Below are 288,358 nucleotides of genomic sequence, written 5' to 3'. Positions count from 1 at the left end.
CTGTTCGCATTATCTGGTACACGATTTTTTAAGTGGTCTGTCCCAACCCTATTTTCCCCATAAACCCTTTTATATTCTACGCATCAGTTTACCAACTGCGAGGTTTTCCCGGAACACGTATTTTGCATTGTGCTAGTTCTCTCACTGCTGCCTAAGAAATTAGCACAGACTTGGTGTCCCACACCACACCCACATTTATTATCTCAGTTTTTGTGCACCAGGAGTTGGGCACGGGTTAGTTGGGTCCTCTCAGAGTCTCACAAAGCTGCAATCCAAATGTTTGCTGGAGCTGAGATGTCTGGAATCTTGACTGGGGAATCTTCAGAATTCACTTTCTTGAAACTAACTATGGAGGGCCCTGGAAATTTACTATCAGCTGGAGGCGGCCTCCAGATCCCAGAGACCCACTGTGGTTCTTTCTCAAGTGGGGTTCTTTAATAAGCTGCTCGCTTCATGCCCACAAGGAGTCTCACTACAGTCTGCTAACATGGAGTCTTTTTTAAACTAAAAGAAACTTTTTTTTGATGTTTATTTATTTTTGAGAGAGAGGGAGAAAGGGAGGGGAGGGGTAGAGAGAGAGAGGGAGACATAGAGTGCAAAGCAGGCTCCAGCTCCAAGCACAGAGCCCGACTTGGGGCTCAAACACACGAACCATGAGATCATGACATGAGCCAAAGTCCGCCACTTACCTGGCTGGCTACCCAGGCGCCCCTGGAGTCTTATATAATATAATAATCATGGTAGTAACCTCCCATCACCTTTGCCATATAATGTAGCCTAATTATGGCAGTGGCATCCATCACCTTTGCCATAATCTGTAGGTTAGAGGCAAGTCACGGGTTCTGCCCACCCTCAAGTGATCATACAAAGGCATGAACACCAGGGGACACACAGGTGGCTCAGCTGGTTAAGCGTCTGACTCTTGATATTGGCTCAGGTCATGGTCTCACGGTTCATGGGATTGAGCCCCGTGTCGCACTCTGTGCTGACAGTGCGGAGTCTGCTCGGGATCCCCTCTCCCCACATCCTCTCAAATAAATAAACATTTTAAAGAATTTAAAGAAGGCATGAATACCAGGAGGTAGGAATCATCAGAAGTATGGCAGGATTACACTTAATATAAAAGACTCTTGTACCTCCCTGCATGGAGGGCCACTTACACCTCAAGAACAGCCATTGTATCCAGACCACCCAACCTTGATGAACAGATGTCCAGGCGGGTCTCAACTCCAGTTTCTTCTAGGTCTATACACGTTTCAGCTTAGGCATATATTCTAAAACAAATGCCCCTTCCCATCTTCCTAGGCTTAAGTTCTTTTTCCTGATGGAAGTTGGAGCTCCTAATTTCATAAACAGGGATGGAAGAAGGGAGGTCTGACACCTGCTTCTTCCTTCATCCTGTGTTTTGGTTTTGGTTCGCTTTGGTTTCTAACCTCCCCTGTCCCGAATTTCTTCCTGGCCCCAATAGTTGGACACTCCAAATACGGATTAGCCAGTTTGCTCATTGTCGTAAACTGTGTACATTGATTCTTTCATGTCCTCAGGTGTTTACAGTGAAGGACGCCCACATGATGCTTGCAAAAGCAGCCTCTTGAAAGAAGTGCCTGGGAAAATGGAAGTTTAGTTCTTTGTAACATTTTACACAACATGACATTCTAAAAATACCCATTTTCAGAAAAGTCTTGCTGTTTTCACAAAAGGAAAAACCGTGGCCTGTACAAATAGAACATGCAGTCTCTCGTTTAGTCTTCCTTTTTAATCATCTAGTCTCGAATAGCTTTCCCATATGTGAGATTATTTTTAATGTTCAATGTATTAGTAAAATGGCTCAGCACTAACCACTTGGGTATTTTCGGATGGGAGAAGTATGCTTGAATCTCCCAAATTGCATTTACAGTGAAAGATGCTTCGTGCCAGTGACTCAGATCTTGACAAACGAGGCACGACGTTCATTAGTTTAATGTTTTCCCCCTATTGTGATAGAAATACATAATGACACAGCCTAAGTAATGTGAAATTATTCAGCAATGTAAGAAAAATTTCAATAAACACTGCCTACCAGTTACAGTTCTTAAGCTCATCTTTCAGATTTCTCCAGTAGAAAATTGCTTAGGGGATTCTGGAAAACTTGCTACCTTTTCCATTGCAATCATGGCTAACAATCATTATCCCTTATTTATTTTTCTCAGTTTTTCTCAAAACCATCAAATTAATACAATGAATTCTTAGCTTCCATGAGTCTTTAGGATAAAGGATGCAAGGAGTCATAGGAGGCTAAGATAGCTTATTGTGGCGAACATCTCACAATGTATACAGATACCAAAATATCACATTATATATCTTAAGTATACACAATTTTTGTAAATTGCACCTCAACGGCATCTGGGAAAAAAAGAGGCTAAGATAATAGTGTTACTAGATATTAATGTCTATAATCTATAGTTAAAGTGGCACGTATTTTAAAATCAGGGGATGTATCTGAAAAGAATAAAGGCAATGTCAGGAGGTCACGTGCCCAATCATCTTGGCATTAGGCAGGACTCTATCTAAACCCTCTAAAATTGCATGGTAGGATGTAAAGAATGATAGCTTAGATATCTGGAGACCTTTGCTCTACTTTAGGCCGTGCCTTATATTTTCTAGATCTCAGTCTCTTCATTGACAAAATTAAGTGGTTAGACTCCTCTAGCTACTCAATGATAACAGAGTACCTTTTAAATAAACTTGCCTTCAGTGCAAGAGGGTTCCCGTTTCTCCACATCCTTGCCAGCGTCTGTAGTTTCCTGAGTTGTTCACTTTAGCCACTCTGACCAGTGTGAGGTGGTATCTCAGTGTGGCTTTGATGTGTATTTCCCTAATGATGAGTGACACTGAACGTCTTTTCATGTGCCTGTTGGCCATCTGGATGTCTTCTCTGGAAAAGTGTCTATTCATGTCTTCTGCCCATTTCTTCACTGGATTATTTGGTTTTCGGGTATGGAGTTTAGTAAGTTCTTTATAAATTTTGGACACTAACCCTTTATCCGATATGTCATTTGCAAATATCTTTACCCATTCCGTCGGTTGCCTTTTACTTTTGTTGATTGTTTCCTTTGCAGCGCAGAAGCTTTTTATCTTGATGAGGTCCCAATAGTTCATTTTTGCTTTTCATTCCCTTGCCTTTGGAGATGTGTCGAGTAATAAATTGCTGCAGCAGAGAGGGGGAAAATAGATACAAACAGAGGGGGAGGGAGCCAAATCACAAGAGACTCTTAAATACAGAGAACAAACTGAAGGTGGACGGGGGGGAGGGGGAGGGAAAATGGGTGATGGGCATTGAGGAGGGCACTTGTTGGGATGAGCACTGGGTGTTGTATGTAAGCCAATTTGACAATAAATTATATTTAAAACAAACAAACAAACAAACAAACAAACAAACAAACCTGCCCTACCTGGATAGAGCCATCAGTGAGTTCTCTTAATTTATTTTAGATCGTTCATATATGTTTCTATTTAAATACTATTTTTCTCCTTAATTGTGAAGTCACATAGTTGATTACTATTGTATAGAGTCATACATGTACTTTCCTGGTACACAGGTATCATCTGATCCATCAAACTGTGCTGTTCAGCTCTGACTTAAAGCGAGGATTCACTGTGTTACAATATAATAACCACGGAAACTGTCATCAGATTGACCTGGGTTCAACCCCTGGCTCCACGCGTTTGCGGGTTCATGACATTGAGTGTACCCTTGACCTTCCATGAGACTGTTGATTCGTCGGTAAAGGGGTCAATCATTATAATCACTCCCATGCACACGCTCGCAGTGTCTTGTTCCCCTCTCATCTTATTATACTCCTTTAGCAAAGCCACTCTTGGTCGAATAAAACTCTCAGGCTCTTCCATGTGTGTATGGTGGAGCTGAACATGGCCTAGAAGCAGAACAAATCTGTTAGCTCATCTCACTTGAAGTTCCTAATCATAAACCTCAAGTGTGCCTTCAGTGCCGTCTAAAGCCATACGTTTTCCCCAGTTTTACTTTCCCACTCTTTGAAATGACTATGTTTTATCTTCTCTTTCCTTAATGCCCTTCCAGCTCCCTTGCCCCAATTCTTAGATGATTGAGTGTTCAGCTAGGAGTGGCCATGTAACTAATGTTGAGCTTTTGGAATGGACGTCATGTGCGCGAATTCTGGGTCATCTCAAATTACAGAAAATGAACTTACATGGTTATTTTTTTTCTACCCATGAACTAGAACATGGACATAGCAGCAAGCCTGCTTTGACCATGCAGTTGAAGACAACGTTGGGGAATGTCAGAACAGAAGGAATATATGAATGTTGTTCCCTGAGTGACTACTTTGAGCAGAGTATCTCCTCTAGTTCAGAACAACCGAACTGTTACATGAGAAAAGTAAGCTTTGGCTTCATGTAAGCCACCAGATGTTGGTATTCCTTTGTTATACAGCCTCAAGTCTAAGAGTACGTATTTTATGACTGAGGTTTCAATTACATACAATGAAATGCACAGACCTTAAATATCCAATTCTTGTTAAAATTGACAGTCACATATAATCCCACCCACCACCCAAAATATATAGGGTATTTCTTTCATCCCAGAAGGTTCCCTTGTCTTCTTTTTCCCATCAGCCCCCATAGGCAAGCATTTTCTAACTTCCGTCAGTGTAGATTAGCTTTTTCTTTTATGGACTTTATACAAATGGGAACAAACAGTATGTACTGCCTGGTGTCTGACTTCACGAAGCAAGTTTTTGAGATTCATCCATGTCAGTTCATTCTAATTTATTTTGAAGTTATAATTTTTAATATGAATATACCACAATTTGCTTATCCATTTCCCCATTGGCATTTGGGTTGTTCTGCATTTTTGACTGTTATGAATAATGATGCTGCGATCATTCTTATGGAAGTCTGTCTTCATAGTAAACAGCTTCTTATACTGTGTCCAGTCTGATATTAATCTCATGGGATAAGTTCTCCATTTGTGATTTTGTGTTTTCTAATCCTAGCATTTTCACTTTGAAGGTTTTTTAATACTTGCAATCTCTTTGGTGAAATTCTTCAATTGTTACCCTCCATTGTTTATCTTTTCAAATAAAGGTATTTATGATAGACAATGTAAAACTCCTGCTTGATAATTTTATTTATTTATTTATTTATTTATTTATTTAAATCCCAGTTAGTTAACATATAGTGTAATAATGATCTCAGGACTAGACTTTAGTGATCTATCGCTTACATACAACACCCAGTGCTCATCCCAAGTGTCCTCCCTAATGCCTATCACCCATTTGGATCATCCCCCTACCTGATGTCTCTCCAGCAACCCTCAGTTTGTTCTCTGTCTTTAAGAATCTCTTATGGTTTGCCTCCCTCTCTGTTTTTATCTTATTTTTCCTTCCCTTCCTCTATGTTCATCTGTTGTGCTTCTTAAATTCCACATATGAGTGAAATCATATGATATTTGTCTTTCTCTGACTTATTTCGCTAAGCACAATACACTCTAGTTCCATCCACATTGTTGCAAATGGCAAGATTTTCATTCTTTTTGATTGCCAAGTAATATTTCATGCATATGTATCCCACATCTTCTTTATCCATTCATCAGTTGATGGACACTTGGGCTCCTTGCATACTTTGGCTATTGTTGATAGTGCTGCTGTAAACATTGGGGTGCATGTGTCCCTTCAAATCAGCATTTTTGTATCCTTTGGATAAATACCTAGTAGTGTAATTGCTGGGTTACAGGGTAGACCTATTTTTAATTTTTTGAGGAACCTCCACACTGTTTTCCAAAGTGGCTGCACCAGTTTGCATTCCCACCAACAGTGCAAGAGGGTTCCCCTTTTTCTGCATCCTCACCGACATCTGTTGTTGCCTGAGTTGTCAATGTTAGCCATTCTGACAGGTGTGAGGTGGTATCTCGCTGTGGTTTTGATTTGTATTTCCCTGATGATGAGTGATGTGGTGCATCTTTTCGTGTGTCGGTTGGCCATCTGCATGTCTTCTTTGGAAAAGTGTCTATTCATGTCTTCTGCCCATTTCTTCACTGGATTATTTGTCTTCTGGGTGTTGAGTTTGGTGAGTTCTTTATAGATTTTGGATACTAATCCTTTATCTGATATGTCATTGGCAAATATCTTCTCCTATTCTGTCAGTTGCCTTTCTTGCTGATTGTTTCCTTCGGTATGCAGAAGATTTTTATCTTGATGAAATCCCAGTAGTTCATTTTTGCTTTTGTTTCCCTTGCCTCCAGAGACATGTCAAGAAAGAAGTTGCAGCAGCTGAGGTCAAAAAGCTTGTTGCCTATTTTCTCCTCGAGGATTTTGATGGCTTCCTGTCTTACATTGAGGTCTTTCATCCATTTTGAGTTTATTTTTGTGTATGGTGTAAGAAAGAGGTCCAGGTTCGTTCTTCTGCATGTCGCTGTCCAGCTTTCCCAACACCATTTGCTGAAGAGACTGTCTTTTTTCCATTGGATGTTCTTTCCTGCTTTGTCAAAGATGAGTTGGCCATATGTTTGTGGGCCCACTTCTGGGTTCTCTATTCTGTTCCACCGATCTGAGTGTCTGTTTTTGTGCCAGTACCATACTGTCTTGATGATTACAGCTTTGTAATACAGCTTGAAGTCCGGGATTGTGATGTCTCCAGCTTTGTTTCAACATATGACCATCTCTGTGTCTGCTCCCTTTGACTATTTCCTCTCTTGATCATGGTTATAATTTATTGCTCTTAGCATTTCTGATAATTTATTGCAATCCGTATATTTCATATAAAAGTACAATAGACTTTAAAGTAAATAATATTTTTCCCAGGAAGAGGTCATATCTCTTCTTCTGTTGGATCACTGGATGTATTAGAGGTGGGGAATTAAGCCTATCTAATCTACAGTTGACCTAAGTATGAGCTGCTTCTTCAATTTCAGTTAGATTGATTTCACCGTTAATTTTAAATATTTCAAAGGTAAGGTCAGAATTTTCCTTTGAAGGATATCAAAGCATCAGCAAGACACTAGAGAACACTTTATTTTTATTATTATTTTTAATGCTTATTTATTTTTGAGAGAGAGACAGAGAGAGAGAGAGACAGAGAGAGAGAGAGAGAAAGCAGAATGCAAGTGGAGGAGGGGCAGAGAGGAAGACATACAATCCGAAGTAGTCTCCAGGCTCTGAGCTGTCAGCACAGAGCCCAACGCGGGGCTCAAACTCACGAACTGCGAGATCTTGACCTGAGCTGAAGTTGGACGCTTAACTGACTGAACCACCCAGGTGCCCCTAGAGAACGCTTTATGCTTAATACTGCACTCACTAGCTTTCCAATCCATGGGAAATCAGTCTGCTTTACAGAGTGGCTTGGCCAACAATTACTGGGTTGCCTTCAGATTCTCTTTGTTCTTCAGTCTTTTCTCTGGATCTCTGGTCCTTGGGTGATTTCTGAGCTGTCTTGCCCTAAGCTTTTGGAGGGCCACTGCGGTGGCCTGGACGAAGAGCCAGCTCTCCTGTCATATCTTCAGGCTTTGGCTTTTCACCGAATGCTCTTTGCATGCCTCAGTGGGGGATCTTTCTCAGCTCTTCTGCCTCCACTCAGTCTTTGCTGGACTACCCTTGTGATCTCATTAAAGGCCCATGGGAAAGAGTTGGCAGGTAAATGCACACTTGCTTGGAGGTAGGAGCTCTTAAGAATTCATTCGGTAACTCCAGGGTACATGTAGCCATTAAATGTTTATTCAAAAGTTTTGCTCTTTTCTCCTTACCCCCATATCTAAGGGATTTTTCTACCTCTTCCTACTTTGTCAAAGATGGAAACAGCAGCAGTTCTCATATCACCTAGAGAGGGCTTGAAATCCATGTATTTTGTTCACCAAGACCTTCCCAGCTCTCTGATGGGTTTTTAAAACGTATGACTTTGCATGTTATCCAGGTTTTTCTCAATAGGGTAAGAAGGACAATTTCTTTTGACTTTCTATGACCTAACTGGAATTGAACTAACACAACTTTTATTCATTATTAAATAGATCAGAACACAGAACACATTGAAGTTCCGAGTATCTTAACCAATACAATAAAATAAAAATGAATGATAAACATAGGAAAGGAAGGCATAAGGTTATTATCATTATAGGTGATATTCTCATCTACATAGAAAATCAATGAGAATACACTAACAGATAATTAGAGCTAGTAGGAGAGATCAATTAACTGGAACTCAAGGTAGCAGCAAGAAAACCATACAAAAACTAAGAGCTTTCCTGTATACCTGCAACATTATCTCTTCCACAAAAACCTTATCCAGCCATCTTACACAACGTTAGAGCTAGGTGTTTCTTTCCGTCTACACTGACAAAATTTCTTACACATTTAAATGGCAAAATAACCTATTTTATTATTAGTACCTAAGATGTATCTCTGTCCCCAAATAGACTTTGAAAGCTTGAGGGCAAGAATAGGACTATTAACATCTGCATCATGAGCATTTAGCACAAACCCCAGCAAGTAGAATGAGCTCAGTAAGTAACGAACATTTGACTGAGTGAAAGGCATTGAACTAAAAGCTGCCTAAGGTCTCTTTTCCCAAGCATGAAGATCGTACTTTTATAAATTATCTTTTTAAGGGTGTAAAAAAAAGTATGAAATATTCACCTCCAAAATAATAGTGCACATACTTAAACCTTTTGGTGTGCTGTGGATTTTGCAATTACAATACTTAAAAGTAATAGATGGTAAATCATTAGGTTAAGTCCATGTTTCAGGGAAAGATGGAACAAATGAGTAATGTGATCAAGCTTTGTACATTGAGTGACCCTAAGAAGTGACACTTCATTTGGTTGTTTGCTATTTCTTTAATGAACCGGAGCAGTTTTCTTAATTAGCGGGGGCCCATCTGTTTCAAGAACAAATGACATTTAGTATAACAAAGGCTGAAACAACAAGACAGCTTAATTTTGGAGTGCAAACGGCAACACCAAGTGACATAATTAGTAGTTTGTGTTTTCCAGATATGGTTTAGTAGGTCTTCTAGAATGGAGGTCAATCTGGTCATCTTGTCCTTTAAGAATTCATAATGTACTGATTGTTATTTCTTTATAGAGGAGCAATGTTATCTGTTACAGGACAGAATTAGATATTTATGAAATAGGGAGTTTCTTCTTTGGGTTTATAATTTGACACATACAGTAAGCCTATTATTTTTGAGGCTTATTGGTTGTTTGTAAATTGTTTTCCATATTAGAGGTTTTCATAGGAGAAAGCTATATTTTCATTTCTGTTAAAATTTTCATTACATTTACTATGTAATGGATATTTTATAGTTCTTTACATGTTTATAGCTCTTTTAGGCACTTACAAATTCAAAGGTGACTCCCTTCTTTGGTTAGACCAAATTCTGGTCCCTTCAAAATAAGCAATGAGGTAGAAATTTCAGGAACCAAAACCCTCCTTGTCGACCACCCATCTCTCTACTCTTTGTAGGAAGCACAGAACTGTGTCGACAATGGGAAGATAGAAAAATCTCACAAGGAGAGGGCCCAAACTATCTGAATAATATTTGCATAACATCTGAGTGCTGTTTAATATTATTTACGGCAGAAGATAAAGGAGAAGAAAAAATATTTAATGTGTTTATATGTCTTGATTCCTATAATTTCCATCTCATTGCTTATTCTGAAGGTACCCATAAAATGAGACCTCCTCAGGCAGAAATGATTGGCTATGGGAACAGCCAGTCATAGTTCAATTGCCCAGTTTGCCTCTTTTCTACTAACACTATTAAAATAGCAAACAAGAGAATGGAAAATTGTGTTTCTTACAGAAACGACAAGAGTATTTCATGTGATGTGATTCAATTATTAGTTCAACTAAAATTTATTCAAAATCTACTATGATCCCAAGCATTGTGCCAGACAATAGAAATATAGCAGTGAAAGGAATAGAAAAAAAAATCTCTGCCCTCAGGGGGCTCACATTTTCATGAGGGGAGACAAACAATAAACAAAATAAATACATAATGATATAATGGGATTTCATGCAATACTAAGTGTTCTGTGTTAACATAAAGTAGGGTAAGGGAAGAGAAAAATGACAGCCATGGGGCTACCCTTAGCAGGTGCTAATTAGTGGAGGAAATGAGTGATGTATCTATATGGAGATAAGAGGGTCTCAGGCACAACAACCAGCAAAAGCAAAGAGGATGAATCAGGAGTAAAGTGTTTGAGAAACAACAATGTAGCACATGTAGTTGAAGTTCAGTGAACGAATTGGAAAGTGGTGGAGTACGAGGTTGAAGAGGTAGGATAGATCAGGCAGCTGAAAGGTCCAGAAAGATGACAACTAAAAAATGACAACTGGATTTGGCAACTCAGAATTCACTGGAGACCTTGACAAATGTGTTCATAGTGTAGCGTTCCAGTACGGTGTTGGGGACGAGAGTAATTGTTTTATGTTCAAGAAAGAATGAGAGATGAAGAAGTGAAGACAACAAGCGTAACCATCTCTTTCGACAAGGTTTGTTGTAAACATGGTGTGAATTCATCATATTTGGGTAAAAGAAATAGCAAAATGTGATGGATACATACTATGCAGTACTATGGAGCAGTGAGAGGCAATGGCCAGGTAAACATATCAATATGGACTTTTTTTTAATTGTATAGCTGAGTGAAAGAATTAAAGAAGGTAATGAATCTATACACAATGCCATTTACATGAATTAAAATATTTATGGAGGGGCACCCCGGTGGCTCAGTCGGTTGAGCCACTGACTCTTGATTTCAGATTAGGTCATGATCCCTAAAAGATTCTCTCTTTCTCTCCCTCTGCCACTCTCCCTGGCTTGATCTCTCTCTCTCTCTCTCAAATAAAAAAATAATTTCAAAATATTGATGAAGAAAAGATGTTACAGGGGCACCTGGCTGGCTCAAGTCAGCGGAGCACGTGACTCTTGCTCTTGGGGTTGTGAGTTCAAGCCCCACGTTGGGTGTAGAAATCACTTAAAAAGAAAATCTTTGAAACAAAAGAGAAAAGATGTTACATATTTCAGAAGGAAACATAGTGTTGAAGGACCTCTAGCAACCACAGTATCAAGTTAATAAATAAGAGCTGACGCTCTCCCCGAGGTGAGTGATGATCACAGCTGCGGTAATTATTATGGTCACGGTAGTAAATTTACAAACATGGAATAAACTTAGCCACAATTTAATACAGTTTTCAGAGAGAACAGACGAAAGATCCAGAGAGTGCTGAGAATTACCATAAATAAAAACAGGAGAAGAGTCCAGATTGTCAGGGTCAGGTTAATAATGGCACAGAGATGGGGCGCCTGGGTGGCGCAGTCGGTTAAGCGTCCGACTTCAGCCAGGTCACGATCTCGCGGTCCGTGAGTTCGAGCCCCGCGTCAGGCTCTGGGCTGATGGCTCGGAGCCTGGAGCCTGTTTCCGACTCTGTGTCTCCCTCTCTCTCTGCCCCTCCCCCGTTCATGCTCTGTCTCTCTCTGTCCCAAAAATAAATAAAAAACGTTGAAAAAAAAAATAAAAAAATAAAAAATAAAAAAAAAAATAATGGCACAGAGGACAAAAAGAAAGATGATATTACGTGGAGCACTTGTGAAAGGAAAGTAATCTAAAGAGGATGATTGAAAGACAATGTTTGGGGTGGGTTTACAAGGGGATAATGATCAACGTCCCAAGGCTCCAACTTTTGGTGTCTTTGGTCTCTAATGGGCTCATTAATGCACTTTTTTCAATGGCCCAGAAACACGTTGAGTGAAAGGCTCAAATATTGGCAAGCTAGCCCAGCCAGAGCTCAGTAGGAGGCCAAGTAAGTGTATCAGTTTGAGATATTCATCCCAGCTGGACGACAAACTCTTAGATCCAAGTTGTTGAAGCACAGGGGTCTGAGTGTAACAAATTCAATGCTGAATTAGACTAACTTTTTTTAATCTTTATTTATTTTTGAGAGAGAGAGAGAGAGAGACAGAGAGAGAGACAGAGTACGAGCAGGGGAGGGGCAGAGAGAGAGGGAGTCAGAGAATCCGAAGCAGGCTCCAGGCTCTGAGCTGTCAGCACAGAGCCCGACACGGGGCCCGGACTCATGGACAGGGAGATCATGACCTGAGCCAAGGTCGGAGGCTTAACCGACTGAGCCACCCTGGCGCCCTTAACTTTTTTGTTTTAAGAGAGAGAGAGCATGTGCTGGAGCGGGCAGGGGGAAGAGGAAGAAGGAGAGAGAGAATATCTTAAGCAGGCTCCACGCTCAGCACGGAGCCCGACGCAGGGCTCAATCTCACGAACCAAGAGATCATGACCTAAGCCGAAATCAAGAGTCAGGCACTTAACCAACTGAGCCACCCAGGCACCCGTGAATTAGACTAACTTTTGAGGATAAAAAGTACTAACATGGCTAAGAGAGATGCTGACGTAAGGTATGTTATCCAAATTATTTCACTATGAAGTGAGGAGAATTTTAGATACTGGAAGATACTGATGTTATGAAATGACGGTTACAGGAATCCTGAAGCAGAAGCTAATTTAAAGAGAAATGGCCTTACACGATAAAGGAGGGAAGTGAGAAAGCCATTTTGAAAAAATCAGTTTTGATCAGGTAGATTGTATGTTACCCCAGGCACTGAGATTGTAGTCAACTAACCCTAATCCTGCTGGGGCTTTTCAACACCAAATTGTGTCAAACCAGACTTCCTTTCTCCTGGGCCGGTGTGCAAACGGCCTTTTAAATGGAAACGCAAAGCATCCTTGTTAAAAATTTCTCTAGTTTTTTAGACACAGTTATTTGCCCTCTTTGAAAGATCTGAGTATAATAGTTGACAGTGAGCTCACACAGATACACATCCGTCTCCATATACTTTGTCAACTCTGCTCCCTCTATATACCCTTTGAAAATAGCTGTGACCCATGGTTTTTGCCTCCATTTTTGTAACTTCATGCATGACTTCTGGGTGATGTTATCGGCATCTGTGTAAAACCACCCTGTATTACTGATGCCTCCGTAAGAACTGCCTCAATCCCAGAATTCTCTCCTGAGTTCAAGAATCATATTTCCAACTGCTCACTAACCATCTCTTCTCGACCTTCCCACAGGTGTAACAAACTGCAAACTTAAAACTGAACTCATATAATGTGTAGAGTGAGAACGAAGGCAGAGGGTGACAGTGGTTTCCCAGCACAGACATTAGCGCTGGGGGCAAGGAGAGCTCCTCATAGAAGTCAGAGCTGTAGGGCAGCCAGGGCTGAGTGTAGGGCTTGGGACAATGTATCTGAGCTTGCCTCACACACTTATCTGAAAACACTCAGGTTCCCAGGATCCCAAGGGTTCAGTGACTGGAGATCATGACAGGACCACAGCCATCAATGTTAGAGAGTAAATTACAATGAAACTGACAGAAGAATATGAGGTTATATCTCAGAGGAAGCCAATGTAGACTATGGCCCTGGTTATTGTGGACCAGATGGCCCGGCCCCCTCTGATTTCAAGACAGAAATACCTTCAATCCTCCTAAGTAGGAGGGAAGGAGGAGGGGAAGGGGGAAACTCCTGAACTGATCAGACAAAAGAATCTAAGGTGTAAGCTGAAACTGACTCAGTTTATTTTGAATCGCCTTGATAGTTTTACGACTGTTGAGTGCCGATGGAAGCTTCGGTCACAGAAAATTTTACCTTTTGTACATCAGAGGACATGTCTGTGAAATTCAACTACATTAATTCAAACGCATTCAGTAATGAAAATGGAATTTAATGTTTTGTATATTTTGCAATCAGAATCTTAGAAAATGTCTTTAATAAAGATGTAAAGACTACACGACAAGAAGAAAAAGGATGTGCTAGCTTTATAATAGGAAATCTGGACACATTCAAAAATAAACAAAGGCATTGATTGAGCTGGGACATGCTGTACTAGTAAGGCTTAAGAGCATTTGCTCTAGAATTGGGCAGGTGTAGGTCCGTGCTTGGCTACACAACTCATTTGCTTTCTGATATGGGCAAGTTACTTAACCTCTCTAGGCCTTAGTTTCTGTATTTGAAATTGAGGATAATTATGCCACCAACATAAGAAAGTTGTGTGTATTAAATGAAATATTTCCCCATAAAGCACTTAACTTAGGGTTGGACATATAATATTCCAATAAATCTTACATACTGAAAAAACCGGACCCATTGTTTCCCCTCTCACAGTGTTCTCTGTCATGGTTAATGTGCCATCATCCATCTAGTGGCCCAAGTCAGAAATTTGGCAGTGATCCTAGATTTTTTTTCCCTCTCGTCGCCAACCGCAATCATGACATTTATGCCATATGTCTTAAATCTGACCCTTCGTCTCCTTAAGCCATTACCTTAGTTCAGGCACTTACCATATCTGTCCTAGAAATGCTACGAGAGCCACCTAATCAGTCTCCTTTTCTATACATATCTGAATATCCTTTCCCTAAAACGCAGACTACGGGTCTCACCACTAAATATGTGCCATTATTTCAGTTTTACAGATGATAAAAGAGTTTTACAGGAGACTAACTTACCCAAGGTCATACAGTTATGAAGTAGCAATGGCAATATCATTAAGATGCTGCAGAAAGTAAAAAAAATAATAATAAAGCAGAGGTATTATTCTGAGGAAATGCAATTTTGGAAAATAAATTTCTAAAGTGGAGTTCAAAACATGACAGCACCCATTTGTTCGTATAAGTTATGGGGTTTCTGTACAAAATTATCACTCATATTCCAATCATCATGCTTTTAAATTATACAGAACAGCTAAGACAGGTGTCACAAGGGCAGGAGTAATACCAACCCAGAGACACGTGATACAAATTCCTTTAACAGAAGTAAAAGTTACAAAACTTAACTGACCTAGGATGGCTGCATACAGCAAGGGACGCAGTAGCATTTTCCCAGCTGGAGGCACAGCCCTTCTGGCCGCACACAAGGCCACGCGATTGTCAGTAATATTGTGTGATCAGGGTTAGGATTCCATCAAGTCTTTCTAGAAGATAAGCCTAAGCACCTTCCCCCTCATCTGTTTGTTGTCGTTGGGAGGGCTCTCACTCCCCTGTGGCAGCCTCTAATTGTCCTGAGAGACAAAAATAAACACAAATAATCCTAAAGTAGAATTTTAAGCATGTTTAATTTAATTCAACACTTGGTGAACACCCACTGTTTGCAAGAAAGGCTGGACGCTATGGAAGACTAAAGATGAGAAGAGCAGATTTGCTGCCACCAAGAACCGAGACGCTAATATGGGATAAGGGATAGGGAGAGTATTTTGGTAACTGAGAAAAGAAATCTGTAGGCCGGTTTCACTAGAGTGCTTCATTAGTGGGAGATGAAGCTATTGGGTGCTTCGTGCTGGGTAAGTTTAGTAAAATTAAATTGACCTGTTGCACTGCCTACATACACATATGAGAACATTAAATAAGATATAGGAGGTTGTCATTGTCATTTTTAAAATTCAATAAATTTAGAAATATATAATTCTATGATGGCTTCTTTAAAGTCAGCATAGTAAAGAGCACATTTTATGGGGCACGGGGGTGGCTCAGTCGGTTGAGCATTCGACTTTGGCTCAGGTCATGATCTCGCAGTTCGGAATCCAAGCCCCGCGTTGCGCTCACTGCCGTCAGCGTAGACCCCACTTCAGATCCTCTGTAGCCCTCTCTCTCTCTCTCTCTCTCTCTCTCTCTCTGCCCCTCCCCCACTCATGCGCGCACATGCACGCACTCTCTCTCAAAAGTAAATAAACATCTTTAAAAAACGAACACATTTTATAAAGGAGAAATTCAGGATATTTTTTTGAGGTCTCTTAACCACATATTACATGCCATATCCAAGGCTAAAAAGGACCAGAACTGTGCTATTTTGCTGAAGTTTTAAATCACTTTTTGTTTCCTTAATATCAATCTGCACAGGACTCTGTCAGGTCAAAAAGGAGAGGCAATTTCTTGTTTTATACTCATAAGCTACAGCTCAGCCAGCTGTCACTCTATCAACAGACTGATGTGAGAAGAGACGTTGGGAAGATACATAGTGCGCGCAAGACAACCGTGGGCTACCAGGCTGAGACAGGGAAATATAGAAAGAAATTCCTGAATTGTATTTGCTCCAGAGGCAATTCATTCAGGGAGGTAACTTATACTCAAATAATGAAGGGGGAAAAATGAGTGAAAATGTAACTGTGGATCATTTGGGGTTGTTACTGGCACAGGCGAATTCTCTTTGTTTTGGTAACTCTGAGAGGTGCTTCTTCAAACAAACAAGACCTTTTCCATCCCAGGAACATCAGAAAACCGTCCTTGACACCAGTTTCAAGGCTAGGCATGTGTTTCCGTCCACATCCCGGGCAGGACGTTTTGACATTTATGACCTCTGATGCATATGTCAAACCTTTGGTTTTCTTAACTGTCACTGAGTTTATTGTTCACTTTCTGGTCCAAATGACAAAGTAATTTGATTCACAGTCATAGCATTGAAAATCCCAATTGGTTTATGTTTTGAGCTATGCCAGGGGCAGGAACTGCACATAATATATGGCAAAATCTAGAAAATATCCGGAAAGTATGAAACAGATCAGATGTGAACTGCCAAGCATCATATGGTTAGGCATAGGAAAATGTTGGTATTTTCTCAATTGGTTTTAACATCTATCTTTAAATTTCCATTTTAGAACCTTAATGATACATATTTTATACTGTTATATGCTTTTCTAATTAGATAGGTCATATCTGCTAAATAATCTTTAGTGAAAGCACTGTATCTACCAATTTAGGTTTGAAGAAAATAAGGTAGATGGATTTATATGAGTGAATAAAATAGAATATGGACTTCAATTTCTAGCAATATGGCAGACTAGATATTCTGAAAATCCTTAGCTAAACAGAAATCCAACCCAAACACACCAAGAAATTCTGGATGAAATAAAACATCATTTTAAATTAATATCTGAACTCACAATAAAATTAGGGAATTCCTCAGGGAACAAAATGAAGAGAGAAAATAGAAGTTCACAGCAATAAGTTGTTTGGGGGAAATTTTCTTGTCTTAATAAGGAAAAGGTTTGTATTTGAAAGGTCAGATGATGACAGGAAAACTTGAACTCCTAGAAATTAGGGATTTATATTTGAAATGCTTTTTAAAATTTGTTAACCCATGAGTTAGTTGGATATATTTTATTGTCTAAATATGGTGAGTGTGTTTTTTTGACCTCTAATGTAATTGAAGTAAAATCTGAGATCGTGGTTTGTATGACACCCAGTCTATGAAATTTGTTGAGGCTTTCTTTATGGCATGGCCTGGTACGTGTTTAATGTTTTATGTTCCACATGTGCTTGAGAAAATGTGGATTTTCTAACTGTTGGAAGACTGTCATCTATTATCTATCTGCCTATACACATACATATGGATATCCTAATTTCCATTTGCAGTATCCTAATATACATTATATAATATCTGAATATTCATTAGGTGAAGCTTGTTAATCATATCATTCATCTTTTATATACTTTTTTTTCCCAATTCACCTGTCAGTCGAGAGCTGTGTTGAAATTTTCAAAAGGAAGATGGTTTCATCAACTCATTTTTGTAGTTCTACAAATTTTACTTCATAAATTTTAAGGCTATTGTAGTAGGTGCATACATATTTAACCATGTTAGATCTTCCTGAATGTAAACATTTCTGTGTGGTGACCTTTGCTATCCCTAAATAATGCCTTTGCACATGTGTGTTAGTATCTATTTTCTCTGATGTTAATATAGCTACATATTAATATAGCTTTCTTAGGATTTATAGTTGTCTCATAGGTTTTCCTTCATCATTTTCCTTTGAAGTTTTGCATGTACTTGGATGTGCATCTAGTAAACTGCACATATTTGTGTTTCTCCCAACTAGTCAATATGTTTTCATTAGCCAGTTTAATCCATTTGCATTTATTCTAAGTATTGACATATTTAGACCTATTTCTATCATACTAATCTATTACTTCCATTTGTCCCATCATTTTTGCTTTATCTTTATTCCTTGTTATTTTTGTTTCTTTCCTCCTTCTCCTTCTCCTTCTCCTTCTCCTTCTCCTTCTCCTTCTTTAATTAGGCTCCATTCCCAGCATGGAGCCCAGTGTGGAGCCTGAACTCATGACCCTGAGATCAAGCCCTGAGCCAAGATCAAGAGTCGGACGTTTAACTGACTGAGCCACCCAGGTGCCCCCCGCCTTTTGTTACTTTATTTTAAAAATGCTATCTATCTTGCCCCTTTCATAAGACAAGAACTTTATTAAGATCACACATTCATTGGTCTCCCTTACTCCCAAATTCCATCATGTAAATATTATCCAAAAGTTTTAATTTCAAGCAGCTATGAATATATGTTCTCTTTTTCCCTGGCCTTAGATTTTTAAACGATATCAATAAATTTCACCAAGATATTTGATAAGCTTAATTTGGTTCATCTCTTCCCCTTTACTGTCTCTCATTTAGGCACTTTACTCAAACTATTTGCCATATGAGGCCTTGTGTGGCAAACTTCTGGAGTCCTACATTTAAGGATACTTTTGTGACTTTATATTTGAAAGACAAAAATATTCTCCATTGTTTTCACAGGTCCAGTTTTACTGTTGAAAATTCTAATGTCAGCTTGATTTTTGTTCCTCGATATGTGATCTTTTCTTTCTTAAAGATAAACCTACTACTAGGTTTATGCTTTATTTTTCTATATTCTCTTTTCTGCTAATATTTTCTCCTCTAGATGTGTCTAGGTGTGTTTTTTTCCTTGTTCTTCCATGTTTGCCCCCTAGGGGGGGCTTTCGTTCTGAGGTCTTTCTTTTAGTTTGGGTAAATGATTATCTCTGTTATTGCTTCAAATTTTTCTAGTATGTTTTTCTTTCTGATATGCTGCCTACTTCTATCCTCCATATTTCTTGGCTTTTCTTTTACAGTTCCTACTTTTCTTTTTTTCTCCTTTCTATGAGATTTCTTCCATCTGGTCTATAGATTTCCTGATTTCTTCCTCGGTTTTATCCATCTGCTTTTTATCTCCTGTATTACATAGTTTATTTCAATTATATTTTTGCTACCCAATGGGATTTTCTTCTTCATCTTCTTATGTTTTTATTTCATATTGCTTATATCTTCCACTATCTCTTTTAGGAGGTTTATTAGACTATGTATTATTAGCCTCCCTTGTTCTAATACTTTTGCTTTCATGGAATCTGTGCCTAGAATGCTAGATTTATCTTTTTAGGTTTATGCTTTATGTCATTTCCCTTTGAAACATGCCTTGGAACCCAGCTGCCAAGCTGGGAGGAAGCCCAAGCAACCTTTTGGGAATGCCCACATGGGAGAAACAAGGCTCCTGGCCAACATCCCCAGCTGTGTTCCCAGACATCTGCCAACTATATGAATGAATTCACTTTGGACATTCCAGCTGCCACAATGTCCCAGCTGCCATCACATTAAGCAGAAGGACCAGCTAGTCAACTCATAAAATAGTGAGAAATAGGAAGTTGTTGTTCTCAGCTACTAAATTTGGGTCTGTTTTGTTACACAGCAACAGATAACCAGAACACAAAACTTTCCCATGTGGCTTTTCAGAGCATGATACTTGGGATCCCAGAAGGAATGTTCCAAGAGAACAAACCCTAATTGCTAGTGCTTATCAAGCTCCAACTTATATCATGATTGCTAATGTTCCATTGTCTATTGCTTATCACATGCCCAAGGCCAGAGTCAATATAGTAGGGATATTATGGGAGGGAATGAATAAAGGGAACTGTGGTTCATTGACAGCCACCAAAGTTAACAGTCTACCTTGATACATTTCAGAGAATATAGACCCCATTCTCTGGCCAACAAGAAAAATATAAATTTTAAAAATCCAAAGATTGGGAATTTTAAAAGACCATATCTAAAAAAACTCAGGGAACAAAGAACACATAAAAATGGAAATCAGGAAACATTTAGAACTGAGTGGCAATGAAAATAACCATATCAAAACTCATGGGATTCAGCTGTCATATTTAAAATGAAATGTATGGCATTTAATTCTATATTTAAGAGGAGGAATGATTGGAAATTAATGATCTATGCCTTCAACTTGAGAAGTAAGAAAAAGAATGGAAGAAATTGCTCTTTAAACAATGCAAACAACTTAGAATTGCATTGACTTGTAATTTCTAAAAGAGCTTTCACATGTATTATCTTAATTTATTCAGATATAATTTATACATAGCCCTTTGGCTATGAGAACCCAGTAGGTAGCTAGGTCAGGTATTATTACAGCCAATTTTAGAGATAATCGTATTGAGGTTCAGAAAATTTAGTGATTTATTGGATAACACATGGCTTGTAAGTCACAGAGTAGTGATTCAAAACCAGGTTTATGAACCTGCATCTAGAGATCATTTCAGTGTATTATAATGCTGGCTTATATTCGGAGAGAAGAGATCAAATGGATAAATACGACGACCACTGTAGAACAGTTTTGGGCGAACCACAGCATAAGATGCAGCATATGTAACCACTGTGGCTTCAGCTTAAGAGAGTTCTAGGAAACTGCCATTGTATCAGAGTGTGTAAGCTATTCCTGGGTTCTTCAGTAAGAAACTACAAGAATTATTCAGTGCTAAAAATAAATTGGCTATCAAGCCATGAAAAGACTTGGAAAAACCTTAAATGCAGATTACTAAGTGAAACAGTCAATCTGAAAAGCCTCCATGCTGTATGGTTCCAACTATATGACATTCTGGAAAAGGCAAAACTACAGAGACAGTATAAAAAGATCAGTGGTTGCCAGGGACTGGGTAGAGGAGAGGGATGAATGGGTGGAGCAGAGAGGATTTTTAGGGCAGTTGAAATAGTCTGTATGACACCTTACTTATGGATACATGTTATTATACATTTGTCCAGATCCATAGAATGTACAACACTAAAAGTGAACCCTAAATTAAACTACGGGCTTAAAGAGAGTAGAGAAGATAAAACATTCATTATTCACCGAGTAATAGTAATATGTCAATGTAGGTCCATCAACTGTAACAAATGTCCCACTCCAGTAGGGGATATTGATAACGGGGGAGGCTATGTCTGTGTCGGGGCAGGGATATATGGGAAATTTCTATATCTTCTCAATTTTGCAGTAAATCTAAAACTGCTGTAAAAAATAAGTCTTAAAAAAAAGAAATTACAAGAGTGAGGCATGGTGGATACCTTACATTTGTCCTTTCGGTATACCTTCGCCCTTCCCCTCCCAGCTCTACGCCATGGTAGGCTGACCCACATGGATTGATTGCGTCAGTGATTTCCCTTGATCTCTTGTGTCTGGTTGTGATCTGACGAGGAGAGGGAATACAGAGGCAGAAGGAGGAAAATGAGGTCAGGGATTTTATGCCCATGCTTCTCACTCTGATGGGTGACCACAGTTGAGTCCCTCTATGGAAGCTCACAGCTCCTGCCAGGCAGCCTTCTCCATACATCTTCCAGGTTTCAGTAAATTGTCTCTCCCTTTGTACTTTCAGGTCTAAAGGTCATTACACTGTTAGTTTTAGCCCTGGGATACCACACTCTCTGTCACTGGTTTTCATAAATCCCGAACATACCCATATTAATATCCCTTTACCAATTTACTCCCAAACCACTCATTTTAAGCATGCCATAAAATTCTTGACAGAGAGCCGAAAGATTAGAAAAAAAAAAAAAGCTAAATAATAAGTGCTGCAACCCGTGGTTGTTCACCTGAAAATCTAGAATGAACGACAGGAAACCTCTGTTAAGGAAGTCCTTTCTGACCTTAGCCAGTGTTAGTGAGATTGCTGAAAATTTCTATAATCGTGAATTTTGCTGAACTGGGGCGGTTAAATTCTCTGCTGCAGCCACTTTCTAACGTTAAAATAGGTGTGCCGGTCAGGCAACCATGCACTATACTGGTTTCAATACGGTTACCTAAGAGGAGCCAGTAGATTTGGGAGAACCCAGAAACTCAAGGCCTCTCCAAAGCACCTCTTTCAGTACCTCTACTAAATAAAAATAAGTGATAATGGTTATGTTGGAGGCCAACATTACGTTGCAAGGAAGATTAGAGATGTCTCTCTACCCAACACACCAGCCTAATGGTTTCCTTGTCCACACTGTGAGAGGCCAGGCCAGTAAGCAGGGAGCAAGAGAAAAGAGCTTGGCATCCAGGAGAAAAAAAAAAAAAAGCCCTAGGGGTAACGTTACCCCATCCTTGGTTTTTCCATTGGCTTACTCAGGGATTTGAACAGCACGACCCAGTGGTGCTTTTGGCATTCGTTGCTACCACATAGAATCCTCAGAATGAATTGTCAGGCAGTCAACTGAAGTCTTACTTGATAAATAACTCTAGAAAAAGGATCTAGTAATGACTTGTGGTTGTTCAGCCTCTCGGCCAGTCCTACATCCCCAAGGCCAGCACCAGGAAGTAACGGCTATCTGTTAGCAGAAGCCGCCACCTTGGTCCAGCCGTGGGCAAACCTTTCCTAATTTGTCAGTGGGACTGAGGGACATGTTAAATCTGAATAGGCAGAAGCAGAGATGGTCAGACTGGCCATATAAGGAACTCGTTTCTTGTCCAGGAGATGTTCAAGAGAGTCACTGATTCAATCATTGAACCTTCCGTCCGTGTCCAGTATAATACATCATTCTTTGGACCAGTGAATAATGAATGTTGTATCTTCCCCACAGCCTTTTAAAAAGAGCTTTCCATGAATATTTACTAATGATTATGAGAAAAGCACTTGTATATTATTTACTACAGAATATATGCATAGGATTATGCTTGTATTTTAAAGTTTTATTATGAAAATTTCAGACATACAAAAACATGGAAAGTATAACATAATCAACTTCTGCGTTCCCATAATGAACATAAAGAATTAAAAAAAAAAAAGCATCAACAGAGAGAGAGAGAGAGAGAGAGAAAAGAAACCTCAAACTCATAGTAACAGATAGAATTGTGGTCACCAGAAGCTGGGGGTGGGGGGAAAAGGGGAGATATTGATCAAATGGTACAAACTTTCAGCAATAAGATGAATAAATACTGGAGACCTAATTTACAGCATGTACCTGTAGTTAATATATATACTTGACAGTTGCTAAGAGAGTAGATGTCAGGTGTTCTCGCCATACACAAACATACACAAATGGTGATCATGAGAGGCAGTGCATGTGTTCACTCGTTTGATCGTGGTAATTATTTCAGTAGACATATATCAAAATATCACGCTGTATCCCTTAAATGGATGCCATTTTGATTTGTTCCAAATAAATACAAATTAAAAAGAATAAAGCCTTACAAATTCAAGTCCCCTGAACTTCCCTCAAGTTATACTCTTTCACGCTTCCATCTCCCCGGTGCTCCCCACTATCTTGAATCTGGTATTTATCACTCACGTACATGTCTTAATTAGTTTCCTATTATGCAAGATTCCTAAATGATACATATAAATGTATATTTATATATCATGTAAAATGTAATCTTATGCGACTTGTTTTTCACCATGCAATATGATTTTAAGATGTATACACATGGATACTTCTCTAATTCACTTACTTCTGATGAAAACATTGCATTCTATAAATATACCATCACTCACATGTTACTGTAATTACTTGCTTTCTCATTAGATTCTAAGATTCATGAGAGTATGGTGTGTCTTATTTATACCCATCGCTACATCCCAGATTCCTAGTACAGATCCCAGTAAATAGTAGGCAATCAATAAGCACTTGTTAACTAAAAGGGCTGCTTTCATAAATGTGGACTCTGTGCTTTTAGCTCTTCCCTAGAAGCGCAGTTATGAGTAGCTACGTGATGAAATGTGAGCCAAAATGAGTTGTGCCACTTTAAGGCTTGCACCTGAAAAAAGAAAACCCATTATCCATTCCTCTCTGCTCTTCTGCCCTGGTAAGTGGATGAGATAGAGATAACACCTAGGGAAATCTTGAAAGCCAGAACTTCGATATAGCAGAACCTCTGTTAGCCGGAGACTCCAAATGACTATGTGGGCCTGTGGGCCTGTGGGCAGTTCACCCACACTGTACTTTGAGGTAAGAGATACGCTTCTGTTGTGTGTGGGCCATTATGCACGTAGCCCTTTCTACAGCCTTCAGCTTACCCTTTCTAATAAGCATTTCTGCATGCAGTTACCTCTGAGCTCTGATTGAGTTAGATCTTCGAGTTTCCCATATGCAACGTTTTCATTGTTTCCTGAGATTCCGACATTTTTAGCTGTGATTTGCTCTGTGAATCGAGTTGGTTTGTAAAGGATTTAAATTTCAATTGCATTTAATTTTCCGGGGGCGGGGATAAATACTTGCTTTTCCAGTTTCGTAATCAATAAGTATTATCGTTCAGTTATAATGATCATTAAATGTTGCCTGCCCTGTTTCTATTTGGAAGGTATGAATTTTTACTTATGGTTAGTGTTGCAAATGTTTTATGTGTACTTGAATAGAGTGTCAGGTTTAAGTTTTTCAGGTTGTAGAGTTTAACACACATCATTTAGCTCTACTTTATGGTATGTAAGTGCTTTGTCCTTATTACTGAAGAGAGTATTTTCCAAAGGTAGCACTAACGCTCTCATCCCCTGTGTTTTTCTGCAATGAGGCTTGCCACTCTCCCATCAAAAGAGCCTGCTTCTCGAAATACGTCAGTCAGAGAAAGACAAATACCGTATGATTGCTTTCACTCACATGTGGAATTCAACAAAACAAACAAACAAAGGGGAAAAAATGAGAGAGAGAGAGAGAGAGAGAGAGAGAGAGAGATCAAGAAACAGACCTAACTGTAGAGAACAAAAACTGATGGTTCCTAGAGGGGAGGTGGGTGGGGGGATGGGTGAAATAGGTGATGGGGATTGAGGGTGCTCTTGTCATGATGAGCACCGGGTGATGTATGGAGGTGTTGCATCACTATTTGTGCGCCTGAAACTAATGTAACACTGCATTAACTAACTGAAATTAAAGTCTGCCTCTCCAGAAACCGGGCAAGCCCATTGACCATTTTGACCACTAAGATATTTATTACAGAAATGGCACCGTGCGAGTTCCAGGCACAGCACAGAACAGCTCCTGCCTCCAGTCTCTTGGAAGCCGGACACCAATACGAGGGGGCTGTGAGGAAACCCTAAACCACGTAGACAGACTGATGGCTCCCACCTTTTGCAACCACCCCAGCCCGTGAACCAGACACGTGAGCGAAGAAGCCTTCGGTCGATTCTGTCCATGGCACTTGGTGGGGGGCCGGTGAGAACCACTCACCTATGCTCAGTCAGCACCGAGAACTGTGAGAAATAAATACATTATTTTTCCAACTGGAAGCAATGAGGTGTTCTGTCGTGCAGCCAAAGTGAAATGCTCTTATTTATGTAAATGGCATGTCAAGGGCAAAAGAGGCAAAGTAAAGGATATCTCTACTTACTTTCCAGAGACAGGGGCGGGTGGCTCCCGAGGAGGTCTACCGATGGCTTCACAGGTCAGGGAAAGGGGACTGGCTTGAGGTTTTCATCATGGTTACAGGGGTGGGGCTGGCGTGAGGGTTCTCCCTGGGTGGCCCAGGGCCTCCGTGGTTTGAACTTCCCACCGGCACCAAAGGAGGAGGCGCCGACTTTCTTAATTAGCACCTTGCCCAGACGTAAGGCAGGAGGAGGAGCACTGGAGCTTGAAAGCCGTCAGTAGTTAAACAACAATGGAGTCAGGCCCTTTATTATAGCTGTGCTATTACATTGTAAATTTTGATGCTATATTATTTGGTACATAAAATACATAACCTAGGGGCACCTGGGTAGTCAGTTGGCTAAGCGTCCAACTCTTGATTTCAGCTCAGGTTGTGACCTCACGGTTTGTGAGTTCAAGTCCTGCATCAGGCTCTGTGCTGACGGTGCGGAGCCTGCCTGGGATTCTCTCTCTCTGCCCCTCCCACGTGCACACTCTTTCTTTCTCAAAATAAATAAATAAACTTTAAAAGATTCACCTTTTAAAAAAATTCATAACGTGGGGCACCTAGGTGGCTCAGTCCGTTAAGCGTCTGATTTCAGCTCAAGTCATGATCTCACGGTTCGTGACTTCGAGTCCCGCATCGCGCTCTGTGCTGACAGCTCAGAGCCCGGGGACTGCTTCAGACTCTGTGTCTCCCTCTTTCTCTGTCCTTTCACCGTTAATGCTCTCGCTCTCTCTCTCTCTCTCTCTCTCTCTCTGTCAAAAAGAAAGAAACATTAAAAAAAATAAAAACATAATAACCTAAAATCTAAACTTAAAAAAAAATTGTTATTCATTTCTCATTACGAACTACCCTTTGCTGTACTAATACTTTTTTCTTTTCATAGTTTTATTTAAATTCTAGTTAGTTAACACACAGCATATTTAATACTTTTCTTTTAAAAAATTTTTTTTTAATGTCTTTAGTTTGGACACAGAGAGAGACAGAGCATGAACGGGAGAGGGTCAGAGAGAGGGAGACAGAGAATCTGAAGCAAGCTCCAGGCTCTGAGCTGTCAGCACAGAGCCCGACGTGGGGCTCGAACTCACGGAATGTGAGATCATGACCTCGGCCGAAGTCGGACGCTCAACCGACTGAGCCACCCAGGCGCCCCTAATACTTTTGTTTCTGAATTCAACAGGTCTGATACCAGTATAATAACCTATTTTTTAGAATTTTTGTTTTTATTCATTTAAAATTTATGTAGATGGAAATGCACAGCTCTTAAGTATAGATGTGCTGGATTAAAATAAAATAAAGTAAAATAAATCTGTCCATGTAACCACCACCACATAGAGCATTTCTATTACCCCCAGATATTTCCTTTTACCCCTTTCAGTCAATTCCCACCCCTATTGTCAATCACTATTCTCATTGTTCTCCTCACACTTTTCACCGATCTTGATTATCACATACATGGAATCTTAGACTCTGTACCCTTTTGTGTCTGTATTCTTTCACACAACATGGTTTTTTAAACACTGTATTAAGAAGCATTTCAAATTTACTAAAAAGTTACAAGAGTTCGAATGTGAAAATCCACATACCCACCCACTACAGCCTACCGCTACCCTCTTACTATACCTGCTTTCTCACCTATCTGTCTATTCACCAATACATATTAGATTCTGATGCATATAGATATCAGTTCATGCGGGGCTTGAACCCATGGACCATGAGATCATGACCTGAGCCGAAGTCAGACGCCCAACCGACTGCCCCAACATGCACATCTTTATAGTTGAACATGTTCTTATAGGTCCTTTTCTCTTTTAGTGGTAAATTTAATATATAATAAAATGTTCAGGTATTAGGAGTACTATTTGTTGAATTTGGTCAAATGTATACATTTGTGTTGCCTAAACTTTCAAGGTGTAGAATATCGCCATCATTCCAGAAAGCTTTCCTCATGCCTGTTTTTAGTCAAACCTCACCTTTACTTGAGATTTCTAAGTGCCGCTTTAGCTATATCCATAAACCTTATTTTAGAATAGCTTTAGTTATAGAGTCATACAACGTATTGTGATAGGTTACATTGTATTACTGTTCATTTAAAAATGTTTTGTAGTGTTACTTTTGATCACGAAAGGCTGTGTGGGCTATGCTTCATGGATGCAGATTTAGTTTTCTTCTACTTTGGGATTTTACAGTGTGAAGGTTTACATCCCATCAGGAGGTCATAAAGTAAAGTCAGTGGCCTATATAGTTGGCTAACATCTAAGAAACTAAATCATATGTACCAAACAGAATGCAAACATATAAGAGAGTTAACTGTCGTTTGTTACAATTCTGTTTCAACTGTTGTTTTGTTACATTATTGTTTCAATTGTGTGTGTGCACGTGTGTGTGTGTGTGTCCACGTGTGTGTCCAGCAGGTTCATGTGCATACATGCATGTGTACATACACTGGGTCTTGATAAATGAAGTATCCTCCTATAAAGCTGCAGTGAAAAGGGCAGAAAGTCACTGCTATAGAAAATCGAGTTTCACGTAGGAGAATCATGTGATTACACTTGCATTTTATCAATACGACTCTGGCAGAAGTTTGGTGAATAGATTACAGGTGGGCAAAAGTACATGTGAGGAGGACAGTTAGAAACTTATTACAACGGTCCAGACAACAGATGGTTACTGCCCAACTAACACATTAGCTCAAGGTGTAGAAAGAAAAGGAGAGATGTACCAGATAAAGAGACTTCATAATTGATTGAAATTAGAGTTGAATGAGAAGCCTAGGCTGACTCACCTATTTCTTGGATGGCTGCATAACGCCATTAATCAGATTAGAAAATAACAAAGAAGGAGCACATTTGCAAGGGAAAACATGTTAGGATTTGGCTGTATCTAGTGCAAGATTTCTGTCTTCGTCTGTTTGGGCTGCTCTAACAAAAATACCATAGACTGGGTGACTTATAAACAACAGAAGTTTACTTCTCACAGTTCTGAAGGCTGAAAAATTCAAGATCAAAGTGCCAGCAGACGTGGGGTCTGGCAAAGGGCCAGCTTCCTGGTTCGTGGATGGCCTTCCTCTTGCCGTGTCCTCACAGGGTACAAAGAATGACAGAGCTCTCTGGGGTCTCTTCCACGAGGGCACAAATCCCCTTAGGATGGCTCTGCCCATGTGACCTCATCACCTCCCAAAGGCCGCACCTCCTAATACCATCACATTGGGGATTATGTTGCAATTATGAATTTGGGGGGCTACAAACTTTCCGTTCATGGCAGGCAGTGAAAGATATCCACTTAAGGGTATCCACACATTTGCCTACATAACGCCAAGAGAGCTATCTAGTCCAGAAATACAGATTTGCAAGTTATCAAACCGTAAGTTGTTAAACCTGACTAGTAGTTGAGATTGTTCAAAGAGTGAATATGATAAGAATAGAGATCTTAGAATAGAGCTCCTCCGAATACCAATATTTTGAGTCTAGGAAATAGGAGAGATCAAAATAAGGGACTTAGATTGAACTATGATAAAAGAAAGAAGGAGTAGGTTCTGGAAGCTAAGAATACTTCACAAAAGAGTTGTTGAAGTGCCAAATGCTGCAAAGAAATCAAATAAAAAAGAATTGAATTTAGCGACCAGGAATCAGTGACTTTGGCAAAAGCCGTCTCATTCAATTTTGACAATATCATGATGTTGGAAGCTCTGGTATTGTGACAAACGTTTAACCAGCTCTCTGAAAAAGACAGACGGGGTGGACGTATATTCTTAGTGAATTTCAATGATACTAAGGATTGTGCAGCATGCAACTTACAAATACTAATAAAATATACAACACTCTCGATTGTAAACTGTCAATTCTATTTAGTCAAGTTATCCTCACAGAATCCTTTTGTTGATTTTTGCCAAACTCCTATATTCTGGCCACAGCTGGTGAATCAATGTAGTTCTCTCATCAATGTTGGTTGATATTTTCACTTACGATGAAAGGGAAACATCAAAGGTGAATATCAAAACTCAACTCATTCTGTCTAGAACAGGAGTCAATTTTTGGTAAATTGTAGGATAGTTTTCTAACATTGGAAGAATAGGTCATTCATTTCTGCTCTTCATAACGTAATGGTTACAGGCATGAACACTTTTAAGCTTAATCTGCATTACTAACACTTTTTCTATCACTGTGTTAAATCTAGAAAAGCACCAGAACAATAATCCAAGCTCTGGTTTGTATCATTTTGCTGACTTCCATGGTGTAAATACTCCCACCATGCAAACTACCAACATGTCACTGTTCAGGGAGCTAGACAGAGATACACAGCAGATACACTGTATATTGTTTCCAGCATACAGATTCAATAGATGTAATAACCTCAAGAATTCAGAAAAAAAAAAAAGAATTCAGGTAATAAAGTATAATAAAACAGGAAGTTACGAGTTTTGAGTATTACTTACCTTATAAAAATGTAATTTGTTTGCCTCCAGGTTTATATAATTTATTTTCAATGGTGGCTTGAAACATCCCTGAAAAGTTAACAACTGCCCTTCGCACAGCAAGGAGAATAGTCTCAGACATGAATCTGGTGACTGTGGTCTACTCTTGGGTCCAGCAAGTATGATTTTGATCAAGTAACTTTACCATTTGGAGTCTCGATTTCCTCATCTTCAAGTTAAGGATCCGAACATTTATTTTGAATGTTCTTAGGATCCTTAGAAATAATGAATATAACTCACACATGTTAGACCCTCAGTATATAGAAACCGTTATCATTCTTTTCCTTAGTGTGAAAGACTGGTGATCAGAGTCCCATGTGCATTTGTTGTTGTTGTTAAATTATTTTTTAACTTTTCCGTATGGTCTCTCTTGACTTGGAAGAGCCCAGTTGGTTTTGAGAATACCTTCTTTCTTTTTAACTGAATTTCCCATTAAAGTTTCTAATACTGTTAAGGGTTTTTCAAAATTGACTGTAATTCCCATGCTGTCTGACTGGTTAGGCATTTCCTTCTTTGAATTCCTAGCAGAAGAGTTAAGTGGGGAAGCATGATGCAATTTCAGGAAGATCCTAAAAGTGCCATCTGATTAGGTGATGACTGATGTGAAGTCATATATCCAGCAATTATTCACATAGGCCTGGGGCATGGGCAAAGGGAGGAGATTCAGCTATTGTGAGTCTCAAAACAAAAGCGAGTCTGTTCTCTAAAAAACTCATCTTTCCCCTTTTCAGTTCTTTTGACTCTTTCCCACAGATGTGATATCCTTGACATCATCCAGAAATGGTTACATATACTGAGCATTTGAATGTCAGATGAATGGCCTTGAATACTGCTTTTGAGTGTTGTATTTCATTTAATCTATTTATAAGTTCTATTTTGCAAAGGGAAAAATCTATTACCTTCTGAAGTCATATTAATAACTACTTATCTATGTGTTTGCTTGACATTCCCCTTAGTATTTGTGATATCAAAATCAAGCTCGATAGCAATCTAGGTTACTTAGGCAAATAAAAGAGAAACATTTGTGTCTCAAGCCCAAGGTTTTAATTTAACATAACAGAATGGCTATTTTTTACCCCTTAAAATTATCTCTATTGAAATAACTTCTCAAAGAAACAAAAAAATATTTAAAGTGTCCAATTTGCTACATATCATCACTCTTTCAACACACAATTTAAAGCTAATGTGGTTAATGGAAATAAAAGATGACTACAGATGCTTTATATTAAGAATCATTTCATATCATCAAAAAAACCCACCTTAAGCTTATAAAATTAATCATGAGATTCCAATTAAGATCGTTCATTATAATGATATTTTAGCTGGGTTTCAAGACCACATTCATGTAAGAAAACTCATGTGAATGAAAGTACAGGCAAAATGTGACGATGCTAAGAAAATGAATGCCCACTGAAGAACTTACAGAGTAAATTATCAGGGCGATTATTCAAAAAAAAAATTTTTGTTTTTACTCTCTCCTTCTAGTCCCTTGGGAGGAGTGTACTTCATGGCCCCCTTGTGGTTGGGTGAAGTCACACGGCTAGTTTGGACTAAGAGTTCTGAGTAGAAGTAACAGGGCATAGTTGGACCAGGGCATTTAAACACCAGTTTGAATCCATCCAGATCTCCCTCTCCCCCTCTTCCGTCTCCCTCTTCCCCTCTTCCCCCACCCTCTTTCTACCTGGGAGGTAGCCTCTAAAGGCTTGGTCGTTTTTAGTGAAAGAAGCGGCTTTGTTATTTATGTCGGATCCCACATAGGACACTTGATAGTTTATGCTAATGAGGTGACTTGTGTTGAGCCCCTAGATAGTTTTTACCAAGGAAATAATTTATGATGGGAGCTGGCCATGTCAGAAAGACCCATCGGGTGATTAAAGGGTTGATGACAGCCCAACGTCTAGGGAGCGGGAGGTTGAATTCAATCTCTTAACCAGTGATTCAATCAATCATGCCTACATAATGAACCTCCAATAAAAAGCCCCAGTAAAAGTCGTGACACCAAAGCCTGGGTGAGCTTCCCTGGTTAACAATACTCTGTGCGAGGAGGGGGAACTGTTCTCACTCCACAGGGAAGAGGCTGCCTAAGCTTCACATCTGGTACATGCCCAAACCTTGTGCCGTCTCTTCTTTTAGCTGGCTCTGGACCGTATCTACCTATGTCTCTCAAAGCCACGGGTGCAAAGCTTCTTCTTCATTGGCTTTTCTTCTTTGTTGTCAAGTTCTAACTCTACACACAAAGACGTTTTTGCCAGCCTTCTTCCAACATCCGCCGTTTTAATAGAATCACAGCCACTTTGGCCACTTTTTCTCTGTCTCCTCTGTTGCTTCATCAACATCCCACACCCAAATGTAGCAATCTTCCAAATCCTCATTCTAGGTTTTCTCTGCTTCTGTTCTTATGCTCTCTTCTGGGACATTAACCACTGCTTCCAAGCTTATTTTCCTGGATGTTTTTCTGATAGTTTTCCTTTTCTATTAGGGTCCAAATTGCCATTTCCAACTGCCTCGTCTATACCCCATAAGGATGACTCGTAAGTCCATCAAACCCACAGTCTAGAGCAATGTACAAACTTCACCTCGGCTTTTTCCTGGTCCTCCTCCTCTTTCTGCATTCTCTACTGCAGCGATCGGCCATTATGACAATTCTGTCATCATGTCTCACTGGGATATTTAAAAGCTTCCTAAACCGTGCTAACTCCACTTATATTTCCTTCTTAAAAAAATTTCAGACTCCCAATTGCTAGCATGGTAACATTTATACTCCCTAGCCTGGTACTCAAGACTTCCAAAAATCTCATCTCAAACACCCTTCCAACCTTATGTTCTATTTCTATCCTTTACATGTACTCAGTGTTCCAGCCCAACTGACTTAGTTGTTATTCTCCATTAACCTCCTCCGTATCCCCCTCTCTGCTTTTGCTAATATTGGAATAAATAACTGAGGTTCTTCTCACTCTGCATATCCAAAGTCTTACCACCCTTTCAGGCCCAACTCTAACCTTAAACACACATTTTGTATTCATGCTGACTACAGCCACAGATGTAGGTGAAGAGGTGTTCTTGCTGCTGTCCTGGCCCAAGGCGACCCCTAGTGGTTAGACCTGCCCAGATCACTTCCTGGTGAAGGTAATGGCTTCAAGTCTGAACACAACTGAATCACAAACTGAACACAAACTGAAATCAGACGTTATCTTTCCACTTGTGTGGTAAGAAATTATATAGGAAAATATAAGGTGAAGTAAGGTAACATATTGCTTGAGGCCTTATAGTTTTCTAAGGGATACAAATAAACTATGAACTACTGGTATATAAAGACTCCTAGAGCCACGAAAATGATTTTCCTAGATAGAGTAGCCTTTTAAAAAAACTAAGCGTTTAAAAAAACTAAGCCAGGTATCACATGTTTTTACTCATATGTGGAAGCTGAGAAACGTAACAGAAGACCATGGGGGGAGGGAAAGAAAAAGAAAAGCTACAAACAGAGAGGGAGGCAAACCATAAGAGACTCTGAAATACAGAGAACAAACTGAGGGTTGATGGGGGGGGGGGGGATGGGAGAGAAGGGAACACGGGTGAATGACGTTGAGGAGGGCACTTGTTGGGATGAGCACTGGGTGTTGTATGTAAGCAATGAATCACAGGAATCTGCTCCAGAAGCCAAGAGCACACCGTATACACTGTATAATAGCTAACTTGACTATATCTATCTATCTACATCTATATCCATATCCATATCCATATCCATATCTATATCTAGAGAGATATAGAGTCTCTCTTAGCCTTGTGTATCTCCTGCATCAGAGTAACAGAATTACAGTTAAACAAAAAATGTGTCATTTTTTTTACTGTCTGACTCCCTCCGCTAACTTATGAGCTCCATGACGGTTGGAGTTTGTCTGACCTGTTCACTTGGTATAGTGCCTGTTACATAGCGGGGACTCATAAATTTATGGAATGAACGGTCTTGCCCCCACAGAAGTAGGAACCCATATATTTGTTAAATGAACAAACTTTCCCTGCAAAGGTTTTACTCAACATTTCTCAGTGTTAGAAACAAAATTCATGTTTGTATTCTGTGTTCCATAATCTGGTACATATTATTGTGCAACTCTACTCTTTTTGCCTGGGCCGCAGTTTCCCCAGCTTGGTCGTCTGAGAAAGCAATTGCAACTCCTACTGTAGAAATAAATATGATTTACATAAAACCTCACATCTTCGCGTCACTCCCTTTTCTTCAAATGATACAGCTCAGGTTTTCATGACCGAGACTTGCAATTTTTGAGCCAAGTGCATCACTTAGATGTAAGCTAACTGTTCACAACGTGCCTTTCTAATATGGAAAACACTAGCTACAATAGGATTCGATGTTGTTGGAATGCTAAGTCATTCCTTTGAAAAATGAGTATGTTTTGAGGCCTGCAGAATGTAATTAAATCAATCTAAATTTGCAGAATGAAGAAGTAATTTCTCATCATTTTCCATTAGCTTATTTTGTTTTCTTTCCATTCACATAAAAAATTAGGAGAGAAATCTTCAATGACTCCCCATTATCTATGGAATAAAGTATGGGGGCTTCTTATTCTGGTATTAAGGTCAACCACAAGTGTTGCAATGGTCTGAATAATTGCCTTGAATGAATCAAACTGGCACACCCAAACATTGGCCCCAAGATGATAATCAGATATAGCTATTACTTACTGAGAGGTAAGATTAGGCATTTTAACCTATTCTGAATTCTTACAGTGATCCCGAGGTAGGTATTATTCATACCCTTTTCACAGATTAGGAAATAGGCTCATAAATGAAGAATAATAGAAAAGAGATCACAGGAAGGGTCTGAGCTAGAATTCAGCCCCAGCTGTGTCTGGCTCCAAAGCCTATATTTTTTCCATTGAGGTATGCTGCTCCAAAATTACAATGATTAACAAAAAAATCAGAGTCAAGGCACCTGGGTGGCTTGGTTGAGTGTCCAACTTCAGGTCAGAATCTCATGGTTTGTGAGTTCAAGTCTCACGTCCGGCTCTGTGCTGACAGCTCAGAGCCTGGAACCTGCTTTGGATTCTGTGTCTCCTCTCTCTGCCCCCACCCCCCCAAATAAATAAACATTAACATTTTAAAAAAATAAATAATCAGAGTCTACACCCAATTAGTACTGAGGCAGATTCCAAGTCTATTGTAGCCAACGCAGGTTAGCAGAGACCCATCCCTTAGTTCGCATGCACACACTGGCTCTCCCACAACCGTATCTCCATAAGCTATGTAGCAAAGAATCTTCCAGTGTATTCTGAGGCTTCATTTTACTATCACCATAGTTTCTTCTTCCTAGTTGGCCGCTATTAATTTTTCTTATCATAAAAAAGGTTTGGGGGCACATTTCAAACTCCCATTTCTCCTCTAACCACTTCCTGACATCCTACATACGTGGCTTATCAACACAGGAAACCCTAGGTAATTATGTCTCACTTAGGGATTCGGCCTCAGCAGGGTAACCCCAGGCCCTAGGGAGCTCCGATAAATCCATTTAATAGAAGCAAGATAAGTTGACTGAACTAGAGGACACGCCCAGTGGCCTTATATTCATCTATCTCCTAGGCCTCACCCTAGGCTTTTATATCATGATAGTGCTATTCTAGGTTCATTTATGCTGAAAGTTCAACTCTCTATCTCTACAGACCAGTTTGTCACAGTGAATTCTATGACAGCAGATATGATTCTTCTATGTGGAGTAAACTGAGGGAAAAGGGCTTTGAACTTTGCTTGAGCATAAGTTTTGGAACGAGTTTCTGGACAGTATGTGAAATTTTTATGTGAATCATAGCACATACATATCCAAAAACATTTGAGGGGGATGGGTCCACTGCTTTCATCAGATTCTCCACAGGATCTTTGAATCCTCTCCCCGAACGGAGAACCACTGCCTTTAAGTTTAATGTGTAGCTAACTCTTCCCTGACTGTTATTCTTCTCTTGTCCACTCAATGAGTTTGGCAGGCAGGTTGGTGGTCAAACAATATACGGCTATTGATCTGCCTGGGGGTGGCATTAATGGAGTCTTAATGGGAAATATGCAGTGTAGAACAGCTGATAGGTTGAAAAAGCACATAGAAATGTGTGAGTAAGTCCTAGGAAGTAATAAAGTGTTGGGGTATATATCTTGGGCACCTAGTAAGTTCTGCAGAGCACCAGATGAAGAATTAAGAAATCTTGGGTCTTGTTAGGATACTCACAAATAGTAGCTTGACTCTCATCAGGGAAATAAATAGCCCCAAGAGCATTAAGCCCTCTTTGAAGATTTATCTCTCTTCTCTAAAGCCCTATAATCTCATCCAAACATTTGAAGAGCCCCTCCTTTACAGTGTGCTGGAACTTCTAAACGTAGCAAAATACACTGCAGTATTTGGAAAACACGACACACTAAAGAGAAGAAAAGCACATTGACCCTTCCGTCCTGTAATTTTCTTTTGTCTTGGCAGTAATATTACAAAAGCATATTCACGTGGTAAGTGGGATACAGTGGGTGAGTGAGGGTGCATGATTCCCTGCCATTGTGCGAATGTACCGGGAGGATACAGTTAACCCCAGTCTACTCCTTAATAACACTGTGTCCACTCAAATTCCTATCACAAAGCCCCTGGCACTCTTATGCCTTATTGTGCTGTTACTAGTTTCCACTTCAGTTCATATCACAATATGTTTCATTTAAATCCCAGTCTATCAAATTCATCTTCACATTTATATGCCACTTACTGTCTCATCTCTCTAGCTCAGAAGTTGCTTTGGTGAAGCATACTATAGTGGTGTATTTTCATAGATGACATTTAGAATGTGGAATGCTCAACGGAAATTCATTAGCTTGCTTTCATACACACACACACACACACACACACACACACACACACACACAATTTATTTTAAAAAACAGTGGGTTTAATAACATCCATGGTCAATCCAATCATGATTATTTTCTTGACTTCTCTGTTATTATAAGAAATCTTGCTAACTGTATTGGGTTTATTTTCCTCTTATCTGATTTGTTGCTATTATTCTGGAAAGTTTTCTTTTATGAAGAAACCCTTCTTGGGAGTGATCAACACGCTCCCTTAGAATGTCATTTAATATATACACTGTGAAAACATACCAGGATGGCAAATAACAGCTCTCCCTTGCATTACTCTGCCTGGCACTCCCTATTCATTCTTACTGGATATATTATTACTTCCTCACTCCTTTTTTAAGTACATAATTCTCCATATGTACTAAAGGCATTAGTAACATTAAATGCGTTTATGCCCATGGTCTAGTCTAAAAGGTGTTTACTCCTGGGATAAAGAATTAACATTTTAGGGGCGCCTGGGTGGCTCAGTCGGTTAAACATCCGACTTCGGCTCAGGTCATGATCTCACGGTTCGTGGTTCGAGCCCCGCATCGGGCTCTGTGCTGACAGCTCAGAGCCTGGAGCCTGCTTCGGATTCTGTGTCTCTTTCTCTCTCTGCCTCTCCCCACTCACGCTCTGTCTCTCTCTCCTTCAAAATTAACATTAAAAAACTTTAAAAAAATAATTAATATTTTAACAGAAGGAAAACTTAATGGTTGGCCATGGTTTCCTGATCTTTAGCCAAACTTTAGAAGAATGGTATTTCTTTTAATAAAAGAAAATATATATATTAAACTTCTGGTCAATACGGCTCAGTGAGTTTATACATTCACACACATTTTCCAATCATATAGCAATGACAGCCTAAAACAAACAAACAAAAAAAAGTCATGTGCATTCTCACAAATATGATACATATCTCTGAAGACCAGAAACAGAATCACAAAGCAGTGAGTAGGCTGGACTCATAAGCTTCCAGTGTTCTAAATCAAAAGGCAGCATTGGAGGCTTGGTGGAAGTTTGGAAGGATAAGGGAAAATACAAGTATTCAATTTCATAGAAAATAATACCAAGAAGAGAAAACAAAACAAAAAAACTAAACAAATAAAACCCAAACAGGCCTAGGTATTTTTGGTAAGGACATCTACTTAATAGGTGAACAGTCTCAATTTATATGATCTTTTTCAGAGGATAGAAAAAGAGGGTAGAGAAGGGAGAGATGGAAAATATATCGATGATGGCAATAATGACAATAAGAAGGCAATAAAGTAGAGAGACACATCCTGAAAGACATCAGGATGTATTATTAAAAATTATTTTTTTTTCATAGAAAGAGAAGCCATTAGAATAGAATTGGGAACCCAAAAAAAGACACAAGAATACATGAAAATAATATATGAAAGAGAGGTCAGCAAGTCAGTGGAGAAAAGATGGCTACTCAATAAATGGTTCTGAACAACTGGTTATCCATTGAAAAAATAAAACTATATTTTCTTATCTATTACAAAAATTAATTCTATATGGATTAGAGATGTAAATGATAAAAACATGTTTTCAAAATTATTAAATATTCAAGACAACAAAGCGATCTTGAAGAATGGTTTCTTAAAGAAGATACAAACACACGAATAGATGATAATAGTAATAAATTCATCTACAATAAATTAACATTTTATATGACAAAAAGCATAAAAAATAGAAGCAAGGAGTGATGTCAGCATCATGGTGAAATAAAATGTCCCTCAATTTTGTCCTTTCCCCCAACAAGAATAACTTGGTATCCATCCACAGACAGAAGTGTCTTTGTGGGAACACTGAAGAGGGTAAGAAGAACATCACTTTACTGCATCACCCCTCTTCCGAGGCAGCACAGCTTAGGGCTAAGAGACACATAGTTGGCCTATGACTTCTCTCACAGGGAGAAGGGAGAGCAGGAGTACCCAGCATCCCCAGCTATCAGGGATGCTGTCAAAGAAGTTGCTTACCTTCTCACTCCCTCCGGGATACAGAATTGAGAGCAGCATGAGTAGGAAGCAGGAAGAGGCTGGGACTCTTGAGGACATTAAGGAGATACAGATCCAACTAACTATATCACAGATTCCACTGAGAAGCCTGCCCGGGAAATTAAGAAGGGCACCTGTTGTGATGAGCACCGGGTGATGTATGGAATTGTTGAATCCCTGTACTATACAACGGAAACAAATATAACGCTGTATGTTAACAAACTGGAATTAAAACAAAAACGTTAAAAAAAGAAGCCTGCCCAGGAGTGGCTGGGAACACCTCATCCACAGATGCCCCCAGTAGGCCCATGGGTACCCCCCAGTGCTCAGATGCCTTACCCACAGACACCTCCCCGTTGTGGCTAGCCCCCTGCACACATTTCCAAGTGGGGCAGTGATAGAGACCTTTGGCAGATGACTAGCGGGCTTGTGCAGAAAGCTGGCCCAAATCCGCCGGCCAACAAGAAACCACAAACTTCAGCTTTAGCACCACTTTCAGGAAAACAAAAAGGACACTGCCAGCATCCAGTTTGGTGCATTGCAGGATCTAGAGAAGGTTCATGAACTTAAGAGTTCTACCTCAAGAGGTAGCAAGAACAATGGAATAAGTCTGGAAGAAGAAGGTCTGAGAAAGCCTCCAAATCACTAGCAAGGCTGACAGAAGGTGTTTCTTTCTTGGAGGCAGTTAGTAAAAACTGTAAGAGGTGACTACTACTTCAAGTGTAGAGACAGAAACACAAAACTTTAAGGAATAAGAGAAATCAAAGAAACTTACACCACCAAAGGATCACAGTAATCTTCCAGCAGCCAATCCCAAAGACATGAAGATCTGTGATTTACCTGATAAAGAATCCAAACCAGCTGTTTTAAGGAAATCCAGTGAGCTACAAGAAAGCACAGGAAGACAGTTCAAAGAAATAAAGAAAACAATTCATTAGCAAAATGAGAACTTCAACAAAGAGGCAGAAATTATAAAAAAAAAAAAAAAAAAAGAACCAAACAGAAATTCTGTCATAGAGAGCAACAACAGCAGAACTGGTCTAACAGAAGAAAGAATCTGTGAGATAGAAGTAAGGAAGGGTTGAGCTTCCGACTTTGGCTCAGGTCATGATCTCACAGTTCGTAGATTCAAGCCCTGCGTCAGGCTCTGTGCTGACAGCTTGGAGCCTGGAGCCTGCTTTGGATTCTCTGTTTTGCTCTCTCTTTTCCCCTCCCCTGCTGTCTCTCTCTCTCACTCTCGCTCTCTCTCTCAAATAAATTAGCATTAAAAATTTTTTTTAATGTTTTTGAAATTTTCCAACAGATTAGAACAAAGAAAAAAAAGAATAGAAAAAAGTAAAGAAAGCCTACTGCGTGTATGGAATACCGTCATAATAAACCAATTTGTGAGTTACTGGAGTTTCAAAAGGAGAGGAGAAGGAGAACAGGTCAGAAATCTTATTGAAAGAAATAATGGCTGAGAACATCCAAATATGCAGAGAGATTTGGATATCCAAGTTCATGAGTCTCATAGGTCACCAAACTCAACATAAAAAGATCCTCTCTAAGACACATTATAATAAAATCATCAAAAACCAAAAACAAAGAGAGATTTTAAGGAACAAGAGAAAAGAAGCTTAAAACTTACAAGGGAACCCCTTGAGATTCAGAGCGATTCCTCAGGCCAGGAAAGAGTGGGATGATACCGTCAAAGAGCTGAAAGAAAAAAATTGCCAAACAAGAACACCTGGCAAAGTTATCCTTCAGGAATGAAAGGGACAGAAAGACCTTCCCAGACAAACAAAAGCTGGGGCAATCTATCACAACTGGACTTGCCTCACAAGAAATGTTGAAAGGAGTTATTCAAGTTGAAATGAAAAGATGTTAGCTAGTATCATGAAAACACACGAAAATATAAAACACGCTGGTGAAGGCAAGTATATAGTCAAGTTCAGAATACTCTAACACTATAATATGGTGGTGTTTTAACCACTTAAGTCTAGTATAAAGATTGAGGGACAGCAGTATTAAATTTAACTATACCTATAGATCATATGTTAATGGATATACGATATAAAAAAAAGATAAATTGCGAAATCGAAAACATAAAAGGGGAGAGAGTAAAAGGGTATAGTTGAGCATTGATTGAAGTTGTTACCAGCATAAAATAGATTGCATATGTTTCAGGTAAGCCTTATGGTACTCACAAAGCAAAAACCTATGGTAGATTCACAGAAGATAAAAGAGAGGAATCTAGACATATCACTATGGAAAATCATCAACTCAAAAAGGAAGCTAGCAAGAGATGAAGAAATGAATAAAGGAACTACAGAAAATCCAGAAAAAATATAATGGCATTAGTAAGTCCTTACATATCATTAATTACCCCAAATGAAAATGCACTAAATTCTCCCATCCAGTAGATTGTGTGGCTAGATGGAAAAAGAGAGAAAACCCAACTCTATGCTGCCTACAAGGGATTCAATTAGCTTTAGGGATACAAATAGGCTCCAAGTGAAGGGATGGAAAAGATATCCCATGCAAGTGGAAACTAAAAGAGAGCAGAAAAACCAAACTGTAAGCCCAAAACAGAAACAAGAGACAAAGAAGATTATTATACAATGATGAAGGGACCAATTCACCAAGAAGATACAATAATCATAAATGTATCTGCACACAAATTGGAGTACCTAAATATATTAAGCAAATACTTACAGGTCTGAAGGGAGAAATAGACAACACTACAATAATAGCAATGGATAGGTCATCCAGACAGAAAGTCAACAAGGAAACACTGGACTTGAACTATACTTTGGACTACAGGGATTTAACAGACTTATACAGCCCATTCCATCCAACAGCTTCAACATACACATTCTTCTCAAGCACACATGTAATCTATTCTCCAAGATAGATCATATCAAGGGTCACAAAACAAGTCTTAGCAAATTTCAGAAGATCCAAATTATACCAACTATCTTTGCAGACCACAGTGGTATGAAACTAGAAACCAGTAACATGAGGAAAGCTGAAAAATTCACAAATATGTGGAAAGTAAACAATACAATCCTGAACAATCATTGGGTCAAAGAAGAAATCAAAAGACAAATAAGAAATACCTTGATATAAGTTAAATTGGAAATGCAATATACCAAAACCTATGGGATGCAGTGAAAGCAGTTCTAAGGAGGACATTTATAGAAATGAATGCCTACATTTAAAAAAAAGAGAGATCTCAAATAAACAACCTAACATTAAGTCTCAATGAAACCAAGAACAAACTAAGCCCAAAGTGAGCATAAGGAAAGAAAATAACAAAGATCAGAGCATAAATAAATAAAATAGAAGCCAGAAAAAACAATAGAAAATATCGATAAAACTAACAGCTGTTTTTTTAATGTTTGTTTATTTTTGAGAGAAGGAGACAGAGTGTGAGTGGGAGAGGGGCAGAGAGAGAGGGAGACACAGAATCGGAAGCGGGCTCCAGGCTCCGAGCTGTCAGCACAGAGCCTGACGCAGGGCTTGAACTCATGAGTGGTGAGATCATGACCTGAGCTGAAGTCAGATGCTTAACCGACTGAGCCACCCAGGCACTCCTAAGAGCCAGCTTTTTAAAAAAAAAAGATATACAAATTTAACAAATCAATAGCTAGACTAAGAAGACCAAGACTAACTAAAATAAATACAATCAGAAATAACAGAGAAGACAAAAGAAAACATCCTTTCATGAGAAAAGTCTCAGCAAGTTGTGTATAGTGGGAATACACCTCAACATAATAAAGTCCATATATGACAAACACACAGCTGATATCATATTAAGTAATGAAAGATTGAAGCTCCCCTTCTAAGATCAGGAAGAAGACAAGGGTTCCAACTCTCACCACTCATATTCAACATGGTACTGGGAGTCCTAGCTAGAGCAATCAGGCAAGAAAAAGGAACAAAAGGTATTCAAATTGGAAAAGAAGAAGTAAAATTGTCTCAGTTTGCAGATGTTATGATCTTATAAGAAAAAATCCTAATGAACCCACCAAAAAACTGTTAGCACTAATCAAAAGATTTAGTAAAGCTGCAGGATAGAAAACCAACAGATAGTGTTCAGCTGTGTTTCTATACACTAACAACAAAGCATAGAAATAAAGAAAACAGCAATAAAGAAAACACTCCCATTCATAATAGCATCAGAAAAAATAACATACTTGGGAATGAATTTAGCCAAGGAAATGAAAGATCTGTACACAGAAAACTACAAGACTTTGATGAAAGAAACTGAAGAGACCACAAATGGAAAGATATTCCATTCACAGACTGGAAGAATTAATTTTGCTAAGGCGTCCATACTACAAAAAATCATCTATAGATTCAATGAAATCCTTTTCAAAATTCCAATGGTATTTTTCACAGAAATATAGAAAAAAAAACTATCCTAAACTTTGGACGGAACCCCAAAAGACCCTGAATAGCCAAAGCAATACTGAGAAAGAAGAACAAAGCTGAAGGCCTCACACTTCCTGATTTCAAACTGTACTTCAAAACTAAAGTAATCAGAACAGTACGGTTCTGGCATAAAAGTAATCACATAGACCCATAGAGCAGAATCAAGAGCCTAGAATGAAACCCTTACATTATACAGCCAACTAATATTTTATAAGCAAGTTAAGAATACTGAAAGGGGAAAGAATATTTCTCTTCAATAAATGATGTTGGGAAAACTGGATAACTATATGCAGAAGAATGAAATTGGATCCCTATCTTACACCACTCAGGAAAATTAAATAGAAATAAATTGAAGACTTAAACATAAGACTTGAAATCATACAACTTCTAGAAGAAAACTTGAGCGAAAACCTCCTTGACAGTGGACGTAGGCAATGACTTTTTTGGATCTGAGACCAAAAGCATAGGCAACAAAAGCAAAAATTAATGTTAGACTACAACAAAATGAAAAGCTTTTGCACAGCAAAAGAAACAATCAACAAAATGCAAAGGCAACCTACTTAATGGAAGAATATATTTGTGAACCATATATCTGATAAGGGGTTAATATTCAAAAGACATAAAGAACTTACTTAATAGCCAACCCCCCCCCCCACCCGTCAACACAATCTGATTAAAAATGGCAAAGGACCTGAATAGGCATTTTTCCAAAGCAGACATTCAAATGGCCAAAGGTTCATGAAAAGGTGCTTTATGTTACTAATCATCATGGAAATGTTAGAATGGCAATCATCGAAAAGACAACAGGTGCTGCCTGGTGAGGATGTGGAGAAAAGAGAACCCTTGTGCACTGTTGGTGGGAATATAAATTGGTATAGCTATGGAAAACACTACAGAAGCTCCTCAAACATTAAAAACTAAAACTAAGATACAATCCAGAAGTCCTACTTCTGGGTATATAGCCGAAGGAAATAAAATCAGGACCTCAAAGAGACAGCTGCACTCCAATGTTTACTGTAGCATCACTCACTCTAGCCAAGATATGGAAACAACCTAAGTGTGCATCTATGCATGAATGGATAAAGAAGATGTGATATATGTATATGATGGCATATCATTCAGCCTCAAGAAAGAGAAAATCCTAGCTTTTATGACAATACAGATGGTTCTTCAGGACACTGTGTTAAGTGAAATAACTCACACAATGAAAGACTTATGATCTCATTATACGTGAAATCGAGAAAAGCCCAACTCTTAAGGGAGTTCCCAGAGTAGGAGGATCCTAAGCTCAACTCATCCCAAGGATACACCTAGATAACCTCCATATCAGTGTAAATAATCCAGAAAAAGACCCAAAGACTGACAGAACAAACTCCACACCTGAACTATAGAGAAGAGGTGACACTGACACGGTAGGAAGGGTGGAGACATAGTCAGGAACCAAACTGACCTACAAGACTGTGTCCACAGGCAGAAGACATGCCACAGGCATGAAGAAGGGAGAGAAGCAGACCCCACCCCAGGCACCCCAGGCACCCCAGGCATGGGGGACCCATACTGGGAAGACAAATGCCCATAACATTTGACTTTGAAAACCAGAGAGCTTTCGCATCACAATTTCTTACCGTCAGTGGGGCTTATTACCTAGAGCTTTAAAGATCAGTGGGCTTAGCTCAGGGACAGCTGGAGGGCTATAAGAAACTGAGTTCCCACACTTACACAGACAGCATAACAAAGCCCCGCAGACACACAGCATTGAAAAAATGCCTAGGGCAAATAAGATTTCTTTACTCAATTCAGAACAGGTACTGGCGGGGCAGGAATCTTTAGGAGACTTTTGCAAGAACCAAAGAGATGGCAGGCACCGTCTTCCTCCTTGCCCCCAGCCTAGATACACGGACACCTGCAGGAACCCGAGCAGCCTGAACGCTCTCCATCTAGCTTGCTAACAGCACTCATCGCCTCACACTCTTCTGCGGACCTGCTCCCTACAAACAGCCCTCAGGAGGTGGGGGGAAGACATCTGGTTTGACTGCAGGCCCTGCCCACCAGGGAAAGAACACAGGGAAAGCGCCCTGCAATTCCGTTCCACTGCAGCTATGGCAAGTGCCTGGTCTGACCCATCTCTAGCCCACGGCAGCCCTAGAATGGCCCACTAACTACACAGGGCCCAAACCCTGCCCGTAACAGGCAAAAGGAGCCACTGTAGTCAGCCGCACCGAAGGCAAACGTGGCTCGGCCGCAATAGTAAGGCACACACAACACACATGGGAGATACCCCTGAAGCATCGGGTTTTGGTGAACGGGGGACACTGCACTGCAGGGTACTTTAGGACCTCTTCTTCATAAGGCCACGCAAAGAAACAACAGAGAGTTACACAACACGACGCGCCAGGAATATGTCACAAACGAAAGGACAGGACAAAATCGCACCAAGAGACCTAAGCAAAATGGAGATAAGGAATACACTTGATAGAGAATTTAAAGTAACGGTGATAAAGATAGTCACTGGAGTTGAGAAAAGAGTGGAGGACCTCAGTGAGACCCTCAACGGAGATAAAAAAAAAAAAACCAAACCATAAAAAAGAACCAATCAGAAATGAAGAATCCGGTAACCGGAATTAAGAATACACTGGATGGAATAGAGAGTACACTGGAGGAAGCGGACCGGAGAGAGAGAAAAAATAATCGATGAGAACAGACGGTGGGAACTCAGTGACAACATCAAGCTTAGCAACATTGGCATTACAGGGATCCCAGAAGGGGAAGAGAGAGAAAAGGGGAGAGAAAATGTACTGCAAGAAACAAGAGCTGAAAACCTCCCAGATCTGGGGGAGGAAACAGAAGTCCAGGTTCAGGAGGCGCAGAGAGACCCCAACAAAATCAACCCAAGGAGGTGTACACCAAGATACACAGTAATTAAAATGGCAAAAGGTACAGATAACGAGAGAATTTCAAAGCAGCGCGAGAAAACAGTTACCTACAGGGGAAACCCCATAAAGCTATCAGCCGATTTTTCAGCAGAACCTTTGCAGGCCAGAAGGGAGTAGCATGATGGATTCAAAGCGCTGCAAGGAAAAACCCGTAACCAAGAACACTTGACCCAGCAACGCTATCATGCAGAACAGAAGGAGACAAACGGTTTCCCGGACAAACAGAAGTGAAAGGAATTCATCACCATGAAACCAACCTTACAGAAAACGTTAAAGTGGGTTCTCCGAGTGGAAAGGGAAGCGCATAAGCGGAAGTAAGAGAAGTAGGAAGCAGGAGTAGAAGTAGGAAGCACAAAGCAGTAAAATTCGGTACATCTATAAATGTCAGTCAATGGATTCACAAAATAAAATGACGTAAAGCATGACACTACATACCTAAAACATGGGGTGGAGGAAGTAAAAATTTAGCACTTTTAGAATAGTTTCGAATGCAAGTGACCATTACCTTAGTATAGACTGTTACACGCACAAGATGTTATATATAAGCCTAACGGTAACAAGTAAAAAAACAAACAGTAATAGATATGCAAAACATAAAGAAAAGGAATCTGAGTATATCAGTAAGGAGTACCACCAAACCACAAGAAAAGGGAGAAGAAACAGAGAACTATGAAAGCAACCATAAAACAAGTAACAAAATAGCAACAAGTACATATTTATCAGTAATTACTCTGAAGGTAAAAGCACTAAATGCTCTAATCAAAAGACATAGAGTGACAGAGTAGATAAAAAAACCAAGACCATTTATATGCTGAGACTCATTTCAGACCTAAAGACCCATGCAGATTGAAAGTGAAGAGATAGAGGGGTGCCTGGGTGGCTCGGTCAGTTAAGTGTCCCACTTCGGCTCAGGCCGTGATCTCGCGGTTCTTGAATTCGGGCCCCGCATCAGGCTCCGTGCTGACAGCTCAGGGCCTGGAGCCTACTTCAGAGTCGGTGTCTCCTTCTCTCTCTCTGCCCCTCCCCTGCTTGCATTCTGTCTCTGTCTCTCTCAAAATTAAATACACATTAAAATTTTTTTTAAAAAGTGAAGACATGGAAAACATTTGCCATGCAAATGGACATGAAAAGAAGGTAGGGATAGCCATACTTATATTGGATAAAATAGACTTTTAAAAACAAAGACTAACAAGAGACAAAGAAGGCCACTACCTAATCATAAAGGGAACAATCAAACAAGAAGATATAACAATTGTAAATTGTGTGCACCCAATGGGAGTACCCAAATACATAAAGGATCAATTAACAAACATAAAGAAAGTAATTGATAGTAATATAATAGTAGAGGGCTCTCACATACCACTTACATCAACGGAGAGATCATCGAAACCGAAAATCAACAAGGAAACAGTGGCTTTGAATGACACATCAGAGCAGATGGATCTAACAGATAAACTCAGAACGTTCCATCCTAAAGCAGTGGACTATACGTACTTTTCAAGTGCACGTGGAACATTCTCCAGAAGAGACAGGCCAGAACATAACTCTCAACAAATTCAAAAAGATTGAAGTCATACCATGCATCTTTTCTGAACACAATGCTATCAAACTGGAAATCAACCACAAGAAAAAATCTGGAAAGAACAGAAATACATTGAGGTTAAATAACCCGCTACTAAACAATGAATGGGTGAACCAATAAATCAAAGAAGAAACCAAAAATATACATGGAGACAAATAAAAATGAAAACACAATTGTCTAAAATCTTTGGGATGTGGCAAAAGCTGTTCTAAAGCAGAAATTTTTAGCAATATGGGCCTACCTCAAGAAGCAAGAAAAATCTCAAACAACCTACCACTGCACTTAAAGAAGCTAGAAGGAGAACAACAAACAAAACCCAAGACCAATAGAAGGAAGGGATTCATAATATTAGAGCAAAAATTTTAAAAAATAGAAGCGAAAAAAACAATAGAACAGATCAATGAAACCAGGAGCTGGTTCTTTGAAAAGATCAACAAAATTGATAAACCTTTAGCCAGACTCATTAAAAAAAGAGAGGTAACTCAAGTAAACAAAATCGGAAATGCAAAAGAAGAAAAAACAACCAACACCATAGAAATACAAAGGATTATGAGAGAATATTGTAAAAAACTATATGCCAACAAATTGAACAAACTAGAAGAAATGGATAAATTCCTCGAACCATACAAACTACCAAAACTGAAAAAGGAAGAAACAGAAAATTTGAACAGACTAATAACCAGCCAAAAAAAAAAAAAAAAAAAAGAGTCATCAAAAAGCTTCAAACAAACAAAAGTCCAGGACCAGATGCCTTCACAGGCGAATTCTACCAAACATTTAAAGAAGAGTTAATACCTATTCTTCTCAAACTATTCCAAAAAAATAGAAAAGGAAGGAAAACTTCGAAATTCATTCTAGGAGGCCAGCATTACCCTGATGCCAAAACCAGATAAAGACACTACCAAAAAACAGAACTGCAGGCCAAGATCCCTGATGAACATAAATGCAAAACTCCTCAACAAAATACTAGCAAACCAAATTCAACAATACATTAAAAAAAAATCATTCACCGCAATCAAGTGGGATTTATTCCTGGGTTGCAAAGGCAGTTCAATATTTGCAAATCAATCAATGTGATACATCACATCAATAACAGAAAGGATAAGAACCATATGATTTTTTCAATAGATGCAGAAAAGTCTTTGACAAAGTACAACATCCATTCATGATAAAAAAAAAAAAAACCCTCAACAAAACAGGTTTAAAGGAAACATACCTCAACGTAATAAGGGCCATATATGATAAACCCTAGTTAATATACTTCTCAAAGGGGAAAAACTGCAAGCCTCTCCGCTAAGGTCAGGAACAAGACAAAGATGTCCAATGTCACCACTTTTAATTCAACATTGTACTAGACGTCCCAACCACAGAAATCAGACGACAACAACAACAAAAGGCAGCCAGATCAGTAAGGAAGAAGTAAAACTTTCACTATTTGCAGGGACATGATACTATAGAAAACCTGAAAGACTCCACACACACGAAAAAACTGCTAAAACTGATAAATGAACTCAGTGAAGCCACAGGATACAAAATCAACATACAGAAATCTGTTGCATTTCTACACACCAATAAGAAAGAGAAATTCAGAAAACAATCCCATTTATAATTGCACCAAAAATGATAAGATGCCTTAGGAATAAACCTAACCAAAAAGGTGAAAGACCTGTAGCTGAAAACTATAAACCACTGATGAAAGACACTGAAGATAAACAAATGGAAAGATATTCCATGCTCATGGACTGGAAGAACAGATATTGTTAAAGTGTCTATACCACCCAAAGCCATCTACACATTTAGTGCAATCCCTATCAAAATGCCAACAGCATTTTTCACAGACCTAGAACAAGTAATCCTAAAATTTGTATGGAACCAAAAAAGACCCCAAATGGCTAAAGCGATCTTGAAAAAGAAAAGAAAAGCTGGAGGCATCACAATTCCAGACTTCAAGCTATATTACAAAGCAGTAGTGATCAAAACAGTATGGTACTGGCACAAAAGCAGACACACAGCTCACTAGAACAGAATAGAAAACCCAGAAATAAACCCACAACTATATGGTCAATCTCGACAAAGCAGGAAAGAGTATGTAATGGGAAAGAGACAGTCTCTTCGACAAATGGTGCTGGGAAAACTGCTCAACTACATGCAAAAGAATGAAACTGAACCACTTGCTTATACCATACACAAAAATAAATTCAAAAATGGATTAAGACCTAAATATGAGACCTGAAACCATAAAAATCCTAGAAGAGAACACAGGCAGTAAGGTCTCTGACATTGGCCACAGCAACATTTTTCTAAATATGTCCCCTGAGGCAAGAGAAACAAAAGCAAAAATAAACTATTGGGACTACATCAAAAACAAAAAGCTTCTGCACATTGAGGGAAACAATCTGCAAATCTAAAAGGCAACCTACAGAATGGGAGAAGATACTTGCAAATGACATAGCTGATAAAGGGTTAGTATCTAAAATATATAAAGAGGGGCGCCTGGGTGGCTCAGTCGGTTGAGCATCCGACTGCGGCTCAGGTCATGATCTCACAGTTCCTGAGTTTGAGCCCCACGTCAGGCTCTGTGCTGACAGCTCGGAGCCTGGAGCCTGCTTCACATTCTGTGTCTCCCTCTCTCTGCCCCTCCCCCTCTGTCTCTCTCTGTCTCTCAAAAATAAATAAACATTAAAAAGATTTAAACTTCTACTATGTCAAAAGCTGGGAGAAATATTAACATTGCGTAAAATAGGAAAAGTGCAATATTTCTAGTATACAAAGAAGATTCAATCAATAGTAGGAAAAAGACCAAAAACCAGTAGAAAAAATTTTAAATATGTGAATGATTAATTCACAAAGATAAAGCTAGTATTTAATAAACCTAAGTATTCTACCCTATGAAAAAGGATCTTTGTCAATCGCTTTTTGCCACGTCACTCAATAAATATTTCTTGCATGAATGAACAAATAAATGAAAAGATGCTCAGTGTCACTAGCAGTCAGGACCACGCAAATTAAATAACAATGAAATATAATTATCCTCCATGGTACTGGACAGATGAAGAGATCAATGAAATCCAGTATAACAGGATGTGGATGACGGGTGCTCTGATCGGAAGTTATTGATGCATTGATGCTGTGTCAAAAGCCAATGAGGAAAGGAAAGTTTCTCCAATAGATGAAACTGAAAACATTAATTTGCAACTTCGGATACAGCAAAAGCATACTCATATCAATATAAATTCTCACATGGAGTCTAATATAAAATAATAACAAAACAAGCAAAAACAAATGTTTTTCAAACGTATGGAGGGAATACTTTCCAAATCTTAAACTGAGAGACAAAAATCACTAAAAAATTCAATCCCTATATTTACCTAATTAAATAGTAAAGGCAAACAATATGCAGAAAACTACATGTAACATTAAATATTAAAGTAATTAATATGAATTCATAATAATATTCAGTCTCCACTAGGATTAGTGGAGGATTGCACTAGGATTAGTGCAAACAATATGCAGAAAACTACATGTAACATTAAATATTAAAGTAATTAATATGAATTCATAATAATATTCAGTCTCCACTAGGATTATGCATCAATAGAAAGAATACCTTGTTCATAACACAATAGGGAAAATCACATCACTACTAATCAAAAAATACAAATGAAAGGAACAATTTTACCTTTCAAAATATTTATAATTACCGTTGATGATAGTGAAAGCTGGTAACAGAAGATGGGTGAACTTTCACAGACCTGTGGAAAATAATTTGATACACTGTACCTTGAAATAGCCATTTGTATTGGGGAAATCATGGAGCATCCAGAAAGAACCTGCAGGTTCCGTGGGAGGAATTCAATTAGCTTCACGAGCTGCTGCAATGTTTGATCCAAGGCCATGCTCTGCCATTTCTGCCTAACGTAGGACATTTCTATGAACAATCACCACAATTCCTCTTGGGGACTGAGAAAGATTCTCTTAGAGCTGTACCACAGTCTGAGAATTTTCCCAAACAAGTCTCCTTCTTTCCTTCCATAGATGTCTGACCTAGATTGTGATCTGAGTCTCTCCTTGCCTACGCTTATGCCCTCTACTATGTATCTTTCACAAGGATTTCCCTCAATAAATCTCTTGCACTTCTAACTCCCTCTTAGCATCTGATGCCCAAAAGACCTACACTGACACAACCATTGATTTTACTTTGTGGAATTTATAAGTAAATTCCACGAGAATTTACTTATTTACAAAATTTACAAAATTTACAAAAATTTACTTATTTACAAAAGAAGCATTCCCAAACATGGAACAAAGCTTTATACATGAATATCCTCATCTAGCATAATAATATGCAACAAAATGAGAGGAAAAACAATATTTTCAACAACTGGAAAATGGTTAAGAAAAGATTCAGAATACTTTGTAGCTGTTAAATTCATACATATGGCCTATTTGCAACAATATGAAGAATGTTTGTTATGTGAAATAGATAGGAAATAAAATTGCACATACAGTATTATCATGATTATTTAAGCAATTAAACCAAAAAAGAACTAAAACAAAATCACAGTGAAAATCGATCCAACATAAGTTTTGACGTTCTAGATCTGAATAGTTAAAATGTTACGGTATTTTAGGTATTTGTTGATAAACTGTGATTTTTTAAATTTTATTTACTTAGAGAGAGAGAGCGTGGGAGGGGCAGAGAGAGAAAATCCCAAGCAGACTCTGCACGGTCAGCGTGGAGTCTGATGAGGGGCTCGAACCCACAAACTGCGAGAACATGACCTGAGTCAAAGTTGGACACTGAACCAACTGAGCCACCCAGGCCCCCTGATAAACTGTATTGTAAAAATAGTCAGCTATATTATCCTTTTAAAGGCTAACAGTTAGTGACTCCAGTCTTTGAATTTAGTGACCATTAGTGTGTTGCAGTTCCCGTGAATAAATAGAGCAAGAATCTATCCCTGAGACTAACTGATGGTCGTTGAAAAGGAAATAGGCAATTCTTTTGAAAATGAAAGGCAAATTTGTATCACGTGGTATGGGAGGCATGCACTGATTGAGGCCAGTAGGTGAACTTATGGTGCTCACAGTTGTAATACACATTTCCTGTCCTATGAGCATGTGTACAGATACAGCTTCTTGATTATGTGTATCCAATGCTTGTATTCGATCTGTCCTGAGACATTTCACATGTCTCCTTTCTAACTGCTCTCTCTCTCTTCATCGCACTTTGCTCATTTTTGGTGCCATCTTAAAACTACTTTGGCCTTCCAGTGTATTTAATCTCTTCTAATGTCATACTATCAGCATTTCTTCAACAATATCTCAGAGCCATCTTAAAATTGGAATTTTAAATCTTTTAGTAACTAAACAAATGTAAAAAAGGGTAAAGTTGTCTCATTAAAGAATAAATCAAGGAAGTTACACCATTATTACGCACTAGAATCCATTCAAAGTGACTGAAATACTTTTAAAGTTACATTTCTCAAATGTTTACTTATTCTTTTTTTGAGTATGAAATTTATTGTCAAATTGGTTTCCATACCACACCCAGTGCTCATCCCAACAGGTGCCCTCGTCAATGCCCATCACCCACCCCCCTCTCCCTCCCACACCCCATCAACCCTCGTGTTTATTCTCAGTTTTTAAGAGTCTCTTATGGTTTGGCTCTCTCCTTCTCTAACTTTTTTTTTTCCTTCCCCTCCCCCATGGTCTTCTGTTAAGTTTCTCAGGATCCACATAAGAGTGAAAAAATGTTTACTTATTCTTGATATACCTTGACTCCCTTTTAAAACTCAACCCATAGAGCAAAGGGTTCACATACATACATAATAACATAACATAACATAACATAACATAACATAACATAACATAACATAACATTACATCAGAATCACTTGGAAGCCTTGTTATAGTATGGATTTCTGGGCACTGCCCCTGGAGTTAATGATCTGGGGTAAGCGGTGGGGGTGGGGGGCAGAGAACTTGCACTTTTAACAACCTCTCAGGTGTTGCTGATGTTGCTAGTCTGGGAACCAGTCTCGAAGACCAGGGCCCTAGAATCTTCACTGAAATTGCAGTTGCTAAGGTCAAACAGCCCACCCCCATGTAGCTGAATCTCATGAGCACCCCCATCAACATATCTAACTTCCTCAGTTTGACCATATGACTTCTTGAAATAGTCTCCTCTGTTGATTTTCACATACCAGCCTTCTCTACTGGTTTTTCTTCTTCCCCATTGGCCATTTTTCCCCTCATTTTCCTTCAAGGATATTCCGTCTCTAATGGAAATGTTTGGAGTTTCTCAAGGTTGGGCTCTAGGTCTAAACCCATATATTAAAATGCAGTGTTTAAAATAAAATAAAATAAAATAAAATAAAATAAAATAAAATAAAATAAAATAAAATACAATGTTTATGGTGATGATCACAAATTAATATCTCTACCCTTTGCTCTGAATTTAAGACTCATTTTCCTCAACTACCTACTTGTTTCCATTTGGAGATTTCATCAACATTGCAAGCTTAACTTGTCTGTTACAGAACACTTTTCTCTCCTAAATCTGTTTCCCATAGTATTCCCTATGTCAATAAATGGGATCCAAATTGACCAAATTCTCAAGACAGAAACTGAGTCATCTTTGGGTCCTCCTTTTTCTTCTCTCTCCCTTTCGCATTGCCTCCTACTCCACATCCAAACAATCAATAAGAACAGTTGCTTCAACCTCCAAACTATATTTCAAATCTTTTCTCTCCATTGCCCACAACCATCACCTTGCTCCAAGCTACCAGCACCTGTTGAGTGTACGACCGCAGCCCTCTCCTAACAACTAGACACTGTCATCACTGTAACTGGTTCACATCAGTCCCCTTGCTTAAAGTTCACAATGGCTTCCAATTACAACGGGAATAAGTGCCAATTCCTTTCTCTGCCCAGTGAGGCCTGTGATCATGCTGTCTGTCCTCAGCCTACGTCTTCAGTCTCATCTGATACCAGTGTCCCCTATGTCTCCTAAATTCCAGCCATGTTAATGTTCTGTCAATTTCTTTGCAAAGCACCATAAGTACTTTCCCACATTAGAGTCTTTACAATTTTTTTCCCTTTTGACTGGGATGTTTTCCCCCAGCTTTGTATGGTTTTATTTTAAATATCCTCTGTTCAGAGAGGCCTTTCCTGCCTACTCTGCCTAAAGGAGGATCACCTCTGTTATTCGCCATATCAAGTCCATTGTTATTGCCTTTGGAGCACAATATATACTCCTTGTATATTTCTATTTACTTGGCTACTATCTGTTTCCCTTCTAGAATGTATACGAAAGAAATAGACTTTGTCTATTTCATTCCTTACTATATCCCTAGAGTCTAGTTCAGTGCCTGGAAATTAGGAGGCATTTAACAGTTATTTTATTGACTTTATAAATAATTTTAAGTAAATAATTAAACACTCATAAATGTATCTTACTCATAAAATTACTACCTGGCCATCACAATGTTTCCTTATTTGTAGATTAATGAGCATGGCTTTCTCATGATGACTGGATACCTGAGTGTTCACTGGTTAGAGAAGTGAAGTGAGATCCTCTCCAAGGTGATAAAATTTTAGACGTTCACACCTGGAATACACACACACACACCCCATAGATACATACATGTGCACACATACGGAAGTCAACCTTGCATATTGAGAGTATGGGTGATTGTTCCCATTATTTTCTGTACGCTTTAAGTATTACTATGCCATACTGTCTAACACGTTTCCACGTACCAGATATTTGGCAGTGTTTCACGTGCATTACTTTAACTGTCCCCTAAACTCATGAGGTTGGTAATATAATTCTTGTTATTTTATACATCAATGCAACTGAGGCACAGAGAAGTAATTAATATTCCAAAGGTCATACAACCACCAGGTGCCAGAGATGAGGCTTACCTGACTCCAATCCACGCTGCCAAATTCTACATTACACTTTCTTTCTAAAGAACACACGCATTAAAAAAAATAATAAAAACGACTACAACGACTAATTCGCCTATTACAATGCTTACCTTTTATACATTGTTGGAATCTCATTTACGTTTCTAGGTATTTATCAAATAAAGCTTTGATTGGGCTTCTCTGGAGAGATGAAAACATTTATATTTTATAAGCAATGTAAACAAAGGGTCGTTTATTTGTGGCCAATGAATGTCTCTATGACAAACGAGAGGCAGCTTGAAGCACAGAGGGGCCTGGGAGAAAGAGTTGAAAGAAGGACACAACAAAGTAAGAGGTTTCCTTTATGTCTTCTAACATTCGTGTGCATTTTCTATTAGTTTAAGTTTTTACTTTAATTCCAGTTAACCTACAGGGTTATATTAGTTTAGGTACCCAACATGGTGACTCAACAGCTCCCTACATCATCTGGTGCACATCACGATCACGTGTGCTTTTTGTTTCGCAAAAAGCTACACCTTTTGAAATCTAAACTATATTTCAAATTACCCATGAAATTGCTTTCAAACGCCCTCCACCCTGAAGTATTCAAGTACATGGACTCAAAGAATGACATCATGGACATCCTGTTGCTTTGCAATCTACATAGTACCCGGCACAAGTCTGAGGAAAAAAGGGGTTGGAAAGATTCCCCAGATTTCCCTCCTTCCATGCTAAGTAAAATGAGTATCTTTCAGGGTAACCTGCTCCAAGAAGGGGCAGAGGTGGTGGCAGCACACCCTCAGGCTCAATAAGAAGCCACTGGCAAGAGCAACAGTGGAGGGCGATTGCCCTGCCCAGGCAGGCTGAGTCTGGAGAACCTGGACAGCCACGACTCTTCCGTGGCCTGTGCTTCTATGACGAGGAAATGAAAGAAATGGCTTTTAAAATATTACATCTGCGTGTTCCCAGGTAAGACAAAACAGCCCTATGTTTTATAGACTTTTTTTAAGATTTATTTATTTTAGAGAGAGAGAGAGAGACAGAGAGACAGAGAGACAGAGAGAACAAGCAGCAGTGGGAGCAGAGAGAGCGGGAACAGAGGATCCAAAGCAGGCTCTGCGCTGACAGAAGTGAGCCCAATGCGGGGCTCGAACTCATGAGCTGTGAGATCATGACCCGAACCAAAGTGGGATGCTCAACTGACTGAGCCCCCCCCAGGTGCCCCTATATACTTTTTTTAAAAAAAAATAATGAGCAAGCCTATAAAACTTTTCTAGAATAACAAATACAATAAGGAAAATGCTTGCCTTCTAGAAAAACTAGTTTATCAGACAATGAGAACTCTATGGTACACTATGATGTGGATGTGGTCTTTTTTTCTGTTTCTAACCTTTGTTGTTGAAGTTGTTACTTTCCCTGTTGGGAAGTAAGATTAAATTTTCACTTTGGTAGTAATTACATCTCCAGATCATTTGCCTCATTTATCCCAGACAACGGTCTCTCCTCTTTCTCTATGATCTCTAAATCTCATCTGATGTTTATCCTAAGTTATCTGTTGTCTATGTGTATCTTTAAAATTGAATATCTCCCCTCTGATACTCCTTGGAAGTGGGTAGATTAAAATAATGAGATAAAAAAAAAAAACCACTTTAGAGCTATTTAAAAAACCTGAATGCATACCGGGGAGTTCTATAAATCGCTGGTGAACTCTGGGACCACAGAGGGATTAAAGTCAACTAGGTAGTACCTGGATCATTTTCATTTGGGAAATGCTCACTTCAATTTCAAGCTAATTTTGCTTCTAATGTTTCTCTGTGTGGATGAAAAGGAAGTGTTTCTACTCTAAGAAGATCACTACGTTTGGAATCATTATATACTACAAACCTCAGAATCAAGAAGTAGTTTTTTATTCTGAGTCTGCTAATGTGCCCAATTTAAACCAGATTCATGTAAAGACAAAAATTGCCATTAAGTTTGAAGACTTTCAAGTTATACTGCATTGTTTTTCCAGGGTTACTATTCCTGAAAGGGTGACCATATAGAACAACTTAAGAGAGTGGATGAAGGTTTGTTGATTAGCAGTTCTGTGTTTTCTCTCTGCATGGTATAGAAAAGAGGAGCAAAGACACTGGAACTTGACAAAATTCTTGGCATCTGACAATAAAAACTCAGGTCACCATGTCAACGGACAGAATGAACTTTTCTGCCACGTTGAACCCCCACCACTAAGAGGTTAGTTTGATTCTGACAATGTCAGACATCTCTTCTTGTTTGTAGATAAAGTGCATTTTACTATTAACAAAGATATTCGGTGGGGCCGTCCTCCTATGTTGCTAATGCACTTCACGCAGAGCTCTGCATTTTAACAACTTCTACCCTAGGTGGATCCATTGAATATAGATAATAGTCTACAATAAGAGAGCAAACGAATAAATACGTGAATTGTACTCGATGGCCTCCCTGTTAAGTAATTTGATTTCTCTAAAAACATAAAGTCATTAAAGTTGTTTTTATAATAAGAATCTAGGTTTTTCTGATCACCATTTCCCTTTGCCAAGGCACAATCAGACATTGAATTAAAGCACCGATTCTCCATGGTTTTCCATTTACCATAGTTTTCTCAGTAAGCATAGTCCAGTAAAAGATCCCGCTAGGCTTCCACTATACCTCCGTTCTTTTACCCACCCCCAATCACTATCCCCAGACATGTTTACGTGTCGAAAAAGCTGTGTTTGCTACTTGTGACTATTTCCAGTTGATGAGTTAAGGCTATAACCTTTTTCCTCTTTTGTGTTACTTTGAGGAATATATCACTAGATATATAAATGAATAGTGCTATAGGTAGAAAGTAAGGATAGCAGCATTATCAGGCAGGTTAACTGGTTAGATTTATTTTTTTGTCGTTTAAGGTAATGTATACAGTAAAATAAAATGATGAGTCATTTAATCTTTCTATTTAAAATCTTCCTGGCTCGGGGCACCTAGATGACTTAATCCGTTGAGCGTCTGACTTCGGCTCAGGTCATGATCTCACAGTTCGTGAGTTCGAGCCCCACTACGGACTTGCTGCTGTCAGCCTGTCAGTGTAGAGCCTGCTTCAGATCCTCTGTCCCTCTCTCTCTCTCTCTCTCTCTCTCTGACCCTCCCCCGCTTGTGCTCTCCCAAAAATAAATAAATATTTTTAAATTTTATGTATGTATGTATGTATGTATGTATGTATTTATTTAAATATACTTTATTGTCAAATTGGCTTACATACAACACCCAGTGCTCATCCCAACAAGTGCCCTCCTCAGTACCCATCACCCATTTACCCCCTCTCCCCCACTCCCCCACCACCCTCAGTTTGTTCTCAGTATTTCAGAGTCTCTTACGGTTTGCCTTCCTCCCTCTCTGTTTGTAACTATTTTTCCCCCTTCCCCTCCCCCATGGTCTTCTGTTAAGTTTCTCAAGATCCACATAGGAGTGAAAACATATGGTATCTGTCTTTCTCTGTAGGACTTATTTCACTTAGCATAATACCCTCCAGTTTCATCCATGTTGCTGCAAATAGCACGATTTCATTCTTTCTCATTGTGAAGTAGTATTCCATTGTATGTATAAACCACATCTTCTTTATCCATTCGTCAGTTGATGGACATTTAGGCTGTTTCCTTAATTTGGCTATTGTTGAAAGTGCTGCTATAACATCGGGGTACAAGTGCCCCTCTGCATCAGTACTCCTGTATCCCTTGGGTACATTCCTAGCAGTGCTACTGCCGGGTCAAAGGGTAGGTCTATTTTTAATTTTTTGAGGAACCTCCACACTATTTTCCAGAGCGGCTGCACCAGTCTGCATTCCCACCAACAGTGCAAGAGGGTTCCTGTTTCTCCACATCGTCTCCAGCGTCTAGAGTCTCCTGATTTGTTCATTTTAGCCACTCTGACCGGCGTGAGGTGGTATCTCAGTGTGGTTTTGATTTGTATTTCCCTGATGAGGAGTGACATTAAGCATCTTTTCGTGTGTCTGTTGGCCATCTGGAGGTCTTCTTTAGAAAAGTGTCTATTCATATCTTCCGCCCATTTCTTCACTGGATTGTTTTTTGGGGGTGGAGTTTGGTGAGTTCTTTATAGATTTTGGATACTAACCCCTTATCTGATGTGTCATTTGCAAATATCTTCTCCTATTCTGTCAGTTGCCTTTTTTGCTGATTGTTTCCTTCGGTATGCAGAAGATTTTTATCTTGATGAAACCCCAATAGTTCATTTTTGCTTTTGTTTCCCTTGCCTCCAGAGACATGTCAAGTAAGAAGTTGCAGCAGCTGAGGTCAAAAAGCTTGTTTCCTATTTTCTCCTCGAGGATTTTGATGGCTTCCTGTCTTACATTTAGGTCTTTCGTCCATTTTGAGTTTGTTTTTGTGTTTTGTGTAAGAAAGTGGTCCAGTTCCACTCTTCTGCATGTTGCTGTCCAGTTCTCCCAGCACCATTTGTTGAAGAGACTGTCTTTTTTCCATTGGATACTCTTTCCTGCTTTGTCAAAGATTAGCTGGCCCTACATTTGTGGGTCCAATTCTGGGTTCTTTATTCTATTCCATTGGTCTATGTGTCTATTTTTGTGCCAGTACCAGACTGTCTTGATGATTGCAGCTTTGTAGTAGAGGCTGAAGTCTGGGATTGTGATGCCTCCTGCTTTGGTTTTCTTCTTCAGTATTACTTTGGCTATTGGGGGCCTTTTGTGGTTCCATAGAAATTTTAGGATTGTTTGTTCTAGTTTTGAGAAGGATGCCACTGCAATTGTGATTGCGATTGCATTGAATGTGTAGATTGCTTTGGGTAGTATTGACGTTTTAACAATATTCATTCTTCAAATCCATGAGCATGGACTGCTTTTCCATTTCTTTGTGTCTTCTTCAATTTCCTTCATAAGCTTTCTACAGTTTTCACCATACAGATCTTTTACATCTTTGGTTAGGTTTATTCCTACAGGCCAATATCCCTCACGGACATGGATGCAAAAGTTCTCAACAAGATACTAGCATATCGAATTCAACAGCATATAAAAAGAATTATTCACCATGATCAAGTGGGATTCAGTCCTGGGCTGCAGGGCTGGTTCACCATTCACAAATCAACGTGATACGTCACATCGATAAAAGAAAGGATAAGAACCATATGATCCTGTCAATCGATGCAGAAAAAGCATTTGACAAAATTCAGCATCCTTTCTTAATAAAAACCCTCAAGAAAGTCGGGATAGAAGGAACATACTTAAACATCATAAAAGCCATATATGAAAAGCCCACAGCTAATATCATCCTCAATGGGGAAAAACTGAGAGCTTTCCCCCTGATCAGGAACACGACAGGGATGCCCACTCTCACCACTATTGTTTAACACCACGTTAGAAGTCCTAGCATCAGCAGTCAGACAACAAAAGGAAATAAAAGGCATCAAAATTGGCAAAGAAGAAGTCAAACTTTCACTTTTCACAGACAACATGACACTCTACATGGAATTTTTATTTTTTTAATGTTTATTTTCAAAAGAGAGAGAGAGAGAGAGAGAGAGAGAGAGAGAGAGAGAGAGAATGAGTGGGGGAGGGGCAGAGAGAGAGAGAGAGAGAGGGAGACACAGAATCCAAAGCAGGCTCCAGGCTCTGAGCTGTCAGCACAGAGCCCGACGTGGGGCTTGAGCCCATGAGCCTGAGATTGTGACCTGAGCTGAAGTTGGATGCTCAACCAACTGAGCCATCAGGCACCCCAATAAATAAATATTTCTTAAAACATAAAAAAATAGGGGCGCCTGGGTGGCTCAGTCGGTTGAGCGTCCGACTTCGGCTCAGGTCACGATCTCACGGTCCGTGAGTTCGAGCCCCGCGTCGGGCTCCGTGCTGACGGCTGGGAGCCCGGAGCCTGCTTCCGATTCTGTGTCTCCCTCTCTCTCTGCCCCTCCCCCGTTCATGCTCTGTCTCTCTCTGTCTCAAAAATAAATAAACATTAAAAAAATTTTTTTTTAAAAAACATAAAAAAATAAATTTTTCCTGTCTTATTTATATGTACAAAAAAAATGCCAAAAATTGCTTGGACTGATGTGTTTCTGTTGTCTTATACACCAGTCAATATTCTAAGTGTGAGGGAGAAAGTTGTAAATAAAACACATAAGAACCTTTGTATTTGTGAAGATACAGAAAATGAAGGATATAAATAAATAAGATATATAGTATACTAAATGGTGATAAAAGATCAGAGGGAAAAAAATGAAAAAAGGGATATGAGTGAGGGAGCACATTTTAATTAGGTTGGCCAGGGATATCCTCACTGAACAGGTGAAATGTGAGAAAAGATTTGAAAGAAGTGAGGGATTAAGCCATCAACTTATTTAAGGGAAGATCATCTCAGGCAGATGACGCAGTAAGCGGCAAACCTGAGGCAAGATTATAGCACGTGCAGCAAAGTGAGGGAGGGGTATCGTAGAAGTTCAAGTCAGTGAGAAAACAGCGGGGAGCAGCTGGCTGGGCCTCGAGGGAAGCGTGTGGACTTCCACTATACCCTGAATGACATCAGAAGTCATTATAGGGGTTTGAGCAGGGTACTCATCTGTCCCGACCTACGCTTTCACAGAATCACTCGAGTGTTATGCTGATAACAGACTGAAGGAGGCCGGAGAAGTGTATGAAACCTATTAGGAGACTATGGCAATGATGCAGGTAAGAGATGATGGCTATTTGAAACCAAGCTGTAGGACTGCAAATAGTAAGAAGTGGTAGGTAGCATTCTGGATATATTTCTACAAGAATTACTGATGATACGGTATATGAGAGGAAGAGAGGAGGCAAGGATGACCCCTGTATACGTATTCCTGAAGAATGGAGCCGCCATTTGTTGAGATACGAAAGACGATGGGAACGGTGGGTTCAAGGGACGGAAATCAAGATTTTGGTACCGAGACACGTTTAGTTCAAGCTTCCTATGAGACATCTGAGTCAATACGTTGGGTAGGTAGTTGAGTGTATGAGTCTGGAGTTTTTGAGAAGGGTCTGGGTTGGAGAAATGAATTTTATGATCATAAACATAAATTTTATGATCATAAGCAAGTAGAAGATCCCACATAGGAGACTATGAAAGAGCATCATTTACCATTAGCTAGCACCCAGTCGTGTAAGAGGGAGACCAAGTGTGTGGCATACTGGACACCAGTAAAGACTGTGTATCAAAAAAGGAGTGATGAGCTGAGTGCAACGCTGGCGATGGGCCAGGTGAGGTGAAGACCGAGAGATGATCGGTGCTTTTCGAAACCTTAAGATCATGAGGGTTGTTAATGAGAAAGGGGAAGTGGTTCTGGGAAAGAACGGGGAAGGAGGGTCGGGAACGGTGAATATAGATTCGGGTTAGCTACGAAGCCACTGGAGGACACTGCTCATAGAGGCGACGTAATTTGGCTCCTAGTTTTTGGATCATATTTCGATACGAGGCTAAGCCATAGCGAACAGACTAAGGAGAAGCGAGGGTGGCATCAGGAGGTCAAGTTCAGGGGCTTACTAAGATAAGTCAGGTGAAGAAGATGGTGGTTCCAAGCAGGATACGGCAGCGGGGGAAGCGATGAGAAGCGGTTGGACTCTGGACGCATTTTGAAATGCCCCACGATTTGCTCATGGACCGGATGAAGAGTACGAGAGAAGCAGATGAGTCAACGGGAATTATGGAGGGTCGTGGGGAAGGGTCAGTTGAAGCAGAAACACAACGAGCAGAGGTAACGAACGCGAGAAAGTACAGAGACCGTACAGGGGACTAAAATACCAGGGACAAAACTGGATTCAAATACCGGGTGGGCAACGTTCTCTTGAATTATTTGAAGTAGATTCCAGACAAGGAAAAGAACAGAGACCGTCAAGACCTGAGGCGAGGGTGTGCCTCGTATCTTAGTGGAAAAGCCCAGAAGCCTGTGTGGCTGGAACGAACCGAGGACACAAGAGGAAAAGGAGGAGGCGAGGCAACCGGAGAGATGAGAAGAAGTCCTTCCAAGAAAATACGGGCTCCAAGTTGGCTGGTCCAGTTGCCGTTTAGGAAAGGTATGGGGACGGGTATGGGGACGCTCCGAAACCTCCACACAATCAGTATCTATCAGAAATCTTCTTCGGAGGAACCACAAGAGCAAGTTTTCTGTGTTAGAATGATCTCTCTGACATCGCGGGAAAGGATAAGATAGACAGGAGAGTAAATGCCAAGGGTCCTTATCCGGATGCAACAGGTACGTACGAAACGAGTGCAGGAAAATACCATCATGTGTACGTTTCATCTTCACAGTATACCCTTAGCCTATTGGCTCTATTTCTCTTCCACGTACCAGACAGTAAAACTACATTTTGGCAAAATCACTAAGTCTGAAGCGCTGTTCTGCCAGTCAAGGTCCTTCTCGATTGCTTCTCAGCCAAATTGATCACTTGTTCCTTACCCGGCCTGCCACAATTCCAGATCCCAGACATTCACGAATGTACCACGCACCGTCACGTCCCTTTGCTTTTGCTTATGCTACTGCTGTTGGCACTGGAGTGTATTATGTAAGCAAAATCAGTCAGTCAGAGAAAGACCTATCATATGATTTCGCTCACAGGTGGAATTTGAGAAATGCAACAGATGAACATAGGGAAAGGGTAGGCAAAATGAGATAAAAACAAAGAGGGAGGCAAAAAGAGACTCAAACTGAGGGTTGCTGGAGGGGAGGGGGCGGGCGGGGGATGGGTTAAATGCCTGATGGGCATTAAGGAGGGCACTTTTCGGAGAGGCACCTGGGTGGCTCAGTCAGTTAAGCATCTGACTTCGGCTCAGGTCATGATCTCGCGGTTCACGAGTTCAGGCCCCACGTCAGGCTCTGTGCTGACGGCTCGGAGCCTGGAGCCTGCTTCAGATTCTGTGCCTCCTCTCTCTCTGCCCCTACCCTGCTCTCACTCTGTCTCTCTTTCTCTCAAAAATAAGTAAACATTAAAAAAAAAAAAGGAGGGTACTTTTCAGGATGGGCACTGGGTGTCGTACGTAAGAGATGAATCACTGGGTTCTACTCATGAAGCCACGGCTACACTGTATGTTAGCTAACTTGAATTTAAATTAAAAAAAAAAAAAGCAAAACTACGTACCTGATATTTGCTTTAATGAGGTGTAAGACACACGGACATGGAGATGACCATCATGAAGGAAGAGTTTACTTACAGTTCCTTAGAAACAGGAGGTATGGTGTACCACGTGGTGCCGTATGGGGAAGCGTCAGGGCCAGTCAGGAATTAGAGGGAGTGCGGACAACATAGACAAGAACCTTTATTGTTGTTTCTGTGGGAAAAGGCAAGACAAAGCAGGGTAAAAACGTTTAGGATTGGCTGGTCCGAACAATTTTGGGGGGCTCTGGAGTCTAGGGGGTGCCCTGTTTGTCTTGGTACCTGGCCCTGGAGTGAGGGGGGAAAATGGACAGTGGCTTATTGTGTAAGAAGTAGGTAAAGGAGGTAGTTGGGGAGTATGGGCCTCAGAGTGGTTGGTTTGCATAGAAAGGGTGAGCTGTTTGCTATCTGTAGGAATTTGCTAATGGTAGAAGGGGAAGTCCCTCTCCAGTGGTCAGGAAGGCCCCAGATACCCCAGCATCAAGAATACACAAAAGAAGGAAATATAGTTAATACCATTTCCTCAGCCATTCTTTCCTGTCTACGGATGAAGCAACTCAGGATTCAAGGTTCAGTTCAAATGTGTCTCCTTCTGTCAAGTCCTTCCCAGTCCCTACAGTCAGAATTAATTGTGCTCCCCTCTTCAGTGCTGAAGTCTTTTGTTTAAAGTGCTTTTTAAGTACATACAACAGTTCTGATCTAATAATAAAGGTGTATGGGTTCCTATCTCCCATTAAAAAAATAGTTTTCTGGGCACCTGGGTGGCTCAGTCGGTTAAGCGCCAAGCTTTGGCTCAGGTCATGATCTCACGGTTTGTGGGTTCGAACCCCGTGAAGGGCTCTGTGCTGACAGCTCAGAGCCTGGAGCCTACTTCAGAGTCTGTGTCTCCCTCTCTTTTCCCCTCCCCTGCTCACTCTCTGTCTGTCTCTCTCTCTCTCTCAAAAATAAATAAACATCAAAAAAATAAAAATAAAATAATTTTCTATTTTTTGGTATTTTTGATCAAAAATATTTATAGTAAGGACCTAAACAACATAACGTGACCTTATCAAGTCCATGGCAAGTGTTATTAAAGTAACCTCAGAACAAGGAAGAATTACTGGCAGTTTCTTATCAATGAAACAAGATACTAAGTTTATACATAGAGAAAGAATCAAGTTTCTTTACATCTGTAAGTAGTAAGTGGGAAAATACCAGCAAATGATTGCCAACAAGATGTCTAGTTGAAAGTGCAATGCCTACTTAAAATTAACTAAAGAAACTTGTCTAGTACTTATGACATTCAACTACTGGCTTGACTGTTCTGTTTGTTTGCCTGTTAATTACTGAACTGAGCAATTTTGGCATTAGATAGGTACAACCTTACCTGTTGACCACAGTACCCTTGAAATGTGATCTCACCTTAAAGCAATGAATTGAGCATACCAGCAAATTTGATTTTAAGAACTCTAATATTTTGCTAGCTGTGATTCCAGCCGAGGGTCACAGCTATCTGTATACTACTGAATAAAGAACATTCTTTCATCATGTGGGAAACCTGTCTTCTTTGATAACAAGGCTTCAGAAGGGATGTACATTGAATAAAGCTCGCTAGCGTGACACATGAGGAAGACACCTCCCTACCCAGAATTTGCCCAGTGCTTTCTAAAGTTTAAGTCTTTATTTTGAGACAGACAGAGAGAGCCTGAACAGGGGAGGGTCAGAGAGAGATGGAGAGACAAAATCCCAGGTAGGGAATGTGCTGTCAGCACGGAGCCTGATGCATGTCTCGATCCCACGAACCGTGAGATCATGATCAGAGCTGAAATCAAGAGTCGGATCCTTAACCGACTGAGCCACCCGGGCACCCCTGACCAGTGCTTTCTAATGAAATAGCTATCTATCTATATACATATGTATAATAATATAGATAATGATATATATACCGATATATATAATTAATATATAATATATATATATATATATAAATATATCACACTAAAGTAAAACAGTAGTAAGTCCCACATACATCAATCTAGTCAGTTGTAAGGATAGAAAGTCCCTATAAATAAATATTTATTTATTAGATGTTAAGCCAAACCCTATGTCTTACACAGAGTTCTATTTGATCTAAAAATACAAGCAGTATATATTAATAACCAAGTTCTTAACTTGTGCAATCATTTCCACTCTCTATTATCCTCCCTTTCAGTTGGCTACACATAACAGTTTGGGACTTATGCCAGTCAGCCGTGGTCCATGTGGATGTCTCGATGGGCCATGTTTCTCAGCAAGTGGGGATCATGCGTGGTATACCTCCTATGTCACTGCAAGACATTTAATGCGAAATATGATCTGCCATTATAGCAACGGTTTCTTCTGGGTCAGAAGATAGGTAGGTGGATTCTTTATTCTTTCCCAATTCAAGGTGGTACAAAGGAGGTTACTGCCAAAGGACAGGCTTAGCATAAGAACATGCGCCAGAGAAACAAGAATCTATATGATATGATTGGGGTTTTATTCACGGATTGAAAACAAGTGATTCTTGGCCTGAAGGTGAGTCACAGATGGGCAGGGCTCAGATGGCACAAGAGGATACAGAAGTGAGTAAGATTCCCTAGTGAGAATTGAAAGTGCATCTTGGCAAAAGATGGATTTGTCCCCTATATAGTGGGGTCATTACACACAACCCTTGCCCATCCTTCCATCTGGTTTCTATGTCAAACAGCATTAATTCAGTTTTTTGTGGTCTGATTCTCAATCAGTTCAAACACAGCACATATCCCAGACATATGCTAACATTTACATGTATATGGTTCCATTTGTATGTAATTCTTTGAGAGTGTGTAAGGGATAATGCTCACGTCAACGAAAAGAATAAATGTTGTAGACAAAGTCAGATTATTACAGTAACAGTTTTCCAAGCATAAAAAAGAAATCTCGTTCTTGTAGAACTTTTTCCAATATCCTTATTATCTGGAACACTGAACTCTTGTCACTGAAAGAATCACCTGCTTCAGTGAGAAATTAAGAAGTGATTCAGTGTTGACAAAAACATGACTGATGAATCACTGTTTAAAGGAAGAATAGTTTACTTTCCTCCAAGGGAAAAAGCACCCGGAGTTTAATGGTGGCCGTACTTTCTGTCCTCTAGGTTGAGAGTTGATGTATAGCCATACTTAGCCAAGTAATAATAATATCGAGGTCATGTTACCATTATTACTCCTAGATCATTAAAAAATGGAGAGTGATTAACCTAGAGTGATATACTTTATTGAATTGTTTTCCATCTCTGCTTATCTTTGTGCTTCATTGCTGGATCAATTTAAAATGAGGCCCAAATCCACTGAGGGTCTCCTTTATCCTAAAGAAATCAGCAGCCACTTTAAAGTTAGCTTTTACATGCTGATCAACCTAAAGGGGAAAATCAGTTCAAGACTTGTGTTCTTTGCTACGGGGAGATAAGGAAGTAGGAAACGTACTTGGCACTTCATTGAATTTCATAAGAACTCACATTCACGGGAAAAACAGACAGTGGGATCAATATCAAACAAAATATCAATAAACAGGACAGAAATGGTCCACCATGAGAACGTAAAGTGAGGAATGATCAAGAGTGACTCAGCTTCTATTGCAAGTCTTTGGTACCTGTACAGGAACTGAACCCTAAGCGGAGTATAGTATGGGTCCATCAATACTTTCGAGCAAATGAAAAGGAACAGCAGAAAGCTACGCTGGCAGTCCCTCAAATGAAAATATGTTCACCGATGACACGGTCCACCTCATATCTAATGTGAACAGATTGTGGAAGGTCAGAGGAGAAAAAAAAGGATGCACAGAGATAGAACCAGCTAGAGACCTTAATTAAAGCAATTCCACTTGGCTTTCTGTTCAAAGAAAAAAAGAAGCTGTCTAAAAAAAATGTGTCTATAATAAGGATTCCTTTAAAAAAAAATAACAACTTTACCAAGAATGTAATCTAACATTAGCTTAATAGCATAGAATTTTGTCCTACAACAGTATATCCTTAACAGCAATTTTACTGAGAAACATGCTGATTTTTTTTTTGCTAACCAAATACAAACAATCACAAGCATAATGTTCTTCTAGAGTTGGTACTGTGTTAAATAAATGCACTTGGTCAGTCATTTTCCCTTGTTAGAGTCATGCTTCTGAACGTAGACAATTGAGAATGGATGTAATTACAAACTATTCACATCGACTGGCTCTACTGAACTATTTTTAAGCATTCATATTTCAATCAACAGTGCAGAAGGCAACTATGGTAGAAATATTTTCTATTCTGACTATATTTGCATATTTGTGTCAGTTGCTTGATTCAAACCAATTAGACTATGGTTATCTATGAAAACCATATGGTGTACAAATAAAGCATACAAGACCAGTTAAACATCAAAAGTGTATCATTTGCATAGTTAGAAAGGAACACTGACAAGGAAGATATTTATTATTCAAGGACTCTGCTACCTAATAGAAGGTACAATCTTTCTATTTTAAATCTATATGTACTGAAGCAAATGATTACTCTTCAAATATTTGTCAGTGTTGTACTAACTTGGGGCAAAGAGCAGAGAAAATGAGTGATGTGAGGAACACAATTCAAACAACTGTTTAAATAAGCTTGTGAAAACTGTGTTTTTCATAGGTAAATCCATGTCAGAATGACCTTGTAACATTCTACTGGAATTTCCAATTTAAACTTTTCTAGTAGGACTATTCTTACCACCACTGAAGGATTTAATCATCACTAATTTCCTTAATTATTCTCATGTCATTTTATTTCTTAAAAAAGTTTGACCTAAAAGAAACCTATAAAACATCTTATAACTTTCTTTACTTTGGTGGACTAGTTTTTGGTTTTCTTTTTTTTTTTTTTTAAGTAGGTTTCATGCCCAGCACAGAGCCCAACGCAGGGCTTGAACTCACGACCTTGAGATCAAGACCTGAGCTGAGATCAAGAGATGGAACCTTAACCAACTGAGACACCCAGGCGCCCTGGTGGACTGTTTTTTTTTTTTAATTTTTTAATGTTTTTATTTATTTTTGAGAGAGACAGAGAGAGCATGAGCGGGAGAGGGGCAGAGAGAGAGGGAGACACACAATCAGAAGCAGGCTCCAGTCTCTGAGCTGTCAGCACAGTCTTGATGCAGGGCTCGAACCCACGAACCGCAAGATCATGACCTGAGCTGAAGTCAGACGCTTAACCGACTGAGCCACCCGGAAGCCCATTTTTGTTTCTTTTTTTTAATATTCAACTACTATGTTTAGGTCAACTAGGTCATATACCCATATTTAGGCCGTTGGAGCCTACGGTAGAATAACAGCCCCAAAGATGTCTATGTCCTAATTCTTACAACTTGTGAATACGTTAATTTACGTGGTAAAAGAGACTCTGCAGATGTGATTAAGGTTCAGGATCCAAAGTGGGGAAATTAACCCGGATTATCTGGGTGGGCCCAATGTAATCACTAGGGTCCTTTTAAGAGGGAGACTGGAGTCTCTGGAGTGTGTGTGTATAGCGTAGGGGGAGAGAGGGAGGGAGAAAAGGAGAGGGAAAGAGAGATAAAGAGGAAGAGGAAAGGGTTGAAAGAGAGAGAGAGAGAGGGAGGGGGAAAGAGAATTAAAGACGGTATCTTGAGGTCTTTGAATATAGAGGAAAGGGCCATGAGTCAAGGAATGTGGGAAGCCTCTAGCAGGTGGAAAAGGCAAATAAATGGATTCTCCCCTCAAACCTCTAGAAGGAACATAGCCCCGTCGACTCATTTTAAATTCCTTTTCTGTTTTTAAAGTTTACTTATTTTGAAAGAAAGAGAGAGCCTGAGCAGGGGAGGGGCGGAGAGAGAGAATCCCAAGCAGACTCCTCACTGACAGTGCAGAGCCCAACATGGGGCTCGAACTCACAAACTGTGAGATCATGCTCTGAGCCAAAACGGAGTCGGACGCTTAACCGACTAAGCCACCCATATGCCCCTCATTTTAAATTTCTGACTTCCTTAACCGTAAGACAATGAATTTGTGTTATTTTAAGCCAGTAAGTTTGCATCAATAGGAACTCATACAGAATCTCTCCCTATGAAGGTTCTAATTTACCACTTAAAACTTTTCTTGCTTCTTAGGGTGCCTGCACGGCTCAGTCGGTTAAGAGTCCAACTCTTGGGGTGCCTGCGTGGCTCAGTGGGTTAAGCTTCTGACTTCAGCTCAGGTCATGATCTCATGGTTTGTGAGTTCGAGCCCCGCGTCGGACTCTGTGCTGACACCTCAGAGCCTGGAGCCTGCGTCAGATTCTGCGTCTCCCTCTCTCTCTGTCCTTCCCCCCTCTTTCTCTCTCTCTCTCTCTCTCTCTCAAAAATGAATAAACATCAAAAAAAACTTTTTTAAAAAAGAGTCCGACTCTTGGTTTCGGCTCAGGTCATGATCTCACGGTTCTTGAGATCGACCCACATTAGGCACTGCCCTGACGATGCAGCCTGCTTGGGATTGTCTCTCCCTCTCTCTCTTCCTCCCTCTGTCTCAAAATAAATAAACTTAAAATTTTTCTTTTCTTGCCTCTACATTGTGCCCTTTTCAACAGACAAGGGAGTGACTTGGTCACCTACACAACACTTTCGCCTTGGGGTATCCAATACGTATGTCTTCTGGTCCTACTGAGATAGTCACTCATATTTTGCAAATAACTCTTCTTAATTTGTGATGTGTGCCACAATACTCTGGATATAAAAATATCATGCAAGACATTACTGTTTTCAAATATTTCAGAATTTTGTTTTGCTTATGTCATAGCATGAGACGGATCATTTTACACGCAGCCGGTTCAAGTTATGTTCGTTAAAATATGTGTGTCTAATCAGATTTGTAAATTTCAATGTCATCTAGCTTTGAGTGGAGATTTGGAGTTAGATTAAGCCTTTAAAATATGGTTCCCAAATAACCAATGATAAATGCTCACACAGTATTCTCTATCTCTCACAGTCTGGAGCACATAGCAGAACTCATTAAACATTGGTTATAAATAATCAATGAAGTAATCTTGGAAGCACAAATGGAAGAATTTGAAAAATCAAGGCGTACCTCTTCAGAATCATTTGGTGTTCGAAAATGCTTGTAAAATGTAAATAATACATTAAAAACCCAACCGGCATCATTTTTATCTCTAATTATACCATATTAATTTATAAAAAGTTCTTCCATTGTTCCCAAATTCACATAAACTTTAATCTTTCAATGTACTGTTTGCATAAATGGTGCCCATTAGCAGTCTCGCCGGTTTTAGCTTTCGGGATCGAGTTCTGTCTTTGTAAGATTGTACGGCATTCCGATATCGTTATGTGTTGTCCAGTGCCTCGCAGAGAATTAAGTCTGTGAGCTCTCTCGTCACTGAAAGGGGTGAAGCAAAGGCTGGGCACCATTGTGTCAAGCACTTTGAAAAGGGATTTCGGAATCAGAAAGGAGACCGAATAAGAAATGGCCTCAGAGGTCCCTTCTAAACTTGAAGAGTTTATGATTCCACTTCACACCTGAAGGATGGCCATCCACGGGCATCACGGCATAGCCAGCTTAGTTGTCACCAATCGCCACGGTGGAGCTACTTCTGTCCCATCTCATCATCCTATTTATGTAGGCCTGGCCTTGCGGGAAATATTCTCGTCATGAGTAGATTCAAGCCAGAAGGGATTCCCTTCGGTTTGCTCTCCAACTTTTGCCAGACAGTTTCAGAATTATGAATTCTATCAAGGGCTAGCGACAGAATGTTCTCCTGGGCAGAATGAAGAAAATGTGAGACCACTGTATTACAGGGGGAACTCAAATTCGGTATCACAAAACACTACGGAATATACAAACTGGGCTGTCTTTCTCCTCTGGCCCCTTTTCTTGCCCCCAAGTACCTTCCTTACAGAACATGTCATTTCATAGAAGATACACCATTCTATAATCGTTGAATCAGAGCAAGTTAACGGACATTATCCACAAAGAAGAGGGTAGTCTGAATTCAAGGAAAAGATATTATTGCACAAAGTATCCTCATGTGCGGTCAAGGCTAGCGGGCAGTTTAGGAAGAAGTCATAACCAGAGGTTGTCCTGTGTCTGAACTCAAAACAGTTTCACATGTCTTTGAGTTTTACAATCTTTATATAATTTGTCTTCGGTACAGAACGGTCAGAAATGTTTGAATAAGTCAGTGTACCCAAACCCGAAGTATTTCTCAATTAATCACACTGATACAGCAAAAACTTGGTTGTTAATACCCTATCATTTTCCCCCAAAGCGTTCCAGCCTTTTGCCTCGTGAAAGGTTGTACCTCTCGCCGGAAAGCAAATAAAAACAAATTTAAAACCATCAACGTACGTGAAACCTCTTTAGGATTGTTTGAACACAGAGACAGTATTAACGAAAATCGCTTCTAACTCGAACCCCCTATGTGGGTGGGGAAACTATCACTTAAATGTTTGGTTTGCTCTAATATATTATTTATATTCTATCATATCATATGAATTATTATTATCATTATCAGCGTGCCCAAGCGCCCTGTTGGTTAATATTGTTAGTGCATTTTTATTCGACCTTCCATCGCTGACACAAACCGACACGTACAAGCCACGTACGAATGTTAAACGCACTTGGCTTTGTAAACGGGGTTTTCCCTTTACAAATTCAACTCTGAAAAGCCACCGTGGGATACGAAGGAGCAAGAGTGTCTCGGGTTCTGGATCCATCAGCCGTTTCTCAGTAGGCTAAAGAGGGTCTGAGGACCGTGTTCTGTCAGCACCGAAGTGCACAGCTTTGGCCAGGTCTGATTGAGAAAGTGATGGTTGAGGAAAAAATTCGTGACTTCACAGTCTTCTACTCAGTACGAAGGGACGAGCTGCCAGGGCTGCTAACAACTATTTTACATATGAATATGTATTTCTAATTTACTTCCATTTCAATAATGTATTTATAGACATATTCTCATGTAATCAGATACAGAAAAGATCACACACCGGTGAGTGGCACAATTAGTATTTTTAAAAAATGTTTAATGTTTATTTTATTTTGAGAGAGAGAGAGAGAGAGAGAGCATGAGCTGAGGAGGGGTAGAGAGAGAGGAAGAGAGAGAATCCCAAGCAGGTTACATGTTGCCAGCGTGGGGCCCGACGTGGGGCTGGAACCCATGAACCATGAGATCCTGGCCCGAGCCGAAAGCAAGAGTCAGCCGCTTAAACCACTGAGCCACCCAGGTGCCCCGGAATTAGCATTTGAACAGAAGACTTTCCAAATTTAAAATCTCCTGCTGTACTCAAAACAGCACACCAGCCATCTTGGGCCAGCTCCAGTTTTTAGTTATCTTTTAATCCGCGCAGAGTAAGATTCCCTTTTTTGGTGTGTGAGTTGTGACAAATGCATAGAGCCACGTCAGCACCACCACAAACACAGGGAACGGCTCTACAGCTCCCCTCAAGTCCCCTCATGGTGCCTCTCTGGAGAGAAACTTTTCTCCCATCCTAATCATGGCAAGAAGAAAGAGAGAAAGAAATAGAAAAAGGAAGAAAGGAGGGAGGGAAGGAAGGAAGGAAGATTCTCCTCCACTCCCCAGGTCTCACAAGAACCTTCTTCTTGGTCCTCTGGCCACAGAGATGTCTCTAGGACTTTTCTCTCTGTGGATTTCTATGGCTTGGGTCAAAGCCAGGAGATAAAAGAGGCAAACAGCGGACTACTGAAAAACAAAACAAAACAAAACAAAACACAAGACCAGGAAACACCGGTGGTGCTTGTCCTTTTTCGATTTCCCTCTCCAGACAGCCTGTGATTCACACTTCCCAAAGTCCTCAGGTAGCTAGCTGCTTTTTGTATTCCGTCCATCCTTTTTTAGTAGTAATCAGTGGGGGAGAGAGAGGCTGTATTGGGCTTCCTCCAAGTTGACCAGTATGAGAAGTTCAGTTTGAGTTTGAGAAGGGAGCATGCATTCTTTGGTGGAATAGTTCATCTCCAAAGGGCAAAATAAATTCTACCATTTTGCCTAGAATAGTACGAAGAGATGCTGTTAGTGAACTTCAGATAACATGAATATGAGCCTGAGCAGGTTAATCTTTATCCCGCGGCTGAGTTTTAACAAAGATTATACAGCTAAGATTAGTTTTGACATACCTTGCCGGTAACGAATGAAAGATAGCTTGGATTTGTCACTTCTTCTGAGGTAGGAAGTCCCATGAATGAAAAATCAGGTTTCTGGCTTAAGCATGGGAAGTAGGATATCCTCCGGATGCCTAAGACCCTACTTGTTCTGTACTGAACTCAAAGGTTTTGGTCTCCTCAATTATTTCTGCATATTAATTTAGTATCTGTATAACCATGCCTTTTAAAAACTTACAAAGAATATCATATTAAAACGAAAACTGAACTTCAGAGGATACGACTGCCCTCTAGTGGGGGCCACCCAAACTGCAGACCGCAATTACTGGAGTCTCCAGGAAGCTCTGAGAAAGAACCTGGCAAAATTCACCACATTGTGTTGACGTTAAGAACTCGATTTGTGTTCGTCCTAATAACACAGAAGTTTGCTGGAGGTTTTATTTACTATGGTCCATTCTTTATGCTACAAATATAATGGTGACTTTCATCAGAGTTACCACTTCCAAACAGTAAGTTTGCGTGTAATAGGGGTCTAGGAGCGCCTGGGTGGCTGTCGGCTGAGCGTCCAACTTCGACTCAGGTCATCATTTCACGGATGAAAGAGAACAGGGGTCTAAAGAATTGAGAAAGTATTCTTTTTTTTTTTTTTTTTTTTAATTTTTTTTTTTCAACGTTTTTTATTTATTTTTGGGACAGAGAGAGAGACAGAGCATGAACGGGGGAGGGGCAGAGAGAGAGGGAGACACAGAATCGGAAACAGGCTCCAGGCTCCGAGCCGTCGGCCCAGAGCCTGACGCGGGGCTCGAACTCACGGACCGCGAGATCGTGACCTGGCTGAAGTCGGACGCTTAACCGACTGCGCCACCCAGGCGCCCCTTGAGAAAGTATTCTGAAAGCCTCTCCAAAGGCTGGAGCTCTGGTTAGTGTCTTTACTTCCCAAAGCATCAAGATATATTACCTTACTTTGTATCGATGTTGAATGTAATAGTTGGCTGTATTTTGTTATTTAAATGAACTCAACAAATATTTATTGAGAGCCTGTAATAGTACATAAAGATAAAAGGAATGATGCACCAATGATATATGTAACAAATATAAAGCATTACGCATTCTAAAGTATAAAGTAACAATTATATACATCAATATATACGCGCCTAATAACAGAGCTGTGAAACACATGGACGAAAAAACCCCAACAAAATTAAAAAGAGAAACAGACACATTCACAAAGCTAGAGAGTTTAAGATTCTTCACTAAGCACTTGGCAGAACAATTGGAAAAAAGAAAGAGCTGGAGATGTGAGTGAAGCGTAATGTCCCCATCTTAAGATCCTTAATCATATCTTCAATGCCCCATGTGACCATGCCACCACCCTCTAGACCCAAGTACATACACCGAATCAGAAACCGTTATGTACCACTGTCCCTGTGGTAGGCTGAAGGATACCTCTCACGACATGTCCAATGCCCTAATCCCCAGAACCTATGTTATGTCATATGGCAAAAGGGACATTGCAGATATGATTAAGGATCGTAAGATGGCGGGGGGGGGGGGGGGGGGACATTGTGCTGGATTGTCAAGGTGGGCCCTAAATGTAATCACAAGTGTCCCTACAAGAGGAAGCCAGAGGGATATTTGACTACAGAAGCAGTAAAGCTGATATGATGACAAGTAGCAGAAATTGGAGTGATGGACTTTGACAATGGAGGAAGCAGCCGCAAGCCAATGAACAAAGGAGACCACTAGAGGCTGAAAAAAGCAAGGAAATGGAGTCTCCATAAAGAAACAGCTCTGTCAACACCTTGACTTTTGCCAAGTGAAATCGATTTCAGACTTATTATTCCCAGTACTGTATAAGGGAATAAATTTGTTTTCTTTCAAGCTCGTGGGCGCACGGTAATTTGTTACAAGAGCAGTAGGGCACTGATACAATCTATGACAGTAGGAAGACACGGGTCTGGGAAAATAGGGGTGGAATCAGGAGTAACAATAATGAGCTAACTAAAGGAGACTAAAGAGACATGTCAAGTTCATGCAATGCCCGACTCTTTTTTAAATACCGTTAGTTAATTTTATTGTTTTTCAGCTTTACTGAGACATAACTGACCTACAACACCGTGTAAGTTTAGGAATATATAACGTAATGATTTGATATTTTTCTATTGTGAAATGATCACTACAGTAAGGTTACTTAACCTCTCCATAACTGTGCATAATTACCATTTTGGGGGGGGGGGGTGACATTTAAAACCTACTCCCTTAGCAACTTTCAAATACACAGCACAGTATTATTAACTATAGTCACCATGCTGTGCAGTAGATCCCCGGAACTTATTCATCTCATAAGTGGAAGTTTGTACCCTTGGACAGACATCTCCCATCTTCCCAACCTCCTGCCACCACCATGCTAACTAACTCTGTCTCCAGGAGTTAGATAGTTTTAGATTCCACATATGGGATCATACACTATTTGTCTTTCTCTGACTTCTCTCACTTAGCATGATACCCTCTAGCTCCAGCCATGCTGTCGCCAAAAGCCAGAGTACCCTTCTTTCCCACGGCTGAAGAACATTCCATCGTATATATGTACGTATATATGTGCATGTGTGTGTCACATCTTCAACTATTCATCCAGACACAAACAGTGATGTCCTTTCAATATCTTGGCTACTGTGAATAGTGGTGAAATGAACATGGGAGTGCAGCTATCTCTTTGAGATCTTGATCCAATTTCCTTTGGATATAAACCCAGAAGTGGAATTTCTGGAACAGATGGTAGTTCTATTTTTATTTTTTCTCATTTAATTTTTAAATTTATCTTAATTCCAGTAGAGTTAAGATACCGTATTATATTAGTTTCAGGTGTACTTTATTTTTATTTTTTGAAAGAACTTTCAGACTGCCGTCCATAGTGTAACAATTTACATTCCCCCCAACAAGGGGTACCCTGTGCTCCACCCCGTCACCACCACTTACTATCTCTTGTCAATGGGATAATAGCCATTGTAACAGGTGCGGAATATGTCATTGTGTTTTAACATGCATTTCCCTGGGGCGCCTGGGTGGCTCAGTCGGTTGAGCATCCTACATCGGCTCAGGTCATGACCTCACGGCTCATGGGTTGGAGCCCCGCGTCTGGCTCTGTGCCGACAGCTCGGAGCCTGGAGCCTGCTTTGGATTCTGTGTGTGTCTCTCTCCCTACCCCTCCTACACTCGGGCTCTCTCTCTCTCTCTCTCTCTCAAAAATAAACATTAAAACAATTATAATGCATTTCCCTGATGATTAACGACGTTGCACATCTTTTCAGGTACTTGTTTGCCATTTGTATGTCTTACTTGGAAAAAAAAGTCTGCTGGGTTCCTCTGTTCGTTTTTCAGATCTTTTTTTTTCTGGCATTCTGTTGAATGAGTTCCTTACATATTGTGGATATTAGCCTCTTATCAGATATATAGTGTGCACATACCTTCTACCATGCAGTAGGTCACCTTTCCTTTTCTCTGATTGTTTCTTTTGCTGTGCGGAAGGCTTTTGATTGGCACAGGCCCACATATTTGACTTTTGCTCTGGTTGTGATACCAAAAAAAAAAAAAAAAAAATCCTTGCTAATAGCAGTGTGAAGCAGTTTTCCCTGTGTTCTTTTCCAGAAGGTTTATGGCCCCAAGTCTTATGTTTAAGTTTGTAACCCTTTAGAAGTTCAATGTGTGAGTGGTGTAAGGTAGGGAAGCAATGTCATTCTTTTTAAAAAAAATTTTTTTTAACATTTATTTATTTTTGAGACAGAGAGAGACAGAGAGAGACAGAGCATGAACGGGGGAGGGTCAGAGAGAGGGAGACACAGAATCTGAAACAGGCTCCAGGCTCTGAGCTGTCAGCACAGAGCCCGACGCGGGGCTCGAACTCACGGACCGCGAGATCATGACCTGAGCCGAAGTCGGCCGCTTAACCGACTGAGCCACCCAGGCGCCCGGAAGCAATGTCATTCTTACTGCATGTGATTTATCGGGTATTCCCAACAACATTTATCCAAGAGGCTATCCTTTCCCCAGTGAGTATTGTTGGCTGCCTTGTCAAATATTGTGGCTGTATATGTGGGGATTTATTTCTGGGCCCTCAATTATGTCCCATTGGTCTATGTCTCTATATGTACGCAAGTGACATGCTGTTTTGATTGCTATAGTTTTGTGATATAGTTGGAAATCAGGAAGTGTGATGCCTTGAACTCTGTTCTGCTTTCTCAGCGTTACTTCGGCAGTTTGAGGTCTTTCGTGGTTGCATATAAATTTTAGGATCTTTTTTTTCTATTTCTGTGAAAAATGCCAATTTTCCAATGGACTTTTGATGGGGTTTGCAATGGGTAGTGTGGACATTTTCACGATATTCATTTTCTGATTCTTGAACATGGAATAGCTTTCCATTTATTTGTGTTTTCTTCAACTTTTTTCATCAAAGTCTTATCATTTTCAGAGATCATTCATATCCTTGGTTGCATTTATTCCTAAGTATTTCATTGTTTTTGATGCTATTGTGTATGGGATTGCTTTCGTTATTTTTCAGATATTTCATTGTTAATGCAGAACAATGCAACAGATTTCTGTGTGTTGATTTTAAATCCCACAACTCCACTGAATTTGTTGATTAGTGCTAACTAATCAGTACTCTGGCTGAGTCTGATAAAATTACCATATCGTGTTCAAACAGAGACCATTTTATTTCTTCCTTTCCAATTTAGATACCTTTTATTTCCTTTCCTTTCCTGATTGCTCTGCCTAGAACTTCCAGTTCTCTGCTGAACAGGAATGGTGAGAATAGGCTCCTTCGTCTTCTTCCCCGATCTTAGGGGAAGCATTTGCTGTCTTTCACCAGTGAGTGTGATGTTGGCTGTTGCCTTCTCACACACAGATTTTATTATGCTGAGGTTCATCTCTTACATATCCAATTTATTGAATGTTTTATCATGAAAGGGTGTTGTGTTTTGTGAAATGCTTTCTCTGCATATATTGAGATGATCGTGGTTTTTATCTTTCATTATATTAATGTGGTTTCATTGATTTGTATATGTTAAAACATCCCTGCCTGCCAGGAATAAATGCCACTTAATCCTGGTGTATGATCTTTTAATGTACTGTAGAATTCGCTTTGCTAGAATTTTGTTAAAACATGTTTGCATGTATATTCATCAGCAATATTGGCCTATAGTTTTCTTTTATTGTAGTGTCCTTGGGTGGCTTTGGTATCGGGGTAATCCTGGCCCTGTAAAATGCAATTTCCTTCTCTTCCATATTTTGGAAGAGTATGAGAAGGATTGGTGTTAATTCTTTTTAAGTGTTTGGTGTAAGAGGCACCTGGGTGGCTCAGTCGCTTAAGCGTCCGACTCTTGGTTTTGACTCAGGTCATGATCTCATGGTTCCTGGGTTCAAGCCCTGTGTCATGCTCTGCCCTGACATCACAGAGCCTGCTTGGAATTTATTCTCTCTCTCTCTCTCTCTCTCTCTCTCTCGCAAATAAATAAGTAAACATTAAAAAATATATGTTTGGTACAATTCACCAGGGAAACGATCCGTTCCTGGGTTGATCTTTGTTGGGACATTTTTGATTACTGACTCAATCTCCTTACTCATGATTGGTCTGTTCAGATTTTCTATTTCTTCATGATTCAGTCTTGGTAGGTGGTATATTTCTAAGAATTTATCTTTTTTGTAGGTTATCCAATTTGTTGGGTTTATTATTGTTCATGGTAGTCTCTTATAATCCTTTGTTTTTTAAATTTTTTATTAAATTTTTTACTGTTTATTTATTTTTGAAAGAGAGACAGAGGGCAAACAGGGGAGGGGCAGAGAGAGGGGGGACACAGAATCTGAAGCAGGCTCCAGGCTCTGAGCTGTCAGCACAGAGCCTGACGCAGGGCTCGAACTCCCAAGCCATGAGATCAAGACCTGAGCCCAAGTCGGACACTTAACTGACTGAGCCTCGCAGGTGCCCCAGGTTGTTATATCTTCTTGATGAATTAATGGCTTTATCATTATAATGATATTCTTAGTCTCTTGTTACAGGTTTTGGCTTAAAATTTATTGTCTGATAGAAATATAGCTACTTCTGCTCTCTTTTGGTTTCCATTTGCATGGGATATCTTTTTCCAGCCCCTCAATTTGAGCTCTGTGTGTCCTTAAAGCTGAAGTGATTCTCTTGTAGGCAGCATATAATTTGGTCTTGTTCTTTACACGTCCGGCCACTCTACATCCTTTGAGTGGAGAATTTCATCGATGTATATTAAGGGCAATTACTGATAGGTATGGACTTACTAATGCCATCTTATTGTTTTCTGGTTTATTTGTAGCTCCCCTGTTCCTTTCTCTCTGTCTTGCTGCCTTTCCATATTGTATTGATGTATTGATGATTTTCCATAGTGGTATGCTTTGATTCCCTTCTCTTTATCTTTTGTGTATCTGCTGCAGATTTTTGCTTTGTTGTTTCCATGAGGCTTGCATAAAACATCTTATACACGTAACAGTTTATTTCTTCTTGAGAGAGAGAGAGAGAGAGAGAGAGAGAGAGATTCGTTAAAGGACTTGGCTTATATGATTATGGAAGCTGAGAAGCCCCACAGTCTGCCCTCTGTAAACTGGAGAACCAGGGAAGCTGGTGATGTAATTCAGTCTGAATCCATAACAGTTTATTTTCGGATGATAACAACTAAACTTTGATCTCATATAAAAATCTCATTTTACTTTTTTACTCCTTCCTACCTCTGTGTTTAGATGTCACAATGTACATTTTTATATTGTATATTTATTAACAAATTATTGTAGCTGTAATTATTTTTAACACTTTCAACCTTTACCTGTTTTACTAGAGTTAAGTAATAAATACACCACCATATTACAATATGATTCTAATTTTGACTATATACTTACCTTCACCAGTGAGTTGTGTATTTTCATATATTTAGGTGTTATTAGCATCCTTTAATTTCTGCCTTAGTTATTTGCTGAATTATTTTCAGCCTATTTTTGTAAGGCAGGTATAGTGTTGATGTGCTCCCTCAGGTTCTGTTTGGGAAGTCTTATCTCTCCTCCATTTCTAAAGGACAACTTTGTCAGAATCTTCTGGCACTCTTTTTCTTTCATCACATTGTATGTATCATCCCTCTCTCTTCTGGACTGTACTAAGTAATCTGCTGACAGCCTTACTGGGGTTCCTTTTTAAGTTACAAGATATTGTTTTTGGCCACTTTTCAGATTCTCCCTTTGTCTTTTATTCTTGACAGTTTTCTTATAAAGCATCTCAAAGATTTCTTTTACTTGAGTTTGGTGACCTATGAGGTTTATGAACTTGGATATCCAAATCTCTCACTAGATTAAGGATGTTCTCAGACATTATTTCTTTAAAGTAACTTTCTGATCTCTTCCCCCTCTTTCTCCTTCTGGAACACCAATAATTCATAAACTGGTTACTGTGATGGTATCCCACCAATCAAGTAGGCTTTATTCACTTCTTTCCAATTCTTTTTATTTTGTTCTCCTCTGTTGGATAATCTCAAAGATCCTAACTTCTTATTTACATGTTCTTTTTTTTCTGCAGATTTATTTTGATGCTAATACATTTTTTTTTCATTGAATTCATTGAATTCTTCAGCTCCCGAACTTCTGTGTGGTTATTTTTTAGGATTTTTATCTCTCTGTTAAACTTCTGTTTGTCTTGTATTGTCTTCCCCTTGTCTCACCGAAATGTCATTATTTTCTTGTAATTCACTGACCTTCATTAAAACAAGTCTTTTGAATTCTTTTTCAGATAAACACATGGCCTTTGGGGTTGGTTACTAGAAGATTATTGTGATCCTTTGGTGGTGTTATGTTTCCTCAATTTTTCATGTTCCTTGAAATCTTTCATATGTGAAGTTGGCAGCCACTTCTCTCATCTTTACTAACCGCCTTCAGGAGAGAAAACCCACGGTCAGCCCTGCTAGAGATTCTGAGGTTTTCTCAGACCTATGGATACATCTGATCCGTACTTCTGGCGCCCTCTTGTGGCAGAATTCTTAAGCTTGTATGTCTTCTGATCCCGCAATGCACTAGGCCAAATGCTCACCGCCTCCCTTTGGTTTCTCAAGGGTGGAACTAAAGCTCAAGCTTGTAGTCTCTCCTTGGCTCCATATTTGGTCTGACTTTCTGTGCATGCCCAGTAGCCATCTGCCAAAGTTCACTTCTGCCTCCACTGAGAGCATGCACAAGGAGCTGACCACAGGATGTGGGAGTACATATACGAGGCATGGCAAACGCTGGGTGTGCCCACGGGCCAGCTGTTGGGATATGCAGGCGAGGTATCCCCAGTAACTTGTGGGCAAGCTTCTTGATGGAGTCCATGATGCAGTTAGTAGGATCTTCGTCCCCTTTCTGCCACTCGCCCAGCCCCCTCCCACTCTGTCCCCTAGCCATGGAGCTCACGACTCAGTACAACTCTCTAATGCATTCGAACTCATTTGTTTTTCCCTCCAATGGTGTGCTGGAACTTCTCCGCTGGAAACTTGGACTTCCACAAAACTCTCTCATCCGTGGGTGATTATCTAAGACAGTATTCTCCAGGGGCTCCCATAATGCAGCCAAGAGGCCGGAGCTGGTTTATGGGTCACTGCAGAGTTCACAGCTAGGACTGAGGCCTGTTTGCTATTACCCGGTGCACAGGCAGGCGAGACTCCTCTAGGGTTCCTTGGCATATGGCCCTGGATCCCACAGTTCCCACAAAGGCACTTTTATCTACGGACGGTTGCCAGGTTGTTGTTGTTAGGGAGGGACAAGATGAAAGACAGCTTATTCAGCCATGTTGCTGATGTACAAATGCCTGATTCTTGTCTGTCTAATGCACTAGAAGATAAACACCTATAAACGGCATTATTGAGACATTTGACACTTGAATTCTTCTGGGAATTAGATAATAATATTATATCAGTGTTAAATGTCCCCATTTTGATAACTTGACTGTGGTTACTGTAGTGAAGTAAGAGATGTTTTAGGGGAAAAGACACCTACATACTTAGAGGTAAATGAGCATGGGTTTAAATAATGCTCACATGATGAGAGGTAGGAAGAATGAAAGAGAGACAGAGAGACAGCACAAATGGTGGGAAGAAAGGTAAACAAGTGGAGAATCTGGGTAAAGCATATTCAGGATTTCTTGTACTATTCCTGTAAGTTTTCTGTAAATTTGAAATCATATAAAAATAAAGTAGGCAGTGCACCTCGTGGTCCTATGGATCCGTCTCTTGCTTCAAAACTGTTTGGAGGGAACAGACGCAGGGACGCCCTTTTCCAGCCTCCGACCATTCTCCACCTTTCTCTCCAGTCACTATTTCCAGGGCCATCCTCTTGTGCGTCCTTGGCTTTCGGGACCAGCCAACACCACTTTTTGTGGTTAGTTTCTTATTCCCAGTCACGAGCTCCCAAACTCATCAGAATTATTCCACCAAGGTGGAGGCTGCCAATGACTTCATGGTCAACCTGCATCTGTAGGCCTCCTATACCTACCACTTGCTGGCCGTCTATTTGGAAGGCAACCACATGGCCATAGAGAGCGCGGGATACTTCCTCTGCGAGATGGGCCAAGAAAATACCGAGTGTCTCGTGAAGATACGAAACCAGTGCAGCAACTGTGCCTTCTTCTTGGATGGGCAGAAGCTATCCCAAGATGAGTGAGGGGGCAGCTAAAGAAGGCACGTGAACCAGGCTCTTTTGGGTTTGCACATCCTGAGTGCGGCCCTCACAGCCCTCATCTTTGTGACTTCCTGGAGAGCCACGGCCTAGATGAGGAGGTCTTCAGGAAGATGACCACCTGACTAGCCTTTGCTGGGCCCTTCTCATCCCCCTGGTATCAGGGATCCTGCCTGCGCCTCTCTCCACCTGCCAGGTAGCTTCGTAACCACCCTGGATCACTATCACAGGCTGTGGGCCAAATGCATGTAATAATAACACTTTTTGCAGCAGAAAATAGAATAAAAGAAAGTAAAAGCCAAGTAAAATGTGAACCCAAAATATACATGGTGCCATGGAAGTATATATATACCATACAGGGACCTCACCTGGTTTGTAGGGTTAAGAACACTTTTCCTGAGGAATTATTCATGACGGGGTCCCTTTGGGCCAATCATTAGTCTTAGACATCTACAACCTTCCTTTTGTGTTTCTAAAATATTCCCTGAATTATTCTCACTCTTGGACCTTTGGCAACTCTTGGGCTGGCAATGCAGAATGCAAGCTTGTAGCTGAAAAAACGGAAGTGATTTTTTAGGAAGTGATTTAATGAAAGTAAAATGACGCTATTTCTATGGCAGTAAAATTCTAACCAGAAGATTCCTATCGGGCCACATCATAATCAGTATTAAAAGAAAGAACAGGCTAGACTTGATACTTCATCTCTTGCTGGTTCTCTGACTTTCTGTGTCTGATAGGAGGTACTGGCACCACAGCACGGTTGAAGGTTAAACCCCATTTATAGATACAAAGATGGGGAGACCCAAGCTTGAGTAAGCGTCAGAACCTAGAGGCTTGAGAAAATCTTCGGGGTCCTGTCCGATGAGCGGTTTCTGACCTTGCTATACGCTAATTTCTTCCAGTTTCTATTACCATGTAATTCAAATACTGTTCCAGAAGTTGTGAAAGATAAGAGGAAACATGAAGGGATCTTTGGTCTCTCCTGAGAATGGACAGTATAGTAAGAGCAAGAGAAAATTTTTAAAAATGTTTATGTTTTAGAGAGAGAGAGAGCGCAAGCATGTGAGCGGGGGAGGGGCAGAGAGAGACAGAGACAGAGGATCCGAAGTGGGCTCTGTGCTGACAGCAGACAGCCCAGTGTAGGGTTCAAACTCACAACCTGCGAGATCATGACCTGAGCCAAAGTCAGACGCTTAACCGACTAAGCCACCAGGCACCCCAGACCAGTGACATACTTTTAAGAGAATGTCAGAACCACCAATAAGTGTACCTGTGAAGCATTCTATTTTCTTTTTTCTAAACAGAGGTATTTACTTATTTATTTCTCAAAGTTTATTTTTAGTAATTGCTACACCCAATGTGGGGTTTGAACTCACAACCCCGAGATCAAGAGTCACATGCTCTATCTACTGAGCCAGCCAGGGGCCCCAGAAGCACTCTATCTTCTATGTCTGAAATATTTACTATTCCATGGAAGGAGACATTTATAGTCTGAGATCATCTGAAAAGGGAAGAAAATTTGGGTAGTGAAAGGAATAGTGTCAGCACCTGAGAAGAGTCTAAAGATTACCTCCTGGCTTCATTTAATCTTTTCATGTGATAGTGGTTTACATAATTTATGCTCCTTTTCAAGTCTTTATTACAAATATCAGCAAAAGAGGGAAGATATTTCAGAAATTAATACTTCTCCCAATTTATAAGCAAAAACATAAGTAATCCTTCAAGAATATTGTGTCAGAAATATATGTTCCAAGATAAAATCATATTTTAAATAGCAAAGTGCTAAAATACATGATTGTATTTAAAAAAAAATCAGAAAATGAAAACCGAGAGATATCCCAGTCAATTTTGTTTTACATTCAGCTTTAAATTAAATCTCAGTAACTATGCCAGAGACCTTAATAGATGATCCTACATATTCATCAAAATGACTCTGTGAGGTTGTATTATTTCCATTCTACAGATAAAGAAACTGATGTACAAAGTGGATGATAAATAACTTCTCAACATCACATGGCATATAAAACTTCTGTATGTATAAACATAGCCTCTTACTCTTATGAAAATAATGTTTAGATAATGAAAGAAATGTCCCTTTCAGGTTTCTCACCAGGGGAGACTGACTTCACTTTTAGCCCCCAGTTTCTAGTTTAGAATAGCATAAACACAAAACAGAATATAATGGGGAAGTGACTAATTAATTTTCCTACATTGATTTGTCTTTTAATGATGCCATTTTATGTATTCAGTAAATACCCTCTAACTTCCCTTTCATCTTTTGACATATATTCTAGAAACTCCCCTGTTCACAAAAAGGAAAACACAAAGGAATGCCCCCGTTTTGAAAATTATTTTACAGGTGCATGGGGGCTCAGTTGGTTGAGCATCCAGCTCTCGGTGTCCGCTCAGGTCACGATCTCACAGTTCGTGAGTCTCAGCCCCGATGTGTTTGACGGTAAAACTGGACGCACGTCTCCTGGATTGTTAGAGAGGCGTCTTGAGAGCATCAGGAAAGATATGTAGGAGTACTAGCGGACACTTACAATAAACCAGGGCAGGAAACCGAATCTCCCTTGTTGGAAAGATCGCTGCAGTGGAAGACCAGGGGGTGGCTGCAGAGAACAGAGCGTGACTCTCATCATTAATGCCCCTCATGCTGTACTCCATTTATTCCGTGTACCTGCCACCAATGACACGTCCAGTTTTAAAATAATGAGAATTTGCATAAGTCCGGTATTAATGACCAATTGGGAAAGACACACAGTAGTAAGATTATCCCCCAGATGAGAAACGGTCAACACCAACCTCCAAGGGGTCCATCAGCCACAGCATTTTGGTTTTTTTGTTTTTTTTTTTTTGCACTGTTCCTTTTCTCTAGGTCTATAGAATACTGGTCGGCATTAATTTAACAAGTTGTGTTTTTTTAAGTTGTTTTTCAAGATAATTTAGAGATTTATTGACTCGTGAAACTATAATAGGTTTTATCAGGAAAAGCCTGCATCTATGTGATCTATAGTTGCTTTTCAAACTGCCATAGCATTTCTAAATCAAGCCCTGGTGGTTAATTAACATGTGGAAATGAGAAGATATCATTATTCTCTCTATATCCAAATTGTTTCCATTGTAGTCTGTGTGGCAATTCTACTTGAGAAAGGATTTGAAACATTCATGAATGTCTTTAAGGCTTGTAAGCAACTCATTATTTTCAGACTGTATGAGAATGGTAATATAAAAATCCTAAATCTTTAAGTCCAAGTTGAGGACCTTGCCAAGTTCCTCCGAGACTAGAATTACTGACAAATCCCTACGGAAGCAATTTCTATTACTGCAGCATTAAAGTATTCTCCTGGCAGTAAACCCCATTACAAAACGAGCATTGAATGTGGGGGGACAAAATCAGCATATCCTGTCCTTATAACAGCTACTGGGTTTTTCTAGATAGAAGTTCTACTTCAGAAAAAAATTTAAATATATCTTTTACCGGTCATGAACAGAGAACAAACTGGTGATTGCCAGAGGGGAGGTGGGTGGGGGATGGGTGAGATAGGTGAAGGGGGTTAAGAGGTATAAACTTCCAGTTATAAAATATAATAAGAGATGGGGGCGCCCGAGTGGCTCAGTAGGTTAAGCGTCCGACTCTTGACTTCCGCTCCACGATCTCATGGTTCACGGGATCAAGCCCGGGACCCCATACTGACAGCGTGGAGCCTGCTTGGGATTCTCTCTCTCCCTCTCTCTCTGCCCCTTCCCCGCTCACCCGCACTCTCTCTCTCTCAAAATAAATGAACTTCAAAAAAAGAGTACACGTATCATGATAAGCATGAAGTAATGTACAGAATTGCCAAATCACTATACTGTACACCTGAAACGAATATAGCTTTGCAGGTCGATTATACTTGAATAACAAGTGAAAAAGGAATGCTGAGAAAAAAATGTAATATTGAGACAAATATTAAAGCAAAGAAAATACCTACAGTTTAATGAGCCAAAGATGAAAATCGACATGCTTGTATGTTTCCCACTTTTCTACTTGAACGTAGTAAGTACGTGCCTACATTTTACCCACACATTGGGATCCTACTCTATAGGCTCCTACTTTATAGAAATTTTTCACTTGACAATACACCATCACCATTTTCCCATGATATTAGATGTTTTTCAAAGCATTATTCTTTTTTAAATTTATTTATTTCTTTTGGAGAGAGAAAGAGGCCTGAGTGGGGGAGGGGCAGAGAGAGAGAGGGACGCAGAGAATTCCAGGCAGGCTCTGCCCTGTGGGCACAGAGCCCGATTTGGGGCTCAATCCCGCCAACTGTTAGATCATGACCTGAGCCGAAACCCACTGAGCCGCCCAGGCACCCCCAAAGCATTATTCTTACACCTACACAGTGGCTGTATGTGTAAGGCCATAGCTTAGATATTGGTGCAGCGGAAACTGCATGTTTTCTTTCGATTACTTAACTCATACGCTATGATTTAATCTTTTAGAGAAGCTTTGTGTTTTTCACTTATTTGAACCTAACATATTTTCCCAAAATATCCCTTTCCAAATAGGCCGTAACTTCTAAATGTTTTACCTGGCATCGTTTGTAGCACTAATATACAAAAGACTTTAAAGCAGATAAATTATGTCCGAGAATTTTTTCAACTGGGAGTCATTTTTTTCCACCCAATATTTGACAGAGAGCATATACAAAACAAGCATCCCTAAATGCTCTGTGAAGCTTTCTCTGGAGAAACAGTAAAACCCAAGTATGTGAGATTTACTTTTAATGAATTAATCTATTGTCATTACACAGGTAGCAAAGAAGGAAGTTTTCATTCATCATTATCCATACAATTCATGTGTATTCCTAAGTATAAACAACACGATTCGAAAAGCCATGAGTATATGAATAAGAGACTAGTACAGACCTGTTTCTGAAATACTCAGGATAATCTGAAATATATTCATCCTGTCTGCTTCTTCATAATTTGCTCAAAAGCACAGGATATCTTTAATTCTCAAAGTTGAAACACAACATTTGTTTTATCTACACTTTACTAAATGGATGCAGTAGTTTCTTAAAGTTAAAAAACTAAGACTCAAGGAAATGAGTTCCTAAAATATCTAATATTTTATCTTTTATCCATAATCATTGTTGTAAACCACACTAAGTTTTACAAAAATATCCATGTGTCCAACACTTTGCCCAACATTCGTGTGACTGTACGAATGCATACGAACGGTGCACGCAAATATGGTTTTAAATCGCTCAACAATGAGTGGAGAAGCTTGACCAACAAGCCAAATGCTGTTCAGACAGAAGAGTCTACTGACATTTTCCAGGAAGCTATCCAGAGGCCCCCAGCAACCTCTCAAGAATACCACCACAGTAACACTATGAGATACAGTTTTCTTCAGAATTTCAGTAAATAATAATTACAATGAACATTTACTTAAGTAGCCTGGCACTTAGCATAGTGTGAAGTCCTTTATCTAGCTTCAACATCACCATAAGCCCATACTGTAGGAGCTAGGATCACGACAAAATTTTAAGAAGTCTCTCTGGAGCACCGTCGGGGAAAACCAGGAGACTGGTTTGGGCAGACACCCATGGGTGCGAGAGCTTTTGCAAAAATTAGGCCTTCCTGAGAAGAGATTCCAGCGCTCGGCTGGAGGAAACAAAGCAGAACAAAACAACACAACAAAAAAACCCAGAAACCGAGTTTGGACACAGTGAAGAGGGTAAGAGGAACTTTGCCCGCACTGCCTTTCCCCAGGGCAGCAGAGTGCCGGCTGAACAAAGTGACAGTGACCTTTCTCGTGGTGCTAAGGGGGAGAAGTGAGTGAGCATCCGGGTGCTCCAGCTGTGTGTGAAGCCGGTTCTCTCCAGAGGCACCTCCGCGACTTAAGTGGGACTGCCATGTATGAGGAAAGGGGGGGGGGGGGGGAGGGGGATTGGGCAAGAGGCAGGTAAGACTATCAAAGGGTATTAAAGGGATGTGATTCCTGCTGACTGCTTTCAGGACTCCAGGAGGAAGCCCACCCACTGGACACTGGGAGAAACTCACCCAAGGATCCCTGGTCCATGGGACACCCCCAAGGCCCCAGTTCTAAACCCACACCACCCCCCGCTCTGTGGTTGGCTCCTCGTGTGCACTCTCCAGTGCAAGGGAGTGAGTGAGCTCCTGTAAACCGGCCTGTGGGCAAGGGAAAAACCACAAATTTGAGCTGTAGTGCCACCTTCTGGAAAACAAAAGAGACGCTTCCGGCAACCAGCCTGGGGATTTCTAAGAACCAGAGAAGATCTATACAAGCTTAAGAATTCTGCCACCAGAGGGAGTAGGAAGTGTGCAGCAGGTATATCCATACAAGGCTGGAGTAAGTCCCAGATACAAGCAACGGCCAGTGAAAAATAATCTCCCACCTGAAGAGAACAATAAAGATTTGGGAAGGCGTCTAATACTTCAAACACAAAAACAACACAGCTCAACAAAGGTATCCTTCAGATATGAAGGGGGGAAATAAAGACTGTCCCCGAAAAACAAAAGCTAAGTGGGTTCATCACCACCGGACTTGCCTTGCAAGAAATACTGAAAGGAGTTCTTCGAGCTGAAGTAAAAAGATACTAATTAGTAACATAAAAACATACGAAAACATATAACACTCACCATAAAGGTAAATATACATACAGTTACATTTCGAAACTCTTATTAGCCATTTAACTATAGTATAAAAAGGTAAAGAAAATAATATTAAAAATAACTATAGGGGTGCTTGGGTGGGTCAGTGGGTGAAGCATCTGACTCTTGATCTGGGCTCAGGTCATGATCCCTCAGTCGTGAGATCGAGTCCTCCGTCAGGCTCCGTGCTGACAGTGCAGTCTGCTTGGGATTCTCTCTCTCTCTCTCTCTCTCTCTCTCTCTCTCTCTCTCTCTCTGCCCCTTCCCTGCTCTGTCTCACTTTCTCTCTCTTGCTCTCAAAAGAAAAAAAATAAACATTACAAAAAATTAAAAATAACTACAGCTATTGTAATTTGGTAAAGAATCCACAATATAAAAAGAGGTTATTGTGATATTGAAAACATAAAAGAGGGAATAAATGCAGAGCTTTTGTATGTGATTAAAGTTAAGTTGCTATTAGCTTAAACTGGCCTGTTTTATGTATGAAATGTTTTATGTAAGCCTCACTGTCACTACAAAGGAAACACGTCTACTAAACTTACAAAAAAAGAAACAGACCGAAAGCAGAGGGAAAGTGACCAGTTCATAAAGATAAGCAGAAAGAAAGGGGAAAAAAGAACAATGGGAACTATAAAACAAACATAATGCAATTAGTAAGTCCTTACATAACGATAATAACTCGGAAGGTAAATAAAATGAATTCACCCATCAAAAGGCACACAGTGGCTGGGTGGCTGGAGATAAACAAGAGTGAACTATCTGTTGCCTACAGGAGACTCTCTTCAGGTTAAGGACATACATAGACTCAAAGTGAAAAGATGGAAAATGCAGTAAAAGGAGAGTCCATGCAGGTGGAAACCAAAAGAAAGCAGACATAGCTATACTTCCATAAGATGAGACAGACTTTAAGCCAAAAATAGTAATAAGAGACGAAGAAGGTCATTATATAGTGATAAAGGGGTCACTTTGTCAAGAAATACTGCAATCACAATTATATGTACACCCAACACCAGAGGATCTAAATATATGAAGCAAATACTAACAGATCTGAAGGGAGAAATAGACAGCAATACAATGATAGTAGAGGACTTCATTACCCCACTTTCAACAATGGACAGATGATCCAGACAGAAAATCAACAAGAAAACATAGGATTTGAACCACACATTAGATCAAGTGGATTTAACAGATGTATACAGAATATTCCATTCAACAGTGGCAGAATACACATAATTACCAAGTGCACATGGAACACTCTCCAGGACAGATCATATGATAGGTCACACAACAAGTCAGCAAATTCAAGAAGACTGAAATCCCAAGTATCTTTTCTGACCGCAATGGTAAAAAACTAGAAATCAACAAGCTGGAAACTGGAAAACTTACAAGCATGTGGATACCAGAAAATACACTCCTGAACAACCATAATATGTAAAAGAAGAAGTCAAAAGTGAAATCAGAAAATACATCAAAACAAATGAAAATGGAAACCCACTAAAACCTATGCGATGCTATTAAAGCAGTTCTTACAAGGATATTTATAGTGATAAATGCATATATTAAAAAAATAGAAAGCTCTTTGGGGCACCCGGGTGGCTCAATCGGTTAAGCATCCAACTTTGGCTCAGGTCATTATCTCACAGTTCATGAGTTCGAGCCCCACATCAGGCTCTGTGCCGACAGCTCACGGCCTGGAGCCTGCTTCAGATTCTCTCTCTCTCTCTCTCTCTCTCTCTCTCTCTCTCTCTCTCTCAAAAATAAATAAACATTAAAAAAATTTAAAAAAAGAAAATAGAAAGCTCTCAAATAACCAGCCTAGCTTTACACCTCAAGGAACTAGAAGAAGAACAAACTAAATCCAAAGTCTGCAGAAGGAAGGAAGTAACAAAGATCAAAGTAGAAACAAATAAAATAGAGACCAGAAAAACAAGAGCTGGTTTTCTGTAAATGATAAACAAAATGGACAAACCTTTAGTTAGACTAGATAAGAAAATAAGAGAGAAGACTCAAATAAATAAAATTAGAAATGAAAGAGGATACAAGTGATAGCACAGTACTGCAAGGATTAGGAGACTACTATGAACAATTATACACCAACAGAATGCATAACCTAGAATAAATGCATAAATTCCAAAACACTGAAGGGTGGGCAATACTCCCAAACGCATCAGGCCAGCTTTACCCTGATATTAAAGCCAGAGAAGGACACTAAAAGCAAAGAAACTATAGGCCAATATCTCTGATGAATACAGATGCAAAAATTCTCAACAAAATATTAGTAAACTTCATCACTTTATTTTTTAAGTTTATTTATTTATTTTGAGACAGAGAACACGAGCAGGGGACGGGCAGAGAGACAGAATCCCACTGTTAGTGCAGAGCCCGACATGGGGCTTGGACCATGACCTGAGCCAAGATCAAGGGTCAGATGCCCAACCAACTGAGCCACCCAGGTGCCCTTCATCACTTCGTTTTATACCTTATTGTACTGAATCTGGATTCTATGCTTCATAGTGCTTTGATTCAAATTATCAGTGGGCTCCTTATCTCAGATCCAAAGACATTAGTCATGCCTTCCCTTACTCGACCTCATTTCTGCATTGGACACTGATGATTCTCATCACTTCTTGAAATGTTCGACTCTCCCGGCCTTAGTTGACTTCATACCACCCTTCTAGTTCTTCCTTCCTCCACTGTTTACATAGAGGTGCTTAAAAATGTTTTAGTTTTTGCCCAGTGTTCTTTTTATTCTACCGTCTGTAGGAAATCCCATCAACTCTTTGGCTTCAACTACAACTATATACTAGTATCTTCCGGGTTTCTGTTGGCCTGCTGGATAGTTCTACCTAGATCAAACTTTTTCTCTTAGTCCCACATCCACTGGTGACAAGTAGGCTTCGAAACTCTTACACTTCCGGCTCACTTACCATCTGCTTCGTCGCCTATTTCTGAACAATCTATCTTCTAAATATTTCTAAATCTGCCTCCGTTTCTTCATCCCTATGAATGCCATCCGATTTCATGATCTCACTGACTCTTTCCTAGACATGAACCAAGCCCAAAATGATCTTACCTTAATACTGCTCTCATCTGAGCTGAATCATATAGTCCATGCGAAGCCAACGAAATGTTTTCAAAAGGGAAGTGACATGATAAGATGAGAATTAAAGAAAAAAAGGGGCGCATGGGTGGCTCAGTCGGTTAAGCGTCCGACTTCAGCTCAGGTCATGATCTCACACTCCGTGAGTTCGAGCCCTGTGATGGGCTCTATGCTGACAGCTCAGAGCCTGGAGCCCGCTTTGGATTCTGTGTCTCCCTCTCTCTCTGCCCTTCCCCTCCTCATGCTCTGTCTCTATCTCAAAAATAAATAAAAAAACATATTAAAAATTTTAAAAAAAAGACATGAAACAAAGCAATATTTATTTTACTAATCTTTCGGGGATTAACCTTGATGCTGTCTCCCTTTTTACCCATTTCTACCACATCTCACATACTCACCAATATGGTCCCACCCCACCTTTCCTATTTACAGATCATTTTCCCAATTTAGATACAGTCAACTCAATAACTCCCTCTTCAAATACAACCTCGTTTCCCCTCAAGTATGCCTAGCAAATCTGCTATTCAAATTTCCCTTTGAGGGGCGCCTGGGTGGCGCAGTCGGTTAAGCGTCCGACTTCAGCCAGGTCACGATCTCGCGGTCCGTGAGTTCGAGCCCCGCGTCAGGCTCTGGGCTGATGGCTCGGAGCCTGGAGCCTGTTTCCGATTCTGTGTCTCCCTCTCTCTCTGCCCCTCCCCCGTTCATGCTCTGTCTCTCTCTGTCCCAAAAATAAATTAAAAAAACGTTGAAAAAAAAAAAAATTAAAAAAAAAAAAAAAATTTCCCTTTGAATAGGAATTAAACATATAACATACAGTCAGTGATTCGGAGGATAAAAGACACCTTGGATTCATCTCTTGGCAATTGGAAGTTATAAGCGTGGCATTGATCACTTCCCACCATAGACTTCTCTCAGGCCATCATTTTCCTCTGACCGTGCTAAATTCCACACCTTGGTCTGCTATCTTCCTCATCATCCCACAAAGAAACTATCAACACGAACGCTATCCTGTTCCTTTCCTCTTTGTACACCAAAGTGATACCCTCTGTTGTACATTTCCATTGTGCCCGGCACAAGTGTTTCATATGTGTTAGCTTGATGAAAATGTAAAAACCCTATAAGATGGATATTATTTTCCCCATTTGAAAACTGTGTTAACCAAAGCACACGCGAGATGAAGTCAATTGCCAAATTCATGTAACTACTATTGTTGTGATTTGTGAAAAATAATGTTAATTATTTCTGTCTACTTACTCCAAGTGGTTAAATGATTTTTTTATTTGCGGTTTATGGGGCGGATAAAAAGGAGGGGGGAGATTTGAGAAATCGAATTGCTGTATTAAAATGTGATCGCTTCCAAGTCTGCATTGGACTGCTTTAGAATACCAAATAAGTAGAATACATTACACTTCTAATAAATGTTGTCTTAATTTTGTTTCTTGGAACTAAATAATTTTATTATTTCTACACCAAAATAAATGCATTTGTGTTTTTGTTTTGCTTTTCTGGGGTTTCTTTTTTTCCCGTTTAGTTATGGGATGTCCAATTCTTTCAAGGAAACCTAAATATTTACAAGTTTCCAATTGTTCCACTTCTTCAGCAGTTAGCTTTTTTTATGCACAATGAACATGTCTGTTCTTTTACATTTTATGTTGATTTGCATTATAAAAACCAAGCTGTGTCTTAACATAATTGCTAAATATCTGGTAATTGCTGGTAGTTTATGAACCTAATTTCAGAGTTAGCATTTTTATTGATTATTGTAATTATCTTCAACAACAGGTTAATTATTCCTGGAACACGCATGATATTTTGACATATGCACACTTCACAGAATTAAAGTCTCGTTACATCTTAAAGTCTGAAGAAACCTTTAAGGTCAACTAACCAACCTTAACATTTAAATTTGTTAAATAATCCCCATTCAAAACATATACATGACCCAGACGACCCACCCGCAAAACAGAAAATGAAGGACGTTGGCCAGTCGTAGCCATGAGAGGAAAAGTGATCAGAAAATTTAGCTGAAAATAGCGGCACCTGGGTGGTGCCCAGCATCAGCAGTCAGCTCAGCATCCAACTTTTCATTTTGACTCAGGTCATGATCTCACAGTTTATGAATTCGAGCCCCATGTCGGGCTCCACGGTGTCAGCGTGGAGCCTGCTTCGGATTCTCTGTCCTCTCCCTCTGCCCCTCTCTCGCTCACAGGTGTGTGTGCGCACGCTCCTTCTCTCTCTAAATAAGTAAATACGCTTTAAGAAATTTTAGCCCAAAACCAAGTAACTACCTCCGCGAGCTTAGTAACGAGAGTACTCATTACGTGCCAAAGATTGTTCTAAGTGCTTACACGTATGGACCCATGCGATCCCGGAGGAAGATGTTATGATTAAATACGACCCATTTTATAGATGATGAACGTGAGGTACAGGGACGTAACAGAAATGTATTCAAGGACACGCAACTAGTTAATGACAGCTAGGTTTCAGGGTCAGGCTGTGTGTGTGATTCTAGAGGCCATGCGTTTAATGGCTCCACTATTATTTCTTCTTTAGTCTGGGGAAAAAGCATTGGGACAACTGTTCAGTGGTGGACGTTAGCCTTTTCACGTTGATTTTCACCCTTTCTCTATTTCTGACAGACCGGATGATGCTAGGAGGTTCACAGGGCTTTGTTGCCAAATCATTCTACTTGGCGAGAACAGGAAATGCAGGATGCCCGTATTTACTCACAGAACATCTGTGTTCTACACTCGGTTGGAACTTTTGTGTTTTGAAGAATATATTTATTCTTACCATTAGAAATTCACAGCTTCGGCTGCGAGTGGAATCAACCTCAGTCATTCTGCAACACTCCATGTTTGAAAAGAATATGCATCATTTCTTCAATCGGCTGGATTTCTTTCCGTAATGATATGCTGCACCGCTCGGCTCTGAAAGTCTTTGTAGCCCATCTCATTTGAATGGGGCTATTAATAGTCCGGATGTTTCAACAAACAGTATCAATCGTTTCAGTGTTGACATATTGACAAACGATTTGATATGTAGAAAAGGAAACTGTCACCAAAGACAACCAAATTACATCTTTCAGCTGTTCACGGAAGAAAATAATGGTAATATAATTTAAAGTTTCAACGAGGATTAACAACTATGCTGGGTGAGAAGTACCCGACGAGCACAACCCAGTCATAAGTTAGCAGTTGAGACCGGCAGTAAAACGAGACGCGCCAGTTAAGAATATTTTATCATCCCCGAATGAAGCAGCAATCCTACATTTGTGGTATGAGAGGCATAACTCTGAAGCTTGGCTTCTCACATCGGCTTGGTGTGCAAAGGTCACGGTATACTTTGACAGGGACACCCTTTGCGAGGATTTTCTAGGCAGGGAGTACAACACATGATCGCACCCTGTACTACTACTGTGATGAAAATCTCCGGAATTTGGTTTACATTAATATCATCAAGAGATGACAGAAATGGTAGGCACCGATTTAATGTTATGAAACAAAGGCATATTGTAAAATATAACCAGGGAATAGAGTGATCTCACCCTTAATCACATGCATATAAGGATGTCCACATTCTGCGGCGCCTGGGTGGCTCAGTCGGTTAAGCGTCCGACTTCGGCTCAGGTCATGATCTCACGGCTCGTCCTGTGATCACGCCAGGCTCTGTCCTGACAGCTCAGAGCCTGGAGCCTGCTTCGGATTCTGTGTGTCTGGCTCTCTCTTTGCCCCTCCCCCACTCACGCACTCTCTCTCTCTCTCCCTCTCTCTCTCTCAAAAGTAAATATCTAAAAATTTTTTTAATTCAAAAAAGAATTTACACATTATTTCCATGTGAATCAAAAACACTAAGTTTAGTATGTGGTAAGCCTTGTCTGTCCAAAGAAGGTGATGCTTCAAAATAAGACTTATTCCAATACAGTGCTCAGAACATGTTTGGAATTCATCATTTGGAATTTTCTGAAAGCCACTCGAGAAACGTGTCTAAGTAATTATTATACCTCGTTTTAGAAAAAGAAATTGTCAATCTTCCACGTAGTAGAGTAATTTCACAGTACTTTCTAGTTTTCAGTTAAAAACGTCGTAGCCACCCGCAAATGATGAGAGCAACACAAAAATGGTGACTCGTGCGTGGAAGATGCTAAATTAATGTTTTGTAGGTAAATGAATAAGTGAGACACAAGCTCCGGAGATAATTCACGAAGGAAGCTTCATGAATTATTTGAGCAGGAGCTTCATCGCTGAAAGAAGGTTCTGTTCTCCCATGTGTACCACTTAGAAGGGGATGACACTTATTTGGATGGATGACTTCAAACCTTCACATTAGAAAATCAATCACCTTATTTTCAAGTCACACTTGGTATATCCAGAGTTTCACTTCTCTTCCAAGACTTTTTCGGAATTTGAATTTATTCAAATGTATTTTATATTTTGTAAGGCAAATCAGAAGTTATCTACTGCCTTATAAATAATGCATCGGGAATAGGAATAGATGTAGTAACATGAAGTTGGTCTATTATGAGTGAAAAATATTTAACACCCATTCTGTTCAAATACAACTGAAAAACATCAGCGATTCTCCGTTCCCTTTGCCCTCTTTTTATGACAGTTACCCCATTAGCCGGCTGCCACCGTAGCAATGCCACCGTGAGGTTCTCAGGCAGACTTTTCTGTTCGGATAGTCCAGGAAAAGTGAGCAAAACTCACTAACCAACGGGCTGACTTCAGTGAAATGGCCAGGAATTTTTGGTGGTCTATCTAACGCTGGGTAACGAGTTTGCTTGGATTTTTCCAAATTCCCAACCAATCATTTGGATCCAACAGACACCCAGTTGGGGCAAAACAGAACAGAACAAATAGGCAAGGACTGGATTGGAGCCCTGGAATTCTGCCAATCCCGGGAGCACGGTATAATGAAAAGATGACTCTTCTAGGCGTTTCAACGACTAGGACATCCCGAGGCTCACCCATGTATCTGGATGCCAGTGATTGCTGTAATGGCTCCTTCTCCAAGGTATCCAGGAGTTCCATGGAAACAGTACTTGAAGTAAACTGAGTTATCCTTTCTCTTGGTGCCGATGCAGGGATTATAGTATAATCAACTTCCTTTTTGTGTTTGCAGTAAAAGCTTACCCTTAATCTCAAAGATTTGGGATTGAAAGGACACCGTGCCCTCACAGAATCCACGGGATCTGTTGTCCTACTGGTAATTTTGAAAATGGATATTAAGTAGCTAATGAAACTCTCAATAGCATGCTGAATTGCTTGTTATTTCTTTCTGTCTGATTATTCTGTATTATTCAGATTTGCACTTGCAATCCAAAAATGCATTTCTTTCTACTAAGTTCAAAGAGAAACCGGGACTTCTGCTGATATGCACACCATAAAATCGTCACACGCTACATCGTAGCTTTGGCCCAAGGAAGTTGCCAATACGGCCAAGGATTATTTGTGTTTTGTCCTGAGAAGAAACTGCCATTATAATTTCCTACAATTTAGGATACCTAGAGAGAAAAACATGAGGAACTAAATCGCCCACAGTTAAGACATGGAACCAGAACTGGAACGTATCTTGTCCTAACACAGAATCTTCTCTGGAGGCTGAGAAGCCCTGAGGTAAAAATCAGAGGACTCGGGAATTTGTGTTCTGTATTTTGTTTGATGAGGTGGAAGCATATCATGGAGAATGCAAGGTAATATTCCCAAAGATGATAAATTCTCAAAACTCTCGTGGACAAAGTATTATTACCCCCACGACTGCCTTGACTCTGATAGCACGTTGAAAAAAAAAGAACTGTTAGGAAGGACTGCTTACGCATACTCTCAAACTCACCACTGAATTTCATCCTCACCGTCACCAAGATCATTTAAGCTCTTATCATTCTTACTTGCGCATTTGAAGATGAAATGAATTAGTACACATAAAATGCTTGGAACAGTATCTGGAACAGCATGATTCAACCTACCGCCCATCCAACATGTTGTTTAAGAAGTGCTTTCGTAGACACTGCCTCATTTATTATAACCCTCAAAACAGCTTTGTTGTGGAGATGTTGGCATTATTTTCATTGCACAGAAAGGATACAGGTTTAGAAAGGATGTTTCATATGGCCGGTCAAATGGCGGGGGTGTTCTCCTACACGGGCAGGATGAGGAAATGGAGTTCCAGGAAGATAGAGACAGGCCCCAGGTCACAGACCAGTTAGTAGAATTCCAATTTGAGGTTATATTTTGTAAAGGCATATTCTGGACAATAGGTCCACATCTCGCCAGGGATGGAAGGGTCAATGCATCTATTACCCACACTGTCTGATCCCTGGGAGAGCTGTTAGTATCTATAAAAGAACTTACTCTAGGGGCGCCTGGGTGGCTCAGTCGGTTAAGTGGCCGACTTCAGCTCAGGTCATGATCTCACGGTCCATGAGTTCAAGTCCCGCGTCAGGCTCTGTGCTGACAGCTCAGAGCCTGGAGCCTGTTTCAGATTCTGTGTCTCCCTCTCTCTGACCCTCCCCCATTCATGCTCTGTCTCTCTCTGTCTCAAAAATAAATAAACGTTAAAAAAAAAAAAGAACTTACTCTATAGGACTTAAATTTTTTTTCAATGTATATTTGAGAGAGAGACAGAGACAGAGACAGAGAGACAGAGAGACAGAGAGACAGAGTGCGAGTGAGGGAAGCGCAAAGAGAGGGAAACACAGAATCCGAAGCAGGCTCCAGACTCCGAGCTGTCAGCTCAGAGCTCAACATTGGGGCTCGAACTCACAAACCATGAGATCATGACCTGAGCCGAAGTTGGGCACTTAACCTACTGAGCCACCCGGGCACCCCTCTACAGGACTTTTTAGAAGATGCGCTGGTATTTGCCGTGAAGTGCTTTCGGGGCCTATTTACATAGCACGAATCTCGTTTGGCATCCAGTATGGCCTTTACAAATAAGAAAAATGATGACCGTGATTGACACTTTTAAAAGTATCTTCAAGAAGGGATTAGCAAATAAATCATTAACTTCCATCGGGAGGCTCACCCTTCCACGTTTGGTATTTATAGTAAGAGTGCATTCTTTCAGGGCGCACTGTTTTACATTAAACACTGAGGGAATATTTCAAATTAGTCTCCTACGTGGACTCATTATTATTAGAATGCCAGAAATATATTCAAGTATGGTACTGTTAATCAGAATAAATTTCTCTGCTGCTTGTCTCGCTATAAGATCTACAGTATTATTCGTGGGCTGATGTAGGAATAATTAGGCAGATATGTGATTTTTTCCCTAAATAGTCAAAAGAATTATAATTAAAGAAATAGAATGGTGAAAATAGTTAGGTATTCACTTGAACTTGTCTCCCATTTAGAATGTTCCTGAGTTCTAATTTAAATATGGCTTCTAAGTAAACTTAAAAGAGAAAAAACGTGTATTACTGCTAAAAGCGTAGGACCTGGTCTGGACATGATGTGAATATATAATAATTAGAAAAGAAAGTTGGGATGTATGGTTTGTTTGTTTTTTCTTTTTTTTGGTTATGGATTACAAAGCCTTTGGTAGAGACGTTATCTATTTATGAACAAAAAGTCAAGATTTTAAAGCATTGCTAATCTCTGTCCATCAAAATTCAGGTCAAATATGCAGAGTATGAAAGCTGTACACAAACATTTTAACAACAGTTATCTTAAGAGTGGCGTGGTAGAGGGGCGCCTGGGTGGCTCAGTCGGTTGAGCGTCCGACTTCAGCTCAGGTCAGGATGTCGCGGTCCGTGGGTTCGAGCCCCACGTCGGGCTCTGTGCTGACAGCTCGGAGCCCAGAGCCTGCTTCGGATGCTGTGTCTCCCTCTCTCTCTCTGCCCCTCCCCCACTGCCGCTCTCTCTCTCTCTCTCTCTCTCAAAAAAATGAATAAACGTTAAAAAAAAAAAAGTGGCGTGGTAGAAGCCGTTCCCAATTATTCCCTTCAAGCCTCTGTCATGCCTTCCCTGCAAACAGAATATATTCCTCTGTCCCACTGATTTGGGGCTTCACCATGAGGCTTGTAATCTATGGAATAAGACTGAAAGTGATAGTATAACAGCTCCATGTGGAGGCTTTAAGAGTCACCATCTGTGATGACCCTCGTGGCTCGTTCTCACAATACTCGCGTGTGTAAAGAGAAGACTGTGGGTCAGGGTGGTTAGAGACATGTTTGTAATCGTACAGCGTGTGAGTCTTCACATGTACAAGGCTCAGAAGCAGCATTCTCCTTTTAGGGACCTTTCACCACTTCTGTTCGTTTTTAGTTACTAGTGTCTCGGAATTCGTTTTTACCCAAGTCCCCGTGAGTGTTCTGCTGCAGCCATTTGCTCACCACGAAGAGAACGCAGGAATGGAGAGAATCTTCTGAAGGTGCGCTGGTGGGTCACAGTGAGTGGTCCTTTCACGTACATTTGTGTGTCAACAATACCATCTGACTCAAATGTCACTTAAGAAAACTCGAAGATAAATAAGATCAGAAGCTAGGCTTCATACTGGCCCCTTAAGACCACAGTGTACCTTCCTTAACATCTGTTAAGGACAAATGCGTACTCTGGACCCGCATTTAATTTGCTGTTCCATGCTCTGTGGTGATTCCAAGATCCCTACCCACAGCTTTGACATCTGGCTCCTGGCTTCGATCTCTGTTCCACAGCAACTTGAAAGGGACTTCCACCTACCCCAGAAGATCCAGTGTCAGACACATATCATCAAGTACGTTCTGTTCTTAAAGGCTGAAAGTGGGAGAAGTCTGTTTGGTGGTTTTCTTTCGTAAACCAGCTTGTCTTCACATACAGGCTTTCCCTCATGCTGTCCTCCATTTTGCAGTGGCTTCAACTTCGTTTACAGGGAATTACCATCTTTCATCTGTTTCTCCAGGTATTCCTCGTTGCTGACAAATGCAAATATGGTTTTTGCTCGAAACCCCTGCTGATGGACACACAATCCGCATTGCTGCTCAAATTATTACGAGCACTTGGCTGAAGTGGTTGCGTAGAAACCATTTCATGAAACATTCTCTCCTGTGGAGAGTGGGACAAGAATACGACGCGATTTCTCAATCTCTCCCCCATCCAAATAAGACAGCGTCAGGGTGAACAGGTCACAACAAAGAATGAGGACTTTTCCAACTTCACGCTCAGGAGCTCTGGTAAATCCATGCCTATGTCACACAGGTCACTGTGGGAAAAGGACGATTAAGAGTCGGTCTGGGGGCGCCTGGGTGGCTCAGTCGGGTGAGCATTTGACTCTTGATTTTGGCTCAGGTCATGGTCTCACGGTTGTGGGAAATACAGCTCAACTCGGGCTGAACATGGAGCCTGCTTGGGATTCATTCTCTCTCTCTCTCTCTGTCAATAAACAAACATTATATAAAAAAAAAAAAAAGGATATTTAAGGAGCGCCTCAGTGGCTCAGTTGGTTAAGCATCCGACTTGAGCTCAGTCATGATCTCATGGTCCCGTGAGTTCAAGCCCTGCATCGGGTTTCCTGCTGACAGCACTGAGCCCGCTCAGGATTCTCTCCCAACCTCTCTCTCTCTCTCTCTCTCTCTCTCTCTCTCTCTCTCTGCCCCTCCCCCCACTTGTGCACTCACGAACGTTCTGTCTCTCTCAAAATAAATAAACTTAAGAAATTAAATAAAATTAAATTAGAAAATAATATTAAAAAAAGCGTAGGTCTGACTCCTTGCTTCGATAGAGCAGTTCTGATTTGTGTCTTTATAAACTGTGCTTGTATAATACTTTGTTTTAAAAAGGGTCCATGAGAAAAGCAACATTTCAAATCACTGAGCAGTACAATAAGCAGAGGTTTTGAAATCAGATTCGGTCCGATCCTGGGTGAAGCTATGTAACCTTGAGTGAGTAAGTGAACTAAGCTTCGGTTTCCTCGTCTGTAAAATCCGGGTAGATGAAGGCATGCATCAATGTCCCTAGAATACGGCAGGAATTTAGTAAAGGGTGACATTTGTATTTGTTATTATTACACAGACTAATAGGATACGTAATACATGATCTTTATCTTCAGAAATTTGTCGAGTATCATTATGTGAAAAGCAAAAGACCTGTTCGTTGCCCTTGAAAACGTTGCAGCCTAATTGGTGAGATGATACACAGCATTAAAAAAATCAACAATCAAACAGGGCCAAGAACTAAGTGACTTGGATTCCCAGGCTGTGGAAAGAAAAGACTTGAATTAAAAAAATGAATACGTTCAAGCACATGACCTCATTCTCTTGGCACAAGTCTACTGACTGTAGTACAATATCTTCATTTAACAGGAGGACAGTGAGCGCCAAGGGCAGACAGCCATCGATGGTGCTCCCGAAAGGACAAACAACGAGAAGATATGCTCCCAGCACAGATTTTGTCCTGTGTCTCCACACTATCATACTATTTGCGACATGCTTGAGCCAAACAAAACCAGCTCTTTCGATGTGCTGAAGGATACCAGCCGAGGGTAGGCTCTATGGAAGGGGGTAGGAGGGATATGTACCAGCCGTGGTTCACAGGGACAGTGCTTTATGGAGAGGCCCCATAAATGTCACAGACTTGGTTTCCATTTACCAACTCTCCAGAAATGGTGAAAACGTTAAAACGACAACGTGGCAGAGGAGGAAGCATGCACACAGAACATTATGAGAAATCAGTCCATAAACCATGAAGAGCTGACCGATGAGCATGACCCACCGGCAGGGTCGCTCGAGGATGATGCCGTGTCACTCTCCTGGTGTCACTTCTTCACTCAGCGGTAGTACCGAGTGCCGTTCTGAGGCCAACACAGCAAACGAGACGAGGCTACCGCTCTTCAGGAAGTGACAGCTTTACTCAGCGATACAAACAAGTAATTAGCAGTGGGGCAATAATGACTTCGGTGGGGGGCAGGTAAAGGTCACTGCGGAAGTTCAGCTAATGGGGCATTTAACCCAGATCTGGGCACCAGGGGTAGCCTGAGGAGGACACAATATCAAAGGTGAGATGCAAAGGAGGAATAAGAATGAACCAGGTGACTAAGCAGAAAGAGCAAGGAACAGAGTTCCAAGGACACAGGTGATTAGTTGCAGCCAAGGTCCAGATGCAGAAAGGATGATGCTGTTCTGGATAGGACTACACACACACACACACACACACACATACACACCGAAGGGGGAAGCAAATGGGACAGGAGAAGTGAGAAAGGGAAAGGTTAGAAAGGGTCTTGAAAGCCATGTTGAGGGCAATGGGGGGACTACAGAATGATTTTAAGCCGGTGTTTATCATGAGCAGGTCTGTTGTGGAACAATTACTCTAGAAGAAAGGGCCACACACCTACATACCACTTATGGGACAGTTGCAGGAATGGTGACGGTATTTTCCTGGGCAAAGGTGGCGTCAGTGGTGATGGAGAGAAACGAACAGATACAAAAAGTGTTTGAGAAATAAAGTCAACAGGAGTTGGTCATTTACTAGGTGTCGCAGATGAACCAAAAGAAGACTTCTAAGTTTGGGGGATGGGTACAACAAAGGAACAGGTATCTGCAGAGAATCCCAATCATGCGTGACTAGAGAGAAGCGTGAAGAAAATCAGGAGAGTATGGTGGCATAGAACCTAAAGGGAAAGAGTGTTTCAAGAAGGACGGTAATGTAGCAAGTGATAGGAAATGATATGAAGAAGGGATTTAAAAGTTACTGGATTCGGGGCGCCCGGGTGGCTCAGTCGGTTAAGCACCTGACTCTTGATTTTGGCTCAGGTCGTGATCTCATGGTTTGTGGGATCAATCCCCAGGTCAGGCTCTGCACTGTTTAAAAAACATTTTTTTTTTAAAGTTAGGGGATTTGGTACCAAGTAAATCACCGGTAGCCTGGGCATTCTGTCAGAACGTTTTTAATGGACTACCTAAGTGTAGAGCAGTGTTTTTGTTTCCAACACTAGAGAAAAAACAGGTAACCGGAGAAACCACCTACTATAAAACATATAGCAATGCAAGGCAAAATAAAACAAACACCCTTGAAATACATAGCTGAGACCACAAGGTATTACATGCAGTTGCTATTATTTTAAAATTACAGAAGAACTCTAAATACAGTAAATTCCTGTACACCTTTCATCCAGCTCCCCCAAATGGCAACACCTCATAACCATGGGCCAATTATAAAAACTAAGACACTGACATTCATACAGTATGATTCAACTATAGACTGTATTCAGATCCTACCAGTTTTTCCACTAAGGCCCTTTTTCTGCTTGTCTCTTTAGATTCCTCTAATCCAGGGTGGCTCTTCCGTCTTTCCTAATCGTTCAAGATATTGACAATTAAAAAAAAAATTTTAATGTTTATTTACTTTTGAGAGAGACAGACACAGAGCGTGAGTGGGGGAGGGACAGAGAGAGAGGGAGGCACAGAATCCGAAGCAGGCTCCAGGCTCTGAGCTATCAGTACACGGCCTGACACAGGGGTTGAACCCACGAACACTGAGACCATGACCTGAGCCGAGGTCGGATGCTCAACCGACTGAGCCACCCAGGCGCCCTGATATTGACAATTTTGAAGCAAGCTAGTCAGATATGTTATAGGATGTCTCTCAGTTCACTTTTATCTGATGCCTTCTCATGAATAGATTGGAGTTAATGCCTTTTTTGCAAAAGCACCAGAGACGGGATATCGATACCGTTACACCCTTCTCTGAGCATCCCTGGCTGGCAGGCTCATCAGCTCTCAGGACTTCTCAGTCTCCTTATCCTCCCTCCAGCTATAGTTCTGACCCCAGCACGCGTGCCTGTCCCTCCCCCAGAATAGATTTTTCAAAAACTGCTCCTTTTCCCCAACAACAATGGATTTTCACCAATGCCCTAAGTACAAGTGTGTTGCTTTTCTTTCCTCCCACAGATGAAGGATTTTACTCAACAGGGATAATGGGGGGCAGCGTCCGAGCTGTTCCATCTCCTCTGGTGGTGACCGCTGTTCCCGTTCTCCTGGTCTGCACCATATTGGGAACTTTGCAAGGACTCTGGAATCTTTTCTGTGAGCGCGTACTGAGATACGTGCAGGGAAAGCCTTCAAGATGTCGCAGACTTGCCCCATTTTGGTGGTCTTCATGGGATTTGTGGTTTTGCCAGGGCACACCGCCCTGCGTGAACTCTATTTCCTATAACCGCTGGTGGTCTTCTCCAAGTAAGCCAGAGCTCGCATCTTTTCCTGAGATCTTAGGACACTGGGTTGCTCTGCAAACTCAAATCTCTCGCGAGTTCATGAACAATTATGAAGCTGAAGATTTTTTTCAGCTTTCTTTTTAATTGCAAAGTTGGGGTGACACTCTTTCCGGCTCTCCACATTCCCAAGCAGAGATGCCAAATTATCTGTTACTATATTTTAGGTAGAGAACAAATGTTTTTTCTTGAAAAAATATTTAAAAATTCATTTTTTCTTAAATTCATGATCTCACTTGTTTGTCACGATTTTAATAATATATCTTATTATGATAGTGTTTCTCCAGTAGGCATATGGCTCTAACATTTTACCTACCTGAGTTCCTTGCTCATATTTAGAGGTGAAAGATCCTTTTGATAATACTTCAAACCCCGCAGCTCCAGAATATGCTGAATAGTACATATTTGTCCTAAGCAGTGCACTAAGTGCTTAGGTAAATTTAATGCAAAATACATGGTCTTGGAATTTACATATACACATTTTTCTGATACTCTTAAAATAGCAATTGAAGTGCCTTGAGGCGCAGACCAAATTTAAATGATTGCTTCTAAATTTGACTTTATTCCTCAATATTTAGGTTGTTCTGTTTAATATCAATAAATGTGGTAAAGCATACTGTCCAGTTTTCAGGTCTCTTTAAAAGTTATTAATAACCAACAGTGCTGGCTTATATTTTTTCAAGTATTCTTATATATGAAATAGTCTATTATATGCAATAGATGAATGCACTGAGTACTTATTAACTATAACTACTGTTTATTGCCAGAGTAACTATTGTAGTATTGCTTAAAGGAATCTAATTACTTGACTGCCAAATTTATAATTATTTTTTTAAATTTTTTAATGTTTTATTTATTTTTGAGAGAGAGAGAGAGAGAGAGGCAGAGCGTGAGCAGAGGAGAGGAAGAGAGAGAGGGAGACAGAACGTCAAGCAGGCTCCAGGCTCTGAGCTGTCAGCATAGAGCCAGATGTGGGACGGGAACTTGTGAACCGTGAGATCATGAGTGGAAGTCAGATGCTCAACCAACTGAGTCACCCAGGCACCCCCAAGTTTATAATTATTTCTGAAACAACTTGCGTTCTTACTTGGAAGAAGTGACTTGGGGGTTTGTGACTGTCATTTTTTTAAAGATAGCAATAATACCTGAACCTCATTCATCCTTGATTTTTTTATACAGTAACTCAGTGGTTACCATGTGTCATATACTATGCTGGGACTTAAGGATCAAAACATACATAAGTATGTTCTTGTCTTTGAGAGATGCATAATTTACCAGGAAAAGAAAGGCATAATACACTGTAATAGGTGCAACAAGAGACAAGAGTATAAACATCTGTGTGAACTGGGAGAAGAAAAATGGGATGGAGATGTTGGAGATCCTTCATAAAAGGATGTGTTATTTTTGCTGTTGCTGGGATAAACTGAGTGGTGCCAGCCAAGGGAATAACATATGCTATGGATGTAGTTGTGCGAGAGCTCAGACTTCTTAAGGAACAGTGAGAGGGTGGCCTGAATGGGTAACAGGAGCTGACACTCTAGCAGGAGGCTGAGATGACTTTGCAACAGGTTTCATATGCCTTGATAAGTACAGACGTCATTTTGTGGCTACCGTGTTATAGAATGAATGGAATAAAAATTCCCATGTTGAATCCAATGGGATGGGACTAGGAGGTGGGGCCCTTGGGAGGGTTGATCTTTCATGGATAGGACTAGTGTCCTTATCAAAGAGACCCCAAGAGAGCTCTCTAGCTCTCTTTCCACCATGTGAGGACACAACCAGAAGACAGCAGTCTGCAACCTCAAGAGGGCCTTTGTCAGAAACCAACCATGCTGACGCCTGACCTTAAATTTCCATCCTCTAGAACTGTGAGAAATAGGGGCGCCTGGGTGGCTCAGTAGATTGGGTGTCTGACTCCTGATTTTGGCTCGGGTCATGATTCCAGGGTTGTGGGATGGGGCCCCACATCAGGCTCCACACTGAGCATAGAGCCTACTTGGGTTTCTCCCTCTCTCTGTCCCTCTGCCCCATCCCTACTCGTGTGAACATGGGCACTTACTCTCTAAAATAAAATTAAAAAAAAGATAAAACAGTGAAAAATAAATTTCTGTTGTTTGAAGCCATTCAGTCTATGGTACCTCATCATAGTGGCCAGAATGGACTAAGACAGTGAGCCAAAGAGTTCAAGGTATCATGGTATCATGTTTCTGAAATGTCTCAAATTAAAGCCACTAAACTCATTGACATCAAACTCCCAACAAATACCACTTAACATGAATAAAATAAAGTCTACTGGCTGTTTTATGCTAAAAATTATCTGAAAAACAAAGATTTATAAATCAGACATGGCTTCTTAACTCAATAAAATTGACATTGGCTTTATGCTCTCTATTATAAATATCTTTCATTACACAAATGTACTATTTTCATAATTCTTCATTAAATTAAGTGTTTGAGACTTAAAGGGATTAAGCAGATTTTGTAATCATTCCTCAGTTGTTCAAGGGCAGAATCAGTCATGATTCAGCTCTAGTGCCCTGACAAGACACAATCCATTTCATTAAAGCTCTCATAGAGCCACCAATGCATCATGAGGATAATATTTACTGGTCATCGACATAATGTAAACATTAGCAAAACATTTGTTAATGTTTATTTATTTTGAGAGAGAGAGAGAGAGAGAGAGAGAGAGTGTGTGTGTGTGCACATGAGGGAGGAGCAAAGAGAGAGGGAGAGAGAGAATCCCAAACAGGCTTCACACTGTCAGTGCAGAGCCTAATGCAGGGCTTGATCTCACTAACCGTGAGATCATAACCTGAGCCGAAATCAGGAGTCTGATGCTTAACCAACAAAACATTTTTTTAATAGAATATCTGGGGGTGCCTGGCTGGCTCAGTTGGTTATTTTGTGGTTCATGAGATCGAGCCCCCCATCGGGCTCTGCACTGAAAGCATGAAGCTTGCTTGGGATTCTCTCTCTCTCTGGCCCTCCCTGGCTTGCTCTCTCTCTCTCTCTCTCTCTCTCCCTCAAAAAATAAATAAACATTAAAAATTTAAATAAATAAATAAATAAATAAATAAAATAGAAAATCTGGCCAATGTTAATGGCCGTAATATACACAATGCCACTTTTGCTTAACTAGACTAGTAGTAGCTAACAATCAGATTCATTATTATGACTATTAGATTCATGTTTTCATAGCTTCAATAGAACATAATTTATACATCATAAATTTATCCATTGTAAGTTTAAATTCAAGGATTTTTAACAAATTCATAGCGTTGCGCAATAATCACCAAAATCTAGTTCTTGGACATTTGTATCACCCCTGACTTAGTCAGTTTGGGCTGCTATAACAAAATGCCACACACTGGATAGCTCATAAAAACAGAAATTTATGTCTCACAGTCCTGGAAGCTGGAAAGCCCAATCTCATGGCATCAGCCTGGTTGTGTTCCGCTAAAGGCCCTCTTCCTGGTTCACAGCCTTCTCACTGTGCCTTCACATGGTGGAAGAAGCTACAGGCCTCCCTAGATCATCTTTCATAGGGCAGTAATCCCATTCAGGAGGGCCCTACCCTCATGACTTAAACACCTCCCAAAGGCCCCAACTCCTAATACCACCATCTTTGTAGGTTAGGACAGGTTGCCAACATATGAATTTGGGGGGATATATTCAGACGAAAGCATCCCCCCAAATTTCCTCAAACTAATTTGCATTCAATTTCCATTCACACTCTAGCCACAAGAAAACACATGTTTCCTGTTTCTATAGATTTGCTTTTCCTAGAATTTCATGAAAATGGAATCCTAATATGTGGTCTTTGGGTCTGGCTTCTTTCGCATAGCACAATGTTTCTGAAATTCAACTATGCTCTAGAATGCATCAGTAGTTTATTCCTTTGAATTGAACCATAGTATTTATGATATGCATTTACTGCCTTTTTTTTTTTAATGCCTTCAGCAGTTTATGGACATTTTGGTTGCTTCTACTTTTTTGCTATTATGAATAATGCTACTATGAATGCTTATTTACAAGTCTTCGAGTGGATGAAAGTCGTTTTACTGAGTGTTACAGTAAGTTGATGTTTTAATTTTTAAGAAAGTTAACTCTTTTACAAACTGGGTGTACAATTTAAATTCCTAACAGTAATATATGAAAGTTCCAATTTCTCCAAAATGTCATAAACAGTTATTGTCCATCTTTTTAAATTTTAGCCATTCATGGTTTTAATTTCAATTTGCCAAATGACTTTAGCATCTTTGTTAAGCATATCTTCACGTATCTACTCGTAGATCTTCTTTGGTAAAAGTTTCATTACATCCTTTACTCATTTATTATTGGGTTGTCTTCTTACTGAGTTCTAAGAGCTCTCTGTATATTCTGGATAGGAGTTCTTTCAAATATACATGATTTGCAACTATTTACCCCTAGCTTGTGGATTTTTAAAATTTTCTTATGGTATCTTTTGAAGTAGGAAGTTTTTAATTTTGATGAAATCCAACTTATAATTTTTTTGCTTGTTTGTTTGCAAATAGATACTCAATTGTCCTAGCACCATTTGCTGAAAAATCTATCATTTCTTCCATTTAATTGCCTTGGTGCTTTTATCAAAATCAACTGACCATAAATTCAAGTATTTATTTCTGAACTCTCAGTTCTCCATACGCAAACTGCAATCAATACTTCATGATCTTCAGCAACTATAGCTTTTATAGTATGTTTTGAAATTGAGTGGAGTAAGTGCTTCCATTTTGTTTCCTTTTTCAAAATTGCTTTGACTCTTCTCTGTCATTTGCATTTCCATATAAGTTTTAGAAGTAGCCCGTCAATGCCTACAAAAATTTCCCATGGGATTTTGATTGCAATTAACCTAAAGATCATGATGGGGAAGAATACCAGCCCTACAATATTGGATTCTCTAACCCACGAACATGGAATGTCTCCCCTTTTATTTAAACCTCTTTATTGGCAGCATGTTTTATCCAAAAGGGTACAGTCAATAAATATTGTATATCTTTTGTTAAATTGATTCCTAAATATATTATTCCTTAGATGTTTTTGTGAATGAAATCTTTTTAATTTTATTTTTTAGCTATTCAATGCTAATTTATAGAAGAACAATTGATTTTTGTTTATTACCATGTATCTTGACATAGCTAAACTAGTTTACTAATTCTGGAAGTTTCGTGGGGGATTTCTTAAGATTTTCTAGATCCTGTATTTTGTCATCTGTGAATAAAGACAATTTTATTTCTATCCTTTTAGTCTGGATACCTTTTCCCCCCGTCTGATTGCATTAGCAGGGACAGCACAATGTTGAATTGAGGTGGTACAAGAGTGAGCATTATTGCCTTGTTCTTAATCTTGGGGGGAAATCATTCAATCTTTCACTACTAACTGTGATGATAGCTATACGATTTTCATAGAAACCATCTTTCAAGTAAGAGAAATTTCCTCCTAGTTCTGGTTTCACAAGAGCCTTTAATCAATAATGGGTATTAGATATTATCAGATGCATTTTATGCATCTGTTGAAGATAATCGTATTGTTTCTGTCCTTTTAACTTTGTAAAAACTGCCACACTATCTTCCAAAGTGGCTCTACCAGTTTGCATTCCCAGTAGCAATTAATGAGAGTTCCTATTGTTCCACATTCTTGCAAGAAATTAGTACTGTCAGGCTTTTTTGTTTTTGGATTTTGACTCTTAAGTCTGTGGGGTATTGCACTGTTGATTTGATTTGCAATTCACAAATCGACAAAGGTGTGCTTCTTTTCATATGCTTATTTGCCATCACTATAAATTCTTCTTCAGTGAGGTGCTGATGCAGATCTTTTGCCCATTTTTTAAATTGGCTTGTTTTCTTATTGCTGCATTTAAAAGCTTCTTTGTATGTTTCTTTTTTTTTTTAATTTTTAATTCTAATTCCAGAGTTTCAAGTGTACAATATAGTGATTCAACAATTCTAGACATTCCTCAGTGCCCATCATAAGTGTACTTGTCAATCCCCTTGACCCAATTTATCCATCTCCCCCCACATTGCCACGTCCCCTCTGGTAACCATCAGTTTGTTCTCTATAGTTAACAGTCTGTTTCTTGGTTTGTGTCTGTGTCTGTGTGTCTGTCTCTCTCTTTTGCTCATTTCTTTTGTTTCTTAAATTCCACATATGAGTGAAATCATATGCTATTTGTCTTTCTCTTACCGACTTATTTCACTTAGCATTATACTCTAGCTCCATCCATGTTGTTACAAATGGCAAGGTTTCATTCTTTTTTATGGCTGAGTAATATTCTATTGTGTATATACACATATTTTTTATCCATTCATTTCTCGATGGACACTTGAGCTGCTTCCATAATTTGACTGAGGTAAATAATGCCGCAATAAACATAGGGGTGCATGTATCCCACTGAATTAGTGTTTTTGTATTTTGGGGGTAAATATCCAGTAATACGATTCCTGGATCATAGGGTACGTCTATTTTTAATTTCTTGAGGAGCCTCCATATACTGTTTTCCACAGTGGCTGCACCAGTTTGCATTCCCACCATCAGTGCATAAAGTTTCCTTTTTCTCCACATCCTCACCAACACTTGTTGTTAAGAGTCCTTTGTATATTTTCAATGATGGTCCATTATTAGATACAGGTTGCAAATACTTCCTCCCCGTCTGTGGCATTTACTTTCATGTATCTTTCACAAAGTAGAAGATTACAGTTTTAATAATATGCAACTAACCAAAGTTTCCTTTTATGGATCATGCTTTTGGTATTTCATCGACAAACTTGGCACCAAATGCCAGGTCAAATAAACTTTTCCCCAGTGCTTTCTTCTAGAAGTTTTACATTTTACATCTGGAAGTTTTGAACTTTACATCAAGATCTATCATAAATTTTGAATTGTTATGAAAATTCTGTGTCTAGGTTCATTTATTTGCATAGGAAGTCCAATTTTTCCCAGTGCCATTGGTTGAAAAGATTATCTTTCCTCCATTAAATGGCCTTCAGCCATTGTCATACATCAGTTTACTACATTTGTGTAGCTATATTTCTGGGCTCTCTATTCTGTCCCAGTGGTCATTTATAAAGCTAGTTGGGAATAATTGATATCTTCATAATACTAACACTTCCAATGTTAATGGACCTCCAGTCCATCAACACAGAATGTTGTCTCCATTTATTTGGAGCTATTTTGACTTCTTTCATCAAGAGATTTGTAGTTTTCTCCTCATAGATCCTGTACATACTATGTTACATTTATACCTAAGTATTTCTGGGCTTTTGTTTCAGTTTGTACACTGACAGTACATAGGAAAGTGATTTATTTTGTACAATGACCTTATATGCTGCTATTTTGATGTATTCATTTTTTACTTTCAGGTTTTTGTGTTGGTCCTTTGAGATTTTCTACGTAGACAATCGTGTAATTTTCAAATAAAGATAGTTGCATTTCTTTCCTCCAATATATATGTCATTTATTTCATTTTCTTCTTTTCCAGTAGCTAGGACTTCCAATATCATATTACACTGGAATGGTGAGGGAAGACATCCCTTTTTATCCCCACTCAATATTCAGGGGAAAGCTTACAGTTTCTCAACATTAAGCATAAGGCAAGCTATAGTTTTATAGTTGTTCCTTATTAATTAGAGAGTTTCTTCCTTTTCCTAGATTGTTTATAGTTTTTATTATGAATAGGTATTCGATTGTGTTAAATGCTTTTTCTCCTCTAATTGATATGATTTTTCTTATTTAGCCAGTTGATGAGTTGGATTACATTTATCAACTTTGAATGTTGAACCAGCCTTGTATAACTGGAATAAATTTTATTTGGATATGGTGTAAAATTCTTTTTATACATCACTGGATTTGATTTTCTAATATTACGTTGAAGATTTTCACATGTGTGATAATGGGAAAATTTATTGTTCTGCTATTTTGTGTGAAATTATCTATAACTGCCAACTAGGCCGGTTTAGTTGACGTTTTAAGTATATTATATACTTAGTGATTTTCTGATCACTTATTCTATTAGTTATTGAGAAAAAGAGGTTAAATTCTCCAACCAAAATTGTGATTGTAGACTTACGTATCTTTTCCCTTTCAATTTTGTTTTGGTTCATCTATTTCTATTATTTTTGTAGACATAAATAGAATCACTACGTCTTGTTGATGAATTTCCTTCTTCATTCCTTTTTTAATGTTTATTTGTTTTTGAGAGAGACAGAGACAGAGTGTGAGTGGCAGAGGGGCAGAGAGAGAAGGAGACACAGAATCTGAAGCAGGCTCCAGGCTCTGAGCTATTAGCACAGAGCCTAATGTGTGGCTCAAACCCAAGAACCATGAGATCGTGACCTGAGCTGAAGTCGGATGCTTAACCAACTGACCCACCCAGGCGCCCCCCTTTTTCATTCTTACATAACATCCCTCTTTTTTTATAACATGGCTGTCCTAAAGTGTACTTTGCCTAATTTTGCAATAGGAACTCCAAACTGCTTATGATTAGTATTTGCATAGTATACAATTTTCTATTTGTTAAAAATAATCTACATGTGCTTGTATTTAGCATGAATCTTTTTTTAAAAAATGCTTATTTATTTTTGAGAGAGAGAGTGTGTGAGTGAGCAGGGGAGAGGCAGAGAGAGAGGCGGACAGAGGATCCAAAGTGGGCTCCACACTGACAGCAGAGATCTTGATGCGGAGTTCGAACTCACAAACCATGAGATCGTGACCTGAGCCGAAGTTGGACACTTAACTGACTGAGCCACTTGGGCGTCCCTAGCATGAATCTTTTAATGTAGGTATAATTGGATCTCATGTTTTATATTCGTTGTAAAATTATGGATTTTTTGAATTAAAATATTATAACAATTAATATTTGTTTAGATTATGTTATACTTATATTAAATAATTAATATTTAATTTGCTAATGTTATAGAATTAATTTAAATATTTAGTCCATTTACAGTTAATGTAGTTATTGGCATGATAGATTTTCTATTTTCCATTCTTTATTCCCATTTTTCTACTGGTTTAGGATTAAATATGCATTTTTAGTGTTTAGTTTCATCTCTATAATTGGCTTATAATTTCCTCTTCTTTATTCTTTTCAGAAGTTGCTGCAAGATTTTATCATATGCATTTCAAAATTATTAATTCTACATGCAACTAATATTATATCTCCTTTTCTTATACTGTCAGAAGCTTACAAAATATACTTGCATTCTCTTGGGGCGCCTGGGTGGCTCAGTATGTTTAGCATCTGACTCTTGATTTTGGCTCCAGTTGTGATCCCATGGTTGTGCGATTGAGCCCCGTGTCAGGCTCCACACTGAGTGTGGAGTCAGCTCGAGATTCTCTTCTTCCCCCGTCCCTCTCCCTGACTCGTACCTCTGTCTCTCACTCTCTCTGTAAAATAACACGTATATACTTTCATTCTCTCCATTCACTGTGCTATTATTTTCATCTTTTACAACAACATATGTTAAAAATCTTTCACAATAGGGTTATCAATTTTTGCTTTAAGTTAATCATATTTTATTTTGATTTTTTTACTAAGATATCAACACACATTAAAATTCACCACCTATAGAGTACAGTGCTGTGGGTTTTAACTAATGCATATGGTTACGTAACGACCACCACAGATAAATAACAAGATAAAGAACAGTTATATATCCTCCAAATTTCCCTGGTTCCTCTCTGGTCAGCTATTCAAAAGAACTCTTAGAACAACATCAGTGAAGTCACAGGATACAAAATCAATACACAAAAATCTGATGCATTTCTATTCACTAGTAACAATCTTTCAGAAAGAGAAATAAAGAAAAGAATCCCATTTACAATAGAATAAAATGCCTGGGAATAAATTTAAACAAGGCAGTAAAAGACTTGTACATTGAAAACTACAAGACATTAATGAATGGAATTAAAGAAACAAATACATGGAAATATATTTCATGCTCATGAATCAGAGGAAACAGTATTCTTAAAATGTCCATACTACCCAAAGCAAGCTATAGATTCAATGCAATCCCTATCAAAATTCCAACGGCACTTTTCAAAGAAATTAAACAAATAATCCCCAAATTTGTACTAAACACACACACACACACACACACACACACACACACACACACCAAAAGCAAAATAGCCAAAGCAATCTTGGGAATAAAGAACAAAGCTGGAGGTAGAGGCATCGTGATCCCTGATTTCAAACTATATTTCAAAGTTACAGTAATTAAAACAGTATAGGCCTGGCATAAAAACAGACAGATAGATCAATGGAACAAAATAGAGAGCCCCCAAATTAACCCATATGTATACGGTCAATTAATTTGTGACAAAAGAGCCAAGGACATACAATGGGGAAAGGACAGTCTCTGTAATAAATGGTGTTGAAAAAATGACAGCCACGTGCAAAAGAATGAAACTCAACCATTATCTGACACCATACACAAATATTAACTCAAATGGATTAAGGACTTGAATGAGACCTAAAGCCATAAAACTAGAAGAAAACATAGGCAATAAACTCTATGACATAGGTCTTGATGATTTTGTTTTTAATCTGACACCAAAAGCAAAAGCAACAAAAGCAAAAATGAGTAAGTGGGACTATGATACAAACAAAAACAAAAACAAACAAACAAACAAACAAAAAAACCCCTGCTATACAACAAAGGTTATCATCAACAAAATGAAAAGGCAACCTACTGAATGGGAAAAAATATTTACAAATCATATATCTGATAAGGGGCTAATATCCAAAATATATAAAGAACGCATACAATTCAGAAGAAAAAAAAACTCAACCCAATTAAAATATGGGTAGACCATCTGAGTAGACACTTTTCCAAAAAAGACATACAGATGGCCAACTGGTACGTGAAAAGGTGTTCAACATCACTAATCATCAGGAACATGCAAATCAAAACCACAATGAGATATCACTTCATACCTATTAGAATGGCCATCATCAAAAAGACAAGAGACAACAAGGGTCAGTGAGGACATAGCAAAAAAGGAAACTTAGTATACTGTTGGTGGGAATGTAAATTGGTTCAGCCACAATGGAAAACAGTATGGATGTTCCTTAATTAAAAATAGAACTACCAGGGGCGCCTGGGTGGCGCAGTCGGTTAAGCGTCCGACTTCAGCCAGGTCACGATCTCGCGGTCCGTGAGTTCGAGCCCCGCGTCGGGCTCTGGGCTGATGGCTCGGAGCCTGGAGCTGTTTCCGATTCTGTGTCTCCCTCTCTCTCTGCCCCTCTCCCGTTCATGCTCTGTCTCTCTCTGTCCCAAAAATAAATTAAAAAAACGTTGAAGAAAAAAAAAAGTAAATAAAAATACCATATGGGGCGCCTGGGTGGCTCAGTCGGTTGAGCATCTGACTCTTGATTTCTGTTCAGGTCATGATCTTTCAGTCATGAGATCAAGCCGTGCATAAGGCTCGGTGCTGATCATGGGGCCTGCTTAAGACTCTCTCTTTCCTCTCTGTCCCTCTCTGTCTGTCTGTCTGTCTCTCTCTCTCTGTCTCTCTAAGTAAATAAATAAGTACATAAATAAATAAATGAGTACCTTAAAAAATGTTGTAAATAGAAATAACATATGATCCAGCAATTCTACTTTTGGGCATTTATCCAAAGAAAAGGAAAACATTAATTCAAAAAGATATATGCACCCCTACATTCATTGCAGTATTACTTACAATAGCCAAGATATGGAAACAACCTAAGTGTCCATCGATGGATGAATGCATAAAGAAGTTGTGTGTGTGTGTGTGTATATATATATATATATACACACACATATATACATATATACATATATATACACACACATATATACATATATACACATATATACATACATATATATATATATATATATACACATATATATATACACACACATACACACACACACACACGCACACACACACACAATGGAATATTACTCAGGCATAAAAAAGAATGAAACCTTGCCATTTTTGGCAACATGGATGTACCTCGAGGATCTTATGCTAAGTGAAATTAAGTCAGAGAAAAGACAAATGCTGTGTAAAATCCCTATTATGTGTGGAATCTCAAAGAACAAAAACCTCATAGATGCAGAGAAGAGGATAGTGGTTGCCAGATTGAGGGCGGGGGGGGAGTGGAATGGGAGAAATAGGTAAAGGGAGTCAAAAGGTAAAAAGAAAAACAAAAAGCGGGGCACCTGGGTGCCTCAGTCAGTTAAATGTCTACCTCTTGATTCTGCCTCAGGTCATGACGTCACAGTTTGTGGGTTCGAGCCCCATGTTGGGCTCTGTGCTGGAAGCATGGGGTCCACTTGGGATTCTCTCTCTCCCTCTCTGTCTCTCTCTCTGCTCCTCCCCCACTCACACTGTGTCTGTTTCTCTCAAAATAAATAAACTTTAAGAAAAAAAAAAGCAGTTGCTGTGAAACAAATGTAGAAATGCTGAATTTTTTTTAAGTTTCAAACTGTTATCCAGGATAGGTGTACCGCAGTATATTCTCACCAGCAAAGTCTGGAAGATCTAGTTTCTCAGCATCCTTGCTTGCTTTTGGTATTATCACTATTTTTTTTTTTTATCATAGGTATTCCGATAGATGTGCAATGAGATCTCCTTGCAGTTTAAAGTTGCATTCCCCTAACGGCTAATGATGTTGAACAAGTTTTCATGTGCTTATTTGCCATTATTGTAACTTCTTTGGCTAGGTTTTGTTCCAGCCTTTCAATGCTCTTGACCGCTTTCTAATTGAAGTGTCTGTTTCTATTGCTGAGTTCATAAAGTTCTTCGTACGTTTTCGTCCTTCCCTCTTAGTTTCTCTACAATTAAATTCATTTGGAGTTTTGCACATGAAAAATGATTTCATGTTTAAACATTCAGATAAAATTCATTCAGTGCAAGTTTGAGGAATACCAGTTTTCTCATGGCTGTGTTCAGAAATGTGATATTTTTATGTTTTTGCACGCATATTTGGTTTTCCACAAATATACCAGTATATAAGTTTAGAAGTATCTCTGTGTGTAAATCACAGTTGTGCATGCATCCATGTAATAACATCTTCCATTGGTTCTTTCAGTAATACCCTATGTCTGAGAAATAATTTGAACACAGGGAATGGAGGGGCATCAACCACTGACTCACACGGAGTGTTTTGTGGTAGGATAACCATTCAAAAAGCTGCCGGGATTGGTATTGATATGCAGCTGGAACTATGCATCTTATATAGCCACGTGTAAATTTTATTAGTGTTTAATTATGGGACATCTATAAATAGGAAAGATAACTATTATGTATTAAATGACTACATTTGGTGCTTTGGGGAAAAGTTCAATCAGAAAACTCATAAAATGCACGGATGTGATTGCTGTAATTACGGATGGGAGTGGACATTCATCAGTACCATATGGACATGCTGTGTTGAAAGGTTTGGGGAGGAGATTATGGAAAGAATCAATGTCATTCTTAGTACTGATCTACATGCAAGAGCAAAGTACACATCCTTAAGGGTATAATGAAAAATAGACCCGAGTGTGCAAAAATAAATATTGACGTTTACGTTATATACTACACACTGGAAGTCTATCGTCCATTGTAGTCATGCTAGATCTTCAGAACTGCACAGACCTTCAATGATCAATGAATTGGGGACTAGTAACAAGGCCCAAATGTTCATCATTTCCCTTGGTCCCTCGTGACTGAGGACAGACCCTGAAAGTCCTACACAGTAGTGTGAATAATATCAACTTGGGATGCATAGAGTTCTGATCAGGATTCAGACTGAAAGTCTTTAAAGTTTAGTTTCCTCATCATCTGCACATTGGGGAACATATCTAATTTGTAAGTGTACTATGTTGGATACTGCTTGTGAGGCACCTGGGTGGCTCCATTGGTTGAGTGTCTGACTTTTGATCTCAGCTCAGGTCATAATCCAAGGGTCGTGGGACCGAGACTCACGCTGCGCTCTGCACTGAGCATGAAGCCAGCTGGCAAGTCTCTCTCTCACTCTCTGCCCCCATCCCCTGCTTGCTGGCTCTCTAAAATAAAAAATGACAGGGGCGCCTGGGTGGTTTGGTCGGTTAAGCATCCAACTTCGGCTCAGATCACGATCTCGTGATGTGTGAGTTCGAGCCCCGCGTTGGGCTCTCTGCTGGCCGCTCAGAGCCTGGAACCTGCTTCGGACCCTGTGTCTCCCTCCCTCTCTGCCCCTCCCCTGCTCACGCTCTATCTCAAGAATAAGTAAACATTAAAAAAAATAATGAATACTAAATAAAATAAAAGAGAGATAATGTTTGTAAATGTTTCCATCCGTGTTGTTAGGTGGAGCTCTTGTTAATTCTTGTTAGTGATGTACATGATTCCCTATTTCGAATAAATCCAATACCTTTATCTGTTCCTGTGTTGATGCCTCCAGAAGTAATGTGGTCATTTCTATTCCCCTCAGGATTTTCTGAGTTCCCATTGATCTACATTTATGCCAACACTTGGTGTTACTAGATTTTAAAATGTATGCAATCCTAATACACTTGATACGATACTTTTCTTTTAATTTTTTTTAAGGTTTATTTATTTTCTAGAGAGATACAGTCTCTTTACTTTTGTTTCTATCAACATTGTCCTGCTGGTAACATTGAGCATCTTTTCATGTACATATTGGCCATTTGGTCTCCCTTTACTATAAATTTATCACTCATATCTCTCACGTGATTTTGATTACTTTAGTTCTTGATTTGTAGTAGATACTACCTGTGGTGCTTATAGTAATTGAAATACCTTCCTGCCTTTATTGGAAAGAATGTTTAATATTAATGTGTCACATCTATACAGTATTTCCTTTAGGAGTCGTGGCTTTACAACATATGAAGCTCCTGCGACCTTCCATTACAGCTCATGGTAAATTGGTCCATGTGGTTTCCGCCTTCGTCCTTCATTCAGCTCATCTCTAATCGGCCAGAATATCCCCATGGATTTCAGCTTCAAAAATGATCCAGCATCCAACGAAATACTTCTCCACACATTATCCATTACCACACTGGTCCAGATCACCATTATCTCTAGCCGGATCACTGACATAATCTCCTATCTGGGCCCGAGCGGACTCTCTCTCTTGTGCCTTTCATTCCTTTCTCTTCACAGTAGCTAGAGTGATTCTGTACACATATATGACAGATCAGATCATCACGATTCCTCTAACAGGCCCCACTTCATTCAGAGGAATAGCCAATGCTTGGACAATGTTCTAGAAGTCTCCGCACCACTCCCTTCTCCTAATCCCCTCTCAGATCTACCCTGCCCTCTTTACGTCTCTGACCCCATCTCCAAATATTCTCTCCCCGTTCATTTTGTTGCCAGCATGCCGGCCTACTTTCTGTTTCTGGAATACAGTAAGAATCTTCCAGTTTTGTGACCTTAGCAACCGTTCTTTGCTCTTCCAGAAAATCTCTTCCACAGATTTCGTTCTTTCAAATATTGCTTTGATGTCATCTTATCAGTGAAGCATTTGCTAATGATTGGATTTAAAAATAACTTCCTCCCCAGTCACATCATTTCCTATCATAGTCCCTCTTCTTTATATTCCATCATCAAGTGTACTGTATGTTTGTTTTTCATTGTCTCTTTTGTTCTGCTAGAATCTAAGCTCCACTAGAGCAGGGAATATTTTTTGTATATTTTGTTCACTGCTGCACCCACAACACCTGAGAAACTGTTTAACAAGCAGGGAGCATAGAATATGCATTTACTGGACAAATAAATGCTGAATAAATATTAAGAAATTCCTCATTTAACTGGAGGTATTTTTAGGGTACTGAATTTGTTATTCTATATTTTAAAATGTTTGACTTTAGAGCTTTCATACACCTAGAATTCACTTGTGAATTATATGTGAAATACAGATATAATTCTATTTTTCAAATATTGATATCCAATAGTCCTAACACTTTTCATTGTGACTGCTCCGTCCTCCCGTCACCAAATTATTACACAAAAAATTCTAATATAACAAACATATCGAAAAGTACACAAGTCAGAGCATATTTTTGAAAACAACTTTCAAAGGTGAATACATCATTGAACCAGTGCCCAGACCAACATTTAACATGTTACAAACACTGATACGCCTACCTCCTGCCTTATCCCTGTCATTAATGAACACTTCTCTCTTCCTCCACAAAAGTGAATCACTACTCTTCTCTGTATTATCGGAGAGTGGATTTCACATTTGTAGAAATTCATGTAAATGTTACACAATATGCACTTTTGCGTGTCTAGCTTCGTTTGCTCTAGATTACACAATTTTGATATCCACCCATGTTGCTGCAGGAGCAATTGTTTCTTTGCTGGGTTGTATTCCAGCACACAACTATCTTACAATTTCTGTATTCATTCCAGTCTTGTTGTAGGGCTTGCTTCCAATTTTTACTATTATAATTATAACATAATTATATATCATGCTTCTACATTCTTGAACACAACCTTCAAAAAAATTTTACATATTTATTGTAATGATACATAGTCATATAACTAATTGATAAAATTTCTTGTTGCTATAGATCTTCATCGACGTTCAATATTGTCATTTTGTTTAACCTGTCTGGTGTCTATATGGTGGTATTACATCAAGGGTTTAGTTTGCATTTCTTTTATGACGAATGTGTTTGAGCACTTTTTCAGATATTTATTGTCCATTTCTATATTATTTTCATTCAAGTGCCTCTTCAAGTGTTTTGCCCATGGTGTTGTATCGGTCTTTCCTTAATGCTGTCTACAAATGTTTTATATAGCTGGACACAAGGCCCTTGTCAAGTATATGCATTACAAACATCTTTTCCCTGTTGCTAACCTCGTCTTGCTCTTGATGTCTTTTGATTAACAATTCTTAAATTTATTGTAGTTCAATTGATTAGATTTTACAGTTAGTTCTTTTTGTGACCTCTCTTTTTTAAATGCGACTTCTTCTTTGCAAAATATTTATTTTGAGAGAGAGAGCACGTGCATGTGAGCAGGGGAGGGGCAGGGAGAGAGAATCCTAAGCAGTCTCTGCACTGTCAGTGCAGAGCCTGATGCAGAGCCCGATCCTGTGAACCGTGAGAATATAACCTGAGCCAAAATCAAGAGTTGGAGGCTCAACCGACTGAGCCACCCAGGTTCCACTTTTTGTGACTTCTTTAAAAAAAAAATCTTTGCCCACACAAATGTCAACTATATATGCAGAATCAAAAAAGGCCCACCTTGTGGGGCGCCTGGGTGGCTCAGTCGGTTAAGCGTCCAACCTCAGCTCGGGTCATGATCTCACAGTTCATGGGCTCAAGCCCCGCGTCAGGCTCTGTGCTGACAGCTCAGAGTCTAGAGCCTGTTTCAGATTCTAGGTCTCCCTCTCTCTCTCTCGGTCCCTCCCCAGCTCGTTCTCTCTCTCTCTCTCTCTCAAAAATAAACATTAAAAAACCTTTTTCTAAAAAGCCCACCTTGTAAAAACAGCAGGTAGAATGGTGGTTACCTGGGGCTGATGGAAATGGGGAGATGTGGGTTAAAGAGGACAAGCTTCCAGTTAGAAAATGAAGACATTCTGGGGTTCTAATGCATAGCACAGTGATTATAGTTAACTATACTATATTATGCACTTGAAAGTTATTAAGAGTGTGGACCTTACGTGGTCCCGCCACAAAAACAAATGGTAATGATGTGAGGCAGTGGTTGTGTTAGCTGTAATGCCGTGGTGATAATCATACTGCAACATATCAGTGTATCAAATCAACACATTGTACACCTTAAACTGTCTCAATGCTATACGTCAATTATATCTCTATAGAGCTGGGGGGGGGGAAGTTTGCGAAAACAAAACAAAGAAGTTTGTGCCTTCCAGCTTGAGCATTGTCACTCTGCCTCTCTTGGATCTCTTATTCTGGAGGAACCCAGGGCCCCATCATGGGGCAGCTCTGTGACGAGCCTCCTGTAGTAAGGAACTGAGGCCCTCCAAACAATCGTACAAATACCTTTGGAAACTGATAGCTCCTGGGGCGCCTGGGTGGCGCAGTCGGTTAAGCCTCCGACTTCAGCCAGGTCACGATCTCGCGGTCCGTGAGTTCGAGCCCCGCGTCAGGCTCTGGGCTAATGGCTCGGAGCCTGGAGCCTGTTTCCGATTCTGTGTCTCCCTCTCTCTCTGCCCCTCCCCCGTTCATGCTTTGTCTCTCTCTGTCCCAAAAATAAAAATAAAAAACGTTGAAAAAAAAAATTAAAAAAAAAAAAAAAAAGAAACTGATAGCTCCTTTCCCCATAAAGAAGCCTCATGGGAGAACTCAAGCCAGAGGCACAAAGAGAGTTGTAAGGATAAAACGATATATGTGTACCAACTACCTTTAGCCACATTAATGCAGAACAATCAATCATAAAACCCCACGGCACATGATAATCATTTACCTAACCCACAAGAGTGTAGGGTTCAGCTGAACTAGGCTGGGCTTGGTTAATCTTAGCTACGTTCACTCATAACTGGGAGTCAGATGGCTATGGCTGACCTAGAATTTTCTCATCAGAGTGGACCGGGATGACCCAGCTGTGTTCCATGTATCTAGCCTGGTCATGTTCTCATGGCAGAAAATCCAGAGCGAGCAAGCCCAATAGCACTTCTCAAGCCTCTGCTGTTGTCATATTTACAAATACGTAAATGACTTGGCTAAAACAAGTCACGGGTACAATCCCAGAGTCAAAGTGGGAGGGCACTAAAAAACCTGGTTTATCGGCTATCTCCCTTGATTAAAGTCTGCTGATAAATTCATTGGGCATTTCAGAAACTCTGATTCTCAATCTGCCATAGATTCACAGTATGAGCTTTTGTGCTTTGGGTCTAACTGCACTCCAGCAATACAGTGCTATATATTATAGAGAGAATTTCTTTTTTTTTTTCCTTAATTTTTTTAAATGTTTATTTTTGAGAGAGAGAGAGAGAGAGAGACAGAGCGTGAGTGGGGTAGGAGCAGAGAGAGAGGGAGACACAGAATCCGAAGCAGGCTCCAGGCTCTGAGCTGGCAGCACAGAGCCTGATGTGGGGCTTGAACCCATGAACCGGGAGATCATGACCTGAGCCGAAGTCGGACGCTCAACCGACTGAGGCACCCAGGCGCCCCTAGAGAGAACTTCTTAATGTTTTGTATGTGTTTATGTGATGTGATTGTCACATTCATAAGGTCAGGAAAGGAGAATGAACATCAAGTTTGTTTATGCTAGGAAGGTATTTTGCTAAGGGACCAAATGTAGGATCTGATACGTTAGTCAGTGATTGGTGACCAAAGGAATAATATCCTTAGTGCTTTTGAACTAATACTACTGAAGTTCATGTCATTTAGAGAGAAAAGCAACTGAGTACATAAAAAATCGACCAGGTAAGCACCAGGTCCAGTATGAAGGAGTGATCTTCTAAGTGATCTTCTAATGAACAAATCCTTCCAGAAATAATATTGATAAACCCTGGAGGAATTATTTTTAAAATAACTATGTTGTGCTCCGGAGATTTAACAGGGGCGTGCAGATTTCGGAGGGGAGTCAAAACGTAGAGCAAGCGATCCGCATGGAGTGAAGTTGCTGGGTGTGTGTGCGTGTGTGTGTGTAGACGCATGCGCACACACACACAGACGCGTTCTGTGCCCTGAGGGGGGTGTACTGCCTAAAATACAACTCCAAACCAAAACAGCTCTGTGAGAAAGAAAGAGGCAGGGGAAGGAGCCCGAGGACACCAGGTTGCTGGATGGCAGAGGCCCAGGGGGAAGAGGGTGCCAGAGAAGGTAAAACTGTAATGATGTTTTTAGATTCCAGTTTCTGGATGAATCCTGAACCACCTGTACACCACACAAACTAAAAGCTATCTGCACTTACAGACTAAAGAACTCAACCGAGATCTGAGTTCACTAAAGGCACGATAGTTGGCCTGTGAGTCTAACCAATTAAAATGGCTGAAGTTAAAATTTTCACAATTTTATATTAATAAAACCGAGAGATGGCAAGGATGTGGAGTAACTGGGTCTCTCAAATCCTGCTGCAGAAAGCGACAAATGGTGTGGCTACCTTGAGAACCACGTTTTCATTTTTTTAAACCCTCAAACAAACATGGTATGATCCAGCTATCCCGGTCCTAGGTATTCACTTAAGAAAATGAAAGCTCACACACCTACAAAGACCAATATGCAAATGTTGGCAACAGCTTTATCTGAAATAGTTTTATTCAATGTTATTGACACCCAAAAAGTGGAAGCAACCCAAGGGCTCATCATTTCATTAATAGATAACTAAAATGTGGCATATCCATACAGCGGACTGCTGATATAATGATACACAGGTTGCCCCCACGCCGCAAGGCGACAGCTCTGGTGTCACTCACCGCTCGGAGTTCCCATTGGGATACATTTGAAGCTAGTCTTCATCTAAACTCACAACTTCACTACACTTCATTCCGTACTCTAACTTGCTCCCCTCACTCACTTCCAGGTACCTCCTGAGAGCACTACATCATTAAGTCATTTTCAGAAGAACATCCTTCTCATACTCTCTTCTAAGAAACACATGCTAAGACAATCGGTAACGTAATTGTGCCCAGGAAGCAAACTCTAAGAACAGGGATATGGAATTTGTTTATTCACAGCTGACTGGCAAATCGCCAGTTGGAGGTCGGGTATCGGTATTCTCTGGAATGTTTCGACAACACAGTTAAGTTATTCACTGTGGTGAATGGAGATGAGATACAGGTAAAAGGGAATGTATTGGCTTGTGCGATGTCTCTGACCCTGAAGGAAAGACAGGGGAATTGTAATAATAAAAAACTCTAAAACTTGAGTGGCCATTGTTGAGTGCCAGTGATGCTTTGAAGAACAAAAATAACAGATTCAGTTCAATTACTCACCAATTCACTCACCAATTCACTCACCAATTACTCACCAATTCAAAGCAAAGTGTAAGTCAGAGGTCTTCTTAGCAGTGTTTAAAGAAATACATATCTCTCGATACTACAGGTTTGACCGAGCTGAAGATCAGACCCAAGACTTAATTGTTCAAGTAGCAGAATTTCAGAAAACGTTGAATGGATTCTCATACTCGGCAAGTATCCCGGGCCAAAGTCCGAGCCCTGAAAGGGTTGAAAGCTGGACCATGGGGTAGTTGCTTTTGCATAAATGCATTTGAAAATCTCGACACTCTATATTTTCTTAAATCCTCTGGGCCCACAGAAATGGCTCACTGCTGCTTGAAAGAAGAGGTTTCTCACTTGCCTTTTTTACTATGCTGAGGACCTTTATTCATGCAGAGGACTTGAGTGATACATGCCCTCCATAGGTCTGTACCCAACAGACTAATAGCTAGGTTCACATCTCAGCATGACTCCGAGAATTAACAAGCATAACAAGGTCACGGCTTACAAGGCCAACATAGAAAAGTCAACCCAACTGCTACATACTGCCAAGGTACAGTTGTGAAGTGAAAATTTTTTAAATGCCATTTAAGACATTAATACCTCAGTATTTCCATTTTTTGAGCAAATCTAAGAAAACATGTACTAGATCTGTATGCTAAATACTAAAAAACAGCGATTAAAAAAAGAAAACCGACGTAAAACAAATAGATACTGGTTTTTCTCATGGATTAGAAGACTCAAAATAGTAAATGTGTCCACTCTCCCTAAATTAACCTACAGATTAAACATGATTCCAATCAAAATCCCAATAGGAGGGGCATCGGGCAGGCACAGTCAGTAGAGCATGAGATTCTTGATCTCCAGGTGTGAGTTCAAGCCCCATGTTGGGTACAGAGCTTACTTTAAAAACTCCCAACGGGGGGGGGGGGGGGTGAGGGGAAAATGGGTGATGGGCATTGAGGAGGGCACCTGTTGGGATGAGCACTGGGTGTTGTATGGAAGCGATGAATCACGGGAATCTACCCCCAAAACCAAGAGCACCCTGTACACACTGTCTGTTAGCCAATTTGACAATAAATTATATTTAAAAAAAATCCTAACAGGAGCTTTATGGATTTATATAAGCTGGTTCTAAATTTTATATGGAAAGTTACAGGGACCTAGTGTAGATAAAACAATTTTGGAAAAAGAAGAGAGTGGGAGGCAGTGCATTACCCCGTTTTGAGAGAGAGAGAATTGAAGCTATAGTAAGCAAAACGTTGTAGTATTAGCAAGGAAACAGACACATAGATGAATACAACAAAACAAAGGACGTGGAAACCAAGCCACCAGAAATGACCACGACATTTTGACAAAGATGCAAAAGCAATTCAATGGAGGAGGGAGTGTCCTTTCTAAGAATTGTGCTGGAAATCCAGAGGTAAAAAAAGAAACATGACATCTCAGATCTCATACAAACATTAATTCAAAATGAATCACAGATGTAAATATAAAATGTACAACTAGATAAGTTTAGAAAAAAAGAATGGGAGATAATCATTGCAACTCAGGTGAAGCAAAGAGTTCTTAAGACTTGAAACCAAAAACACGACCCATAAAGGGAAAAATTGATACATTGAGCATCCTCAAAGTGAACATCTTTTGTTCTGTGAAACACACTGTTAAGAGGACAAAAATACAAATTACAGACTTAATCAAATATCTGTCAAAGGAGATTCCATGTGTTTTCACTCCTATGTGGATCCTGAGAAACTTAACAGAAGACCATGGGTGGGGGGAGGAAAAAAAATGGTTAGAGAGGGAGGGAGCCAAAACATAAGAGACTCTTAAAAAATGAGAACAAACTGAGGGTTGATGGGGGGTGGGAGGGAGGAGTGGGTGGGTGATGGGTATTGAGGAGGGCACCTGTTGGGATGAGCACTTGGTGTTGTATGGAAACCAATTTGACAATAAATTTCATACTAAAAAAAAAATAAAACAAAATAAACAGGCATAGTGAGTAAATATATATATATATATATATATCTGTCAAAGGAATTGTATCACGAATACAAAACTCTCAAAATCTGAAAACCCAACTGAAAAAACTGACAACCGAATTAAAATATGGGCAAAAGACTTTACCAAAGAGGGTATAGGAATGATGAGCACATAAAAATATGTTCAGCATTAGCCTTTATGGAGATGCAAATTGAAATCACAATGAGATACTGTTACATATCCTTTAGAATGGCTAAAATTGTTTTCTAATATACTGACAATATCAAGTATTGACCAGAATAGGGAGAAACTGATAGGAATGCAAAATGTTACAGACACTCTGGGAAATAGCTTGGCAGTTTCTTTTTATTACTGAGATACTCATATATCATAATATTCAACATTTGAATACGTTTTTAAGTAATTAATCTCTACACCAACGTGGGGGTCAAGCTCATGACCCGGGATTAAGAGTTGGATGCTCTACTGACTGAGCCAGAGAAGCACCCCAAAGAAAGTCTCTACTATTTTGTTTAAAGCAGGCTCCACGCCTAACGTCAATATTTTAAAGCATAGAATTTAATGGAATTTAGTGTATTTGCATGATAATGCAAGACCACAACCATTCTATAACATTTTATCACCCTTAAAAGATACCTTAGGGACGCCTGGGTGGCTCAGTCAGTTAAGCGCCAGACTTCAGCTCAGGTCATGATCTCACAGTTCATGGGTTTGAACCCCACATCAGGCTCTGTGCTGACAGCTCAGAGCCTGGAGCCTGCTTCGGTTTCTGTGTCTCCCTCTCTCTCTCTGCCCCTCCCCCACTCACGCTCTGTCTCTCTCTCAAAAATAAACATTAAAAAAAATTTTTTTAAGACACCTTATACTTGTTAAGGATCACTTCCCATACCCTCTTCCCCCATCACTGACAAGCACTACTGTCCTTTCTGGCCATAAGTATCTGTCTATTCTGAACATTTCATATAAATGGAATCATACTATATGTGGCCTTCTAGGTCTGGCTTGTTTAGCTTACCATAATGTTTTCAAGGCTCATCTATGCCGTAGTATATATCAATCATCAATTCCTTTTTATAGCTGAATAATAGCCCGTTATATGAAATGTCATATTTATTGATTGATTCAATAGTTGCTAGGCAGAATTTGTCTATTATGATAATGTTTTTATGAATAGTTATGTGTGAGTTATTTTGTGAACATATATTTTCTTTTTCAAATTTATTTATTTATTTTGAGACAGAGAGAGACGGAGAGAGAGAGAGAGAGAGAGAGAGAGAGAGAGAGAGAGAAAGCATACAAGTGGGGGAGGGTCAAAGAGAGGGACAGAGAGAAAATCCCAAGCAGGCTCCCCACTGCCAGTGCAGAGCCTGATACGGGGCTTGAACCCAAAAACCATGAGATCATGACCTGAGCTGAAGTCAAGAGCCAGAAGCTTAACCAACTGAGCCACCCAGGTGCCCCTATTTTGTGAATATATGTTTTCTTCTTTTTTAATGTTTTTTTATTTTTGTTTTTTTTTTAATTTTTTTTAACGTTTTTTATTTATTTTTGAGACAGAGAGAGAGCATGAACGGGGGAGGAGCAGAGAGAGAGGGAGACACAGAATCGGAAGCAGGCTCCAGGCTCTGAGCCATCAGCCCAGAGCCCGACGCAGGGCTCGAACTCACGGACCGCGAGATCGTGACCTGAGCTGAAGTCGGCCGCTTAACCGACTGAGCCACCCAGGCGCCCCTGTTTTTTTATTTTTGAGAGAGAGAGAGCAGGGGAGGGAGAGAGAGAGGGAGACACATAACTCAAAGCAGGCTCCAGGCTCAGTGCTGTCAGCACAGAGCCCAACACGGGGCTCAAGTTCATGAACTGTGAGATCGTGACCTGAGCCGAAGTCAGAGGCTTCACCGACTGAGCCCCCCAGGCTCCGCATAAATATGTATTTTCAATTCTCCTCGGAATATATGTAGGTGTGAAATTGCTGAATCTTATGGTACCTCCATTAACCTTTTGATGAACCGCTGAACTGTTTTCCAAAGTGGGCACACCATTTTATATTCCTACTGGCAACACAAGAGGTTTCTAATTGTTCCACACCCATGCTAACATTAGTTATTTTTCTTTTTTAATTTTTTTAATGTTTATTTACATTTGAGAGATAGAGAGAAACAGAGTGTGAATGGAGGAAGCGTAGAGAGAGAGGGAGACACACAATCCGAAGCAGGCTCCGGGCTCCGAGCTGCCAGCGCAGAGCCCGATGAGGGGCTTGAACCCACAAACTGTGACATCACGACCTGAGCTGAAGTTGGACGCTTAACCGACCGAGCCACTCAGCACCTCATTTTTCTTTTTCTAATTATATTCATTTAGCGGGTATCAGCATTGCCTCAATGACCAATAATGTTGTGCACCTTTCATGTGACAGTTTGAGCCATATGCATATCTTCATGGGATAAGTCTCTATTTAAGTCTTTTGCCCTTTTTTTTTAAGTAATAGCTACACCCAACATGGGGCTCAAACTCCACCCTGAGATCAAGAGTTACACGTTCCACCGACTGAGCCAGCCAGATGCCTTTTGCCCATTTTTGAGTTATTTTTATTGCCGACTTGTAGAAGTTCTTTTTATATCCTGGATGCTAGACCCTTATCAGATATATAAGATGTTCAAGTATTTTCTCCCATTATGTGGGTTGCCTTTTCATTTTCTTGATAATGCCCGTTGATGCACAAAAATTCCCAATTTTGATGATGCCGATTTTTTTTCTTGGTCGCTTGTAATTTGGGTATCATATCTAAAAAAGCATGGCCAGGAGCACCTGAGTGGCTCAGCTGGTTAAGCAACTGACTCTTGGTTTCGGCTCTGGTAATGATCTCATGGTTCGTGGGATTGAGCCCCATGTCAGGCTCTGATCTGACAGCACAGAGCCGGCTTGAGAGTCTCTCTCTCCCTCTCTCTCTGCCCCTCCACCACTCATGCTGTCTCCCAAAATAAATAAGCCTTAAAAATAAAATGAAATAAAATAAAATAAGAAAATAAATAAATAAATGAATACGCATGGCCATATCCAAAGTCATGTACATTTATAGCTAGGTTTTCCTTTAAAGATTTAACAGTTTTAGCTTTATATTTAGGCCTGTGGTTCATTTTGATGTAATTTTTGTATATGCTGTAAGATAAGAGTCCAAACTCATTCTTTTGTATGTGAATTTTCAACTAATGGCACTGATATAATTGAAAAGGATTATTGTTTCCATGTTCAATTGTCTTGTTAACCTTCTTGAGAAAGAAAAATCAACTCAACACAGATGTAGACGCTTATATCTATAAATTCTCTTCCACTGATGTATGTCTATCCTATGCCAATACTGCACTGTCTTGATTACTGTACCTTTGCAGTTGAAAGTGGAAAGTGTGAGTCCTTCTACTTTGTTCTTCTTTTTCAAAATTTCTTAGCTCTTCTGGGCCCCTTGAATTTCCACATGCATTTTAGGACCAGCTTGCCAATTTCTGCAACAATGCCAGTTAGGATTTAGATAATCAGATTGAATCTGTAGATCACTTAGAAGAGTATTACCATCTTAACAATAGTAAGTCTTCCAATCAATGAACACAGGAGGTCTTTATTTAGGTCCTCTTTAATTTCTTTCAATAATGTTTTGTAAATTTACAGGTGCAAGTCTTGTACTTCATTTTAAAAGTACCCCTAAATATTTTGTTCTTTACTGCTACTGTAAATGAAAACTACTTAGTTTTTTTAAATTATTCATTGCTAGTTTATAGAAATACAATTGATGTATGTATTTTGTCTTGTATCTTGCAATTTCACTGAGTTCTTATTAGCTCTAAGTTTGTGTGTGTGTATTCCATAGGATTTTTTTAATGCAATCTCATGCCATTTGGGAATAAAAATAGTTGTGTTTCTTCCTTTCCAATCAGGATGGCCCTTTTTTCCCCATTTTCTTGCCTAATAGCCCTGGTTAGAACCTTCAGTACAATGTTGACTATTAAGGGATAAGGGCAGACATCCTTTCTTCTTTTTCACCTTGGTGGAAAAGCTTTAAGTCAGTAAACAATTAAGTATGATGTTAGCTGTGGGATCGTTGTAGGTACCCTTTATCAAGTTTAAGAAGTCACAGAATAAAAAAATCAATGTTCAGAAATCTACTGCATTCCTATATACTAATAATGAAGCAGCAGAAAGTGAAATTAAGAAAACAATCCACCTTACAACTGTACCAAAAACATTAAAATATCTAGGAATAAACTTAACCAAAGACGTGAAAGACACCTGTACTCTAAAAACTACAAAATACTGATTTAAGAAATTCAAGGTGATGCAAAGAAATGGAAGGATAATCCATGCTCATGGGTTGGAAGAACAAATATTATTAAAGAAGAACGAATATTATTAAAATGTCTATACTCAAAAAATCTACATATTTAATGCAATCCTTATCAAAATACCAACAGCATTTTTCACAAAACTAGAACAAAAAAACCCTAAAATTTGTATGGAACCACAAAAGACTCTGAATACCAAAGCAATTTTGAAAAAGCAAAGCAAAGCTGGAGGCATCACAATTGCAGACTTCAAGCTATATTACAAAGCTGTAGTCATCAAAACAGTATGGTACTGGCACAAAAATAGACTCATAGATCAATGGAATGGAATAGCAAACCCCCAAATAAACCCACAGCTATATGGTCAATTAATCTTTGACACAGCAGGCAAGAATATCCAGTGGGAAAAAAGATAGTCTTTTCAACAAATGGTGTTGGGAAAACTGGACAGCAGCACACAAAAGAGTGAAACTGCACCACTTTCTTTCACCATGCACAAAAATAAATTCAAAATGGATTAAGGACCTGAATGTGAGACCTAAAAAACCATAAAAATCTTAGATGGGAGCTGAGGCAATAATCTCTCTGACACTGACTGTAGTAACATTTTTCTAGATATGTCTCCTGGGGCAAGGGAAAGAAAAAGCAAAAATAAACTATTGGGTCTACACCAAAAAAAAAAAAAAATCTTCTGCACAGTGAAGGAAAAACTCAACAAAACTAAAAGGCAACTTACTGAATGGGAGAAGATATTTTGCAAATGACATATCTGATAAAGGGTTAGTATCCAAAATATATAAAGAACTTATACACCTTAATACCCAAAAAACAAATAATCCAATCTAAAAAATGGGCAGAAGATATGAACAGACATTTCTCTAAAGAAAACATCCAGATGGCCAACAAACCCCTTAAAAGATGCTCAACATCACTCATCATCAGGGAAATGGAATCAAAGCTACAGTGAGATATCACCTCATACCTGTCAGGATGGCTAAAACACACACACACACACACACACACACACACACACAAGAAACAACAAGTGTTGTTGAGCATGTGGAGAAAAAGGAACCCTCACGCACTGTTGGTGGGAATGCAAATTGGGGCAGACACTGTGGAAAATTATTTGCAATAGCCAAATTATGGAAACAGCCCAGTCCATCAATAGATGAGTGGATACAGAAGAAGTGGCGTGTGTGTGTGTGTATGTGCATATACACACACACAGTGGAGTTATTATTCAGCCATAAAAAAGAAGGAGATCTTGCCATTTGCAACAATATGGATGGAGCTAGAGAGTATAATGCTGAGCAAAGTGTCAGTCAGAGAAAGACACATACCATATGATTTTACTCAAATGTGGAATTTAAGAAACAAAACGAATGAGTAAAAAGAAAAGAAAGAGAGAGCGAAAGAGAGACAAACCAAGAAACAGAAGCTTAACTATAGAGAACAAACTGATGGTTACCAGAGGGGCGGGGGGATGGGGGAAAGAGGGGGTGGGGATTAAAGAGTACATTTACCATGTTTTAATAAATAAAATAAAATAAAATAAAATAAAAATATTTTAAAAAATAGGTTTCCTTCTACTCCTAGTTTGTTGTAGATGTGTTCATTTTGATGACCATGTGAAGTGTGTCCTTTATTCTGTGGATGCGGAGTTTTCCAATGTGGTATGCCCATCTGGGAGCTATTTTCCCTCAGATCTACCCCACACCTGTCCCCTGCTCTGCCCTCTACTACATGGGAGCCGACATCTGCAGGCTGCAACTCTTTACGTGTGGTCATATTGATTTTCCAGCGTTAAACTTATTCACGGTCATAGGATAAACTCAACTCTGTCACTGGCAGTGAAAAATGTTTAAGTCCTCTTAAAAGCCTACTCAAAAATAAACTCTTACACATTTTGGTTAGTGTGTGTATATATATACACACGTAAATTCTAATAGCATGAGTAATAGGGTGATACAGCCAATGGGTAAATAGTCAACCACGACACGTGAAGACATGTAATGCTATCTGTATGATGCAGTTCAAGTGGTTCTCAGTGAGAAATGTATGGTCATAGAGAGATGGATTAGAAAAGAAATGCTTAAGGGGTGCCTGGGTGGCTCAGTCAGTTAAGCAACCAACTCTTGGTTTCAGCTCAGGTCATGACTTCACAGTTCCCGAGTTTGAGCCCCACGTTGGGCTCCACGCTGGCAGGGCAGAGCACGCTTGGAATTCTCTCTCTCCATAGCTCACTCTCTCTGTCTCTCTCAAAATAAACTTAAAAAAATTTTTTTAAAGAAAATAAATGTTAAAACAGCAAAGAACTTCAAGGAGGTATGGAATGAATAGCATATTCGACCTAAAGACGTAGAACACAGAAAATAATGAAGATAAATACAGAAAATAATGAAATCGAAAACAGCAGAGCCAACTAACACAAGCCAGTTTTTTTTTTTTTTGGAAATACTTATAAGGTAGACATTTTTGCAATAAACTAAAGAGAAAAGCAGCAACAAACAAGTTAAATAAATTTGTACAAAATCTAGAAGAGTTTAATATAAATGAACACAAGTTCCCTTAAGATATCCAACGTGTACACAGGGAAATATTTCCACATACAGAGGCATTTTGGCTAATAAAGAAGGAATAATAGAATGATTAGTCTATGATCCCCTAATGGATTAACAGATAGAGGTGATAATCATCAATGACTGCTAACATCAACACAAAAGGAAACAACCAGGCATTCCACACTTCCTTTGGAAGCACACAGCGTCACCTCTGGAGTGGTCTTCTGAAAGACAGGGAGGGAATAAACAGACAAAAACCAAACCGATCAAACTTCTGCCTCTGCCAATTTAAAAAAAATAGAAACGGCTGGAGAACATGTTAATGGTTGCCAAAGTGTTACAGTCAACAAAATCCAGACTATGGGAAATAGTACAACACACAAGAGTTTTTTTTTTTAATGCAAGGAAAAAGAAGGGATGCGGGGAATTTTTATAGGTTGACTTAGGGGACATAAACAATCAGTATGTATAGACCATATTTCTATATCAATTCAAAAAAACCTTTTTTAAAGATTATTTGATTTTTTGGAGAGAGCGCACACATGTGTGCAAGCATGAGCCGGGGGCGGGGGGGGGCGCAAAGAGAGAGGGAGAGACAGAATCCGAAGCTGGATCCACAATGTCGGCGCAGAGCCCTACGCGGGGCTCAAACTCACAAACTGCGAGATCATGACCCGACCTAAAATCAAGAGTCGGATGCTTACCTGACTGAGTCACCCCTGCGCCTCCCCCCAAAACATTGTTTTATGTAATTAGGCTGTCAGGTAAGTATGAAAAAGTAGATATTTGATAATAAGGACTTTTTTTAGGAATAGTAATTGTATGAAGTTTAGGTCTTAAAAAACATTCCTCGGCTTTCAGAAATGCATACTGAATACTTAGGTGTGATGCCTGAGATTTGTTTCATATTCCAGTTGCAGAGATGAGTGGGTAGTGAAGGCATAATCAGAAACACAATGGTCACATATTGATGACTGTTGATGTTGAATGTCAGGTATACTGGGTTCATTATACTGTTGCTATATAAGTTTGGGAGTGTTTGTATTATAGTATAGTATAGTATAGTATAGTATATATATTATAATAAATAGTGTATTTTTATTATAAACATTCCATTAATTTTGGAAGCCTAAGTGAAATGGACTGATTTTTAGAAAATAAATAACCAATTCATCCACAAGCATAAAACGTTAATGCAAAAATACAAATGGAAACTGTATTCAAAATTGAAGCCACTCTCAAATGTCTGGGATAAGACTTTTTTTTTTTTGAAGACCACTTTTAGCAAATGGTCAGGGAAAATTAATTGCCAGCTTTTGGGAACTTTTCCAAAGCATACCAAAAAGCGGGGGGGGGGGGGGGGGGATTACCCAACTCATTTTCCCCAGTCACCTTCCCTTGATTCAAAAGCCAAATGTGGACCTTGCCCTCAATCCCACTGACAGAACACTCGAGCAAAGCTCATTCACATAGCAGTAAATTCCTTAAATAAAATAGCATAGTCAACAGAACAGTGAATTAAATGAGCAAACACGATGTGACCAAGGAATGAAAGTACGACTTAGCATTAGAAAACACTTTTTAAAAAAAGTTTTAGAGTGAGAAAGAGAGAGCACACATACAAGCAGGGGAGAGGGGCAGAGAGAGAGAGAGAGAGAGAGAGAGAGAGAGAATCTTAAGCAGATTCATCGTTGAATGCGGAGCCCAATGTGGGTCTCTATCCCGTGACCCTGGGTTCATGACCTGAGTTAAAATCAAGAGCCAGACCCTCAAGCAACTGAGCCACCCAGGTGCCCCTAGTAAACGCTTTCAGTTGTAATTCCTTACAGTAACAAATTAGAGAAGAAAAGGTGTTAGTGCCCATGAATATAGAAAAATCCTTTGAAAGAAAGTCAACACGTGTTCACGGTAAAAAAGTCCAGCACGCAAAGAATAGAAGGGAGCTTCCTTTTCCTAAATTCTACTGCAAACATAGCCAGAGGTGAAAGGTTAGAACAATTAAGGTCTAATTAAAGTCAGAACAAGACAGATATATACTCTCACCTCTAGTGTTCCAAATTGCACTGGAGCACAAAGCCAGAGATATGGATATCAAAATAAATAAGAGATGTGAATACTGAAAAGATATTATTTGTTAACAATATGATCATTTGCCTAGAAAATTAAAAGGCATGGTGTGTGGAAAATTCAAATAGATAAGAGACTTCAGAAAGACAGTACATAGGAGGTCAATACAGGAAAATCAAGAGCCTTGCCACACAAAAGCAGTCACTAATTAGACCATGTAATATACAGGGACGCCTGGGTGGCTCAGTCGGTGAAGCGTCTGACTTCGGCTCAGGTCATGATCTTGCGGTTCTGGGTTTGAGCCCTGCACTGGGCTCCGTGCTGACAGCTCAGAGCCTGGAGGCTTCGTCAGATTCTGTGTCTCCCTCTCTTTCTGCCCCTCTCCCACTCGTGTTCTGTCTGTCTGTCTCTCTCTCAAAAATAAACGTTAAAAAAAATAACAGGTAACACACAATATTCCATTCACAATAGCAATAAAATCCAAAAGTTACCTAAGAGGAACTACAAATCACAAAAATGTAGATCTTTAGGGAGGTTAACATAAAAGTTTACCGACGTATTCAGACAAAAATAATCCAAGTAGAGAGGTATACCATATCCACTCATGTGAAACAAAATATCGTAAAGATGTTAATTCTCCTTAAATTATTGACAGATTTAGTGCCTTAACACTAGTTGCCAAAATGATAATCAAGTTCATGCTGCTGTCTTCCACTCCCAAAAATCAACCCTGGAAAACTACAGAAGGCAGAATGAAAACAAACAATGATGTATTTGCTTCCTGGATCTGCTGTATCGAACTACCACGAACTGGGTGGCTCAAACAACGGAAATGAACTCTTTTACAGTTCTAAAAGCCGGATGCCCCAAATCACTTTCACTGACCTGAAATCGAGATGCTGGCGGGGCCACGCTCCCTCTGGAGACCCTGGGGTAGGATCCCTTCCTGCTGGCATCACTCCTTGGCTTGTGGCAACGTGACTGCACTCTTCAAGGTCAACGTCTTAAAGTCTCTCTCTGTTCGATCTTCACTTCTCAGGCAATTTCTCTGTCTCTCTCTCGATTCTTCTTCGGCTTCCCTCTTCTAGGTATACAAGTGATTGCATTCAGGGCCCACCTGGATAATCCCGGCTACTCCTCCCACCAAAAGATTCTTAAGTTAACCACATCCACAGAGACTCCTTCCCCAAAGAAGGCAGCGTTCGCAGGTTCTAGGGACTAGGAGGTGGTGTCTTTCGGGGAACATTTTGCAGCCTACCAAACACTTCAACCACAAAATCTAAACAAAACATGAGGAGTCCCTGTATTGCACTGGTACTTGTGTTAGGGGGAGGCAGCAGTGAAGTTCAGGAGCGCCATGGTCTGCCCTCTCTGGCAGACGATGGAATAGGTAGGAGGGACATTGTTAAGATTCCCCGTCTCACTGAAGGAATGTGAGGCATCACCTGCGACCACAGAGATCAGCAGCCAGGAGGTGGTATCGACGATCAAGAAAAATTGGGTTGATTGATGCAGTGGGACTTTGACTCGGTGCTAACCACCACCTGAAACCCCTTTGATGACTGAAGCCTGGCCTTAAAAATTTTGTTTGCAATGTTTTATTTATTTTCAGAGAGAGAGAGAGAGACATAGCAAGCAGGGGAGGGGTAGAGAAAGAGAGAGGGAGACCGAGAATCCCAAGCAGGCTCTGCACTGTCAGTGCAGAGCCCAACGCGGGGCTCAAACTCACAAATCAAGAGATAGTGACCTGAGCCAAAATCAGGAGTCAGACGCTTAACCGACTGAGCCACCCAGGCATCCCAACAACAGCCAAATTTCTACGTGGTGTAGAGCCAGAGTGGATCAGGAGGGTACACAGTGTATAACGTCTTTGTGTTCCTGTTCAACATGGGTGATTTGGACATTTTTCTTTTTTTCAAATAGCGTTCCTCTTTTTTTTTTTTTTAAGATTTGATTTTTACATGATCTCTACACCCAGCTGGGGGCTTGAACTCACAGCCCCGAGATTAAGAGTCACATGTTCCACTGACAGAGCTAGCCAGGCGCCCCTCAAATATCATTCCTTGTAATAGAAAGTTTAATTAGCTTCAGAACCTAAGCTTACGAATGACAGTGGTCACACATTTACAGATGTATATCAGGTTAAGAAAGAGTTTTGCTATTTTGCAAAACAATTTGTGATCTTTCTTTGCGATCTGGAAAAAGATAACAAGGCATTAGAATAGGAATTGCCTTGGAAATGTGAACAGGCCCAGCCGTAAAACAGAGGGGTTCAAAGAACAGGGGAAAAAACCTTAAGGAATGGCTACCACTTGGATTCACTTATCCCGTAGAGTCCGTCATGTCAAATTAAATGATACATACCTGGATTCGCTTGGCCTATTCAAGAACGTAGGAGAAATTAAATCTTAAATGAAACCTTTCTCACTGGCTCATTTATTTGCCAAACATGAATCGAGTGCTTCCTCAGTGGAGAGCCCTATGACGATAGTGGGGATCCTGGGATCAGGAGGACACACGTCCAGCCACAGCTTGGGAGGGGGTGGGAGCAGCACTCCCATCGGGAAGATGGTGCGAGGTCCCATAACAGCCGCAGAACAAGGCAAAAAGAAGGAGCTACAACATCACTCATCAGCAGAGAAACACAAATCCAAACCACACTGAGATACCACCTCACACCCGTCAGAATGGCTAACGTGAACAACTCAGGCAACGACAGACGTTGGCGAGGATGCGGAGAAAGAGGGCCTCTTTTGCACTGTTGGTGGGAATGCAAGCTGGCACAGCCACTCTGGAAAACAGGATGGAGGTTTCTCAAAAAACTAAAAAGAGAACTATCCTATGACCCAGCAATTGCACTACTAGGCATTTGTCCAAGATATACAGGCGGGCTGTTTCGAAGGGGCGCGTGCACCCCAATGTTTATAGCAACACTATTCACAATAGCCAAAGTCTGGAAAGAGCCCAGATGTCCATCGATGGATGAATGGATAAAGAAGATGTGGTATATATGGACAATGGAGTATTACTCGGCAATCCAAAAGAAGGAAATCTTGCCATTTGCTACTACGTGGATGGAACTGGAGGGTATGATGCTAAGTGAAGTTAGTCAGAGGAAGATAAATATCCTACGACTTCACTCACATGAGGACTTTACGAGACAAAACATATGCACATAAGGGAAGGGAAACAAAAATAATATAAAAACAGGGAGGGGGACAACACATAAGAGACTCTTAAATATGGAGAACAAACACAGGCTTGCTGGAGGGGTTGTGGGAGGGGGGATGGGCGAAATGGGTCAGGGGCACTAAGGAATCGACTCCTGAAATCATTGTTGCACTAGATGCTAAGCAACTGGGATGCAAATTTACAACAATAAAAAATAAAACAAGTTATAAAAAAAGAAAAAGAAGGGGGTAGGCAGTAGGGCCACAGGTGGACAGCACGCAAGTGTAAGGCCCCTGAGCCAACCACCATCCGGGGCTTTGGGAAAGCACGGGCCCTTCTGTGGCAGGGAATTTTAAGTTCTGCCGTGGCCAGACTCTCAAAAGCCGTGCCCTACAGCTGAGAAAAAACTCGGGAATAGGAAAGTATGTAGCAGTTACTTTTGGATCAGGGATAAATCCGAGAGAAAGATTTCCACCTGAGGCAGGTATGGACCGTGTCTGGAACTCACTTAAACACCCAGCGTAGGGGCGCCTGGGTGGCTCAGTCGGTTAAGCCTCCGACTCCTGATTTTGGCTCGGGCATGATCTCACAGTTCGTGAGTTCGAGCCCTGCACCGGGCTCTGTGCTGACAGCTCAGAGCCTGCTTGGGATACTGTCTCTGCCTCTCTCTCACTCTCTCTCTGAAAATAAACTTAAAAAAGGTATAGTTGGACACAGTGTCAAACTGGGCGTCCTGCAAGGATTTCCTGAAAAACAGGGTGATACCCCCTTGCAGTGACGCCCAGAAACCACGAGGATGGCACCCTTCTCCCGGGGAGAGCCGGGACCTGCTCTACGAAAATGGCATTATTCGCAGGTAACTGCGCGGATACTGGCCATCCCTGAGCTTGGTGGGGTGGGATGAATGGCCTCCGTGGTTTGGCAGGAAGAGCGGCTGGGAGGGAAGGAAGGAGCTGCTCTAGGGCGTCACTGAATTCGAGGAGCTTCGAGTCGCGTCCGGCAGGCGGGGACTGACCCACGCCCGCGTCGAATGGTCCATTCTCTACGCGAACCGGTGCTCGGCGTGTCACAGCGCCGCAGGGTCTCGGGGAGGGCCCGGTGACAGCACCGACCCCCGGAGGACAGCGGGGAGGCTCCGGGGCCAAAACGGTGGCAGCCGCCCGCGTCTTCTGTCAGGGGCTCGGCCGAGCTGGCCCCGGAGCTGAGCCGCCAGGCGTCAGCGCGGCGGATTCAAAGCCACGAGCCAGATCCGCGGGAGCGAAGCCTTCAACACTTACTGGGATGGTAGAAGCAAGAGTGAAAACGGGAGAGAGCGCCAGTTCCTCCCGTTTGGTTTTCCTCCCGGGGACGGCGCACCGGTCGAGGGTCGGGCGGCGGAGCACAGCCGTGGGGGTGACCTCACCGTTGAGAGCCAGGGGGACGGCGGAGAGCGGAAGGGACGGTGGGCGGCGTCTTCCAGGCTTCCTCCTCTTCCCCCCCCCCGCCCCCCGCGAGGGAGGCCTCAGGGGAGGCCCCGACCGTCGCCGCCAAGGCGCCGGGTAAAGCACAGGGGCTGGGAATGCCAACACGAGAAGGGAATGACCTGCCGGGGGCCCGAGGCCTGAACCTCATCTCCGGACATGAAGAACTTAAGACTCACAGCACGTGATCTTTTCCCGGGGTTCGGGGGACGGGGGTGGAGGGCCCGGCCTAGACGTCTCGTCTGCACTGGGCTGCCTGGTTCCTGGTTCCCCCTCCCGGCCCGAGGCGTGTTCCCCTGCTCTCTTCCTTCCTGCCTCTTCTCGGTTCTCCACAATGCCTCTCGGGCCACGAAAAGGTTTCTGCACCAAGATACCGAAGGCAGACCTAAGGGAGGTGACAGTGTCAATCAAACAGGACTTGGGTCCTGCCTGCGGGCGTTATTAAGGCAGGCTCCGCCTCTTCAAACCCGGAGCGGGGGGGGGGGGGGGGGGGGGGGGGGGGGGGTGCCTGAGAGCTCACTCTATTTCTGTCCGGTCCCGGCACTTTCCCCCATGACAGCGCTGTCCCTCTTGGTCTTCCCCAGCGTGCCCTCCTCTCCAAGTCTGGAAGCTGCCCGGCTCACTAGCTGGCCACTACATCCTCCTCTGAAGGCTCTGCGTTACTCCCGGTGGAACAGCCTGGAATCACCTTTCCCCTGACATAAAGCATTGCTACTCACCCTGGAGACTCTGTGATAGCAACAGCCCCTTTGACTTAAAAGTTCACTTTGGACAGTGATGTTTCGAGGCCTGCTCGTTTCCTCTTGGCCTCTCGAACACGCTCTTCAAGGGTTTTCCAGATGGGGTAGTGAGTCAAGTCTAACTTCACACATAATCTACTGGTTTGGAGGCTATAACCCTGAAATTAGAGCTGTTTTTTTCCTTTTAAACCACTCTGATATCTGCAGTAGGATTTAAAATGTTTTTGAAATGTTTATTTATTTTTGAGAGAGAGAGACAGAGCGTGAGTGGGGGGGAGGGGAGAGAGAGGGAGACACAGAATATGAAGCAGGCTCCAGGCTCTGAGCTGTCAGCACAAAGACCGACTTGGGGCTCGAACCCTTGAACCGTGAGGTCATGACCTGAGCTGAAGTGGGACACTTAACTGACTCAGCCACCCAGGCGCCCCCTGCAGGAGGACTTTAAATGGATGTCTTTCTGAAACTGGCCAGTGAACACATACCCAGATGAATAGCTTACCTAGGCATTTAAAAACCAAAGGCTTGCTCATAAATGGTAGATGAGGAAAGACCATAGAAATACTGTGGGAAAAAAATCTACTAAAGCTGAATCCCTAAAACCCCGGAATCCTCCTAGGAGGTAAAAATTGGTTCCCTGGTAGACATGCTGACTCTGATTTAAAAATAAAAATAAGGGGCACCTGGGTGGCGCAGTCGGTTAAGCGTCCGACTTCAGCCAGGTCACGATCTCGCGGTCCGTGAGTTCGAGCCCCGCGTCAGGCTCTGGGCTGATGGCTCGGAGCCTGGAGCCTGTTTCCGATTCTGTGTCTCCCTCTCTCTCTGCCCCTCCCCCGTTCATGCTCTGTCTCTCTCTGTCCCAAAAATAAATAAAAAATGTTAAAAAAAATAAATAAATAAATAAATAAAATAAATAAAAATAAAAATAAAAATAACACACACACACACACACACACACACACACACACACACACACACCCTTCTTCCGCCTCTGTGTCTGTGTACCTTCCACACAGGGAGATCCTGGTTTTCAGTTTGCCTGGTGGCATCTGGGCAGGTGCTTAGGCAGTTCGATCACGTGGAGAGTAGCAGAGGCTCAAGGTTAAAATTCTGACCATGCATCAAAAGGAAGGAGAAAAGTCTCAGCCTACTGAAATTATAGCGGTTAATGCAAAGGGCAGTGCAGAAAAGTGGTATTGAGTGAAGAAGGGCAGCGGCTCCCTTCTGACATTTACAGGATCCTTTGGAAACTACATGATCTGTGTTTGAAAGCACCTGCCACATAGTAGGCACTTGAAAAAGAGAATTTAAGGTAAATTTGGCCTTCTCAGAAACTCCTTCGGGGCGCCTGGGTGGCTCAAATGAGTGTCCAACTATTGATTTTGGCTCAGGTCATGATCTCAATGGTTCATGAGATCAAGTCCCACATCAGGCTCTGCACTGAGCGTGGAGCCTGCTTGGGATTCTCTCTTCCTCTCTACCCCTCCCCAGCTTGTGTACCCAACCACACACACACACACACACACACACACACACACACACTCTCCCTCTTAAAATGATAAACATTTTAGAAAAAAGAAATGAATCTTCAATCCCATTTACAATTGCACCAAGAACCATAAATACCTAGCAATAAACCTAACCAAAGGTGTAAAAGATGTGTATGCTGAAAACTATAGAAAACATATGAAGGAAATTGAAGACAGAAAGAAATGGAAAAACATTCCATGCTCATGGATTGGAAGAATAAATATTGTTAAAATGTCGATACTACCCAAAGCAATCTACACATTCAATGCAATCCCAATCAAAATTGCACCAGCATTCTTCTCGAAGCTAGAACAAGCAATCTTAAAATTTGTATGGAACCACAAAAGACCCCCAATAGCCAAAGTAATGTTGAACAAGAAAACCAAAGCAGGAGTCATCACAATCTCAGACTTTAGCCTTTACTACAAAGCTGTAATCATCAAAACAGTATGGTATTGGGACAAAAACAGACACATAAACCAATGAAATAGAATAAATAACCCAGAATTGGACCCACAAATGTAGGGCCAACTAATCTTTGACAAAGCAGGAAAGAGGATCCAATGGAAAAAAGACAGTCTCTTTAACAAATGGTGCCGGGAGAACTGGACATTCAGAAGAATGAAACTGGACCACTTTCTTACACCATACACAAAAATAAACTCAAAATGGATGAAAGACCTAAATGTGAGACAGGAAACCATCAAAACCCGAGAGGAGAAAACAGGCAACAACCTCTTGACCTCAGCCTCAGCAATTTCTTGCTCGACACGTCTCCAAACGCAAGGAAATTAACAGCAAAAATGAACTATTGGGACCTCATGAAGATCAAAAGCTTCTGTACAGCAAAGGAAACAATCAACAAAACAAAAAGGCGACCGACGGAATGAGAAAAGATATTTACAATTGACATATCGTATAAAGGCCTAGTATCCAAAATCTATAAAGAGCTCACCAAACTCCACACCCGAAAAACAAATAACCCAGTGACGAAATGGGCAGAAGACATGAATAGACACTTCTCTAAAGAAGACATCCAGGTGGCCAACAGGCACATGAAAAGATGTTCAACGTCGCTCCTCATCAGGGAGATACAAATCAAAACCACACTCAGATACCACCTCACGCCAGTCAGAGTGGCCAAAATGAAGAAATCAGGAGACTCTAGATGCTGGAGAGGATGTGGAGAAACGGGAACCCTCTTGCACTGTTGGTGGGAATGCAAATTGGTGCAGCCGCTCTGGAAAGCAGTGTGGAGGTTCCTCAGAAAATTAAAAATAGACCTACCCTATGACCCAGCAATAGCACTGCTAGGAATTTACCCAAGGGATACAGGAGTACTGATGCATAGGGGCACTTGTACCCCAATGTGTATAGCAGCACTTTCAACAATAGCCAAAGTATGGAAAGAGCCTAACTGTCCATCAACTGATGAATGGATAAAGATGTGATTTACATATATGATGGAATACTACTTGGCAATGAGAAAGAATGAAATCGTGCCATTTGCAGCAACGTGGATAGAACTGGAAGGTATTATGCTAAGTGAAATAAGTCAGGCAGAGCAAGACAGGTATCCTATGTTTTCACCCCTGTGTGGATCTTGAAAAACTTAACCATGGGCGAAGGGAGGAAAAAATAGTTACAAACAGAGAGGGAGGGAGGCAAACCACAAGAGACTCTTAAATACAGAAAACAAACAGGATTGATGGGGTGGGGTGGTGGGGGAGAAGGGAAAATGGGTGATGGGCATTGAGGAGGGCACCTGTTGGGATGAGCACTGGATGTTGTGTGGAAGCAATGAATCACGGGAATCTACCCCCAAAACCAAGAGCACCCTGTACACACTGTTAGCCAATTTGACAAAAAATTACATAAAAAAATAATAAAATGAATAAGGAAATGAAGAGGGTTGTTCTTGTAACCAATTATAATAGTGCCTTTTTATTGAGGACCTACTATGTGTCAGCTTACAGGGAAGTCTACGAATGCTCATTCCCGTCTGATCTTTCGCTCCTTCCTAGACACAGCGGAAAACCACGTTGCCAGTCCATGAGTCATTAGGCAGAAGCCAGTGAGTGGGCTATTCCCACACTCTCTCTCCCCCTCAGCACGCATGGCTACCCAACGTTCCAATGATGAAGCAAACCTGGAAGCAGCCTGGATCCCCGGGTCCCCTGACAGCAGAGAGACCCTGCCAGCTGCCATCAGAATTTACACGAACAAAAGCACCTTTATTACTGGCATCAGCTAGCAGCTACGTTAACTAGTAACATACACCTAGTATTTCTGTTGTGAGGAGTGTTTAAACATTTTAATTGCAAAAGTAGTAGTGCCTGTATTCTTTTTGGTTTATTTTCCTTCAGCTTTCGGGAGGTTTAGCTGACATACAAAATTAGAAGATATTTCAAGGCACATCGTGGTGATCTGATATACCTACACCCTGTAAAAGGATTCTCTCCATCTAGTTAACGGACACATCCATCGCCTCACATACTTGTCTTGTTCTGTTTTGTTTTCTTGGTGAGAACATTTAAACTGTACTGTCTCGGCAAATTTCAATTATATAACACAGTGTTTCTTATCAATTACAGTCACCATGTTTTCCATGAGACCCTCGGGTTTTGTTCATCCTATCCCCGAAAGTGCATACGCTTTTACCTGCCTTCCGTATTTCCCTCAGCCCCCACTTTTCTACTCCCAGTTTCTGTTTCTACCAGTCTTTGTTTTTTTGCCTGTTTGTTTTTTAGAGAGAGAGAGAGAGCGTGCAAGTGGGGAGGGGGCAGAGGGAGAGACAGAATCATAAGCAGGTTCTCCGTCCAGGGCAGAGCCTGACACAGGGCTCGATCTCACAAGCATGAGATTGTGACCTGAGCCGAAATCAAGAGTCGGATGCTTAACCACCTGAGCTACTTAGAGCCACGCAGGAACCCCTGACTTTTCTTTTTTTTTTTTTTAAAGATTCCACATATAAGTGATACCACACAGCGTTTATTTCTCTCTCTGGCTCCTTTCACTCAGCATAATGCGTTCAAGGTCCATCCGTGTTGTCACAAATGGCAGAATTTCTTTCGATCCCATGGCTGAGTACTATTCCGTTAGGGTTCAGGTTACTTCCATCTCTTGGCTATTGTGAATAATACCTCAATGAACACGGGAGTGTTCTATCTCTCCATGACCCTGTGTTTGTCTCCTTTGCACACACACCCAGAAATGGGACGGCTGGATCATCTGGCAGTCCTAGTTTTAATGTTTTGAGAAAGTCCCTATAGTAGCTGCGCCAGTTCCAAAACTGGACTCAGATTCCTTGACCTCCACATCCTCATCAACACTTGTTATTTCCTTCCTTTTTGATCAAAGCAATTTGAACAGATGCCCGGTGATATCTCATTGTGGTTTGCCTTTGCGTTTTTCTAATGTTGAGCACCTTCTAATGTACCTGTTGGCTATTTGGATGTCTTCTCTGGAGAAATGCCTATTCAGTCCCTCTGCCCATTGTTAAATCAGATTGTTTTTTGTAATTGAGGTGCGTGAGTTTTTCATATGTTTTGGATAGTAACCCCTTATGAAATATATAAAGAATATTTTCTTTTTTAAATGTGTATTTATTTGTTTTTTTTAATTTTTTTTTAACGTTTATTTATTTTTTTTTTAAATTTTTTTTTTCAACGTTTTTTATTTATTTTTGGGACAGAGAGAGACAGAGCATGAATGGGGGAGGGGCGGAGAGAGAGGGAGACACAGAATCGGAAACAGGCTCCAGGCTCCGAGCCATCAGCCCAGAGCCTGACGCGGGGCTCGAACTCACGGACCGCGAGATCGTGACCTGGCTGAAGTCGGACGCTTAACCGACTGTGCCACCCAGGCGCCCCTAACGTTTATTTATTTTTGAGACAGAGAGAGAGCATGAACAGGGGAGGGGCAGAGAGAGAGGGAGACACAGAATCTGAAACAGCCTCCAGGCTCTGAGCTGTCAGCACAGAGCCCGACGCGGGGCTCGAACTCACGGACCGTGAGATCGTGACCTGAGCCGAAGTCGGACGCTTAACCGACCGAGCCACCCAGGCGCCCCAATGTGTATTTATTTGTTTAATGTTTATTTATTGTTGACAGAGAGAGAGAGAGCGTGAGTGGGGGAGGGGCAGAGAGAGAGGGAGACAGAGAATCTCAAGCCGGCTCCACGCTGTCAGCACAGAGCCCGATGTGGGGCTCGGACTCACGAACTGTGAGATCATGACCTGAGACAAAATCAAGAGTTGGACACTTAACCGACTGAGCTACCCAAGCACCCCAAGAATATTTTCTCCCATTCTGTAGACTGGCTTGATTCTGTCGATGGCTTCCTTTGCAGTGCAGAAGCCTTTTAATTTAATGTAGTCTCACTTGTTTATTTTGTTTTCATTGTCTTTACTTCTGGTGTTTAATCCAAAAAAAAAAAAAAAACTCCAAAAATTCACCCAACCACAAATGTGAAGCCCACTGTTGAGATCACAACTTTCTGACGAGCTATTAATTTATTTGCTGCTGGCAAATTTGAACGCTGAGTCATGTAGCCCTCCCTATGCCTGTCATAGCTCCTGTGAAAATATCTATAAAATGAGAAACTACGATTATTTACAAATGTCTAAAGCACAAGATCCTTCCAAACCTTCAGCGCTTCTCACTTCTGTTGGTGGGGAGAGTGGAGAGAACGTGGGTTTTGGAGTCAGACAGGTAGGTTTGTATCCCGTCTTTCCCAATTACTGACCTTACTTGGGGAAAACTATTTATCCTTCCTGATGTAGCACAGCAGAGTGATTAAGAGAGATTTCTGGAGCCAGAGCGCAGAAGTTTGCATCCTGATGTTGCTACTCAATACCTGTGTAGCCTGAGGTAAGGTGTATCAATTATCTGTATCTCAGATGCCTTGAAAACAAAATCGGGATATTAAATAGTGCTAATCTCCTGGGGTTGCTGACAGGATTAACGCATCTATGTAAAGGCTTAGAATAATACCCAACACATATTAGCAATGTATAAGAATTCGCTGTAATTATTATCAAATAGAGAAGATAATAATTCCGATTATATCACTGGATTATGGGGAGGCTTAAATGAGATGATGTGTATAAAGTGTATCGAGTAATCAAGGAAAACTTTGTAGGATATTTGGCGTTCCTCACTTTCCTTCACTTAACCCCATGCCCCAACACACTGTCTCGCAAACACAAACGTGAGTCTATCAACACACAACGCAGATTATTCTCAGATAATCCACAACTTTCCAAAAGACGTCAACCTCATTAACTGACATCTCTTTTGGCTGGCCATTTGATTTCTTACTTTTCTTCATTCTAGGCTCCTTGAAAGCAGCGCAGCCACAAGAATAACAAATTCCATTTCCTCCCTAGCTACGCAGCTATTCACATTCTCTCCTTCACATTCACTAGGTTTGCTAGTTTGCGTTTTTTGAGGAATTGGTTTTCATCTGGGTGGTGAAATTGATGAGTGTAGACGTGTTCATACTCAAAAGAATAGCACTTAAAGTTAATATGAAAGAATATGTATGAGAAACACCAGGAAATTGTTTAACAATAACAGCAAGGGAATTACCCTTTACAGGAATTAAAATGCAGTATGAAGCAATTTTAATCAAGATTGCGGCACAGGCGCAGGAATTAACAGATAACGTAGTGGAACCGAGGCACAAGCTCAGGAAGAATTGTGAATATACACGGGAAATACATTAGAAAAGTGCTTTAGTTTAAACCTCAACCCTTCTACTTCTTGAGGCTACAACGATGAAAAAGTATTTATGTTATGTCTCCTTGAATAATTTGCCACGTTATCATTGGGTAGTGTTTCTTTTTTTTTTTTTTTTTAATTTTTTTTTAACGTGTATTATCTTTGAGAGAGGGAGACAGACAGAAAGCAGGGGAGGGGCAGAGAGAGGGAGACACAGAACCAGAAGCAGGCGCCGGGCTCTGAGCTGTCAGCACAGAGACCGACGCGGGGTTCGAACCCATGGACGGTGAGACCATGACCCGAGCTGAAGTCAGCTGCCCAACGGACTGAGCCACCCAGGTGCCCCAATGTTACTCTTTGTCCCTGATGGTATTTCTTGTTCTCATTTCTACTTCGATATCAACAAAACTACTGCAACATTCACTTCGTTGGTATAAGCACTATGTCACTTCCTTCATGTTCTTTGCTTTTAAGTGCTCTCCATCTTTACACATAAAGTGGGTGCTCAAAGACAGTATCCAATTGCATCTTGCTGTTTTTATCCATTTTAACAATCCCTGACTTTTAACTGATGCCTTTGGATGACTCACATTTAAAATTATTACTGATGTGGTTGGATTAAAATCTGAATCTCACTATTTCCTATTTGGTCCATCTTTGTCTCTCCTCCTTTCTGCCTTCACTAGGGTACATGGAACATTTTTATTCAATTTTATCTTTTCTATCTACTCATTGTGTATACCTTTCAGAAAGTTTGTTAATTGTTGTTCTAAGGTTTATATATACGTTTTAATAAATATTGGTCTGCCTTCAAATAAAAGGGGACTACCCCCCTCCCCCTCATGTTCCCTTGAAATTTACGATAGTCAAATGTCATCAGTCCAAAATGAGGATTTCGGGGACAGTTTTGTTTCTCTAAGGCAGGCACGACCCTTCTGGTTTTTCCTCCTTTATTCTTCCTCCTAGCAGGAGAATATAATGCCCGGAGACGGAATGGGTATCTTATGCTCATAAGCAACAAAACCACTAAATGAGGTTGTTATGAACAGGATGATATCTAAGAGTAATTTTTGATGACCTCTTTGACCATTTCTACCAACCTTGTTTGCCAACCACCACACTTTTGGTTGTCTGAGTGAAAAAAAAAAGTCTGCTTATTAAGCCAGTATTTTTCAGGTTATCTTTTACTTACAGCAGAATCCAAACAAACTTCATACACAGGTACTATTTTTATTTCCTTTTTACAAATGAGGACCTGATCACAAAAAGCTTGGGAAGAACTCTCAAGCGTACATGGGTATTTTACCAAATGAGACCATGTTGTGAGTCATAAAATAAACCTTCATGCATTTAAAAATAGAAACCGTATCAATTATGTTCATGGACCACAAAGGAATTAAACTAGAAATTAGTATCAAAAACATACTCAGGGGCACCTGGGTGACTCAGTGGGTTGAGCTTCTGACTCTTGATTTCCGCTCAGGCCATGATCTCATGGTTCATGGGTTCAAGCCCTGCATCAGGTTCTGCACTGGCAGTGTGGAGCCTGCTTGGGATTCTCTCTCTCTCCCTCTCTCTCTCTCTCTCTCCCCATCTCCCTCCTCAAGAAATAAATAAACTTTAAAAAAAAACTAAAAAACCCTCAAATATTTTTGAATTAAATAACATACATATAAATCTTAAAGTAAAGTTATCGAAATGAATTAAAATTATAATGTAAAACATCAAAATTTATGAAATGCACTTAATCAAAACTTACAAAGAATTTTAATTTTTTTAATGTTTATTTATCTTTGAGAGAGAGAGAGAGACAGAACACAAGCAGCAGAGAGAGAAAGAGAGACACACACACACACACACACACACACACACACACACACACATACACAGAATCTGAAGCAGGCTCCAGGCTCTGAGCTGTCAGCACAGAGCCTGATGGGGGCTCAAACTCATTAACCACAAGATCATAACCTGAGCCAAAGTCGGACACTTAACCAACTGAGCAACCCAGGCACCCCATAAAGAATCTTAGAATATTAAATGCTTATGTCTAACGACATCTATTATATTTAATGAAGGATTAAAAGAAGAAAATGTTAAAAGAGTAACCTAGCTTTCAACTTTAAGAAATTATGGAGAAAGAACAAATTAAATGCAAAATAAGCAGAAGGAGGAAATAGTAAAGATTTGAGCAGAAAAAGTAAACTGAGAAAAGGAAACCATAGAAAAAAAGTCAGTCGAATCAAAAGTCGGTTCCTTGAGAATATCAATAAAAGTGATAAACTTCTAGCCATTCTGATCAAGAAAAAAAAGAGAACACACAAATTACCACTATCAAGAATGGAAGAGGAGGGAGGCGCCTGGGTGGCTCAGCCGGTTAAGTGTCAGACTCTTGACTTCAACACAGGTCACAATCTCACAGTTTGTGAGTTTGAGCCCCACATTGGGCTCTGCACTGACAGCACAGAGTCTGCTTGGGATTCTCTCCCTCTCTCTCTCTCTCTCTCTCTCTCTCTCTCTGCCCCTCCCCTGCTTGCATGCTCCAAACAAATAAGGAAATACATAAATAGACAAATAAATAAAACTTAAGAAAAAAAGAATGGAAGAGCAGGTATCAATACTGCCTATACAGACATTAAATAAATGGTCAGGGAATGTGACAAATTACTCCAAGTCCAAAAATGTAACACTTTACACAAAATGCATGATGAATACCTTCAGAGCTAATTACCAAAACCCACTCTAAATGAAATAGGTAATCTAAACAACCCTACATCTTTACTAAAGAAATTGAGTTGGTCACTGAAAAAATTTTCCAAAACAAAGAAAACTCCAGGCCTAGAGGGTTTCACTGGCAAATCCTACCAAACATTTAAAGAAGAAGAAATACCAATTCTACACAATATCATCCGGAAAGCAGAAAAGAAACACCTCTTTTCCCATATTATGATTTCAGCATTACCCCAATATCAAAAACAGACAATGACATTACAGGCCAATGTCTGTTAAGACCAGTAACTCTCATGAACATAAACGTAATACATAATAAGGATAATGCATCAAAAACAAATGGGTTTCATCCCCAAAATGACAGACTGGTTTGACATTTGAAAATCTATCAATATATTTTAACATAGGAACAGACATTATAGAGGAAAAGTCATATGATCACATCAGTAGACGCAGAAAAAGTATTCAACAAATTTCAAAAGCAAATCCTAATCAAATGTCTCAAGAAACTTGGAACTGAACAGCTCACACAACCTAATAAAGGTCAGAGATGAAAATTCCTCCAGTTCACAGCACCCTTCATGGTGAGAGTATGAATGCTTTTCCCCTAAGTTCAAGAGCTAGGCAAAGATGTCTTCTGAACATCATGCTTTAAATTATAAACTATTTTGTAAATCAAAAAAAATATTTGAAATAAAGAATTCAAACTGTGTCTAATAGCAGAAAACATCATTGTCTATGTAGAATGCAAGGTCAAACATGAAGTAACGCACATTCTTTTAACAGCAATGAACAAGCAGAGTTTGAAGTCAAAAATACAATCCCGCTGACACTAGCACAAAGGAAACAATAATTAGGTATGAAATGTACAAAATATGTACAAGATCAGAGTGATGGAATCAGAGCAAGACCTAAGTAAATGGAGAGATATACCATAATCATCGATTGGAAGACTCAGTATTGTTAAAATGTTGGTCATCTCTGATCTCATCCACAAGTACAACACAGTCTAATCAAAATTGTCAAGCTTTTTGTAGATATTGACAATCTCATTCTAAAATGCATATATAAAGGCACAGAAACTAGAATAGCCAAAACAATTCTGAAAAAGAACAATGTTCAAACACTCAAACTGTTCAATCTCAAGGCTTATTATAAAGCTACAGTGAGCACTGTGGTGCCAGCAGGAGGAGATACAGTTTTATCACTTCTTTAATGCAACAAATAACAGAATCAGAAAGGGACACACACAAATAGAGACAAGTGATTTTTAACAACGGTGCAGAGGCAATTCAATAGATAACCTTTTTAACAAGCGGTGATGGAACAATAGAACATTTGCGAGCATAAAAATAAACATTGCCACACACTGCACAACTTATACTAAAAACAGCTAAAAATCTGTGTGATAGGTTTGCCAAAGAGCTTTTAGATAAAACACCAAAAGCATGACCCATCCAATAATAAATTGATAAATTGGACTTCATGAAAGTTTAGAACTTTCACTCCGTAAAAGACACTGCTAATGGAATGAAAAAAAAAAAAAAAGGTGCAGATGGGGAACCATTTTTTCAAATAACATACATGATCATGTGATTATATATTCTCTCCATAATAGAGAGTTGGGTTAAAACTCAACAACAGCACAAACAATAAATGGGTCACAGTTCTGAGCGGACATTTCACCAAAGAATATCTAGAGACTGCAAATGCACATCGGAAGAGTTATCCGACATTTTTCGTTAGAGAAATGGAAGTTAAAATAGCAGTAAGTTATCACTATACATTTATTAAAAGACAAAAAGAGGCGAGGGAAAGGTACTGCTGAGGATGTAGAATATCTGTAAGTTGGTGGGGATGCAACCCAGCAACCCCACTCCGAGGCATTTACCCAAGCAAGTCGAGAGCTTATATTCACACAAAAACCTGCACGTGAATGTTCATAGCACTTTATCCATAATTGCCAAAATCTGAAAACAAACTAGTTGTCTCTCACTGAGCTAATATAAACCAAACTATGGTATATTCATAACACACAATACTGAGAAATGAAAGGGAAGGCACTTATCGATTGATCTGTGCAACAATGTGGATGGTCTTCCAATGCATCTTTCTGAAAAGAAGCCTAACGAAAAAGCTGCGTCTTGTGTTATTCCATTTATATGGCATTCTAGAAAAGGCCCAGGTATAGGGATGGAGAACATGACCAGTGGCTTTCGGGGACTGGGGAAAGGAGGGAGATTACAATGGGTCAGTGCGAGCTGAGTTCGGTGGTTTTCGACCCCTTCCGTGCGGTGCCGCGAGAGCGTTTGTCAAAACCCTGAGAGCTGTACGCTACAAAGATTTAGTTTTAGTGAAAATATGTTAAAAATCAAACAGGATGTCACAGGAAGTGAAGATGGAATGCAGACTGTGCCAAACGACTGTAACAGTAAAACGTACATCAGAACCATACCGGAGGAGGTGGAGAAGAAAAGGGCTGACTTACGTAAGCGACCTTTGAAAATGTTTTGACCAGACACTGTAAGCTTGAAGACAAAAAGACCCGCACACAAAGCTGGTACTCTAATTGTTAAATTTGGGTGTCACAAGACTAAGGGTTAGCAAATCTGAAATTGCTGTACATGTAAAAAAATAAGTAAAATACAGTGTAGTGATGACAGCCAGGCTTCTCATTGCCAGAGAAAGAAGTTACAATTAAGCAAAGGGGAATGCTCCACAGAACCCTCTGGTAGGAGATTGGAGTTGGAACTAGCTGAAGAACTCATGTTTGTTTTAGAATGTATACAGTTATACAGATAAATGAATAGAAAGATAATTATGTTTATATTTCTACAAGTATAGATTCTGTACACTTGGATTAGTTTGCATACCTTTAATTCATAGCTCTGTCTCAAGGGCCTAGAAACAATGACACGCCAGTAAGAATACACACATGGCTCCCAGATTTCCGTCTTTAAACGTCATTTCCTAATGAAAGGAGCCAGGGCCCCTTGGGTGATGGTTAGTTCCAGGCCTTGGTGATGCACCTGGAACATCTTGCGATGCCAGAAAGCACAGAAGTGCAAAAACGGAGAGGGAAGTGGATAGAAGTATTGTCAACAGGACACAGGCGCCGATCTGAAAAAGACCCAAATGGCCAAAGGCAGAATAATGTGAAAAAAAATGGTAGTTTTGGATTAAAACCCGATGAATAAAACTAACAGCTATGAGCCCAAACTGATGTAAATAAATGATGGAAATTATAAATGAATGGTGATAAAAGGGCAACTCTTGCTTTTAATGAATACACGTAGAGGGAATGTGAGAAATAGATCATTGCCATTAGAACATCAGTGATAGGGGCACCTGGGCGGCTCAGTCGGTTAAGCGACCGACTCTTGATTTTGGCTCAGGTCATGATCTCATGGTTTGTGAGATCTCATCCCATGTCAGGCCCTGGGCTGACAGCATGGATCTCGCTTGGGATTCTCTCTCTCTCCCTGTCTCTCTGTCCCTCCCCCGCTAGCGCTCTCTCTCTCCCTTCCTCCTTCTCTCTATCTCTGTCTCTCTCTCAAAATAAATAAATAAACTTTAAAAAAGCAACATTAGTGATCATTGTAGCAGGCAAGATCCACTCTGAAAAGTAATAATAGTTGGCCAAAGTTTAACAGAAATGAGACACTTGCGTAGACTCAAAGTATCTCCTCCCCAAAATTAATGACTTCGGTGGTTTTAACATATGTTCCCAAAACTTATGACACATCTTGGGAAGGATAGCGTAATTTTTCATATACTTGACCACGAACGGGGCTTCACGACGAGTTTCTTAGGTACAGAATACGGAAAGGAAAAACAAGACCTTTCAGAGTGGAGAAATGTGGCAGACGGCAACTTCACCAAGTGATTGAGGTTTACATCTCCTATCATAAGACTTACTGATACCATGAATGACCTCATATGCTGCAATGTAAATGGCACAGCATTTGTGTGGTATTCATCCCCAAGTCGATAGCTTCAGTCTAATCAAGAAAAAAATATATTAGAAAGAAACCAAATTGAGGACCATTCAACGAGCACCTGACCAGAGTTTCAAGGTTGCAAAAGATAAGGAAAGACTGAGGAAGTTTCAGACTGGGGGAGACCAGGGGGGCATAGCAAGCAAATGAAAAGTGGCACCCTGGATTGGGTTCTCAAACAAAAAAAGGAGAGGAGTAGAAAAACGGATGCAATCCAAACAAAGTCCACAGTTTAGTAAACAGTAGTGTTCCAACATTAATTTCCTAGCTCCGATCACTTTATCACGTTTATGCAAGAAGTTAACACACCAGGGAAGGAATGCTAAATGGTGTTGAGGAACTCTGTACAAAAATCTTTGCAACTCTTTTAAGTATAAAATTGTTTTAAAACATTAAAAAGAGACTCAAGACTGCGAGATAATATTTGGAGGAAACATAACAAAGAGTTATTCTAAATATGTCAGGTGAATCTATATGTTGAAAAGAAAAACAAGCCACTAGAAGAGCAGGCAAGGAAGACACACAAGACATTCACAGAAAAATACAAATGGTTAGTAAATACATGAAAAGATGCTCCGAGAAAAGACTGTAGAGTTTAAGTAATTATTGCAAAGCACCAGTGGTTCGGTTATGGTATGGACACACTGGGATACATTTCTTTGATCACTCTGTGTGTGTGTGTGTGTGTGTGTGTGTGTGTGTGTGTGCGTGTGTCTGTGTGTGCGCACGCGCGCGCACTCACATATCCGTTCCTACGCATTCATGGATACATGCGTACGCACGTTGTGGACATGATTACTACAGACACGTATTCTAAGTTGGTGCATCCAAATGTGGGATTTGTGTGCGTACATGATCATAGTGTTTTGCGAAATTCCAAGTCATTTAGAACACAAACAAGGTTTCTAAAATGGTCGTAAGGTTGCAGAAATTATGAGTGGGCCGAAATTCTGTTGTGAGAGAAGGGGTGGACACGGGTGAGGAAGAGGAACACCCTCCCGGCAGAGCTTGCCAGAGTGACTATTTCCATTCACACTAACTCATTCACACCACTGCATACAGGCCCGGCACACGATTGAGTTCTCAGTAAATCTGAATCAAACCGATTATGGGAGTGAGAGAAGGGAAGAAATGAAGCCTATCACAAAAATAACTACTTAACGCAGAGAAAAACTCGACGATACATGATTTAAGGAAAGGAAAATTATGAAGTTATAAACAGATACTTCTTAGAAATGTTAATAGGTACCATGAGCGTGCTTTGAAACACAAGAAAGGTTTGGATTCTATTTACAGCATTCAAGATGTCAGATTTAGACGAATTTCAGTGGCTCAACCAAACTATACTTAAGGCCATTCTTTTGCTTTATTCTAACTCTGTTTATAATTTTTAATGGTCCTTTAGCATAATTACTGATACAAGTGATCAAATGGAAATGAATGTATTTTTTAAGTTTATTTATTTATTTTGAGACAGAGAGAGAGAGAGAGAGAATGAGAGAGAGAGAAAGAGAGAGAGAGAGAGAGAGAGAGAGAGAGAGAGCAGGGGAGGGGCAGAGAGAGAGGGAGAGAGAGAATCCCAAGCAGGCTCCACACTGTCAGCTCAGAGCTTGACTCAGGGCTTGAGCTCATGACCTGAGCCAAAACCAAGAGTCCGACACTTAACCGACCAAGCCCCCCAGGCACCCCTGAAAATGCATATTTATAGCTTTCATGCTGTGAATATCTTTAGCATAGTTTGGTACACCAGATTTATGTCTTAAAATGAATCTTGATTCCTCTCGATTGGAGATGTGACAAATCTCATATTTATATTCAATGCATGCATGAATTCAGCTATTTGGAAGTTAGTGGATAGAAATCACTGGGCACTGTCTTTGGAACATAATATGAATATTAAACAATTTTTTAAAAGTTCACTGATGATATTGAATTAAAGAAGTGACGCCAGAACTCTGAGTATGTCAATCTTCCATCTGAGAGTAGTATTCCAAAGTCAATTACATAAAATTATATTTATTTATAATATGTATTATATATAATTATATTCATACATTTCTATATAAAAGTAATAACTAAGAGTGCAGGCACGCAAGTGTTGAGGAAATAAATTCTAAGGTAATGGTTACTAATAATAGTGAATTCGGAGTTTTTTTCATATTTATTTGTTTATTTTTGAGGGACGGGAGGGACAGAGAGAGAAGGACATAGAATCCCAGGCATACTGCGTGCTTAGCATGGAGCCTGACACAGGGCTCAATCCCACAACCCCGGGATTGTGACCCGAGCCAATATCAAGAGTTGGGTGCTTAAGCAACTGAGCCACCCAGGTGCCTTGTGAATTCATTTTAGATTTGCTCCCTAAATGGTTACCTGGACTTTAATTTGGTCTTTGTTAATATTTACTGATGCAAAAATTTAATTTGGTATTCAATGATATTTGAAGATGCAAAAATTTGGTATACTATAATTTTTATAGTAAACCTGTGCATATATGGTTTTACTACCAAGGAAATATAGCAGGGAAAAGTGACTTCATGACAAATAACTTGTCTTTGGGAGTAAGATATAAGTATTAATTGTAGATGCTAATAGAACATATGAGTTGAAGTGGTAGGTTGTCAACCAATGTAAGATGCATAAACTCTAAACAACTAGAAAAAAATAAAGAAATTCCATCATCAATTATGAGGCACCTGGGTGGCTCAGTTGGTTGAGCATCTGACTCTTGATGTCGGCCCAGGTCATGATCCCAGCGTTGTGGGATCGAGCCCCATGTCGGGCTCTGCACTGAGCATGGAACCTGCTTGGGATTTTTCTCTCTCTCTCCCTTTGCCCCTCTCCTCTGCTCACTCTCTATCTGTATAAAAAATAAATAAAATAAAAATTTTAACAAGAAAATTCCATCAATTCAACAACAGTTCAGCAATAGTATATATATATACATATGTATATATGTATACATATGTATATATATATGTATGTATATATAATATAAAATAAGATAGCACATTTATAAAATGTTTATGTTTATATGTTTATAAACATATGTTTATGTTTATAAAATAAAACATTCTAGAAATTGTAATAAATGTGAATACATTAAATTCCCTTATTAAAATCAGAGATTTCAAAATAGCAGAAAACAAAGCAAAACATACAAAAATAACACAACCATAAGCTGTTCATAACAGATACTCTTAAAGTGTAATGATACAGAGAGTTTAATAATAAAAGATGGGAAAAGACTTATAAATGAATTGCTAAAAGAATCAAAGGAGAGGGGTATTATACATATCAGACAAAACAGGATTCAAGGTTAAAAAAAAAACAGTGGAAAGGATAAGCAAAGACTTACTTTTCCTTACTTTTTTTTTTTTACATTTTATTTATTTTTGAGAAACAGAGTGAGACAAAGCGTGAGCGGGGGAGGGGCAGAGAGAGAAGGAGACAGAATCTGAAGCAGGCTCCAGGCTCTGAGCAAGCAGTCAGCACAGAGCCCGATGCGGGGCTTGAACCCACAAACCGTGAGATCATGACCTGAGCCGAAGTCGGACGCTCAACCGACTGAGCCACCCAGGAGCCCCTTCCTTACTTTTTTTAAAGTAATCTCTACACCCAACGTGGGGCTTGAACCCATGACCCCGATATCAAGAGTCAGATGCGCTGCTAAGCCAGCCAGGTGCCCCATCAATGGTATCTTCTTCGATAAATAGTGTAATAGATCAAGACGCAATCATCGCCACCAACTTCTATGTACCCAGTTACACAATTTTAAAATTAATTCATATTTTTATTGTGGTAAAAACACTTAACATGTTCCCTCCTAGATTTTTAAGTGTAAAACACACTATTCGTTTTGCAGGTGTGAAATGTTATATGTGTTGATAGGCAATTTCGTACCCCACATCTCTCCCAGCCCCTGGCAGCCACCATTCTATTCTTTGCTTCTGTGAGTTTGACCGTACTCGGTGTCTCATATTAGTGGTCTCACGCAGGATTCGTCCTCCTGCAACTGGCTCATTTCACTCAGCGTAATGTCCCCAAGATTCCTACATGTTAGCACATGCTGCAGGGCTTCCTGCTTATTATAAGGCTCAATACTATTCCATTGTCCGTATCTACTACATTTTCATTACCCATTCACCCATCGACGGACATTTAGGTTGTTTCCACATCTTGGCTATTGTGGATAGTGCTAAATAAATTTACATAAATTTATCTCTTGGATAAATGCCCAGAAATGGGATAGCTGGATCACATAGTTCTATTATTAATTTTTGAGGACACTCCATGCTCTTTCCCACTTTACGTGCCCACCAGCAGTGCACAAGGGTTCCCTTCTCTCCACATCCTCACCAGCACGTTATTTCAAGTCTTGGATTGTGGCCATTCCTAACAGATGTGAGGTGATATCTCAGTGTAGTGTTTCCACTATTTTTTATTTCAGCCATTCTCACAGATTTATGGTGATTTTGCATTGTGCTCTTAATTTGCATTTCCCTCGTGGTAAGCAATACTGAATATCTTCTCATGTGCTTCTTTGCCGTTTGCATATCTTCTTTGGTGACATGTCTCTGCAAGTGTTTTGCCCATTTTTTAATTATGTTGGTTGCTTTTCCACTCTAGAGCTTGGAGAGTCCTTTATATATTCTGAATACAAGTCCTTTGTCAACTATGCAATGTACAAATATTTTCTCCCAGTCCCTATCTTTTCTTTCTTTTTTAAAAATAATGTTTAATGTTTATTTATTTTTGAGAGAGAAATGCAGAGCACAAGCCGGGGAGGAGCAGAGAGAGAGAGGGAGACACAGAATCCGAAGCAGGCTCCAGGCTCTGAGCTGTCAGCACTGAGCCCGACGTGGGGCTCGAACCCACGAACCACAAGATCATGACCTGAGCTAAAGTCGGACGATTAACCGACTGAGCCACCCAGGTGCCCCTCTATCTTTTCACTCTCTTAACAGTGCCTTTCACAGAACACATTTTTAAATTTTGGTTAAGTGTATACATAGGTATTTCATTGCCTTTGGAGTGATTGTAAATGCCACTGTATTTTTAATTTTGGTTTCCAAATGTTCATTGCTAACATATGGAAATACAATTGATTTTTGTGAGTTGGCCTTGTACAATATGACATTACTGAACATACCTACCACTTCCAGGAGACTTGTAGATCTCTTGAGATTGCATATGTAGGCAATTATGCCCTCTGCAAATAGGAACAATATAACTCCTTCCAATCTGTATGCCTTTTACTCTTTACTTTTTTTTTGCCTTTTTTGTTTCTTTGGCCTTCCAGTACTTTGTTGCATATCACATTTTGAAATTACAAATTATGTTTTATCTATCGCTTCATAGGTCAAATGTTTCAATGTTATATTCTTGATATTTGGTTACTTTCTTAATCAAATACAGTAAAATTCAATATATAAATTTAATATAACAGAATGAGTCAGATTTGTCCATAAATAACATAATTTATAATATATCCATCAAATAATTGTATTTTCATTTGCTTCAAATGGCAGGATTATTAGTAGTAAGGGTACGAGATGGAATTAATTAGATGGAGTTTCTCATGTGATTTGCTTGCCTAGTTTCACTTAGAAAGGCAAAGGATGCCTTGGAAATCATTTTCCCATGGTTACAGATGTTTAACTCTCTGTAACAATTGTCCTTTGCGCTCTGGTATTCAGTGGTCATTCCTGTGGCAATAATTCACATCATAAAAGCTCTTTGAAATGCACTGATAATATTTTTCCCTATTAAAGATAAAGAACTTAGGCAAAGACAGAGTTGATGAATGTTATCACAGCAGCAATACCAGAGCAGGTAAGAATCATGCCATTTTATTCACCTGACAGCTGTCTTTGTTTCATGAATAGTTAAATCAAATAATAGCCACATTTAATGAGAAAAATATTTTCCTGGGCTTCATGAACTCCTGTGACCCTATGACAATGCTTCCTTCTATACTCTCCCAGAAAATGTCTTGCATTACTCTTGTTACTTGGCTCTGCTTTGTATGTTTTCTAGCTGTTTGTCTCATCTACTTTATTGCAAACCCCAAAAAAGAGAGAAACTGTTTCTGATTCACCTTTGTTGTATACCAAGAAGCACCAACTCAGTGGCTAGTATATTATACTCAGAAAAAAGTGGCTGAATTCACGATTTATTGTTAGTCTCAGTCCCAAGGAACTAGAACCGTGGTAGCTGAGCTCATGCTATCCATCTTCCATCTACAGCTTCTGATTTGTAAACAACCAATAGGTATAAATTAATATTAAACAGATCACAATTTCCTCCCCAAGTAGATTATACAGTGTGAAAATTGGCTCAGTGTAAAACTCAGAGCTAGATAGGGTGGAATCTGGGAGTCCTCAGTTATTTCAGACCTAGGACCCATTGGCACAGTAAAGTCGTATTTTTTCCCCCAATGGCTTAACTTCGGGTATTTATAGTGGCCAGATTTATTAGCTAATCAGTAAAATTCCACATTCTGATTTTAGAGTCGTGTTTGCATTTATTAGATTGTTCAGTTAAAGTGGTAAATGACTACCTGCCATTTGCTCCTAGGGTCAAAGCAAGCGAGAAAGCAGGAAAGCAGGAAGGCAGGGAGGAAAACAACAAAGGAACAGAGAAAATAAAACCAAACAAAAACATGCTCACTACCATGCATTAAAAATAAGGCCACAGAAGGGGCATCTGGGTGGCTCAGTGGGTTAAGCATCCAACTTCAGCCTAGGTCATGATCTCACGGTTCGTGGGTTCAAGCCCCGCGTTGGGCTCGGTGCTGACAGCTCAGAGCCTGGATCCTGCTTCGGATTCTGTGTCTCCCTCTCTCTCTCTGCCCCTCCCCTGCTCACGCTCTGTCTCTCTGTCTCTCAAAAATAAATAAACATTTAAAAAATCTTTAAATAAGCCCACAGACTTCTTGTTAGTAGGATGTATTTTGCGATGCGTTCCCACAGTTTGTGTGAGTTGGTTGTTTGCACCATTCGTGGCTTTGTGCCCCATTAGCCATGTGGTTGGGTACGCTCTTTCGCAAAGAAATCGTTTACACCTTTGAGTTTAACCTGCGGCCATGAAAGATCCTCTCGACACCTTACAAAGTGGTATGAACCGTACATTTTTGGTCTCATAATGCCCATAATATAGTAGATTGAGCTAAAATACCAGCGACAGAATCCACCATGATTTCTGAATATCAAATACTTTATCGTTCTTTTTTGTCGGTGTGTGATCTGAAAGACTGTAATTGTCTTAATTCAATGTGAAGGGGAATTGTTCCATATTTACTATATGCAAGATGCTATACCAGAGTAAGTATTCAAAAAGGACAAAAGAACACTGTTAACGTAACAGAGTGTATACCACAGTGGCTAATGGTACTTTAGAATCATAGACACTTGTGTTTAAATCTTTTCATTATTATCATTTTAACACTTTATCAGATACAAGTGATATACAAAAAAATGCCCAAAATCAAACCATACAACTTGATAAGATTTGAAACATGTATACACCTATGAAATCATCACCGTCGTAAAGATCCCTCCATCATGCACGAGCTCGCCTAACCCCACATACCCAAACGCAGATCTGCTCTATGTACCCATAGATTATGTGTCTAGAACTTTATATTAATGGAATCACAGAATATGATGCTTTGTTATCTTTTTTTTCAGTCTGTATAATTTGAGATTCATCATTATTGTTGCACATATCAAATGGCTCATTCACTTTTGTGACTGTTTATTCACATTGTTGGAAATTTGGGTTGTTTCCCATTTCGGGCTATTACAAATAAAGCTGCTATGATCATGTTAGCTGAAATAAGTCAGACAGAGAAAAACAAATACCGTCTGACTTCATTTATATGTGGAATCTAAAGCATACCAAACGTATCAAAACCAAGCAAACAAAGGAAAAGCTCACAGATACAGAGAAGAGACTGGTGGTTCCCGGGGGTGGGTGAAATGGCTGAAGGGAGTCAAAAGGTACCAACTTCCAATTCTAAAATAAGTAAGTCCTGGGGATATACTGTGCAGCATGGTGACTATAGTTAATGACACCGTATTGTGTATTTGAAAGTTGCTAAGAGAGCAAATCTTAAAACTTCTCATTACAAGACAAAAAATTTGTAACTATGTATGGTGATGAATCGTAACAAGCCTTACCGTGGCGATCTTTCAGAGTATTCAGATATCGAATCACTATGTTGTACCCATATGTTCAATGTCCATTATACCTCAATAAAACAACAAAAATAAAGGGTGTGGGTGTATCTGTGTGTGTTCATGCTTTTCTTTTCCTTGAGTAAGGACCCAGGAATGGAATGGCTGTGTGAAATCATAAATGCACGTTCAGCTTTTTAACAAAGCGATAAATGGTTTTCCAAACTGTACTATTTTGCATCCAGCTCGGGAATGTGTAAGAGCTACTCTATAGGCCACAGCCACTTGGGGAGGTCAGTCTTCTAAATTTTAGCCATTTTAATAGGTGTGGCAGTACCTCATAGTTTTGATTTGCATTTCCATAATAACTGATGATATTAAACACCTTTTCATGTGCCTGCATTTGGAGATACGTTGTCTGAAAAATTTTCCTTCTGTATATGGCTTCTCTTTTCATTCTCTGGCAGTCTTTTGAAGAACAGAAATTAATTTTAATGAAGCCAAACTCATTAAGTTTTAACTTTTACAGATTTCTTCTCTGATATGCTTTTGGTGTAGAAATAATCTTTCCATTAATCAAGGTCACACAAACTTCCTTCTAAAAGTTTTAAATTTAAAAATTTTTCATTTGTGTCTGTGACCCATTTTGAGTTCATTTTTATATGGGGCTGTGGTTCATTTTTTGCATGTGGATTGACAATTGTGATGGCACAATTTGCTGAAAGGAATGAATGTATTCATTACATTGCCTTGAAACACTTGTAGAAAATCCATTAGCCATATGTGCAGGGTTTCCTCTGGGTTTTTCATTCTGTTCCCCTGATCTATGTGTCTGTCTTTGCACAATGAATACCACACTGTATCTTTACAACGAGTCTTGAAATCAGGTGGGGTGAGCATTCTGACTTTGTTTTACTGTAACAAAACTGTTTTGGATAGTGTAGGTCCCTTCAGTTTCCTTACGAACTTTAGAAGAAGCTGGTCAATTTCTGGCCTAAAACAAACCACACAACAACCTCCCTAAAACAAGCCTGTCACTTCTGAGTTGGCTTTCATTGTTTTTTCTCATTTGGGGTTGTACGTAATTGTTGACCAGATGCCAAATGTGATCTTTCCTGTGAATATTACTGTGTGTCCATAAATTGCAATTTCCTACCAGATACGTGGATGATGTGTCTGCATTAGGTTAAATAAGTTGTTTTTCCAAATTACTACTTTATAAGGCAAATTCCATGCACGTATGATAAAACGTTCTTAAATTTTGTTTTGTTTTTCCCAAGCCGTCCTTGAACCATTTGGATGTGTCCCACAAACCATCATATGCAGTAAGTAAGTGATTTATCTAAAGTTATACAGGTAGCCAGGCGTAGAACACAATGTAAATCTAGTCAGTGTGACGCCAGTAGCTGTGCCTGTGATATTTATACTTTATGGTCTTTCTAGGGGAAGTAGAGACAAAGCTGTGCCTTAAAAAGGATAGTATGATTTGACGGGAATCTTTGAGAAACGAGGAGTAAAGCTTGAGCCAAGTCACAGAAGCCGGGGTGCACAGTTGATGTAGGAGCAAACCCAGTATACCACGTGAGAAAGAGAGAATACAGCACGGGAAGGTGTAACAGCTGCAAAAGCCGGGAAGGCAAGCTTGCGCCACACAGTAAAGGACTTTGCAAGATGGTGGAGCTTTTCTTGAAGATTTCTGAACAGTGGAATGTTACCACCTACCTGTTGTGAAAGAAAGTATCCCTGGCGTTATGAGAAAAGGTAGATTATTGGGGAGAGAGGAGGCGACTAAAGACAGCGAGAACATTTAGGAGATTTTACCAACAGTCCACATCTTAAGTTCCAGTATTTTGAAAATGAGGCAATAGTTGCGAGCAATGGTGCAGAAAAAGAAATGGACGAGGGGTATGGAGTCGGACGGAGGGAGATAATGATGTGGAAGGAAACATAATGTAAAGGTTAATTTTAGGGAAAGAAATCTGTGTATTCAAATGAACACAATGCTCTTTGAGTGAAAATGGCCTTACACGTTTTTCTGTGAATCTACAATTTTACTGGCTTCTATAAATTTCATTTCGATTCCATACGAGCCCAAAGACTTGTTCATGGTTCTGAACTAGTTTTCTAAGGGAAAGATTAACACCATATTGAAAGAGGAATCTTAGCGATTTCAGAGTATCATCCCCCCAAAAGTAGAAAGTAATAAAATGAATGTAAACCACATACTGGAATTGTAATTGTTCCTTATTTAATGGAACAACAAAAATATGAACAAATGTGCTGATAATGAGGATACGTAATGTAGTACTAACACTTGCTTGTTGAGCAGGTTAAAACTTCTCCAGATATATTTCATCTAAAGTCACCGAAATTGTGTGTAATAGTTTTAAAACCACTGAAAAATCGTGTCAATGGGAAATTTTCAATTGTGCTAATTGGAAGCATTGCATATGTAAGTAACTACTATGGTTCGAGGAATTTCAAGACCAAGTGCTAATTTCCTTATAAATGTAACTAAAATAAGATACTTGGAATATGTAATTCGTATCAAACTATAAAAATAAACATGATTTCTAGGGATGTAGAAGTGGTCAAGGTATCCTTCAAGCTTAAGATGATTAAAATTCAATGAGAGGAGGGGCGCCTGGGTGGCTCAGTCGGTTAAGCGTCCGACTTCGGCTCAGGTCACGATCTCACGGTATGTGAGTTCGAGCCCCGCATTGGGCTCTGTGCTGACTGCTCAGAGCCTGGAGCCTGTTTCAGATTCTGTGTCTCCCTCTCTCTCTGACCCTCCCCCGTTCATGCTCTGTCTCTCTCTGTCTCAAAAATAAACGTTAAAAAAATTTTTTTTTAAATAAAAAAAATAAATAAATAAAATCAATGAGAGGAAATGCTTCTTTGTTCACTATAAAGAGTTACTGGACAAAGAACATATAAATATTGTATTTTTTAAATGTTTATTTCTTTTAAGAGAGAGAGAGAACGAGTGGCAGAGAGACAGGGAAAGAGAGGGAGAATCCCAAGCAGGTTCTGCGCTGTCAGAACCCCACGCAGGGCTCGATCCCACAAAACCGTGAGATCATGACCTGAGCCAAAATCAATAGTGGGACGCTGAACCGACTAAGCCACCCAGATGCCCCAGAAATAGGAGTATTTTCTTTTTTTTTTTTTTTGAATGACAAAATCACTTTATTAATCCAAGAGGATGCAAAAAAGCAAAGGTCAAAAGAAGCCAAAAACAAATGGGCCAGAGAGTAAACACACAATAAAATGGTGGATATAAACCCCAATATCCATTAACTATAAATGGACAAAATAGTCCAAAATAAAAGATCAATTTATTAAGGCTAGGTGTTTTTTGTTTTTGTTTTTGTTTTTTTAGCCTTAAACATGCTTAATTTATTATAGGAGTATTTTCGATGTGACAAGTAAGATGTTAGTTTCCAGAAAGCGATGGTCTGTTGGTATGTGATATCCCAACAGATAGATATGGAACCACTATTAGAAGCTGCAGCTTAAAACAACAAAGAAAACACACCAGCAAACCAGTTCAGGAACCAGAAATACAGATAGACAAAGCCAGCCAAAGATAGACTAGGCTGCCCAGGAAGTAGTTTCTTATCATTGAATCATTGCAGGTATTTGAGCACGGGTTAAGGAGTATCTTATAGTGTAAACGCCTTCTAATTTGTAGAGAACTTTAAGCATATTAGATGCAAATTTCTTAACTTCTTACCCAATTACCTGTGAATTTCACCAACGTCAGAGTTCGAGGTGCCCATTCCCATGTTTTGAGAAAATCCACTGATCAGTATTGTTCCATCTCTTCCAAGATTCTGTGTGACTTCTGTCATGTATTTTCAACTTCTCCCTTTATTTACCTTTTCCCTATAAAAACTAAACATGCCCAAAGAACCTCCTATTGTAAAAACAAAAAGAGAAACAAACAAACACAAAGCAAGTCTTCCCAGACTACACAGGCCCTTGAAAGTATTCTACCCTCTCATCTTTGTTTCACAGCCAATGTCCTCAAAAGAATATATGTATTTTTAAGTAAGCTCTACACCCCAAGGTCAAGAATCACACATTCCATTGGCTGAGCCAGGCAGGCACCCCCTGAAAAGAAGATTTTATTTATTTATCTTTAAGGATTTGTTTCTGATTTTTTTTAATTTATATATTTTATTTTTTTTTTTAATTTTTTTTTTAATGTTTTTTATTTATTTTTGGGACAGAGAGAGACAGAGCATGAACGGGCGGGAGAGGGGCAGAGAGAGAGGGAGACACAGAATCCGAAACAGGCTCCAGGCTCCGAGCCATCAGCCCAGAGCCTGACGCGGGGCTCGAACTCACGGACCGCGAGATCGTGACCTGGCTGAAGTCGGACGCTTAACCGACTGCGCCACCCAGGCGCCCCGAATTTATATATTTTAAGAGAGAGGGAGAGAGAGAGACAGAGAGCGAGCAAGCACACAAGTGGGGGAAGGGCCGAGAGAGAGGGAGACAGAGAGAGAATCCCAAGCAGGCTCTGTGCTATCAGTGCAGAGCCCGACATGGGGCTCAAACTCATGAAAAGTGACCTCATGACCTGAGCCTAGATCAAGAGTCAGATGCATAACCAATGGAGCCACCCAGGCGCCCCTGGAAAGAATATTTTTTAAAAGACACCGACTTCCTTAGCACAATTTGGTTTTAAAAAATTATTATGAAATATTTCATATGTATAAAAACCTACAAAAATAGTAAAATATACACCCATATACCCATCAACTAGGCCAAGAAAACACCAGATGAAGCATGCTACACATAGCAGCCTGATCACATGGCCCTTCACCTCCCACCCTGTAGGGCTAACCTCTGTGCTAACTTAGGTGTTTATTATTGCCCAAAGCAATGTCTTCACCTTGCACAAAATAAGTAAAATATCTAGTACAAAGTTCTGGAATGCTTTGTAGGAGATTGACACTACTTGTTTCTGAATATTTTAGTGAAATCCCCCAATGAAGCTCCCAGAGTCTATTTGTACCGTGGGGCGGGGTGGCAATGTGGTTAAGGGTACATTTTAACTACTAACTCAATTTCTTGAATGGTTTTATATCTGTTCAGGTTTCCTGATACTTCACCTCCTCACTTCACAGAATCGTGGATCTCTCCCTAGGACAATACTTAACCTATATGTGTTTTCCCTATAGCCTTACTACTATTAGGCCTGAAGATGCTTCTAGATTATTCTTCCTCCCACTTCCCTAAAACACCCGGTTTTGAATCAAAATATTTTTAGAATATGCCACCCACTCTTCCTCCCTGTGGCAGTAATCTACATATCCCTGGGCACTCCTCCCCATTTCTTGAAGATTTAATTGCCGCCTCACCGACATGCGCTCTCGCGCTGTTCTGGCCATCAAGAGTGATTATTTCATCAACCACACAGATGATCTTCAAAGCAATTCCAACATTTTCACCACTCTTCCATGTTCTTCAATGTCCATCCATTTCCATGGCCATACCCTTGATCTTAGAGTTACCAGTATCTGTGTTCATTCCATAACCCTCTTTTTAAATGTTTATTTCTGAGAGAGAGAGAGAGAGAGAGAGAGAGAGAGAGAGAGAGAGAGAGGATCCATGCGTGTGCGAGGGAGGGGCAGAGAGAGAAGGAGACAGAATCCCAAGCAGGCTCCGCACGGTCGGTGCAGAGCCTGATGGAGGGCTTGAATTCACAAACGGTGAGACGCTGACCTGAGCCGAAATCAAGAGTCGGAGGCTTAACCGACTGAGCCCCTCAGGCGTCCCCATAACCCCCTTTTTTAAGTATCCCATTCTCCAAACTAGCACCTACATAGTTGCAGCTCCTTCTAATTAATACCCAAAGTCCAACAGTCATTCAACTTTATCTGGACATACATTTCACTAAATACACTTTCACTGTCCCTCATCATCCTCATGTCACCATTTTAATCCTTCATCCATTTCAAATTCATGACCCATCAATGTAATCATGTGGCCACATGTGCTCACACACACTCTCCTGGACTTCACTTGCTCAATTTTCCTTCTTCATCTTACTCACCGGGCAAAACCCACGCCCTGGTTAAATTGAACTCCCTCCGCTGACCCTCACGTATCCCCAGGAAACTTACCCTGGCTGAGAAAGAATCCAATCTGCACCGACTGGTCTCACTTTGAGGTGAGAAACACTATCTCAAGTGGGCACGTGCTACTCAACAGTGATGCTAACACATTCACAACTATGCTCATAGAAAACGATTTCATATCTTCTCTTCCTTCCTCCACTTGCTTCCTATTAAAGTGAAAAAATATAGATACAGAAATTAGAAGAGAATTTCCACAAGCTCCCGCCATCAACTTCCTCCCGACATCTGAATCCACACACTCTCCCTTCTCCCCTGCGTTACAGCACATGTGGTAATGGTGGGCCTACGTAGGGACAAGCGTTCCAACTGGATGCTGGATTATCACTTCCTGCCTGTTCTTAGCAATTACCACCTCTCTGTCCTGTATCACCCTTCCTCTTTTCCAAATTCATACAAAAACTTGACACACAGTTCTGTGTGGCTGTTAAGCTGCGTCTCTTTTTAAACAAACACCTCAAAATCGTGGTCTATCTTCGATGTCTCTATTCTTCTCTTGCCATTCTCCTCAATCCACTCTAATCTCTATCCTTTGACCCAAACTGCTTTTATAAAGCTCGGCAGTGACCCCTGAACTGCCGCACCCAATGTGACTCCCATCTTACTTTAAACATCAGCAGCATTTAACACAATTGATCACTCCCTTACCCTTGAAATGCTTTTTTATCGTAGGCTCCCAGAGAACTCTCTCTTTTGGTTTACTGCAAACTCCTACTTATTATTTTGTACTACTTCTTCCTCATCTCTCTGATCTCTGAACTTTGGAGTACTCCAGGGCTCAGGCCTTGATTCTTTGCTCTTTTCTAGTTACACTCATTCCGTTTGTAATCATGGCCGGTATTCTAGCTTTTAATACCGTCTATCCCCAGGACAGATCCCTCCATTGAACTCTTGACCCATATATCCAATGGCCTGTGCAACATCCCCATGTGGATGTCTACTCATATGCAAATCGAAACTTCTTTTCTAGTCCCACAAAACCTGCTTCTTCCACAGTCATTCCCATCTTAGTAAGGGACAACTCTAGGTATACACTGCTCAAATACAAACATTCTGATATCCTTCACTCCGTTTTTATCTCTCATTCTCTGTCTCCCCCACGTCAGAATGCCTTGGAGGCTTTATCTTCTATTTATATCCCAACATTTCTAACTACCCACAATGCTATTACCCTGGTCCAATACACCACCATCTCTTGTCCGGATCTCCTCTATAGTCTGTATTGCTATAGTAACTTCTTTTATTTATTTATTTTTTTTTTAATTTTTTTTTTCCAACGTTTTTTATTTATTTTTGGGACAGAGAGAGACAGAGCATGAACGGGGGAGGGGCAGAGAGAGAGGGAGACACAGAATCGGAAACAGGCTCCAGGCTCTGAGCCATCAGCCCAGAGCCTGACGCGGGGCTCGAACTCACGGACCGCGAGATCGTGACCTGGCTGAAGTCGGAGGCTTAACCGACTGCGCCACCCAGGCGCCCCTAGTAACTTCTTTTAAAAAGTCTGCCTGCATATATCGTTGCCAAACAATGATCTAGGCACAAGCAGCTTGTAAGAGAACAGATAAAAGGGAGGTTAATTACGATTGACAGGATCAGGCAACCCCTCAAGCAGGATGTGGCATCTGGGCTCCAACACTTTCTTTTAAATTAATTATTTTTAATTTACATCCAAATTAGTTGGCATCTAGTGCAACAATGATTTCAGGAGTAGATTCCTTAATGCCCCTGACCCATTTAGCCCATCCCCCTTCCCACAACCCCTCCAGCAACCCTGTCTGTTCTCTATATTTAAGAGTCTCTTCTGTGTTGTCCCCCTCCCTGTTTTTATATTCTTTTTGCTTCCCTTCCCTTATGCTCATCTGTTTTGTGTCTTAAAGTCCTCCTATGAGTGAAGTCATATGATATTTGTCTTTCTCTGACTGACTAATTTCGCTTAGCATAATACCCTCTGGTTCCATCCACATAGTTGCAAAGGGCAAGATTTCATTCTTTTCGATTGGCGAGTAATACTCCATTGTCTATATATACCCCATCTTCTTTATCCATTCATCCACCGATGGACATTTGGGCTCTTTCCATACGTTGCCTATTGTTGACAGTGCTGCTATAAACATGGGGGTGCCTGTGCCCCTTCGAAACAGCGCACCTTTATCCCGTGGATAAATACCTAGTAGTACAACTGCTGGGTCGTAGAGTAGTTCTATTTTTAATTTTTTGAGGAACCTCCATCCTGTTTTCCAGAGTGGCTGCACCAGCTTGCATTCCCACCAACAATGCAAAAGAGATCCTCTTTTTCCACATCCCCGCCAACATCTGTTGTTGCCTGAGTCGTTAATGTTAGCCATTCTGACAGGTGTGACGTGGAATCTCATGGTGGTTTTGATTTGTGTTTCCCTGATGATGAGTGTGTTTAGCATTTTTTCATGTGTCGGTTGGCCACCTGGATGTCTTCTTTGGAGAAGTGTCTATTCGTGTCTTTTGCCCATTTCTTCACTGGATTACTTGTTTTTTGGGTGTTGAGTTGGATAAGTTCTTTAGAGATTTTGGATACTAGCCCTTTATCTGATATGTCATTTGCAAATATCTTCTCCCATTCTGTCAGTTGCCTTTTAGTTTTGCTGATTGTTTCCTTTGCTGTGCAGAAGCTTTTTATTTTGATGAGGTCCCAGTAGTTCATTTTTGCTTTTCTTTCCCTTGCCTCCAGAGATGTGTTGAGTAAGAAGTTGCTGCGGCCAAAGTCAAAGAGGTTTTTGCCTGCTTTCTCCTTGAGGATTTTGATGGCTTCCTGTCTTAAGATTAGGTCTTTCATCCATTTTGAGTTTATTTTTGTGGATGGTGTAAGAAAGTGGTCCAGGTTCATTCTTCTGCATGTCGCTGTCTGGTTTTCCCATTACCACTTGCTGAAGAGACTGTGTTTATTCCATTGGATATTCTTCCCCGCGTTGTCAAAAATTATTTGGCCAATACATTCGTGGGTTTCCTATTTCTAAACCCATCCATTTCTGGGTTTTCTATTCTGTGCCACTGATCTGAGTGTCTGTTTTTGTGCCACTACCATACTGTCTGGATGATTGCAGCTTTGTAATATATCTTGATGTCTGGAATTGTGATGTCGGCTCCAACACTTCTTCATTGTGACTTTGAGCAAGTGACTTAATCTCTCAATGCTTGTTTCCTCATCTATAAAATATGGATACGATCTGCTTCGTAGGGTCATTCGGAGTATTACATAAATCAATGTAAAGTCGTTAGAAGAGTACCTGACACATAGCAATTGTCATGTACTCGTTAGACAGTATTATGAGACGAGCAACGAAATACCAGTAGAGTTTCCATAAGTAGATTATGTGTCAGGACAGTTTATGTAATAAGCATCTTTTGAAAAACATAAATGAATATATACCAAAACCTTGCTATATTTCATCTCTATAATTTATAATCAGTGACAATTTTGATTGAGGCTGTATTTACATTTCTTTTGTAATAAATGAAAAGTGTTTCTTATAATATTAAATTACGTACTCCAGCAGTTACATAGAAGTCACTCTGTTCAATTCATTCAGTACACTGAATAGTTAGTTATATTTCTGTTACCCTAATGATAATTGCTATTATATACAATAGGTATTAATGCATAAGCTTTATGTAAAGAAGACAGATTTTCTCTATTGCTAATTTTATTAAAGTTTGGGGATAGCATAAAACTGTTTAAATAGAAAACAGCTGTTAGAGCATTTTGCTATTTATATTAAGAGCTTGAGTAAAAGTAGGTTTGTGACATCTTGTTTCTTCCCTTCTTATTATTCATTACCATCTACTATAAACCTCAGTACATTTACTTACTCAATCATCTATTGTCGGCTTCCCTCTCCCAAGAGAATGTAACCTCCTTCAGCCCTCTTGTTTTCCATTTTGTCCTCAGCATCTACAACAGTGCCTGGCACTTATAAAACCTCAGTAAATATCTATTGGAAGACTCTATGAATGGCTGCCTAGGTACCTGGAGGAACGAAGAATTCTGAAATTCAGATGAAGCAGGAGGAAACACTGAAGGCCTTGGTAACAATGAGCTGAATGCAACTCATCAAAATCAATGGGTCCAATGATTCTAAATGCAATATTAATATAAAGTCGGCACTCTTTTTTACTTAGGATACGGGGCTTGTCCAGACTCATGTCTCATCTGGAACGTGCATCACGGAGTAAGGAAGTCGTTTTCAATGTTATACCTGTCCTTTCCGGAGTTTATGTTTTTCAAACTTTTTTTTATTTGTGCCTAGGGCAGGATTGTTGCCACAATACAGCAAACCGCTGGAGCGTCTCAATACCCAAAAGTAACATTTCAGAATAGTCATATCAATCACTAGAAAATTTGGTATGTCGTAACGTTTCTTAACCTAGATGTATATTTTCCAAAATGATATTTTCAAAATGTTTAGTCTTTTTTCGAAACAAGTCTTGATATTCAACTCTTTTACTCAGTGATGCCTTTTACATATCCAAAGACATATATATAATCCCAGAAAATGGTAATAAAAAGGGGTTTGTTTGTAGATGAGCTTACACTTCAAGATGTACTGAGCAATTATCCAGGTGTTATTTGGGATTGATTAGGTAATCGAAAAACACAATGAAAAATGGCAAGGAAGTCCATAAGAACAAAACAAAAAAGGAAAGATACAATGCTTCATTCAGTTTCGGAATACATTAAAGAAGTTATTTCAAAGAATGAATAACAAGAAAGAAGTGGTATTACTTAGAGGGGGCTGTTTCAAAGAGATATTTAGCTCTATGTAGGAGGACGTTCTACAGTACATGTCGCACTCGTTCTGCTATCTAATGCCATTACCATTTTCTCAAATAGTGGCCCACTTATCACTGCCATAAATTTATCTCTACTTTTTACCATTGGTGAAAAGTTTGAATAAGCTGTAATGTAAATTTGTTTTCAGTAAAGGGGGCCAGACAAATAAGAAATGAAGTGTGAAACAATAAACATTAATTGACAAAGGCCTTTAATTGACTGAATTCATCAAGAGATAACAAGATATTTTTCCTTTTTCAAAGTTGAATGAGTATATTCTATTCCTATTTATTATTACATATAAATAATGAATTTTTCTAGCAAAAAGTATCAAAGTGCTATATTTAAATGCCTAGCATCTTTATGAATATTGAACATCTTATTATATATCATTGTTATTCATTGTTGATCAAAATGCCATAAATTTACATACATCATGTTCTCACTTTACAAAATTAAGTAGAGAACAAGAAAAATCCATTCTCTAAAATCTACTCCAGAATTAACGAACGCTTCACATTCTCTGTTGATACACTTAAAAATACCTGCATAAGAGGTTGAACAGAAATATGTGGTCAAATCATTTTTGTTTAATCTGTAAGAATATACAAAAAAAAAAATAAAACTTGCTTTTTATTCTTCCAGTAAATTAAAATGTTTTTGGTTGAGGGGCACCTGGATGGCTCACTCGGTTAAGGGTCCGACTTTAGCTCAGGTTATGATCTCGCAGGTCGTGGGTTCGAGCCCCACGTCGGGCTCTGTGCTGACAGCTCGGAGCCCGGAGCCTGCTTCCGATTCTGTGGCTCCCTCTCACTCTGCCCCTCCCCTGCTCATGCTCTGTCTCTGTCTCTGTCTGTCTCTGAAAACTGAATAAACATTAAAATAATAAATAAATAAATAAATAAATAAATAAATAAATAAATAGATTTTTTAAAGGGGGATTTTGATTAAATTAATTGGCATTGGTGCCACATAGAGATGGATAAACCTAAATTTTATACAATACTTTGATCTTCTACCACTGCTAACAAGGCTGGCAAGGGAGCATACTGAACAAGAAGGAAAAAGTATCCACAAACGACTAGAATATGTATTTTACAGGATCCAGGAAACGCAAGCCCTGTGAAATTACGTGCCAGGATTCAGTATCAACTTTACAAGTCAGTGTTAATTTGTAGTTAAAGGTAAGTGGCTTTTTCTTACAAATATTTCATCTCTAGGGGAACCTGGCTGGTTCAGTGAGTAGAGCATGTGAGTCTTGATCTCAGAGTATTCAGCCAGAGCCCCACATTGAGCATAGGGTTGACTTAAAAAAATAAAAATAAATATTTCATCTCTAATGTGTATGGCTCCAAACATACTCGACCATTTCCTTGAAACATGAAACATATACCTACTATGTTTCAGCCATTTCACTCCTAGCGTATGCCCAGGAGAATTGAAAACATATGTTCACACAGCAACTCATATATGAATATTCACAGCAGCATTATTTATAATAACCCCAGAGTGGAAACAACCCAGATGTTCATCAAAAGACAAATGGATAAATAAAATGTGGTATATCCAGGGGCTCCTGGATGGCTCAGTCGGTTAAGTGTCTGACTTTGGCTCAGGTCATGATCTCTCGGCCCATGAGTTCGAGCCCCACGTCGGGCTCTGTGCTGACAGCTCAGAGCCTGGAGCCTGCTTCCGATTCTGTGCCTCCCTCTCTCTTTGTCCCTCCCCTTCTCATACTCTGTCTCTCTCTCTCAAAAATAAATAAAGATTAAAAACCTTTTTTAATGCGGTATATCCATAGAATGGAATAGTATTCTGCCATGAAAATGGAATTAAGTACTGCTGCCTGCCACAGCACGGATCAGTTCTTAAGTGAAATAAGTGAATCAAAAGGAACCACATTTTCTGTGATTCCATTTATCCGGTAGCAGTTGCACTGGGCTGGATGAATGCAGAGGCAGAATGACTGCTAACAGGTATGGGGTTTCTTTTTGCGATGATGAAAATGTTCCGGAATGAAATTGTGGTAATGGTTGCACAACTCTGTAAAGTACATTAAAGGCCACCGAGTTGTGCACTTTAAAATGGTGAATTTTATGGTATGTGAAATACATCTCAATAAAGCCGTATTTAAAAACTAACAAGCGTGACATCAGCAAGATGGTGGAACAGGAGGTCCTCTACTCATATTCCCCCTCGATTAACAATAATTTCCCGGCCATCCATGGACAAAAGTGCCTTTACGGAAACTTTGGGGACCGGGTAGAAGCTGCGGAGCCCTGACGGAGTCCAAGACCGAGGAGAGCCCCGTGGAGAAGGCAGGCCCGCACCCAGGCGGCTGACGTGCCAACGGCGGTCCTGGCTCCGTACCAGAAACGGCTCCCCAGCACCGTACGCCAAGGGACCTGTGAGGAGTCGCATCCGTTTGTTTCTCGGGTAAAAGGCCCACGGGCCCTGTCCGGGTTGTGGACATTGAAGTGGCCTAGGACTCCGCTCCGGCCTGTTTCAGGCGTAGTCTGGGAGCCCCTGGAGGTAAGCCCACCAAACCCGGTGGAACTGTAGATTCTGAAACGGCCCTATAACTGGACTCAAGCCAGACTCCATCACAGCTGCGGTCCATACGTGGTCCTGCCGACCTAGGGTCCTGGCAGGAGACGATCCCGTCTGTGCCAGTGGAGATCCTACCAGTACCCTCTACTCGGCCTCAGACCCTTCTAGCGGCAGTCCACAAGCAATCTCATCCGCCACGGGACCCAGAGGGAGACTGTCATCTGCGTCCCTGGAGATCCTATCATGGCCCTATAACTAGGCCGCACCCCCTCCCACCAAAGTCTGCAAAACATTCTGCCTGTCCAGAGACTCACCAAGTGGCCCAGCAAAAGCGCACCCAGGGACCTGGCAGGAGCCTCTCCCATCTACACAACTGGTAACAGGCCCACGGTCTGACGACCCAACTGTGAACACTGAGGCTGATCCTTGTCCCAGTGCCACCCTACCTACCGAATAAGGTCCTGGAGGCTGTCCCTACAAAGAACAGGCAGGTCTCTCCTGCCTGAGCCACTGGCAACGGGCCTGCCGACCGCAGACTCCACTGTGGACCCATCACAGCCTCAGGATCCAGCAAATGGTGATTCCAGAGGTAATCCCATCTACTTGGGGAAGCAACAGTACACAGTCACACCTGCTACAGGAATCCAGACAATGTGGCATTGGTAAAAGAAGAGACAAACGGATCGATGGAACAAAACACAGTCCAGAAATGGACCCAGATCAATTCAGTCAACTAACTCTTGACAAAGGAGCAAAAGCAATACAATGCAGCAAAGATCGCCTTTTCAACAGATGGCTCTGGAACAACTGGACACCCACAGGCAAAAATAAGAATCTGGACGCTGAACTTCTTCTCTTCACAAAACTTACCTCAAAATGGATCACAGACCTAAATATAGAACACAAAACTATAAAGCCTCCACAAGGTAACACAGGAGAAAATCTAGCTGACCTTGGCATGGCAACGATTTTTAGATACAACACCAAAGGCACGACCCATGAAAAAAGAATTGATAAGCTAGACTTCATTAAAATGAAAATTCTCTGCTCTGAGGAAGACACTGTCAATAGAATAAAATGACAAGCTAGAGACTGGAGAGAATATTTTCAAAAGACACATCTGATAAAGAATGCTCTCCAGGGGCGCCTGGTTGGCTCAGTCAGTCAAGCGTCCGACTTCGTTCGGCTCGGGTCATGATCTCGCTGATAGTGAGTTCAAGACCCGCGTGGGGCTCTGTGCTGACAGCTGGGAGCCTGGAGCCTGCTTTGGATTCTGGGTCTCCCTCTCTCTGCCCCTCCCCTGCTCACTCTCTGCCTGTCTCTCTCAAAAAGAAATAAAACCATTAATAAAAACAATTTTTGTTAAACAATGTTATCCAAAATATACAAAGAATTCTTAACACTGAACAATAAGAGAGCAAACAATCCAATTTAAAAAGGGGCCAACGACTGTCACGGGAAACTCATTGAAGAAGATATGCCGATGGCAAATAGGGACATGAGAACCTGCTTCACATCGTATATCGTCAGGGAAATGCAAATTAAAACGAGATACCAATATACACCCACTAAAATGCCTGAAACCTGCAACACTGACTACAGCAAATACTGGCAAAGATGTGGAACAAGAACTCTCTTTCGTTGCTGGTGAAAATGCAAAATGGTACAGCCCCTTTGGAAGACGGTCTGGCAGTTTTTTACAAAACCAAACGCACGTTTACCGTATGATCCAGCAATCATGCTCCTCGGTCTTTATCCAAAGGAACTGAAAACCTATGTCCACACGAAAACCTGCACAGAGGTGTTTATAGCGGCTTTATTCACAACTGTCAAAACTCGGAAGCAACCAAGGTGTCCTTCAGTAGGCGAATGGATAGACGAACTGGGGTCCATCCAGACGATGCATTATTATTCAGCACTAAAAAGAAATAAGCTTATCAAGCCATGAAAAGACAAGGAGGAGTCTGCAGTGCCTATTACTACGTGGCAAAACCCCATATGAAAACGCTGGACACCGTGTGATTCCAACTCTGTGACATTCTGGAAAAGGCAAAAGTGAGAGAGTAAAAAGATTAGTGGTTGCAAGGGGTCAGAGGAGGGAGAGATGAACAGACAGAAAGACGTTTAAGGTAGGATAGTGAAACTACCCTGTATGGTATCCTGACGGCAGATGCCGCGTCCCGTCATTATAAATTTGCCCAGCCCCACGGAATGCACAATACCACAGGTGAACCCTCACGGAAACTATGGACCGTGGGTGATGAGGACGTGCCAATGTAGGCTCATCCACTGTCCTAAGCGTACCACTCTGGTGAGGACGTTGATAATGGGACAGGCTATGCATGTGGGGGGGGGGGGGGCAGGGCGTACAGAGATCTCTGTACCTTCTGCTCAGTTTTGCTGTGAGCCTAAAACTGTTCTAAAAACCAAGGGAAAACACGGCCGTGGCAAATGGCATGCATCCTGACCATTCAAAATGTAACTGAAATGAACACCAAAGCAACCGTTACTATCCCTAAGGGGCCTGTGTTCTTGGTCACATGACAAGAAGACTCAACAAACGGAAGTCCAAGGTAAATTCCTCATCATGATGGAAAAAAAAAAAACAAAAACATTGTTACTCGCTTGCTAAGGCTGCCATAACGAAGTACCACACACTGAGGGGCTTAAACCACAGAAACGTACTGGCTCCCAGTTCTGGGGAACAGAAGTCCAAGATCAAGTGGTTGCAGAACTGGTACCTTCTGAGCGTTGTGGGGAAGCATCTCTCCCATGCCTCCCCCGGAGCTTCCGGCAGCGGTAGCAGTCGTGGTGGTGGTGGTGTGGGTGATATATACGCACCCCCACGCACGATATATTAATACGTATAAATACGTGATGTGTAACTAATTTCAAAATAAGTGAATGGAGGCCACCTGAGTGGCTCAGTCAGTCAAGCGTCCGACTCTTGATTTGGGCTCAGGTCGTGGTGTCACCGTTGTGAGATCTCGCCCCACGTTGGGCTCCGTGCTGGGCACGGAGCCCGCTTAAGATTCTCTCTCTCCCTCTCCTTCTGTCCCTCCCCCACTTGCTCGCATGCTCTCTCCCTCTCAAAAAAAATAAATAAAAATTTAAAAAATAAAAAATAAAAATAAGCAGGTGTCTCAGTTGGATAAGCATCCAACTTCGGCTCAGGTCATGGTCTCACGGTTCGTGAGTTTGTGCCCCGCGTCGGGCTCTGTGCTGACAGCTCGGAGCCCAGAGCCTGCTTCCGATTCTGTGTCTCCCTCTCTCTCTCTGCCCCTCTCCCGCTCGCGCTCTCTCTCTCTCTCAAAAATAAATAAACATTCAAAAAACTTTAATTAAAAAAAATAAAAATAAGTGAATGCATACTATAATATGTCAGAGTGATAAGTGCTCTGAAGAAAAAAAAAAAAATAAGCCAAATAACAAGGATAGGGAGTATCCACAAGGACTATTTTTCATGAGGTGGATAAAGTCTCTCTGATAAGATAACATTTAATAGGAGACCTGAATACACTGATACCTTAATCTTTGCAAATATCTGCAGGAAAAGCATTCCAGCTAAAAATGAGTGTAATGCAAAATCTTTGAGAAAGGAAACTGTTAGGCAAGTTTGAGAACAGGAAGGAAGCTATTGCAGCTGTAGTGAAATGAACAAGAGGAAGAGTGGTTAAGAGATACAGTCAGAGAGGTCAAGGGGGGGGGGCAGATACCATGCTACCATGAGAACACGACATGAGAAACTATGAGAACACAGTAAGGATGTTGGAGTTTGTTCTGAATGAGACAGGGAGCCACTGGAGAATTCAAAGCAAAGATGTGGCATGAGCTGTTTTATGTTTTCAAAGGGTCACTTTCGCTGTTCTGGGAGATGAAAAGAGGAGAAAAAGCAGTCAGGTGGTTCCCATACATGTTCGTAAGTGGTGATTTACACAAGGGTGTCGTTGGTATAGTTGGTGAGAAATGTTCAGAATCGAGAGATATTTTCAATGTATAGGTGGTAAAGTCTGTCAGATTTATTACAAAATCTGAGAGAATGAGGGAAACCAAGAATGACACCACCATTTTTCTGCCTAAGTACCTGGAAACGTGGAATTGGCATTTATTGAGATAGAGTAGGTTTACAGAAGGAACTGGAAGCTTAGCTTTGGATACAAGTTTGAGATGCCAATTAGACATCTATGTCGACAGGTAGAGTGGACCTTCGTACATAAACATCTGGGTTCAGGAGAGAACTCAGGGGACAGATGCACACATTTGGGAGACCTAAGTTTACAGATATAATTTCAAACATGGGACTAAGTCACCTAGGATTATGTGCAGACAGAAGAGAGCATAGGTCCACAGACTGCCTTTATTTCTTCACCATTAAGAACTCTGGAAGAAGATAGGGTGCCTGGGTGGCTCAGCCGGTTAAGCGTCCGACTTCAGCTCAGGTCATGACCTCACGATTTGTGAGTCTGAGCCCCACATCGGGCTCTGTGCTGATAGCTCAGAGCCTGGAGCCTGCTTCAGATTCTGGGTCTCCCTCTCTCTGCCCCTCCCTCACTTGTGTTCTTTCTCTCTCTCTCTCTCTCTCTTTCTCTCTCAAAAATAAGTAAACATTAAAAAAAATTATTTAAAAAAAGAGCTCTGGAGGAAGACACGGCGTTAACAGATGAGACTAAGAAGCATGCTCACGGCGGTAGGAGGAAATACAGGAGATTGACGTCCAGGAAGCTAAAAAACTGTTTCTGGAAGGTGGGAATGAGCAAGCTGCGTAAGAGTAGCAAACCAGGTCTCGAGGTTAATTCTCCCAGTATACACAACTACACCCTGCCGAAAAAAACTGTGTTCTTTCATGGATAGCTCCAAAGCTATCATGCAGTAGATTCTAGTGGGTGCATTAGGCCTGCTGTCATGATTCTGACCAAACAGAGAAGGCATGAAAAATGGGATCAGTCTGATTCAGTAGGAATCATCTTTTAGAGCTTTGGTATAACTATTTCCACGGGTGTTTCCCAGCCTCAAAACCACAGGGCTGACCTGTAGGCTTCATGGTCAACTATCAACCAGAGCAGTCAATCCTCACTGGCCAGCCTAGAGACTTCTGCTTTACCGGGTGACCTGGTTATAATAATAATATTTAGATAGGACTTACTACATTTCACATACTATTTTAATCACTTCATGTCAATTAATTCAATCCGTCAATAACCTACCTTTAGGGTAGATACTATTTGGCTCAAACATGCGAAATTGCTGAATATTTTAGAGGTTAAAAAAGACGCGAGCACAGAGAGGTTATGTCAAACACCTAGTATATATATACAGCAGAGCTCTTAGGCCAACACCGGGCTCCAGAGTTCATACCCTTTCCATTGCTCTAGTCTCCCATACTTACCACCATTTGGGCCTCGAAGTTTCACCGTCCTGTGACCATCCTAACCTCCACATGCATTACAAGTGTTTATTCCTATCCTCAAGTTTCCTGAATGAGAGTAAATGTCATATTTTCAGGTCATTTTACTGAAGGGGAACAAAATTTGCCATTACAAAATATTCTTTTTTGGCATAAGGGTTATTTTTAGGCTGGTTATTTTTAAGAAACAGCAGACACAGGACAAGCTCAGAAAACCAGGTTGAAGTTACCCTTTTAGGGGCACATGTACCCCAGTGTTTACAGCAGCGCTTTCAACAATAGCCAAATTATGGAAAGAGCCTAAATGTCCATCAACTGACGAATGGATAAAGAAGATATGGTTTATGTATACAATGGAATACTACTTGGCAATGAGAAAGAATGAAATCCTGCCATTTGTAGCAACGTAGATGGAACTGGAAGGTATTATGCTGAGTGAAAGAAGTCAGTCAGAGAAGGACAGATATCATATGTTTTCATGCATATGTGGAATTCAAGAAACTAAACAGAAGACCATGGGGGAACGGAAGGGAAAAAAACAGTTCCAAACACAGAGAGGGAGAGAGGCAAACCATCAGACTCTTAAATCCAGAGAACAAACTGAGGGCTGATGGGGGGGGGTGGGGGGAAGGAGGGAAGGAGGGAGGGGAGGATGAGTGATGGGCATTGAGGAGGGCACTTGTTGGAGAGAGCACCGGGTGTTGTATGGAAGCGATGAATCACGGGAATCTACCCCCAAAACCAGGAGCATCCTGTATACACTGTCTGTTAGCTAACTTGACAATAAATTATATTAAAAATTTTTTAACTTCAAAAAAACTGTAAAAAAAGAAGCTATGCTTTATAAGTGACACGTACATGTACAAGGGACATCTTCACGTGGAGGGGTGTCTCTTCTGCACGAGGAAGAAGAGGAGGACAGTAAATCTCTAGAAAGTGTCATCATTGAAGGAGGTGACAACACAAATCTGTGTCACGATCACACCCTTGTTTGTCGGCTTTTCCTGATAACTTCTCCTAACTGCCTCCCTACCCCTCTCATTTGTCTTAAGCCGGAGATGGTATTTAAGGCCGTGGCTTGGGCCATTTCAAGGAGTTACTCGATTCTCCTGGGTCTCTCCCATGAATACAGGAGGTATACATGTGAGTAAACTTCAGCTTGTTTTTCTCCTGTGAACCTGTTATTACCATGGGGGAGGGGTCTCATTCAAGAAGCTAGGAGGGTCGAAGGAAAATTATTTTCCTCCCTCCCCTACATTTACCAAGACCAATGCCAGGTATTTCGTAACACTTAAAATTTTGGGAGACTAGAGAAAAATCCCACATCTGAATCACTGAAAGTTCTTCGAGGCAAATCTGGTTCCTTAAATCGATTATGTGTCCCCTTGGACATAAATGCACTATTACTGTTTCATATGTCAATTTTCAGCCTGGGGAATATTTCTATCGGATTCATTTTCTACTCATAATTATCTTTGACTATTTTGTTTCTTGTAACATTTCAATCTATTTTTTCTGTTGGCACCATGCAAAACAACCCTGGCATACGGAACACGTGTTCATTTTATTATCCTAGATTGATTCTGCACATAGCTATTTATGGCTAGGTCATGTTTTAATCTCTTTGAAGCCATGTTTGTGTTTCAGGCTCTTTTTATCTCATGGATACTTTTTTTTCTAAAGCTTTCGATTTACTGCTCCTTTTGCCCCTATTCCACAGGAAACAGTGAACTCAAGGGAGCTGGCTAAAAAAAGTCTAACCCACTCATTAAGTCCCATTACCTAGGAAGACAATGTAACTGATTACGGAAGATAACATTTTTTATGCTTCTTAACAACCTGGAAGCTTTCAAATTTAGAAGCCAAGAAAGAAAGTGAACTGAAAAGTTAACTACATGTTGGAAGGAAAGTAAAGAAAACAATAACTCACATCAATTCATCTTAGGATACTCTTGAGGTCAGATGACTATCACTGAAAAGTGATTCATTTTGAGCAAAGCTACCATTTTATTAATCATTTACTGTGTGACAGGTACTTCACTAACATCCTCTCATTTAATCTTAAAAATAACTCTGGTAGGTAGGTATTATCATCCAATCACAAAGAAAAGGAAAACGCTAATTCGAAGGGATATATGCACCCTATGTTTATTGGAGTATTATCTACAATAGCTGAGATACAGAAGCAACTTGAGACCTAGATAGAGAAATGGATACGGAAGATGTATACAATGGCATATTACACAGCCATAAAAAGGATGAGATCGTGCCATTTTTGAAACAAGGCAGACCTAGAGGTACTATGCTAGGCGAAGTAAGTCAAGACTGAGAATGTCAAATACTGTATGATTTCACTCACATGTGGAATCTTTTTTAAAAAATGAATGAAGAAACAAAACGCAGAACCAGACCTGTCAACACAGAGAACAAACTGAGGATTGCTGGGTGGGGGGTGAGCAAAAGGGGTGAAGGGCAGTGGGAGATACAGGCTTGTTACGGAATGAATAAGTCACAGGAACGAAAGGCAGAGCATAAGGAACACAGTCGATGATATTGTAATTACATATGGTCGAAGATGTAGCTATGCTTGTGATCACAGCATAATGTTTAAACGTACACTATGTTGTGCACCTAAAACTAATGTAACACTGTGTGTCAACTCAACTCAAATAAAAAATTGATTTAAAAAATGAGAACACTGAGGCTCAGAGACATTAATAACACACTCAAGAGTACACAGCTAAATTAGAGGCGGCCCATTATCTTAGCCTTTATATGACTGAACAAATAACACTTCTTGGTGAGGCCTTCACTACCACACTTTCAATGTTTTTTAATGTTTATTATTTATTTTTGAGAATGAGGGACAGAGCGTGAGCAGGGAAGAGGCAGAGAGAGGGAGACACAGAATCGGAAGCAGGCTCCAGGCTCCGAGCTGTCAGCACAGAGCCTGACGCGGGGCTCGAACCCACAAACCGTGAGATCAAGACCTGAGCCGAAGTCGGACGCTTAACCAACGGAGTCACCCGGGGCCCCCCACGTTTTTTTTATAAGTGTTTTTTCATGTTTAAATTATTTTTAATGTTACTACAACTCTATTTAAATTTGTGACCACAGCCCCTCGGCACACTTTTTCCCTTCCACGGATTTATATTTATCCATAGAATTTATTAGCATCTAAAGTACTATAATTCATTCATTTATTCCATTTGTTGGCTGTCTCCCTTCTCTACAAGGTCAAGTCCATGAGGGCAGGGATCCGCATATTGGATTTTAAACGTGGGGGGATTATTTTCGTTATAGCCTCCTCTGAGCACTTTCCTTGCCTATTGAACCGGCCACCATAAACCAGTAAAAACAATGTACTTCCTCACCGTGAATCAGATAGCCTACTTTCACAAACAGGTTTTAGAGAATAAAGAGGGAAGAAAAACAGTCTCTTTTTCCTGATAACTACTAAGTAGCCTGAGAGAATGGGGATGCTGTTTTGTTCCTGGTCTACATTGACGGGACTGTTTGAGGGGTTTTCTTGGCTTGTTTTGTTTTTGAGAATGAGAGAGTGCGGGGAGGGGCAGAGAGAAAGGGAGAGAGAGAGAGAGAGAGAATGAGAATGAGAATGAGAGAGAGAGAGAGAGAGAGAGAGAGAGAAACCCAAGCAGGCTCTGGGCTGTCAGAGCCCCTACGCAGGGCTCAGACTCAGGAACCGTGAGATCATGACCTGAACCGAGATCAAGTCGGCCGCTTAACCGACAGAGCCACGCAGGCGCCCCAACAGGCACTATTTGCTTTTGAGGCAACCACAATAGATAAGCACAAAGGAAGCATACTGCACTGCGGTCTAACCGCAGGGCTTTGCAGAAAGCACACCAAAGGGCTGCCTCGCACACGGACCCAAGGGTGTGATACATTGAACCCAACTTGGCTAACTTTCCTAACTGGGAGCAGCCCATGAAAGAGCCTTCACCAGTAAATTTGCCAGAAATACGTTTTGTCAGAAATAAATCAAAAGGGTAAAACACAATAATAAAACGTTCTAGTTGACAAAACAGAAGATTTAGACTTGGTTAGAGGTCTTCCCTCTAAGGTGAGAGAGTCAGGAAAAGACAAATAAATCATAAGCATAGGGGTCATCCTGGGAACAGAAAATAAGCTCATCTTTCCGAGGTCGAACAGAAAGGGTTAAGGGCGTGTTGAGGTGGGAAGAAAGGAATCTGAGGGTCCTTGTAGATCCGACTCAATCCCCTCTGGAGGTGGCCGAGGACATCGTCCGGTGAAAGCCAAGGGCAGGCTGGCCTCAGGTATTCCCCTCGCCTGTTTCCGCACTTATAATAGGCAGTTGATGACTTTGGCATGCCTCCCTGCCAGGATTTGCGTGAGGCTCCAGGACCCCACTGCCCGAAGAAGTTTTCACAGGTTAATGCATATTTCACATGAAGACAACGAGCGGTCCGTTCTTTTCTTTAGGAGCAGCAAAGGAAATACAGAATTTCCCCAGAGGGTAATTCATTATTCGACAACCGTAGACTCCTAATTCAGGGGCGGCAGGTCCCAGTAACCTTGGATAACAGACGAGAGTGTTAAAGAGAGGATCTAAGGCACCGTCATCATCCCGGATCTATACATCTGGGGGAGGACGAACCCCCAACGAGGGGCTTCCGGCTGCCACCTGCCGAGAAACTGTCTTGTCCCTGTGGGCTGACTGCTGGCGCTGCGGGTGGGGTAGGATATACAGGCTCGGTGGCAGCAGGCAGGGCTCCCAGGCACGGGGTACTTGTTCTTCACTCACCCAGAACTTTCCTCTCCTGCCTCACACAAGCTGAACGGGGGCTCGACAGACAAGAAGTAAGCCTGGCAGGTGCGAGCTGCAAATAAAATAGCCACTATCTATTTTTAGACTGAAGCTATATTTGAGAAAACACTGATTTCCTCTTTTGTTTTTGCAAACAACCCGCTTCATCCTGCCAAGGTTGAAACCGGTGCTTAAGTAACGCAAGAAAAAATGACAAAGGAGACAATGCTTTGTGTCCCCATTTCAATTTCCTGAGGAAGGAAAGGAGTAGTGTAGTAAGAAACTATCGTAGAGGGAGCGATCGTAGGTTAAAATCGGTTCCAAAGTCCACTTTTACTTTCTTCCTCCTGCTGTCTTTGGAGCCGACTATTGAGGGCTTTTGGAGGACTCACTGCACACTGCAGCACAGCTGGGGTCCGATGGGTCAGTCCGTCTCCTAAACCCTCCAAACTCCAAACGCTACTATGAGATCCATCTCAGCACGTTATCACCGCACGCCTCCTTCTCAGGACTTTTGTACTTGCCTTTTCCTTCGGGCTTACAGTTTCCTGAGGTCAAGGATCATATAGATAGAGACTAAGCGCTTGATGAATCAAAGAACATTTCTGATGGAGCATCCATCAGATTAAGCAGATGTAAAGGAAAACCAGAAAGCAGTGGCCGGAGTGGATCGGTTCACGACAAAGGGAAGGAGGAGTGCAGTGGACCCATGTGAGGGGATCCTACACGAAAACGCAGAAGAAAGAGAAGCCGTCGTTTAGGAATACTTAGTACGCGAGGCAGACACGATTCCCACTCTTGCTGCGTCTCCGATGCAGAGGATGAGACGGGCATCAGAACGGCCCCTTGTGATGATGATGATGACGATGGCAACAGAGACTACGAAGAAATTCACGGGGCCATATGAATTTTAAGCAGAAGGACCTGAGCCAGTCACAAGAATGAAGGATGTCTTCGCAGAGAAATTTTTTTTTCAGCATAAAAACTGGCAGAGCTGAGTTGCAGCTCACTAGGTTAGGACATGCACGCGTCAGGGGATGAGGAACCACGGAACGTTTGCCCAGAACTTAAAGATTATGGTGCGGGAATGCAGGAGAGGGCTGCACAAGCACACGCTTGAGAAGGAGCCTGGTTGACAAAGAAGTCTTGGCGCCAGCTGAAAACACGAGGCTAGGCACGCATATTCACACACCGCAAAGCTGTTTCACTGCCATCGTTAGCACAGCCAACAGGCAGCATATTGGTTAAGGGTGTGGATTCTAGACACAATCAGAGCTGGCAGACCTTGGGTAAGTCACTTAACTCTTCAGGTAACAACTTCTTTGTAAACGGAGGGGTGTAAGAGTGCTTCCTCGAAGGTTGCCGTGGGCACTAAATATGTTACTATACAAAAAGCACTTAGAGCAGGGGCGCTTGGGAGGCTCCGTCGGTTAAGCACCCGACTTCGGTTCAGATCAGGATCTCATGGTTCACGGGATCGAGTCCCGCATTGGGCTCTGCACTGGCAGTGTGGACCTACTATAGACCCTCTGTCTCCCTCTCTCCCTGCCCCTCCCTCACTTGGCTCTCTCTCTTTTTCAAAAATAAACAGTTAACAAAATACATAAAAAGCACTTAGAAAAGTGCCTAGAGCATTCTAAATACTGAATAAGTGTTAGCTGCTATTATTTTTGTTACTATCGTTCGTTGCTATGCTACAAGCCCAAAATTAAATTAGGACTAAGGTAGTGATAACACTAAGAAGTGTTTACAGATTTGTTCACGGCTAAATGTCTTGTATTTTGCTTCCATGTAAGAGGAATCCACTTCGATGCCCAGAGATCGTGACGCAGCATGGTGCAAAAGAAATTTCCTGGTAGACAGATAAAGTTGAATGGTGATGGCCCGGGAAACTGGGGACAGGGAAGCGTCCCGAGTGCCATGTACTGTGGTAAGAAGTGTCTGAGGGAGCAGACGCTTTACCTCATCAAGTGGACTTCACATGTAAGAAGCCTAATGGAGGGGCCCCTGGGGGGCTCAGTCGGTTGAGCGTCTGGCTTCAGCTCAGGTCACGACCTCACCATTCATGAGTTCGAGCCCGGCGTTGGGCTCTGTGCTGACAGCTCGGAGCCTGGACCCTGATTCTGATCCTGTGTCTCCCTCTCTCTCTGCCCCTGCCCTGCCCACACACTGTCTCTCTGTCTCTCTCTCCCCAAAATAAATGAACATTACAAAAAGAAAAGAAAGGCCACCTAATGGAGAGGAAGGGGGAAACTCAGAAGAACCCCTGAAGCAGCCATAAGGCAAAAAGTCAGCTTTCAATTAATGCCAGACACAGAAAGTACACACACCAAACGAGAATTTTTCTGCTTCCTTTACCTCTTCTCAATGCTTGTACTCCCACCGTGGAAGAGCCAGAAATACGGCTGGCAAGATAGAGGAAAAAGAATAGAAGCTGTCGGCGGGAAAAGCCACAAGCACTCTTGCCTGCCCCAACTTCAGGCTTCCTTTGGGAGCGCAGCAGAATCCGCGGGACTGAACGTCTGATTGAAAAGGCGACTGAAGACATGGCTATTATGTTGGGCAGGGCGTTGTAATTCTTAACCCGAGAGTGGTTCTACTCCCTTGGTTTGGTTTTAGGTGAAGTGATCAAGAAACTGTATTATGTAGGAATGACCAGAAAAACCCGGCCTTTTCTGCAGCAGGGGAAGCACCAAGGCCACAGAAAAGACTTAAAGTAACAGCGGGAAGGAAAAAATCTTTTCTTTTTAGGTACATCCTATGAGTTTTGCTTTCTCATTATAATAGCTACACATAGATTCTATGCACTATTGGCGGGGGGGGGGGCTGTGGTTGCTAAAATATTACAAAATACAGGTAGTTACAAAAGCTAACCACATGGTCTACTGACAGAAAATGTGACCTAATTTTAAAAATAGGTATGGGGGTGCCTGGGTGGTTGAGTCCATTAAGCATTCAACTTCGGCTCAAGTCATGATCTCACGGTTCCGGAGTTTGAGCCCCACGTCGGGCTCTGTACTGACAGCTCGGAGCCTGGAGCCTGTTTCAGATTCTGTGTCTCCCTCTTTCTCTCTCTCTGCCCCTCCCCCACTCACGCATGTGCTCTCTCTCCCTCCAAAGTAAATAAACATCAAAAAAAATTGTGAAGGTCTGGTAACATATATATATATATATATATATATATATATATATATACATATTTGTAATAATATATATTTTTAATGTCACACTTTAAGCCTTAGTTTGAATGTTTATTCATTTATTTATTTAATACAGTTTTATTTATTTGAGAGAGAGAGAATACACGCACGCATGAGCAGAGGATGGGCAGAGACAGAGAGCGAGTGAGAGAATCCCAAGCAAGCTCCACATGGTCAGTGCAGAGCCCGATTCGGGGCTCGAACTTACAAACTGTGAGATCATGACCTGAGCTGAAGGTGGACGTTCAACAGACTGAGCCACCGAGGCGCCCCTATGTATTTAAGGAGTCGCCATGCCCAGCATAGGGCTTGAACACATGACCCTGAGATCAAGAATCAGATGCTCTACCGACGGAGCCAGCCAGGCACCCCCAACAAATGTACTTTTTTAAACATCACTGAAATTGCCCTTGCTTCAATAAACAACTTGGGCGAGACATTTCTATGAAGTTACTATGTCAAGGCATTCTGGAATTATCTGAATATTTTCCTTCATATTCATTAACCTGTTTTCCATAAATCTGCATTTTCTCCAAGGACTCATTGTCCCTAACCTCAATTCTGTAAGTGGCTGAGGAAAAAGAAAAGGACAGTAGCAAAATTAAATTCATCCGTGTGCAACCAAATACCAGCTTCCTGTAACAGAAGTCAATGTTTGAGCACCTGCAGACTAAAGGCTCTTAACCCCTTTTGAACAACGAGCATTTGGTACAAATGCAAACGAATGTGTGTAATAGGGGCAAAAGCAATATAGTTGAGGGGCGGCACACGGTGAACCTGGAAGGTTGGAATGAGTCCCGCCTTTGGGGATATGGATAAGAAATTAGCACTAGATCAAAGCATGGGAAGAGGATACACAGAAGCCCTTTGTGGTTTTTAACACATCGGTTAATCCATCATTCCTAATATAAGGGGCGGCATCTAATGCCCCTTATGCAAAGACTCCTATGACAAATTCCTCTAAGAAATGAAAACTAAAAGTAAGCCCATCCAGGTGGGGAAAAAAAAAAACCAAAAAACCCTGACGTTATGTCTCCTGCTACCAATAATGGAGCTCCGGAACCCATCGCATTTCCAGATTGGCCCTGGCCTCTGGAGAGCACAGAGCCAAACTCTGAATGATTGGTACGACTTCCTCATTCAGGAGTTCTGGGTCTTGTTTCTGTCCTCTCCTCTAACTACTTCTTGGTTTCTGCCCCCTGTTGTGTTAAGTATTTCTGACTGTACTCCACCTGTATCATCATTGTAAGTCGTGTGGAGTCCCAATCTGGCAGCAGGCAAGATGTGCACGAGTCAGTCCATAGAGGAGGAAGTGATCACTTTAGGTGTGATTTGGGGACACACAGAACAATCAATTTAGTGTGCAAAATGTATTCGGAAGGCTTCTCGAGAACTCTCCTCACTGGCTCCAAATGTTTCGTCTGCCTGGTATCATCCATTTTCCAGTCTCTCTTCAACGAACTATTCCTTTGGAATACCAGAGCAGTCGATAATGTTATGTTGTTCACTTTCAAAGCCTTACGCTTGTTAAACAAATATAAAACCAAAGCCTCGAGAAATAAGCAATGTGTGCTGAGATCCCCGCATAAGCCCCCAGGAGCTTGCCGCACCAGACCCAGCACCGCATCCCAGCCCGAGCAACACTGGATATTCACACGCAAAAGAGTGAAAGTGGACCCTTGTCTTGCAACACTCACAAAAATGAACTCTGAATCTATTAAAGACTACAATGTGCGACCTGAAACTACAGAAGTCCTAGAAGAAAAGGGCGGGAGGCTCTTAGAAATTGGTCTTGGCAGATTTTTTGGGGTACGCCAAAAACAAAAATAAACAAGCACGACTAAAAAACTAAAAAGCCTCTGCACAGCAAAAGAAACAACCAACAAAATTAAAAACTACAGAATAGGACAAAATATCTGCAAATCATACATCTAATAAGGGGTTAGTATCAAAAATGTGTAAGGAGTTTACATAATTCAATAGCAAAAAGCAATCTGATTTAAAAAAAAAGAGGGGGGCGCCGGCGTGGCTCAGTCGGTTAAGCATCCAACTCTTGATTTCAACTCAGGTCGTTCGCTCACCATTCGTGAGACCGAGCCCCACATCAGGTGTGCTGACAGAGTGGGGCCTGCTTGGGATTCTGTCTCCCTCTCTCTGTACCTGCCACCCTCTCTCAAAAATAAATACACATTGGGGCACCTGGGTATCTCAGTCATTTAAACGTCTGACTTTGGCTGAGGTCATGATCTCGTAGTTCATGGGTCGGAGCCCCGTGTCAGGCTCTGTGCTGACAGCTTGGAGCCTAGAACCTGCTTCAGATTCTGTGTCTCCCTCTCTCTCTGATCCTTCCCTGCTCGATCGCTCTGTCTCTGTTTCTGTCTCTCTCTCTCAAAAATAAATAAAACATTAAAAATTTAAAAAAAATAAACATTAAAAAAATAGACAGAGGCACTGAATAGACATGTTTCCACAGAAGACATACAAATAGCTAACAAGTACATTAGTGTTCAACATCACTAATCATCAGGGAAATGTAAATCTAAGCCCCAATGACATATCACCTCAACCTGTTAGAAGGGCTATCATCAAAAACACAGGAGATAACAAGTATTAACTGCGATGCACACAAAAGAAACCCTTGTGCACTGTTGGTAGGAATGCAAATTGGTCCAGCCACAGTGGAAAACAATGTGGGGATTCCTCCAAAAATTAAAAATAGGACGACTACATGATCCATTAATCTCACTTTTCAATATATATACATATATATATATATATGTACATATATATATGTATATATATAGGAAATGAAATAATTGTCTTGAAGAGTTATCGGCACTTTCTTCTTTTCTATTAAATTTTATTTATGTATTTTGAGAGAGAGAGTGAGTGAGCAGGGGAGGGGCAAAGAGAGAAGGAAAGAGAGAGAATCCCAAGCAGGCTCCTCACTGTCAGCACAAAGCCCGACCCAGGGCTCGAACCCACAAAGCGTGAGATCGTGACCTGAGCTGAAACGAAGAGTCGGGCACTCAACCGACTGAGCCACCCAGGTGCCCCTTCTCTTTTTTCTTAATACAGTATTTATTTGTCTTCCCTCTGTCAAACCCTGAGCCAACCGCTCTGCCAAGGCTGCCTGGGGAGGTATAGGCGGAACACCCGTGCAGACGAGACACAGGACAAGGACCTACAGCAGGTGGAGGCGGCTCCTTTCCACGGCCACGAGGATGAGGAAGGCCACCGTCAGACACAAGAGCCCAAGTGCCCTCCGAGAGGGCAAAGCCCAGAATGGCATAGGACACGAGCCGTTACTTCACAGAGGGCTTCTCGTCTTCTCACCCAAGACGAGGCTCCCAAACGCAGTCCCGATGCCAGCCCCGGAGCCAGCCACCCCCGCCATGGCGGCCCCAGCCCCAACGAACTTGGCCGCTGTGTCGACGTCCCTCGAAAGGGCCCTGGTTCGGAAGCTGCCGCTAGGAACAAGCGAGTGAGATCAGGGGACGTGAGGCCTTGCCGAGCGGCTGAGGATCTGATCCGTCAGCGTCGGGGTGATTTTAGCACCACCGAGGACAGTGATCCGCTCAACACCTGGCAGGTGCTAACGAGGAGGGCGAGGGGACCAAGCAGGCACCGCGTACTCTTTCAGGGGACGAGGGACCGCGGCAGGGGAGCCACTCCCGCGCAGAGGAGACGGAGAGCGAGACGTCTGGGCTTCTACGTGCACTGTGGCTTTGTGCGCGACACCCAAGACCTGCAAACAACCCAAGTCGGCCAACAGATGAATGGACGAAGATGTGACAGCTATACGTACGCACACACACAAAGGGAAATCCTACCGTTTGCATTATGCTCAGCGAAAGAAGTCAGACAAAGACAAATACTGCATGATCCCACTCATATACGGGATCTAAAAAGTTGAACTCAGAAAACAGGGTAAACGGGTGGTTCCTAGGGGTTGGTGAGGGAAATGGGGAGATGTTGATCGAAGGGTACAGATGTTCAGTTATAACATAAATAAGTCCTACAAATCTAATGTGGGGCATGGTGACTACAGTTACCAATACTGCATTATCAGATAAAAACCACGATGAGATACCACCTCATACCTGTCAGAATTGACAACTTTCTAAACAGTTGCGATACTAAGAATTTACCCAAAGGATACAGGTGTGCTGTTTTGAAGGGGCACAGGCACCCCAATGTATACAGCAGCACTTTCAACAATAGCCAAAGTATGGAAAGAGCCTAAATGTCCATCAACTGACGAGTGGATAAAGATGTGGTATATATATATATGGTATATGTATATATATGCAATGGAATATTATATGGAATATATATGCATATATATATATATATATATGCATGCAGTGGAATATTACTTGGTGATCAAAAAGAATGAAATCTTGCCATTTGCAACGACATGGATGGAAACGAGTGTATTTGCTAAGCGAAAAAAGTCAGAAGATAAACATCATGATTTCACTCATATGTGGAATTTAAGAAACAAAATAGATGAACATAGGGGAAGGGAAGGGAACATAAGATAAAAACAGACAGGGAGGCAAACCATAGGAGATTCTTTTTTTAAAAAAATTATTTTTACATTTATTTATTTTTGAGAGATGGAGAGAGACAAAGCTTGAGCAGGGGAGGAGCAGAGAGAGAGGGAGACACAGAATCGGAAGCAGGCTCCAGGCTCCGATCTGTCAGCACAGAGACCGACGCGAGGCTCAAACCCACGAACCGTTAGATCGTGACCTGAGCTGAAGTCGGACGCTCAACCGACTAAGCCACCCAGGCGCTCCAAACCATAGGAGATTCTTAAAGACAGAGAACAAACTGAGGGTTCCTGGAGGGGAGGTGGGGGGGGATGGGCTAAATGGGTGATGGGCATTAAGGAGGGCACTTGTGGGGATGAGTACTGGGTGTCATATGTAAGTGATGAATCACTTAATTTTACTCCTGAAAAAAATGAAAAAAAAAAAAAAAGACTAAATTGATATTGCTATCTATACACATACTCGGAACATTGTTTTTCAGAAGCAGTTCTTAAGACTTGAGACAGAAAAAGTAATTTTGTTTGTTTTAAACAAAGTCTGTTGACTTAAAGAATGAATGTATACATTTATTAAAATCAGCCTACTATATTTTTAATGAGAGAAGACTCTGACAGTATCAAAGAAAGGCTTAGTTTCATATTAATTGTTTATTTCCAAATTAATCTGTTCCCTAAAAAACTAGAAATTATGAACGCCTAGATCATATAATCTAATTTTCAATTTGAATCAATGGAAATAAAAATGGCTTTTTCTCTTGAAAAAAAATTCTGTATTGTATACTTGAAATTTGCCAAGAGAGTAGGTCTTAAATATTCTCAACACAAAAATAAAATGGTAACTAAGTGAGGTAATGGACGTGTCTGTTTTTTTTTTTTTTTTTTTCAGAGAGAGAATGCAAGTGAGCGAGGGGCAGAGAGAGAGAGAATCCCAGGAGGGGCAAAGGGAGGGAGAGAGAAAGAGAGAGAGGAACAGAGGGAGAGGACGAGAGAGACAGAGAGAGAGAGAGAGAAGAGAAGGAGAGGAAGCGAGGGAGAGGACAAGAGAGAAAGAGAGAGACAGAGAGAAGCGGGGCTCAAACGAGGTGATGGATGTGTTAACAAACCTTATGATAATCATTTCAATATATATATATATACACACACACACATATACACATATATATACACATACAGACACACACACAAACATATATACAAATGTCAAATCACACCGCACACCTTAAAATTCCACATTGTTATTTGTAAAATATATATCGATAAAGCTGGAAATGAAAAATATTTGTGTCTTGGTGCAAAAAGAAAAAGAAACATTTGGATACATAAATTTTAAGTATAAAAAAACCTTTTGCATTTCTAAAATTTTTTTTAATGTTTTTATTCATTTTTGAGACAGAGAGAGACAGAGCATGAGCAGGGGACGGACAGAGAGAGAGAGGGAGACGCAGAGTCCGAAGCAGGCTCCGGGCTCTGAGCTGTCAACACAGAGCCCAACACGGGGCTCAAACTCAGACTGTGAGATCATGACCTGAACCAAAGTCAGACGCTCAACAGACCGAGCCACCCAGGCACCCCAAAAACCTTTTACATTTCTAAATAAAATTAAAATTAAAACTAAAACTGGGGAATAGACTTCACGGTAAAATAATTTTTTTTATTCAAACTGACAACCAATCTAGTCATTTACCAAGGATAAGTGCTATATTTCATTTATTTTATGTATGTATACATAGAAGTATGTATGTATGTATAGGCTTATAAATAGAGGCATTATTAAAGCCTAAAAAAAGATTCTGTAATTATTGAAAAAGTTTGGTCATTCTGGACGACAATGTAGCCTTCAGCTAACAAAGCTAAAATTTGTTAACTGGCCAGTATTCCAATTGTTGGAATGTAATCAACCATCCCAGTCACAGTATTAAAGGCAAAGCTTTAAATGCACTGAATAACCTAAGAGTGAATGTTAAAAATCAAAGCAAGTTAAAGGTATTCATCAAGTCTGAGAATTTTTTCTGTGGTTCCCTTAAGTCCGCTATGCAGCTGGTTGGGCTGGAATGTTAATGAACATGACCATTACCAACATTTATATTACCGACCTTTTCAGTGTGGTACTCGTGAGAAATGGAAACACCAAAGTTCAAGTTTTGAAACTGCTTTTGAATGTGTCTGGAAATTCAGCCACAGCAGAAGGACTACTTAGTACCTAAGGACTCATCATTCTGTTCCCCTTTTAAGAGCCACCCAGCAAAGGAAATTCTTGAGTATTTCTGTCAGAATAAAAACTATTGCCTCAACACCCAAGGCCATTGAGCTTCTCCAGCTACTTTCACTAAAGGTTCGCCGTTCTTCCTGTTCTATGGAGAAGACTGTCCAGGAAACAAGAGCTTTAGTTTATCCTCATGATGTAGATGTGAAGGAAAAAGATGTCACAGTAACAAAGTTCTGGTTAGTCGTATGTTTCCAAAGAGTAATGCAGTATGGCGCTGAACACACATTATAAATTTCTTCTTTTCTATCTTTCTTGTGAAGGAATTCTTTCGGCAGCTGAATTTAAACAGTAAACGTCATGTCTCGTCAACACAGCTAAAACTTGGCATGCTCGTCAAGTTTATGGACCATTTTACTGATACCAGATGAATATTAGAACCTGTACTAAAAACATATATTTCTTTTATTTTGCCGTCTACATTGAGATATCGTAGTTACTTCCTCTACAGGAAGTGACAGTGACCTTTTTACGCAGAAGCTACGCTTTTACCGTTCAAAGTGATCCGAGACCACATTAGCATGTCATGACTTCGTTGGTTTAGAACTGTCCTAGGAATGACAACATTCTTCTAGTAATGATGAGATCCTGAGCGTTCGGGCTCAACTGCCAACCCAGGCACAGAGCATTCCAAAATCCAATTGTCTGCACTAGTCCATGCAAAATGTAAACTTGAGGAGAAGGCGCTTCCTGGGACTCTCCCACTGCCACGCAATGTGCCAGTATGTAAAGACATTATGAATAAAAGGCTGAGTATAATCCAAACGCCCATCGATAGACAACTGAGTACATCACTTATCCAGTCTTTGAAAAGATGAAGGTCTGGATGTGGTAATGTGGAAAAATATCCATGAAATATTATTTTTTAAACACACATTGCAGAAGAGTATGCTTGCTCTGATCCTATGTATATGTTTTAAGTGAAAAATACATTAATATACATTAACATTTCTGGAATGATCCACAAACTCCAGTAGGACTCGAGAGTGGAGAAATGACTTTTCCATGTAAACCCTCTTTTACTGCTTGGATTTTTCATTAGGAGACTGTATTTCATAACTTTGTAGTAAAAATATTTTTCTAGTAAAAATATTTTTTAATTAACATTTCCAAACTCATTTAGGTAATAAATGGCAGACTCAGAGGGGCGCCTGGGTGGCTCCGTCGGTTAAGCGTCCGACTTCGACTTTGGTCATGCTCTCACAGTTCATGGGTTTGAGCCCCACCTCAGGCTCTGTGCTGACAGCTCGGAAGCTGGGGCCTGCTGCAGATTCTGTGTCTCCTTCTCTCTCTGCCCCTCCCCTGCTCACTCTCTCTCAAAAATAAATATACATTAAAAATGTAAATAATAAATAACTAAATGAATAAATACAAAAAGAAATGGCAGAGTTGGTAGGTAAGTCTGTGCCTTCAGAATCCACATACACTGATCTTTCCCCTGTTACACGGGTAAGTAAAGTAAACACTAAGTAGAATGACCTTCATCCATTCAGGACATGTTGTAATGGACAATTTCAGTTTTCAAATGAATGGGTACTAAATCTTCAATTCTCCAGGCTAGGTTTAACTAATTATATACATTAAGAGATAAACAATAAAAGAATGGTGACTATAACTGTCTCATATACTGAGTGAATGTCCATGTTTTTAAAGCTCACAGATGTTTACAAAACGGAGTTACTTTTCTATCATACAGATTTTTTCAGCTTAAATTCCAAGGACTCATGACTTTTTTCACCAGTATTTTACTCGAACATCGGTGTGCCCATGAGGCCCTCTTCACCTCCTGTTCTTTAGCTTTATTTCTAATCGAGAGTACTGCAAAAGCCATAAACATGTGAACCTTGACGGGATGCTGTTCCCACAAGAAATCGTCTGAATACTTCTCTCCAACCAAACAATAGTCACCCACTGGAGCAGGAGGACTGCGGAGTAGAATGGCCAGGGAGAGGTAATTCAGCACTTCCCGCCTCGCATGAAAGAGCGAGGAATATGAGCAAACGTGCTGTGTTTGAGGTCATCTCCACTGCCTTGCTGGCCCTGCGCGCGAAATAAAAAAGAGGTTTGGCTCAAACCAACGGATGCTGCCAGGTTTCCTGTCCACACCTTATCATCTTAAACAGCAGTTGACTCTTTGATGTTTGTAAGAGAAGAGAAGAACAAAGCGGAGGAAATTGTTGAAATTACTTTCAGGCTGTGTTTTGTTTTTTCCTTCATTTGCTTGCTGTCCCCCTTCCAAGGATAGTGTCGCTTCCTAATGTGAAAGCAAGAGAGATAATAACACCTCAACAGTGACTGTCATCCAAAAGAATGGGCTAATTTCATATCTGTGGAGTGTATCTTTAACTCTGAGTGGGAATGAGCAGATTACAGGATTTTTTTTCCATTTTTTACAGGGAGAGGGAATAATTAGTTTGCTTTTATGAAATAAATTGCTTGTGTTTACAGAATAAAAACTTCAATACATAATAGTGAAATGCTATAAAATTAGCTCCATTTCTATGCATTCTGAATGTTTTCATTTTCAATGGATCTCATTTTTTCCTATTAAGAAATATTGTTGGGGGCGCCTGGGTGGCGCAGTCGGTTAAGCGTCCGACTTCAGCCAGGTCACGATCTCGCGGTCCGTGAGTTCGAGCCCCGCGTCAGGCTCTGGGCTGATGGCTCGGAGCCTGGAGCCTGTTTCCGATTCTGTGTCTCCCTCTCTCTCTGCCCCTCCCCCGTTCATGCTCTGTCTCTCTCTGTCCCAAAAATAAATAAAAAATGTTGAAAAAAAAATTTAAAAAAAAAAAAAAAAAAAAAAAAGAAATATTGTTGTACGTGGGGATTTATTACATAATTATGATTTTCTGAGAAATGTCACTGCAATGAGATCATTCCAAACTTTGTTTCTCCTTCAGCTGTAAGATTTTGTTTTATTTCCCTCTTGATTAAGAAATCAGCAGGTTACCCAAATCAAACATTCATTATAGCCCATTCAAATTCATTCATACAGCTCACAATTTGCTCCATTAATATCTCATTTAGGGAAATATATAGAATACAAGTGTCTGTGTGTGACAATGCTGTCACCCACCACATTGCCCAATACATCCAAAGATGCTCCATTAGACAGGGTTTCCTTTAATCAGGATGGATCCCGTGGGACCCACTTACCAAGTACTTAAACCATTCACTCTTTCATTCCCAAAATCCAAAGATATCTAAATGTTCACGGCCTTTCTCGGGAACAAGATGTCCTCATGAGATTACTTTGGTCTCTTAGTCCTCTTCACACAGTACTGGCAATGTAGAAATGCAAGATGGCCAAACATTCAGCCATGAAAGCCTGCCTATTTGAGCCACAAGCCAGTCAATTCAATTAATTCCATTCCCATCGCTCCAGTGACACCTCCCTGCAAAATGCTGAAAGCCTGAATAGAAAGTCCCAACATTAGACATTAAAATACGTCTTAAAGAAATACTCGAGTCAAAACTGAAGACACTTTAGTTCAATTCAGACTCCTACTATCCTTCTTCATGCCTCATCATTAATTCAAGCTGCTAGAATCATCCTAAATGGTATGTTCTGCAGCTCTCCCCTCCTTTCCCTTTCTTTAAAAAAAAAATTAATGTTTATTTGAGAGAGAGAGACAGAGAGAACGAGCAGGGGAGGGGCAGAGAGAGGGAGTCACAGAATCCGAAGCAGGTTCCAGGCTCCAAGCTGTCAGCACAGAGCCCCACGCAGGGCTCGAACCCACAAACTGTGAGATCATGACCTGAGCCGAAGTCGGACACTTCACAGAGCCCCACGCAGGGCTCGAACCCACAAACTGTGAGATCATGACCTGAGCCGAAGTCGGACACTTCACTGACTGAGCCACCCAGGCGCCCCTCCTCCTTTCCCTTTCTATTACTACTCCTACCGCACCCTTATTAATATCCTCTCTTCAGAAATATGGCAATTATCTTAACTACGCTTCCCAAGTTTGCTCCTCTGGAACACTGGGTTCCATGAAATAAATGACATTCAAAAGGAGTTCCACTTGAGAAACTTGGGCTTAAATGTTTATGTTTTTTTCACTGCCGTATTTCTGAGAGCCTTGAAATTGCTAATTTTATTGACTAGCTAACCTATGTTCCAGGCTTTCTGCTAGATCTTATGTTTCTCCTCCTGACGACTGTGTTGTTACTCTCTGTTTTACAGATCACACAGCTAGTAAGCGGTGAAGCCAGGATTTGATTCTAGCTTTCTCACTCCAAAATCCCTGCTCTTTTCATATTTCCCTCTTTGGCCTGAGACATCATACCATTTCCTTAAAAGCCGCCCTGTATTCATTAGCTACATGTTTCTTTCTCTTAATAAAAAGTGAACATCTTGATATTTTTAATAGAGAGAAAATTAATTTTGCTTTCTGATGGAGTTAATATGGGAGAGGTTAATGGTGTACATCTTTGCGTCAGACGATATTATTCAAATTTGGTTTCTGCAAGTCACTAGCTACATAACAAAGGTAAGTCCTTAGTCACTTAAAACTTAGTTCTTCCGGGGCGCCTGGGTGGCGCAGTCGGTTAAGCGTCCGACTTCAGCCAGGTCACGATCTCGCGGTCCGTGAGTTCGAGCCCCGCGTCGGGCTCTGGGCTGATGGCTCGGAGCCTGGAGCCTGTTTCCGATTCTGCGTCTCCCTCTCTCTCTGCCCCTCCCCCGTTCATGCTCTGTCTCTCTCTGTCCCAAAAATAAATAAAAAACGTTGAAAAAAAAAAAACTTAGTTCTTCCTCTGCACAATGGGTGAAATATTTATTTCGGGAAGATATTTGTGAGGCTTAAATGTAATTATGTACGTAAAGTGCTTAGAGCACTTGGACACATAATCAGTATTCGATTATAATATTATCATTAATAAACAAGGATAACATCATGATGTCCCTAAGACTCACTTGCCTGGGTTTCTTAATCAAAACTGGATCGCCTATTCTTTTTTTTTTTTAATTTTTTTTAATGTTTATTTATTTTTGAGACAGAGAGAGACAGAGCATGAGCAGGGGAGGGGCAGAGAGAGAGGGAGACACAGAATCTGAAACAGGCTCCAGGCTCTGAGCCGTCAGCACAGAGCCTGACGCGGGGCTCGAACTCACGAACTGTGAGATCATGACCTGAGCCGAAGTCGGACGCTTAACCGACTGAGCCACCCAGGCGCCCCAGGATTGACTATTCTAATTCAGTTAGCTTTTATTTGAAATTTTTAGAACAAATTGACAAATGGTTTCTAATGCTATTAAAAAAGAACAATTTAAATAAATAATACATTAAATACTCAACTTTGATCCTAAATTTAGAATTGCAATTTGTCCAGCCTATCCTTCAAGTTTCTGAACCGAAAGCTATTTTAGTTTTGCAACGAAGTAGCCCCTAAACAGGAAGATTTAACTTTCGATGTGGATCTTACTATTTGAGATGATCTAGCACAGAGTACCAGCTTAGTCTTATTAAATTAAGACATTCAGGATGTTGACTTTCCTTCCTGTAAACGTTTTTATTTGAAAACTGCAAAACGATCTTATTTTCCATATCTTACTATCAATTTTAAAAGAGATTTTGAAAAAATATACAATTTTGAAAATGAAAATTTATAAAATTATTAAGTACATTGAAGAAAATGCCATTGACTTTTTGAGATCTATTTAATAACCAATTTTAACAAAACCCCATCAAATTGAGCCTCACTTATCCCGAATTTATAACCCTCTGAGACAAAGATCAGAATAAAGTTTTTTGTTTTTTTTTTTTTTTTTAATTTTTTTTTCAACATTTTTTATTTATTTTTGGGACAGAGAGAGACAGAGCATGAACGGGGGAGGGGCAGAGAGAGAGGGAGACACAGAATCGGAAACAGGCTCCAGGCTCCGAGCCATCAGCCCAGAGCCTGACGCGGGGCTCGAACTCACGGACCGCGAGATCGTGACCTGGCTGAAGTCGGACGCTTAACCGACTGCGCCACCCAGGCGCCCCCAGAATAAAGTTTTTAAAATCACCTCATGAGGGGTGCCTGGGTGGCTCAGTCGGGTGAAGCGTCCGACTTCAGCTCAGGTCACGATCTCACGGTTTGGTTTATGAGCTCGAGCCCCGCGTCTGGCTCTGTGCTGACAGCTCAGAGCCTGGAGCCTGCTTCCGATTCTGTGTCTCCCTCTCTTTCTGCCCCTATCCCGCTCATGCTCTGTCTCTCTGTCGGTCTCTCAAAAATAAATAAACATTAAACAAATTTTTTTATTAAATAAAATAACCTCATGAGGGGATGCCTGGCTGGTCAGTCAGTGGAGCATGCAATTCCTGATCTCAGGGTTGGGAGTTTGAGCCCCACCCACATTGGGGGTAAAGATTACTTAAAAATAAAATTAAAAAAGTAACCTCATGAGGATTCACTGTTATTTGGTGTGCTTTTCAATGTAGTAATAATCAGAACAGCAGATCTTAGGGTATAATATAAACCAGGAACTGCTCTAACTGCTATACATAGATTAACTGAATCTTCAAAAACATCTTCCAAGGTGGATCCTGGTGTTACCCCCACTTTACATATGAACCGACTGAAGGAAAGAAAGATTGTCAGTTACCCAAAGCCCTAAAACTCATAATGGCAGAACCCGGCTCTTTTAATCAGACGAGCTAGCTCCAGTCTCTGTACGTTTATCTGCTGCACATTGACTGATTTATTCTCAGAGTTTTGCAGAAAGTAAACCTACTTACAATGTTTTATACCTTGAAATTGGTCTAACCCAGAATACAATTTCCAGTTGGTCCCAATATTTTACTACTCAATGTTCATTCATTTGTATTTAAAGAACACGATTCTTTGGTCTACATTCCGAAGAACCTCATCAGAGATACTGCTGACACTTTTATGGACACGAGTCTCGATATTTATTTAGCTTATCGCAGTTCCAATTTTTATCAAGAATCTTCTGGAGATAAACATAACACGGTATGTGTCCAATGCCAATACATGTTTTAAGATTGAAACAGTCCGTTTTCTCTAAAGCCACCTGGAAAGATACATCTTGTCTCTTATCATGAGAAAAGTAGCTTATTGTTTGCAAGAGCTCCAAGCAACAGTAAAGTCCAGAAGCTGAGAGTTGAAACAAACAAGGCAAAATATTGGCAAGGAAGAATTTGTATCTGCAAGTTCTGAGTTGAACATTTTACTTTGATAGTATATTTTGGACCGAACATAGATATACGTAACTTGATATTATTAGTTTTCTCAGAAACGCTCACACCCATTTTCCAAAATGCAATCATACTTTATTCTCTTCTTCCTTGGAATCAAAAATCTTGATCTTTCTTTAACTGGATCCTAGGGAAGCATTTATCAAAGAGTGTTTAAAGGGATATTGGTAAGTATTCAGGGCAGAAAAGTGTTTTGTAGTCAAATAAGTTTTGGAGAAACTAGGTTAAATGAAGTTAACCAGGCTTATGTACTGCGGGATTTGCCGCCATTAGATACTAATACCTAACAACCCCCAGAGCGGAATAAATGAAGAAACCCTCAAAACTTCGGACCACACGGTTTTTCTTTGTTGCATGCCAATGTGAGAAAATTACTTCACAAACAAGTTTTGGGAATCAATGGCGTGACACCATAAGTCACTAAAATTGGAAGAGGGTAAAGAAAAATCCCAAGTGCTGGTTTAGAAATTTCCTGTGTTAGAAACTCATTTTCGAGTGGAGATGCACCAAGGAGGATTCTTGGAAATATATTTTCCAAAGTTCTACACTGAGAAATCTAGGACAAAGACCAGGATCCCATATTTGGTGTGGGAGTGGGGTCTTTCCTTTCATTTTTGAAGCAAAGCTAGGCTTTAGCACCATCACATAAGGGAAACACAACTGCTTCATAGCCTAAGGCATACTGACACCACCTCTCCCCAATTTTATATATACTGTGATAAACACAATAGCCCTCCCAAAGGTGTCTACGTCTTAATCCCCAAAACCTTTGAATATGCTAACTTAGATAGCAAAAAAGACTTTGCAGATATGATTAAGTTCAAGATCTTGCAATAAGATTATCCTGGCTATCAGGTTGGATCTAATGTAACCACAGGGTCCTCATAAGTAGAAGCAGGAGAGTCAAAGCCAGAGAGAGATTTAAAGATGCCACGCTTCCGTCTTTGATGATGGAGGAAGGAGCCATGAACCAAGGATCATAGGCAGCCTGTTAGAGCCTGGAAAAGGCAAAGGAATGGATTTCCTCTTAGAGCCTCCAGAAGGAACACATCTTGCGGATTCCTTTCTTTTAGCTCAGTAAGATACATTTTGGACTCTGACCCCCGGAACTATAGGATAATAAATGTGTATTGTCCTAAGCCACTACGCTCGTGGTAATATGTTACAACGGCAAGAGAAAATTAATGTATATACTGATGTAACTGCATTCCACACCTTTTAGCCACGGGAAGCCAAATTATTGTTTTGATATAACATAAATTCTGCCAATTTACAATCTTGCTAGTCTTAATAGTAAGAACAGAGGGGAGAGACTAGCAAACCATGTTAGTGACACAGAAGCGAGAATATTTAAGTTACTTGGCAAGGTTCCCAAAGGTAGTGACTCCAAAATTAAGTCCCTTTTACCCACATCGATTACCTCTCTGATCATACCACGTAACTATCACCATGCTTAGTTTCCTGCTTTACATTAGGATTACAATATAGGGGAAAAGTGAAAATGTGGCAATCGTTCAGTCTGGAAAAGGATTATCATCGACAAGACTAATACAATATAGTACTACAGTCGGAGGGAAAGAAAAAGAAAAGAACACTGTTCCCAGAAGAGAAGAAGGACATGACGGACTGGTGGAACCAGCACTACATATGGTGTGGCAGAAACGCTCATAAGGGTCACACATGTGAAACTGACTCACACGGTGCCTAAGACGAAGGTTCACTCAGAACTTCAGAGTACATCTCCTTCACCCACCCCACCGGATTAACAGAAAACTCTACGCTAAAGGCGTAACACGAGAAAGGCATACCCACATCCAAATATAAGTGGGAAAAAGTTTACCTCAGTATGTATTGTCCTACACAAAATATCAAGAGTTCAACCAAAAAATTACAAGGCATGTCAAAAAGCAGGGAAAAAACCTCCAGTCTGAAGAGAAAAGTAATCATCAAAATAAAACTCAGATATGACACAGATATTGTCATTATCAGTGAATTTTACATAACCATGATTAATATATTAAAGGAGCCACAACAGAACTGAGAAAACATGAATAGACACGTAATTTCAGCAAAGTGACCGAAACTGTAGGAAAACAGAAGGAATCTGCTTGAGATTCTCTGTCTTCTTCTCTGCCTGCCCCTCCCCCACTCATGCTCTTTCTCTCTCTCTCTCTGTCTCTCTCTGTCTCTCCAAAAAAATAACAAAAAAAAAAAAGAAAAAGAAGAAAATGGAAGTGCTAAAAATGAAAAACCCACTAACACAGATGAAGAATTCCTTGGATGGACGCATCAGTAAACACTTGAAGACAGGTCACTAGAAATTAGCAAAACATGGAGGGGAAAAGAAGAGCATCTAGAAGTTGTGGGTCTAATATCTGCATCACTAGAATCTCAGTAGAAGAAAAAAAGACTAAGACAGAAGAAACATTTGAAGAAATAAAGGTGGAGTGTAGGGGATAAGCTGAGGAATCCCCCGGGCTTACACCAATGGGTTGACAAGGCATAAAGAAATACACAGCCATAAAATGCTCACACCCGAGTTTGGGTAAACCAGACTGGCACCCCAAGAGTAGGGGGTGAAAGGCAACCCGAGAATAGGGAGGCACAAAAGTGCCAGGAATAGGGAGGTGCAAAGGCACCCAAAATAGAGACGGGGTGCAGAGCCCCCAGAATAGAGAGGGAGAGGCAAAAGCCCGAAATAGAAATGGCGCAAAGGTGCCCAATACACAGGTATATGAAATAAACAAGATTAGATGTTCAGGGTAGAAGCACCCCCAATTTAGTACTATAGCAGAAAAGCTGCTTTCACAAGAGAATAGGACCAGCTGAGGTAAACTGATGAATTGGACTATGGACCCCTGCGCTGCAGGCCAAGCAGCCCGGAGTAGAGACGGCTAACAAAAGAATAGGTGCCTTGTCAACCCTGAGGTGACTCCCCCAATCTGTCTCATCCCCTAGGCTGGCTGAGGTAAACAGGTGCTGCCTCATGTCCGCTGTAAACAACCCTCCTCCCAACTGCCTGGCGCCCGGATTTTGTTTTGTATTAACCCAAACCCCTAACCACAAATATCCTCAAGACCCCCTTTCCCTCACGTCCACAAGTTAATGTTCACAGATTCATTGTCCCTTTGTGTACGTCCATCACCTTGTTTGTAAGCCTTCTGATCCTAATAAAAACGGGGCAAGGACCCTTACTCAGGGCTCCTGTCGTTTCCCAGACATCAGCCATCTCTCGCTTTCAATCCTGTATCCCACTCTTTTGCTGGACAAGACAGAACTTTAGACCCAGAGTCTACAACAGTGTAGCATTTTCTAAAATTATTAATAGATAACAAAATTAAAGCTCCAAGAAATACAGAAAACAGTAAGCAGGATAAATATAAAAACATTTAAGCATGTAATATTCAAACTTCTGAATACTAAAGACAAAGATACAGACTTGAAGGCAGCCAGAGAAAAAAAAGAAAATTACCTACTGAGGAAGAGAGATGATAATTACAACAAACACCTCATCAGAAAACATATTACAAAGAAATCAGTAAAATAACACATTTAAAACACTTAAGAGGGGCTCCTGGCTGGCTTACTTGGAAGACCATGCGACTCTTGATCTCAGGGTTGTGAGTTCGAGCCTACTGTTGGGTGTACCTATTACTTAAAAATCAAATCTTAATAAATAAATAAATCAAAATGCTTAAACAACAACAAAAACAACACACTCAATACTCTGAGAACACTAATCAGAATAAATAGCAAAAGAATTTTGTCAATCCTCAAAAAACTAAAAATAGAACTACCCTATGACCCAGCAATTGCACTACGAGGCATTTATCCATGGGATAAAGGTGTGCTGTTTCAAAAGGACACACGCACCCCCATGTTTATAGCAGCACTATCAAAAGTAGCCAAAGTGTGGAAAGAGCCCAAATGTCCATCGATGGATGAATGCATAAAGAAGATGTGGTGTGTGTGTGTGTGTGTGTGTGTGTGTGTGTGTATATATACATATATATATATGTATATATATATACACATACATATACATATATATATATACATACATACAATGGAGTATTACTTGGCAATCAAAAAGAATGAAATCTTTCCATTTGCAATTACGTGGATGGAACTGGAAGGTATTATGCTGAGCAAAATTAGTCAGAGAAAGACAAATATCATATGACTTCATTCATATGAGGACTTTAAGAGACAAAACAATTGAATGTAAGGGAAGAGAAGCAAAAATCATATAAAAACAGGGAGGGGGACAAAACAGAAGAGACTCTTAAATATGGAGAACAAACACAGGGTTGCTGGAGGGGTCGTGGGAGGGGGGATGGGCTAAATGGCTAAGGGCCATTAAGGAATCTTTTCCTGAAATCATTGTTGCACTATATGCTAATTTGGATGTAAATTTAAAATAAATTTAAAAAAAAGAATTTTGTCAGATACATGCATGATTTGCAAATTTTTTTTCCTCTAGCTTGCCTTTTCATGGGGCTTGAATTCATGACCCTGAGATCCACAGTTGCACACTCTACTGACTGAGCCAGGCAACTGTATCTAAAATTTTTAGTTTTGATAAAGTATAGTTTATTATTATGGTGTTTGTCTTTGACCTATTTCATTTAGCATAGTACTCTCTGGGTCTATCCATGTTGTCACAAATGGCAAGATTTGGTTCTTTTTTATGGCTGAGTAATATTCCACTGTGTATATCTATATACCACATCTTCTTTATCCATTCATCCACTGATGGACACCGAGGTTGTTTCCATATTTTGGCTATTGTAAGTAATGCTGCAACAAACACAGGGATCCATATATCTTTTCAAATCAGTGTTCTACTTTTTTCCTTTTATAAATACCCAGAAGTAGAATTGCTAGATCATAGGGCAGTTATATTTTTAATTTTTTGAGGGCTCTCCATACTGTTTTACATACTGGATGAAGCAACTTACATTCCCACCAAGAGTGCTCAAGGGTTCCCTTTTCTCTACATCATCACCTACATTTGCTATCTCATTCCTTTTTATGCCTAAATAGCACTCCATTGTTTGTATACACATGTTGTTTATCCATTTTTACATCAATGAACACTTGCGTTGTTTCTACCTTTGGGCTCTTGTGGAAAATGCTGCAATGAGGATACAAAATCAATGTACAGAAATCAGTTGCATTCTTATACACTAACAATGAAGCAACAGAAAGACAAATAAAGAAACTGATCCCATTCACAATTGCACCAAGAAGCATAAAATACTTAGGAATAAATCTAACCAAAGATGTAAAAGATCTGTATGCTGAAAACTATAGAAAGCTTATGAAGGTAATTGAAGAAGATATAAAGAAATGGAAAGACATTCCCTGCTCATGGATTGGAAGAATAAATATTGTCAAAATGTCAATACTACCCAAAGCTATCTACACATTCAATGCAATCCCAATCAAAACTGCACCAGCATTCTTCTCGAAACTAGAACAAGCAATCCTAAAATTCATATGGAACCATAAAAGGCCCCGAATAGCCAAAGCAATTTTGAAGAAGAAGACCAAAGCAGGAGGCATCACAATCCCAGACTTTAGCCTCTACTACAAAGCTGTCATCATCAAGACAGCATGGTATTGTCATAAACACAGACACATAGACCAATCGAATAGAATAGAAACCCCAGAACTAGACCCACAAATGTATGGCCAACTCATCTTTGACAAAGCAGGAAAGAACATCCTATGGAAAAAAGACAGTCTCTTTAACAAATGGTGCTGGGAGAACTGGACAGCAACATGCAGAAGGTTGAAACTAGACCACTTTCTCACACCATTCACAAAAATAAACTCAAAATGGATAAAGGACCTGAATGTGAGACAGGAAACCATCAAAACCTTAGAGGAGAAAGCAGGAAAAGACCTCTCTGACCTCAGCCGTAGCAATCTCTTACTCGGCACATCCCCAAAGACAAGGGAATTAAAAGCAAAAATGAATTACTGGGACCTTATGAAGATAAAAAGCTTCTGCACAGCAAAGGAAACAACCAACAAAACTAAAAGGCAACCAACGGAATGGGAAAAGATATTTGCCAATGACATATCAGACAAAGGGCTAGTATCCAAAATCTATAAAGAGCTCACCAAACTCCACACCCGAAAAACAAATAACCCAGTGAAGAAATGGGCAGAAAACATGAATAGACACTTCTCTAAAGACGACATCCGGATGGCCAACAGGCACATGAAAAGATGTTCAACGTCGCTCCTTATCAGGGAAACACAAATCAAAACCACACTCAGATATCACCTCACGCCGGTCAGAGTGGCCAAAATGAACAAATCAGGAGACTCTAGATGCTGGAGAGGATGTGGAGAAACGGGAACCCTCTTGCACTGTTGGTGGGAATGCAAATTGGTGCAGCCGCTCTGGAAAGCAGTGTGGAGGTTCCTCAAAAAATTAAAAATAGACCTACCCTATGACCCAGCAATAGCACTGCTAGGAATTTATCCAAGGGATACAGGAGTGCTGATGCATAGGGGCACTTGTACCCCAATGTGTATAGTAGCACTTTCAACAATAGCCAAATTATGGGAAGAGCTTAAATGTCCATCAACTGATGAATGGATAAAGAAATTGTGGTTTATATACACAATGGAATACTATGTGGCAATGAGAAAAAATGAAATATGGTCTTTTGTAGCAATGTGGATGGAACTGGAGAGTGTGATGCTAAGTGAAATAAGCCATACAGAGAAAGACAGATACCATATGGTTTCACTGTTATGTGGATCCTGAGAAACGTAACAGAAACCCATGGGGGAGGGGAAGGAAAAAAAAAAAAAAAAGAGGTTAGAGTGGGAGAGAGCCAAAGCATAAGAGACTGTTAAAAACTGAGAACAAACTGAGGGTTGATGGGGGGTGGGAGGGAGGGCAGGGTGGGTGATGGGTATTGAGGAGGGCACCTTTTGGGATGAACACTGGGTGTTGTATGGAAACCAATTTGACAGTAAATTTCATATATTAAATAAATAAATAAATAAATAAATAAATAAACATTAAAAAAAAAGAAAATGCTGCAATGAGTATTGGCACCTATCTTTTTTTTTATTATTATTTCTGAGAGATAGAGAGAGACAGAGACAAGCAGGGGAGGACAGAGAGAGAGAGGGAGACACAGAATGTGAAGCAGGCTCCAGGCTCTGAGATGTCAGCACAGAGCCTGACATGGGGCTCGAACTCACGAGCCATGAGATCATGATTTGAGCCAGAGTCGGACACAACCGACTGAGCTACCCAGGCGCCCCCGGCACATGACTATCTAATGGAGCATCTGTTTTCCACTCTTTTCAGTGTGTATGTAGGTGCAGAATTGCTAGGTCATATGGGAAAGCTATGTGTAGCCTTTTGAAGAACTGCCAACCTGTTTTCTGCAATGCCTGCACCATTTTATGTTCCCTCCAGCAATGTACCAGGGTCCCAATTCCTCTACATCCTTGCTTACACTTACTATTTCCATTTTTTCTTATTTTAGCCATCCCGGTAGACATGAAGTGGTACCTATTATGACTCTGGTTTGCATTTCCTAAGTACTAAAGACTTTGAGCAACTTTTCAAGTGCTTATTTGTCCATTTGTAGATCATCTTTGTAGAAATGTCTATTCAAGTCGTTTGCCCTGATTTTAATTGTCGTGTTTGGGGGTTTTTTGTCGTTGATTTTTAGTTCTTTCTATACTCTGGATATTGGATTTGCAGTTATATGATTTGCAAATACTGTCTCCCATTCTGTAGATTATCTTTCTACTTTCTTGATAGTATCCCTGAATGTGCAATTTTTTGGATATCGATGAAGGTAAATTTATCTACTTTTTCTTTTGTTACTGGTGTTGTTTCTATCATATCTAAGAACCTTCTGCCAGCTTTAAGCTCATGAATATTTACCGCTTTGTCTTCTTCGAAGAGTTTCATGGTTTCAGCTCTCATATTTATGTACCATGTAGTGGCCAGTCTGGAAACCGGGCAATGGTCTATTACTTCCAGGCTCAAAGCCTTTGATATGCTGCTTAGGCGCAGACCCACGCATACACAGCTTTGGAGTGAGTCCAGGAGTCTATTAACAACTTCATGAGTTCGCTTTCTTAAGCTCCTCCCCTTCTCTGCAATCTCCCCACTATTTTTGGATTCTCTTTAGAATCCTTCAGCCAGAAAACTGGGACTTTATTTACCTTGCTATGCCACACTCTTCTCCAACATCTGAGACTAAAATTGGAATGAGAGAGAGAGATAAACTATTAATAGACATCTGTCCCACAGTTTGGGGAGCACGGTTCTTCTGACTGGGGAGGAAGAATCGTTTCTCTCAGATGTTTAGATGCTGATTTAACTCACTATGGGGTATATGCAAACGTTGGGAGACTATTCGCAGTATGGAGGAATTAGCTACTATTACCAACTGTATGGATACATTTCAAAGGCATTATCCTTAGCAGAACAATGTTTCCATTTGTATGGAAAATCTGTATGCAATTCTAGAGTAAACAACATAATGTATGGTAATAGCGACAGAAAGCACAGCGTATCTGCTGAGCCAGGGAATATGGGGATTGACTATAAAGAGACACAAAGGATTATGTTGAGGTGGTGTAAGTATTGTATCTTTTTATTATGTGGTAATGACTGACAAAGATTCTCTCTTTAACCAAACTCTAATCAGGCTGTGCTAAGAAATGTTTCAAGTAGGCCTCCACTTTTGAACTTCGGTTTAGCCAGAATCCCTCATTCTCCCCATCTAATCACCCCTGTGATCTGATGGAGCTCCTCACCTCCTACCATCCCCCAGAGGTAAGGGCCTGTCTTCAGCCAGAATCCTGTTAGGTCGGCGCAATCCCCCCTATTCCTCATGTTTGCCCTTAGCAGTTTTCCATCCATGAGCCCTGGCCCTGCTCCTTGGCTAGTATTCAAAGTTGAGCCCAATCTCCCACCCCCCCCACCCCCCTACCCCCCCACCCCCCGGGCAGGGACCCATGGCAGCGATCCCTACGCCTATCATAGTATTCCTGAATAAAGACTGCCTTACTGTTCTTTTACATGGCTCATGCATAATTTGCCCTTTAGTATTAGTGACATAAACGTATTGTGATTCATCAAAATGTACACTTAAAATAGGTGCATTTTAAGTAAATTATTCCTCAAATAGTTATATTTTTAAATGAGAACAAAAAACCCAGAATGAAAAAAGGCTGCTGAACGAAAAACATTAATTTTTCCCCAAGGCCCTGGGCCGTAAACACTTACAGGAACCCATTTTGATGCTAGCTACAAAAAAAAAAACTAGAAAGTATTGGCATTCTCTGGAATGGTGAAAATTAAGGATGTTATAGATGCAAAGTATCAAGTATAAACTTAGCTACAGATGAAGTCGGTTTTTTTTTGCAAAATAAACTTAACAACCTCCACATGATTCTGTATTTTTGTGGACCCACAAAACGGAAAATGAATGGATCGTTATAATGTAATTAATCGTGTACTTTATAGTATTACATTTGCAATGATAAATTCAAACCCAGTGAGAAAAATTGTTATAAAAATATTATTGAATTCTATATATCTCAAACAAACTCCATAACTGAAATGCAGCTTCTTTATTAATACTTACAAAGTTAAAACGGAATCTTGTTTAAGTTAGTTGCTTGTTATTACACTTGATTTACTCAGAAACCAGAAGTTCTTCTTTTGGCCACTAGATAGAGCTTTGATACTAACGTAAATCTATTGAAAGCTTGATAGTTGTCTTCTATACATGCATTGCTTTGCCTCTAAACATTTTGCTTCCAGACCTGTTTAAGCAGGTTCTGAAAAGACATTTAACTTTGCCCGCTGTCAGCTAAACCATGAGTTAGAAATTCCCTTCCCACAAGGCATGCTACTTAGCGTTTCGTCCATAGCTTTTTGAGAGAATGAGATGAGAATCCATCGATTGTCCTCAAGAAGGTCTAGTGTCAAAGAAGTGACACTGGACCGGTTGAAAGAATAATTAACGATTCCTAATTATTTGTGTCACGGCCACACTTATTAGACTAGTTCACATGAAACTGATTCCATAAAATTATAATCTTTGGGAAAATTCAGTTGGAACACTACGAATGTTGACAGTAAGTATCTTCAGCAGCCCCCCTCACTCTCTGCCCATTCCCCACTCTCTCTCTCTCTCTCTCAAAATTAAATAAACATTAAAAAGAAAAAAACTATAGGTCTGAAATTACTTCAGCACTGGGACTGGAGAAGCAAGTAAACAGTCACACCTGGCCTAACAATTCTCCCTAACTGGGGGGAATTTCCATAGTTTCTACTGCTGAAAATATAAAAGACCCCAAAATATGGAAAAATTACATCCTACATTTTCAATAAATGTAAGGTAAGGCTCACATTTATAGCTTTCCCTGCAAAATTATATTCCAACATTGGCAAGAGCTATAAGTGAATCGAAGTACCTAGAAATAACGGCAAGACACCAAATTTTATATAAAGTCAATCACAAATACATTTCAACATAAAGACATGTATATATCAAATTAATTGGATTGTTTTGGGGTGGTTGGGGCTATGGCTGTATTTATTTTTCACTTTCTATTTGCTATCTTTTAAAATACGACTTTATCATTTTAAATTGGGAAAGTACAGGGCACCTGGGTGGCTCAGTCAGTTGAGCATGCGACTTCGGCTCAGGTCATCATCTCTTGGTCTGTGAGTTCGAGCGTCGCGTCGGGCTCTGTGCTGACAGCTCGGAGCCCGGAGCCTGCTTCGGATTACGTGTCTCCTTCTCTCTCTACCCCTTCACTGCTCGCTCTCTCTCTCTCTCTCTCTCTCTCAAAAATAAACATTAAAAATAAAAAAAAGGAACCGAGCTGAGATCAAGAGCCAGATGCTTCACTGACTGGGCCAACCATGTGCCCCTAAAATGACTATCCATGAACAAAAATGCATCTGAGAAAGATCAGGAGTCCATTTAAGAAGCTTCGGCAACACAGTGGAACGAAAAACCTGAGAATAACTGCACAATAAAGGGCAGAAAGAACACTTCAATTTGCCCACATCTTCCAGTCCCCCAAGCTGGCACTGCTCTGGACCAAGGGAGAAACCCACAGCAACAGAGTTGCCCACCACCAGCAAAAGGAGAGCGGGGAGCTCCTGGGTGCCTCAGCCGGTTAAGAGTTTGACTCTCGATTTCAGCTCAGGTCCTGATCTCAGGTCTCATGAGTTCAAGCCACGAGCTGGCTTGGAATTCTCCCCCTGTCTCGGCCCCGCCCCTGGCTTGCACTTTCTCTATCTCAAAATAAATAAATAAACTTTAAAAAAAGAAAGAAAGGGAGAGCGGGATGAGGGGCCAGGATCGCCAGCCTTTCGTGGCACCGCACACAGGCCTCACTTAGGTTTCCCCTTGGCCGAGAACAAGAAGGTTGGTGGTAAGCAGTGTCGGCCACGGTGGGATCCGGGTCCCCGGGGCCCTGCTCCGCAAAGGACCCCGGCAGCCCGTGCCGCTCAGGACCTCAACGGCCCTTGGGGATGCGGCGGACCCCCTCAGCTTTCGTCACCAAGGACCTCCTCGCGGACCCCAGCCGGCTGTCATGCGGAAGAACCCAGCGGCTCTCGCGGCCGAGCAGACGCCAGCCTTCTGGGTCCCTCCCCAGCCCCGCCCCTCCCCCCGCTGCTGGAGCCCAGGCTCCCCGCCGGCAGCCAGCCCCGCCTCTGCAGCCAAGCGCGTGCACAACGCCCGCCTGGACCCCCACGGCTGAACCCCCACCGCCGTGCCTGCCCCCACGGCCAGCCCTCGCGGTGAGTCACCTGCAGGCCGCCCGCCTGACAGCGTCACCGGCCTCCAACCGGTCCCCGGGCTGCGTTGGTGCCCCGGACGGGCCCCGCGGCTGCCGGTGCGCCCGCGGTCCAACCCGGCCCCGCTGCCAGCCCAGGCCCCCCTGCCCCAACCGCACGTGTGTCTGCAACCCACCCCTGCAGGCGACCGGGCGCGCGCAACCAGATCTGGCCACCGCCGCTGCCTCCCCTGGTCCCTAGCCACCGGACCTGGAGGTACTTCTCAGGACCTCAACGACCCTTGTAGCCAATGCAGATCACCTGCAGCCCTGGCCGAGGATAAAGCAATCGGCGATGTCAGTGGACCCCAGCGGCCCGAGCGGATGACACACGTGTGAACACGGAGCCGCCGCGCGCTTCGGTATCCGGTGCCCGGGGCCACTAGACCTTGAGTCACGGCAGGCTCCAGAGTGCCTCCGCCCAGGTGACCGTCTTCTCTTCCCGAAGCCAAACACTATTTGAATATAATTTAAAGGTAAGATTCATCACAGGCGCACTTTTTAAACTCAGGCCAACAACTCAACAGTGCGTGGCGTCGGCAAGCTCTCGGTGAAGGGTCACATAGTAAGTATTTTAGATTTCTGGGCCAAGTGATTTCTGTTCAACTAGTCAACTCCACTTTTGTGGTTTATGTACGTAAAGGGCTCAGCGGTGTTCCAATAAAACTTTATTCATATACGAACAGGCGGCTGGCCCGTGGGCCACAGGCTTGTTGACCTCTGCTTAATGGTGGAGATTAAATGGAATAAAAATACACGACCAAAAAGCAAGCATAGGAAGAGGAACAAAAGATACACAGAGCAGTAACCAATTATAAGTAACCAATTATAGTTTCATTAAGCGTAATATTCCCCGGGTGCCAGGGTGGCTCAGTCAGTTGAGCGTCCGACTCTTGATTTTGGCTCAGGTCCTGATCTCCTGGTGATGAGGTCGAGCCCCACGTCAGGCTCTATGCTGGGCATGGAGCCTGCATAAGCCTCTCTCTCTCTCCCCCTCTGCCCCTCACCCCTCCATTCTCAAAAATAATTTAAAAAATTTTAAAAAGGCAAGACACAAATAGAAGCTGGATATAAGAAATCCTTTTCAAATAAAAGGGAATAGATACATTAAAAATAAAAAGGTTGGGAAAATATACAGAATAAAAAAAATCTAGGGAAAGGTGGAGTAGCTATATTCATATCAGATAAACTACACTTCAGGAGTAATATTACCAGCGATAAAGAGGGACATCACGTATTTACAAAGGGGTTGGTTTTCTAAGACAACATGACAATCCCGTGTGTGTACCCACTTAACAACAAACTTCAAACAACAGACCTAACAGGAGAAATGGACAAATCTATAATTATATTTGTAGACTTCAACACTCCTCTCCTAGTTATGGATGCAATAATTAGAATAATGAGAAAGAAAACCAGTAATGAGACAGAAGACCTGAACAACACTCGGCTACTTTCTTCTAATGGACGTTTATAGGACACTCCACCCAACAACATCAGAATTACACATATATTCAGTTGAACACAGAACATTTACCAGTGTAGACCACATTCTGGGCCATAAGGAGAAAGCTCGGTGAATTTATAAGGATTCAAATCATACAAAATATTATTTATGACAACAAAGGAATGAAATTAAAATTCCAAAAAGGACAAAACTCAGGAAAACACACAAATGCTTGGAAACTAAAAGGTACAACTCAGAATAACCGATAAGTCAAGGAAGAAATCAAAAGGAAAATTAGAAAGCATTTTGAAATGAATGAAAATGAAAACATAGGGGCACCTGGCTGGCTCAGTCGGTGGAACGTGCAACTCTTGATCTCGGGGTCGTGAGTTTGAGCCCTGCGTTGGGTATAGAGATTACTTAAAAGTAAAATCTTAGAAAAAAGAAAATAAAAACATAACATATGAACATCTGTGAGATATAACCAAGGCAGTGATTAAATAAAAACTTGGAGCATTAATGTCCGACATAAAAAGTCTGAAAATTTGAGCAAAATTCTCTCCTTAAGAAACGTTCAAAATTACACCCAGATAGGCAGGAAGTGAATAATAAAGAGCATAACTCAACGAAATTGCAAACTTCACAACTTAAAATATTAATTCCACAGGGCGCCCGAGTGGCTCAGTAGGTTGAGCATCCAACTTCAGCTCAGGTCATGATCTCACGGTTCGTGAGTTCAAGCCCCACGTCGGGCTCTGTGCTGGCAGCTCGGAGCCTGGAGCCTGCTTCAGATACTGTCTCTCTCCCTCTCTCTCTCACACACACACACACAAGTGGATAAACATTAAGAAAATTTAAATATTAATTCCATATAGCAAAGTAATTTGTATGCCAGGTGATTGCAATGATTTCAATTAGACGCATACTTCTCTAAAGCCATGTCCCTCTCATCTCAGAAAAGGGACTGTAACTGACTGAAGTCTACGGAGCTGAATGGTGCTCACAAAACGTATGCAAATCCATTGAACCACCTTGCTACACTCAAAGTTCTCACACAGGCGCACTCAAATTCCCGCTCTGGGATTCGTAAGAGAAAAAAGAACATAGGCTATCACCAACATCTGACCTCTTCACAACTCCTCAGTTGATCATACGGTTATTTGCTGCAGCATAGTAATGGGCTTTTGAGGTCACTACTGTAAAATGCTAAAAAGTAAATTGATTACTTTAATAAAACATATGTTTGGAAACAGTGCACGGCTTCTCACATTTAGAAGAAAGGCTTAAGGAGATTTAACAAAACGCTACTTCCTAAGGCTGTTTCTCCCCCAAGAGTCCTTTCTCATGGGTTTGCATGAAAGGACGTTTATGGTTGCGTATGGTTAAAAAAAATATGTAAAAAAATACTACTAAATCAAACTCAAATATTATGGAAATTGCCAAAGTTTCCAAAGTGTTGAATTCTGTAAATGCAACCAAGCAGTCACAACAAACTGTTCCACAATTCCAGGTGTATGTTTGATGTTCAAGGAGACAACTAACGCCCTTAAAACTCGAATAAATTAAAAAATGCTGTTACCTCTCTTTTAATTAATGTTTTAATTTGCACAACTGTCAGTGAAGAAGAAAACAGAAATCATGCTAATGAAAGCAAATGAGTACATTTCAATAATAAAAGAGAAAACATTAATATTTGTGACTTTAAAACATTGCAAACTATAATTAGTTGTTCTCTAAACTATGCCGAATGTTGCATACAAACTAAACTATTTGCAGATTATGCCTACAGCAACTATGCATTCTTCTATTACCATAATGTTATTTGAAAAAGCGTCTCGAATATTATGGATAGTTTTCAAGATTGTATGATTTTTAAAAGTTTGCGAGCCACGATACCATTTGCTAGCATAAAGTTTTATCAGTTGCCGTTGAAAAATAAGACGTGTTAAGTAGGTGTAAGCGAACTTGCACAGCCCGCCTTGAGAACATCAAGGGAAATTCTTATTGAAACAGAGGTGCTCTGGCTCCTCCTGACTGCTTATAGCAAAAGGTGAGAAGATAGAAAGGAAGAAATGATTTAACGATGGAATTGGTAGGCAAAAAGGAAGAACTTAAAGATTTGAGACAATTCTCACCCTATCCGTATTGCAAAAAAAAAAAAAAATTTGCGAACACTAAGCATGTGGCCACGTGACCATTTCATAAGGAAATGAGTATGAACGTGAACCACTTACTTATCGGGCACCCCAGGAGGAAACTGCCATTTTGAACGGAAGAGGAAGGAGGTGACAAGGAACGAGGAGCAATGAGCTTCTTAGATTTTACAGATGGGACCACAGAGGTACATGGTTGAGAACACGCGGTATTCTCCAAAAAAAGACCCTGAGGGTGATTCAGAGATGATCAGGGCTGCCTTCTGATCAGTTTCAGAAGGGTGGCGGCCACCGCTCTGCTTCCAGGAGGCCAGACAGCCTCCCAGAGCCATAGAGGCAGGGCTGCTCAGCTCTATGGCAGTAGGGGCCACACGACAGAGCCCCGGAGGTGCAATCCATGCCCAGAAGACACCTTCGGAGGCAGTACTTCCACCCCAGTGGGTTCAGGTGAGACCTCCACCCCTAGTGGACCCAGAAGACTGAACTGCTGTTGCAGTGAACCTGAAGGACACAGCGTGGAGCCAGAGAATTATTCTAGAAACTTCAGATCTCATGGAGTTTGCCTTGCCAGATTTTGAGCTTGCTTAGGATCCATCCCTCCTTCCTTCTTTCCTATGTTCTCCCTTTTGGGACCGGACTGTCTATCTTATGCCTGTCCCACCATTATAATTTGGAAGCATATAAACTGGCTTCACATATTCACAGCTGGGGAGGGATTTTTGTCTCAGTATGAATCCTCACTTGGATCTCCGGGATATCTGATGTTGACGACATTTAGGTGAGACTGTGAAATGCTCTTGGAAACTGGAGAGATGATAGGGAGCAGCAGTGCGGGATGTGTGGGGCACCATGCATGCAACGTTTGGACAGAAATTCGAGATGTCAGAGTAGCAACGCACCTTCAGGCATGCCTGCACCTTAGGTATGATTCTGGAATATACTAGAGTTTCCCTGAAACTCTTTGATCTGTTCCCATTGGCACCTAGTCTTCCCAAACACCCGTGCGCCCTTCTCTGGAGGACCCAGCTATGTTCACTGTTTGGACTTTGGTGAAGGTTTCACTGGTGAATACATAGGTCAAAAATAATGAAACTCTGTACACTTCGTGCACTTTCTTGCAGGCCAGTTATATTTTAATAAAACTGTTGGGGCGCCTGGGTGGCGCAGTCGGTTAAGCGTCCGACTTCAGCCAGGTCACGATCTCGCGGTCCGTGAGTTCGAGCCCCGCGTCAGGCTCTGGGCTGATGGCTCGGAGCCTGGAGCCTGTTTCCGATTCTGTGTCTCCCTCTCTCTCTGCCCCTCCCCCGTTCATGCTCTGTCTCTCTCTGTCCCAAAAAAAATAAATAAAAAAAAAATGTTAAAAAAAAAATTAAAAAAAAAAAAATAAAACTGTTGATTAAAATAGTACTTTCTATGAGAAACGCAAAACAACTTTGGCAAAGATTTTGAAGGATAGGAGATTATTTTCTCACCAGCATTATTTAGAAATGCTGTAGCATGGTGATCATTTTTTTTTTTTTTTAAAGACTGACATTTACTCTATGTTATTCTTTCTTTAAAATACCTTACAGACAACACTTCCCTTTACTGCCTGCACGGGGACTAGCAAGAAAGCGGTCTAATCAATGTTTGGTTTGTGGCATGAGTATTAGTTTCCTATACAAAGGAAAGGATACTCAATGGGGAAAAACTGAGAGCTTTTCCCCTAAGGTCAGGAACAAGACAAGGATGTCCACCCTCATCACTTTTATTCAACATAGTACTAGAAGACCTGGCCACAGCAATCAGACAACAGAAAGAAAGAAAAGGCATCCAAAATGGGAAAGAAGTAAAACTCTCACTATTAGCAGATGACATGATACTATACATGGAAAACTCCAAAGACTCCACCAAAAAAAAAAAAAAAACGCTAGAAACTAAATAAAGTCAAGTCACAGGATACAACACAAACATGCAGAAATCTGTTGCATTTCTAGACACAATAACGAAACAACAAAAAGAGAAATTAAGAAAACAATCACATGTGCTATTACGCCAAAAATAATAAGACACCCAGGAACAAACCTAACCAAGGAGGTGAAAGAGTTGTACTCTGAAAAGCTATTAAGATGTTGATGAAAGAGGGGAGCCTGGCTGGCTCAGTCAGGAAAGTGTGCAACTCTTGATCTTGAGGTTGTAAGTTCGAGCCCCATGTTGGGTGTAGAGATTACTTAAAAAAATAAAATCTTAAAAAAATTGATGAAAGAAATTGGAGATGACACAAAGAAATGGAGAGACGTTTCACGCTTGTGGATTAGGGAACAAATATTATTAAAATGTCGACACTACCCAAAGCAATCTACACATTTAATGCAATCCTTATCAAAATACCAACAGCATTTTCCACAAAACTAGAACAAACAATCCTTCAATGTGTATGGAACCACAAAAGACCCCAAATAGCCAAAGCAATTTTTTTATTATAGTTTTATTTTTTTAATATGAAATTTATTGTCAAATTGGTTTCCATACAACACCCAGTGCTCATCCCAACAGGTGCCCTCCTCCATGCCCATCACCCACTTTCCCCTCCCTCCCAACCCTCATCAACCCTTAGTTTATTCTCAGTTTTTAAGAGTCTCTTATGGTTTGGCTCCCTCCCTCTCTAACTTTTTTTTTCCCTTCCCCTCCCCCATGGTCTTCTGTTAAGTTTCTCAGGATCCACATAAGAGTGAAAACATATGGTATCTGTCTTTCTCTGTATGACTTATTTCACTTAGCATCACACTCTCCAGTTCCATCCACATTGCTACAAAAGGCCAGATTTCCTTCTTTCTCATTGCCAAGTAGTATTCCATTGTGTATATAAACCACAATTTCTGTATCCATTCATCAGTTGATGGACATTTAGGTTCTTTCCATACTTAGGCTATTGTTGAAAGTGCTGCTATAAACATTGGGGTACAAGTGCCCCTCTGCATCAGCACTCCTGGATCCCTTGGGTATATTCCTAGCAGTGCTATTGCTGAGTCATAGGGTAGATCTATTTTTAATTTTTTGAGGAACCTCCACACTGTTTTCCAGAGCGGCTGCACCAGTCTGCATTCCCACCAACAGTGCAAGAGGGTTCCCGTTTCTCCACATCCTCTCCAGCATCTATAGTCTCCTGATTTCTTCATTTTAGCCACTCTGGCTGGCGTGAGGTGATATCTGAGTGTGGTTTTGATCTGTATTTGCCTGATGAGGAGTGACATTGAGCATCTTCTCATGTGCCTGTTGGCCATCCGGATGTCGTCTTTAGAGAAGTGTCTATTCATGTTTTCCGCCCATTTCTTCACTGGATTATTTGTTTTTCGGGTGTGGAGTTTGGTGAGCTCTTTTTAGATTTTGGATACCAGCCCTTTGTCCGATATGTCATTTGCAAAAATCTTTTCCCATTCCGTCGGTTGCCTTTTAGTTTTGTTGATTGTTTCCTTTGCAGTGCAGAAGCTTTTTATCTTCATGAGGTCCCAATAGTTCATTTTTGCTTTTAATTCCCTTGCCTTTGGAGATGTGTCGAGGAAGAAATTGCTGCGGCTGAGGTCAGAGAGGTTTTTTCCTGCTTCCTCCTCTAGGGTTTTGATGGTTTCCTGTCTCACATTCAGGTCCTTTATCCATTTTGAGTTTATTTTTGTGAATGGTGTAAGAAAGTGGTCTAGTTTCATTATTCTGCATGTTCCAGATCTCCCAGCACCATTTGTTAAAGAGACTGTCTTTTTTCCATTGGATATTCTTTCCTGCTTTGTCAAAGATTAGTTGGCCATACTTTTGTGGGTCTAGTTCTGGGGTTTCTATTCTATTCCATTGGTCTATGTGTCTGTTTTTGTGCCGATACCATGCCATCTTGATGATTACAGCTTTGTAGTAGAGGCTAAAGTCTGGGATTGTGATGCCTCCCACTTTTAGCCAAAGCAATTTTGTAAAGAAAAGCAAAGCTGGAAGTATCGCAATCTCAGACTTCAAGTGATATTACCAAGCTGCAGTAATTAAAACAGTATGGCACTGGCACAAAAACAGACATGGAGATCAATAGAACAGAATAGAAAACCCAGAAATAAAGCCACAGTTATATAGTCAATTAACCTTCGACAAAGCAGGAAAGAATATCAAATGGGAAAAAGAGTCTCTTCAATGAATGGTGTTGGGAAAAGTGGACAGCAACATGCAAAAGAATGAAACTGGACCACTTTCTTACACCGTACACAAAAATAAATTCAAAATTGATGAAAGACCTACATGTGAAACCTGAAACTATAACATCCAGGAAGAGAGCACAGGCAGTAATTTCTCTGACATCAGCCACAGAAACATTTTTCCTGAGGCAATGGAAACAAAAGCAAAAATAAACTATTGGGACTATATCAATATAAAAATCTTCTGCACAGGGAAGGAAACAATCAACAAACTAAAATGCAATCTAGAGTGGGAGAAGATATTTGCAAATGACATATATGATAAAGGGTTAATATCCAAAATCTATAAAGAACTTATACAACTCAAAACCCAAAAAAACAATTCACTCAAAAAATAGGCAGGGATGCCTGCATGGCTCAGTTGGTTATGCTCGGACTTCGGCCCAGGTCATAATCTTGCCAGTCGTGAGTTTGAGCCCCACCTTGGGCTCTCTGCTCTCAGTGCAGAGCCTGCTTTGGATCCTCTGTCTCCCTCTCTCTCTGCCCCTCCACTGCTCGCTCTCTCTCGCTCTCTCTCTCAAAAATAAACACTTTAAAAAATGGGCGGAAGACATGAACAGACATTTCTCCAAAGACATCCAGATGGCCTATGGGCTCATGAAAGCATGTTCACTCATCATCACTCATCATCAGGGAAATGCAAATCAAAACTACAATGAGATAGCACCTCACACCTCTTAAAAAATTTTTTTAATCACATTTTGATTCTAACCAACCAGCTTACAACCCCAGAGTATAAAACTGTGTGTGGGGCCAGGCACTCTGGTGCACTGCTGGTGGGAACGCAAACTGCCGCAGCCGCTGCGGAAATCAGCATGGAGGCTCGTCACGAGGTCTCGCGTAGAACCACACGACCCAGCAATGCCACCGCTGGGTGTTGATCCGAGGGGAGGAGAACGCCAACTCAGAAACATATCCACGCACCCCCACGTTCGCTGCAGCATCGTTCACGACAGCCAAGATGTGGAAACCACCCACGTGTCCACCCACAGATGAATGGATTTAAAAAAAACAAAAAGGAAGATTACCGAGCCATCAGAAAGGATGAAATCTTGCCACCTGCGACAACACGGGTGACCTGGAGGGCGTCACACTAAGTGAAACAAGTCAAACAGAGCCGGACAAATACCACATGGTCTCACTTGCACGTGGAATCTTCACCAAAAAAAGGAACTCCCAGATACAGATAAGCAATTGGCGGTTGGCTACGGAGGGGAAGGGGGTCAAAAGGTACACGCTTCCAGTTATAAATAAATAAGTCACGGGGATGTCACGTTCAGCACGGCGACTATAGTTAACGACACCGTATCGTATATCTGAAGGTGCTAAGACAGTAAATCTTGAAGGTGCTCATCACAAGAAAAAACAACGTGTGAGTACGTGTGGTGACAGATGTTAACCAGACTTACCGCGGTGATCGTTTGTTTGCAATATATGCAAATGGTGAATCTCGTCTTGCACCTGAAGCTAGTAGGTTACCCATCGGTCACGGCTCAGTAACGAATTTAAAAATTAAAAAACCACGGCCAGCCTCTCTGTCACCTGGTGCCAGGCACAGAGGCGCTCAGGAGACTCTGGGCGAGCTGAGCGCGGCTGAAGGAGCAGGCTCTTCACCAAAACCGGAGCCTCGAAGGCACCGGACCGCCTCCGGCTCTCGGCCCCGGATCTGACCGGCCGTGAGGTTCGGCCACCTCTGCCAGAAAGCCATCCCCGGAATCTCATCAGCCTTTCCATTCGCGTTGCTACAGCCTCCTATCGGGCTCGCACCACTCGCGCTCTGGCCTCGCCCCCGGTCCGCACAGAGACAGAACGAGATCCCAAATCCCCGGTCCCCACTTTCCAATCCCCACGGGAAGGGGCTCAGCACGGGAGCTCCAAGTTCCTCCCGGGCTATTTCTCACCACCCCCCTCCACCCCACCCAACCTGGGCTCCGGGCACAGGAGCCACGGCCTTTCCCGGAGACCTCGAACGCGGTCACGGCTCACCGCCGCTGCTCGCGCCGCTTTTTCCACCTGTAACGGCCTTCGCACCCCCTCACCCCTCTCACCCCTTTCTGCACCTGTAACGGTCTTCGCACCCCCGCACCCCTCTCACCTCTTTTTCCACCTCTAACGGCCTTTGCACCCCCGCACCCATCTCACCTCTTTTGCCACCTATAACGGCCTTCGCACCCCTTCACCCCTCACCCCTTTTTCCACCTGTAACGGCCTTCGCATCCCCACACCCCTCTCACCTCTTTTTCCACCTGTAACGGCCTTCGCACCCCCACACCACTCTCACCCCTTTTTCCACCTGTAACGGCCTTCGCACCTCCCACCCCTCACCCCTTTCTCCATCTGTAACAGCCTTCTCACCCCTTCACCCCTCTCACCCCTCTCACCCCTCTCACCTCTTTTTCCACCTATAACGGCCTTCGCACCCCCTCACCCCTCTCTCCACCTGTAACGGCCTTCGCACCCCTTCACCCATCTCACCCCTTGCCAGTCAGAGCCCACTCCGCCAACCGAGATCTCCTCTGACCCCCGGGAAAGGGTCCGTCAATTCCTCCTCCAAACTCCCGTAGCTATCTAGGTTTATTTGTTTCTCATGACATTAGGAGGCAGTATCCTTGAGGAGGAAGAGTGGAGCCAGATGGGTTCTGTTTAAAATCCTGGATCTACTACTTTTTAGGAGTCTGACTTTGGGCACGTCATGTAACCGCTCTATGCCTTAATTTCCTTGCAACAAAAGTGTAGGATAGAAACACTCAAAGCGTATTTCCCTTGTTCATTCCTGGCATGTTCCGTGTGCCAGTGTGCACGCTCTCTCTGCACATGCATACGTGTATATATATATACATGTGTATAATAGACGTATGCGTATAACAGACGCATGTGTGTGTATATATATATATATATATATATGCACATATACCAGAGATAGAGATAGGTACAATGCAGGTACTCAATAAGTATTTGTTGAGCGAATAAAAATTAGGATATTCGCACTGAAGACTTCTCACTTGAACTCATTAATCCCACTGAACATCTGTACTCTGATCACAGGGTAGAGCAAAGGTACCAAAATGACAGAAATGTAATCACCTCTCACTTGCAGTCCGGCATCCACCAGCTCTGTGCCGGTCATCACCGCCATCATTCTCTTCCTGCACTCCCGTTCCTATGTGCCCTGGATTCCAAGGAGATACAGCACATAAGTACCTTTGCAATTGCATCTGGCATAGCTATACTGATATGAGATAAAGTAAAATTTACAGCAACATGAATTAGTAGAGATAAAGACCTTAACTTCGTAAGGATAAAAGGCTTAATCCATCAGGAATATATGACAGATGTCTGTCATTTTGTTTGTGCTAAGAGTGTACCCAGAATATATAAAAGGTTAATTGGTACAATTATAATGAGAAATTGAAGTATCTGCAAACATAGCACAGTGGTCTCGGTAATGGATTAGCCAAGCAGATAAAAATATTAGGAAACATACTGAAAATTAGAATTAAACCATTAACAATTTTAACATCATAACTACTGCATAATTATTGAAGAATACAAATTCTAATAACCACACACTGAACATTTGTAAACATGGACTATATCTTTGGCCACAAAGCTAGCCTCAGTAGAAATCAAATGATTTCAGTTATGGAACATTCTGTGTGATCACAAAGTTATGTCAGACATCAATTTCAAAAATGTAAAATGAAAATTCTCATGTCTTTAGAAACTTAAAAAACACTTTAAAAATCTTTGCGTAAACAAGAAAGTCTTAATAGAAATTAGAACTATCTTGAAGTATAAATTAATACAAATACCATATCTAAATATGTGGGATGAAGATAAAGTCATGCTTAGCACGAATTTTATTCCTTAAATGCATATGTTATAAGAGACCAAAGGATGAAAATTAATGCACCAATCATCTACTTCAACAAGTTTAGAAAAGAAATGGAAAAATAAACCCCCAGAATATGAAAGGAAGACATTATTAAAGATGAAAGCCAAATTACTAACAAACAGGGGCACCTGGCTGGGTCAGTCAGTGGCGTGCGTCTCTTGATCTTGGGGTTGTAGGTTCGAGCCCCACATTGGCTGTAGAGATTATTTAAAATCATTTTTTAAAAATACCAAATTGGGGCACCTGAGTGGCTCGGTCGGTAGAGCATCCAACTTCGGCTCAGGTCATGATCTCATGGTTCGTGAGTTCCAGCCCCACATCGGGCTCTGTCAGCACAGAGTCCACTTGGGATCCTCTGTTACCCACCCCCCGGCCTTTCTCTGCCCCTCCCCTGCTCGCTCGCTCTCTCTCTCTCTCTCTCTCTCTCAAAAATGAACATTTGAAAGAAAATAGCAAATACACAATAACAAATACATAAATAACAATTTATGTCCTTAGACACAAATAATAAAATTATCAGATTTCTGATTTCAGCACTGACATGGAAAGGACTTCAAAGTTGCCATTTCCATTCTTAGAGAAAAGCTGAACAAATTGAAAATCGACAACTTTGCTTAGATCCTTCAGAAACCAGGTATCGGGCAAACCTACACCCCAAAATCTATAAAGACCCGCAAGTACGGTGAATCGTAACAAAGAACTGCTAACCTGCAGAAGCCGCTGGAGCCATAAACTGGTGAGAACACCTAGGAGCTAAGAGACCAGATGCTTTTAAGAGAGACAGCGTGAGCGGGTAGGGACGGAGAGAGAGGGAGAGGAAGAGAATTCCAAGCAGGCTCCGCACTGTCACTGGTGAGCCCCATGTGGGGGCTGAACTCAGGAACCGAACCGTGAGATAATGACCTGAGCCGAAATCAAGAGTGGAAGCTTAACCGACTGAGCCACCCAGGCGTCCCGACAAGATGCTCTTGGTAAGTGGCTAATGAGTAGCAGTCAATGCAGATATTTTGCTTATCTCTAAAAAATTCAGGCCATGGAGTATCAGTGCTTTCTTTACCACTGGAAAGAGGTGAGTGTCTTTCAATCTATTAAGATTAGAGGATCAACTCCATAAACAACACAACCAATTCAGAAAAATCATCCTTAAAATTCTGTTCCTCTAGAGCCACCCTCAGTATATAGAACCAGCAGAATAGGATGGATGGATGGATGGATGGATAGATAGATAGATAGATAGAAAGAAGAAATTTATTATAGGAATATGTTTCTGTGGTTATGGAGGCCCAAAACCCCTTGATCTGCCACCTGAAAGCTGGACAACCAGGGAAGCTGGTAGTACAATTCAATCCAAGTCCAAATACTGAGAACCAGAGGAGCCAATGGTGTAAGTCCAAGTCCAAAATCCTGGGAACTGAAAGCACCAATATTTAAGAGCAGGAAAGGACCGGACGCCTCAAATTAAACAAAGGGAGCAACAAATTTGCCCTTTCTCTACCTTTTTGTTCTATGAAAGCCCTCAACTGATTAGACGATGGAGCTCTTCTTAGCTCAGTCCACCAATTCAAAGGGTAATCTTTTCCAGAAATATCTTCACAGACACACCCAGAAATAATGTTTTACCAGCTATCTGGCTATACCTCAACCAAGTCAAGTTGGCACATAAAATTAACCATCACAGGGGACAGCTCTTATTTTCCCCCAAGGTCTTCAACTAGTTGAATAAGGTCCACCCACATGATGGAAGATAATCTGCTGGTTTAAATGCTAATCTTATCTAAAAAACACCTTCACAAGGACATTTAGACCGATGTTTGACCTAATACCTGGGTACTGTGGCCTAGCCAAGTTGACACTTAAAATTAATCATCACAAGGGACGTTTTCTAATGGAAGAGTTAAATTCTTTAAAAAGACATAATAATCCTACAAGTGTATATTGCGAACAAGAGTGTCAAAATACGTGGGGAAAAAAACTGATAAAAATATAAGAAAGAAATAGACAAATCATGTATTGGATACCAGGAAAGCTCAGACAAATCCCAATTTGAGGATGTTCTATAAAATAGCTGACCGATACTCCTTAAAACATTGACACCAAAACTGCCAAGGAAGTCTGAAAAATTGTCACTACCTAGAGGAGGCCCAGTACATATGGCAACTAAATGTAACATGGGATCCTGGAACAGAAAAAGGACACTATGTGAAAAGTAAGAAAATCTGGGTAAAGTATGGACTTCAGTTAATAATAGTGTATCAAATATCGGTGCCTTATTTTTACCAAATGTATGACACTCATGTTAATAATAAGGGAAATTGCATGAAGGGTATACAAGGACTCTCTGTACTATCTTTGCAATTTTTCAGTAACTAAAATTGTTCCAAAATTCATGTTTCTTCTAAAAGTTTCCTAAATCTCTGCCATAGAACAGTGAGAATGAACAGAACACTGTCACAGATCCCTCAGACAATAAACTAAGACAATATCATGAACGACTTTATGCCAATACATTCAATATTTAGATACAGCTTATAGATTCCTAGAAAAATATAATTTGCCCAAAACAGTTCTGTAACAATTAAACAATTTGCATTAGTAATAACAATCTTTCTGCATTGAAAGCTGCAGGTACAAGAACTTCAAGAAAACAGTAATTCAATTCCCGCATTACACAAACTATTATTCCCAATAATGGAATAAGAAGATACAATTTACAACTCATTCCATGAGTCGAACACCTTGTTAACAGACTCTTAACAATAAAGGAAAGGAAAGGAAAGGAAATTTATCAGGAAAGGAAGGAAAATTACATGTGCATCTCATTCAAAAGTATACTTGTGAAAATCCTCACGAAATATCAGCAACACCAAAAAAGGACGATACATCATTAGATTGTGGAGTTAGTTCAAAAATGTTGGTTTGTTTCACTTTAAAATTTTAGTTAATGTAATGTACCGTGTTACCATATCAAAAAAGGAAAATCAAATGATCGTTCAAATGGAAGAGAATCATTGGATTAAATTAATAGCACATCCATAACACAAAAACTTAGCTAAATACATATAAGAGAACTTCCTTTGCTTGAAAACTGGCAGCTACAAAAAATGTTTTACGGTGACACACTGAGAAATTTCCAGTGAATCTGGAACAACACAAAGATGTCCGCTGCCACCACTTCCATTTAACATCTGTGCTGAGGTCCAGCCAGTATGGTAAAGTTGTATTCATTAGAAAGCAGGGAAAAGATGACATTATACATATATTCTATGATTATGCATATAAAGTATAAATAATATAGAGATAAGTTATTCGAATGAGTTTAGCAAGTTCTCCATAATAAAAACATAAAAGGGAATGGAATTTATATATACCATCAACAAAAAATGATATTTAAAAAGACAACATCTACAGAGCCATAAAAATATCAATTATGAGAGCCAGTCTGGCTGTGCCAGTGAAGTATGAGACTCCTGTTGTTGGGGTTGTGAGTTCAAGCCCCAGGATGGGCATAGAGCTTAATAATATCAAAAGTAAAATAATATATATAATATCTATCTATCTATATACATATATTATCTAAAATTTGGGGCGCCTGGGTGGCTCAGTCGGTTGAGCGTCCGACTTTGGCTCAGGTCACGATCTCGCGGTCTGTGAGTTCGAGCCCCGCGTCAGGCTCTGGGCTGATGGCTCAGAGCCTGGAGCCTGCTTCCGATTCTGTGTCTCCCTCTCTCTCTGCCCCTCCCCCATTCATGCTCTGTCTCTCTGTCTCAAAAATAAATAAATGTTAAAAAAAAATAAAATAAAAAATAAAATTAAACACAACAAAAGATGTAAAGGCCTCTGAGAAATTGAGAGGAATTAAAGACTTAAATCAACGTTAAATATACCATATTTATGGTTTGGGAAACAATATTCGTAAAATGTCAATTAACCCCAAGATCAATGAATCCAGTGCAAACCTAATCAATATATCTGCACATATTTTTGTGGCAATTGACAAAATGATTCTAAAATGTATCTAGAAGGGGAGCCTGGGTGGTTCAGTAGGTTAAGCGTCACCACTTCGGCTCAGGTCACGATCTGACGGTTCGTGGGTTCAAGCCCCACATCGGGCTCTCTGCTGTCAGCACGGAGCCCGCTCACTTCAGATCCTGTCCCCCTCTCTCTCTGCCCTCCCCTGCTTGTTTTCTCTCAAAATAAATAAATAAACTTAAAAAAAAAGAATACAGTGTGTATAGAAACATATGGCAAAAATAATTGAGGCACTTTTCAAAAAGATGACAAAATGTAAGGACTTGGCCTACCAGCTATCAAAAATAATTACAAAATCATAGTAATTAAGGCAGTGTGATATTGGTGTAAGGGATAGTAGGACAGAACAGAACAGACAAGGTAGAAATGGAGTATAAGGGTTCAGGTCACCAATTTGCAATGTGGGGGGGGGGGGTAGTTCCTACACCAACCAGTAATTCTCGGGACACCAGCTGAGAGTCCTACAATTGAACCCGATTCTGATACTGTCTGCCCGGAGAGAGCTCCGACGGTCAGGGTGAAGGGCTCCGTTTACAGGACTGCCCCACCTCCACCCCCACCCCGACTCGAGACCCAGCTGCGAGCCCGGGTGCTTGGGACTCCGCCGCGGCAAAGGTTCCCACCGCGCCCTCCTTGGGTCCGAGTAAGATGCCGGAGCGGCTCACAGAACTTAGAGAACCGGCTTCCTTACCAGGTCGCGGGGTGAGTCGGAAAGGCTGGGACTCGGGAGCACGGCCAGGCGGGCGCGTTCCCGAGGAGGAGGGGTGCAGGGCGGGCGGGCAGCTTCCCCCCCAGCTTCCCTGCCCTCGCCAGGCCGCCACTCTCCCCGCCGCTCCACGTGGTCACCAAGCCCTCCTGTCGGGTTTTACGCAGGCTTGGTTACAGAGGCGTCATTGCCCATTGGCTGATCCGGCCTCCAGCCCCCGCCTCTGCCCCGAGTCAGGGGGCGGTTCCCAAAGTTCCCACCCTCCCGTGCGTGGTTGGTTCCCCTGGCAACCAGCCCCCGCCTTCAGGCTACCCGGGGGCCTTTCTAAAAGAGACCTCATTAACATAACAAGACACCTTTCCGCCGCTCCGCACGTAGGAAATTCCTAGGGTTTGAGGAGCTGTGAGCCAGAAGCGGGATCAAAATATATTCATTAAAATTCACAGTATCACATAGAGCCTTGCATAAATGGACAGTTGATTTATGACAAAAGTAGCACTGCAGAGTGGGGGAAAGGTTAAGTTTTTACTAAACGTGATGAGACGATTGGTAACCACAGGGAAAAAATTTAACCCTGACTTTTTCACACACACACACACACACACACACACACACACACCTTGGAGATACTGTGGGCTCGATTCCAGACTACCACAACAAAGCAAGTATCACCATCAAGTGGGTCAAGAGAATTTTTTTGGTTTCCTGATGCATATAAAAGTTACGGTTGAGGAGGCGACTGGATGGCCCTATTCTTGGTTTCCCCTCAGGCCATTATCTCACCCCTGTGAGATCAAGCCCCTCTTCAGGTTCCATGCTCACAGTGCAGAACCTGCTTGGGCTCTCTCCTCTATCTGGCCCTCTCCTGCTCTCTTTCTCTTTCAAAATAAGTAAATAAACTTTAAAAAAAAAGCCTGAAAAAAGTTATGTTTGGGGGCATCGGGCTGGACCAGTCGGAAGAGCGTTTGACTTTTTTTTTTAAGTTTTTAAATGTACGTTTATTTTTGAAGGAGAGCGAGAGACAGAGCGTGACTGGCGGAGGGGGAGAGAGAGAGGGAGACGCAGAATCTGAGGCAGACTCTAGGCTCCAAGCTGTCAGCACAGAGCCAGACACGGGGCTTGAACCCACTAACTGGGAGATCATGACCTGAGCGGAAGTCGGACACTTGACGGACTGCACCACCCAGGCACCCGGAGAGCATCTGACTCTTAATCTGGGGGTCATGAGTTCGAGCCCCACGTTGAGTGTAGAGATTACGTAAATATAAATAAATAACCTTTTAAAACATTTTGTTTACACTATACTGCTATAAACATTGTGTCTAAAAAAAGTACATACATTAATTTAAAAATGCTTTGTTACTAACAAATGTTGGGGCACCTGGCTGGCTCAGTCGGTGGAGCATGCAACTCTTGATCTTGGGGTTGTAGGTTCAAGCCCCACATTGGGCATAGAGATTACTTAAAAATAAAATCTTTTTAAAAATTATAAAAATTAGGGGCACCTGGGTGGCTCAGTCAGTTAAGCGTCCGACTTCAGCTCAGGTCATGATCTCACCGCTCCTGAGTTCAAGCCCCAAGTCGGGCTCTGTGCTGACAGCTCAGAGCCTCGAGCCTGCTTTGGATTCTGTCTGTCTGTTTGTCTCTCTCTCTCTGTCTCTAAAAAATAAACATTAAAGAAAAAAAACAGCTCCCAGCCACTGCCTCTTTGCAGACAGCCTCTCTCTGCTCTCCTGCCCACAGCTCCCTTGTGGTGTATTCAGTAAACTTGTACCCCCTTTGTTCAGCCTCAGGTGAATTATTTCACCTCCCTCCCCATTGGCTTCCGGCCCCCATCAGATGGAGAGACACCCCGTATAGACACCACGATAATCACTGACCACAGATCACCATAACAAATATAAAATGAAAAAGTTTGAAATACGGTGCGAATTACCAAATGTGGCACAGAGATACAAAGTGAGCAAATGCTGTTGGAAAAATGGCACCCTTAGACTCTCAACAGGATTGCCACAAACCATCAATTTGTAAAAAATGCGATTACCCTTGAAGTGCAATAAAGCAAAGCATAGTAAAACAAGGCATACTTGTATATCAATACACACAGCCCCTCCTCATTATTCACAGATTCTGTGTTTGCGAAATCCCCTGCTCACGACAATGTATGTATAATCCCCAAATCAATACTTAGGGTACTTTGCGGACATTGGTGATCACGGGAAGATCTGAGTCACTCGGTGTAGACACTGCCAGGTGAGGCTGAACAAGGTGCTACTCTGCCTTCTTGCCTGAGCTCCCATACCGTAAACAAATGTTCTTTTCAAGGTCCGTTGAGTGCCTGCCACATGTTTGATTTTGCGCTTGCTGATGATGATTTTGCCTTTTAATGTGGCTTTCAGCAGTGTGGAAGTGATGTCTAGTGTTCCTGAGAAGGCTGTGAGGTACTTCATGTCAACCTAGAAGTAAGAGCAACCATGAGAGGCAAAGAAGCGTTTATTCAAAGCATTGCAGTTTGGGGAGCACAGATTCCAGCAGTAACCAGAGAAGTGTCCTAAAAGCCAGGGGGGTTTATGAAGAAGAGGAAGGAGGGAGGCAATTACATGATGGATCAAAGAGAAACAAAGATTGTCAATTGGTCCTAACAGGCCAAGCTGCTTTGGGTTACACACTAGTCAACTATTCTGTCTTCAGAAAGTCCATAACCAGACGTTACAATGGCTTATAAAACAATTGCGGCTTCTGGCCCAGCCAGGAGTTTGTTTTTTGCCTAACTCAAGAGTTCATTAGCCATCTGTTTTGGCGGGGCTGGGCGGGGGAATGGAGCTTTCCTCAAAATGGAATCTCTCATGTCCCGAGGTTGTTTTTGTTTGTTTGTTTGTTTTTAATTTCTTTTAACGTTTATTTATTATTGAGAGACAGAGACAGGGCATGAGCAGGGGAGGGGCAGAGAGAGGAGGAGACACAGAACCTGAAGCAGGTTCCAGGCTCTGAGCTGTCAGCACAGAGCCTGACATGGGGCTCGAACTCATAAACCGCAAGATCATGACCTGAGCCGAAGTCAGACGCTTAACCCACTGAGCTACCCAGGTGCCCCTCATGTCCTGCGGTTTAATACACTTCCACAGGTATATCCAGAAAAAGGAAGAGGGAATTCGTCAATCTTTGCATGAGGCAGTTCTGGAAAGTGCTAAAATAACAGCTATAGGCGTGAGGAAGCTATGGAGGAGATGGAAAAGTGGCTAACTTTGTGGAGTTGGGAGGTGATAACAAGTTAATGAAAGCATAACGGACAGTTGAGACGCTGAAAGCCAAAGAAACTGACACTCAGATTGCCCGGGGTCAAGGAAACGTTAAACTCTTGTTGAGCAGTGTTGGCTGCTTGCCTTGCATATTTCAAAAGGCTATACGGTGTGGAAATCGCTAAACTTGTAGGTGAGGCAGTTGCTGCAGATCAGGAGGTTATGGAAGAATTTTCAATATTTTTTGAATGTTGATTTATTTTTGAGAGAGAGAGAGAGAGAGGCAGAGAGCCAGTGGGGGAAGAGCAGAGGGAGAGGGAGACCCAGAATCGGATGCAGGCTCCAGGCTCTGAGCTGTCAGCACAGGGCCCGACATGGGGCTTGAACCCACTAACTGGGAGACAATGACCCAAGCCGAAGTCGGACCCTTCACCCACTGAGCCACCCAGCCCCCCCCCGCCCCCCCCCCACGGAAGAATTTTAAAGGTATCTGTTAAGTGGGGTGGGGTACCTGGCTGGGTCAGTCCAGTAGAGCCTGTGACTCTCGATATCGGGGTTGTAAGTTCAAACCCCATGTTGGGTATAGAGATTACTTGAAATAAAATATTTAAAAGAAAAGAAAAGAAAAAAGTATCTGTTAAGTGTCATACAGGAGAAGGTAATGGGAAGAGCAGATTTCCAACACTGATGAGTTTGTCTGGTTTACAAGGTAAACAAGGTGTTTCCGTTGATGTAAATGTGACCAGTGGCTCACTGGAACTTAATCCTGTATTCTTCCTGAGCACATAGTTCAGCATTTGCTAATTTGGTGTTCATGATGGTAGTTACAGAACATAAATCCCATGAATAATAGGAATCAAAATATGAGAAACAAACCAATGAGAAGACAGATCCCACCTCTACAGAAAAATGGAAAGAAGATTTGTAGTTCCTTCAAAACAGAGAAATTCCAGCTGTCCAACCAGCATGTGCAATGGAGCTCAACCTTATTAGTAATCAGGAAAATATCAATCAAAACCACAATACGAGATCATTACCCACATTGCAGACTGGCAACTTTTCACAATCTGATAATACCCACTGGTGAGGAGGATAGAATTCTAATACTCTGTTGGTAGGAGTACATAATTAATATAACCACTTTGGAAAAGAGTTGAGGAGTAGCTGGTAAAACTGAAGACATACGTGATCTGTAGCCCAGCAATCCCACTCTTGAGTAAGGACCGTAGAAAAGTGTATGTATATATGCACCGGAAGACATTGAAAGGGATTCCCATGACAGTACTTTTCCTAATGGCCCAAACCACAAATAATCCATAGACACATTATTGATGAAGCTAGGAATCATAGGTAGTATTTCTTCTCCTGGTGAGTATACGAATTCTAAATATGGGGGAGCGTACCCATGTTTTCTGAAACGATTACCAACCTTAAGGTTTTTTTTTTTAATGTTTATTCATTTTGAGGGGGGAGGGGCAGAAAGAGAGGGAGAGAGAGAATCCCAAGCAGGCTCCATACTCAGCACAGAGCCCAACTCAGGGCTCGATCCCACAACTCTGGGATTAAAACCTGAATTGAAATGAAGAGTCGGGCACTTAACAGACTGAGCCACCCAGGCACCCCCACCTTAAGGTATATATATATACATATATATGTATATATGTATGTATATACATATGTGTATATATATATATATTAAAAACTACACAAAACTCGGGGCCCCTGGGTGGCTCGGTTGGTTGAATGTCTAACTCTTGATTTCTGCTCAGGTCATGATCCCAGGGTCACGGGATCAAGCCCCGTGTCAGTCTCTGCACTGAGCGTGGAACCTGCTTACAATTCTCTGTCCGTCTGCTCCTCACCCCTGCTCCTGCTCTCTTTCTCTAAAATAAATAAATACATAAAACAAAATCCACACAAAACCGAAGCAACATTCCCCTACTGTTGCTGTGTTAAAGAGCATGTCCTTTCAGTATCATTTTCCTCACCTATTTAGCGGTGGTGAATTAACTCCAGTAACTGGGCATGTATTACCACATGGCAGAATGCCAAAATCGCAGTGGCCCAAAAAGGAGTTCTCTTCTCTCACAACCAACAATGCCAAACTGAGCTTCGGGCGCCCAACAATGAATGCAGACGTCGGGGCTCCTTCTAACTTGCCATCTTGTCGGCATTACCCTGTGGTTGTAAGATGGCATAACACCTGTGTGCTCCAGGCGGAAGACGCTAAGAGGCTGCATTTGCCTTTCTTTTCATCGGTGATCAAAACTATTTCTCAGAACACCGCTCCGCTTTCCCCTTCTTTCATCTCTCCGGCTCGAGCTGCGTCACAAGGTCGGCCCCACTTGCAGGGGAGTCTAGAAAACCAAGCATTTATCACTCCAAGCTCTGGAGTAGAAGAATGCACAAGAGAAAGGGTCAAGTAACGAACATTGTGTCAACCTTAAAAACTCAACGGCCACTTATTTTACCAGGAAAAGGAGTTTATTCAGGAAGGGCAGGGGAATTGGAATTTGAGACGTGAAAACTATGACAAAACATAGGAGAGTCCGAGAGACAAAGGGAAGGTCAGCTTTGATTAGGTTTTAGGTGGAAATTGGGGAGGTCTGTCTCAAACAAAAGTTCATCGGAGAAGAACAAGCGTGGAGGAGACAACATTCCTATGTGAAAAGTGTCCTCCCTTGTCAAGGTAATTCTTATCTTCCTTCTTCCCTCGGGGGATGCAGGCTGCAGGGAGAGGAGCTCAGGAGCTCCCCCTTCAGGGCTTCAGACTCCATTTTCAAGAGGTTTCCTTCATTTTCACACGAGGATCAACTGGGATGCCAGATGTGAAAACCTTTAAAACTTACAAAAGGCTAAACAAGTATCACAGGTTATTATGCTCGTCTTTTGGAACTAACTGAACACAAATTATGATTCAATTACCGAGGAAACGGTCTTCTTTGCAAACATTATACTAGATGATTGAAATCTATCATTCTATTTTTATCTATTTTGAACATCAGCCAGCAAGTGCTAACTTGGAACTTCGCTCAGGATAGAATATCTCAACTTAATGAACCCGTGTGAAAAATCCCTTTCTTTGCTGGGAGATGAATCTGGAAAGCTTGTCATATTCTTTATCTCTGGCGAAAGTTTCTACTGTGGATGGATGGAAGGCAAAAAGAAAATATTCCCTATAGAAATAGGCGAGGGAAAACCGGTATTGATTTTTGCAAAAGAAATTCAGAGTAACTCTCACAGGCTTTGGGTGTATCTAGGTCACTGGGAAGAAAAAAAAAAGACTAACATTTTGCTGACAGATCGGAGAAATATAGTTATTTCTTACACATGGTTATTAAATGGGTTTAGAATCTTTTTATTTTATACTAAGATTATTTCTACCGAGTAGAAACTACATACATATACGAGCAGAATGCAGAAAAATAAATTTGACAGCAGTATGCATTTAGATCAGTTTTCCATAAGAAACTCATGGTTAAATAAACTCTGAAATCCCAAATAAAATCACCTATCGAAGATTCAAATAATTTAAAAGTGGCAGCTACTTCACAATGTGATTATGTGGTCCCAACAGAGCAGAGTGAATTAGTCGGTGGTTGTTTCTCTCTCTTTGAACTCTAAAATCATTCACCATACCAGAGGGGCATTCTGGAAGCTGTCGAAGTTACTAGCCTTAAGTTTTAACCAAACTAGGGGCACCTGGGTGGCTCAGTGAGGCGTCCGACTCTTGATTTCAGCTCAGGTCATGATCTCACGGTTCTTGGATTCCAGCCCCTAAGTCGTGAGGTCAGGCTCTGCTCTGACAGTGTGGACCCTGCTTGGGATTCTCTCTCCCTCTCTCTCTCTCTCTGCCCCTCCCCAACTCATGCACGCTCCCTCTCTGTCTCTGCCTCTCTTTCTTTCTCTCTCTCTCTGAAAATAAATAAACTTTAAAAAAAAGTTTTAACCAAAGTAGTAATTTAGCAATATTAACATGTAAATCCAATGGACTAGAAAGAAAAAATATCTTTAAAAAATATTTTTGAATGTTTATTTATTTTTTAGAGATCGAGAGAAAGAAAGAGTGCGAGCAGGAGAGGAACAGAGAGAGAAGGAGACAGAGAATCCGAAGCAGGCTCCAGGCTCTGAGCTGTCAGCACAGAGCCTGACATGGGGCTCGAACCCACAAACCATGAGATCATGACCTCAGCCGAAGTCGGACTCTTAACTGACTGAGCCACCCAGGCGCCCCTAGAAAGAAAAAATATCTTAATTAGCTAAGATTAAACAATAAAGGTACCAATGACATCTTTGACTACTTGATCACTCAAAAAAGCTATATTAAGTACCTATGATGTGCCAGGCTCTGTGGTAGACACTAGGGATACAATAGTGAACAAAAAGTTATGATATTTGTCATTTCACTATATGGTACATACAGTCTAAAGTAAAAGACAACTTTTAAATGTATACTTTAATGAGATCATTCTTAATTACTTAATATAATACCTGGCATATAGTAATCATTCAACAAATGTCAGCTGCTACTACTATAATACAAAATAAAAAATACATACATACACAAACTAAAAAAAAAAAAAAACAAATGCAAAGTTCAGGGCGCCTGGGTGGCTCAGTCCGTTGAGGGTCCAACTCTTGATTTTTCGGCTCGGTTCACGATCCCAGGGTCGTGGAATTGAGCCCTGTGTCTGGCTCCACCCTGAGCGTGGAGCCTGCGTGAGATTCTCCCTCACTTTTCTTCTCTCTCTCTCCCTCCACCTGCCCCTCTCCCTTGCTTATGCTCTCTCTCTCTAAAATACAGATTTTTTTCAATTTTTTTAAATGCAAAGTTCTATGAAAATGTAAAGCAGGCAGACCAAATCTGTTTCAGAAAGGTCAGAAAATGCTTCCTAAAAGATCTGATATTTAAACCAAGTTTTGAAGGGTAAGTAGGTATTAAGTCAGCAAAAAGAGATATGCCTTATCGGTTTCTAAAATGAACACCATAGGGGCGCCCGGGGGGCTCAGTTGGTTAAGCGTCCAACTTCAGCTCAGGTCTGTGCTGATAGCTCAGAGCCTGGAGCCTGCTTCACATTCTGTCTCCATATCTCTGCCCCTCCCCACTCACTCTCTCTCTCTCTCTCTCAAAAATAAATGAATATTTAAAAAATAAAATAAAATGAACATCATGTGCAGATTGCTCTATTCACTGATTGCTAAAAATACCTTACGATTATAAGCTGATAATTTCTCAAGTCAATATCCCCTATTAAAGAGTGCTCTCTCTCCTCTCTCCAGTTTTCCACCAATTCTGATATCATTTCTTTTTCAAGCTTAAATCTGTCAAATTACTCTTCAAAATTCTACCCTCTTCCAAAAAATGACATTCGGTCGCAATCATTAATTATTTAGGAGCTAAGATATAACAGATGTGGTACAAGATTTAAAAACGTCTTACATATGTACAATTGAACTCCCAGAAGAAAGGCAGAAAGGGACAGAAAAAAATATTTGAAGAAACAATGGTCAAGAATTTTCCAAAATTACCTACAGCAAACAAGAGATGCCAGAAACTCAGAGAATAACCTCACATAAAAACCCTAAACAAACATAAGCATATCATATTTACTGAGCTGAAAAACAGAACAACTTCCTATTTCAGCTCCAGCATGTAAAGAGCTTGGAAGTCATCACTCCTCTACATACAAGAAGAAAATACTGAACAAACTAAAAGCCAGTGACTTTCCTTGGACCATCAGAGAATAGAAGTTGAGGGTCAAACCGTATCCTGAAATCTGGACAGAAAGGTGAGTACAGAGAACAACGAAGCTCATTTTACTGGGATCAGAAGCCAGTAGAGACATAAACTGGTAAGAACACTTAAATATTAACCGAGAAATTATTGGAGGCAGTGTGTAAATGAGCGTGAGAGCAAGAAACTCTTGCAGGCTGCGGTCTTCCGGAGGCCTCTGCACGTTTGTGAATTTTACCTCCAGGAATCCCATCAGGTCCTCATGCTCAAGAGCCAAAAAAGAACTCCCTCATGTCTCTGGCAAGGGGTGGGGGAAGTCACCAAGACCTAACTCTATGGCGTCTATATCTACACTAAAAACGTAAGTTAAAAGCAAATATATGCAGCTCTTCCCTTGAATGGTTTGCTATTCACTTGACCCAGAAAACCCTCCGTGATCATGCAAAGCAAGAGGTTCAAATCTTCGTCTTCACTTTAAGAACACGTGTGAAACTGCCTAGACCATCAACGGTATGCATACCCAAAAAACCACAATGTATCTGAAAGATGTCACTTTGCAAAAGCAACGTGTGCCATTCTGTCGCTACAACGATGGGGTTGGCAGGTGCGCCCAGGCCAAACCGTGGGGCTGGACACAGGGTCAGGGGCCCAAAAGGAGGGCTGCCTTTTTACTGCACATGATTAAAAATGCAAACAGTAATGGTGATTTTAAGGGTTCAGATGTAGATTCTCTGGTCATTGATCACATCCTGGTGAACCAAGCCCCCAATACGCGCGTAGAACTTACAGGGCTCCTGGTCGGATTAACCCAGACATGATAGGATGATCCTGACTGAAAACGAGCAGATTGTTCCTGAGCCAGAAGAGGAAGTGGCACAGATGAAAAAGGTATCCCAGAAGAAACAGAAGAAACAAAAACTTACGGCCTGGGAGTCATTCTGCATAAAATAAATGCAAATAAACTTTTTTTAAAAAGCAAATATATGGAGAAAGATACGGCATGCTAGCATTAAGCAAAAGGAAGCTGGAGTAACAACATTAATTTCAGATTAGACAATGCTGACCTCGGAACCAGAAAAATGATCAGGGATAAAGAGAGTCCATACATAACCATGAAAAGGGCCATTTTCCAGGGAGACATAAAAATACTTTATGTGTGTGTATCTTAATAACAGCGCGTCAGAATAAACGAATTATGCGAATCAAAGGCATTCACCAAGACAGATCACCCCCTGGACCATAAAGTGCACCTTAACAAATTTAATAGAAATTATACAAATTATGTTAGCAGATAATAGAATTTAACCAGAAATCAGTAGCAGAATGGTTCTTGGAAAGTTCCAAATGTTTGGAAGTTGAACAACACACTACTACATAAAATATAAGCCAAAGAAAAAGTCTCAAGAAATTTTAAAATATTTTCAACCGTATGAATATGAAAATACAACCTATCACAATTTGTGAGATACAGGGAAAGCAGTCCTTAGAAGGAGGTTTATAGCACTGAATGCATATAGTAGAAGAGAAGAAAGATCTGTAATCTATAACTAGCCTCTCACTACAGGAAACTAGAGAAAGAACAGCAATTCATTCCTAAAACAAGCGGGGCGCCTGGGTGGCTCAGTCAGTTAAGTGTCCGACTTTCGCTCGGGTCATGATCTCCCAGTTCGGGGTCGTCAGTTCAAGCCCCACATCGGGCCCTGTGCTGACAGGGCAGAGCCTCCTTGGATCCTCTGTCTCCCTCTCTCTCTGCCCCTCCGTGGCTCACACTTTCCTTCTCTCTGTCAAAAATAGGCAAACACGAAAAAATTAAATTAAAAAACTAAACCAAGCATAAGAAAGGAAGTAATAAAAAGTAGGATAAAAATCAATAAATCAAAGAGCCGAACAATAAAGAAAATCAAAGAAATAAAAAACTGGTCCTTTGAAAAGTTCGATAAAAGTGATAAATATCTTTCACATAAACCAAGAAGAAAGAGAAAGGACACAAAATACCAATACCAGAAATGAAAGGGGGGTCATCACTATTGACCCGTTAACATACATAGAACTTTTAATTATGGTGGTGGAAAGTCGGCCTGGGTTTTAATTTTACAATGCTTTGGACACATAAAAAGACAGGGAGAACAAAGAAAGATGAAGATAACGATTCCCTTTTATGGTTGTACTAATCAACTGAAAAAATGAGCAAAAGAACCCATTGAAAATGAAAACAAGCAACAAAGAATACTTATCAAGGAAAGTTCAGAGAGGGGTGCCTGGGCAGCTCAGCCAGTTAAATACCCAACTCCAGATTTCAGCTCAGGTCATGATCTTGTGTTTCATGAGTTAGAGCCCTGCGACAGGCTCCTTGATGACAGCTCGGTGCCTGCTTGGGATTCTCTCTCTCTCTCTCTCTCTCTCTCTGTCCTTCCTCTGCTCTCTTTCTCTCTCTCTCTCAAAATTAATAAATAAACTTAAAAAAAGTTCAAGGAAAGTATTAAGTAAAATGAAAAAGTTTACCTTGAAATGAATTAACTCATTTAACAATCGTTTATTGAGTACTTTCTATATGTCTGACCCCATTAGAATTGAGTTATAACAGAGAACAAAACTTTCAAACATCTGTACCCCCATGGACTTTACGTTACATTGAAGAAGAGAGGTAATAAACTATACACATAAATAGTAAGAAAATTATATAATATTTTAGAATGTAAAGACTTTTGTGGAAAATGAAAATATGGAGGAAAATAATGGCTACGGGTTGTCATACTATATAGGGTGGTTAGGGTTGCCGTCACTGTGAGGTAGAGATTTCAGCAAAAACTAGGTCTTAAGGATAAAGTAATACAAATATCTGAGGGATGATCTTTCACAGCAGAGGAAGTACGGCACATGCTTCATACGGTGTAGTATTATTGGTTTTTTTTTTTAACGTTTATTTATTTTTGAGACAGAGAGACAGATACAGGGCATGAGCAGGGTAGGGGCAAAGAGAGACAGAGACACAGAATCTGAAGCAGGCTCCAGCCTTTGAGCTTAATCAATACGTATCAAGCACGGTGCTTAGCAATTATATATAGGTGTTATAATATATATATATATATATATATATATATATATATATATATCACTCAGAAAATCCAAGCAAACCACTAAAAATTGAGATCTGCCCGTGAAACACTTGTAAGAAAGGCAGAGGGCACAAAAAAATTAATGGCACCGCAAAGGCATTTTGCGTTTCTGAATGTTATGCCCAGAATTCGTGATCCCCAAAGACCACTAGGGAGCCGAGTCCGATGCAAAAGCAAAAGAGCCTTTATTCGAGCTAGCTCGAGCTCAATCCCCTACCTGCATCCACGCAGCGGTGAGATACCAGGGAGAGAGAGCCAGAGTTTCACAAGGACAAAGGTTTTATAGGGGTCTAGGGGCAGTTGGTGAGGTAAGGGCTGTGGCCTCAGCCGATTGGCTGGGGAAGGGTCGTGGCCTCGGCCGATTGGCTGGGGAAGGGTCAGAGTCCTGTTACGCAGGTCGCCGGGCGTGTTTTGATCGGGAAGTTTGAACGGGTGAGCGGGAGGTTACTCAAGGAGTGGAGGCGTGGTCTAGGTGAAGGACACAGAACAAGATGGAGTCAGCCGGCGTAGGCCCGCCCTTTCACTGAGAAGCAGATGGGAAACTAAGGAGAGGTAGAGGATGATGATGTTTTCACTAAAATTCAGCCCCAAATGCCAGGCTTACCTCTGGGTTTCTGTTGGTTCGCAAACTGGGCCCTAGACATGAAGGGCAGGGAGAGATGAAGAAAAAGGCAGTCCGCTCCGCATTGGGAGGTGGCAGGTTTAACCAGCAAGGGGACTTATCCGCAAGGTTTATCTTGGCATCAGCGAGAAGGATCTCTGGATCACCCGCCAGAATCCTAAAAGTGGGTATGAAAGCCTTAACTGCGTTCAGTCCCATCTACCGTCCAGGTGGTCTCAACAGCATATTGCCCTCCATGCTGCACCCTTGAACAGGATGACCACTCTGGGAACAGCAGGCAGAGTGTACATTTCTAGGACAAGCAGGGGGGGTGGGGGGGATGACGGTTACCCTCGCCAGTTACTAGGTCAATCAGAGGTTATGTCCTCTTGATGACCTCCTCCAAGTTGAGCTCTGGTTTTGGTTGGCAACATTAGTTGTTCTCCCTGAGAAAGTTGGCCTAAATTACTTAGTCTCTGATTACCCCAAAGAAAAGTCCATACTTAGTATTTCATATGGATTGTGCCCACTTCATTGTCACAACAAGCATGTGATCTACAAATTTGCTAATGCCCTCTTAAATATTTTTTTCATGACGAAATCCAGCACAAAATGAACAAAGTATTTTGAGGCTTTCATTGGGAAGCACATCAACACATAAAAAAGTTCTTTTGACTCCACAGAGAAGTATAATAATGTGCAGGCATACACAAACATGATGAGGGACATTAATAATTTCTCTGGACCGAATTTTGTACCATGTCTCTAGTCAATCACCAGATGTTTGTAAAATAAATAGGTGCAGGGACATCTGGGTGGCTCAGTGGAGTAAGCGTATGACTTCGGCTCAGGGGTTCAAGCCCCGCATGGGGCTCTCTGCTGTCAGCGAAGCCTGCTTTGGATTCTCTCTTCCCTTCTCTCTCTGGGCCTGCCCCGCTTGTGCTCTTTCTCTCTCTTTCTCAAAAATAAAACATTAAAAAAAAAAACAAAAAACCCTAAAGTAAATAAATAATTAAATATAAATAAATAAATAAATAAATAAATAAATAAATAACTATGTGTAGAAGAAGAAAAACATGTTTAATAAATATCTTAGGACCATTACTTTTTTCCAGCTTCATTGAGAGATAACTGAAAAATAACAATTGTATGTATTTGGGGCACCTGGGTGGCTCAATCGGTAAGCATCTGACTCTTCATTTGGGCTCAGATCACGATCTCACAGTGTAGGAGTTCGAGCCCCACATTGGGCTCTGTGCTGACAACCCAGAGTCTGCTTGGGATTCTCTCTCTCCCTCTCTTCTGCCCTTCACCTGTTCTCTCTCTCTTACTCAAAATACATAAACATTTAAAAAATTGTATATAGTTAATGTGCACAATGTAATGTTTTACATTATGAAATGATTACCATAATCAATCTAATTAATATATCCATCACTTCACAGTTACCATTTTTCATATGTGAGAACAATTAAGATTAATTCTCAGCAAAGTTCAAGGATATGATACAGTAGTATTAACCTATAGTCACTGTACTGTACATTAGATCTCCAGAATACATTCATCTTATAAATAAAACTTTGTACTTTTCGGCCAATGTCTCCCCATTTCCTCAACTCTCCAATTCCTGGCAACCACCATTCTATTCTTTGCTTTTATGAATTTGTTTGACTTATTTAGGTTCCACATGTGCATGAGATCATGCAGTGTTTTTCCTTCTCTGTGTTTTGTTTCACTTATAAAGTCCTAAAGTTCCATGTTGTCACAAATGGCAGGATTTTCTTCTTTCCTGGCTGAATATATATATTTCTCAGACAGGATATCAAAATACTGGAGTCAGTAGACATGAATCTGTTTTGAAGGTTTATTTATTTTGAGAGAGAGAGAGAGTGGAGGAGGGGCAGAGAGAGAGAGAGAGAGAGAGAGAAAGAGAGAGAGAACTCCAAGCAGGCTCTACATCGTCATCATGGAGCCCAATTCTGGGCTCAAACTTACGAACCGTGAGATCATGACCTGAGCTGAAGTCGGACACTTAACCAACTGTGCCACCTGGGTGTCCCTAGACATGAATCTTAAAACAATTTTTATGACTATGTCTAATATTGTAAGAGAAAATAATGCAGGAGAGAATTAAAACATAAAAAAGTATCAGATGGAAATTTTAGAACTAAAAACACAAACTTAATAGATGATTTTAACAACCGATCAGAAACAGAAGAAAAGGAAATTAATAAACTGGAAGAAAATATCCAGACAGAAGCATGTAGACACTTCATTAAAGAGAATTAATGGATGGCAAATAAACAGATGGAAAGATACTCAACATCGTTAGCCATGAGGAAAATGCAAATTAAGACTACAATGAGATATCATGACGTACTATTAGAACAGCTGAATTAAAAAACAGTGATGAGGAGTGCCTAGCTGGCTCAGTTGGAGCCATGGCTCATCTCGGAGTCATGAGTTCGAGCCCCACACTGGGTGTAGAGATTACATAAAAATGAATGAATGAATGAATGAATGAATAAATAATAAATAAATAAATACAACAAAAGATCAGTGATGATATCCAATGCTCATAAGGATGCAGAGAAATGATGTCTCATATATTGCTGGAGGGAATGTAAAATGGTATAGCTGCTCTAGAAAACAGTTTGGTAGATAATTTAAAAATTAAACATACACTTGCCACATGACTCTGGATTGTACTCCTCAGTATTTATCCTAGAGTGACAAAAATTTGTCTGCAAAAGGGTTATACATGAAGGCTCATAACAGCTGGGATTTTAAAAAAAGTGGAAATAACACAGATGTCCGTAATGAGTGAACGGTTAAGCCAACTGAGGTACTTCATACTACGGAGTGTTGCTCGGGATTAAAAATGAACTACTGATACACACACATTAGATGGAGCTCAAGGTTATTGCTCTGCGTGAAAAAATAGAACGTCAGAAGATTACATGTTTATGACTCCATTTGTGTAACATTATGTAAACTTAAAAAGCGTTGCGATAGAAAACGGATGCCCAGGTTGGATGGATAGAGGTGGGTAAAGAGAGTGTGTCTGTAACGGGGCGTCGGTTGGAATTGTTTTGTGGTGATGGCACGGTTACGCATCTTCATTGTGGCCGTGGTTACACAAATCCATACATGTGCTACTACTCCCTAGAACTTACCTATAGAGAGAGAGAAGAGAGAGAAAAATGAGTACATGTAAAAAGTATTGAAATCGGAATAGTGTGTAGTCTAATGAATAGTATTCTACCAATGTCAGTTTCCTGCTTTTGATAATGGACCACGGTATATAGGATGTTATCACAAGGAAAAGCCGAATGAAGGATATATGGATGCTCCTCGTGCTATTTTTACAACTTCTTGGGAATCACAAATTATTTCGGGGGCACCTGGGTGACTCAGGTGGTTGAGCGTCTGACTCTTGGTTTCTGCTCAGGTCATGATCTCACGATTTTGTGGGTCCGAGCCCTGTGGGTCCGAGCCCTGCGTCAGGCTCTGCGCTGGCAATGCGGGGTCTGCTTGAGATTCTCCCTCTCTCTCTGCCCCCTCCCCTGCTTGCACTCTGTCTATCTCTCTCAAAATAAGGAAAAGAAAAACTTAAAAATATCATTTCAAAATATGAAGTCAAAAATAAGTAATGATAAAAAATAACGAGAACAATAATGATAATTTGTTAGTATTAATAGATGGAAAATCTCACGTGATCCTCACAACAATCCTATGATTTAGAAAATATTATTAATTCTTCATCACAGGATTGCCATGAGGTGTCAGTGAGGACGTTCATGACACCACGAGGAGGTTCTTCTAGAAGATTAGAAGCAACATGGTAACATAAGCCATTATACTATCACAATACATCTCAAATTTTGGTACACATCTTATAAAAGTGTGCACGTACATGCATACACACACACACATATGCAAACTGAAACACAATGCGGTGTGATAATGAAAAAGTGGAAATACCTACGTGCAATGAAATCTCTTCTATTCCTTTGCACCCTCTTTTATTCCTTTACAAAATAAGGTCACTTAAGTCCACTGATGTCACCACTCATAAATAGCTCGCAGCCTATTTTTTGCGAAACGTTAATCCAGAAAAAAGCGCATACGGCTTGTCTATGACATAAAATGATTTGCAGAAAAATGTGTATATTATTGCTCTGTATTTCGCCCATTAAAAACGAGCAGTGATACTGTATCTATGTCGACTGCACAGATACATCATTACAAGCAGAGTTTTGATATAATATTACACTTAATGCAAGACTGGTGAAGGCTGGAGAAAGATGGCACCGGACCTTCCCAGACATTTTTTGTGACTTCTTGTCTGTGTAATTATATCAAAATAAAAACTTTTTAAAAGTTTTAAAATCCATAAAAATGAAAAGAAAAAAGTAGCTATACATTTTCACACACATTGGTATATGCTTTATTTTTAACATGAAAAGTGTTGAATGATAAAAACAATGTAGTAAATTTAGTTTAAAAGTTGTATTATTGAGGCGCCTAGGTGGCTCAGTCGATTAAGCATTCGAGTTCAGCTCAGGCCATGATCTCACCATTCATGAGTTCAAGCCCCATGTTGGGCTCTGTGCTGACAGCTCGGAGCCTGGAGCCTGCTTCAGATTCTGTGCCTCCTTCTCTCTCTGCCCCCTCCCCTGATCATGCTCTGTGTCTCTTTGTCTCTCAAAAATGAATAAACGTCAAAAAACATTTTTTTAAGTTAGATTATTAATTTTTCACCAAGGATCTTTGCCTTATTTCACGGTTTGGATTGAAAAGGTATTAACATGTTAATTAAAATCAATACAGTATAGGTCAAAAATGAAAATAAATGTAATACAGTTAATCTCCAGAAGATATAACTTTTGTTACCATTAAAATAAAACAATAATTTTTACTCTTATATTACTAAAACACACAAAAGCAATTAATCATTATATAGTTTTTACATCCTTGACAGGTAGAGTGCTTTAAAATTTCATGTAGATTATCTCATAAATCCTTCAAAAAACTGGCCTTGAAATTATTAATTGTACCTCATGAAGTTGTTGTGAACATTGAACAAGATAATATGAGAAAATATTTTTGTAAACTACCAAGCAATATTAAAATAGATGCAATTATAGTATTCCAACATTTAATTCCCTAACAAAAAGTTTTCCTAACACATATTTATTTTCTATTCAGAACTGAATTATCTACCTATAGACTATCTTGATATGTTGACAATCAACTCACTCCGAATTTGGTCCCCAATAGAAGTGAACATCCAATATCTAAGAAGTACACGTCAAGAATGATGCACAAGGGGCGCCTGGGTGGCTCGGTCGGTTAAGCGTCCAACTTCGGCTCAGGTCATGATCTCATGGTCAGTGAGTTCGAGCCCCGCGTCGGGCTCTGTGCTGACCGCTCAGAGCCTGGAGCCTGTTTCAGATTCTGTGTCTCCCTCTCTCTCTGCCCCTCCCCTGTTCATGCTCTGTCTCTCTCTGTCTCAAAAATAAATAAACATTTAAAAAAAATAAAAATAAATTAAAAAAAAGAATGATGCACAAAAAAATAACTTTAAAAATAAATAAATAGGGGCACCTGGGTGGCTCAGTCGGTTAAGCATCCAACTTCGGCTCAGGTCACGATCTCGCGGTCTGTGAATTCGAGCCCCGCGTGGGGCTCTGGGCTGATGGCTCGGAGCCTGGAGCCTGCTTCCGATTCTGTGTCTCCCTCTCTCTCTGCCCCTCCCCCGTTCATGCTCTGTCTCTCTCTGTCTCAAAAATAAATAAACTTAAAAAAAAATTTTAAAAAATAAATAAAAATAAATAAATAAATAACAAAACATAATTTCAAAAAATAATGATGCAAACTGCTAAATGTTTGTATTAAAATTAGTGTCTCCATTTCTGAGCAAACAAAAGACCATAGGAAAAGGCAATAAAATAAAAAAAATAAAGACAATCACAACGACAACAAAATGGTCAAAATTCCCAGGATTAGACTTAGGTACTGTTAAAATATTTAAGAGTAAGAAAAGAAAATCTCACTGAAGAGTAGAAAAGAAATAAATTTGCTAAAAATGGCCAATTGCACAGATCAGAAAAGGAGACGACTCCGGGTTTGAAACATCTTGCATTTTCCTTAATTAATTTAGTCATTTCAGAATGAAAAGTTGTGGATTTGTCAAATGAACGGTTGTGAATTTAGAGTTCAGGGTGCCAGATCACAAGAGAAATTGAAATAGAGAAGTTCATTATTCACAGGTCCTGGAGGAAGTACCCAGCACATCTCAAGGGACCACAGAGGGAAGTGAAGGCAAAGCATAGCCAGAGGGAGAGACAGGACCTACGGCACATATCTTTATTAGGCTCCATGGAGTGCTTTGGGGGTTTCTGGGCTAAGGCTGGATTGGTCAATTCAAACCAGAAGAATGGAGTTTTTGGTCAGCCCCGTGGGTGTCTTTGTAAGGGACATAAGGCCAAAGCTCTAGGAGACAGGTTGACTATTGATCACAAGGACTGTTGGGAAGTTATATCAGGACCTTCCATTTCCTTATGACTCTGCTGCTGCTATGTAGGTCATGTGCTTGCATGAGAGACTAGCATGTATGTGCTACGTAGGTCATACACATATGTCAGTTTAAGATCACCGCAAGCCACTTGGCCAAAGAAAATCAAAGCTGACGCAGCCATGCCATGGAGGAGTCTAGCTCAGCTCTAGACAAAAGCCCAAATTTATGACATTTTCATAAACATGGGAAGCAGATGTTTAGGTTAACATCCGAAAGAAAATGTGTGGAGGGGCACCTGGGTGGCTCGGTTGGTTAAGCGTCTGACTCTCAATTGCGGCTCAGGTCATGATCTTGTGATTCACGGGTTCAAGCCTCATGTCAGGCTCTGTACTAGCAGTGTGAAACCTGCTTGGGATTCTCTCTGTCTCTTCCTCTTTCTGCCCCTTCCCTGCATTCTCTCTCCCTCTCTCTCTCTCTCTCTCTTTGTCTCTGTCTCTCTCTCTCAAAATATATAAACTTCAAAAAATAAATTTTATTTAAAAAATGGTTGGAATATCTAATGAAATCTTTAAAGAAAGAGGGTATAGCTATCGGGCATTCGAAACACCAGATCCTCAATGGTATTACAATGCTACACTAACGAAACCTTGGGGCAACTGGCTGGCTCCGTTGGAGAGCATGGGACTCTTGATCTCTGAGGTCATGAGTTCTATGCCCAAGCTGGGCATAGAGATGACTCAAAAGAAGAAATAAAATAAAATGCTACAGTAATGAAACCTTGAGCTATTGGCTTCGTTGTTGACAAAATTCAATAAACCGAATTGAGTTCAACTGCTCTCACATAAGGTAGGTATTTAACAGATATAAACATCCACAGACATATTAGCAATTTATAACAAACTCAAACTCCGTCTGCCTATGTTAAAATTTGAATTTAATAAAAGACCTTAATTACTTTCACCTAGTTGGAGTTCACAGTGAGTTAGTTGTTTAACAAAAAAGATGCATTATGTGAGATTCATTCCACTTGATAAAATGCTATTTTGTTTCAAGGTCTTCCATGAGCTGTGGGATCAAGATGTAGACATAGCCAAATGTTATAAACTCCCTTGGAAAAGCACTCCAAGGTAATTACCAGAAAGCGCAGTGCTGAACAGCCCATCTAAAGGACAAGTATGGTCCTGTGTTTCCAGAAGCTGTCAAGGCCAGACTCTACGGAATGGTTTTGAAGACAAAGAGAAACATAAATGTTATCACAATATTTGGTTCTCTGTAAAGACATGCCTAAATACATGCAATTTTGGAGTATTACGTATCGTTCTACGTGTGGCAGATTTTAAATAAAATGAACCAGACAATTAAATATTGATTAAAGAAGAAATATGAAATGAAGGGTGCCTGGAAAAGGTATTACTTTTGTCTTCATTATGTCGTGTTGCCTGGTATCACTAGTAATGGTGAAGAAGAATTTGCGATATTATTGAGAAAATTATTATGGGACATTACGAAACAATGGTACCATAGACCAGTTATTTGATATAGTATTACAAACATGAAAAAGTAATGATAACAATGATAATCATTAACACTTAAAGCTTACTTATGTATCTGGCAGAGAGCTTATGCTATAAAAATATTACGAATTGTATATCACGGAATTGTCAAGAGAATTCAGTGGCACACCATATGTAAACACCTTTTTGGAATCTGAGAAGTAACAACAGAAACAGAAATGGTTTTATTACCATAACATTTAATTTCATAAAAATACACATTTAATAATCATATTTGCTTTCTTGTTTAGAATTCACTTTCCCATCTACGAGATGTGAAGTTGGACTAGGTTGTCCTAAAATAAAAGGGTTGCTTAACTAGTTCATATGATTATTCATGAAATAGTCTGATTATGATGATGCAGTTTGTAGTTTGGTTTTAATATCCCAATGCCCCAAACAAATAAATATTCTTATTAATCACTAAAAACCCCAAGTAAATCTAACCCCAAGTAAATCAGTAATATAATTTGGTAAGATAGTGTTTCAGGAAGTATATGCAATTAAAGTCTTCCCTGTGTATTAGCAAAAAACCTTTCGGAAACAGCAAGTCATAAAAGAAACTATCTGCAACAAGAAAAAAAAAGTGAAAAATGCCAATGAATAAGTTTAAATGCATATATGTCCTGAGTGTATATAAATACTGTCTTCTATGTGTGTTTACACATGCAACAGATTTTAAATGCAAAGAGAATATACTGAAAAATAGTAAAATTATAATTTGAGAGTGATTTTGGTTTTTAGATATAGGGCATAGTGTTGTTATAGTCCACATGCAAGAAAAAACAAGTGGAAATGTATACAAGAAACCTAATAGAGAATGCCGATGGACAATATTTGACACACCAAACTGTACTAAAAAGCTACAAAAATTAAAAGAACCATCGAAGAGAATCCACAGCTAAAATGGATATGGGAGGGGCACATGGATGGCTCAGTCGGTTGAACGTCTGACTTCGGCTGAGGTCATGATCTCACAGTTCATGAGTTTGAGCCCCGCGTCGGGCTCTGTATTGACAGCTCAGAGCCTGGAGCCTGCTTCGGATTCTGTGTCTCCCTCTTTCTCTGCCCCTCCCCTGCTCATGCTCTGTCTCTCTCTCTTTCTCTCTCTCAAAGATAAATACACATAAAAAAAGAGAAAGAAACATTGAGTTTTTACTTACAACTTAGTAGCACGTGCATAACTTGAATAAATCTATTCGCTAGCTAATACAAAATACTGAAGAGTGTCAACGGTCTAAGAGGCACATATGAAGCATGATCCCAAAGTCCTGGTTGAAAGGAGAACATAAGGCACATATTTTTTGTGATGATGTGTATGAAGGATTTTTAAAAACTGTCACTATGAAAGAGAGCTATTATTATTCAGCTAGGGAAATCTAGCAACTCGTGCTGAAAAATTGATAACTTATAGCTCGTTCAGGAAGGAAATAGGCAGACAGAAATTATACAATAACCAATAGCTTTTCCAATTACCAAAATTAATCTGCCAGTAATGAAAATAGAAAAACAAGGAAAGCCACAAAAAAAAAAAAATGGAGAGATATACTCTAAAATTGTAAAAGATGAATTTACCAGGTATTTTTAAGGACATTTATGATGAAACCAAAAAAAAACTTTCACAGAAAGATTAAAAAAAAGAAGTTTGGAAAATAGTGACAAACATATATGGAAAGAAGAGACTTACTATTGTAAGGTTGCTAATACTTCATTAATTAGCTCATAGTCATTTTAGAATTAAAAGTTCTAACATAAGCTAATGTAAATTTGGTGACTTTTTTGAGTCTAAAACTCAATTGGTATATGACATAAAAGCAATGGATAAGTAGAGTAGAAAAATATTGAGTAACAGGATCCTCATGACTATAATGCTGTAATAATTTAGTCAAACTGCTGCTGTCTCAATAATTGGTAATTGCAACTTATTTGAGAGGTAGCTGTGACACAAAGTTGATATTTGGCAGAAAACATACATAAACACTTAATTAAATCACAGACCTCAATTAAGCCCACATGGGTTAAAACTTAAATTTTGGGGGCGCCTGGGTGGCTCAGTCGGTTGAGCGGCCGACTTCGGCTCAGGTCACGATCTCACGGTCCGTGAGTTCAAGCCCCGCGTCGGGCTCTGTGCTGACAGCTCGGAGTCTGGAGCCTGTTTCGGATTCTGTGTCTCCCTCTCTCTGACCCTCCCCTGTTCATGCTCTGTCTCTCCCTGTCTCAAAAATAAATAAAAATGTTAAAAAAAAACTTAAATTTTGTAATATTCAAAGATTTCAAACATTAATCCATAAAGCACTCTGACTTAGACATGTGTGATGTACTCGGTGTCTGTAGTGTGATGAAAAATAAAAAAATACATTTATACAATAATCCCCACTACAAAAAAAGATTCGCCAAAACAGTGTTTTAGAGTTTGTATGTGTTCGTATATATGCATAGATCGGGATTCTTTTGAGCATACAGAGAAGTATGGAGGAGATACACTGAACAATTTACATTGTTTATAGAAGGACTGGAGAAATTTATAATTATAATTTAAATATATAATTTATAAAAAGGACTGTTGGGAGATCATCTTATTTTCATTTGTATCTTTATATTATTTACTATTTAAAATTAGCAAACATTCCTCTTCCAATAGGACACAATGTAAAGAGAAAATGCAATGCTGTTAAAAATGAGAGGAAACTTTGCTTCATTGTTCTGTAACTGACAAGCAATATACTTAATGCTTTTATATGATTACTTTGCTTAATCTTCCCACACAAAAACCATACAGTGTAGTTGTTAATTCTGTATCACAGGTTTGTCAGGGTGCCTACAAAAATTAATATATGAAAAATTATCACTGAAGGGCTTTACAATGCTTAGGTCCATCCTTAAAAATAAAATAAATATAAAATAAATAAAAATAAAACCATTTTCAGTGCTAACTTTTGATTTATGAATTGTTTCTATTAATCAAATTACGAACCTCCAATTCTGCAAAGTAACATCATTCTCAGTTTACAAAAAAGGACAATAAAAATCTTGTTTATCTGTGGAATATTTGAATACATACAGGTATATGTATTTTTAAGTTTCTTTGAGCAAAAGAAGAATTAGGAAATACATCACAATTATTACTATTTCTTACTAAAAAAGGTGTGAGGCACCAAAGGTTGGTGTAGGCACCAAAGGTTGGTGTAGCCAGGAGAGCAATTGCTAACTTTTATTACGTACCCTTAGCTAGTTCCAGCTGAGATGGTGAAAAGGAGTTCTTTTGTTACTTAAAATAATCAATAGAGCTATAAAGTGATAAAAAGGAAAGATTCTATAGGCAAGTCCTTTATTGTGGAAATTTTAAAAGTCACTAAACTTCTAGAGACCGTAAGTTTTCTGTAAACCAAAGATATTAGCTATACTTAATATAAAAACAAGACACAACAGCAACAGTTATAATTATGAAGACTGAAAGTCGACTTACATGGCAGGGGATTGCTTGGTGTGTATTTGCCGATAACCTCACTTGAATCATGTAAATGTTCTATGATGCAGACTGTCTTAATTTTGAGGATTCAGTTTCTTCTGGCAATTGGGAAGAGAGAAAAACAAGCTATTAAATCATCACATTTCAAAGCCAAAATACACATTTAATTATGCTTTCTTGATATCCTCTTAAGAAGCCAATTATCTACATATCAGGATGTGATTATCTGAAATAATCCTGCATATTGGCTATGATTAACCACTACTTTCAATTAATTGTCATTTTTGCCTCAAGGTCTCAGATAAACCAAAGTTCAAGAGATGGCCACAGGCAAACTCTATGAATTGCCTGCCATGTGACTCTGAAATGACCACGTGAAGACCAGAATTTTAGCATAGAGGTGAAGAACCCAAGTCTAAACAACATGGGGTCTTGAAAGCTGAACACTGTCTGAAGTTGATCTGTTCTATTGTACATGTGATTTGCTGATTATGGTACTGCAATATATAGTTTAGGCAGTATTAATCATCTAGTAAATCCAAGAAAATACAGTGCAGAATGATGGTCTTTGATAAGATAATTTGGTGGAAAAACCAGTTTGTTTATTTATGTATTTATGTATTTATGTATTTATGTATGTATGTATGTATTTATTTATTTATTTATTTATTTTATTTATTTATTTTGAGAGAGACAGAGAGAGAGCACAAGCAGGGGAGGGGCAGAGAGAGAGAGGGGACAGAGGATCTGAGGTGGGCTCTGTGCTGACAGCAGAGAGCCCAATGTGGGGCTCGAACCCATGAACCGTGAGATCATGACCTGAGCCAAAGTTGGACGCTTAACCAACTGAGCCACCCGGATGCCCCATATTTATTTACTTATTTTTAATTTTTGTTTTTTAAGGAAACTATGCCCAAGGTGGGGTTGGAACGCATGAACCTGAGATCAAGAGTCACATGTTCTACTGACTCAGCCAGCCAGGTGGCCCAGAAGCAGTTTTATTTAGATATAATTTTCATATCATAAAATTCAGCCATTTTAATACTGTATAACTTCAAGCTTTTTAGGAAATTTGCAACGTTTGACAAATATCAGCACAAGTTAATTTTAGAACATTTCCACCACCCCAAAAAGATGCCTCATGTCTGTTTGCAATCAACTTCTGTTCCTACTTCTATCCCAAGACAACTAGTAATTTGATTTTTTTCCTTCATAGATTTGTCATTTCTGGACATTTTACATAAATATAATCAAATGTATAAGTCCTATTTCACTGATTTATATATGTCTTGATCGCTACCCTGTACTACCCTGTGTTGATCCCTGTAGCTTTGTAGTAAGTTTTAAAATTGGTCAGTGTAAGTTTTCAGATGTAGTTCTTCTTTTTAAATATTGTTTTGGCTCTTAGAGGTCTTTTCCTTTTATTTTACTTTCAAAGTTTATTTATTTTTTAAAGTAATCTCTATACCCAACGTGGGAGCTCAAACTCACAACCCTGAGAGCAAGACTCACATGCTTTTCTGACTGAGCCAGCCAGGCGCCCCAATGCCATAGGAAGTTTTGAATGAGCTTGTCCATATCTATGAAAAAAAGACATCTGGGATTTTGATAGAGATTGTGTTGAATCTACAAACCTATTAAAGAGTATTGCCACCTTCACATTATTGATTCTTCTGATTAATGAGATGTTCTTTCTTTCATTTACATCACTGTCGATTTCTTTCAGCAGTTTTTATTTCTTTTTTTATTTTTAACTTTTTAATTTTTCTTAACGTTTATTTATTTTTGAGACAGAGAGAGACAGAGCATGAACAGGGGAGGGGCAGAGAGAGAGGGAGACACAGAATCTGAAACAGCCTCCAGGCTCTGAGCTGTCAGCACAGAGCCCGACGCGGGGCTCGAACTCACGGACCGTGAGATCATGACCTGAGCCGAAGTCGGACGCTTAACCGACTGAGCCACCCAGGCGCCCCCAGCAGTTTTAATTTCTAGTGTACAAGACATGGATGTTTTTTGTGAAACGTATTTCTCAGCATTTTATTCTTTTTGATGACACTGTGAGTGGAATTGATTTCTCCATTTCCTTTTTGAATTGTTAATTGCTAGTATTATATATACTATTAATGTTTGTATGTTGGCCTTGGTCCTGAGACCTTGCTGAGCTTGCTTATTAGTTGTAGTATCGTGTGTGTGTGTGTGTGTGTGTGTGTGTGTGTGTGGATTCTTTAGGATTTTCCACAGACAAGATCATGTTTTCTGCAAATAAAGACAGTTTTCATTGTCTCTTTCCAATGCAGGTGGTTAGGGCCACTAATACAATGGTAAATAAAAGTGGTAGGAGTAAGTAGTCTTGGTTTGTTCCCAATCTTAGGTGGAAAGTATTTAGTCTTTCACCATTATCTGTACGACATTGTTGCTGTGGGTTTTTTGTGAATGCCGATCCTTGCTATACGTGACCTTGCCCATCCTCTTGTCAGTAGATTTCTGTAACATGTTACTGCATTCTAGCCTGATATTGGGGAGTATTGTCCATTTTCCTGGTACAACCTGTCTTAAGCAAGCCCCATTTCTCAACAATGTTGCCCCTCCTCCAGCCGTAAGAAACCTCTCATGATTCGAGCCCAGATCGTCGTCCTGTCCCTCACCCAGAAGTAGAGAATATTTTACTTTTCTTTTACCTAGCTTTGATGGGTCTTATTCTGTGTCCTAGGTAAAACAAGATTTCCTGCCCTCCCCCCAGAAGCTTAAGACATTTTTTTCCATAGTGGAGAAGATTTTGGGCAAATCTTCACGACTTTCTGTCAGCAATGGCTGCTCACCTCCTCCAACCCTCACCCCAGTCTTTTTCATGCCTTTCAGGGAGATTAGCCTGCACATGTTCAAGAGCACTCTTGCAGGATTTCTATACTCTCAAGTCATCTACTACCCTCATTCTTTGCATTTCATTAAAAAAAACTCACCAAAAAGATCTAGCTGAATATTCCTCACCTGCTTACTAACATAGTACTGGAAATTCTATCCAGCACAATAAAATAAGAAAAAATACATGTCATATAAATCAGAAAGGAGGGAAGAAAATTGCTTTTATTTGCAGAAAGCATGTTTTTTTTTACATAGAATATCCAAAAAGAATATCCCCAAATGATCTTCTGAAAGTGGTAAATGAACTTAATTAGGTCACAGGACACAAGATCAGCATATCAAAATCAATTTTATTTTGATATTCTAGTAGTGAACATGTAGAAATCAGCATTTGAGATACAACACCATTATAATCACTTACTATGAAATACTTAGGTGTAAATCTAACAAAACATGTGTACGGGACCTGTATGCAGAAAACTACAAAATGTTTTCATTTAGATTACAAAGATCTAAGTAAAAGGAGAGACATGTTATATCCATGAATTGGAAATCACCATGAGAAAAATGTTAATTCCCCTGAAGTTGCTATACAGGTTTTGGGTAATTCTTATTAAAATACCAGCAATATTTTTTTTGTAGATACAGACAAGATTATTCTAAACTCTGCATGAAAAGACAAAGAAAGTGGAATAGCCAAAAAACCATTCTGGAAAAGAATAAAATGGGAAGAAACACTGCCCAAATTCAAGGCATATTATATAGGTATACTAACCAAGAGTATGTGGTATTGGGGCACCTGGGAAGCTCAGTGGGTTGAGCGTCCAGCTCTTGGTTTCGGCTCAGGTCATGATCTCATGGTTTCGTGAGTTCAAGCCCCATGCTGTGCTTCGGATTCTCCCTCTCTCTCTGCCCCTCCCCCACTTGCACCCTCTCTGTCTCTCTCAAAATAAATTAATTAATTTAAAAAATTTAGAAAAAAGAATATGTGGTATTGGTGGAGGGATAGACATAATGATAAATAGAATACAAAGGAAAACCTAGAAATGACCCCACACAAGTATGAACAACTGAGTTTTGACCTAGTTGAAAAAGCAATTCAATGGAGGAAAGATAGTCTTTTCAACAAATGGTGCCAAATTGGATATCCATAGGCAGAAAAAACAGGACCTGGACCTAAACTTCACAGTTGATACAAAAATTAACTCATTCCAACCAAAATAACATAATTCATAATTCACGCAGGTTTTAACTAGCTTACTTAATTGTTTGTGGTCATTAATTTGTGCAAAGTAAATAAAAAAGATGTGATTTTATTAAATCAACCTGTTGAGGAAATTCTTCATAAGAATTTTTAGGAGTTTCAGGTAGAATTATAGTCATAATAATATGAAGTAATTCATGGGAATAATGAGTTTAAGGAAATATATAAACTGAAAATTACTAGAGTCAGTTTTTTTTTAGTAAAGGGAAATTATCAATAATGTTCTCCAAGAAAATGTATACACTTACAAAGCATTTCATAGAAACTAATAGTCTCAAATGTTTTTGAGTTTATGGATTATCATTCACTGACATAACGGTAGTGAATAGAAAATTAAATGTTAACAGGTTTCTCTAACATTCTTATAAATCTTCCCCCATATTATCAAAAAGAATATATTGTATCTATTAATTGGATTATTGGGAAGGATCTCCATGTGCACAGAAACATGTGACATTGGGCAATGCTCAGTGATCTTTAACTCTTGAAGCATCTGGTTTCACTGGTATAAAATTTGGAGAAAAATAAAATAAATATAAAAAAAGTATATTAAAAAGTTTAGATAAGTTGTTTAAGGCAGATACTGGTGTTTAAAATTAGATATGTTTGTAAATATGCTTAATTACTCGATCTGAGGTCATTTTACATCTGTAAAATATAACAAAAAAATGCTTCAGTTACTAAATAAGTTATTCATTTTGACCACAACTCAGGTTTCAATTGGATTAGTACAGTTGTAATACAGGCCAATATTCCTGATGTTTTCATTTAAATTATAAAAGCCTTTACTGAATTCGTAAAGACATGGCACGTGTGTGGAAACAGATACTGTTGTTTACCTAAAGTTCAAATGTACCTGGATGTCTGCTATTAATATTTGTTAACTATGGCAAAACTACCATTGAATAATCCAGATTTAGGAAAACATACACTTATTGTGAGCCATCAGCTCTACGAATATTTTTTTCTCATACAAATTTAAAATGTAACTTAGTTTTTTTCAATTTTTATTTTTTAAATATAATTTATTGCCCACTTAGCCAACATACAGTGTATATACAGTGTGCCCTTGGTGTCAAGGGTAGATTCCCGTGATTCACGGCTTACATACGACACTCAGTGCTCATCCCAACGAGGGCCCCCTTCACTGCCCATCTCCCATTTTCCCCTCTCCCTCTCAGCTATACAAATATTGCAATGAACCTGATATCGTCAAATCTTCCTTGCAGTTACATAGGAGAAACTACTTAACATTTAGAACTACTAACTACCACGTCTTATGAACCGAGAAAATAGAAACATCTTAAATATCTAGCCAACTTAGGTAGAAGATCAAAGAGCACAAGCTTTGGGGGGGGGGGTGATTGTATGAAGCAGAAAAAATACAGTCGGATTCCTCGGGAAACAATAGTTTAAAATTAGTCAAATGTCTCAAGAACTACACTGAGATAAAAGAACAAATAAAAGACCATAACTAGTGCAAATAGAAAAAGAGAATTAGAGAAGAAGGAGGCAATCCGTACTTTCCCCTTGTGTCTTGCTCAGAGTTAAGAGGATTATAAATTTGCTTTCATTGTTTTGGGACTTGAAATGAAATACCGTAATAAAGGATTTCTAGTACGAGCACATTCGTTTAAAGTCACTTATCTCCCTTCTCCTCTTGGAATTCACAAGGAGAATAAAGCCATGGAAATGCACACCTCTTATATGAAGCCAGGAGCAGCCAAAACCCCAAATAATGAAAAGATGTCAGGGCTGCCAAATGCAGTGGAGAGAGGATAGTAGCAAGACCCGCAGTAAATAGAGAGGATAGGCCACACATGCAGACCTCAAAGGTATCTGACAATGAACAATTCTTGAATTTGAAGGCAGGAGCCTGAGATGAAGTGAGTAAATCCCCGTGTACAATAATGGAAATTGTGTGCAAATGGGGGAGATGCAATTTTGTTCTGGGAAGCATAAAGCGATCACGTAGAGAAGAAATTTTAGTTTGAGGAAATATTTTAGAAGAACCAGAAGAAATGGACAATGATAAAAGAAGCTAGGACATATGCATTCGTTGATGTGTTACTATCTGCACCATAAGAGGCCCAGAAAGATAAATGAAGATACAGAGAAGGAAGTATTTGTAAAGCCAATAAAGATAAATTTCTCAGACTTAACGAAATATACACATAAACAAAATAAGAGAGATTCGGACTATACTAAAAAGAAAGAGAAATAAATTCACACACACACACACACACACACACACACACACACTCACTCACGAATTAAATTCTAAATGTCAAAGATGGGGCACTTGGGTGGCTCAGTCGATTGAGCATCCAACTTCAGCTCAGGGCACGATCTCCGGGTTCGTGAGTTTGAGCCCCACATTGGGTTCAGTGCTGTCAGTGCAGAGCCTGCTTTAGATCTCCTGTCCCCCTCTCTCTCTGCCCCTCCCTCACTGGCACTCTCTCTCTCTCAAAAATAACCAACAACAAAAAAAAAGGAGTAAATTCTAGAAGTTTGTAGAGAGACATAAAGCAAAACCAAGTCATACTAATATCACATTTTTGAATAGCAGCACATGATGCAAGAAATTGAAGAAAAAGAATATAAAATTAAGCATGTATTTATCTAAACTGTCATTGAAATATAAGTGCGAAATGAAAGTATTCACACACATACAAGCCATAGACGTTTTTTGTTACAAGATATTTACAGCCAAAACAGTTATAGATGAAGTACTTAAATAAAAGAAGAAAAAAATTCAAGCAGCTGCTTAAGAACATATGGAAGAGGGACACCTGGGTGGCTCATCGGTTAAGCGTTTGACTTTGGCTCAGGTCATGATCTCGCGGTCTGTGGGAGAAAAACTTCAGGACCTAGGGTTTGGTGAAGAGTTCTTCCACTGACACCAAAAGCACAATCCATAAAAGAAAAGACATGACAAACTGGACTTTGTCAGAATTAAAAACTTCTGTTGTATGTACAGCCTTTTTAAAAGGATGAAACATCAAGCTACAGACTTAGACCATGTATGTATGTTACAAAGCACTCTTGTCTAGAATATGAAAAGAACTCTCAAACCTCAACAATAAAGAGAAAATTCACCCAGAAAATGGGCAAGACCTGAGACATAGCACTGGAGAGGAGATACATGTGGCAAATGAGCTCATGAAAAGATATCCAACATCCATAGACATTAAGGAAATAGAAATTGAGGCCACAATTAGATATCACTACACACCTATTAAAAGAGCTAAAATATAAAATAGTGACAACACCAAATGCTAACAAGGGTGCAGAGAAACGATCTTTTATACATTCCTGGTCGAAACGCAAAATGGAACAGCCGCTCTGGACAAGCTTGGTGATTTCTTAAAAATTAAACACACCTCACATTGCGCTTGCACTTCTGGGTACTTATTCCAGAGAAATGAAAACACGTATTTACACAAGATTTTGTGTACATGATTTCCCTTAGCAGTTCTAATCATAATAGCCAAAACCTGGGGAACAATACATCCCTCAATAGGTAAAAAGCTAGATAAGCTGTGGTGCCCCTCTGTCTCATGCCTTATAACCCCAATCATAACTTAGAAACCATACCAACTATGCTACCCAATTAAAATCTTTGTTGAAGGTGTTTAGAGACTCTCAGCATATCCCCAATCCCATTTATGAAACTACACTAACATAATTCTCCTTGCACTCCCTCTTCTTACCTGTTGTGTTTTTTCACCATAGCATGTATCATCACCTGATATACACACAATGTATTTTACTTCTTTAATCGTTCATTTTCTAGTGCGTTCCTCTACAATGTAGTCTCTACAAGGACAGGAATTTGGTCTGTCTTCAAGTATTGTTGTAACCCAAGCAAACAAATAGTGCCTGGTACATAGAGGTAATTCATTAAAATTTTCTTTTCTTTTCTTTTTATTAATTAATTAATTAATTTATTTATTTTTTTATTTATTTTTGGGACAGAGAGAGACAGAGCATGAACGGGGGAGGGGCAGAGAGAGAGAGGGAGACACAGAATCGGAAACAGGCTCCAGGCTCCGAGCCATCAGCCCAGAGCCTGACGCGGGGCTCGAACTCACGGACCGCGAGATCGTGACCTGGCTGAAGTCGGACGCCCAACCGACTGCGCCACCCAGGCGCCCCTAAAATTTTCTAAATAAATAACTGTCATAGAAATAGATTGTATCCAGCAAATGAAAATATTTACTTATCCTCAATACATTTTAGTTGATTTGAAATATAAGAAAGTGATTATATTAATAACATTTCCAGAAATAATTCCTGGGCTATATAAATCCAGTAAGACCCCCTTTTAAACGACCTCCAACATCCTTAAACGGAAGAATCTGTAAAATATTTAAAGAGGAAAAAACTAAAGAGGAAAAGTAAATTGTAAGTTCGTAAAAGTAAAATTAGCTAAATAAAATTAATTTAATTAATTAGTAACTGATAAAAGTATAAAATGACTTAAAGGCAAGCAGAAACTTTACATTTTTCGACTCTTCATTCTGTGCTAAGCTGTTCCATATCCCCACCTCTTTAAACAATTCATTCTTAAGACAGTTTCCCCCATTTTATATGTCTACATTAGTTTATGAACTTCTGTGGAAATCTTCACACTTATTCCTATGAAGTTTCACATAATTAGTTCTAGTCTACCATTAATAAAGAAAAGAGCTTTTAAAGTATCGGTTTGGCTGTAGTTACTTGTGCAAATAATTGACATATGACGTATCAGTTTTAGGTGTACAACATAATGATTTTCTATATGTATATACTGCAAAATGATTATCAGAATAAGTTTAGTTAACATCCATCAGCATATTTACAATTTTTTGCTTTGCGATAGGAACTTTTAGGAATACATCAGGAGTGGAAGGTGGGGAAAATAGAGAAAGGTTGGTAAAAGGGTACAAATTTCTAGCTACTGGACAAATAAGGTCTGAAGATCTAATATAAAATATAGTGATTATAGTTGACAACACTGTATTGTATCATGGAAATTCGCTAAGAGAGTAGAACTTAAGTGTTCTCGCCAGAGAAAATAAAATCATGAACAAGGAATATATCCCAACAGATTTATTTTTCTTTCATTGCTTTCAAGACTGTTTCATATTTTTTTCCCCACAAAGATCTGTAAATATTTTGTTGGATTTGTACTTGAGGATTTCTTTTTCTGTTGCTGTTTTTTGGTGTATTGTCAATGGTATTCTGCCTTTCGTATTGCAATTATTTATTACTGGTATCTAGAAAATCAACCGCATTTTGTATGTTGACTTTGAACTTAGCTTCACGGTATCTCTATAAATTCTCATCCGGGCACAGAACAATGAGCTCCATTTCTGTTTGAGCTTCCCAAATTATGGCATTGGTGGATGTGAATACTGAATGTGGGCAAATCACCGAGAAAGGGCACAGCCGCCTTTGAACACCCTGGTTTGAGTTTCCTGAGCGGTGCCCTTTTAGCCAGCAGGGGGCGCGCCAACCCGCCATTTCTGGATCGTGCGGTGCGCATGTGTGGTGGGTCTGCGGATGTCCCCGCCTTTTCCCCAATGAGGACAAGAGCTTAAGTTTCCTGAAGGCTACGGACGTCGTCCTACTGGCTCAGGACAACTTGAACCACGTCCTCAGGGAGCAAGAGGCTTCCTGCCCACCGCCCTGACCGGCCGAGGCCGGGGCTTTGTTGCAGTTTTCCCGGACATTTTTCTAAATTTTAAAAAATATTTTTATTTATTTTTGGGAGAGAGACAGAGACAGAGACAGAGCGACAGTGGGAGGGGGACAGAGAGCGAGGGAGACACAGAACCGGGAGCAGGCTCTAGGCCCTGAGCGGTCAGCCCAGAGCCCAACGCGGTGCTCGAACCAACGATCCGTGAGCTCGTGACCTGAGCCGAGGTCGGAAGCTTAAAGCGCCGGAGCCACCCAGGCGGCCCTCCCGGACGTTTTGCTGCATTGTGAGTATAGAAACTTTTATTTTCTAGAATATTCCCAGATGCTTTATTCTTTACTTTCTCGTACAAAATTTTAACGAGCATTAATGGGCAAAATAATCCATTTGCCAGGGGTTTTTAAGGGTGGAATTCGTAGCATCCTGTATCGTTTTTATGGATTCAAGATTGTTTCTGGGGAGAAATCGCGATACCATTTCAGACCGAGGGAAACACTTACACAGTAGTGAAATTAAAGAAACAAGTTGGACCAGCCAGTCTTCATGGTATTACATCGCAGCCTGAGGCAAAGAAAAAAAAGTTGCACCCCACTTTGTATTGCTAACTTTTTTTTTTTTTTTTTTTTTTTACCGGGGACTGACTCAAAGGAGGGCAACTCTGGGCTTTATCCTTACCCTGTTCCCAAGCCCGCCACAAGCTTTGCCTTGTTAGGCCTTGCCCCCCTCAGAAGAGTGCCGCTCATATTATAATCCGTGCAACGCCACCTTCCTGAGTAGAGCGCCGGCTATGGCCCTGTTTTCTCTGCCTCTTAAAAAAAAATTAGAGGTATAGTTGACATACCATGAAATATACCGGTTTCACGTTATGCAATTGAGTGAGCTTTAGTAAATCTAGAGATGTGCACCCATTACTCCAATTGAATTGATAACATTGCCTTCAGCTCTAAAAGAAACGTATTGCTGATTTGTGTTTGCCTCCTGTTCTACTCCTCGCCCCGGGGAACCGCTGATCTATGTTCTTTGGTGAGGTATTTTATACCTGTTTCTTTTTCCCAGTTACCGTTTTCAAGACACATAGATGTTGTAGCAGGTTTCAGGACTTCATTCCTTTTTATGGCTGAATACTATTCTGTTGTAGAGATAGACCACATTTTGCATATCCGTCAGTTGACGGACATTTGGGTGGTTTCCCATTTTTCACTCTTGTGAACAATGCTACGCTGAACATTCATGTGCAAGTTCTGGTCTGGACCTATTTTTATTTACCTTGGGTATGTCGCTAGGCGTGAAAGTGATGGATCATAGGGAGACTCTATGTTTAGCATTTTGAGGAATAGCTGAGGTGTTTTCCAAAGTGGCTGAATTAATTTACGGTCTTAACGACAGTGTGTGATTATTCCGGTTCCTCCTCGTCCTCACCAATACTTGTTACAGTCTGTCTTTTTTTGCTATAACCTAGTGACTACAAAGTGGTATCTCATTTTATTTTTAATTTACATTTCCCTGATAACTAATCAATACTGATCACTGTATGTGCTTATTGATCAGTAGCATGTATTCTTTGGCTAAATATCTGTTCAAATCCATTTCCCTTACTTTTTGAAAGTTTTATTTTTAGGTAATCTCTCCACCCAGCCCGGGGCCCCAACTCACAACCCTGACACCAAGAATCGCATCCCCTACTGACTGAGCTTGCCAGGTGCCCCTCAGTCTGATTTTTTAAAAGGTTCTATTTGAATCACCCGTCGCTCATCACAAATGTACTCCTTAATCCCCGTCATCTATTTTACCCATCCCACCACCCACCTCCTGTCTAGTAACCGTCAGTTCTCTATAGTTAAGAGGCTGTTTCTTTGTTTTTTCCCTTGGCTTGTTCGCTTTGCTTCTTAAATTCCACATGAGTGAAATCATCTGGTATTTCTTTCTCTGAGTTATTTCACTTGGCATTATACTCTAGTTCTGTCCATGTCATTGCAGATGACAAGATTTCAATTTTTTATGGCTGAATAATATTCCAGAGTGTGTGTGTGTGTGTGTGTGTGTGTACGTATGTATGTGTGTGTATCACATCTAAGTTATCCATTAATCTATCAATGGACACTTGGGCTGCTTCCATAACTTGGCTATTGGAAATAATGCTGCTATAAACATAGGGGTTCATGTACCCTTTGAATTAGTGCTTTTGTATTCTTTGGGTAAATACCCAATAGTGTGATTGGTGGATTGTAGGGTAGTTCTGTTTTTACATTTTGAGGAATCTTCATACTGTTTTCCACAGCGGCTGCCCCAGTTTCCATTCTCACCAACAGTGCACGAGTGTTTCTTTTTCTCCATATCCTCGCCAGCACCTGTTTTTGTGTTCCTTGTGTTTTTGATTTTAGCCATTTAAAAAAGTTTAAATCCAAGTTAGTTAACATATAGTAGAATCCGGAGTAGAATTTAGTGATTCATCACTTCCATATGACACCCAGTGCTCATCCCAGCAAGCGCCCTCCTTAATGCCCATCACCCATTTAGCCCACCCCCCACCTCCCCTCCAGCAACCCTCAGTTTGTTCTCTGTATTTAAGAGTGTCTTAGGGTTTGCCTCCCTCTCTGTTTTTATCTTACTTTCCCTTCCCTTCCCCTATGTTCATCTGTTGTGTTTCTTAATTCCACATATGAGTGAAATCATATGATATTTGTCTTTCTCTGACTGACTTATTTGACTTAGCATAATACACTCTAATTCCATCCACATTGTTGCAAATGACAAGATTTCATTCTTTTTGATCACAGTAATATTCCATTATATATATATATATTCCATTATATGTGTGTATGTATATATATATATATATATATACATACACACACCCCACATCTTCTTAATCCATTCATCAGTTGATGGACATTTGGGCTCTTTCCATAATTTGGCTATTGTTGATAGTGCTACTGTAAAATAAACATTGGGGTGCAAGTACCTGTTCGAATCAGCATTTTTGTATCCTTTAGATAAATACCTAGTAGTGCAATTGCTGGGTTGTAGGGTACTTTTTAAAAAAATTTCTTGGGGGAACCTCCACACAGTTTTCCAGAGTGGCTGCACCAGTTTGCATTCCCACCAACAGTGCAGGAGGTTTCCTCTTTCTCTGCATCCTTGCCAACATCTGTTTTTCCTGAGTTTTTCATTTTAACCATTCTGACAGGTATGAGGTGGTATCTTATTGTATTTTTGATTTGCATTTCCCTGATGATAAATGATGTTAGAAATAAGCCCATTGACTCAACCAAAGGAAGGACACGGAGACTTGGAGCACAGTGAAGCGAGACTTTAATCAAAGTCCTTGCAAGAGCAGGTATCCAATGGACAGGCACACTCAGGGCGGTTACAGCAGACGATTTATCTCCTAGCATGTAAGTCCCTCCCCTGGTTTCTCATTGGCTGAGTACTATGGAGGTTACAGCCTTACCCGGAAGTCATCTGTGCACATGTAAGACAAAAAGTAGTCTGATTGGAACAAATGTGGTTTCCTGAGGTGACACAGACACTTTCAGTCCCTCCTCCCTTTGTTCCTTGGCACATGCTCCTTGCAAAGCTTGTGAAAATAAGCCTGCAAAACAGAGAGGGGAAGAAGAACCAGAAAGTGAAGTGTCTAAATGTTTGGGACTCCATTGTGGTGGGGGGATGGGGTTTGTACATATTTCCAATAGATTGTAAACCTACTGTTAACAAGACAGCACAGCTTTTATTTGGTATTTCTGAAAATGAATCATCTCCCTTACTTCTCACAAGTGATGAAGAGCATCTTTTCATGTGTCTTTTGGCCACCTGTATGTCTTCTTCTTTTTTTTTTTTTTAATTAAAAAAAAATTTTTTTTTTAACGTTTATTTACTTTTGAGACAGAGAGAGACAGAGCATGAACGGGGGAGGGTCAGAGAGAGAGAGGGAGACACAGAATCTGAAACAGGCTCCAGGCTCTGAGCTGTCAGTACAGAGCCCGACGCGGGGCTCGAGCTTGCGAGCCGTAAGATCATGACCTGAGCCGAAGTCGGACGCCTAACCGACTGAGCCACCCAGGCGCCCCTGTATGTCTTCTTTAGAAAAATGTCTGTTCATGTCTTCTGCCCATTTTTTTAAATTGGATTATTCATTTTTTGGGTATTAAGTTGTATAAGTTCTTTATATATTTTGGATGCTAAGCCTTTATCAGATATGTCATTTGCAGATATCTTCTCCCATTGGAGCAAGTTGCGTTTTAGTTTTGTTGATTGTTTGCTTTGTTGTGCAGAAGCTTTTTATTTTGATATAGTCCCAATAGTTTTTTATTTTGATATAGTCCCAATAGTTCGCTTTTGTTTCCCTTGCCTCAGGAGACATATCTAGAAAAATGTTGCTATGGCTGATGTCAAAGAAGTTACTGCCTGTGTTCTCTTCTAGAATTTTTGTGGTTTCTGGTCTTACGTTTAAGCCTTTAATCCATTTTGAATTTATTTTTGTGTATGGTGTAAGAAAGTGGCCTAATTTCATTCTTTTGCATGTTGCTGTTCAATTTTCCCCACATCATTTGTTGAAGAGACTGTCTTTTTTCTCATTGGATATTCTTTCCTTGACCATAGAGTTGTAGAATTGTGGTCTGGTTCTAGCACTTACTAGCATCATGAATTTGGTGAATTCACGTAATATTTCTGAGTTTCTGTTTCTTTATTTTTTAGAAGGGTTATGATAATGATAGAAACCAGTGTAAGAACTAAAGGATATAATATATTTGCAAGCATGTAGAAAGAAAGTATAATTCAATGCACTTGGTATTCCTCAAGCCATGGCTTTTCCTTTTGTAGAGTGTTTAAATTGATGTGGGGAACAAAGGCAAAAGAAAAAAAAATCTCCTTATAACTTACAGCCTATTGACAAGTCCTTGAGATAGGCAGAGTGACCTTCCTCTAGGAACTCAGTTGATACTTTGCTAAAGACAAAAGGCGATCAGGGCGCCTGGGTGGCTTAGTCGGTTAAGCTTCAGACATTGGCTCGGGTCATGATCTGGCGGTCCATGAGTTCAGGCTCCGTGTCGGGTTCTGTGCTGCCAGCTCAGAGGCTGGAGCCTGCTTCAGATTCTGTGTCTCTGTCTCTCTCTGCCCCTCCCTTGCTCATGCTTTGTTTCTCTCTCTCTCAAAAAGAAATAAACATTAAAAAAAAATTACAAAAGGCAATCTTAGTTTAACATTAATCCAACCTTCAGGATCCTGTAAGTCTCCTTTACCATATAAAAATTCCTTTGAAAACTTCCTTTCTTTCTCCCTCCCCCAAGATTATATGTTAGCAATCATCCTCCAAGCATAGGGCCCACTGATACACATCCAAGGGGTCTCATGACTGAGGTTTACTAGACAGTAATAAATGACCTAACAACAGCTAGCCCCTCAAGGGCCTGGAAACCTTGCTACCAAATTCCTTAGAGACTTACTCTCTCCCTAACCCCCTCCCAACTTGAAATATGCAATCAGTCTTCCCTTACAACCCCAGTGCAGCTCTTTCTGCCCATGGCTTCTGTGCCTATGCTTTAATAAAACCACCTATTGGCACTGCAGACTTCTCGAGAATTCTTTCTTGACTGTTTGCTCCAAACCCCAACATCTGTACATCATAAATGATTTTCATATCATCTATATTTCATTATCTTTTCATCGTTCTTATTGATGAGGGAGCCTGGGGCAAGCTGAGGACAAAGTACAGGCTAACAGTACCCTCCCCCCTCCCCAGGTGGGAAACGTGTGATATTCCTCAGACTCTCCCGGCTGCCCAAGAACAGGGGAAAGGAAAGAAAGCAGCTGGTTGACTGATAGAGATCACAGTCCTGCAGGACAGGAGTCTCCTTCAGTTTACGGAGAACTTGGTAAACTGCAGGAAAGAGGCAATCTTATCCATAGCCTGATCTCCAGAAACCCCTAGACTCCGTTTCCTGGAGCCCTAATATCACCCTCATCAAGATGGGAGGGGTTTCAGCGCTCGCCATGGTGATGTGGAAATTAAGGCAAGTGAAAAATTAAATTCCCTTACTGCCTACAGCCCACTGACAAGTCCTTGAAACTGGCAGAGTGACCTTCCTCTAAGAGCTCAGCTGCCTCGATGATGGCACTTTGCTGGGGGCAAAAGGGAATCTTGGCTTAACATTATCCTGACCCCCCAGGATCCTGTGAGTCCCCTTGAGCACATAAAAATTACTTTGTAAACCTCCTTTAAACACATAAAAATTACTTTGCAAACCTCCTTTATCTTTAACCCCCAAGTATATGTTGGCAGTTATACTCCAAGCATATGGCCCCTGATATACATCTGAAGGGCCTCATGACTGAGCTTTTACTGAACAGTAATGAATGGTGCTTTCCTAACAACAGCTAGCCCCTCAAGGTCCTGGAAACCTCGCTTCCAAAATTCCTTAAAGACTTACGCTGTCCCTAACCCCCTCCCATCCTGAAGGTATATAATCAGTCACCCTTTACAACCCCAGTGCAGCTCTTTCTGCCCAAGCTTCCTGTCTCTGTGCTTTAAGAAAAGCACCTTTTTTGCACTAAAGATGTATTCAAGAATTCTTTCTTCGCTGTCAGCTCCGAGCCCCCACCGTCACCCTAAAACCCCATCATTAATGTTTAAAAAATTTTTTTTTAATTTTGTTTTGGAGAGAAAGAGAGAGAGCAAGTAGGGGAGGATATACTACTTGTCCATAAGGAAGAATACTTTTTCTTGCTGCCTAGAAGGTATGGGTTGTTTGTACCCTAATAAAAGGGGAAAAATCAATTTGTTAATAGCAAAATAAAGCATGATCTTAGGTATTTAAAGTGGAATGATTTAATTTTTTTTAATGTTTATTTATTTATTTATTTATTTATTTTTTTTTATTATTTTATTTTTTTAATATATGAAATTTATTGTCAAATTGGTTTCCATACAACACCCAGTGCTCATCTTTTTAAAGATAATAATGGCCTCCTATAGTTGATACAGAATTTATTCCAACTTTCTGAGGCCTCCCCTTCAAAGAAGAAAGCTGCTTTTTTGTGTTTTCTCTCTCTCTCTCTCTCTCTCTCTGACAAATGAGTCTCAGGACAAATGCTCCTAAAATTTACCATATCTGTTGCGAAAGGGACTTTTTAGGTCATGTGATGGAGTTACTGGAGGTGGGGATAGAGAGAAGGAACCCTGTCAAAGACCTGTAGGTCAGGATCAGTCCTATCACTTCAGCATGAGGATCCCAGCTCTAACACAGTGCCCAGAATATCAGAGGCACTCAAAAATAATTTTATGGACTTATATAAAGTACAGGATTTTCCCCAAACTGTGAACTTAATTGTCTACTAATGTCTTTAGTCCATTCCTATTTATTTATTTATTTATTTATTTATTTATTTATTTACTGCCTTCTGGGGAAAGAGATATTTTGTGAAGCCCCTTACCCTTACCGAACTGAAGAGTGGCATCTATGAGGACACTGAAAATGCCTGAAAGGTAGTTGAATAGGACAAGTTTGATGTAGGCAGAAGTACTTTTAGTAAACAGAAAGCTCAGCAGGTACATGAGGGGAATGACAGACCAGCCATATAGCATGAAGATCAGCATTGTGTCCAGAAAATGGTAGTCTGTGATGTAAATATCCAATTGGCAGAATTTGAATGCTCCCCTCTTCCGTGGGCCTCTCGTCTGCGCTTGGCTCCGGAGACTCCGTTCTGCTAATCCTCTGGCGGTTTTCTGGGTTATTTAGGCAGGTATAGGTGGAATCTAAGTGATCAGCAGGACGCGCGGTGAGCCCAGCGTCCTCCTACGCCGCCATCTTCCGGAACTCTAATGTTTATTTATTTTTGAGGGGGGGGGGCAGAGAGAGAGGGAGACACAGAATCCGAAGCAGGCTCCAGGCTCTGAGTTGGCAGCATGGAGCCCACACGGGACTCGAACCCACGAACCGCATCTCGAGATCATGACCTGAGTCGAAGTCAGAGGCTTAACCGACTGAGGCACCCAGGCGCCCCTATGATCTTTTCATCGTTCTTATTAGTGAAAGTGGCTAAGCTGTGCTAACTGTTCTTTCATGTCATAATAGAGTGTCAGGTCTGTCTTAGTCCATTTGGGCTGCTATCACAAAGTGTCAGAGACTGTGTGACTTGTAAACACGAGAGATTTATTTCTCCGAGTTCTGGAAGAGGGAAGTCAGAGATCAGTGTGCCAGCATGGTCAGGTGAGGGCACTTTCCTGGGCTGCAGAGTTCTTGCTGTGTCCTTACGTGGCAGAAGGGGCCACAGATGTTCCTAAGGCCTCTTTTACAAGGCACTAATCCCATTCACGAGGGCTCCACTGTCATGACCGTGTAGGGGAAGAAAAATTACTTTTCCTTCTACCATTCTAGGTTCTTGGCTGAGACCTACCCCTGTAATAAAGCTAGATGAATGGGAGAGAAACAGAAGTTTAATAATATGTATGTGTTTTGTATACATGTGAGAAACCCTGGAAAATTGAGTAACTCCCTGAAATGGCCTGAGCCACCACTTTAAATACCATCTCTAGCAAAAGACAAAAGAAAGATCTGGGGGTGGAGGGAGCCAGTTATGGGAAATAACCAGAAAAAGCACAGTAAACGAGGGTGAGGTTGCTATGCAGATTTAAGTCATCGCCTTCTCCATTGATAAGAGTTTCTATAGATTAGAGACATCCTCTTCCTGGTACAGAAAGGGAGACACCCTTGCGGATGGGGATTCCCTTATAAATGTAAGTGTTCCTTACAAAAGGATAGCTTCTGCTTGGTTTTCACAGCTAGTCTTGTCTGCTTTTTCTTAAAAATAACTAGCTCAAGAAAATCTATTTGCTAAAAAGGTATATTTTGAAGTGACATATTCTCCCCCTTCAACCTAATCACTTCCCCAATACCCTCTCTACTAATGTAAACACCTCTAAGGAGTTAGGATTCCACCATTTGAATTTTGGAAAGGCACAAACATTCAGACCATAGCAAGGTCTCGATGTAAAATTCTAACTTTTGTGGCTGCAACTGTGTGAAGACCCGTTACAAAAATAGGGGTTTATAAAATAAAATAAAAATCAATTTCAAATCAATACGAGGATCGTGTATTGGCAATATGTATCTGGAAGGCCACTCAGTCCCAACTGTGCAGAACTAGTAGAAAAATAACTCAGGATATTTAAGGTCCATTAGTCACTACCATAAGTACTGTAGTTCCTGCTTAATTAACCCTGACTGGAAATTTTCCATATCACATGAGATTAAAAGCCCTTTGAGTTCATAAGCAATGTACATTTTGATAGAGACCAGTAGGAAGAAAACATGTCATTACGTCACATATACAAAGCTTTGTGGATAAAGAGAGAACTATAATACTGTAGCTTTATCACTAAATACCTAAGCCAAAGCAACTTAAGTGATTATTTACAATGTATTATTCTCAGATTCTATTTTTAATAGTCTCAGTATAAAGGTTCTTGCTCATTAAAAACAATCTATTATGTGAGTTACTGAAAGCTGGTAGTGGTAGCCGAGTGGATTCCAGATGATTGCTTTTTTACTTTCATTATCTACAGGGATAAGCTGATACGATTCTCATCTTTTACAATGGACTCTAGAAGGAGCCTAAAAGGGTTTTGGGGAACAGACACCTTAGTTTGAGTCCCACTGCAACCATTAGTAGCCTGGTCACCTTTTTTTTAATGTTTATTTTTGAGAGAGAGAGAGAGACAGAGAGAGAGAGAGAGACAGAGCACGAGCAGGGGAGGGGCAGAGTGAGAGGGAGACACAGAATCCGAAGCAGGCTCCGGGCTCCGAACTGTCAGCACAGAGCCCGACGCGGGGCTCGAACTCATGAACCCTGAGATCATGACCTGAGCCGAAGTCCGATACCTAACCAATCGACTGAGCCACACAGGCGCCCCCTCCCCCTTGTTACTTTTTTTATTTGCATATACTTGACACACAGTGTTACCATAGTAGACTTACCACTTTGATCAAGTTAGTTTTTCTAAGTCCACTTCTCCCATCTGTAAAGTGAAAATACTGATAGCTCTCATGCATGGTCTTTAGTAAGATGATACATATGTAAGGGGCTTCACGCTGTGCCTGTTAATAGAAGACACCCCAAATACCAGCTATTAATATTATTAGGTCACCTATCACACAAAATGAATTAGAATATTTTTTTCTAATATGCTTAGTTAATAAAGGCATTTTTTTAGATGACTAAAATGTTTACTAGGAAAATTCCTTTTTTCCGAGCATAGTCGACACATGAGGTTACGTTGATTTCAGGTGTACAGCATAGGGATTCCACAGCTGTGCACGTTACGCTGTGCTCAGCACAAGCACAGCTGCTGTCGTCACATGCAGCGCTGTTACGGTGCCATAGAGGTTATTCCCTGTGCTGCATAGGAAAGATCCTTTTATTTTTTTATTACTTTTTAAAAAATGTTTATTTTGAGAGAGAGCACATGTGCGTGAGTGGGGGAGGGGCAGAGAGCGAGTGAGAGAGAATCCCAAGCAGGCTTTGCGCTGTCAGCACAGAGCCCGATGCGGGGTTCCATCTCACAAACCATGAGGTCATGAGCTGAGCCAAAATCAAGAGTCCCGGACGCTCAACCGACGGGGCCACCCAGACACCCCAGGAAAATTCCTTTTAAAGTGAGTTTTTTTAAATGTGAATGACAAAAAAATGCTTTATTCGTTTATTTTTCTTCCATTCAACAAATGTTTGTTGAATGTCTGAGATGAATATCAGAGATTTGAGTATGAATAAAACGGACAAAATTCTCTACTCTCACAGATCTTACTTCCTAATCAGATTGAGAGAGACCATGAACAAACAGAGTGTGTATGTGTATCTAGATAGATATCCTGTTTAGATTTGCGTGGTCGTGTATATCTATCCAGATATCTAGATATCTTATTTCTGAGATGGTGACCATAAGCATTATGGAGAAGAAAATCAATCAAGGAAGGGGGTTAAGGAGTGCTGGGGAATGTGACTTTGGTAATTTATTAGTGTGCTCAAGTACAGCCTCACTGATAAGGTGATTTTTTTTTAGTGAAGGCAGATCTAAAGGAAACGAGTAGTAGAGCTAGGAAGATATAATGAGAAAGAACATTCTAGGAAGAGAATAGTGATTACAGAGTCCCTGAGGTGGGAGCGTTTGTGGCGTTTTGGAGGTATCCTAGGCAGCTGGAGCACGTGAGCCAAGTGGAAACTGGAAGGAGGGAGTCAGGTAATGCAGAGCCTTTAGGAGACTGTAGAGACTTCGGCTTTGTCTCTGAGTGAGATGAGAAAACTGCAGTGTTTTCGGCAAAGACGTGACATAATGCAGCTTAAGCTGTGAAAATATTCCACCGTCTCATCTAGAACATCTGAAACTAAAGGTAGTTTTGACTCAGCACACAGGTGCCGTGTTCTGCGATGCCACAACCACTGCCTAGTGGAAAAGTGCTTTGAAAGTCATATCGACTCTAGAAAACCTCTATGAAGCCATGTGGGTAATAAAACAACCCCCTTTCTCAGTTACACTAGTTTCATGTTTTGGTTGGTTAGAACATGGGTCTAAACTTTTCATTCATCTTAAAAAAATCCATAACCATTATGGTATTCCTACCATAGCCTGCAGTCCCATGTTCTTGATCATACATGGATCCAGGTAAGGCATAGTTGTATTATTCTATATCTGACTCTGAATTTTAAAAAAAAATTTTTTTTTGACGTTTATTTATTTTTGAGACAGAGAGAGACAGAGCATGAATGGGGGAGGCTCAGAGAGAGGGAGACACAGAATCCGAAACAGGCTCTAGGCTCTGAACTGTCAGCACAGAGCCCGATGCAGGGCTCGAGCTCACGGACTGCGAGATCATGACCTGAGCCGAAGTCGGACGCTTAACCGACTGAGCCACCCAGGCGCCCCTATCTGACTCTGAATTTATCTACAATCAGCTGGTGATAGGAGCAGGGTTATATCTCATTCAGTCTATACATTTTTATTAGATGTCTACTGTATGTCAGACATTACTATAGCTGGAAAGTCAGCGGTGAACAAAGAAAGAAAATCTCTAGTTTAGTAGACTTTACATTGTAGTAGGAAGATACAGAAAATAAGCAAATAAATCATCTATCAACTTGATAAATGCTCTAGAAAAATAATGCATGGTAAGGGACGTATGGAATATTAGGAGGAGAGTGTTGCTATTTTGTATGTAGTGATCTTTTTTCTTTTAAGGTGACATTTGAGCACAGACCTGAAGGAAGTGAAGGAACAAGCCATGCAGATATTTGGAGACAGAACAGTGTGTTCTAGGCAGGGAAAAATCCAAAGTGCCCCCAAATACTATTTTATGACATGTTAGTATTAGACTAGGGTTGGGCTAGGATTGGGGATACCAACCAGGAAGCCCTTTCATCAAGAGTGCAATCAGTGAAGGGGTGAGTGTTACACAGTGAGTTCAGAGAAGTAGCCAGAAGGTTGACAGTGGCAGGGATTGTCTGGTAGAGTATGGATTTTGAATTTTACTCAGGAAAAATTAAGAAGCCATCGCAGTTTTGAGCAGAGATTTGGTACAGTCTGACTTATGTTTAATCAAATATCTCTGGCTGATTTGTTTTATGATCAGATTGTCATCTCGGTCAAAAGGACAGAAGCAGGGAGACCAGTTTGAAGGCTATTGCAATAATCCAGTCTAGAGGTAATATTTAGACCATAATGTTGTTATTGGGATCTGGAATCGACTTATTTCTAGAAATCTTTTTAAGTGCTAATGGACAAGATTGGTTGTGTGAATGAAATTGAGGAGTCAAAGTTAACTCCAAAGTTTTTGCCTGAGCATCTGATAGAGTGGAAATACCATTAAGGGAGATAAGGTGTTGGTGGGTATTCAAGGACATGTTACGGACATGGCAAATTCAAGATGCCTATCAGATATCCAAGTGGAGGTGGTAAGTATATAGTTGGATATTTCATTCTGGAGCTCAAGGGACATGTTGGATCTGGCCCGGAACCATGTAGTTGGGATTCATGAGACTGTAGATGGATTTAATGTCATGAGAAAAGATGAAATCACTTAGAAAGGAAATGTACCTAGAGTTCATAGATGGATGCAGAGTTGGGGAAGAGCTTCTTGGTGTTTAATCCCACACCCCACTCTCGCACCATCACCCTGTTATGGAAATATTATCATCTATGTCCCATTGCTCCCACAAGAGGGGAAAGCTGCACCTAGCCTAGCACCAGCTCTGTGCTGCAGCCTGACCGGATGGAGAACCGCTAACAAGTGCAGGCAAGCTGGGCCTCTCCTGAACGTTCTCTCCTCCTCCTGCCTCTACCCTACTCCGCGCTTAGGCACTTGCAGCAGGAAATTATATGACCACCCTATATATGAAACACACAAGACAAAGGCGTACATAAAATCAAACTAAAGGGATGCCAAATTATGGATGAGACATATAAGCTAAAGGAAAGGTATTATTGCAACTTTATGTCAGCTAAAATAGAATTGAAGTGAAAACATCGTAAAAGACAAATGTGTTATTATTTAATGATAACAGGAAAAATGGATCAAGAAGATGTAAATATCATGAGAACAGACCTATAAAGCTGTAAATAATAGAACCACAGAGAAAAGACATGTCAAAAATTTTAGGTGTTAATATGAACACATTTCTATTGGGAATTGCTGGACAAGTATACAGAAATCCCTTGATGAATTAGAAGATTAAAATAATACCGGTAAGGGAGGTGATAAAAAGTAGTAGCTAAAAGCATAGATTCTGAAGACAGACAGCCTGGGTTGAAATCCCATCTCTACTCTCTGCTAGCCGAGTGACTTTGGGAAAATTATTTAACATTTCTTTGCCTCAGTGTTTTTTTTTTTTTTTTCCTTCGTGAAATTGGGTTTTGGTGAGGAACGAATGAGTTATATTTAAACTGTTTGGACAGTATCAGATGCACATTAATTATCATCAATAAATGTGTATTGATTTATACCCAACAGAGAGTAAACAGTATTTTTATAGTTAGATGTAATGAGCATATAACATTGTATTAGTTGTAGGTATACAAGAATATATGTTATTTTTAACACAAATGGAACATTCACAAATTCAAGCATGACACAAAAGAAATCTAAATAAGTTCTTTTAAAAAAATTTTTTTTAAATGTTTATTTATTTTTGACACAGAGAGAGAGACAGAGCATGAGCAGGGGAGGGTCAGAGAGAGAGGGAGACACAGAATCCGAAGCAGGCTCCAGGCTCTGAGCTGTCAGCATAGAGCCTGACGTGGGGCTCGAACTCACAGACCATGAGATCATGACCCGAGCCGAAGTCAGAACCTCAACCGGCTGAGCCATCCAGGTGCCCCAAGAAATCTAAATAAGTTCTAAAGAATCAGCATCATACAGGATATAATCCCCTGACCACAATGAAATTAAAATCAGATATCAATCAAAGGAGACAACTTAAAAAGGCCTTGTCTGAAAAAATATACTAATAACATTTAAATTTAAAAGTGTAAATAAGGGAAATAATGGAATACTTCAATGGGAGTTATGATAAAAACAATATGTGTCAAAATGTGCAGATGACAGTGAACACAGAACTTGGGGAGATGTGTGTGTGTGTGTGTGTGTGTGTGTGTGTGTGTAGTGAATTTCCACGGAAAAGGAATTGGACTCTTACTTCCGGGGCTGGACTTGATGTTACTATACAGCACACTGACACAATGCCACAGTTACTGAGCAACAGGGATTATTTTTCCCTTGCTGGAATTCCCATGTCTGCCGTCATAGACACAAGTTGCATAGTTTATCTGTGTGCTATGTTCTAATTCTGTATAAATAGGACTGTTGCTAACAATGCAGCCTGAATTGGCAAGGGGGGACTTTGGTTATATATCGTGTCTCTTTTGTCATAAAATTAGGGAGTAATATAAATTGAAATTTTCCATTATGTAGTTGAACTTTACTGATACTGTTGTCACATCCCTGCTTGCCACCATCTTTTACAAAATAGTCAACCACTGGCTCTTGTCTCACTTTTCTGTTCATGTATTAAGTTTTATTTGGGGGGGCGTTTTTAATTTGTGTGGAGTCTGTGTAAAGGTAGCTGAAAGGATAAAGAAATGAGGTGTGTGCCAGCAAAGTGGACTTTTACTAGGAATGTATTTCAAACTAGTGTCAAGGTGGTGAAGTTTTGGGGTGATGGGGGGCTCATGGGTCTGGAGCCGACAGCCAAGAAAGAATTCTTGAAAACGTCTTTGGTGCAATAAGGTGATTTTATTAAAGCAGGGGGACAGGACCCGTGGGCAGGAAGAGCTGCACTGGGGTGGTGACGGGTAATTCATTATATACTTTCAGCTTGGGAGGGGGTCAGGGACAGAGTAAGTCTCTAAGGAATTCCGGAAGCCAGGTTTCCAGGACCTGGAGGGGCTAGCTGTTGCTAGGGAAACGCCATTTAGTATCATTTAATAAAACCTTAGTCATGAGACCCTTCAGATGTATATGGGGGTGTGCATAAGCTTGGGGATATTATCATTGCCTGCACGTATCTTGGGGGCAGTGGAGGTAAAGGAAGGAGAGTTACACAATCCCCAAGGTTGGGATAATGTTGAGCTAAGGTTCTCTTTTGCCCCCAGCAAAGTGTCATCCCTGAGGCAGCTGAGCTCCTAGAGGGAGGTCACTCTGCCGGTCTCGAGGACTTGTCAGTGGGCTGTAGGCAGTAGGGGAATTTAATTTTTCATTTGTCTTGGTTTCCCACATCACCATGGCAAGCACTTAAACCCCTTTTCTTTGTTCTTGGGTAGCCAGGAGTGTCCGAGGAGTATCACACATACTCCACTGGCGGGGAGGGGAAGGGCGGGGCGTGTGCCAGCCTGTATTTTGCCCTCAGCTTGCCCCATGCTCCCTCTTCAAAGGATAAAACATAGCTGGATCCTAGTTAAAGTTAATAACAGATTTTAACCAGAAGCATACTTGTGTAGTAGATAAGAAAGTCCAGCATGAACAGAACTCAACTTCAATTCGTACAGAGATGATAGGGTGTTGTAAAGGGAGCGGGAAGGAGGAGTGAAGGGAGACGGTGGAGTCTTGAGCTAGGGAAGCTGGAAACTACAAACCGTAGGAAGCTGGGGATGGTCCTTGTGAAACATACCTGGGTGTGCTGACTGGTGCTTGTCAGAGTAAGGCTCCTCCCCTCCCGCAGAGTCTGGGAGACAGGCTCTGTCTTCAGGTGTTGGCTGGCACAAACTGTGTATTCTTTTGGCAGCCTTGACTTTTCCCAAGCAGGCACTTTAAGGAGGGCTGGTGTCATGGCCGGGGTCGTGGCCTTAGGCTGTTAGATGCTATGTTAATAGTTGTTCAAGTCTTCTGCGTGTGTGAGAGATGAACAAAATCATTTGTGTTGAGATCACTTATTATCAAAGTGATCATAAGACAGAATAGATCAGGAATGCTGTTCTAAGGTAGAAAACACAGAGGCTTAATAGATAGCCTGCCTCCAGTATTTCCCCCTCAAATCCTTTCTCCATATTGTCAATTTAGTAGTCTGTCTAAACCTATGACCACGTCACCCCTTTTCTTAAAGCATGATGTATATTTGTTGTGTGTATACTTAGACCGTGACAGTGAGAAACTGCTTTTTCACCTTCAGATTACCAATCCGCAACACACAGTAGGTATTCACTCCATGTTTATTGCATAGAATGATTGGAATAAAAGTTCACCGTTTGTTTATGCAGAAAGACTGCCATCCAAAACATGACTGCCGTGGAGAAAGGAGGGAATACTTGGGGTCATAAATCCTTAGAGGTCACATTTCCTTGGGGAGGGTTTCCTGTCTCAAAATTCATTTCCTTATAAGGATTTTGACTGAACTTTCCTTCTTATCCTAGAATTCTCATCTTCACAAAATCCTATTGCTCATCCAAAAGAGCTCATTTATTTTTTAATTTTCTTTTTCAAAAGAGGTCATTTAAAGACTAACGTTGCTAAAGGAAAATGATGTCCTAATAGTTAAATTTGAGTGGGTTTCAGCAATCTTATACTTTCCTCTGCCTGTGTCTTGTTTAGACCACTTAAGTGAAAGTGAATGGGCAGGTAGATGATGATGATTAATAGATAGATAGGCAGGCCAACTAACAGAGAGATGTACAGACAGATTGTCCTGAAAATTTATGCCGTGAATAATCCTAAAGAGCAATTAATCCAGAAATTGCTTAGTCATGAATCACTGAATAATGTTTCTAGTTAAATTATTTCCTTCATCGAATTTTTGTTTTCCTTCGGCTCATAGTTACATTTGTTTGCATTCTCCGGCCCAAGAGAGAAGCAGCATAGGTGGCCACTCAGTAGCAGAGGGAATGAGTTGACTCTTCAATCCACAGACTTCACTTAATGAAAGCAGATATTCACAGACCCTAATGAATAGCCATGGGAATTGCATTGCTGGAATTCTAAATATAAAAGTGCTTCTTTAGAATGGGAGTGATGGCAAAACAGCACACCTAAGGTACAAACCCAGAGCAGAGCGGTATTTCCCTGGCATATAACAAATGGTGTTATAACAAAATGGTGTGTTAAACCTACATTAAAAAAGAACATTCTATCTACCTTTCTCTCTGGGTTTCTTTGTAGTTTAAAGGCAGGGGACCATATGAAGAAAGCTTATTTTAAAAGCTACGTATCTTTTAATCTAAGGGCTTATTAAAAACACGAACAAATGGGGGCACCTGGGTGGCTTAATCGGTTAAGCGTCCGACTTCGGCTCAGGTCATGATCTCACTGCGTGTGTGTTCGAGCCCTGTGTGGGGCTCTGTGCTGACAGCTGAGAGCCTGGAGCCTGTTTCAGATTCTGTGTCTCCCTCTCTCTCTCTGCCTCTCCCCCACTTACGCTCTGTCTCTTTCTTTCATTCAAGAATAAACAAACATTTAAAAAATATTAAAAAGTTGCTTCTAACAAATAGGAACAAATATTGGAAAGGTAAGGATACTGGCACTGGACATGTGTATCAACGTTCAAGTCACTAGGAAAATATCAACTTCTCTCTGGCATGGATTTGGTACAAATGGCACATTTCTGGAGACTCAACAACTTGTATAAATCCATAATAGATTAAAGAAAGGGAAAATAACATTTCTTCAGTGTCTTGTTAGCTACTTACCGGGAAATAACTTCTAGAAAAA

The 288,358-nt window shown here is 40.5% G+C and overlaps 1 long non-coding RNA gene across 2 annotated transcripts; it reads right to left on the bottom strand.

Moving 5' to 3' along the window:
- Positions 1-72,192: 72,192 nt before the first annotated feature.
- Positions 72,193-236,247, bottom strand: LOC131502390 (uncharacterized). 2 transcript variants are annotated; one of them, XR_009257033.1, is made up of 3 exons: positions 236,118-236,247; positions 230,587-230,671; positions 72,193-72,511 (listed from the first exon to the last, which is right to left on the bottom strand). It is a non-coding gene; the product is annotated as an uncharacterized LOC131502390 (long non-coding RNA). The 2 variants fall into 2 exon arrangements; XR_009257034.1 differs by lacking the exon at positions 72,193-72,511 and adding an exon at positions 140,275-140,467.
- Positions 236,248-288,358: the final 52,111 nt, after the last annotated feature.

Source organism: Neofelis nebulosa, chromosome X (assembly GCF_028018385.1).
Source record: "Neofelis nebulosa isolate mNeoNeb1 chromosome X, mNeoNeb1.pri, whole genome shotgun sequence".
NCBI classification, from domain to species: domain Eukaryota; kingdom Metazoa; phylum Chordata; class Mammalia; order Carnivora; family Felidae; genus Neofelis; species Neofelis nebulosa.
This window is presented reverse-complemented; position numbering and strand designations above follow the sequence as displayed.